General features: G+C 46.0%; 1 protein-coding gene and 1 pseudogene across 1 annotated transcript; both read right to left on the bottom strand.

The window, feature by feature from the left end:
* Positions 1 to 116,803: 116,803 nt before the first annotated feature.
* On the bottom strand, positions 116,804 to 241,091 carry GLYATL2 (glycine-N-acyltransferase like 2). Its single transcript, XM_069240103.1, has 6 exons — positions 240,984 to 241,091; positions 198,471 to 198,574; positions 132,438 to 132,545; positions 131,287 to 131,413; positions 125,795 to 125,987; positions 116,804 to 122,283 (listed from the first exon to the last, which is right to left on the bottom strand). Exons 2-6 carry the CDS (start codon positions 198,546 to 198,548, stop codon positions 121,869 to 121,871), a joined length of 921 nt encoding a protein of 306 aa, XP_069096204.1. The 5' UTR covers positions 198,549 to 198,574; positions 240,984 to 241,091; the 3' UTR covers positions 116,804 to 121,868.
* On the bottom strand, positions 212,556 to 220,135 carry LOC138254461 (mitotic spindle assembly checkpoint protein MAD2A pseudogene; annotated as a pseudogene).
* Positions 241,092 to 288,358: the final 47,267 nt, after the last annotated feature.

Raw genomic sequence — 288,358 nt, forward strand, 5'->3', positions numbered from 1 at the left:
AGCCAATTGAAAGAGGTAATATAGGACAGTAGATCCTTGTTTCCCTAGAGCAAATTCAGCAACTCATTGTCACTGGCTTGCACGAAGAGGTGTTTGGCGAACAGTTTCTGCAAGGCTTCCTTGAACCGGTTAAAATCATACAGTATAGGGTAATTGTGCTCCACAAGTGGAAAAGACCAATTAGCTGCATTTCCTCCCAAATAAGAGATAATAAAAGCTACCTTTGCAGCATCGTTGGGGAATGCAGCTGCCCGACACAAAAACTGTAGCTGGCACTGGTTAAGAAAAATGTTGAACTTGGCACTATCTCCAAAAAACCTTTCTGGAGGAGCTAAGGGCACAGGGGTTGGTGTTGTGACCATTACCTGCATGGGTTGTGTGGTGGAAGTCGTTGGGCCTGAATCGGGTCTAGGAACATTATTAGACTGGTCAAACCAAGGGGCCTGTAGTACTGGAGATCTTTGTTTTAGTTTGACTCCTCCCCAGGGGGTGTCTTGTGGTTTATATCGCTGTAGTTCAGTGTGCAATCCAGGTTCTCTTGCTTTAAGGAAAGAACTTCCTTCTCTAATCCTGCTAGGGCCCTTGTTAAATCTAATAAAGATGGAGCATCCTGATCAGCTGGTAAAGCCTGTGCTAAACCTTTGAAAGTACCCATTAAGGAATCCATTGCCCAGGCAGCCCTGTATGTTGTGGCTTGGCCTTATGTCGAGATGGGGCCACTCACCTGAAAAGCAGGATGTCTGCAGGGGCGATGGTCTGCCCCGACCTACTGGAACACCTCTAGGCACTTCCTGGTGGACACAGAAACCCCGGCAGGTGTATCAAAGGAAATGGGGAGTGGAAGAGAAAGAGACAAAACACTGCCACGTCTTGCCAGTCCAGCCAGGCACCCTGTATCTTCGGGGGGCCAGGTCGTTGTTGACAGAGTGATAGTAGGGTTAGTGCACTCAACTTCCTTGAAACCGAATCTCTCTTTCTGATATGGGCACGGGAGCGGTAGAAGAACACCAGGATGCTCCAACACTTTTCTTGGATAATAATAACTGTTGGCACAATTACTAACACTGCATTACCAAAAACCCAAACTGAGTACCATATCAATAAGTACTGCGATACTAGGGCTGGCTTCACACAGATTCACTGTTGCACACTACAATTAGAACTGTGGTTGCACAAGAAAACAAGAAAGACAAACAAGGACATTAATAACTATACCGATAACTTTCCTGCATGCATAGGGTTAAACTAAAAGGAACAAAACCAATCCAAGAAATACAAATGTCCACTCTGGGTTTAAACAGTTAGGGTGGCACAGTCTGGTTTGGTTTCACTGTGTGTGTGAAAAACCCTTCAAAAGTAAATTCCTCAAACCTGAAACACAGGCATTAATGACACAATTTAAATCCAAGAGTTATGTTATTAGATATAGAAAAGTCACGTAAATGTTCTTTTAAAATTGCCCTGTCACTTTTTGTAGTACTTGAGCTCAAGCAGATTTCTTGAAGCACATTTAGGCAAGTAACTATGATAATAATGTAGAATGTTCAGAATGCATTTGTCTCTTCAAGATAAGCACTCTGCCAAAATACGAGGTCTGAAATACACCAGCTGCTCCAGGAAAAGCGTGGCGCTCAAAGAAAACACTCCCCGGAGAATACTAATCACTTAGCTGCAGTCTTTTCCGGAGTGCTGGAGGAGTGTCTGGTGTCAGCTGGTACAGGAGCGAAGAAAATAATTGCCTCAAAAGTTCTGAATACGAGGATAACAGCAGGGGCTGGACTGCCAAATCAGTAGCAGAGATCAGGAAGCAAAACAACGCCAAGCAGGGAGGCATGTTTCACTCTGCTATTCATAGCCAATGAGGAAAGCAGTTGAGTTTCCACATGCGGATGAGTCACCATACCCAATTAGAAGCACATGTCTACACCACACCCAATTAGAAGCACATGTCTACACCTGCTCACATTAGCAAACAAGCACTGGTAAAACAAGCATTGATAAAACCAATTGTGTAATACAGCACATTATGTTTACTTAGAAACATGAAGGTTTAACCAAGAACAGAGATATGATTTAACCCTAATCCCTGGGATGCCGATAAATAATGCAGGATTGGGGATTTCTTAAATTTGGTTAAACCCATTATTTTTGGTAGCAGCTATTTATCCAGCTGCAAGGTAAATCATGAATTTCTTCTGCTATTTACTCAGTCACAGGCCAAATAGTAGAAATGATTTACTATTTGGCAGGCAGCCTTGAAAATAGCAGTGAAACTTCTCTATTTACCCAGCTGTTGACAGAATAATAGAGGTTCTGCTCTGTTTGGCCGAAGCCGTACAAATAACAGAAAAACTTCACTATTAGTCCTGCTGCTGGCTAAGTAGTAGAGATCCTGCACTGATCAGCTGGTGATCGTGAAAATAGCAGAAAAAATAGTTGAGATTCTGCATTGTTTTGCCAGCGGCCACACACATAGCAGAAATATTTCACTATTTACCAGCCTGCTGGTTAAACAATAGATTCTGCACTGTTCATCCAGCATTGTGCAAATAGCAGGAAAACCTAAATATTTACCCGACTGCCAGATGAACTGTAGAGATCCTGTGCTGGTCAGCTGGCAAATGTGCAAATAGAAGAACAATTTCACTCTTTAACTGGCTTCTGGCTAAACAGTAGAGTTCTGTAATGTTTAGCCAGCAGCTGCGCAGATAGAAGAACAAACTTCACTATTTACCCTGTCACTGTCTAAATAGTAGAGGTTCTCCACTGTTTGGCTGTCAGTTTTTATAAATCTTCCCACTTCACCCCGAGGCTCCCAAAATCTTGTCCTAAGGGATCACCTTCCATTGCAGATTAGTTACCACTCCAACTCGTGGGTCATTAGTGTATCAGTGGTTTGCTATAGCAATTGCAGTCACAAACTATCAATAAATTAATTTCGGAATTGGAAAGGGGAAGAAGGAAACCACTTTTATTAACCCTCCAATTTGCAATTTGGAGACAATCGCAAAAGTCCTTTTACCAGTCTGAAGAAATTTCCAACTCATAAAAATAATTTTGTACATAACGATAGGTAAGTTTGTGGTCACAAACCTTAGGATTTTGGACCATGAAGCCCTTAGTGCTAAAACTTGCTTAGATGAGTGCACTAACTTATAGGTCTAAAGATCCCAAATGTGTGAATGTTTAATTTTGACAGACATGGGACAGAATGCCACTCCATTACAATGTGGGCCAAGACATAGCAACTTGAGAGGCCCCCTAATGGAATCATCTCATGCTCTACAAATGCTCCTAATCCTTTACATTTATTAGCCAGTGTGACTAATGATAAAGATGATTAAAACCTTTGCAAGACTAGGTAAAACTGCTCACTCCTATAAAGCTATATGCTCACTTTTACTCACATTGTTCAAGAGCCAGATACAGGATTATCAAAAGTCTCCATGTTATGAGCACAATTCTCGTTCTGCAGTAAATTAATGCATTCTTGAATTATTAATTCTGGTTTAGTTCAATTAAGCAAATCAGACTAAAACACCTTAAACAATGGCTTGTAAAAGCAAACAACAGAAATGGAAATATTGTATCTGAGTAACATAGAGTCATCTAACATTAGGATGAGTTTTTCAAAATAGAAACAATTGTATAGTGCCCCTTATGTAGTGACCAACACAGTATATTTGAAAGGCTTCATTCCAATCTCATGAAAGAAGTAAGAAAAACTATAGGCCTAATTTAGAGTTAACTCAATACCTCCAACATCCTGAGGGACGTCCCTCTGCCAAATTTCGGCCCATATTTATACTTTTTTAGTGCCGCATTTGTGCCGCTTTTTGACGCAAAAGAGGCGCAAAGTTACAAAATACAATTGTATTTTGTAAGTTTGTGCCACTTTTGCGACAAAAATGACACAAATGCGGTGCAAAAAATATATAAATATGGGCCCAAGAGTTGTCCACTGGCACTGTGGACAACGCTCTACATTGTCAGCAACTGCTGTTGTGGCAGTTCCTGTCTATGCATGAAACATTTAAAGGAAAGTGCAGTCAGACATGATGGCCAGCTAGCAAACTTTAAAAAAAATGCTTTTTAGAAACAAACTACCAAAGTAGAAGATTGATTTTCAAAAACAAAAAGACTAATGGCCCCACTGTAGGAGGCTGGCCTGGTTTGTAGTGGGTACCTTAGGTACTTATACCTTATACTAGGTCCAGTTATCCCTTATTAGTCAAATGTAGTCAGTGTCTAGAAGCCAGGCTCTCTAGGGGTAGTGTGGATGAGCAGCCACGGCTGAACTAGGAGACATACAAATCTCATGCAATACTACTGTAGTCACACAGTACTCACAGACATGAAAGAAAATACTCAGGCCCTCATTACAACCCTGGTGGTCGGTGATAAAGCAGCGATAACACCGCCAACAGGCCGGAGGTAAAAAAAAATGGAATCATGACCACGACGGAAACCGCCACACAGACTTCCACTGTAACACAACAACCGCCACGGCGGTAGTAACAAACACCGCAGCGGTAACCGGCAACGGCCAGATGGAAGACAATGTACCGCCCACAGCATTACAAAAGGCCTATCTGCCCCCTTTTCCGGGGCAGTACCAACGGCATCAAAAGCATGGCGGAAACAGTACACTGAAGGGAAACAACTCACCTCTCGACACTCAAGGAAGAACCACGATGCCATGGAGCCCGAACTGCACATTTTTCCAATGCTGGTGTACCTCCTCATACATCAGGAACACGAACGCCAGCGAAGACGACCACGGTGAGTACTGCACCTAGCACACAAGGGAGGGGGGAGGAAAAAGAGAGTGACACACACATGCAACACCCCCACCCTCACCCCCAACACCATACACACAAACAGATGCAACAACATTACATATACACCACAAAACCCTCAGAAATAACGCAAGGACAAAAGGAATGGAGTAAAATTAGTGTAATAGTACAGTTTTAGATAATACATCCTTAAATCAATAAACAGTATGTACAATATATACAAAAGGAGGGACAATGTCCACTCCAAAATGTCCATGGCCCACGGGGCCATAACACATAGGCCAAGGCCACACTTGACTCCTGCCTCAATACGGAGAGAACACTGCAGGGACATCAGGTCAAACAAACACAGGCACCTCGGGTGGCTGGGAATGGAGGGGCACCTCAGCCGGAAGATGGTACAACGCCACTGGCCTGGAGGGGGCTCCATGCCCACTGCTTGGTCCTGGGGAGTGCAACGCCACAGTCTCTCTAGTGGATGGTTTGTCCACTGCTTGGTCCTGGGGAGTGCAAAGCCACAGTCTCTCTAGTGGGTGATTTTCCCACTGCCTGGTCCTGGGGAGTGCAAAGCCACAGTCTCTCAAGTGGGTGGTCTGCCCACTGCTTGGTCCTGGGAAGTGCAAAGCCACCGTCTCTCAAGTGGGTGGTTTGCCCATTGCTTGCTCCTGGGTAGTGCAAGGCCACAGTCTCTTAAGTGGGTGGTTTGCCCACTGTTTGGTCCTGGGGAGTGCAAGGCACAGTCTCTCAAGTGGGTGGTTTGCCTACTGCTTGGTCCTGGGGAGTGCAAAGCCACAGTCTCTCTAGTGGGTGGTTTGCCCACTGCTTGGTCCTGGGGATTGCAAAGCCACAGTCTCTCAAGTGAGTGATTTGCCGACTGCTTGCACCTGGGGAGTGCAAAGCCACAGTTTTTCTAGTGGGTGGTTTGCCCACTTCTTGGTCCTGGGGAGTACAAAGCCACAGTCTATCAAGTGGGCGGTTTGCCCACTGCATCTCTCAAGGGGGTGGTTTGCCCACTGGTTGGTCCTGGGAGTGCAAAGCCACAGTCTCTCAAGTTGGTGGCTTCTCCACTGGTTCTGGAGGGGGCTTTGTACCCAGTGTGCTTCATCCTGCCAAGGAAGGGGTGAGTGGATGTCTTCTTCCACTGGTTCTGGAGGGGGCTTTGAGCCCAGTGTGCTTCATCCTACCAAGGAAGGGGTGAGTGGATGCCTTCTTCCACTGGTTCTGGAGGGGGCTTTGTGCCCAGTGTGCTTCATCCTGCCAAGGAGGGGGTGATTGGATGCCTTCTTCCACTGGTTCTAGAAGGGGCTTTGTGCCCAGTGTGCTTCATCCAGCCAAGGAGGGGATGAGTGGATGCCTTCTTCCACTGGTTCTGGAGGGGGCTTTGTGCCCAGTGTGCTTCATCCTGGATGGGGCAAGGTCACAGTCTCTCACCTGGGTGTCACACCGACAGGTGTTGCAGGGGCCAGGACGCACTGCAGCCCATGTAGTCACTACTACACACTGCTCGCCGGCAGTGACGGCTGCTCAGTGGATGGCATTTGCACTGCAGGTGGCGGTGCTGTCAGGTGGTGGTGGGAGGCTCCAGCCCTTCACCTGCAGCCTTGGACGGCTGCCCACTGGGGCTTCTGCTGCTGGCAGTGGTGCTGCTGGCCGCGGTGCAGGTGGCGGTGCTGGCCGCAGTGCAGGTATCAATGCTGTCCACAGTGCAGGTGGCGGTGCTGCCAGTGGTGGGGGGAGGCTCCAGCCCTTCCCCTGCAGCCTCGGACGGCTGCCCACTGGGGCTGCTGCTGCTGGCAGTGGTGCTGCTGGCCGCGGTGCAGGTAGCAGTGCTGTCCGCGTTGCAGGTGGTGGTGCTGTGTGTGGTGAAGGGATCCTCCAGCCCTTCCCCTGCAGCCTCGGACAGCTGCCCACTGGGGCTGCTGCTGCTGGCAGTGGTGCTGCTGTCTGGGGTGCAGGTGGCGGTGCTGTCAGTGGTGGTGGGAGACTCCAGCCCTTCCCCTCCAGCCTTGGATGGCTAAAGTGCCATGGCTGGTGTTGTGTGCCCCTTCTTGCCCTTGGCAGATAGTGGTGCATCCTTGCTTCTGCCAGCTGGTGTTTTTTTCTTGGCCTTGCTGGCTGGTGGTGCCTCCTTCCCCTTGCTGGCTGGTGTCCCCTTCTTGCCCTTGCTAGGTGGCACCCCCTTCTTGGCCTTGGCAGGTGGTGCTGGCACACTGGCTGTGTTGACGGGTGTCTCCTTGGAGCCTCTCACACTTGAAGTAGCTGCAGAAACCACAGTGGCTGTGGACTGGGTGGCTGAGGTGCTGGGCTGGGTTCTGGCCACCCTGGCCCAAAGTGAAGGATGAGGGGCAGGGAATAGGTCAAGGGTGGCGAGGAACAGCTTCTTAGGGACACTAGGGCGGGAATAGGGTGAAGGTTTGGGAGTGGAGGAAGAGGGAGTGGTTGTAGGAGGTGTCAGTCTGCTGTGTTTGGGTGCAGGTGCATGGGCTGGATGCTGTTGTGAAGTGGATGGCTATTGGGTGTCTGTGTGCTTGCGTTTGTGTACTTTGGGAGGAGGGGTCACAGACACAGTGGGAGAGGACACAGGGGATGTGTGCATTGATGTGTGTGTGGTGACTGCCAGTGAGGGACGTGTAGTGATAGACGTGCTGGTGATGGAGGTAGTGGATGAGGATGTAGTGCATGCAGGTGTGAGTGGACACTACTGGGAGGGAGGTGGACGACGAGGAGGAGGGGGACACAGTGGAGGCAGTGGATGTTGGTGTGTCTGCATCTGGATGGTGCTTGTGTCAGTGCCTGTGGGATGAAGTGTGGTGCTTGTGTTTTCCTGAGCCACTTCTGTGTGTTGTTTGGGTGAATGCTGATCTGAAGGTGTGCTTGGGATAGGCTGGGGTTGAGGGGATTGGGACTGGTTAGAGGAAGTTGGAGGGGGAGGCTGGAGACAGGGACAATGGCTGCCATCAGTGAGTTGTCCAGAGCCTGGAATGCTCTCTGTTGGGCCGCCACGCCAGAGTGAATGCCCTCCAGGTATGCATTTGTTTGTTGCAAATGTCCTGCTAGACCCTGGAAGGCATTTAGTATGGTTGACTGTGCAACAGAGAGGGATCTCAGGAGGTCAATAGCCTCCTCACTGTGGGCAGTAGGGCTGACTGGGGCAGGGCCTGAGGTGCGTGGGGTGAAGGAGATGCCCACCCTCCTGGGTGAGCAGGCACGGGAAACACGCTGAGGGGCTGCTGGGAGGGCAATGCTGGTACAGGGGTGGCGGCTATACCTGTAGTTGGAGTGGGCACAGAGGTGTCCGCCGCCTCCAGAGAGCTTGCACCGGAGGAGGAGTCGCTGTCGGTACTGTCCCCTCCTTTCTCCGTCGTGGTGCTCCCCTCGCCCTCCGTCCCACTGGTGCCCTCACCGTTGGTGGGTTCGGCCTACAGGCCCATGAGGGATGCAGCTCCCTCCATCGCCAGTGCCTCTGCTCCTCCGCCAGATGATGCTAATGCACACAAGAACAGGGTGACAAAACAAAAAGGGGGGAGAGACAGAGGACATACTTGGTCAATGCCAGCAACAACACTACCGTTGGCATACACAACTCACAGGGAACAGCCCTATGCACTAGGACATGCACTACCAGTTACAATGCTAGTCACCAGGTAATGGGATACAATGCCTAATGTCATTAGCTGCACACCTAAAACCCACAGGACCCTACCCAGCAGTAAATGCCCACCAACATTATTGTGTTTGGAGTGCATGTGAGAATGCCCATCATAGAACCTGCCCTGTTCGCCCTGGCCTAGGGGCACCCACAGCCCACATCCCCCACCCATGTAACACCTTAACGCACGCAAAGTCAAGAATCTGAATCTGTACTCACCTCCTTGTGGCTGCTGTGGTGCCTTCAAGCGCCCATCCAACTCCGGCTAAGCCACCGCCAGGATGAGAAACATCAGGGGGTCAGGGTACGATGGGCACCCCTTCCTCATTGGGAGGCCAGCCCCAGCTGGACCTCCGCCGTCTTCCTTGCCCAGCGGCGCAGGTCCTCCCACCGTTTGCGGCAGTGGGTGATCCGCCTGTCAAAGACCCCCAGGGTCCGCACCTCTTTGGCGATGGCACGGCAAATACCCTTTTTCTGATGGGCGCTGACCTGCAGGAAAAATACATCAGAAAAGGTATTATTCATACCGTCTGGACTGTCATGCTCATGGCCAACCATATCCCTCCCATCCTCTTATGCATAGACATTGACCACCATACATGCAGCACTCTGCCCAGGACCCCTCAGCACCCCCCACACGAGGCTTACACAGCACTCCATACATTCATGCCCCACGCATCATGCTCACAGTTTAGTCACCTGTTGGTCTGGAGGACCATAAAGTAAAGGGTACTGTGGTAGGATCCCATCCACCAGTCTCTCCAACTCCTCCGAAGTGAAGACAGGGGCCCTTTCCCCAGACACTCGAGCCATGGTCGCTTCCAGACACAGGTCACAGCAGCACTTACAGTGTAGGTCCTCTCCTGTTGAAGGTCAGGTAGCAAGTGAGTGAACAGATAGAAAATGGCAGTCACGTCCATGGCGGTGCGTACCGTCACCGCTGGCGTACATCGCCATTGGCTCCTGGAACCCATAGGCCCCAATGATAACCGATGCGGTGTTGCACGCCAGTCGTTGACCGCCAACCGCAATGGCGCACAACGCCAGTGGAATTACCTCATTTCCACTTGTCTCTCCTCACAGGTCAGGCAGCTGCCGTTTCAGGGGGGCACGGGCCATGGCACCTAACTACGTCACATCAGACATAGGCACATCAAATGAGTTACAAGTTCACATACTGTTTCTGTAAAACAAAAATTGCATATTAATCTGAGTAGATGTTTGAATCTGACCTTCTGCTCACCATTTTTCAACCTAGAGTTCAACCACTGAGGATGAATAGGAGATGGAGACATCCCCCAGTATACTGACGCCTGGTGGACCTGGCAATAATGGGGGACAGGCACATTATCCTAACCTACAGACTTGATAGGGTCGCAATCCAAGAGCTATGTGCCCAATTGGAGCCAGACCAGATTTCAGCTCTCCGCCACCCCACAGGTACCCCCCCTCTAGTACAGGTCCTGTCAGTGCTCCATTTCTTGGCAAGTGGTTCCTTCCAAGTGACAGTGGCCATGGCATCAGGGATGTCACAGCCTATGTTCTCAAACGTGCTGACCAGAGTGTTGTCTGCCCTGCTGAAACAGATGTGCAGGTATATTGTATTCCCCCAGGTGGATGATGTAACCACAATGATGGCTGACGTCTATGCACTGGGACATATCCCCAACATCATTGGTGCCCTTGATGGTACACATATTGCCTTTGTCCCCCCCTGAGAAATAAACAGGTGTTCAGAAATCAAAAGAGCTTTCACTCTCTGAATGTGCAGATGGTGTGTTTGGTGGACCAGTACATCTCCCATGTCAATGCAAAGTTTCCTGGCTCTGTGCATGATGCCTTTATATTGAGGAATAGCAGCATCCCATATGTGATGGTTCAACTCCAGAGGCACCTGGTGTGGGTAATAGGTGAGCCCATGGTCCCCACCCAGTTGATGTAGGTATATGGGTGTGGACTTGTCCCTAAGGATGAGTGTGTGGCTAACAGGTATCCCTCGATGTTTACAGGTGACTCTGGCTACCCCAACCTCTCATGGCTACTGACCGTAGTGAGGAATGCCAGGACAAGGGCAGAGGAACGTTACAATGAGGCACATGGGCGAACCGGGAGGATCATTTGGCCTCCGGAAGGCCAGATTCTGGTGCCTCCATCTGACAGGTGGATCCCTGTACTACTAACCCAAGAAGGTGTGCCAAATCATCGTTGCATTTTGCATTTTGGCCTTGAGATGCCAGGTGCCTTTTCTGCAGGAGCATGAGCCTGTGCATTGTTGTGTGGCAGCGGTGGAGCCTGTGGACAGTGACGAAGAAGAGGCAGAGGAAGAGGATGTGGACATCAGAACTACAATAATCCAACAGTACTTCCAGTGAAACACAGGTAAGACATTGTAACTTCACCTTCCATTGCAATGTTGTGTTGGACATTGTACATGGCAGCCTGATTTCCCTATTTCTATGGCCACTTACTGTTCCCTTTGGCATCTCAATTTTCAGATATCTGTGCCCCACTCTGGCTCCTGGTGTGTTTACTGCTGCCCACTACAGGTCATACCTATGTACATATAACTGTACATTTGAAATGCAATGTTCACAACTTGTTTAAGTAATACATATTTCAATCAATTGACGGACTCCATACTTGTTTTTGTTCCAAGGGTGTTTATTTCTGTGATAATATGTGTAGGGGTATTGCGCTGGGTTGAGGGTTGATGGTGGAGAAATGTCCAGGATAGAGTCCAGTCTATTGGTATCACAGGTGCATTGTCCAAGAGGGCATAGGAAGTGGAGCAATGTCAGTTCAAGGTGGACAGGGTGACAGAGTGGGACACAAGGGTGACAATCAGGGGAATCTTATTTCTTGGCAGGGGTCTTGGCAATGTTCTCTGGCTTCTGCCTGGATCGCAGGGACCTTTTGCGTGGTGGTTCTCTGTCTGCAGGGGGTGGGGTGCTGGTGGCCTGTTGTTCCAGTGGCAGGGCCTCCTGTCCACTAGTGTCGGCGGAGGTGGATGGCTGTTCCTCAGTGTGGCTAGTGTCAGGGGCACGTTGGTGTGCCATGCCTCCCTCATGGTGTTGGCCATGTCTGTCAGCACCCCTGTAATGGTGACCAGGGTGGTGTGGATGTCCCTTAGGTCCTCCCTGATCCCCAGGTACTGTCCCTTTTGCAGCTGTTGGGTCTCCTGCAGCTTGACCAGTATCTGGCCCATGGTCTCCTGGGAATGGTGGTATGCTCCCAGGATGTTGGTGAGTGCCTTGTGGAGAGTCGGTTCCGTGGGCCTGTCCTCCCCCTGGTGCACAACAGTCCTCCCAGCTTCCCTGTTGTCCTGTGCCTCTGTCTCCTGAACCGTGTGCCCACTGCCACTCACCCCAGGTCCCTGATCGTCCTGTGTTTGTGGGGTTGCCTGGGTTCCCTGTAGTGGTGGACACACTGCTGATTGACGTGCCCTGGGGGTAGAGGTATGGGCCAGCTGGGTGGGTGCTGTCCTGGTGTTTCCTGAGGGGGGAGGCTCTGTGGTGGTTTGGGAATGTGGCTGGGTCACCGACTGTCCAGAGGTCCCTGATGGGCCAGGTTGGTCATCCTGATCCAGGCGCGCAGAGCTGCTGTCATCACAGTGGGCCTCTTTGGTGGGGTGGGACTGGATGTGGCTGGCACCTCCTCTCCGGTGACGTTGTGTGGGGGTCCTGTGGGGATGTAAATGCAGTGTTATTGTTTCTGCATGTGACATCTTGTGCATAGGTATGTTTCCCCCTATGGTTGTTATTACCAAGGGAGCTTTGGCTTGTGAGTTGTGATTTGGTTGGCTAAGTGATTGTCACTTGTGTGCATGCTGAGGTGATGGGTGTCCATGCAGGTCTGTGATGGGGGTCCATGCATAGGTGTTGCATGCAGGGCTTGGTATTGGGATGGGTGGGTTGTGATGGTGGGGTATATGTGAGGTGGTGGAGTACTGGGGGTGAGGGTAGGGGTAGGTGTTTGTGATGGCATGCAGGTAGGGGGGGTGTTATTAATAAAGATTTGACTTACCAGAGTCCAGTCCTCCTGCTACTCCTGCCAGGCCCTCAGGATACATGATCGCCAAGACTTGCTCCTCCCATGTTGTTAGTTGTGGGGGAGGAGGTGGGGGTCCACCGCCAGTCCTCTGTACAGCTATCTGGTGTCTTGCAACCATGGAACACACCTTCCCCCGTAGGTCGTTCCACCTCTTCCTGATGTCATCCCTTGTTCTGGGGTGCTGTCCCACGGCGTTCACCCTGTCCACGACTCTCTGCCATAGCTCCATCTTCTTAGCAATGGACGTCTGCTGCACCTGTGATCCGAATAGCTGTGGTTCTACCCGGATGATTTCCTCCACCATGACCCTTAGCTCCTCCTCAAAGAATCTGGGGTGTCTTTGTGGTGCCATGGGTGTAGTGTGAGTGGTGTGTGTGAGGCTGTGTGGTGTGATGTGTTGGGGTGTGCTGTGAGGTTTGTGGATGGTGTATGGGTGATGGTGTTTTGTGGCTCAGATTCAGTGGGTGCTCCTGGCTTGTCTCTCTCTCACTTAGCAAAATCTTTGGGTCGTAAAGGGTTGTGGGTAGTGTGGGTTTGTGTTTTATAGTGGTGTGGGTGTGTGGGTGTGGTGTGTGTATGTGTGTCAGGGGTGTGTAGTTTGAATTGTCCAATGTGGTGTCGTTTTGTATGTGTGTGTGTATACTGCCAATGGTTTACCATGGTTGAATGACCGCTGCGGTGATTCGTGGGTCATGGTGCTGTGGGCATATTTCTCTTGGCGTAACGTTGTGGGTTTTGTTACTGCAAGTTTATCACTGACCTTTGGGCTGGCGGACTTATGTGTGTGTCTCTATAGTGGCAGATTTCTATATGTGGGTCATAATACCCGTAGCGGTATACCGCCGCAGTCACAGTATGTTGCCGGCAGTCAGCATGGGGGTAAGCTGCATTTACCGCCATTGTCATAATGAGGGCCTCAACGTTACAAAAATAAAGGTACTTTATTTTGGTGACACAAATGCCAAAAATACCTTAGAGACTATACTCTCTTAGGACGTAAGTAATATACACTGTATATACACTAGAATGCAGAAACAACTGTAAAAACTGATGGAAAACAGTGCAAATAGTGAAAATCACAATAGTTAGGAATGGGCCTGGGGGGGGAGCACAAACCATATACTCAAATAGTGGAATGCGAAAGTCGGTTTCCCACCTAGGTTAGTGTAGTGTGTAGAGGGGCGCTGGGAGTATTAGAAAACCCCAAAGGTAAACAATAGAACCCATTCTGGAGCCCAGGGAAGCAGGAGTAGCTCACAGTAACTTTCCTAGAACATACAAGAACACGAGAAAGAAGATTATGAAAGAACCAGAAGAGACTACAAGACAACAATAATGAATTCCTCGATCTGAAGACCAGTGGAAGAAGAAGACTAAGTCCAAGAAGCACTGAAGAGTCCAGGGAGAACAGGAGCCCCTGCTAACCCAGATGAAGGTGCAAAAGAATAATCACTGGTAAAGAACAACAGTCAGTACTGCACCCAAAAAGACGTATGCGGGTTTCTGGTTGGTGCAGATGATGTCCCACGCCGGCTGGATGATTGCAGTCTGGTTTGCATTGCTGGATTCTGCCAACAAGCCTTGGAACACGCAAAGCACGTGGTTAGTGGAAAATGGTGCTGCCCAGGACCAGGAGGGACCTGGTGGACTCTACCCAGAAGGGGGAATCAGAGGGAGTTCTCAGCAACTCAGAGAGCCCTCAGAAGATCAGGCAGCACTCACAGGAATCCCTCAGCACGGGGAACAAAGAAGGTGCGAAAGGAGGCCCATGCAGCACTACACAAAGGGATCCCACTCTGCAAGAGAACCACTCAGGAAGCTGTGCATCGCAGGATGGAGTGCTGAGGGCTCGAGCTGCATGGTGCATGAAGAACTTTGTGGAAGGATGCCAACAAGCCTTGGCAGCTGCAAAACACACAGTGCACAGGGGTACTGTCTCGTGTGGGGAGGGAAGCTCTGAACTCCACCAAAGTTGGACAGTTGGACGTCAGGACCGTCTGGACCACTTTAGTCCACCACCCTTGTTGCTGGATCTACACACTTCTTCAGGAGAGGGGACCCAAGCCACCGTTCGTCGCTGCAGAGGTGTGCCTGCTGAAGCAGGGAAGTGACTCCTTCACTTCAAGGGAAATTCCTTCATTCTTCTGGTGCAGGCTGAAGACTGGCTGTCCGTTGAGTATGCATGATGGGGAAACAGTTGCAGTTGCTGGCAGGAGCTGAAGATACAATGTTGCAGAAGTCATTTTTGCTTCTTTGTTGCAATGGTAGAGTTCCTGGAGGGTCCAGTTGCAGTTTCTTTGGTAAGAAGGAGAAGTAAAGGATGCAGAGGATTCCTGCTGGAGTCTTGCAATCCGAATCTGAAGAACCACCCAAGAGAGAGACCCTAAATAGCCCTGAAAGGGGGAATTGGTCAGCTACACAGGTAAGCACCTATCAGGGGGGGGGGCTCTGACATTACCTGCTGGCATTGGCCACTCAGATGCTCCCAGAGGGCCCTGCCAACTTGGAATCCAAGATGGCAAAACCCAGGGACACACTGGAGGAACTCTGAGCACCACCACTGGGGTGGTGATGGGCGGGGAAGTAGTCACTCCCCTTTTCTTTGTCCAGTTTCACATCAGAGCAGGGACTAGGGGTCCCTAAACCATTGTAGACTGGATTATGCAAGGAGGGCACTATCTGTGCCCTTCAACGCATTTCCAGAGGCTCAGGAAGGCTACCCCTCCCATGCCTGTAACACTTATTTCCAAAGGGAGAGAGTGTAACACCCCTCTCCCAAAGGAACTGCTTTGTTCTGCCTTTCTGGGCTCGAGCTGCTTGAGCAACAGGAAGGCAGAAACCTGTCTGTGAGGTGGCAGCAGCTGAGGCTGCCTGGAAAACCTCAGAAAGATGTAATGGAAGTATTGGGGGTCCTTTAAGGCACCCCAGAGTGCATGGAATCATACAACCAATGCTTGCACAAGCCTTGGGTTATGATTCCAATATGTTTGATACCAAACATGGCCGTATTCAGAGTTACCATTGTGAAGCTGGACATAGGTGATGACCTATGTCCAGTGTACGCATAAAATGGCATCCCACACTTGCGAAGTCTGGGAAAATGGTCCTGGAGGTCGTGAGGACACCTCTGCTGGTGCAGGGGTGCTCTCACACACTGGTACTCTGCACCTAGCCTTCAGGGCTAGAAGGCCTGCAATAAGGGGGACTTATAAGTGACCTGATGCAGTGTAAATGGTAAATGGGAGTGAAAGTGTGCATGCACTATTTCACACAGGCTGCAATGGCAGTCCTGAAGAAGCCCTTGCATGGGCTCCCTATGGGTGGCAAAAGAAATGCTGCAGCCCATAGGGATCCCTTAGAACCCCAATGCCCTCGGTACCTAGGCACCATATACTAGGGACTTATAAGGGGTGACCAGTATGCCAATTTTGTGTGACCAGTACGCAGTGACAAAATGTATAGGAGAGGGAGCATAATCACTGGGGTCCTGGTTAGCAGGATCCCAGTGAACACAGTCAAACACACTGACATCAGGCAGAAAATGAGGGTAATATGCCAAAAAGAGGGCACTTTCCTACAAGTGGGCAGGAGAGTTGCAGGGTTCAGGGTACTGAACCTCAGCACTGAGTCATTTACAATAGCCAAAATTATTCTTTCATAATGGTGACTGTTTGCCAGGTGTTGAATTTGAGTCTATGTCATAAGGATCTCAATGGAGTATGAAGTATTACAATGAGCAGGTGGTCAGTTACAATGTCCTCACTCTGTTGTATTGAAACTGACTGCTGCAACCACCTTGAGACTACCAGGAACTGCAGCAACTACAGCACCAGCTGTACAGTGATGAACAAAGGCCCGTGCAGCTCCCCTAGTGCAGGGGGGGCAAGTTCCAGGGCCCTTCAAAACCAGTACCCAAGCCTGCAAGCTACTAAGTGAGCCCAGAGGGGTGCCCCTCCATGTACTTTGCAGGGGGGGCCTCAAATTTCATTACGCCACTGCAACTTTGGCTGAAAAGTATGCTGCTGGATGCCCTGCCTCCCCATGTGTGTGAGTCAAAACAAACGATGCACACCCATCGCATTCATGGCAAAACAGCACAAACTCTTTGTTTTAGTCTGGGGTTCCAAGAGTGGGTGTGCTTTTGTAAATCTTTGATCTCTTGGAATGCTTCCATGCTTTCTTCATCCGTTGGTACGGGGTTATTGATATCATTTTGCGTGTGCCTCTGTAGGGAATTTGCCACAAGGAGAAATGGGAATCCACTGACAATAGTAGTCCACCACTCCCAAGAACATTCTCACTTGTCTCTGTGTGATAGGATATTTTATCTTTAGAACTGTTGAGATGTGTTTGTATGACACTCTCCTTGTCCCTTTCTCAATTTGATGTCCCAGATACCTGACTTACCTCCAGCTTCAATTCGTCAGGTAAGCCTTGTGTCAACACCATGGCTGTGCGCGCGCTCTATGGCCCAACTGATGCCAGAGTCCGTGTATTACTGTTTCCACCACACAGTCTTGGTCCAGAGACTGCCATTTGCAGAGTCTAGTGGCTGCTGCAGCGCGCTATGCGCGCATTTTCTTTTATTCATGGCATTAGTCCCAGGTATCTTTGTAGCAGCCATCTTGGGCAGGGCACTTTGGGTGTGCACTTGGGGCGAGGCACTTTGGGTGTGGCACATGGGGTGGGGCACAAGTCTATTTTAGTGACCCCGCCCAGTTCTCACTGCTCACTATTCTGAGGATCTTGGGAGGACCGGAGCTGTTCTGTTTGTAGTCGGGTGTTTCCATGTTCCTGCTTGTTCACCTGGGATTTCCCCGTGTTGAGGCATTTGAAGCAGCGAGTAGGAGACACTCAGGGCGGTAAGACGGATGGTGGTTTCTAGCTTCCATCATCCGTTTTCTTATTTGATAAAACTGTTTAAAGGTTGATATTCTTTTTTGGGAGAAAGTAGTAATCTTTGGCAATCAGCTGTAAATATTTAAATTGATAACAAACTAAGTGAACGTTTTGCTGTTACAGCGTGACCGCTTTCTCGCGGTCACTTTTCAACTTCAGCTGCTTACTTGTGGAGTCGCTCGGTAGCGACAGAGATACATTGTATAAGCGCAGTTATTCAGAAAAGGTTTAAATGGTTATGAATAAATGCTAAGGCAATAATTTGAACTCAAGGGAATATTTGGTTATGGTTAATGTAAAATACGGACACAAACTGAAATTGTGTATCTTGGAAAGTTTTTGAAATGTGAAGTAACATTTCTTTGAGTGAATACCATGTGAACTTTTCATTTCTTGAAACTTATGAAAGGCGCTATGATTTACTATTGCTCCAAGGGACTGCTGAATTTATAGTAGACAGATTCTGAAGAGTTCTGAGATTTATATTTCTCTGTAGTACCTATGATTCTTGTTTCCACAGGTTTCCTTCCCCGCTGTACCCTTCCTTAACACTCTACCCCCCACTTGGCCACTCTAAGACTCTGCGCTGTTAAGGCTTGTAGAGTTGGAGCTGCCAGGAGCTGGGCCTATTGGCAATCACTCGTGTACCCTGAGGATTTGGTCTCACTGACACCTTGTGCCCATTCTCAGCAAGGTGATTGAGCAGGGCAATCATGTCTTGTCTGCATGCCTCTTTTGTCATAGGTGCCACCAGCGGATCATTGATGCACTGCATCAATGTTGAACTGCAAGGCAACTGTAGGTTCTCTAAATTCTTTATCAGTAACCGATTGAAATATGAGGGACTTTTTGTGAACCCTTGAGGAGCTCAACACCACACAAGAATCTTATCCTGGAATCTGAATGTGAAGAGATACTAGCTCTCTTCATGGAGGGGAATAGTAAAGAATCCCTGACACAAGTCAATAACCGTACACCATCCGGCTACTGGGGGAACTTGTGAAAGGATTACAGCAGTGTTTGGTACTACTTGATAACATGGAACAACTGTCCTCAAATCCTGTACTATCCCCCACTTCATTTTTGAATTTTACAAAGACATAATCAGAGAGATGCATTGATTTCTGATGAGTTGTTTCATAATGTCCTGTTCTATCATGCTGTTGATGATTGGGGTTATACCAGATATTACTTCTGATGGGAGCTTGTTTTGGAGCATCTGGGGGAAAACTGTGTTGGTTCTATAGGTAACTTCTAGGGGTTTGCATCTTTGATCAGGTAAATTTACTTCCCGGTAAATCCCACCCTTCCTTTTTCACTCTTTTAGCTCAAAATGTAAATATTCTTTAGTGAAGACAGTGTACAGCCTAATTGTGGATTCTTGGGACTAGTTTGAATTCTGTATCAGCTGCCTGGGTCTAGTTGACCCGTACAAACCCTAGCTATATTTTAGTCACAAGAGACTAGATAGTGGATTTCACACACTAGGTCGATGAACCGAACCAAATCTGCTTTAAGAATAACGCCATTCGAAATACATCATAGATTTCACATATAACATATGAAAATCAAATTCAACTTCAATAACCACACCAGTTTTATTAAGAAGCTAATGATTCATGTCCCTATATTAACAACGCTAAACTCACTAAAATAATTCTCAAACACAAGTGATACATACAGAGAAACAATAAAAGCTGATTCGAACACCGGATATGTCTAAGTTTAATCAATGCAAAAATACAAATTATCTCAATGGTTATTACACAAAACCAGAGCAACAGAATCTGAGCAAGAGAAATTGAATACATCTGTTAATATCGATGACTATTCATGAGCATGAGAATAACACCTTATAACCACTAATTAGCATCAACATGTTGGGCTTCATGTAAAGGTTTTAGTAACATAAATTTAGAAAACATCTAATTATGGCGCTATCAAAAATTAGCAGCAGTAAATAAACATTTGCAGCTGGTACCTGAAAAACAAAATACACATAACAATTCACAGCTCATACATTTACCAAATCACTACGGTAATCAGCAACAACGTCTACGTCAGTGGGATAGCAACATCAGGCACCAACATCAGGACAGGAACAGGTAGCATCAGGAATAAGAGTTGGGGTGATGGTTTAGAATTTGGAATATAAGAAACACTAAACCATCTAAGCATAGGTTCAGTATTGAACAGACATAAACTAATAAAGCACCAGAATGTCAGAAGACTATCTGGAGACACATGAAATGTCAAAGTGACAGATCATAAAGTAATTCTCCAGAACTCAGGATACACGAAAATCCAAAGAAGAATGAGCCACGATCAATGGTGACTGATCATCAAATCAAACTTGTTAAATGAAAATGATTGGATAATGCATGAGGTGAGAAAGTTATGACCAATCAGAACATTAACAGATGTCAAAATTATATAACTTGTATGTTCTAAGTTCTTCTATTTTCTGTTATTTGATTGACAAAAACCAAACTAATACATTTGTATCCTGCATTTCCTCTTCTCCAGTTTAATCTGTGGATCCATTGTTTTCACGCCACCGGAATACGAAGTCACAGGAAAACGATTACAAAATATGTTACCACATCATTTATTTTCCCTTGAAGAAAGACAAGAGTTGGAAACATAACTACAAACAATGAAGTAGGTCAGACTATGGAACACACTGGAAATATTTTATACAGCTTGCATTGCACAGTGACCTTGCATCTGCTTCTTCTTCAGTCCAGCAGGGGCCACTAAATACACACTTAATTCTGAAATTTATTTTAGTTAAGAAACACACTCTCTTGTATAGACAAAATAATTTTATCAGCTTAAGTTATCATGGACAAAAGATAGGTCTTACATAAGATGGTGGCCATTTAGTTGATCACGATTCTCGTAAACACAATATAATTATTAGATTAATTCACACATTAATCTGTGAGTATAAGTACGTTAAACAAAACATTTATCAAGAAAATCTCAGCTCTCACAGTCTCCATCTCTATTCCTTTTGATGTGCAGTAAATCACGGTTAAGTTTGCAACAGGTTCATGGGACTCATATCATCTCTGTTTAAACTTATCTTTAATAGAACTGGTGCTGAAACATTATTTGTATTCTGCTCATTTATGATGCCTACAACTTGAATTTGTCTTCTTGAGAGGGGTAGTTTCGAGACCATAACCGTCCTGATAGTTGATCGAGTGGCTCCATTATCAATCATTAATGACTCAGGGTGTCCATTTACTTTGCCTTCCATATATGGGTCTCTCTTATTTACTTCTAGAATTACACTAAGAATGCAATCCTCCTTCCCCCTTAGGTACCTTCACTGAGACTGATTGAGTCTGATTGGACTCTCAAACCTCATAGGGACCTGGGGCATGTGACCTGTGAATGGATTGTCATGGGCTCTGGGATGAGACTAAAAGTTAGAACCTCCATTCTGTATCTGTGACCACACTATGGATGCCTAAGGCACATTCATCCTTATGTTCTTCTGGTTAGTCATAGGAAGTTGAGGTATCTGCTCTACTTCATACTGTAACAAGACATTCTGTACTTGAGCATTGATTGGCTATCTAGCAGAGCTGTGTCTATACCTCTTCTTCTATTGTCCTACCTTTTTGTAGATTTAGAAAGGGCTGACCTTCTTCAAAGCACCAATATTCATACCACCAATGTTTACTCTACCTCTCACCTGTTGGACAACTTTCCGCACTTGTACATACTGCATGGTGACTCCCTGCATATTTACGCTTGCACTGTCAACAAGATCCAAATCTGACTCTAACCTGATTGAACCTCATGCACCACCATTCTGAGCTAACTTGGTTTATGCAATCATGAATTTATGTTTCAACCTCTTCTGCTTCACTTCTAATGTGTCACTGGATTATTTTGCACACTGCAGGATTTTCTCAAGATTTTTTGTCTGCCAACAAGTCACATTCTGCTGTAACTCTGAGCAAACCTCTGCACATAGCCTAAAGACAAAACATTAAATTAATCCTTCAGAGTTTTCACCAAGTGGGGCATTCATGCCACCATGCCCTTGATATACTTGCATCAATTGCTCAAAGAAAGCATGCACTAACCCTTTCAGCTCTTGTTTAATCATAAAGATCTTTGGTCAATTCACTTCTTTCTGTTTGACTTTCACTTTTAAATGTGGAATGACTATCACGTTTAACTTTGATCAGGGGCTTAAGGGGTATTTGTGGTTGGGATCCTTAGGGTCTCTTGTGTCAGCCAATACCCAACTTGCTTACATTCAGCCAACAAATCCTTTGTGACCACTAACTCAAGGAACATGTCTGGATTTTTTCATAAAACCGCAGAAATGGTAACAATTCGGTCTACATGGGTGTATCACATACCTTGGTTCTCTTTCAGCTTTGGGAGCCAGTTTGTGAAATGAAAACAGTCTGCTTGAGTACGTGGGACATGCACATATGCTCCTTCCTGCACCTCCCTTAAGGCGTAGTCTCCTGTTGCTGTTTCAGAGCTTTCATTCTTCCTGCTTTCTGTCCGCTCTTTTTTCCTTTTTGCTTTTGATCTCTCATTCTTAGGCCACTACTCTGTGAACCCTTCCAGGATGTTTCATTCTCTGAAACACACTACCAATTCCTTAAAATGGGGTTTCAGCCCTCTCAGCAACATAGCCTTTAAATAGCTGTCACTTATGACCATTTTGATAATCATTCATAACTTCTCTCTGTTGGTCAAATCAATCCACACTCATCCACCAACTTCTACATTTTAGCATTCGCCCACTCACCACTCTCACAGCCTCTTTGCTCATGTACATCAATTCATTCTCACTATGTTCCCTCAGAAATTCTAATAACAAGTTTGGCTTCACAATCTCCTCAAACTCAGTTTTCAACTGGGTGACATTTAATTTCTGGGGATATGTTTCCGCTGGGCATGGTTAAACTTTAAGGACTATTAAACCTGACAGCTTTAGGGTGCTGTTCCCCCCATATATTTGCCTGCCTCCCTCCATTCTCTGACCTTATTTGTGCTGGTTTTAGGACTCTGTGCTCTTTACTGCTAACCAGTGCTAAAGTGCTTGTGCTCTCTTCCCTAAACATGATAACATTGGCTCATACCCAAAATTCACTTTGACTTTACTTCTAAGTCTCTAGTAAAGTGTGCTATATGTGGCCAGGACCTGTAAATTAAATGCTAATAGTGGGCCTACAGCACCAGTTGTGCCACCCACTTAAGTAGCCAAATGTCATTGAAGAGCCTGTCTGTGCAGTTTACACTGTGACTTGGAAATGGCAAGAAAAACCTCTTGCCAGGCCTAAACCTTCCCTTTATATACACAGAAGGCCCTACCTGACCAACAGGGCTGGGTGCAACGTATTTAAAAGGCAGGATATGTACTTTAAAGTTTTACATGCCCTGGTGGTGAAAACTCCCAAATTCCTTTTTCACTGCTGCAAAGCCTATTTCTCACGTAGGATAACATAGGAATTACCTTATTATATGTTATAAGTTTAATTCCCTATCTGGAAGAGATACTCTTGTTAACTCAATTCAAATATCTTTATTCAATTGCTTTCCGTACCATAAAGAGTTACAGAGATAAAAACACATAATAATAAAATACATTATAAATAAAAAAATATATAAAATACTAAATTTGAGAAATTGGGTTGTTGGTTGACTGGGATGTGTGCCCTGGTCAAGCAACAGCCACAGTCCCTTGCGGTGTGAACTGCAAAAAAGTCACAAATTTAACATGTGCCTAACTCTGCGTAGTTTGACACAAAAAACAGTCAGGATAAATTTAGAGGCAACATGTTCAGGAGTGTTAAGTATTATTGCAGTACATAAACAACAACAGTGAAAACACAACTCAATAAAAATAACACACAAATTTAGCAAAATAGAGAAAATGTAAATAAATTATTTGACACCAAGACCATCTAAATCCAATCAGTAGAACTGGAGTTTTGAATTGTTAGAGTTTTAAGTGTAAATTAGCGCTTAGAAATAAAAAGCGCCAAACATGGATATCTGGTCATGCTAGTCCATGGCAAAGTCAAAAGTTAAGACCGACTACGATGGAGTGCAGTTTGGATACAAGAAGTGGATTGGGCCCTGTCAGTGCTTACCTTTGGACTTCAGTGGGGCAAGGTAGCAGGAGAGTCCGAGGAAGAAGCGTAGCTGTTGGAAAGCCATGAAGAAAAGCCGTGGTGAAGATTTTTACTTTCAGGCTCAGTCGCTGAGAAAGAAGTTGAAAATCTCAGTAGGACGTGGCAGAGAACTGGAGCCGAAGGCAGTCCACAAGGTTGGATACTTTTTTTGTGAAGGACCGCTGAAAAGGATTTGTTGCTGTGGAGAAAAACATAGAGGGAGAAGCTGTGAAGTCAGTCCAGCCAGCGATGCACCTCAGGCGGATAGGTGAGCAGATTGGTCCCGGTCTCGCCGTAGTTCTCAAAACACTTTTTGGCCAAATTTTGTCTGTCCTATGTTTTGGAAATTGGACATCTGGGTACCTTTAGCACCACAACCAAGGGTCCAGGAGTGAATGGAGACCTCTGGAGGGTCCAGGACTCACTCAGGCTCGGTCCGGGTGCAGGTTGAAGGTGATGGGTACCTGTTATGTCCCTGTGGCTCTGAATAGGAAACCAGCACGACTAGCCCTTGAAGCACTTCTGGAAGTCCTGAGTGCAAGTAAAGATGCAAATCTCCACAGCAGTGCTGGCCTCTGAAGGTTCAAAGCAGGCTCCAGCCAGCAAGACAGACCTTCCAGGTACAGCAGAGGTCTGGCAAAGTGCACAGCAGGTCACGGCAGGAGGCCGTCATCTGAGAGTCCTTCTACAGGTCCAGTAGTGAACTGAGAAACAGGACTGAGAGCCCTATTTTTATACCCTGGTGCCCTGCTCCTAGAAGTTGGGAGACATTTCCACAAAGGTCCTTTGAAGTTCCATGAGTTTCCTGCCTTCCCTGCCCTGACTCCTAGCTTGCTGCACTGGCAATGTAGAATTTTTAAGCCTACTGTGTGGTGGCAGAACACAGCCTACTCAAGTGTGAGTGGGGCTGTGCTCAGCTTCGCCCCCCCCATCCTGCCAGTGGAAAGGCCATTCAGGCCCAGCCAATACCACTATTGTGTGGATGTTTGGGGTAAATTCATATAGCCTCAACTGTCAGTTACACCCAGTCATGTGACTTAAGGTAGGCAGCAGGCACAGAGGACTAAGGGCAGGAAAATGTCAGATTTCTGAAAGTGACATTGTCAAACTTGTAATGTTAAATCAGACTTTACCATTAAAGAGGGTTTATCATTGTAAGTCCATAGATACCAAACATGAGATATTTTGCATCTCTGGTTTAGGAATTACAGCTTATTAATTATAACAAGGAATCCCCAATGTTATTCAAAGGGGTGGATGTGCCTCACAGTAATGAAAAATAAATTTCGGAGACTTTCGCTACTAGGATATGTAAAATTAAAGGGTACATGTCCTACCTTTTGATTACACAGCACCCAGCCCAATAGGCTGCATAGGGCCTCCTTTAATGGGGATTTTTCTGCAATAAAAGGGGGGTTAAAGGCTTGGCAATAGGTTTAAAATGTCAGTGCGACATGGCAGTGGGACGCTGCCTTCAGGCTGCAAAGGCAGGCCTGTGACATATTTCAAAGTGTTACTTAAGTGAGTGGCACAATAAATGTGGCAGGCCCACAGGTAGCATTTATTTACAGGTCCTGGGTAAATGGTATACCACTCTACAAGGGACTTACATGTAAATTAAATATGCCAGTCAGGCGTATGACAATTAAACCATGTGTAGGGGAGTGAACACAAGCACTTAAGCACTGGTTAGCAGTGGCAAAGTGCATAGAGTCCTAAGGACAACATGCAAAAATCCAAAAAAGATGGAGACAAGCATGCAAAATGTTTGGGACAAGACCAGGGCTGACAGGTCTAACACTAAGTAACAAATCAAACCCCAATTAATCCTCCCAGAGGTTCTGTCAACATCAGAACAGTGCGCGCTCTACGGGCAACAAAAATGCAAAAACCCAGCCTTTATGCAAGAGCATAATTCATGCATTGTGTTTATATGCAGTATGTTAACCCTTTGCATTGCAGAGTTTAACCGTGAAAAACACTATTAATGATGTTTGCAATAACTGTAAATTTGCAAGGTATTGCTGCAGGCTTACTGAGTGTGTTAGGGTGTGGTCCCTTTCTAGGACCTTCTAGAAGCTTTCCCTGCAGCATGACTGGCTGTGGTTTGTGGGCTGGGCCAGCCTCTATATAAGGGAGCCAGCCCAGCTCTACGTGCTCACTATTCAGAGGTCCCGGTGCAGAGCAGCAGCAACTTCCTGAGCTCCTGTTCCGGAGGCCTACCTTGATGTTCCAGGCCTGCCCCGCATTATATTGGTGATCCTTGAGCAGGGCAGTAAGGTGGAGGTCGGGCTGGGCCCCCAACCCCGTTCTCAAAGACTCTCGAGTTTTGGGCCTAATTGTGAAACTTTCAGAGTGTGCGATTCATTGCTCTCATGTAAACCATGGCATTCAGATCGGCAACAGCTTGCGCGATCATTTCATGGCATTTGCATATTCTTGTTCGAATCGGCAGTGTGCACGATTCATTTCTAGCATGTAAAACTTGATGTTCAGATCGGCAACAGCTTGCGTGATCATTTCATGGCATTTGCATATTCTTGTTCGAATCGGCAGTGTGTGCGATTCATTTCCAGCATGTAAAACTTGATGTTTAGATCGGCAACAGTGTGCGCGATCGTTTCATGGCATTTGCATATTCTTGTTCGAATCGGCAGTGTGCGCGATTCATTTCCAGCATGTAAAACTTGACGTTCAGATCGGCAACAGTGTGCGCGATCATTTAATGGCAATTAAAACTCTGGTGTGTAGTGTTTGTTGAAGTGCACACATTTATCCCGAGCTTTTGGATTTTTTGTGAAGATGCTAAATTCAAAATGTGACATTCTTTGTGCATATTAAGTCCCTAGAACAATTCCTATTGTTTTCCAGGGAATGTTTCAGATAGCCTTTTGTCCTCATGTAAAAATGCAATGTGTGTTCTGAAACATTATTCTAGAAGGTTATTGTATTTCTAGACAATATGTGATATTTCATGAAAAGCTTATATGAAACATTGTATTAACCCATTCCTGATTTTTTCCAGGTACCCAGATTTCTTGAGGTCTAGTTATAGTCACTTCTTAGGTTATCGATGGTTACAGTATGAGAACTCTTAGAAACATAGTCTATTGAAAGTCAATGTGATTATATCTTGATATTGTGTTGTTTAACCTTTTGTTTCCTATAGGTCTCCTTCCCTTCTGTTCCCTACCTAATCCTCTTTTCCCCCACTTGGACTCTCTCAGGCTCTGTGATATTTCTATCGGAGCTTTGGAGCTGTCTAGTGATGGACATGTTGGGAACGTGCGCAGGCCCCAAGGACCTGGTCTCCCTGACAGGTTCCGGAAATTCACTATAGAACTTAAAAAACAAGATACACTAAAAACTGTCAACTAATCAGACAACATCCATAAGAAGATCAAAGCAAGCCACACTTGAGAAAAGCCTTTGGCCTTTAATAGCAGAGTAATAAAAGCTCTTCTAGGGTCCTTAAAATACCGCAGAACATCACAAAATTTAATGTGCCCTCCAGGGGTGTATTGTTGCAACCACTGGGACCCAGTATTTCAGAGTCAAAGCATCCTATGGGGGCATCTAACAGCAGGTGCAAAAGATTTAAACTGAAAATGGAGAGCAGAAATCAGTATCTATTGTTTTTAAAAAAGGTGAGATATGGCTCCATCGACTGTGTGATCAGTAAAAATATATACCTCTGAACCTTAGGTTTTACCAGTTCAGTCTCTTTCCTATGCAGGGATCTCCTTGCTAAGAAGTTATCCTTGACCCACCCCCTATCAGCATTGCAAGTACATTTAGGATTGTAGAAAAGCACCTCCCTCCCCATGGATGTAAAAGAATCCTTAATATATTTTATCGAAGAGATTTTAAGAGTGAAACCAAGTGAAAGACAGTCCTTTAAGATAAGTCTGTTCAGGCTAAGTTCCTCACATGTACACAACCTAATTCAACCTAACAAAGGACGGAGAACAGAGAGGTTGCTCGCATAATCAATACCCTGCTCTTCATGGGCATACAAGGAAGGGATACTTCAGGGAACACAAAGTGTGTCTGCAAAAATTTCTTATCTATGATCTGGATACAGCTCACATCAGGATAGTGCTGGGGCAGAATAAGAGTACCGCTTTATTGTTAGATATCTTCCTGAATGCTTCTAGAATCAAAACTAACGGTCAGATCTAGACAAATATCTAAGTACTGGGAGCAGCTGTAAAACAAGTCCTCTTGAAAACCATCTGGGTCTACCATAGCCCACCTTAAACACCTACCTCAGTCTGTTGGACAAAAGGAACCCACCTCTTCCCTAGCTCTAGATAAGGCAGGTTGAGTACACTGCAACATGAGAGAGACAGGGTTATAATCCCTAAAAACACTATGCAAAATTTCTGAGCTGGAAATCAGTAAGAATAAAGGATGATACAAAAATAAAATCAATGACAGTCAAGCAACCCGTGCCTGTAAAAGTGGGAAGAACTCCTGAAACTGGAGAGTTAGCCAACTTATCCACAGCAAAAGTTGGGTTGTTATTGCACAGGAGATTATTCAACTCAGTGCCTTCTTTTGTATGCTCCATACGTAGACCATCCCAGATCTGAAAGGGACTAATCTTACTTTTAACAGCCAAAGGGCAGTTGCATAAGTGTGTATCAAAATCCCTGGCACTGACTAAATTGGGAGGGCCTGCCAAGCTCTTGGATAAAGAATCAATATAGGGCCCCAGTAATTTAATGATAAAGTATTTTGAGAACCAGAGAACAAATTATAAAAAATCAATAAATAACAAACAGGGGAACCAGGCAGTATCCACTTAGAGATTGGAGTACAGAAGAACCAGAAGAAGGTTCTGTGATATGTACACAGACTGCTAGGAGGCAGATCTATTACAACTATACTGTTACAGGGTGCTGGTCGAACCTGAGGGGCAGAAACTGGTCCTCGGCTAGATCCAGAACAGGGTAGAAATGTGCAGGGGCTTCCTTTGGGGTGAGAACAAACACCGTGCTGGGGCAGCTAGCTGGACAGAGATATCAAGGGGATTTCTTCTCCTGGAGTCGGCAGGAACACTCACAGGGTCTTTCTGAGCAGGTACCAAACTTAAATTGGCGGAATACAAAAGCCTGGAGGACTCCACCGTGTGTGCACTTTTATGGCTTGCTCAAGATTTCCCAAACATTGGTCCAGAGGGAGTAATACATGTATAATCATTATGTGCAGGCTAACTAGGTAGTTATCTAAGGAGTCTTTAACCAACATATTGAGAGCAATGATTCTAACAAGGTACTGGACACCCCCTCCTTATTAACCGAGGAGCCCAAATGAGGTCCTTTCGTTGCAGGACTGTCCCTTTTTTCCTTTAACACGCAGGCGAGCAGGAATACATGCTAAGTTTGTCCCCATGATTCTTCCAGGATAGGATCTCCCCTCAAGTGGTTGGTGCACCATCCTCTGCACATAAGCAACATTAGAGTGGTCTCTTACCACAACCCTCAAGTCCTGGAGTGAACAAGAATCATCTGTTCACCCCTGAGAGGCATCCACATTAAAAATGTCATCATTTGTGGCACCCAAAGCAGAAGAAAGGAATGAAAGAATGCTCTACTTACGCTGCTGAGCTTGGGCTCTATGCACGTCTTCATGGCAGGCCACGTCTCCTTCAGCTGTAATCTTACATTTACCCATCCTAGCACAGGGTCTTTCATGAGCCAGGGGTGTTGAGGTACAGATATTAGTGGGGGGGCCAGACCAATCCAGTAACAGTAAGTATAGTCAGTGAACAGATGAGTCGGCAAGCAGCAGTAAAAAAATGCACCTAAAAAGAAAAAAAACATACAGAGTCTCAACTAAAGATAGCTGCTGGATCAATGTTGAAAGAGGGTATACCAGGAGAGAGACAGGCCGTGCCTGGGAGTTTTTCAATACCAAAGGCATGAAACCTCAAAAGTGCAAGCCCAGCCTTTTAAATAAATTTCACCCTGCTCTGTGGGACATCTAGGGCCTACTTTAGGGGTGACTTATATGTATAAAAGGGAAGCTGGAAACCTGGTAAGAGGTTTACCTTGCCAGGTTGAAGTGGCAGTGTAATCTGCACCAATATGCTCTGTAATGGCAGGCCTAAGAAATGGTTAAGGAGCTACTTAAGCTGGTGGCACAATCAGTTTTGCAGGCCCACTAGTAGCATTTCATTTACAGGCCCTGGGCACGATGTGCACTTTACTAGGGACTTATAAGTAACTTAAATATGACAATTGAGTATGAGCCGATGTTACCATGTTTAGGGGAGAGAGCAGAAGCATCTTAGCACTGGCTAGCAGTGGTAAAGTGCACAGAGTCCTACAGTCAGGAAAAACAAGGTCCGAAAATGGAGGGAGGCAGGCACAAAGTTGGGGGGATGACCACCCTAAGGCTTTCAGTTCTAATATCTCCTCTTTTGGAGAATATTTATGCTTATATATTTTCACTGCAGTATGTTCAGCACAGTAACAGCCTGTGTCTTCTGCTTTGACTGAGTATATGGTAGACTGTTACTCAGGACTTTTCTGATGTCCTTGATGCTATGGCATAGTTGTCAACAATAAGGAGTATATTTTCACCAGTCCTAAACAGAGCCTGAGTAGTACAGAGCAAATTCAGACTTGTCTAATCTCTTCTGAGACTTCTTGATATCTTGTGCCCTTCCCAATCCACACAGCACTCAGCAGAACATAGTGTGACATATTACTTTCCTAATGACAAGCAAGTTGTCTGCACATAAATTAGCAGAGTTATGAAATCTAGTCTTATTTAGACCACCAAACATTGCATGTTATTATTATTATTTTTTTAAAGGTGTTGATATTTGCATTTATGACTTTTACTTAGAATGATTATCCACTGTCAGAAACCCAGCTCGCCTCCTGTCTCTAAGTGAGATGGGGCACCAGTGCCTAAGTTGAGCCGTTGGGGACCACAAGCACTCTTTTTTGTGGAATGACACATATTTTTCTTTATCGGACAGCAAGAGGGAGAAAGATGCTTAATGGAAAAAAAGGAGGAAGAGAAAGATGGAAAAACCATCACAAAGGTAGAAAGCAGGAACCAAATTGACATGGAGAGTGTGCTAGTGGACTAAAGAGGCCTGAGGTGGATTCAAGACTACAAAGCCTTTGTACTCATTTTGCTGACATTTAATAGCGCTGGCTGTAAGCTTCTGAGCAGAGCTTTGGGCACAGACACTTATTCTTTTACAAATCAAGCACAGCGGGGAAACGATAATTCTGTTAATGGGACATCAATTTTTTACCTATGAGTTGTGAATAACCAGCACATGATTTCAAAAAGAGACAACAACAAACTGAGTCTTATTTGGTATTAATTTTCTATGAGAAACTAATACAGTTTTCCTCATTTACACTCCCACTCTTCTAATGTCTCCACTGCCTGGTTCTATGACCCACCAAATATTTTTGATCTTTTTTAATTCCATCATTTTCCGTCAATACACTCATTCCAGGGCCATCTGCCTGGTTTCCACTCAGATGTTTATACGCTCCAGGGCAAAGGCTCTACTTGAAAACCAGGCACTGAGGGTCGGGTGAACTGTTCATTCGGCTCCTCGGGCATTATCCCAGTGGGCTGCAGGCAGGGGTGTAGCTTCAGGTGGGGGTGTTGGGGTCTTACCCCCCAGTAAATGTATTTTGTGATGAATAGCTGGGTATAGGTGCTTTCAGTCGGGGATGATGAGGTCTGTCAGATTTCGCCAGGACTTTTACTCACACACACACTCCCTGCCTCTGTCTGTTTGGAAAGACTTTAAAAATGTTCAATATTTCACAAAATAATGTGCTTTTTCTCACTTAGTACCCCAACCAATATGCATTCTATCCCCTTTTAACTACTCCTTAAGTCCCTCTCATGAGCCCTGCTTGTCCTATAATGTATTTTACCTTTATGTGCCCCACCCACAGACTTATTACCAAGCAGCGCACCTGGCTGCCATACGGGGAGCTGCTTTCAGAGCAGGACTGGCTGCCAAGATCAAATCCTGAGGACTCCCATGACTCCTTTCTAGTTGTGACCTCCATCAGTTTGGGTTTATTTAAACATTTCTGCCAGGTTTCAGCTTCCAGTCAGGTCTGTAGAGTCACGCTAGTGACGTAACTGGTCGCGTGGCACTACCATCACTGGAGCTTCCTGAACGCTAGGGGAGCCGCTCTGGTCCCCCTTTGTAGTTTTCATATGTGTTTGCCCCACGGGTCATGTGGGATATGTTCTTAAATAAAGAGTGGCGGGTGGGTGGGGAGGAAAAAGGACGATAGACACGAGGTGCATGCCTGGTGTACCACGTCATGAGAAACCATACGCTGTGTCAGCCTCTCTATTAACGAGCTAGCGCAAGCGTGCAAACACCCTGCAAGACACTACAATCTGGCGACTAAGGTGTCCCAACGTGGTGCTCGTGACATGTGTGTCCCTCTGGTAGTGCCGCTCCCAACCACCATTGTCCATTCAGTACCTCACAGGATAGCGCTGAACCGAGTGCAGACGCTGCACCTGCTTGGGTGAGTGCCGCGCTGTAACCATGGGCTGGGGAGCGATGGAAGGACTTGGTTGAGAGGGTTCTATTATTTATTTAAGCCACCTAGGTCGGAGATGCCCAGAAAAGAGCAATTATATTACATCTAGGGGGAAAAGACAGCTACAAAATATCCAAGAACGTCCCTGAGGATACCCCCAAAATGCATGTAACTCTAATAACTGCCTTAAGTAGGCATTTCAAACCCATGGCCAACACTGACTATGAATGTTTTCTATTCAGGCAAGCCCGGCAGCAAAAAGAAGAATCAATTGACTCATTCCATATGAGGCTCAAAGATCTAGCCAGCACATGTGTATTTGCGGATGAGTTGAAAGAGATTAGAGGTCAAGTGATACAAGGGTGTGCGTCTGCAAAACTCAGAGAGAGAATCCTTGAAGAATCAGGAAGGTCCCTATCCGACATCCTCACGATGGGACGCACAGAAGAATTGTCTAAGGCCCGGGCTTCACACATGGAGGCTGTACTCCAGGGACCAATCAAGGAAGAGCCTTGACTTCTTGGCTTCTTCTCCACACAATTTGAGACAACAGACCCGCAACAAGACAATGTGGGTACTGTGGTGGGCCATCACATAGACTAAATGACTTCCCAGCTCGTGGGAAGAAGTGCGCTGGCTGTGGGAAGCTACACCATTTTGTGAAAGTGTGTAGGTCGAGCAAACCATGGACCACAAATGCTTCAGTCAACGCCACCATAAGCAGGTCTGAATGAGGCAGTGACATGGATGACGATGAAGCTGAGGAACATGTCATCCATTCCTTATTTACCATTGGCAATGGGGCCCAGATGTCCAAGAAGTTGCCACGGTGCCAAATCCAAGTAGGCATTCATTCAACACCGGCTGCCATTGACACCAGGCCCCCATAAACATCCTCGCTGCAGATGTGTATCACCAGATGGTTCCTGCCACCACCTTAACAGAGACCAAGATAAAAGTATATGTGTACAGACAGAGTACGCCATTTGCCCTAAAAGGCACATACTAAACATCCATTGTGTATCGGTCCAAAACGGTCCAAACCAAGGTGTATGTGGTGGAGGAAGGACATAGGATGTTGTTGGAGTGCCAGACGGCAGAAGATTTAGGAGTTGTCACTTTTGCTTTTGGCATACATCAGGAATCAGTGACCGAGCTCCTTCACCAGTTCCAGGATGTGTTTGAGGGAATAGGGTGTCTACGTCACATAGAGGTAAAATTACACATTGACGAGACTGTACAACCCGTCGCGCTCTGACACCGACACACTGCATTCCACCTCAGGCTGCAGGTGGAGGAAGAGCTGGATCATCTCAAAGCAGCCAGCATTATAGAATGCCTCACCGGGTCCATGCCTTGGGTGTCACCAATAGTGGTCGCGTGGAAGCCCAAACAGCCCAGAGAAGTCTGCATCTGTGTGGATATGCGCCTCCCCAATGTCTCCATCAAGCGCGAGAGGCATCTATCACCCACAACTGACTATCTAATAGGGGAGCTTAGAGGATCTTCTTGGTTCTCCAAACTAGACTTCTGCTCAGGATACCACCACCTAGTTCTAGACAAGAATCATGACTTCTTGATGCATGTTGGGTTGAGGCGATACAAGAGATTGAACTTTGGCATTTCGAGTGATGCTGAGGTTTTTCAAAATGTAATTCATGAGCTATTGGCAGATCTTCCAGGCACGGTCAACGTCAGTGATAACATTTTGATCCATGCGACAACCATTGCAGAACACAACACCCGGCTCAAAAATGTGCTGCAGAGGATCAAAGAATCCGGTCTGACCCTTCCCCGCCGAAAGTGTGAATTCCTTACAAACAGAATCCAATTATTTGGACATGTTTTCTTTGCTGACTGTGTGGCGCCTGACCCCGACAAGGTGCAGGACATTAAAAGTGCACCCCCACCAACCAGTGTAACTGAGGTCCAAAGTTTTCTAGGAATGGTAAACTACTGTGGCCATTTTATCAGAGATCTGTCATCACTAACCTAACCGCTCTGAAACCTAATGAAGTCCTTAGAGCCTTGGGTGTGGGGCACAGCACAACAGATCGCTTTTGAAGCCATTAAGGAAGCCTTGTCCAGTGACACCATTCTGAGGTACTTTGACCCCTGCAAAGACACGAAGATCACAGTCAATGCTGACCCAAAGGGACTAGGTGCAGTTCTTCTTCAAAAACAGGAAAGTGAGGAGTTGTCCCCAGTAGCATTTGTGTGTCGGTCACTGACTGACACGGCACAGCAGTATTCGCAAATAGAGAAAGAAGCCATTGCGGTACACTGGGGTTGCAAACACTTTCGCATCTAGGTCTATGGCCGGCTTTTCCCTGTCACCACTGATCAAAAGCCCCTCAAACCCCTATTTAACAGAACTGCCTCCAAGCCTCCGCTGTGAATAGATAAGTGGATTCTCCAATTGCAGGACTATGGGTGTCGATTAGAATATCGCCAGGATCTGATAATCCAGCAGACTACTTGTCTCGACACCCTAGGGCAGCCACCGCCAGTGAAGTTCACGAAGCTTGTGAAACCGAAGAAAATGTGAGATATGTGTCTGACTGGTCAAGACCATTGCCACTCTCCATCGACACAATAGTTCAAGCCACAGCACAAGATGAATGCCTCCAAAAGCCTCTGCAAGCTGTCCGTAGCAATTAATGGCATGCTGTGAAAAGACAGTTATCCTCACTCACTCCTGTTTCCAAGCAAATAATGGAAAGTTTGTATCACGTCCGTGATGAATTGTCGGTGGACACAGATGTTTGTTTGCGGAGAGGATATCAATTAGTGACACCGTCCTCCCTCCCCGCCAGGGTAGTGCAACTGGCCCACAATGGTCACCAGGGCATGGTGAAGACTAAGGGGCTGATTCCGACCCTGGCGGTCCTTGACCGCCCGGGCCGGGGACAGCAGGAGCACCGCCAACAGGCTGGTGGTGCTCCCTTGGGCATTCTGACCGCAGCGGTACAGCCGCGGTCAGAAATGGAAAACCGGCGGTGTACCGCCGGTTTTCCGCTGCCCATGGGAATCCTCCATGGCGGCGCAGCTTGCTGCGCCGCCATGGGGATTCCGACCCCCATTCCGTCATCCTGTTCCTGGCGGTTTTGGCCGCCAGGAACAGGATGGCGGTATGGGGTGTTGTGGGGCCCCCGTAACAGGGCCCCACTGGGAATTTCAGTGTCTGCATAGCAGACACTGAAATTCGCGATCGGTGCAACTGCACCCGTCGCACCCTTTCCACTCCATTCGGAGCCGGCATCCTCGTGGAAAGGGGTTTCCCCCTGGGCGGGCGGGCGACCTTCTTGCGGTCGCCCGCCCGCCCAGCGGGAAACACAGAATAACCGCGGCGGTCTTCTGACCGCGCAGCGGTCTTCTGACCACGCAGCGGTCTTCTGACCACGCAGCGGTATTCAGAATGACCCCCTAAGAGTCGTTTAAGATCCAAGGTATGGTTTCCATTAATGAACGAACACGTAGAAAATGTTGTGAATGGTTGCAATCGTCTGGAGAATCTAGCTGACCTGTTCCAGTTGAAACCGAACCAGGCCCGCATCTGCCTTGGGTCTATGCCAGTCTGGATTTTGGGAGTCTCCCTGACGTCCAATACACCATGGTGATCGATTCTTCTCGAAATATCCCGAAGTGGAAGTCATCCTAGCTCTCATGGCTGATGTTGTGATACCACGTATTGAGAAAATCCCAGCTACTCATGGCCTTATCTCTGAAATCAAGACTGACAATTGACCTCTCTTTCAGAGCAGAGAGCTTGCTTCCTACTTTGAAACAGCTGGTATCCAGCATCGTCAAATGACTCAGCGATGGCCTCAAGCGAATGGAGAGGTCGAAAAATTCATGTGGACACTGAACAAGGTCATACGCATTGCTAATGCCAATGGTCAGTCTAGTGAGTATGCTATATATTATTTTTTGCGAAATTACTGACAGACGCCACACTCCACCACAGACCGGGCTCCCAGACATGTGTCACTTGGTCGAGCAGTTGAATCTATCCCGCATCACAGATTGTGGGTCCAGGACCTGTGGATGATGATCAAGTGTACCAGAAGCATGTTAGCATGAACTGAAAGGCCAGCCGCATACGTTGAGCCAGAGCCTTAGACTTACGGGCAGGTGGTCAAGTAATGTTGAAGGAGCTCTCCCCGGAGAGCAAGTTTCGCCTGCCATTTGACATCAAGCCATGAACCATCGTGCGCCAGAGCGGATCGTTGATTGTGGGCCGGAGGGGATCCTACACCTTTACCAGGAACATTTCCATGTTCAAGAGATTTCAACCCTCTCCACTGGCCAATAGGCGGGATTCTGATTCCCTGCCATCGGATAGTGATCAAGTGTCCTTACCTGACTTAAACGACTGTATCTCTGCAAATCAGGGTTGGTCTGCTCCAAGTCCAGAGTCAACCGTAATGGGTACGGCACAGAGCAAGGTGCGAATATTGACACGTCCACGAGTACCCAATATGGTTTGAGTGGCAATCCTGCTCCATCTCTGAGACTGCAAGATCATTTGGTGTAGTCACATTTGAATGTCTGTTCTGACTTCTTCCTATGTTTCATGCTGTTTGTTTTTGGGAGGAATGTAGTGTTGAACCAGTGACGTAACTGGTCACGGGCACTACCATCGCTGCAGCTTCCTGAACGCTAGGGGAGCCGCTCTGGTCCCCCTCTGTAGTTAGCACATTTGTTTTCCCCAAGGGTCACCTGGGGTATGTTCTTAAATAAAGTGTGGCGGGTGGGCGGGGAGGAAAAAGGACGATAGACACGAGGTGCATGCCCGGTGTACCCTGCCACAAGAGACCATACGCTGGGTCAGCCTCTCCATTAACGCGCAAGCGCGCAAACACCCTGCAAGACACTACAAGGTCCTGTTCAGGACCCTTTCTACTTTCATGAACCATGGCCTCTTCTTCATGGTTGCTGCAGGCCTTTTGGATAAGACGGTCAGTTGAATTTTCTGCTCACGTTTGAAACCAAAGCAAAATATGAACTTTTTAAATTTGATAATAAATATTTGAAATCATTTTGATTTGCTCCATCAGTTTCCCAGTGTATATTCTGCAAAATAAACGAAAGCTTCCAGAAAGTGCATCATGTCAAACGTTTAAAGCTTTTTAGGTAGCCTGGTATTGTTTAATATTTGTTTGTTTTTTTACAGTTCCGAGCACAGTTTGAGGTTGTCTACGCTGGAAGACACCCATATCAACGAAGTGAACAGGAACTGGGCATTTGGAGGCACCGAAAAGAGTCAGGCATACCTCAGAGACCTAGGCCCATATTTATACTTTTTGACACAAATCAGCACTAGCGCAGATTTGCGTCAAAAAGTTTAACGCCGGCTAACGCCATTCCAACGCCTTATTTATGGAATGACGGTAGCCGGCGCTGCGGCCTGGTTTGGGTCAAAATAAATGATGGTAACTGGGCAGCAGAGGTGAAGGGAAAACTGGGGGTTGTGTGCCAAAGAATGGTGCAAGTCAGGTTAGAGTCAAAAATCTTGGCTCTAACCTGACTAGCGCTATACTTTGACGCACTACCCACATAGAAATGACTCCTGTCTTAGCAAAGACAGGAGTCATGCCCCCCTGCCCAATGGCCATGCCCAGGGGACTTCTGTCCATTGTGCCATTGGGCACAGTGGCAAGATAGGCCCCCCTATGCCACTTAAAATAAATAAATAAAAATTACCTACCTGCACTTACCTGCACTCACCATGGACGAGGGTGGCAGTGGGTGTCCCTGGGTGCAGGGAAGGGCACCTGTGGACTGCTTCCATGGTCTCTGACCATGGAAATGAGCCCACAGGTCCCCTAACCCCTGCCCTGACCCAGGTGTTAAAAAGCGGTGCAAATCTGGCTTGGCGCCAAGTTTTAAGGCCCGCCTCCTCTTGTGCGTCATTTTGATGCTGGAGGATAAATAAGGCGCACATGCCTTAGAGTCATTTTTTGCACTGGAACACCTCCCATGCATGTCATTAGCACAAGGTATTTTTTCATGTACAAAAAATGGTGCACACACCATACCAGTTTGCAACGAATTTGCGTCAAAATAAATGACGCAAATCTGGTGGAAACAGAGTATAAATATGCCCTGAAGTGCGTCATTTCCCTAACAGCTGCCTCCTGGATGAGGAAGGGAACTTCGTCTGCTGGCTGCTTACTGACCAGTTTGGTACAGTGACGCATTTGTACACCGTGCCCGGATACCACCAAAAACGATACCATGAATTAGTGGTAAGGACATTGGCTGGAAAGTTACACAGCTTGGGCTTCGCCGTGCATGCCAATGTGTGGCCGAAACCGTGGTCTGGTGAAGCAACTTTTCGAACGCCTTGGGTTCAGTATCCTTTTCTGTCCATACTCTTGATTTACTCATACCCCGAACATAAGTACCAGCAAGTAAAAACAAGCATTTACAATGCAACGGATCTCGCGTTTGCTCATGTTAGAGCTGATCGCGTTGTAAACTCCTAACCAGACTTTTCACCTATCGGGCAAAAGTGCATTTATGTACACAACCCGAAAAAGTGAAATTAACTATGTAAAGCGCTCGACTTCTGCCAAGCGAGATCACGCTTGTAAATTAGAGAAAAAGAAGTCCACAAGCCTGATGGAAAACAGCGAGCCTCGCATGTTTTCTGTACTTGGTCGCTGCGCTCGAGGAGGGCTAGCCACCGGAAAAGACATAACGTATGCTTGCCTTCGACTAATGAAAGCAAGCAGATTTTATTAGGCAAGCCCACGAACCAATAAAAAACACTGACGTGAAGTTGACAGGGCTCGGAGCCCTTTTCTAAATACAAAAGCGTCTCGCTGCGATACGCATGCGCAAGCGCATGCAACGCAGGCTCGACCCTAACAATTGCAGCATTCATTCTGGAGCCCAATTCCTTCCAGTGCAGATTCAAGTAAGGGGTAAAACAATTATTTATCTGAAAAGAAAGTACAAGTACAGCAGTACATATTAGCTCCTATTCTAAAAATAAAAAGCACGTCGTAGACTCATCGATTGTCTTAAGATAAGATGCAACAAAAATGTATTTTCTCAGAAATACCCCAAGCCTGTAGAGAATGCGTCCAACACCATAGTTTAGTTTACTGTATATCATGATGTGCTCAGTTCGTGTATATATGACAGATGGAAATTACGCATTGTAAAGTAATGAATTGGCACCTGTACTATTGATAACTGGTGCTTTTTTAGAATTTACAAGCATCCTTAGTACTACACCTGGAAACTTGTGACTCGCACAAGCTCCCAGCTATTATGTGATATATTCCTGAACATCTGCTCCAGAAGCAGGTTTCTAGCCATTATTTGATACATTGCCAAGGCTCCCATTTACCCAACGAGTAATTAATTGTGCATAGCCTAGACTTAAGCAAAAAGGAAATGTGCCCGAGGACACTGAGCTCGACAGAACTTCCACTGTTAGTAATCTGAGATTTTTGGATTTCCTGACTACTAGAGAATCGATTGAGATACCTAATGACATATTTGAAAACTGCTCTTTTGGGATAAGACACCCCATTAAGGAAATGGACTGGTGTTTTACATTTCAGTAAAAATCTGTTTTCAGACAGCTGTATGCATTTGTACATGGCTCCAGTTAAAAATAAAAAGAATGCTCTGCTTGCAAGATTTTTGTTGTAAACAGTGTTTACGACTATGGATGTGTCATTGGGACCGCTTCCCTTTTGTGAGTAAGTTATCCCCTCAACTAGGAAGTCAGTAACTTTTCAATATTTTGGGACCGAATTACAAGAGGCTCCGAATCACTATTTGAAAGGGTATCCCAAAACACGCCTCTTCCAAATAGGGATTCTAAAACTATTTCTAAATCCATTTAGAGATTGGAAAACCCTTCTGAACCATTAAACGGTTTTAGACCATTTGAAAAAGGGGTGTAGCATTTTAAAACCCTCTATTTTACCAAATCAGAGGGTTTCTGAAAGCAAAAACCCTTTGTTCACGAGGCCCTAAATTAGATGCTTTCAGTGGGTTGTTGTGAAGGGACATTGATAGTTATAGGGTCTGATTCAGATCTCGGTGGAGGGGTTACTCCGTCGCAACGGTGATGGATATCCCATCCACCAACATCTAAACCATCGTTTCCTAAAGAGGACGGGATAGTCATCACTGTTGTGGCCGAGTAACCCCTCTGCCCTAAATCAGCCCCATACATCGATGTTATTTTAGTTGCATCACATATCTTTAGATTTTTTATTCAAAGAATTGAATTAGGTTTTAACAATATGGTGCTTGTTTTTTAGGGGTGCAGATTAGATGAACATTTTCTTTGTGTGGTTTGCTAGGTTATTAATGAAATTAGACAATTAGGATTTTAATCCAGAAACCTACAGCAGAAACAGTACATGTTCCAAAAACCAGGAGTGCTTTAGTCCAGCCACTGCACACTTCCAAAACATTTTAAGCAACAGATAGGAATTTTGCATTTTGGAAAGACGTTACATGCTATCTAATTTAAATTAGACAAATCTGAACAAAACTTGTACAGAGTCTTTAGTACTCATCTCTATAACTTAGTTAACATAAGACACTGTTGTGGTCACTTGGAACTATGAGCTGTAAATTACACAGTGCTTTGTGCACTCACGTATGCAAATACTTTGTACATTTTTGGCTAATCATGTACATTCTTTCGTAGCAAATGCATAGAGTACAGGTGACACAAGGTAAGTGTGAATATATGTTGAGCCACGATCATGAAATTTTGGGGCAGGACAGCGCGGCTAGTCATCTTGCTGCCCTGCGTCAAAAGAAAAGGGCAGGAATGTGACATATCTATGCGATACACTGCACTCCTATCCTTTCCAAATGCGCTGGTGCTAATTTGGCCACCTACCGCCAATGCAGGCACCCTTGCACCCTGGTGAGAGGGTGTCTACATTGTCGGCAGGATTGTTTCTGTACAGAAAGAGGCACCTTCCTGTACAAAAACAATCCCAGGAGGCGTTCTCCTGTTTCTGTGTGCTGGAGAATGCAGTACACACAGAAAGAGAAAAAAACAAGGAGAAATGAAGATATTTCCCCTCATTGCACCTCCCCTGGGGAGGTGTAAGGTTGTGGCGCATTCCCAGGTTTACAGGCTCTCATAAGTTTGCGGATGCATCAAAATCCATGAGTGTTGCGTGGAAAAACCCACCACTATGCCCATGAAACACCTCCCTTGCGCAGAGCAAGGCAACACAGTGCTTTGCGCTGCCTTGCCTTACTCTATATGTATGAGGCCATTCAAGGCCACGTAAAGTGGTTTTGCATGCCCTTATTGATATGGTTGAGAGGTTGTGCAACACTGCTGCATCACTAAAAGTGACACAAAGACGGAGCATACCTCCCATAAATATGCCTCATTGTTTTCTCATACAATGATTGACTTACACTTTTTTTCTGATCCTACATATACATTATCCACATGGAGAATTAAGAAAGTTTTGGACTTTAACTTTTTTACAGTATTATTTTTGTTTTTTTCATAACCATGTGAAGCACTTTTTTAAATTGAAATCTGAAACCTCCTGGTCAGCGTCTGCTGCCCTCCCCAGCTCCTGTGGCTGCTGCTACCTCTGCCTTGCCTGGGAACGAACTGAGAGCCTGCCTGACTCTCAGTTCAAGTCCCTCCTCTACCTGCACCTCATCCCTGGTGGTCTAGTGGCCATCGACAAGTAAGTATCTATCTCTATATCTGCTTTAGTCCTGCTTCTATACTTCTGTCTTTTATTTCACTCATTTTTACTTTAGGCCTCTTCCATTTCTTTCTCTTTTTCTGTCCTTTCCTTGACCCTCTCCCTCCTGCGCTGCTCCTGCAGCTCCATCCCCCTCCCATGAAGCACCTTTCCCACCCATGAAGCACCTGCCTCCCACCTGACCGGACCCTCAACCCCCTCCCCTTCTTAATGGTAGCCGCAGTGTGGTGAGAGGGCAACTACACTAACCTCCTGGTCAGCATCTGCTGCCTTCCCCAGCCCCTCTGGCTGCTGCTGGCTCTGCCTTGCCTGGGAACGAACTGAGAGCCTGCCTGACTCTCAGTTCAAGGCCCTTCTCCACCCGCAGGTTTCTGCCTGCACCTCATCCCTGGTGGTCTAGTGGCTATCGAAAAGTAGGCATCTCTCTCTATCTCTCCTTTACTCCTGCTTCTATAACTCTGCCTTTTCTTTCACTCGTATTTACTTTTGGCTTCTTCCATGTCTCTTTTTCTGTCCTTTCCTTGACCCTCTCCCTCCCGCACCGCTCCTGCCCCTGCGGCCCGCCCCCTCCCGCAAAGCACCTTTCCCACACTCCCGCCTCCCAGCTGACAGGACCCAACTCCCCCTCTTAAAGGCAAACCCTTCTGCGCCTGTCTGTGCCCGGATCGCGCCCAGTGGCAGGAACCCTGGATCTCCGACAAGCCATCCACTGGCCAACATCCATTATGACACCGTGACCCTCCACTGCCTTAACACTGGATCTCTCAGCGACTGCTGCACCACATCCCTGGACCTTTTTCGTACATGAATCGCAACTTCAGTGCCGGCCACAATAAGCAGAAGATACTCCCCACACCTGGAACCACCAACACCCACCACAACCCCATCAACTGCCTCCTCCTGAACATCCGCTCCCTCTAAAAGCACGCCACCAAACTCTGGGATTTATTCAACACCACCCCAACCCCACCTCGGGATCGGGCATCGCAATCCCGGATGAATACAGCATCCTAAGGAGGGACCGTGCCACCCGCCCGGGGGGTGGACTCGCCATCATACACAAGTCCTCACTACATATCAAGGCCAACTCAGAAGAACAGTGCATCACCATGGAACACCTTCACTTCCTGGTCCACACCAATCACAACTCCTCCATCTGCTCAACCCTGGTCTACAGACCACCCAGGCCCTGCCCAGCATTCATCGACGACATTGTAAACATCGCCACCCCCCAGGCCCTGGTGTCCGATGACTACCGCCTCCTCAGCGACCTGAACTTCCACCTCGAGGACTGCAAGGATCCAAACACCACCACTCTACTCGACAACCTCGCACCCTCAGCCTCAAACAGCTGATCACAGTCCCACACACATCGCAGGACACACACTGGACCCCAGCTTCACCTCAACGAACCAGATGATCATCAAGACTATCTCTATCAAAGACTGGACCGACCACCGCTGCCTACACTTCACCATTACCGCACCAAGTAGCTGCATCCATGCCTCCAGGACCCCCCCACAGGAAATGGAATGAAATGAACAACGAGCAACTCACTAAAATGCTCACCAAATCCCTTCCGCCTCCCTCCAATGATGCCAGCACCGCAGTGCGCAATCTCAACGCATGGCTCACCGAATGCACCGACACTCTAGCACTCCTCCTTCTGACATCGCCCAAGTGCATACCATAGAAAGCCAGCTGGTTCACCACCGAACTCCAAGAATCTAAACGCACCCACAGGCGCCTAGAGAAAAAATGGAGGAATAGCCAAACTGGCAAAGACCTCACCTCCTTCAGAGCCGCACCTGCTATCCACCACCAACATATCAAGAACGCAAGAAAGAATGCACTCCGGGAACGCATCAACTCCTCCACACACAACATGGAGAAACATTTCTCAGTCATCAACGAGTTCACAAATCCCCCCTCCGGAGTCACCAGCATCCTCGTTGCAAGACCTCTGCAACCAACTTGCCACCTTCCTGCACGACAGCTTCCTGCTGAAAAACCAACCCAGCACCAGAACCTATAACCAACCCATCCCCTGAGAATCCACCCAGACCATCCACAGCTGGTTCACGCCCATCACGGAGGAAACAAAAAGCATCATGAACAGCACCCACTCCGGAGCCCCCACGGACCCTTTTCCGTACCACATCTACGTCAGAGCCAGCACATCCAACGCTCGAGCTCCGGAACATGATAAACCACTTCATCAACACTAGCACCTTCCCCGAGGACTGGAAACACGCCGAAGTACACCCCCTCCTGCAGAAACCCTCGGCCAACCCATCAGAACTAAAGAACTTCCGGCCCATCTTGCTGCTACCCTACCCGGCCAAAGTAATGGAGAAAGCCATTGACGCACAACTATGAAATTTTATTGAGGTCATCAACTCTCTGGACAGCTCCCAGTCCGGGTTCCACAGCAACCACCGCACATGGAGATAGCTCTTCTTGCAGCCAGGGACGACGTCCGATCACTTCTAGACCATGGCCACACCACAGCGCTCATATTCCTTGACCTCTCAGCGGCCTTTGACACGGTCTACCACAGCACACTATGCACTAGACTCCACGATGTAGGAATTCACAGAATAACCCTGAAATGGATCCACTCCTTCCTTTCCGGAAGGACTCAGGCTCCCTCCATACACATCGAAACCCACAGGAGTCAGCTGCAGAGTTCCCCAGGGATCCTCCTCTTTTCAACATATACATGACCCCACTCACAGCTATTATCAGAAGCCACGGAATGGAGATCGTGTCACATGCCGATGACACAAAACTCACAATTTCCCTCACCGAAGACCCGGACACAGTCAAAAGGAATTTCCACTTGTGAATTGAGGCCGTCGCCACCTGGATGAGAGAAAACTGCCTCAAGCTCAACTCTGACAAGACAGAGCTCACCATTTTCAGGTAAGCTACCTCAGCATGGGACGACTTCTGGTGGCCCACATCTCTCAGCACCCAGCCTTCACTGACTGAGCATGCCCGCAACCTAGGCATCATCCTTGATTCCTCCCTATCTATGACCCGACAGGTAAACTCAGTCACCTCCTCCTGTTGGAATACCCTCTGCAAACTCCGGAAAATTTTCAAATGGATCTCAGCAGACTGCCGCAGGACAGTCACCCACGTCTTAGTCACAGGCAAGCTTGACTACGGCAACGCTTTCTATGCCGGCACCACAATGAGAAGCATCAAAAAGCTGCAACTCATCCAGAACACCAGTGCCAGACTTGCCCTTAACCTCTCACACCAAGAACATATCTACCAGCACCTGAGGACCCTCCACTGGCTCCTGATCAAAAAACGAATCATCTTTAAGCTACTCACCCAAACGTACAAAGCCATACACAACATCGGACCGGCCTACCTGAACCACCGCATCTCCTTTCACACACCCCCAATCCCTCTGCTCCACTCAACTGGCTCTGGCCACTATGCCTCGCATTCGAAAAACCACCACTGGAGGACGATCCTTCAACTACATTGCAGCAAAGAGCTGGAATAACCTGCTTCTATACCTCAGACAAAGCCCAGACAAAGCCCATCATTTACCATCTTCAGGAAGAACCTCAAGATGTGGCTCTTCGAATGAGGCTCCACCCTTGCTCCCCCATGCCTTGAGACCCTCATGGGTGAGTAGCCGTGCTTTACAAAAACTGATTGATTGATTGATGGAAATATGTACTAATTGGAACACATTCCACTCACTTTCAGCACACCTTACCCTATTTTCAGTTATCTCTGATGTTTAGTATTTGCAATTTTTTTTTACAGCAACTGCATGCCTAGATGCTTATTGATGCCTAAATTGATAATATTTTTGCATGGTTACCAAATTTGCATTTCACTAACTCTGACACTTCCAGGGTTTGTCCTCTTTCGGAATGACAACCAGATTTGTTTTTTTGCATAAGGTACTCCTAACTTTACATTAGTCACCTGTATATCACACAATTACGTACTTACAAAACATTTTTGTGAATCATGCATAGGAAGCATGCACATATTGCTACTTTTTATAGACATGAACGTAGCATGGAAAAATCTTTCTTAAATGTTCCCAGAGTGTCTTATCCTTAAAGCAACTTTACCAGTGGTGCAGTGCTTAATTTGTAAACAAAAACGTGCCAGTGCCCAAAGCTCTCCTCTGAAGCATGCAGTTGCTGCAATTAAATGTGCAAACATGGAATACTGAGGCGGCGTGATGCTGAAGCCATCTCATGCCTTGTGAATCCATTTTCAGTCATTCCCTGTCCCTCTAGCTCACTCTTACAGCTTTCTGCTTTCTCCCTTTGTGATGCATTTCCATCTTTCTTTCCTCCGTCTTACCCATATGTGTCTTTTGCTCGCAGTAAATGCTTGATGCAGAAAAATAAGTGCCAGCCCTCAAACTTAAGTGCCAGTGCCCACAAAGGAAACCGGTGGCTCAAATTAAGCACTGCAGTGGTGGTACAACACAGTTGGTGACTGCAACAACACTCTTTTTGGGATACTTCACATGACCTAAGGGCTAAGGGGCTGTGCCCCTCTGAAATTCCTGCACATCTACATTAAAAATATTAATTAGATCAATTTGTTTGGAGATACTATTGTATCTCCAAACAAATCGATGCATTTAATTCTGGGATATCATTCCTAGGCTGCCTGCCTCACCTCACTTTGACGTAGGAGACAGAAGTCAGGTAGTAAATTGGCTTTTCTGCACTGTGACTCACAACGCTGGACTTAACTTTCTAAAGCCCTTTGTTTCCATTGTGGTCTGTGTTGGTATCCACTGTAGGCTAGTGACACTTTTAGCATCATGGTTTCTGGCGTGGAGCCTTCATTCCTTCGTGAAGACAGCCATCTGTCATTCACAGACACATATCCCACTCTTTCCCATTTGTCACGCAGTAGGAGTGAATGCAAGCATGTGTACCTTAATGCCTTGTCTTCAGTTATGGTAAGTGTTATAATGCTAATCTTGAGTTATTTATATTGATCTGTGACCCTTTGTGACCGTAACCTCCCCACTGTGACACCCCTGGCCCTAGCTGCAGATCGCTAGCCCATTCAGAAGTGGAGCTGCTATATTTGTTCCCCGCTAAGTTGTTCCAAAAGATGAGCAAGGTTCTCATTTCCCTTGCGAAGTTTATCTGAGTCAAGCTCAAAGCGAGAAATATGTGCTTACAGGAAAGACAAGTTATCTGCTGTATGGCATTGAAACTGGCCCTATCTTCATGCCCTTAACATTAATGCAAAAAACATGGATTGATTTGCAATGAATGTTAAAAGCGTTAAGGTAATGTGAGTCAGTAATTTTGTTACTCTCTTTTTTTATTTTTCACTTAGTGTTGCATTCCCCAGAGAGTTTACTGTTTCATCTTGCTGTGTTCCTGCATTTTTCTTCGTGCTCCGTATTACTCTTTGATAGTGCGTACTTTGACTTATGCCAGGTGTTTATGAAGGACTCTGACTGAGCGCGCTGGCACTGCGGATTAAGCCCGCAAAGCACAGTGCCTGTCAGTGGGTTGGCACCTCTGCGGAGGACACAGAACAATGGTCATGTATTCCAGCTACAATTGAAATTCAGTGTAAATGTGTACGAAGGTTGTGCAAAGAGGTCAAAATATTTAGAAGGTGAAAGCAAAAGGAAATAAAGTGCTTATATGTGTATGAGTGCAGTGTATGTTTGAGATGGTAAAATGAGGGAGATGTGAGGAAGTGCATTCAGGCAAGAGTGAAAGAGGGTGCTAAAGAGGAAAGACGGGAGGTTGAAAACGTGCAGATGAATGAGATGTGCAGAGAAAAAGGGCATGCATATTTAACATAAAGCACAAATATCTTAAGTCCATACTCCTTCTACGGGCCTCAATAATATTTAATTTATAGCACCACAATTTCAGAATTGAAACATTCCCAATGATAATTATTTATAACAAATCTTTGTTGTTACTCATTTGCCTTAAACAGGTAACCATTGACAAAGCCGGTAGGACTGACAAGTTGTAGGTGTTTGTCAGTTGCTGTGTTATTTTTCTCGATGCAATAACATCTCAGAGAGAAACCAAAATACAGGTCAGATGGCACACTAAGGGAATCCTGGAAATTTGTTTTATATGTCCCTTTTAAAAAGCCCCCACTTTTTTCATCCCACTTAAAGATCTGTCTGCACATATTTCTGTCTGACTGATTGCAGCCAGCAGCTGTGGGTGCTTCCCGATGCCTGGTTAGAACATTTTCTTCCAAAGTTGATGCTGCATGCAGTGCAAGACACTGGGCAAGCACACACTTTAAAGGGCCTGAAGTTGTCACACTGTACATTATGCACATTAAAATAGCTGTTGAAGCTAATATTGCAGTAAGATATGGAGCAGTTTTTAATGTGTTTAATATTTCAAGGGTATACATTCACACTGCTTTCTAAACCTTGCTTTCTCACTAAATACATTTTCTTTCAAATGCACCATTTGCCCATCCTTTTCCATTTTTTTCTTGGGAGGAGGACCCACCATGGACCCCACGTTTGTTCATTAAGCTTGCTCGCTTCACTCGCTACATAAAACTCATACCTAACTTTTACGCCCCATCACTTTCAAATGTCACCAGCCACCACTGATACAGACTAGAAGGTGGGAGCTATTATACAATCCTGGTGCACCCGTCTCTCAAATGTTATTTGGTCCCTTAAGTCTCCCAGTTGTCACTCTTCACTTTGGCAAAATTCTCTCCAGGGAGACTAACAATGATATTTAACAATTCAGAACTTATGCCCATTGACCTCAGTGTAGCCCATAGATCTTTCCTTGGAAAAAAAAGTCAAAATGCTGCCCTCAAATCTATGAATGACACATTCAGGTGGTCATTTGTCAACCTTCAGTATTTCCAGGAAATTAAAATAAAACTGAATAACTGATCTATTGTACTAACACTGGATTGAAAGTCTGCTTGTAATGGGGACAATAACTTAGTCGCTCTCATGCAGTCATGCAGTTTCTCTTAAACTTATTGGAGGTTGTCAATCAAACTGATGGGGTAGTATTTTCCAAGACTACCTCTATCTCTCTTCTTGTACACAGTTATAATTTCTATTCCCCGCCAAGAAGTGGACTCCTCCCATAATTCTATTTGACAATTTGTTATGTAGGGTGTCCGTACATCAGGCACAGAGCAGTAAAGATCCCCAAGTAACTTGTTGTGTCCTGGTTCTTTCCCAAGTTGCAAGTGATTTATAGCTCTTTGAGTATTTTCAAATGAGAAGAAGGGAGCTGGTGGGTTTAGAAGATGACTGACAGTTGTCACTTATGTAAATACTGAGTCAGTTGTAGCCTCTCTAGTTTCTTTTACCTTCACAACCAGTTTATATGCTGTATAAAGAAGTGGAAAATATGTTCTCAAAGGTATGGAGGAACAGAGAATTCCAAAGAACTGGAGTTCAGTGAGCTTTTATGGGCTGCTATATGCCAGAAGACCTCAGTGTTTTTAGTTTTAGAGGCTTGCGCACGATCAGCCCAAATTGCATCTATCAAATTCTGTTATTTCTGTAATAGTAACAGTTTTCTTACACTTAGCTCTAGAGTCGTCTCTTATCTCCTGTGGATAACACTGTTTAATGTCTTTAACTTGCTCTAATTTCTCTATCCTACAGTTATTGTTGTACCACACTGAATTCTTGGACATCTGACGGGTAGAACTATAAGTTTGTGCAGTGCATATGGATTTCAATTGACTGAACAGGGTGTAATGCAACTCAAGAAAGGAGGCCTCACCAGAAAGGTTGTCAGCTGGAGAAGATTTTTTTTTTTTTAAAACAGGTGTTGTGGATTTGCAATAACATATCAGGCTTGCATATGCTCTTTCACCACCCTACAGATCTCCTATTATTACCAAGGGACAATACAGTCTCAGACCTTTTATAAACAGTAGCTTTAACAGTAAGAAAATTGGACTGTAGAGGTAAGTTTAAAGGCTAATGGTCACGATGAGTTCTGACAGTACCAAAATCATTGCATGCCATAGTTCTAGATCCACAAGAATGTAATTTATTGTACTTCTGCTCCCTCATCTAAAAAACGTGTTTTCATGATGCACATATGAACTGGATTTACCATTGCATGCACACAATTTGTAGGGAAGCATTAGGGACTTAAGTTTAATTAGCTGATCAATTTTTAAGTGGGTTTGCTTCTACTCTTTGGATACCTCTCACCACATCTTCTGGATCAATGATGGACTTAATGAAAGTTACGAGTACAAACATTACATTGAGGTCGCCACTGAAAATAATGAATAGTGAACCAATCTGCTCAACAGATGGTGATCAAGCTTAGCCACTCACAGTAAAACCATTGCTCTCCCTAATTGTCAGCCCAGTAACATCAGAGTTGTCAATCATCAGATGTTATATAGACAAATTTAGTGAGATCCGTATCCAGACCAGGATGCCACCAGGGCACCTTGTTCTGGGCTGGATGGCTTCACTGCTATATTTTGTATACCTGGAAATAAATGAAGGTTCTGTAGACCAGGGGCCGGATTTATCATTATATAATGCAGTGGAGTACAGCAAGAATACTTCCTCCACTACGTCAGATGGAGAAAGCAATAATGTGCCATATTTACTAACATATGGTGCATTCCTGCTCTCTCTCTCTGTGCACTAGCGCACTCAGTGCAGCCTAGAGCAAACATGGTACACAGTGTCATCATCGTGCAGCAGACACCTTCCTGCACAAAAACAATCTTTAGAGGGTTTTTCCACCTTCTAAGATTGGTGCAAAACGCGAAGAAATAAAGACATTTTCCCTTGTTGAGCCTCTATCAGGAAGGTGAAGCATTTTAACACATTTTTGGGTTTACCTATCTTTGCAAAACTGGGAATGCTGCTTAATTCATGGGTGGAGGCATGGGAACACCCACTCTCTACCCATGTAACACCTTCACCGTGCATGTTAATGCAAGTCTGAGACTTGCTTTACCTTGAGTTACTCCAGATTTACCAAGCAATGCAGGGCCACACAATTGCTAAATCTAACTTAAGGATTGCGTTGTCCATGCGTCACACTGCGTAAAGCAAGGGCACAGCAATCTTATGATAAATCTTGCCTCATGTCTCCTAAACCAATGTTAAGTTGAATCGGCTGATATTATCAACCCAGATCAGTGAACTGGTCTGAGAAAGTAGCCTCTTTCTAGCATTGTTACCCCCATTTTTGGCCTGTTTTGTCAGTGTGTTTGACTGTGTAACTGGGATCCTGCTAGCCAGGACCCCAGTGCTTATGGTTTGTGGCCTATTTGTCAGTATGTTTCACTGTTTTTGTCAGTATGCTTGATTGTCAGTATGTTTCACTGTTTTTGTCAGTATGTTTGACTGTGTCACTGGAGTCCTGCTAACCAGGACCTCAGTGCTAATGCTCTCTCTGTTCCCTATTTTGTCACTACATACTGGTAACCCAGTATTTCATCCCAAATTGGCATACTGGTTGTTCCCCCTTAAAAGTCCCTAGTATATGGTACCTATTTACCCAGGGCATTTGGGGTTCCAGAGGATCCCTATGGGCTGCAGCATTGCTTTTGCCACCCATAGGGAGCCCATGCAAAGGCTTCTGCAGTACTGCCATTGCAGCCTGTGTGAAATGGTGCCTGCACCCTTTCACAGCACCAGGTCACTTATAAGTCACCTATATGTCAGGCCCTGCAGCCCTGAAGACTGGGTGCAAAGTACCTGTGTGTGAGGGCACCCCTGCATCCAGAACCATTTTCCCAGACTTTGTGAGTGTGGGGACCCCATTTTAAGCGTGCAATGGACAAAGGTCAATACCTATGTCCAGCTTCACAATGGTATCCCCGAATATGGCCATGTAAGGTGTCCAACAACTGGGAACTGTACCCCAATACTGATTGGTTGCACGATCCCATAAATTCTGGGGCTCCACAGTGGGCCCGTAGTGCTTCCAGACCAGCCTTCTGAGGTTTTCCAGGCAGCCGCAGCTCCTGCCACCTCACAGACAGGCCCTGCTGTTGCTTGAGCAGCTCAAGCCCAGGAAGGCAGAACAAAGGATTTCCTTTGGGAGAGGGGTGTTACACCCTCTCCCTTTGGAAATAGGTGTTACAGGCATGTGAGGGGTAGCCTCCCAGAGCCTCTGGAAATGCTTTGAAGGGCAGAGATGGTGTAAAACTGTACAAAGGAAAGGAGGTTAACCAATGCCCTGTCCATCACCACCCCTGAGGGTGGCCAGAGCTCCTCCAGAGTGTCCCTGGGTTTTTGCCATCTTGGATTCCAAGGTGGTGGGGCACTCTGGGAGCATCGGAGTGACCAGTGCCAGCTGGTGACGTCAGAGACCTCCCCTGATAGGTGCTTACCTGATTAGGTGACCAATCCCCCGTTCAGGGCTATTTAGGGTCTCTCCTCTGGGTGTTTCTTCAGATAGCAAGACTCCAGCAGGAATCCTCTGCATCTTTTACTTCATCTTCTACCAACAGAACCACAGCTGAACCCTCCAGGAACTCTACAAACTGCAACAAAGAAGCAAAGACGACTTCTGTAACATTATATCTTCAGCTCCTGCCAGCAAATACAACAGTTTCCAGGTCTCGCATCCTCCGAGGACTGACTGTCTTCAGCCTGAACCAGAAGAACTGAAAGAATCTCCTGTGGAGTGACAAAGTCATTTCCCTGCTTCAGCAGGCACTTCTCTGCAGCGATAACTGGTGGCGTGGGTCCCCTCTCCAGACGACAAGTGTGGATTCAGCAACACAGGTGGAAGACTAAAGTGACCCCGACAGTTCCAAGGTCCAGCTGTCCAACTTTGGTGGAGGTAAGAGCTTGCCTCTCCACACAACACAGTATACCCCCGTCACTGAGTGACTTGCAGCTGCCAAGGCTTGTGTGCGACCTTTCATGAAGTTCTTTGTGCACAGAACAACTTAGGCCCCCAGCACTCCATCCGGTGACGCACAGCTTCCTGAGTGGTTCTCTGGCGGCGTGGGATCCCTTTGTGTCATGCTGCTTTGTCCTATGTTTGCACCTTCTTTGTCCCCGTGCTGTGAGACTCCTGTGTATGTTGCCTGGTCTTCTGAGGGCTCTCTGAGTTGCTGACGGCCCCCTCTGTCTGCCCCTCATGGGTAGAGGCCACCAGATCCCTCCTGGTCCTCGGTAGCACCATCTTCCTCCAACTGCAATTTTTGCGTGTGCCAAGGCTTGTTGGAGGAATCCAGTGATGCAAAACAGACTGCAATCATCCATCCAGCGTGGGGCATCTTCTGTACCAACCAGGAACCTGCATCTCTCTCTTCTTGGGTGCATAACTTACTTTGTCTTCTCACTGGTGGTTCTTCCTTTGCATCTTCATCCGGATTAGCAGGGGCTCCTGTTGTCCCTGGACTCTTCAGCGCTTCTTGGACTTGGTCCCTTTCTTCCACAGGTCTTCAGGTCCAGGAATCCATCATTGGTGTCTTGCAGTCTCTTCTGGTTCTTGCATAATCTTCTATCATGACTTCTTGTGTGTTTCAGGAAACTTACTGTGATTTACTCCTGTTTTCCTGGACTCTGGGGTGGGTTCTATTACTTACCTTTGGTGTTTTCTTATACTCCTAGTGCTCCTCTACACACTACACTTGCCTACGTGGGAAACCGACTCTCGCATTCCACTATTTTAGTATATCGTTTGTGTTCCCCCAGGCCCATTGCAACCTATTGTGATGTTCACTATTTGCACTGTTTTCTGACTGTACTTACCTGTTTTTGGATACTAGTGTATCTATTGTGAATATTACTTACCTCCTAAGGGAGTATAGTCTCTAAGGTATTTTTGACATTTGTGTCACCTAAATAAAGTACCTTTATTTTTGTAACACTGAGTATTTTCTTTCATGTGTGAGAGTACTGTGTGACTACAGTGGTATTGTAAGAGCTTTGCATGTCTCCTAGTTCAACCTTGGCTGCTTTGCTACAGCTACCTCTAGACAGCCTGACTTCTAGACGCTGACTACATTTCACTAATAAGGGATAACTGCAACACGTTTAAGGTGTAAGAACCTTTGGTACTCACTACAAACCAGGCTAGCCTCCTATAACTGACCAGTTAATGGAGACAGAGTTTGAGGCTCATATATTGAATTCTGATGGATTGCTTCAGTGGGTTCATCGAGGAGTGGTGGATTAATCAGTAATGATGGAATTGCCTGACCCCCGCTCTTGGGCTGGGAAATATAAAGGGGCATATTTATACTCTGTCTGCTCCGTTTGACGCACAATCAGCGGAAACGTTGCCCCATATTTAAACTTTGACGCCCGAGCCCGCGGACGACAAAATTCCGATGTGTGCGTAATTTTTTGGATGCGGCAACCCGCCTTGCGTTAATTATATGAAAGGTAGGCGTTCCCGTCCAAAAAATGGCTTAAACGGCTGTGCGTCGTATTTATGCTTTCGGGCAAAAATGATGCACGGCCGGGAGGCGGAGCCAGAAAATGACGCACAGCCCGATTTGCGTCAACAGTTAACGCCTGAGTCAGGGCAGGCATTAAAATGGGGCAAACACACCTGTATTTAATCAGAACACACAGAACAAAGATCAGAGCAGCAGAGCAGCAACAGGGAGCCATGGAGGTGATACTAATCCAGCGTGCACGCAGACGCAGAGCCCAGCAGCAACAACAGCAGCTACAACAACACCAGCAGGGACCCCAAAGGCAGCGCAGAAGGCAGGAGAGGATATTCCACCGAAGAACCACCCTTCAGGGCCTCAGGGAACGCAACATTATACAGAGGTACTGGTTGAACTGGCAGGCCATTCAGCAGCTGCTGCGCAACATTGAACAGCAGTTGGCCCCCACTTTGGTGACACCCCGCACCATCCCAACAGAAACAAAGCTGCTTGCCGTACTTCATATGCTGGCAAGTGGCTCTTTCCAAACAAGTGGTGCCCTGGTTGGCAGAATATCACAACCATCATTCTCCGCCTTTTTGCCCAAAGTACTGGATGCCATCATTCGACTGACACCCCGCCACATCTGCTTCCCTAACACACTGCAGAAGCAGCAGGAAACAAAACAGGGGTTCTACCTCATCAGTGGCTTCCCACACGTTCTTGGTGCAATCGACTGCACACATGTACGCCTTGTGCCACCCGCTGCAACTGAACACCTCTACCGCAACAGGAAGCACACACATTCCATCAACGTGCAGGCCATAGTCGATCACCAGGGATTGATCACCAACATCGTGGCTAAATATCCTGGGAGTGTACATGACTCCTTCATCTTCCGTCACTGCACCATCAATGAACACTTCCAGGATGGACGGTATAACAATGGACTACTTGTTGATAAGTACAAAAACCTTCTTATATACACACTGCATAGCAACCCTCTAGGACACACAACACATACACCACGACAGCAACAGGTCAACAGGAACACACTGAGGTCCTAACATCACTAGCCATGTTTCTTGAGTCACCATTGAAACTGTCACACATCGGAAATTACTGTACAGCCTAATGTTAAGACGTCAATGAGTGTGGTTGCCTAAATGTCACCTTGCAAATTGTAAGTGGCCCAATGACCTTTACATTAATCCATTGCATCATAAGTTTCAAGGTATGGGATGTCCAGGGTACTTTGATATGAACGTGTTAACAACACTTTCAATTTTAACTTTGCATGGAACTATCATCTCACCCCCAGTGAAGACACAGGGACACCTGTATCACAAGTCACAATGCTAGGGAGGGCACACTGTACTGCAAATCCCAAAACATACTGCTGACAAACGGTTAGCAGACAAACACTCGTTCAGCCAAGGAAACAACACAATGCAGATGGTACAGCCTACAAGAATAGGATGCCACACTAGTACACAAAAGAGTCACAGACAACACAAGACAACTACTGCCATGAAAGGTCTTTTCAATAGTGCCAGCTACATCAACATGATCCCATTCATTTTCTCTTACAGCTGATCAGGGGTATGGCATCCAGCCATGGATTATGACACCATTTGGCAACCCAAGTACTGCTGCAGAGCGTGCATACAACGACGCCAATAGGAGGACACGCAGCATTGTCGAGCGGACCTTCGGCATCCTCAAGTCAAGGTTCCGCTGCCTCAACATCACTGGTGGTAGCCTCCTATATTCCCCCGAGATGGTCTGTAGGATCATCCTCACATGTGCAATATTGCACAACATTTGTATCAAAAGAAACATTCCCCTCCTGGAACCAGAGCCACACATGCCTGAAGAGAAGGAAGAGGAGGATGCTGGCCTGCAACAGGAGGGGGAACTACAGAACACAGCTGCTGGTATACGCAGGCGGCCACAGATTGTAAATAATTTCTTCTGAATATGATTACCTTCACCACTTTAGATAACAATTTTAAATAAACACCTATTCTAATCACCATATCATGGTCTGGCTATTCCTTTTTGCACACCTTCATCTCTACTTATCAGAATAAGAGTGTTGCCTCATGGAGCATTGCTGAGATACTGAGTAGGACACAGAACATCCCAGAGCTAATGTGATGCCTAACATACAATGGTCACATACACACACACTCTTAATGACATATATCATGTACATATCTCCTTTGAAGGCCAATAGCAGAGGACCATAACTATTTCACACATACATGTTGAAAGCAAGGTCCAACGCAGCATATGGCCCACAACTAAGACACCATCACTCAATAAGGGGAAAACAAGCCTCATACATGAGGCAGTCAATGTGCTTTGGCATCAGTAACAGGAATGCCTGACCAGACCCTTGACAGCAGTTAGTCCAACTGCATCCAATATTTGCAAGGACTATCTGTGACTAGAGTTCCATAGAAGCAGAACATAGACAGCACAAGTGCCACACATATGACATGCATTGCACACATGACATTCCATGTACACGTCAGGCCATTTCCTAACTCATTACACACCCATGCACCTGGTCACAACCCACCTGTCGGAAGAGGTCCCTGGAATACTAAGATGTGTACCCTAATAATACCTCCTCTACACACACAGACCAACATTAGCAAACCAGTGTGCTACACCCTTTCCTATGGTATGCCATTGTCATAGAACATCTGACTGCAAGGACGTCAGGTCAATTTATACACTGTCTTCTAGTTTCAAAGCCCTGTTAGCACATGTAGATTGCTTCCCCTTGTGAAAATGTCTGTTGGCCCTTAGAATACAAGTCTCACCTATAGGACTGGTGAGAAACAGATGCAGCCCACACCTATGATCACCTCCATGCACACCACCCATTTCAAAAAGTACTGCCCCTGATGATGCCTGGAACAGCATAGGAGTTGCCATCATGTCAAATACACCGTCAACCATTGATACTAATTAAGCCGTGTAACACAGCTCTTGGTTCATTTGTCACCTTCAGAAACACAGGACATACACAGTTTGACATGTCAGCTGTCTACTTTGTCCTCAAAACAGTCTCAGTCAGACCACTGATTATGCAACTTGTCAAGTAACTGGATCCTGAATCACCTTGCATTCTGTCAGCCTGACTGGCAACTGTCTGTGCATCACACTAAAGTATCCCTGTGTCTACATATGTACCACACTTGCGTTAGCAAACCTCCCATTCATCAGGGGGCATTGGGCATGGGCTTCTTCCATGCATACCCAAATTCATTGTATAGCATCATCTGCCTTTTAACTGTACCATTTGAGTTTCATCCTCTTGGAAAAGCAAAATTCATGGCCCATCCCTTGTCTGGGTTGCATTTATGCATGAATGACAAAGTGTGACAGTATCCCGGGGCCGTAGGCAGGGATTGGGTACGGGGCTTTCAGCACAACCAGCAACCTCTGATAATGTCCATGAATAATACACAAATGTCAGGACCCTGACAGTTCACACACAGCATCACAGTGCGCACAACATAGTGATGGGCCGTGTGTTGTGAATAGCTGCGAGAATAATCAGCACAGAGGTTATGATGTTCCCAGATGCAGTGGGAAGTGCAGAGGCCAACCTGTGTACAAATGCTGTAATGACACCTGCCGGAACATGACACCTGAGACATTATCTCACTCAGCACACCAAGGTTGCCTTGTTGACTGTCTTATTACACATCTTTAGTTACAGGGTGGGACCATCCACATGTTGGTTCACATGTCCACATCTACTTTACTCGCATTGATCAACCAAGGATACTCAGTAGACACAGGAATAGCTGCCACTGACTCATGATGAGTCCTGGACCGAACTGTGACAAATTACACCCCAAACGATCTACAGGATCATCATTGGACCACACACATGAACAAGACACCTATGTGCAATTGATCACTGGAAATATGTGGACACGTACTGTCTTGTATGCTGGTCCACCACAGCAACTCGATAGTTGGGGCTCACTTTTATGGCCTCAACTGTGGTGTCATCATACATATGAGATTCACCCTTGTCTGTCTGTGCAAACAACATGGTACCCACTTCCTCAATGCATGTGTATGACTCACTGTGAGATTCTCCAAGTAGTGCCTAGGAAGCTCTTACCAATACTCTAGGACATATGATGTGGAAAATGTGGACCATTGAAATGAACAAGCATCTGCCATCCATCTGGTGCATGCTATGTCACATGTGGTGTCTACGTGACCCTAAAACTTGGAAGTACACTTTACGGGTGTTGTTACATGTATGACTAACACATGCCCTTGCTCATTTTCAATTTGGAATGGACACATGGAAGTCACATTCATACAACCATATGTACAATTATGCTTCATGTGATACACACACACTTGGTCAACCAACAAATTAGTTGTCAAAGCACACAGTTTGAGCCAAAGGCATTTAGGTATTGAACATATGTGCGTCACATTGCTATCCTCTCTTTATGCCAAACATGCACAATTTGTGCAACACATAAATGTAGGCCACACTTATGACCATCTATTGCGTCAGCCAACTGTAAAAATACTGTGAAGGGTGTAGTGGATGATGTTCCGCTGAAGTATGATGTCACACATGTGAACATACCCCATCAACACCATACTGTCTTCAATTAGCCAATCTCTGATGTGTTCCAAATGTAAAATAACCACAAAACAAGTAAAAGTGTCCCAAACCGGTTAATGCACTGTAATTTTGACGTTCCTAGCGGTGTGCGTCATTTTTTTTGACGCACAGGAGTGATAATATTCACGTCTGTGCACCAAAAAAAATGACGCAAATACAGTTTAGGTAAACAAAAAATGACGCATAACGAGAAAAGGCAGGACTTTTCATTAGGAAGTGATGTAATAGGATATCCTGTTTACAGATCATGTACAGTGGGTGTACTTTCACTTTCACTTTGCAGTCTATGATCCTTCTAGACTGTGTGGCTGTGTAGAGAGTGTTGTCCTGAGATTTTGTGCTGCTTTTGTCCTGTGTGCTATCTTTAAAGTACATTTGTGAAATAAATATTGTTTGTGTATACTGTAGTACTGCGTTTTGTCTACATTTGTCCATTTATCTTGTGTTTTTCTTGTTTGTGGGAGTCTGTTGTGGGTAGTGTTAGTTTGGGGATAGTTGGGCTCTTTTAGTGTTTAGGTTTACTTTTTTTCTGTCTTTGTACCTCTACTTTCCCCCTTTTCCCCTTTCTATTTCTTTTACCCCTATTCCTTATCATCACTTCTAAGTATGTCTGGTAGGCCACGTCTTGGCAGGATGGGGGAAGAGGAGTTGGGGGCTTCATCTGGCTGGTGACGCATTTCTTGTCGCTCATGATCCAGACAGGGGGCAGGGTGATACAGGGGTATCCGACAGAGGTGCGCAGAATCCCGTGGGGAAAGGTGTTGCATCACCTGCAGCATGTGTATGCCAGCCAGAGGAGTGACCACCAGCTGAAGCACCGGTGGGCTGACCTCATCACCAGGGAGCAGGATCTCTTGGACCACCTGGGAATCATGATTGGTGGCACTGTTGGTGATTACGAATTATGTTAATGTGCACAATTAAATGCTCTGTTGTGACATCAGGGGATTAGTGCGATGTCTGCCAGCTAACTTGCTGACTGTGTGTAATGCTGGGGTAATATAAGGGGATCATTGATGCACTATGGCAAGGATCACAATTGCTAGCTGTCAGGTAGCACGTGCTCAGCAAACTTACAGGTTACGTTTCCATGAAGGAAATTGTTGCGGCCTTTTTGTCAGAACAGCTAACAAAATATGAGCCAATCATGTCTATATAGGGTACTATTGACAGAGAAGTACAGATGTACCAACATTTAGGCCAACTATGTTGACGCAATTGCTAGACTGACTTTAGAATCACTACATGATGCTCAAAATGAATGCTGCCTTCACGTCAATTGATAATAGCAAAGCGGCTCAGACATATGTCTCATGTGAGTCTGGTGAGTGTGGAAGGAAAGCGTTCACAGAAGTACTATGAATGTGTAGGATTATTGTGTTCCTTGATCTTTTTGGATACATGTCAGTTCTTGATTTGAATACATCGTGAAAAGGTGTAAGGTGCCCTCAGCTAACATCTTAAGATGTTTGTTGGAATTAGTTGAGTCACAATCCAAATATGGACGGCAGTCCAAGTGTATGCACATGGCCTCACATCTCCATGGTTGGTGCAAATCACCATATCTGGGCCACATCAATTGACTATACTGTAACAACAGGATGGCTTACAAAAGTCCCCGCCCCTCCCTCTGTACATTGGGCCTATGTGCAATAAATGTGTCATGACCACAAGGCATGTTTGACTGGTAATGGAGTCCTCAAGTAACCAGGCTTTGGATGTCTCTCTTGGGTTCACATGATGAGACGATTACACTCCATATTTTTTAGTGCTCACCAATTATGGGGCATGTTTGCAACCACATGATAGTTAGGGCCAATGTATGTGTGCAGATATGTGTTTAACTGTCACAGGAGACCCATGCTATGTACAAGTTGGCCATGATATATCAGATCCAGTACCATCATGTCTGAATGGCTGCCATTTCATTATTAAGCCTACACATTGTAAATGTTTATGAAATTTTGCACTGTGCACAGATTTTGAGCACATTTCTTCCTTCCATACCTTACAGGTGGACCGGCACCCTACACTGTGGGAGAGGTGGCGACATTTGAGGACCCCAACCACTCCAGTAAGTGTTGATATGTCTGTTATGTGTTGTGTTTGCTGGTTATGGAATCGTGTGAGTTGTACGCATAGCAAGGTGTGATGCGTTGGTCAAGCTTTTCTCTTGTTCCATGAGTGGGAATGCAGTTCTCACATGTTTTGAGTTTGCCAATGCGTATCCAATGGTATCATGTAGGGATTGTAGGACATCCCTGTAGGCCCCACTATGAGTACAGGGGATAGTCATGTGTATGACACTTGTATCACCAAGAGTCGCAATGGAAGTCAGCCCCAATTTAGTCAGCCTGTCAGACCCACATTCTCTAAGATTGGTACAGCAAATAGCTTTCCAATAGACATCTGCTTCCCTATTTACCTACGTTATTTTGAAACAGTAGGTAGAACCTCCTAGCAGCATGTAATTCCACATGTAGTGCAATAAGTCTGTGGAACCTGAGTGCAATGGCCTAGGTGTGCATGCAATTCATGATCATGGGTGTTCTAGCAACTCTGTGTCTGATGTAAGTCAGGCCTCATTGGAAGTATATGTTGTGTACTAAGTTCTGCATTTCCTGACATGTCTGACCCTATAAGTGCTCTAGGGTTTTCTGACTCCTAATTGTAGATAGACCTTACCTGTGGTGTGTCTGGAGGGACAAACATGTGTGGAGTTTCCTATACACTCCTCGGTGTACATGTTGTTGGCAAATTATAGTTGTGTATCCACCGCCCCCCCCCTCAAACACGGCCATGGGTTTGTGAATGGGGTACCTAGTACTGATGTTACCAGTATGTTACACATACATGTGAATAAGTGACGGTTTGGTTGCATACTAGTATACACACTCAGGTTTGGCACTTGGTACTATACTGGCAAGTCCAGTTACAATTTGCAGACCATGTGGCTTTAGTTCTGCTTTCGGTACACTGACATTTGTAGCCCAGCTGTTGGCGGAGGATATGCAGCATGATTCTTAGATGATAACTGTCAGAACTCAGATTGCAAGTCAAAGCCAGTTATTACCCATCTTGTAGGTTATGGATATGCTTTGTGTGATGTGACATTTGTAGTCTGGCCTGCCATATACTTCCTCAGGGACATTCAATGCTCTTTATTGTGATATGAGCTGTTACAAGTACAGTAGATGTAATGTCTGATTAACTTGCTGTGCCGTTTCACACAATGCAGTTACTAATGTAGAATATCTGCATTTGTCTTCACAGCTGCTAACACGACTCCAGACCAGGTCCGTGAATTTCAGCGCCGGGCCATGCGGTATCAGCACATCCTGCTGGTGGATTCGGGGTTCCGGAGGATGGCCCGGCAATATCACCATGAACGGGCCTCTGGGGCATTGGCGAGCCTTCCCACAGGGTGGGCCTACTTTGCCCACCACAGCCACCACCAGCACAACCACCAATCAGAGCCAGGTGGCCCCACCCACAGCTGCCACTGTTGGTCGAACATCTGCTGGACTTCCTGGCCCCAGCATTGCCACTGGTGCAGGACAGCCCACACAGACCTCCTCCACCGGTACCCAGACTGCCACTGCTCCATCTGTTGACCCTGCAGCCTTCAACAGAATAGAACATAAGATGGACAAAGTGCTGCGCAAGTTGAGCCACCTGAGCCGGGACGTGCGGCACATTAACCGGCGGGTCAAGGACATTAAGAGGACCCTCCGGAGGGCCAACCTCTAGACACTTTTTTTGATGGACATGATTCCCTCCCCTCCCTCCTCTTTCCTTGTTCTTATAGTTAGTGGGCTTAGGGGGCTTAGTGTTAGGTTAGTATAGGCTGTTAGTTTAGTTAGTGTTAGTGGGTGGGGGTGGGGAGCCTGCTTGTTTCTATTTTTACTTATTACATGTGTGGGTGGGTGGGTGGGGGCTATGTTGGGATTCTTGTGTGTGAAAAAAAAAAAAAAAAAATGAAAAACACAAATACAAAAAAATATATATTTGTTTAGGATAGTATGTTTTTAGGTTAGTATGTGTTGTCCTCCATGTGTCCCGTCTCATAAGGGGGGGGGGGGGTAGATGTTTAGAAAGTTTCGTTACATGTGATAAGTAAGTGTAGCTTAGGTTAGTTAGGGACAGTTGTGGGTAATGAGTAGTCACGTTAGATTAGGGTAGGTAAGATTTTTCCTTCAGTTTCCTCATCTATGGTTAGCATTTAATAAATATTTGGTTACCCCTTAATAGTATGTGTTGAATGGTACTTGACCGTGTGTTTGGATTCAGTGTACATCAATTTGGTACTATAACATCTGTGTCCTATGCTACAAACAAATCCCAACTGAGCTGTACGATTGGCAGCTAGCCCAGAGCTACCTTGCAAAGTGTCGACCCTTCGTTGCAACCACCAATCACAGTTAATATGGATCCCAATGTGTTTCTGTTGATAAGTGTGTTTTCAAAGTCACTTACAGTGCTTCCAGACTTGATATTGGGGAAACAGTTTTAGGTCTGACTGCAGTGTGATGATCATGTACACCCTTATAAGATGAGTTCTCATTGGCAATCTTGTATTCTTGTCTTCATGACCCTCATACATCATTTGTGACACAGTTCTGCATGATTACCTATTTGTATGTTAACTCAGACACCTTCCTTTGTGCAGTTTTTGTAGTGTTTACTTAGATTAGTGTGGCATGTTTATTGTGTTATTTTTGCATGGTGACAACATTTTGCTAACACTATTTGATGACTTAGGGGGTCATTCTGACCCTGGCGGTCGGTGATAAAGCTGCGGCCAACCCGCCAACAGGCAGGCGGTCCAAAAAATGGAATTCTGACCCTGGCGGGAACCGCCAACACAGCCCGCCACTTTAACACTCCGACCGCCACGGCGGGACAGACAAACAGCGCGGCGGTCACCGCCAACAGGCAGGCGGCAGACAATGTACCGCCCACCCTATCACAACTCACCAATCCGCCACCTTTTCCGGGGCGGGAGCCCCGCCGATAAAAACACGGCGGAAACAGACTACGAACGGGAAAACGCTCACTTCTATACACTCCACGAGGACGGAGGTCAGCATGGAACCCAAATTAAACATCCTACCAGCTATTGTCTACCTGCTCATCTACTACGAGTACGAACGCCGGCGCAGACGACAACGGTGAGTACTGCACCTACGACACAGGGGAGGGGGAAGAAGAAAAGGTTACGGGCACACACATACGCGACACACCCACACCCCCACCCCCCCTAAATCCCTACACACCAATGCAGAGCAACAAGTCAGAGTGACACCCCCCAAACCCCACGGAATAATGCAAAGACAAAATAAAATGAACTTAAAAATATATGTATAATATAGCTCCATTGAAGTCATGGGAAATATGCAAAATGAAAGATACAAAATAAGGAATGAACATAGTAAAAAATATATACATAGGCAAAAAGTCCTGCCCATTCTGTCAAAGTTCCATAGTCCGTGGGCCAATGTGCACAAACACTGGGGCAAAGCCCACACAGGAGACCAGATACCATTGGAGAGAACACTGCTGGGGCATCAGATGATATAACTACAGGCACCTCAGGGGGAAGGGAAGAGGGGGCACCTCAGCCACATGAGTCCACGACGCCAGATCCACGAGGGGCCTCCATGCCCACTGTGCCATCCTGGGGAGTGCAAAGCCACAGTCTCACAAGTCTCTACAGTGGGTGGATTGCCCACTGGACCATCCTGGGGAGTGCAAAGCCACAGTCTCACAAGTCTCTACAGTGGGTGCATTTCCCACTGGACCATCCTGGGGAGTGCAAAGCCACAGTCTCACAAGTCTCTACAGTGGGTGGATTTCCCACTGGACCATCCTGGGGAGTGCAAAGCCACAGTCCATCAGATGGATTACCGACTCCACTGGTAATGGAGGAGGCATGGTGCCCAGAGTCCTTCGTGAAGCCCTGCTCGACACAGAACCGGCACTGTCAATGGGCCAGAGGTGCTTGAGACGGGGGTGGCCAGCGGAGCGGTGCTTGACAGGAAGGGCCCAGCGGAGCGGTGCTTGAGAGGAAGGGCCTACCGGAGCGGTACTTGACAGGAAGGGCCCAGCGGAGCGGTGCTTGAGTTGAAGGGCCCAGCGGAGCGGTGCTTGAGAGGAAGGGCCCAGCGGAGCGGTGCTTGACAGGAAGGGCCCAGCGGAGCGGTGCTTGAGTTGAAGGGCCCAGCGGAGCGGTGCTTGACAGGAAGGGCCCAGCGGAGCGGTGCTTGAGACGGCAGTGGCCAGTGGAGCGGTACTTGACAGGAAGGGTCCAGCGGAGCGGTGCTTGAGTTGAAGGGCCCAGCGGAGCGGTGCTTGAGAGGAAGGGCCCAGCGGAGTGGTGCTTGAGTTGAAGGGCCCAGCGGAGCGGTGCTTGACAGGAAGGGCCCAGCGGAGCGGTGCTTGAGACGGCGGTGGCCAGCGGAGCGGTGCTTGACAGGAAGGGCCCAGCGGAGCGGTGCTTGAGAGGAAGTGCCCAGCGGAGCGGTGCTTGAGTTGAAGGGCCCAGTGGAGCGGTGCTGCCCAGCGGAGCGGTGCTTGAGTTGAAGGGCCCAGCAGAGCGGTGCTTGACAGGAAGGGCCCAGCGGAGCGGTGCTTGAGAGGAAGTGCCCAGCGGAGGTGCTTGAGTTGAAGGGCCCAGCGGAGCGGTGCTTGAGAGGAAGTGCCCAGCGGAGCGGTGCTTGAGTTGAAGGGCCCAGCGGAGCGGTGCTTGAGAGGAAGTGCCCAGCGGAGCGGTGCTTGAGTTGAAGGGCCCAGCGGAGCGGTGCTTGAGAGGAAGGGCCCAGCAGAGCGGTGCTTGAGTTGAAGGGCCCAGCGGAGCGGTGCTTGACAGGAAGGGTCCAGCGGAGCGGTGCTTGAGACGGCGGTGGCCAGCGGAGCGGTGCTTCTCACGGCGGGCCCCTGTTCAGCGGTTCTTCTCACGGCGGGCCCCTGTTCAGCGGTGCTTCTCACGGCGGGCCCCTGTTCAGCGGACGGGTAGGTGTAGTGGGTATGGGAGTGGAGGAAGAGGTGTGGTTGTAGGAGAGTCAAGTGTGCTGTCTTTGGGTGCAGGTGCTTGTGACGGAGGCTGTCGTGAGGTGGATGGCTGTTGGGTGGGTGGCTGCCTGCGTTTGTGTGGTTTGGAAGAGGGGGAGACAGACACACTGGGAGAGGACACAGGGGACATGTAAATGGCAGTGGGGGTGGTGACTGCACGTGTGCGGACTGTAATGGAGGGTGTGCTGGTGATGGAAGTACTGGCTGATAGTGGTGTGCATGCAGGTGTGAGCGGAGACGTCACAGGGAGGGAGGAGGGAGATGAGGAGGTGGGGGACACAGAGGTGGTAGTGACTGTTGGCATGTCTGCATCTGGATGTTGCTTGGGTGAATGCTTGTGTGATCTGTGGTGCTTATGTCTGGATGAGCTGCCCTTGGGTGTAGAGGTGTGTGCAGGCTGGTCTGATGGTGTGGATGGGATAGGCAGAGGAACAGGAGACTGGGACTGGGTGGAGGGAGTCAGAAGAGGGAGGCTGGAGACAGGGACAATGGCTGCCGTCAGTGCTGAGGCCAGAGCGTTGAACGATCGCTGATGGGCAGCCTGACCCGAATGAATGCCCTCCAGGTATGCATTGCTCCGATGCACCTCCCTTTCTACACCCTGGATGGCATTCAAAAGGGTAGACTGCCCAACAATGAGCGTCCTGAGGAGGTCAATGACCTCCTCACTGAGGGCAGCAGGGGTAACTGGGGCAGGGCCTGAGGTGCCTGGGGAGAAGGAGATGCCCGCCTTCCTGGGCGAGCGGGCACGGAGCGAAAGCTGAAGGGCTGCTGGGAGGGCGGCGCTGGTGCGCTGGGTGGCGGCTGTACCTGTTGTGGCGGTGGGCACGGATGTTGCCGCCACCGCAAGGGAGCTCCCTTCCGAGGACGTGTCGGTGTCGCTGACGTCTCCACGGGTCCCCGTTGTGGAGCTCCACTCGCCCTCCGTCTCACTGGTGTAATCGGAGTCTGTTGCATGGCCCTCCGGGGCCATGTGAGATGCAGCTCCCTCGTGCGCCGATGCCACTTCTCCTCCGCCTGATGATGCTAATGCACACATGAACAGGAAGACAAAGGAAATGGGTGGGGGGAGAAATGAAGACAGGTTGAGTGCATGCATTGGCAACACCGTTGGCGGAGAGGACAGACACAAAAGCCCCCTGCACTAGGCCGCGCAATCGGGGTACACTACTCAGTTATTGTCACTAGGCCTACAGGTCTATGGACGACAAATGCAGACATGGGTGAGGCCGGACCATGGATAGCTGTACTTGGCACCCTTCAGAGGTGGGGGGTGGGGGGACAGGGCCATGCCTAACGGAAGGGCCTAGCCTACAGAATGCGCCCCGGCCTAGAGATAGCCACAGCCCTCCTCCCCCACCCAGACACCTTCACTGCGCGCACAGATAGCAGAATGTGCTGATACTCACCCCCTTGTGTCTGCTGTGATGTCCTCACGCGCCCATCCAAATCGGGGCAGGCCACCGCCAGGATCCGGGACATCAGTGGGGTCATTTGGCTGCTGGCACCCCTCCTACGTTGGGAGGCCATCCCCAGCAGAGACTCGGCGGTCTTTCTGGTCCCGCGGCGGATGTCCTCCCACCTCTTTCGGCAGTGGGTGCCCCATCTGTTGTGGACCCCCAGGGCCCGGACGTCCTTGGCGATGGCACGCCAAATGTCGATCTTCTGATGGGCGCTGACCTATGTGACATGTACAGGGTGGCAAAGGAAATCTCATTACTTTTCTGCCTGGTCAATGTGAGTGCCCCCCCCCCTCCCCAACCTTGCCATGTGGCACATGCTCTCATCTTTCGTGCGTTGCACTCCTCATTCGCTCCCCAACATCTTACATCCACCCCATTCAACACAGGCATAGCCCATTCAACGTGCACCCTGTGTACTAACCTGTTGGTCTGGAGGACCGTAGAGTAGCGCATACTGGGGGAGGACCCCATCAACAAGTTTCTCCAATTCTTCAGAAGTGAAGGCAGGGGCCCTTTCCCCAGTCGCAGCAGCCATTGTATCTTCCAGACCGAGGTCACAGCAGCACTTGCAGTATAGGTCCTCTCCTGTGGATGATCAGGTCTCGAGTGATTAATCAGATAGAAAATGGCGGTCACGCCCGCCGCGGTGCGTACCGCCGCGGTGCGTACCGCGACCGCCGGCGCACATCGTCATTGGCTCCTGAAACCCATAGGGTTCAGTGTTAACCAATGCGGCTTGGCACCGCGGTCTTCGACCGCCTACCGCCACGGTGTGCCACGCCAGCGCGTCGACCTCACATCCCACTGTCACACTTCACAGGTCAGGCAGCCGCCATTTCAAGGGCCCACATGGCATAATTTCTACTGTGTCACACAGGCCTAGGCCTTGCATTGCCACTCATACAAGCCTTTCAATGCATAGCGATTCGTGTACTGTGCAAGCTGTGTGAACGAACCTGTGGGTTGCTTGACTCTGTGCTCCATGTTGACCTTCCTAGGCACCGTCCGCTGGGACTTGCGAGGAGAAGGATGAATCCTCCTGTGTACCGACCGCTGGTGGACCTGTCGACAATGGAAGAACGACATATCATACTTACATACCGGCTTGACAGAGCAACTATACATGAACTGTGTGCCCAGCTGGAGCCAGACCTGATGTCCCCCATCCGCCACCCCACAGGGATTCCCCCTCTGGTGCAGGTTCTGTCAGTACTCCATTTTTTGGCAAGTGGGTCTTTTCAGACAACAGTGGCCATGTCATCTGGGATGTCTCAGCCTATGTTTTCAAATGTTTTGTCCAGAGTGTTGTCTGCCCTGATGAAATACATGCGGAGATACATTATTTTCCCTGAGGTGGGCGATTTGGCTACAGTGAAGGGTGATTTCTATGCCCTTGGACATATCCCCAACATCATAGGTGCCACTGATGGGACCCATGTGGCCTTGGTTCCCCCCAAAGACAGTGAGCAGGTGTACAGGAACAGAAAAAGTTATCATTCTATGAATGTCCAGGTGGTCTGTTTGGCTGACCAGTACATCTCCCATGTAAATGCCAAGTTCCCTGTGTCAGTGCATGACGCGTATGTCATGCGAAATAGCAGCATCCCTTATGTGATGGAACAGCTACAGAGACACCGTGTGTGGCTAATTGGTGACTCTGGTTACCCCAACCTGTCGTGGCTACTGACCCCAGTGAGGAATCCCCGGACCAGGGCAGAGGAACGGTACAATGGGGCCCATGGGCGGACTAGGAGGATCATAGAAAGGACCTTCGGGGTCCTGAAGGCCAGGTTTAGGTGCCTGCATATGACAGGGGGATCCCTAATGTACTCACCAAAGAAGGTGTGCCATATCATCGTGGCCTGCTGTATGCTTCACAATCTTGCTTTGCGACGCCAGGTGCCTTTTCTGCAGGAGGATGGTCCAGATGGTGGTGTTGTAGCAGCTGTGGAGCCTGTGGAGAGTGAAGAGGAGGAAGACGACGGGGACGACACGGACAACAGGGATACAGTCATACAACAATATTTTCAGTAGCACACAGGTAAGAATCACCCACGCCATATTACATTTACTTAAGGCCTCATGCGTCTCTACTGTATGTGTTTCCCCCCAGTTCCTGTTCACTGATTTGTGACTTTCCCTTCCCTTTTCAGAGCTGTATGACCCACTGCGTGACTTCTGCTTTGTTTGCCCATGGACTAAGGCTTATTGAAATTGGTATGTTGTCATCACAAAGTAACTGGACATTATTGCACCGTTATGTGTAATACATTTGTTAAGAATACAAGCAGACTCCTGTTATTTTAAGTGCAATAGGTGATTTATTTTAAATGCTACATATAGGTACATGATTGTTAAACGGTGATGGGTGGGGGTGGAGTAATGTCCATGGCAGAGTCCAGTTCTCAGACGCACAGGTGCATTGTCCATATGCCTGTGGAAGGATGGAGCAGGGGCAGTTCAAGGTTGGACAGGGTGACAATGTGGGATAGTGGGATGACATCAGGGGGTATCTTATGCTGGCGGGGGTCTTGCAATCCTACTCTGTCTTCTTGTGAGATCTCAGGTTCCGCTTGCGGGGTGGTTCTTCTTCTGCAGGAGGTGGGGTTCTGGTGGCCTGTCGTTGTGTGGGGGCCTCCTGTCCACTAGCGCCGGCAGAGGTGGTAGGCTGTTCCTGGCCTGGGCCAGTGACAGGGGCCCTTTGGGGTGCCACATGGTCCCGCAATGTGGTGACTATCTGGTTAAGGGCCAGGACGATGGTCCCCATTGCGGAACCGATGTTCCTCAGTTCCTCTCTGAACCCCATGTACTGTTCCTCCTGCTGTGCCTGGATCTCCTGGAACCTGGCCAGTACCATCGCCATCGTCTCCTGGGAGTGGTGGTAAGCTCCCATGATGGTGGTGAGGGCCTCTTGGAGAGTGGGTTTCCCGGGCCTGTCCCCCCCTGTCGCACAGCAGCCTTCCCAGTTCCCCTGTGTTCCTGGGCCTCTGTCCCCTGGACCGTGTGCCCACTACCACTGCCCCCAGGTCCCTGTTGTTGTTGGGGTGGTGGGTCAACCTGGGTGCCCTGTAGTGGTGGACACACCGCTGATTGACGTGTCCTGGAGACAGAGGCATGGGCCTGCTGGGTGGGAGCTGTGCTGGTGTTCCCAGAGGGGGTTGGGTCTGGTGTAGCTTGTGGCTGTCTGTGGGGAACCGACTGTCCAGAGGTCCCCGATGGTCCGGGCTGGTCATCTGGGTCCAGGGAGACAGAGCTGTTGTCATCGCTGGGGGCCTCTTCTGGGGGTGGGATGGACATCTCTGTACCCTCCGTGGCGGTGTGGTGGCGTTCGGGTCCTGCAGGGGTATGAAGGTATGGTTATTGCTTCTGTGTGTGGCATTTCGTGTGATGGGTGGGTGTCCGTGTACCCAAGTGCAGGCATTCCCTTGTGGGGGCTTTTGTGAGGATGGCTTGTGGGGGTGATGTGTGTGTGCAGTGGGCATGCTTTGGTGATGGGTGTCCATGCTTTGTGGTCGCATGCAGGGCTTGGTGTTGGGATGGGTGGGTTGTGATGGTGAGCCATTTGCAAGGAGTTGGTGTGATGGGGGTGGGGGTGGGGGTGGGGGTATGATTTGGCATGCAGGTGGGGTGGGGGGAATGAAGTAGTGAAGATTTGACTTACCAGAGTCCATTCCTCCGCCTACTCCTGCGAGGCCCTCAGGATGCAGGATGTGCAAGACTTCCTCCTCCCATGCTGTGAATTCTGGGGGAGTAAGTGGGGGTCCGCCGCCAGTCTTCTGCACCGCAATGTTGTACCTTGATACCATGGAACGCACCTTCCCCCGTAGGTCGTTCCAGCGCTTCCTTATGTCCTCCCGATTGCGTGGATGCTGTCCCACCGCATTGACCCTGTCCACTATCCTTTGCCATAGCTCCATCTTCCTGGCTATTGTGGTATGCTGCACCTGTGCCCCGAAGAGCTGGGGCTCTACACAGAGTATTTCCTCCACCATGACCCTGAGTTCTGCGTCACTGAACCTGGGGTGTCTTTGGGGTGCCATGGGGTGGTGTGGATGAGGTGTGGGGTGGCGTTTGTGGTGATGAGTGTGGTGCGTGTAGTGGTGTGTGGTGTTTGGTGCGTGGATTCTGTGTGGGTGATGGTGTTGTGTGCCTCTGTGTTGTGGGTTTGTCTATTCTGTGCTCTCTCTCTAGCCTTCGTCAATAATTTCGGGTCGTAGGGGTTTGTGGGTGATGTGGGTGTGTGTTTTATTTTGTGTTGGGTGTGTGGGAGTGGTGTTAGTATGTGTATCAGGTGTGTGTGTTTCAAAATGACCAATGTGGCTGAGTTTTCTATGTGTGTGTGTATTTTGAGCGCGGCGGTGTGTACCGCCAATGGAATACCGCGTTTGAATGACCGCCGCATGGATTCGTGTGTCGTGATAGTGTGGGCGTATTTCTGTTGGCGTGACGGTGGAGGTTTGGTCATCGCCATTTTTTCGCTGACCTTTGGTATGGCGGACTTTTGTGGATGTCGGGTTTTTGGAGGTTTTCGAGTAGCGGGTCAGAATGACCGTGGCGGTTTACCGCGACCGCGGCGGTGTTATGGCGGTCTTCTGACCGGCGGTAAGCGCCTTTTACCGCCGAGGTCAGAATGACCCCCTTAGTTATCCCCTGAGGAAGCATTCTTCTGTCCAACACAGCATGATGGTGTATGGTTTCTCACTTCATTAGATTTGTCCCTCAGGATGGGCGTAGTATAATGCAATCATGGGCACTGTGCAGATTTCTCTGACTACATATTATCAGGACAGTTGTATTGACAAGCTACGTAATTTGACAGTAGGCACATTTCAGTGATCTACTGCACAGTTGATATGTCACATTACCCAGAGACAGATTTGTTGTGTAAGTGCTATTTATTGAAAAGTGCTGTAGTGCTATATGTACATTGTCCATGATTGTGAGTCCATTATAGTGACATCTTACATTGTGATCCAACACAAGGGTTTACCAAAATGCTTTTGACATGCTGGGGTTGCTGTTTCAGACAGTGCAGAGGGACAGAAATTGACAATGAGTAGGAGAGAGACAATCACTGGGCAGGCTGACAAGATACACAGTGGTTTGCAGAACAGTGCTTGAGTACAGTTGTTTCAAGACTGGCAAGATACAAAGCGCAGGGCCTTTGTAATAGTTGGCCATGTGGCAGGACTAGTGCTTCCGGGTCATTTTCCTTGTGAATGTGATCTGTTCCATGTCTTCTTCTTCTGATGTGTGTGTTGCCTCCACTCTCCTTGTTGTTGTTGGTTGTGAAGGGGCAACACACATCTCAGTGTTAGAAGACGTGGAGTCAGACATCCCGGTCGCTGCTCCCTGTGAAGGTCTTAAGGGCAGTACTGCAGCAAGGAGGATCTGCTGGTTCTTGAGAATAGCAGCCACACGATGGTAGGCAGCCAAGTCGGCTCTGAGGGGTTCAATGTTGCATTCGTGCACGCGTTGACAGGATTGCTGTTGTAGGTGTTGGGTCAACTGTATTACAGCTGTGCTGATTTCCTTCTGGGTTTTCTGCAGTTCCTGCAAGATAGATGTTAGGGCTTGCATAGCTGCTGCCTGATCTGCAGATGACATCATGCACAAACGCATCCCCTCAAGGCTGGCTGCCATATTTTGCATCCCCACCCGCACCTCCTTGGCCAGCTCCCGCTGTACTCCAACTACAGTTCTCTCAAAGCTGGCACCAGTGTCGTCTGAGTCCTCAGCTGTATTGGAGCTGGCAGGTCTTACAATTGGGGTGGTGGGTGGATCCTCTGCAATGGATGCTTGTTCTGTGCTCCTCCTTGTGACTGAAGGTGGGGTCTGGAGGGTTTCAAGGACCTTTTGGATGGTCTCCTGGGGAATGTTTATCGGCTCGTCATCCATGTCATCAGGGAAATCTGGGACAGGCATATCGGCAGGAGATCCATCTTCCTCTGCAATGAAACAGGGTACAGTTAGTGTGTCTGTGTTGTGGCAATTTTGATGTGACGTGCCTGCCTTTTGATGTATTCACTTTGTGATCTTGTTTTGTGTTAATTTCTCCAGTCCTTCAGATGGGCATTCTTCCAGGCCTATGGCCCACCTGTGTGTCACATGTATGTTATTGAGTTATCAGACTTGTCAGCCTCATCGCCTCTAGGTGTTGATTTATGCCAAATAGAGAATTGCCACCTTCTTTTCCTACTCAACCTTCCGTGTACATCCATACTCATGGTTAGACCTTTCACTGGCTGTGGGTGTACTGATGGCCCTGGCAGCACACTTAACAATCTGGACCTGCCCCAATCTCTGATCGTTCACATCCACTTAAATGTCATTGACATGTGGCATATCCTATGCATGGCAATGTTATGATCCGATATGGATGTTGACATTGGTAATGTGTCCTGCTGATGTTGGGGAATGTGTGTTACATTGGATTGCCCTGATAGTCGTATCAGTGTCCTATTTCCTCCTCTGACTGTGCAGGTGTATTTCAGTGACCAGTTACATGTGTCCCCTCCTCAATGCTGTTGTCTGAGCAGTATGACATTTGGGATGTTGCTTTGTTACCCAGGCACAGGATGGACCCTGATATATGCAGCATGGGTGTGTCCTTAGTGCTGTGTAGCTCCTATTGTCGTTTACATTGGCTGATGTTTGCGACAACTATGGGCATTGACATTTGAGAGTACTGGGGCCTTTGTCTTGTTTCTGGGGATTGTTGCAGTTGTCATCCTCACCCCCTACTTTAGGTGTGTATGATCCATGGGGAGCTTACTGCCATTGGCTACTTGAGCTGCACACAGAGCTGAGGTGGTAGTGGCAACTGTTGTCGCAGTTACATTCCAGTTGTCGGTATGGCTAGAGGATTGCTAATAGGGCCCTAGTTAATGTAGGGGGTATGTTGGCTGACGTGTGCCAGGATGTCAGTTCGACGTAGTGGCCTTCCCTCCTGTGGTGGCTTTCCCTTTGCTCCATCGTTGGCATGACAGCATGCCCCCATGGAAAGGTTGTTGGTATTGTGTAATGGTGTGCCCCAGGTCTTCTCAGAACGGGCCATGTCCCCGTGCCGTGCCCCTTTACCCATGCCACTCCATGTATTAGATGACTTCCATGCATTTAGTGGTTGGTATCCCCCCCCCCGGTTGTAGATGACATTATTGCATTTTAATTGCCCATGCGACTTACCCTGCATGTGCGTTGTCTCCTGGTAGTCTGCGCTGTCCTGTCCTTGAATCCCTGTGACGATCTACTCAGGGATGACGGCTGCGACCATCTCCTTCATGTGGTCCAGGAGGCACTGGACTCCCACCTCCAGTCTGCAGTGCTGCCTTCCTGTTCCTGGCCATCTTTTCCTTCGTCCTGCGCTTGCAGTCATGCCAGCGTTTCTTGCACTCAATGACTGTTCTGCGTACTTCAGCCACACTGTTAATCTTGTCGACAATTTGTTGCCATATGGCCTCTCTCCTACTGATTGCCAACTTTGAGGTGACAAACAGTTGGTGCTGGTGTTCCGTCACCTCTTTAACCAGAATTTCCTGCTCCTCTGCACTAAAGCAACACTTTCTTTTCTTCTTAAAAGTGTCCTGGTTCTTGTGGGGGTCCTCCTGGCTAGTTCCTGGTCTGCTGTCATCTTCCTGGGGTCTGTAATGGCATCTGGGATCTATTTTGGCTCTCCTCTGGTGAAATGGCTGTGTTTGCTGGTATTTTTGATGCTATTCCGTAAAAAAAACGGCGCATATCCGGTTTGCGGTGTCGTAAATCGACCCACAGTCATTTCCGCCGTGTTAACGTTGTTTTCCTTTATAACTTGACGCCGCGGTGTGCGTCAAAAATAATGACTCCCATCAGTTGTTTGCGCCGCCGTGCTTCAAAGTATAAATATGACGCCCGCACGGCGCACCAAAATGGCGCTAGCCGGCGGTAATATTTTTGACGCAAAACTGCGCCGGCGCAGTTTTGCGTCAAAAAGTATAAATATGGGCCAAAGTCTGTCCACCTCTCAGTTAAAACTGGGACAGAGAGACTTAAAATGGAAATAGCCTTTTGGTGTTCTGTATTTCCTGTTGAATCTGACCGTGTAAGGGGTGCTTTTAGGTTTTCCAACTTTTTTCCCCTATTTTGACAAGAGGACTTAAACTCCAGTACCTTCTCATTGCTAGATTTCAGACTGCGTTTAACTTGGATGTTTGAACTTATGGTGGCGAATTTCATAGTAAACACACACTGTGGGTTGGACTATCTAGAACTAACTGATAATGTTAAATTTAACCCACTGACCAGAGAGATGGTGGGCAAAGATTATGGGGCAGATGTATGGAAAGTGGTGCTGCACAGAGAGCAGCGCCACTTTCCCTGCACCCCTTAGCACCCCTCTACCACCACCATGTGTGCGCCCAATATTTAAAATACAGCGCACCATGGTGCAGGGTAGGGGGCAATAGAGTCATTTTTAATGACTCTATTGATGTACTCTGCAAAAGTAGCACCCACCTGTTGACGCTACTCCTGCAGAGTACACAGGGCCCCATTCTAAAGAATGGAAGCCCCCTTTTAACGCCTGCTCTTGAGCAGGTGTTAAAAGTGTCTTAATAATTGGTGCAACGAAATCCCATAGATTTCCTTGCACCATTTTACCGGCTCCCCTAACGGGGGAACACCCCCCTTGCATACATTATGCCTGGCGCAGGCATAATGTATCGCAAAGGTTACAGGGTGGTGCAACGCATGCATTGCACCGCCCTGTAAATACAGCGCTGGGGTTTTGGCCTCGCTGGGCCACATTAGTGTCAAAATAAATTACGTTAATGTGACGCAATGTGGCGCTAGGGGCATAAAAATATGCCCCCTTGTCTTTATGGATTAACGAGTCCAAATTGAACAAATCCAATGGATTGTTTTATTAATGGGTGCATCTATATTTCTCTTTGTCCTGGCCTTAGCTTAGATATGTTCATCAAATAAATAACAGACTCCCCAGCAGAGGCAGTTTCAATATAGTTATGGCTCTCCCACCTGGCTACATGATAGCTAATAAAAATAAGGAGGGCAAAGTAGGTGGGGTGTTGCCGTAATTTAAAAAAAGGAATACATGGCCATTTTCACATCCATAGATATGCATGGCTGTGAGAGCCCCCAGTTTTCCCCCTGGAGTGTGCCCCGACTTTCACCTTCTCAGGAATTGTAATGTACAACCCTCCTGTAGCCTCCTCCCAATTTTCTGCAGTCTTACCAGAATGAATGGCTGAGTGCACCCTCCAAAAATCTAATTTTACCTTATAAGGAGACCCGAACATACATTTTGAGCAAACTGAGTACGACTCTGTTAGGGGGCTTATTCACAATCTCAAGGCACTACAACTTTGCCAAATTGTAGAGTCTCACACATGTTACAGAGGGCTTCTTCTAGACCCTGTGTTTACAAATATCAATGATGATCGAAGACCCAATAGCTACATTATTGTGTGACCATTACTTAGCCTTCTTTTGGCTTCAAGTTCCGGAAACATCAATGAAGAAGCCTTCTGCCCCACAGCCCTTGCACCTGTGTTCTAAACTTAATGAAAGGGAGTGGATGGACACTGTTCGACTCCTAGTCTAGAGGGGGACACAGCAGAAAAATATAATTATGTTTGAACAATGGCTAAATAATTTTCTGTAAATCTGCTAAATTAGATCAGACAAAGGAGAGAGCCCCACGCTGTCTAATTTTCATGCACCAAAGTTTGAAGCCTTGGAGGCCATAGTAAAATCAATCAAATCAAGATCTCAATTGGATCCAGTCCCTCCTGACGTCTCAAGTCGAGGTGGTAAGATTCTTCTGAGCATCCTTATGGATAGTCTTAATCATTCTCTGGCAGGAGACTCTATTACTCAGTCATGTGAACATGCTATAATGAAGCCACTCGTAAAAAAGTCTACAGCGAATCCCTTATGGCAGAGAGCTATAGACCTATTTGTTTGCTCCCAGCATTTGGCAGGACTATTGAAAAGCATGTCAATTAACACCTGTCCAGCTTCCTGGAAAGTCATGATATTTTCCACCCCACTCAGACAGGTTTTAGACCTACTGATTGCAACTGAGGAAATTTGTGTTTTTTTACAATCAAGCTGGCTCTGCTACCACGATAATGCTGGACCTTAGTGCGGCCTTTGACACTGTCTCACATCCTATCCTCATCCAGAGAATGATTGAAGTGGAAATTTCACGGGATGCTATTAAGTGTCTGGAAGCCTTCCTAGAAAATAGGACCTTCCAGATGTGTGAAGGTTCATTCTATTCTACAATCCACCCCCTACATAGTGGGGTTCCCAGGGCTCATCGTTGAGCCCCCACTCTTTCATTGGTGTGTATGGCCCCTAACAGAGATCTCATTGCCTTGCTTTACTGTCATATGCAGACGAAACTCAAATTATCATGGAACTGACCCCTGAGGTTAGTTGGATATCCATGCAATTAAATTCTTGACTCAAGGATGTCACATAATGGATGCCTGTAGGAGGCTGGCTTGGTTTGTAGTAGGTACCTTGGGTACTTACACCTTACACCAGGTCCAGTTATCCCTCATTAGTGAAATGTAGTAGTGTTCTAGCAGCTTAGGCTGATAGAGGTAGCAATAGCAGAGCAGCTTAGGCTGAACTAGGAGATATACAAAGCTCATGCAATACCACTTATAGTTACACAGTACTTATACACAAGCAAAGACAATACTCAGTGTTACCAAAAAAAAAGGTCGTTATTTAGGTGAAACAGTACCAAAAATATCTTAGAGACAATACTCCTTCCGGAGGTATGCACAATATATACACTAGACACCGAAAATAAGGCAAGTCATTAGACATAGGATAGTGCAAACAACAGGAAATGCTTTAGAATGCAATGGGAGAAAATAGGTCTAGGGGCAACACAAATCATATACTAAGAAAGTGGATTGCAAATCACAAATTCCCCCCTAGACAAGTGTAGTGTGTGCAGAATCGCTGGGAGAGTAAGAAAACAGTAAAGGTAAGTAAATTACCCCATCCCAGAGCCCAGAAAAGCAGGAGTAAAGTACTGCAAGTTTCCTTAGGATACACTACACCTCGTGATATGGATTATTGCAGTAACCAACCAAGTCTGCAAACAACAACTGCTGGATTCCTGGACCTGAAGACCTGCAAAAGAAGGGGACCAAGTCCAGAAGTCGAAAGAAGTTCCAGGAAGGGCAGGAGCTCCTGCCAACCCAGAAGAGGGTGCAAAAGAAGGGTCCCAGATTGGACAAGACTGCAGGAATGCACCCTAGGAAGATGCCAGGGAGTTCATGCATGATGCAAAGGATGTCCCGCGATGTGAAGATGGATGCAGACCTGATTTGGTTTTGGAAGTCACCAAAAAGCCTTGGTTACGACAAAGTTGCGTTTTGCGTCAAAATGGCAATGGTTGGACACAGGAGGGTCCTGGAGGCCTCATCTCTGTGTGAGGAGGAAGAGGGGGCTCTGAGCACTTCAGAGAGCACTCAAGATGCCAGACAGCACCAATGGGAGTCCCAGGACACAGGGACAAAGGAGGTGCAAAATGCGGTTGGTGCAGCACTACAAAGAAGGGTCCGACGCCGCCGGAAGTCAACTCAGCGAGTTGAGCATCGCAGGATGGAGTGCTGGGGACTTGGGTCAGGCTGTGCATGAAGGAATTTTGCAAATAGTGCACAGAGGTCTCAGGAGGTGAAGAAGATGTGATGCACAGGGGTACTGTCACTCTCAGGGAAGGCAAGGTCTTACCTCCTCCAAATTGCATCAGCAGGACTTCCGGACAGTCTGTGTCGATGGGGTCCACCCTCTGTGTGTCCTGGAGCATGCTCGTTGCTGTGAGAGGAGTCCAGGAGTACCGGTAGTCGACTTGGAAGGTGCCTGCGTGAGCAGGGGAGTGACTCCGTCACCCCGCTGGAGAATTCTTCGGTCCTTCTGGTGCAGGATGAAGACAGGGAGTCCTCAGAGTGTGCACACCATGGAAACTGTTGCAGTTGCTGGCTGGAGCTGAGGTTGCAGAAGAAAAGTATTCCTTGTGGATACTTTGTTGCTGTTACAGCAGTGCCTGGAGCAGGCTGCTGTTGATCCGAGGTCAGGGGATGAAGTAGTAGTTGCAGAGGATTCCTGCTGGAACCTTGCAAGTAGAATCTGAAGAGAACCCACAGGAGAGACCCTAAATAGCCATGAGAGGAGATTGGCTACCTTATCAGGTATGGCCCTATCAGGAGGGGTCTCTGACGTCACCTACTGGCACTAGCCACTCAGAGTCCTCCAGAATGCCCCCACACCTTGCAAAGCAAAATGGCTGAAGTCTGAGACACACTGTAGGAGCTCTGGGCACCACCCCTAGGGGAGTGATGGACAGGGGAGTGGTCACGTCCCCTTCCTTTGTCCAGTTTCGCGCCAGAGCAGGGGACAAGTGTAGGAGGCTGGCCTGGCTTATAGTGGGTACTTAGTGGTACTTACACCTTGTGCCAGGTCCAGTTTTCACTTATTAGTAGATTAGTAGTGTTCTAGCAGCTTAGGCTGACAGAGGTAGCTATAGCAGAGCAGCTTAGGCTGAACTAGGAGACATGCAAAGCTCCTACTATACCACATATATCACTTAGCACTATATCATAAGAAAACACAATACTCAGAGTTACTAAAAATAAAGGTACTTTATTTTTGTGACAATATGCCAAAAGTATCTCAGAGGATATACTCCCTTGGGAGGTAAGTAATATACACAAAATATACACACAAACCAAAATCAGGTAAGTAAACAGTTAGAAAAGTAGTGCAAACACTGTAGATCACAATAGAATGTCATAGGAGACAATAGGCCTAAGGGCAACACAAACCATATACTCCAAAAGTGGAATGCGAACCACAAATGGACCCCAGGCCTAGTGTAGTGTGTAGAGGGTCGCTGGGAGTGTAAGAAAACACTAAGGGCGTCCAAGATACCCCAACCCAAGACCCTGAAAAGTAGGAGTAAAGTTACCCTACTACCCCAGAAAGACAGTAAAGTCGAGATAGGGGATTCTTCAAAGGCAACAACTGACTGCAAAGCACTGAAGATGGATTCCTGGACCTGAGGACCTATAAAGGAAGAGGACCTAGTCCAAGAGTCACGCAAGTGTCCAGAGGGGGCCAGGAGTCCACTAAACCCCGGATGAAGGTGCAAAAGGGCGGCCTCCGGGTGGAAGAAGTCGAAGATTCTGTAACAACGGAAGGTGCCAAGAACTTCTCCTTTGGTCAGAAGATGTCCCACGGTGTGCTGGAGGATGCAGAGTTGTTTTCACGCAGAAAGACCGCAAACAAGCCTTGCTAGCTGCAAGAGTTGTGGTTGAGGATTTTGGGTGCTACCAGGGTCCAGGAAGGATCAGAAGGTCGCCCCTTGTAGGAGGAGAAAGAGGGGGCACTCAGCAACACGAAGAGCCCATGCAGAAGCAGAGAGCACCCACAGAAGCACCTGAACAGGCGTTCAGAAAATCTGAGCACGACGGTTGACTCAGCACAACAAAAGAGGGTCCCACAAAGTCGTAGTCCAACTCAGCGAGTTGGGCAATGCAGGACAGAGTGCAGGGGACCTGGGCTATGCTGTGCACGAAGGAAGTCTTGCAAAAGTGCACAGAAGCCCTAGCAGCTGCAGTTCACGTAGTGCACAGGATTACTGTCTGGCGTGAGGAGGCAAGGACTTACCTCCACCAAATTTGGACAGAAGGGCCACTAGACTGTCAGGGACACTTGGACCCAGCTCCTGTTTTCCAGGGACCACGCTCGTCAGGATGAGAGGGGACCCAGAGGACTGGTGATGCAGAAGTTTGGTGCCTGCATTGGCAGGGGGAAGATTCCGTCGACCCATGGGAGATTTCTTCTTGGCTTCCAGTGCAGGGTGAAGGCAGACAGCCCTCAGAGCATGCACCACCAGGAAACAGTTGAGAAAGCCGGCAGGATGAGGTGCTACAATGTTGCTGGTAGTCTTCTTGCTACGTTGTTGCGGTTTCGCAGGCATCCTGGAGCAGTCAGAGGTCGATCCTTGGCAGAAGTCGGAGAGGGAAGGGCAGAGGAACTCTGGGGATCTCTTGTATTCATTATCTGACGAGAGACCTACAGGAGAGACCCTAAATAGCCCTCAGAGGAGGATTGGCTACAGAGAAAGGTAGGCGCCGATCAGGAGGGGTCTCTGACGTCACCTGCTGGCACTGGCAACTCAGAGGTGTCCATTGTTCCCTCACACCTCTGCATCCAAGATGGCAGAGGTCTGGGACACACTGGAGGAGCTCTGGGCTCCTCCCCTTGGGAGGTGTTGGTCAGTGGAGTGGTCACTCCCCTTTCCTTTGCCCAGTCTCCCACCATAGCAGGGCTGGGGGGATCCCTGAACCAGTGTAGACTGGCTTATGCAAGGAGGGCACCATCTGTGCCCTTCAAAGCATTTCCAGAGGCCAGGAGAGGCTACTCCTCTCAGGCCTTTCACACCTATTTCCGAAGGGAGAGGGTGTAACACCCTCTCTCAGAGGAAATCCTTTGTTCTGCCTTCCTGGGACTGGGCTGCCCAGGCCCCAGGGGGGCAGAAACCTGTCTGAGGGTTGGCAGCAGCGGTAGCTGCAGAGAAAACCCCAGAGAGTTGGTTTGGCAGTACCCGGGCTCTATGCTGGAGCCCCGGGGTGGATGCATGGAATTGTCCCCCAGTACTAGAATGGTATTGGGGTGACAGTTCCATGATCCTAGACATGTTACATGGCCATGTTCAGAGTTACCATTGTGACGCTACATATAGGTATTGACCTATATATAGTGCATGCGTGTAATGGTGTCACCGCACTCACAAAGTCCGGGGAAATTGCCCTGAACAATGTGGGGGCACTTTGGCTGGTGCCAGGGTGCCCTCACACTAAGTAACTTTGCCCCTAACCTTCACTAAGTGAGGGTTAGACATGTAGGTGACTTATAAGTTACTTGAGTGCAGTGTAAAATGGCTGTGAAATAATGTGGACTTTAATTCACTCAGGCTGCAGTGGCAGTCCTGTGTAAGAATTGTCTGAGCTCCCTATGGGTGACAAAAGAAATGCTGCAGCCCATAGGGATCTCCTGGAACCCCAATACCCTGGGTACCTAGGTACCATATACTAGGGAATTATGAGGGTTCACCAGTGTGCCAATAAGAATTGGTAAAATTAGTCACTAGCCTGCAGTGACAATTTTAAAAGGAGAGAGAGCATAAACACTGAGGTTCTTGTTAGCAGATCCTCAATGATACAGTTAGGCACCACACAGGGAACACATATAGGCCACAAACTTATGAGCACTGGGGTCCGGGCTAGCAGGATCCCAGTGACACACATCAAACATACTGACAACATAGGGTCTCCACTATGAGCACTAGAGCCCTGGCTAGCAGGATCCCAGTGAGATAGTAAAAACACCCTGACATATACTTGCAAACAGGCCAAAAGTGGGGGTAACAAGGCTAGAAAGAGGCTACCTTCCTATAACAAGGGGTCCCTGAACCGGTGTAGACTAGCGTATGCAAGGAGGGCACCATCTGTGCCTTTCAAAGCATTTCCAGAGTGGAACACCCTGCTCTCAGAGGAAAGGCTTTATTCTGCCTTCCTGGGACTGAGCTGCTCAGACCCCAGGAGGGCAGAACCCTGTCTGTGAGGTGGCAACAGCTGTAGCTGCAGTGCAAGCCTCAGAGAGCTGGTTTGGCACTACTGGGGGTCCATAGTGGAGCACCCAGAATGCATGGAACTGGCTCCCCAATACCAGATTTGGAATGGGTGGACAATTCCATGATCTTCGACACTTCACATGGCCATATTCGGAGTTACCATTGTGAAGCTACATAGAGGTATTGACTCATATGTAGTTCACGCATGTAATGGTATCCCCGCACTCACGAAGTCCGGGGAATCGGCCCTGAACAACGTGGGGGCACCTTTGCTAGTACAAGGGAGCCCTCACACTTAGTAACGTTGCACCTCGCCTTAAGTAAATGAAGGTTAGACATAGATGACTTATAAGATACTTAAGTGCAGTGAAAATGGCTGTGACATAGTGTATGCACTATTTCACTCAAGCTGCAGTGGCATCTCCTGGAACCCCAATGCCCTGGGTACCTAAGTACCATATACTAGGCACTTATAAGGGGGTCCAGTGTGCCAATTGGAATTGGAATGTGAAGTCACTAAACTATAGTGACAAATTTGGAAGCAAACAGAGCATAAGTACTGGAGTTCTGGTTAGCAGAAATTCAGTGACACAGTTAAGCACTACTGACAACACATACATTAGGCCACAAACTATGAGCACTGGGGTCCTGGCTAGCAGGACCCCAGTGAGGCAGGCAAAACACACTGATGAATAGGGTTTTAACTATGAGCACTGGGGTCCTGGCTAGCAGGATCCCAGTGAGACAGTAAAAACACACTGACACACACTCACAAAAAGGCCAAAAGTGGGGGTAACCATGCTAGAAGGAGGCTACTTTCTCACAGCAATCCAGTGGTGGAGCTTGCAGGCCTGAGGCATTAGCACCCATGGTGTCCGGTGATGGGGAATGGCTGAGTGCCTCTGTGAGCTGGGCTTCGGTAACCGTGCTCCAGTTTCTGTAGGGGGGTAGTGGGCATGGTGGAGTATGGTGGCTTTGGTGAATAAGAAGTGGACACTGCGGTATTCGGTCCAGTGTTGTTTGGAGGTGAGTGAGAGGGATATGTTGTTTCCTGATGAGAAGAGTGGGTCAAAGGTGTGTCCTGCTGTGTGTGGGGAAGTTGACCAGTTGTTTGAGTCCGAGGGTGGCGAGGTTCTCCAAGAAGGTTGAGGTGCTTGGATTGTTGCGGTTGTCGAGGTAAAAGTTAAGGTCGCCAAGGAGGATCTCATTTGTTGAGGTGGGGGTGTGGGAAGCGATGAGGTCGGCAGGGTGCGGGGCCTAGAGGTCTGTGAATTAGGATGCCGCAGAGGGTGGTATTTAGGTCGGTCTGGATTTGGAACTGTAGGTGTTCGGCGGTGGAGGCCTGGGCCTGGGCATTGACAGTGGTCGGGAGGTGGATCGTGTTTTTGCAGACAATAATGATGCCTCCTCCTGGTTGGCTGACTTGGTCTTTATGGATAATCTTGTAGCCATTGGGAATGGTGGTGGAGATGTCCGAGGCTGAGGTGGAGGTTATCCAGGTCTCTGTAAAGAAGGCGATGTTGGGGGTGATGGAGTCGAGTAGATCCCATACTTCTACTATGTGTTTCATGGGGGAGCGAGTATTGAGTAGTATGCATCTCAGGTGTCTGGGTGGGCTCGAGGTGGGGTGGTTTGGTGTGTCGAGGAAGGTGAAGGGGCAGTTGCTGCAGGAGCCTTGAGTGCCCTTTGGTGAAACATGGTGGCATGTGGTGGAGTCTCCGGTATTGAGGGTGTGCAGGGTGCTGGTGTTGTATCGATGGATGGTGTGGGAAACAGGGTCCATGGCACTGGGCTCGGTCTGGGTGAAGATGGACACAGGCGATCTTGCCTTTGGTGTGCTAATGGCCCCCCTGCTACGCACGCCTGCCCGCCCGCTGCATGGCTGCCGTTAAGAAGGGGAGGGAGTTGTGAGGGGATGGTCAGCTGGGAGGCAGGAGGGCGGGAAACACAGTGCTAAGAGGGGGGTGGGCCGCAGGATCTGCAGCGGCATGGGAATGTGGGAATCTGTAAAGAGGACAGAAGACAATAGAAAAGGAGGCAAAAAGGAGGAGAAAAGTGGAAAATCAAAAAGGCAGAAAAAGGGTACAGAAAGGCAGCAGAAAGAAAGACAGAAGGAAACCACTGGCCACCAGGGATGAGGTGCGGGCGGGTGTCTGCGGGTGGAGGAGGGCACAGCAGGACAGCAGCAGCAACAGGTGGTGCTGCGCAGGGGAGCTACACAAATGTTGACCAGAGGTTAGTGAAGTAAACCCTTCACCACACAGCAGCTGCCATTGAGAAGGGGAAGGATTTGGGAGGGGTGGGTCAGCTGGGAGTCGGGAGGGCGGTAAATATGGCATATGAGGTGGTGGGGGCCACAGTGCCAGCAGCGGAACGTGGGAATCGGCAAAGAGGGTGGAAAACAATGGAAAAGGAGGAAAAAAAGAGGAGAAAAGTGAAAAGGCAAAAATGGCAGTGAAAGGGTACAGAAAGGCAGCAGAGAGAAAAACAGAAGGCCATCACTGTCCACCAGAGATGAGGCGCAGGTGGGTGCCTGTGGGTGGAGGAGGGCATCAAACACACAGAGTGAGGCCGGCTCACAGGTCGCAGTGCAGCAGCAGCAACAAGCGGTGCTGTGCGGGGGGAGCGACACAAACGGTGACCTAAGGTCAGTGAAGTTGCCCCTTCACCATGCAGCAGCTGCCTTCAAGAAGGGAAGGGAGGCGGAAGGGGTCGGTCAGTTGGGAGGCGGAAGGGTGGGAAATGTGGCTTTTAGAGGGGGCAGGGCTAAAGGGGTAGGAGTGGCAGGGGAAAACAGAAATCAGCAAAGAGGATGGAAACGATAGAAAAGGAGGCAAAATGGAGGAGACAAGTGAAAAAGCAAAAGAGGCAGAATAAGGGTACCGAAAGGCAGAAAGAAAGCAGAGAGATGAGGCGCAGGTGGGTACCTGTGGCTGGAGGAGGGCCTCGAACACACAGACACAGGCAGGCTTACCGGACTCAGGACAGCAGCAGCAACAGGTGGTGCTGCGCATGGGAGCTACACAAATGCTGACCAGAGGTTAGTGAAGTCGCCCCTTCACCATGCAGCGATCACCATTAAGAAGGGAAGGGTTGTCAGCTGGGAGGCAGGAGGGCCGGAAATGTGCTGCTAAGAGGGGGTGGGGCCCCACGGTGCAGCAGCGGCAGGGGAACGCAGGGATCGGCAGGGAGGATGGAAAACTATAGAAAAGGAGGCAAAAAAGAGGAGAAAATAGAAAAAACCTGTTAGACTTGGCATCCTTGGTGTGGTCTCCCCTAACTTTTTGCCTCTGCTTCCCAGGTTGTTGTTGTATGCTGGACTTTGTTTTTTCTATTTTTGATACTCTGGGCACTTTACCACTGCTACCCAGTTGTAAAATGCAGGTGCTCCTATGTAAAGTGTATGTGTAATTGGCTTATCCATGGCATATTTGATTTACTTATGAATCAATGTTTTCCGTGCACCTGCGACGATGTGTTGTTTTCTGCTGCCACAGCAGAGGATGCGTTGGTTCCGCTGGAGCTAGCACCTTAGGTCTACTTCCAGGGGTCCAGGACCTGGGTGCCACTACTTGGTAGGATAGACTCACAGATGGCAGAGTCCAGGTGCTGGAGCAAGGTGGCTAGAAGTCTGCGGTGTCCCTGAGACTTCAGATCGAGAAGACTGCCAACTAGTCCTTGGAGTCACTATGAGTTCAAGTGGTGCAGGTCCAGTCGTTCTCACCTATTCAGGGGAACAACAGATAGCAGGGCAGCACAGCAAGGCCGAAGTAAAGCAATGCAGCAGTCCAGTAGAGTGACAGCCCTTCAGCAGCATTACAGCCCTTTGTACCAGCAGAAGATTTACATGTCCAGAAGTGTACTGAGTTGGTAGTGCCAGATTTCCAGTACTAATACCCAATTGGGCCTATAAAGTGGGGGAGGATACAAAGACAGACCTTTGAAGTTCACAGAGGCCCTGCCGATCCTGCTCGGACTCCAGACTCACTATGGGGGCTTATGCAGACTTTGTGTGGGGACCGAACACAGCCTATTCAAGGGGGGCTCTGGTTAGCTCCACCCTCTCATTCTCCCAAGTTGGTCCATAAAGTCACACCTAAGCTCCCATTCTGTGTGGCTATCTGGAGGGAATACACAAACCTCAGCTATCACCCACTCCAGACATGTGATCAGAGACAGGCAGCAGGCACCAAATGGCTAAAGTAAGAAAATGCCAACTTTCTAAAAGTGGCATTTTCAGAGTTGTGATTTTAAATTGTTAGTCCAGGGATGCCAAACTTGAAAGAATTATCTCTTCCAATTTGGAACTTATGCTTATAAATTGTAATAATTCAATTCCAATATTACCATATGGGAAAGATGAGCCTTGTAGTAGTAGCAAATTAATTTCCTATTATATTTATTTAAGGGTACATTTGCTTTTTTTCCCCTTCAGAGTAAGACGAGAAGGTCTGCCCACCTACAACCACCTATGAAGCTAAGAAAATCTTATCAGAGAGTAAGTGATGTATTGGTTTGTTGTGAACCTTATGACACATGCTAAATCTGACACTACGTACACACTAAGGACTTTGCATAATCCCTAAAGGAGATTTGCAACATATCTCTAGTACACTAACACCAGAGTCACCAATTAGCGGGGTTTTGCATTCATGAATTTTAGACTGTATGACAAAAGTATCAGAAGGACTCTTGGATATGTGCACAGTGTGCATTTGGAATGGATGGGTTGATGTGCATGAGATTGATTTACAGTTTGACCTCAATTCTTGGTGGGGTCATTTGACCTTTGGTGTGTAGTGTACACAGTATGTCTCACAGCATATTGCTTAATCTATGTGAAAATTTAACAATATGATCTCATCTTGATCCTATAGATATTGACCTTAGTGAAATACCAAGATTGATTTGTAAATGTGGTATGTGTGCAACTGAATAAGTGCAGATGTGAAATACCAAACTCCAAGTGGGTGAATAGTTCTTGAAATAACAAACAAGTAAATGAGAAATGATTTTCTCTAGTCCTTGAAAAGGCCAGTTTACCTGCATAGGCAACAACCTGGCTGAAACATGTAAACCCAAAGATGCAGAAGATAATAATTTCCTCCAGAAGCATCCACGAGTGTTTTTATGTTTTAATTTTATCAGGGAACCCTTCAAATAAATTTTGGACATTCTTAATGAAGGGTACCAATTTGTAATGTAATTAGATTTAGATCCCTCATCAAAATAAAAACTCCTACCTTGGAAATCAAGCTTGGGCCTGCCCACTTACTCTAGGTAGCTAGATGCAGACTGGATGATGAAGCATGTAACTAAATATGCTAATGGGTGAGAGTCCCTAAAAATGTTAGGAAGAATTCCATCCTAGGTTTAGGAAGATAGTAAAAGGTTTTGGGTTGTGCTCCTCTCAATTGATGTATATTTGAGACATAGAATCAGCATTCTCCTCATTACAATTCTGTTCACATGACTGATAAGCACTTATTGGAACAAGCAAACAAGTGGTTCAATCACAATTGATTGCTGCTTATTGCTGTGGGTTTAGTGGTGTACAATCAAGGTGGGCAGTAGATCGGTCGTACCCTACAACGTTGTAAGGCTAGACACACCTTTAGTGGTATCCTGACCCTACATGATTAAAATTCTTCCTAAAGAAACAGAAAAGTCTTGATCAAGCATAGCTAGGATCTCTCACCAAGAGTTATAGGGGACGAGGTGCGCCTTATGGTATATTAACACATGAACAATAAGAGTAAAATAATGAAAGTGAACAAAGCTTTTATAAAAGCATACGCTGAATCAAGAGGTTATCTTAAATGTGATTTATTTTCAGTTTTCCGTGGTGCAATAGCCTTATGATTTTAGCAATAGCTTTACTACGTACGGTTCTTCAGATGCCTGAAAGCCAAATGATTGGTAGTTTATGTTATTTATTCCACATATTCGATCAGAAAATCGAATGGTTTACTCCTCAATGTCAAGTGACTTTAATGCCAAAGCTCCTACCTGACGTGTTTTGTGAAATCAGTCGATTTCTCAAAGCTAAAATATAGACTATACAGAATGCATATTATTCCTCTGTCGAATTACAACTCTTCAGTTTCCATTTTCCTGGTTATAATTACACTTTCCATAACTTGCTTTCTTGTCGCCGCAAACGTTCCGAAATTATTTATTACATTCTTTATTAAATATACTTTTTTTATATTTGCATTTCAATCAAAGAAAAAATTGTGAAAAGGAAATGAAAAACTCATTACTAATTCAAACAAATTTGTCCCACGAGAACAGTCAACAATCGTTTTCAATTCATCATGTTATGGTTCAAAGTATCACCTATTTATGTTGTTTTAATATAACTAGAACAATTTGAACTATGTCCAAAGATCAGTGTTTTTAAAAAATGAAAGCTGTAGAAATGATAACGGACCTTCAGCTACTTATATCTTTTATACCACCAGATGTCAAATATTTAGGAACTCTGGAGTTGTTATAATGTATTTGTGGCGAACCTTTCATAAGGTTTTTTATGTACATTCTCATAAATTCAATAGCTGTTTTTCAGATTTTTCATCTCTAATTCATAATTATGTTAGCGACATATGGTTTTAGGTTCAGACTCATAATAAGCACTCTAATTTAAGGGCAAAAGAAATTGGGGAAAGTAAAATAAATATTAGTTATGCAGCCCTCGTAATTTGCTAATTTTTAAGAACCATTGGTGATATGTTAGCACTCTGCAACTTATTTTTCTTACTTCTCAAGCACTTATGTGTTCTCTATATCGGGTCTAACCTGGTATATTCTACTTCTAGTCCTTTAACTTGGAAGTGGAATCCCACATTTTAGTGCTTCCTAAATGCATGCCATCATGAAAAGCAATAGCAAACTTAAAGCATAAATAATTTTGACAAATTTTCGGAGTCTTTATTGCGAACTTCGTTTTCTAGCTATGTATTTTAGGGCGTAATCATATCTCGAACGATAAGACCCCTGGGTCTCGGGTCAGGGAATTCCACATGGTGCCATTCGACATTAAGGATCATATCAAGGAGACTTTTATTTATCAAGCCGATTTCAAGGCAACAGATTAATTACAGTTCAAAAGTTCTCTAAGGGTGATACAAATTAAAATGTTGAAACATTTACTAGATCTGTGTTAAGACCTTCACGGAACTGTGAGTAGTGAATGGATCCAAAGAACCTCTTTCCCCTCAGGGCATGTTCCCTCTTGCCTCCTCTTCTATTTTTCTCAATGTGGCAAATTCCCAACATTAGAACCCGTTCTAACTCCTGTGATCCACTAATGGATATTTGTGTCACTACTGTTAATGGCCCTTAGATTTTCTTTCCACTTGGATATAAATCCAGGTTTTGTTGGCCCACATAATGTTAATTACAAAAATATACCTGCAAAATGTAGCATTGCAGTTGATACATTGATGTATTCTGAAAAGCCTACAATTATTGTAATTGCTTAAGGAAGTAGTTATACAAGGTACATATGGGCAGTAATGCAGGTGCCATATCAACAGCAGTCTTTAAGTGGTTGAGGTATCCATGTTGTCTGTTCTTGTAGCTCCGAGTAGGAAACCTAATCACTTCTGTTTGCTATACTTCTAATTTCTGCATGTGGTCATCAGTTGATTTCCAATATGCAAATTTGAAAATTCTTGATTTTTTTCAGACTGAAAGATCTTTGATCGCTGTAAGGAAACTTTCAGGGTATTACCCATAACAAATTGCTGGTGAGTTGATCTTAATGGAATCGCTCACCACCCTGCCTTTTGGGGATCAATTCATAAAGCTTTGTGTGGAAGTAATTGTCTGTCTTTTCCTCTGATCTGAATAGATTCATCACATTTAAGCAGTTTGTAAACATCTCATTGAAGCCTCACAGAATCTAAGTTGGCAGAAAATCTATCTGTTTATCATTATTTCTAAATAGTAGTCAACACATTTTTTACTATGCCTCATTATTTGAGCAACATTTGTACATTACAACCTATATGAAGTTGGCATAAAAACTCCTATTTGACCTAGTTATGCAAAGTGTAACAAAACGATTCTGTCCCATCTCTGAACATTCATATCCATATCCATTCTGATACCCATACACATGTCCATATCTCTGTCTATATCCATATCCAATTCCTACTCCATGATGTCCTGTGGGCAGGGCATTCAGGAGCAGGAAGTTCTTAACACAAACCTGTGCCATTCAAAGCCTGGGGAGGGTGGCAGCATGAGATGGGGTATTTCCAGTGCAGGGTGTGTAGAGGCAATGTGGAGGGTGGGTGGGTGAAGTTGTAAGGCAGTGCAAGAAGAACTACCAGCAGTTGTGTGACTGTGATAATTTGCTGCCAGTCAGCTGTGAAAACCTGAAGTTATGGACTACTCAGAAGGAAGGTCAGCTGTCAATCAACATTTTTCTCCTGCAAAGAAACACATATCAATAGTAGAAGTTTAGATATGTAAAGATGGTGCAAATGTTTTTAAGTATCCACAAAGTTGCATCATTGTAGATGTTTGCAATATTTCCTATGCACTTGTGTGTCCTCTGGAAACACCCATGTTCCCAATGAACTGACACCTTACAGCTATACCAGCAGACAATCTAACCCGCTGGTAGATTTTCCGCTGTCATTTGGGCAAGATGTGTTGTGAAAAATTCACTAACTCTGTTTCACAGGTTCAGACTGCTGTATTTACGAATGAAAAAACATTGTTGGAAGCCTCTTAAGTTGCACTTCACATATGAGATTGTTTGTAAGCCAGGCTCAATAAAATTATTTTGTTGCCTCAGATCAATCCCATACTGCCATAGTCCTATTTCACTCAAAATGTACATGAATGTTAATATTCCCTGTGTGTTGACACTGAAGAAAAGGGGGTGGATAATAAGTTTCTCCATTTATGTGTGTTTGCATTGTTTTAAAAAATAGGGCAGAAATAATTTGCCATCACAGACCTGACTGAGATTTAGGCAACAGAATGTCCTACAGTGTGGGTAGGAAATTCTAAATCCTCCATAGATAGGAGGATTTTCCCCAGGCAGCAGATCCTCATTGCAAAGACAGTTCTTCCAGTAGGTCGTCTACCAGTGGAGAAAGCTCCAAAAGAAGGGTTAAGCACTTTCTCCACAAATGAGATGATTTACTATTATCACTGCACCATGTAGACAAAGAAGTGAATGACTTTTCAGAATGAAGTTCTTGTTTCTTCTAATCAAAGGTAGTCCATCCATTGAGAGACCGAGCATTAAATGGGATTGAGTTCAAAGTGGTTTAAGGCAATGAAAAATGTATTAATGTTCCAGTTTACATTTTAGGCAAACTAAGTAGTCCAAGAAAGTTGTGTTAACTTATTCCGCAGGGTGTGAGTTCACACAGAGGTTAGCTTCTACACTGATTGAATACAAGAATTATGTGAGTATTGTGCTATGTGGAAATGTTGATAGGGTTACATACCCATCTACACCACATGCTTGAGTCTTTCCTTAACCCAGTGGAACCTCTTTAGCGCTTTCATTTTAATCTTCTACACAAAAATAATAAGGAATCTTTTTGTGCTTAAAGATATCGATGAAGCTGCTTGGACAGCCCTCAAAGGCAGAACTCAAGTAGTGTAGATCCCATCTGGATCTCATAGGACTGGTCCATAAGAGCCCACGCGACAGGATGATCATTGGTTGCCAGTATGCAGATGCTGGGCAGTTGCTCTAGGCTCTATTCACCAATTGTGCACAGAAGCTTTGGAGATTAGAAACTGCAAATTATGCATTTCTAAAATGAAATAACAATAAGAAGCAGCTTGATGAAATAATGTAGACATGATTTGAGCTGTTTATTGATGAATTGATTCATTAACAAAACAATTATTCTTATGGGACTAAAATACAGCATTGAATACCTTTACATCCCTGAGTGTGCTTTGTGATTGTTGAAGGGTTCAAATGCATTAACAAGAACATTTGATCTTCTTATTATTTCAGGAGCATCGCCAAGCTTACGGAGATGATAAATGTTGTCAGTGTTAAGCTTGTTTTCACATTAGTGATCACCTCATTTCAAGTCATTACCTACCTTGTTTCCAGTCCAGAGCTTTTGTGTGACTACCTAGAGCATTCTGGGTATTCTTATCTTGGTTTGTGAGCTTTGAATTTATTAGAGAAACACACATCAGAGCAATAATTTACAGATGGAAAGTCCAGGCCTGGAAATTGTATCCAGAATGACATGGAGTTCTTTATGTGCTCACCTTATAATGACTTAGCTGTGAGCTTCGGATTATTTGTGCAAAACAAGAATACACATCTTGGATGGATTAGACAAGAACATTATCTTCTCTGCTCTTTGTTAGGCCTGTTACTCTGTCAACTCATCTAATTCTCCATAATTGTGTTAATGTTTTGTTACCAGAGGTATGAATCTGATACTGTCGTTTCTATGTTACCTGTGCTTCACAATGAACATTCCAGAACTCAGTTTCAACCATGGGTAAATCGCATAAATCCCAAATATACTAACCCAGCTAACTGTATATTTTCCCTCTAACTTCACTTCTACCCCTTTCTGCTTGGTCGTTGGAACATTAGGGGGGTGATTCTAACCCTGGCGGTCGGTGATAAAGCGGCGGCCAACCCGCCAACAGGCTGGCGGTCCACAAAATGGAATTCTGACCCTGGCGGGAACCGCCAAAACGGACCGCCACATTAACACTCCGCACGCCACGGCGGTACAGACAAACAGCGCGGCGGTCACCGCCAACAGGCAGGCGGCAGACAATGTACCGCCCACAGTATCATAACTCACCAATCCGCCACCTTTTCCGGGGCGGGAGCACCGCCGATAAAAACACGGCGGAAACAGACTACGAACGGGAAAATGCGCACCTCTACGCACTCCACGAGGAAGGAGGACAGCATGGAACCCGAATTAAACATCATACCTGCTCTCGTCTACCTGCTCATCTACCACGAGTACGAACTCCGGCGCAGACGACAACAGTGAGTACTGCACCTGCGACACACGGGAGGGGGGAGGAGGAAAGCTTACGGGCACACACATACGGGATACACTCCCACCCCCCCAATATGTACACACCAATGCAGAGCAACAAGTCACAGTGACACCACCCAAACCCCCCTGAAAAATGCAAAGACATAATTAAATTGTGAATAAAAATGTATGTACAAAATAGCCTCTGAAAAGTATTGGTCAACTTGCCAAAAAATCAATATCAAAATAATTCTGTATACAGTGCAATGGATAACCGAGGCAATTAGTCCTGCACACCAAAAGAAAATCGAAGTGTCCGTGGGCCAAAGTGTAACAACACAAGGGCAAAGCCCACACAGGAGACCTGAGTCCTTTGGAGAGAACACTGCAGGGGCATCTGATGAAAAAACTACAGGCACCTCAGGGGGAAGGGAAGGGGGGGCACCTCAGCCAGATGAGTCCACAACGCCAGATCCACGAGGGGCCTCCATGGCCACTGTTCAATCCTGGGGAGTGCAAAGCCACAGTCTCTCAAGTCTATACAGTGGGTGGGTTGCCCACTGTCCCATCCTGGGGAGTGCAAAGCCACAGTCTCTCAAGTCTATACAGTGGGTGGGTTGCCCACTGGACCATCCTGGGGAGTGCAAAGCCACAGTCTCTCAAGTCTCTACAGTGGGTGGGTTGCCCACTGTCCCATCCTGGGGAGTGCAAAGCCACAGTCCATCAGGTGGATTACAGTCTCCACTGGTCAAGGAGGAGGCATGGTGGGCACAGTGAACCGTTAACAGTGCATGCAGGAAGGGCCCAGCGGAGCGGTGCTTGACAGGAAGGGCCCTGTTCAGCGGTGCTTGAGACGGCGGGGCCCAGCGGAGCGGTGCTTGACAGGAAGGGCCCAGCGGAGCGGTGCTTGAGACGGCGGGGCCCAGCGGAGCGGTGCTTGACAGGAAGGGCCCAGCGGAGCGGTGCTTGACAGGAAGGGCCCTGTTCAGCGGTGCTTGAGACGGCGGGGCCCAGCGGAGCGGTGCTTGACAGGAAGGGCCCAGCGGAGCGGTGCATGAGACGGCGGGGCCCAGCGGAGCGGTGCTTGACAGGAAGGGCCCAGCGGAGCGGTGCTTGAGACGGCGGGGCCCAGCGGAGCGGTGCTTGACAGGAAGGGCCCTGTTCAGCGGTGCTTGAGACGGCGGGGCCCAGCGGAGCGGTGCTTGAGACGGCGGGGCCCAGCGGAGCGGTGCTTGAGACGGCGGGGCCCTCTTCAGCGGTGCTCTTCTGCACGGCGGGCCCTCTTCAGCGGTGCTCTTCTGCACGGCGGGGCCCAGTTCAGCGGTGCTCTTCTGCACGGCGGGGCCCTCTTCAGCGGTGCTCTTCTGCACGGCGGGGCCCAGTTCAGCGGTGCTCTTCTGCACGGCGGGGCCCAGTTCAGCGGTGCTCTTCTGCACGGCGGGGCCCAGTTCAGCGGTTCTCTTCTGCACGGCGGGGCCCTCTTCAGCGGTGCCTATCTTCACGGCGGGGCCCAGTTCAGCGGTGCTCTTCTGCACGGCGGGGCCCAGTTCAGCGGTGCTCTTCTGCACAGCGGGGCCCAGTTCAGCGGTGCTCTTCTGCACGGCGGGGCCCAGTTCAGCGGTGCTCTTCTGCACGGCGGGGCCCAGTTCAGCGGTGCCTATCTTCACGGTGGGGCCCAGTTCAGCGGTGCCTATCTTCACGGCGGGGCCCAGTTCAGCGGTGATCTTCTGCACGGCGGGGCCCAGTTCAGCGGTGCTCTTCTGCACGGCGGGGCCCAGTTCAGCGGTGCTCTTCTGCACGGCGGGGCCCAGTTCAGCGGTGCTCTTCTGCCCGGCGGGGCCCAGTTCAGCGGTGCCTATCTTCACGGCGGGGCCCAGTTCAGCGGTGCCTATCTTCACGGCGGGGCCCAGTTCAGCGGTGCTCTTCTGCACGACGGGGCCCAGTTCAGCGGTGCTCTTCTGCACGGCGGGGCCCAGTTCAGCGGTGCCTATCTTCACAGTGGGGCCCAGTTCAGCGGTGCCTATCTTCACGGCGGGGCCCAGTTCAGCGGTGCCTATCTTCACGGCGGGGCCCTGTTCAGCGGTGCTCTTCTGCACGGCGGGGCCCAGTTCAGCTGTGCTCTTCTGCACGGCGGGGCCCAGTTCAGCGGTGCCTATCGTCACGGCGGGGCCCAGTTCAGCGGTGCCTATCTTCACGGCGGGGCCCTCTTCAGCGGTGCTCGTCCAGTAAGTCAAGGGAGCCAGACCTGGCCTGGACTCCCTGCTCAGTCGCCCTCCGACCGTGCTGTTGCTGGACCCTTCGGTGACGGAGTCCTGGGCCCTTTGGTGTCCTCCCTAACACCCGGGATGGGGCTTGTGGGCCCCTCCTGCTCCGCGCTCCTGCTGGCTAACTTCTCCACCCTGCTGCCCTTTCGCTCCTTAGATGGGGCTCTCGGGCCCTTGCCTCCCCTAGATGTTGTGGCTGGTGAAGTGGGCGAACTTTGCTCCTTGGGGGCAGCCGTGTCAGTCCTCTCACGGCGGCCCTTTAGTTTCCTGGTCCTCTTGCCTGGGGGGGGCTGGCTGTCCCCTTGCTGCTGATTGAAGTGTCACTGCTGGCAAAGGGTGGACTCCAGAACCCATGCACCACAGTGACACTCGAAGCTGGGCTGGTGGTGGCTGAGGTGCTCTTGGGACTCTTTGCAGATGGAGGGGGTGGGTCAGTGGAGGGAAAGAGGTTAAGATTAGCGAGGAAAAGTTTTTTAGGACCAAGGTAAAGGGTAGGAGAAGTGGTGATGGGAGTGGAGGAAGAGGATGTGGTTGTACGAGAGTCAGGTGTGCTGACTTTGGGTGCAGGTGCTTGTGCTGGAGGCTGTCGTGAGGTGGATGGCTGTTGGGTGGGTGTCTGCCTGCGTTTGTGTGTCTTGGAAGAGGGGGTGACAGACACAGTGGGAGAGGACACAGGGGACGTGTAAATGGTAGTGGGGGTGGTGACTGCACGTGTGCGGACTGTACTGGAGGGTGTGCTGGTGATGGAAGCATTGGCTGATGGTGGTGTGCATGCAGGTGTGAGTGTAGACGTCACAGGGAGGGAGGAGGGAAACGAGGAGGAGGGGGACACAGAGGTGGTAGTGACTGTTGGAATGTCTGCATCTGGGTGTTGCTTGCGTGAATGCTTGTGGGTTCTGTGGTGCTTGTGTCTGGATGAGCTGCCCTTGGGTGTTGAGGTGTGTGCAGGCTGGTCTGATGGTGTGGATGGGATAGGCTGAGGAACAGGAGACAGAGACATGGTGGAGGCAGTCAGAAGAGGGAGGCTGGAAACTGGGACAATGGCTGCCGTCAGTGCTGAGGCCAGAGCATTGAACGATCGTTGATGGGCAGCCTGACCCGAATGAATGCCCTCCAGGTAGGCATTGCTCCGATGCACCTCTCTTTCTACCCCCTGGATGGCATTCAAAAGGGTAGTCTGCCCAACAATGATGGTCCTCAGGAGGTCAATGACCTCCTCACTGAGGGCAGCAGGGGTAACAGGGGCAGGGGCTGAGGTGCCTGGGGTGAAGGAGACGCCCGCCTTCCTGGGCGAGCGGGCACGGAGCGAAGGCTGAGGGGCTACTGGGAGGGCGGAGCTGGTGTGCGGGGTGGCGGCTGTACCTGTAGAGGCGGGGGGCACGGATGTTGCCGCCACCGCTAGGGAGCTCCCATCCGAGGACGTGTCGGTGTCGCTGGTGTCACCACCGGTCCCCGTTGTGGTGCTCCCCTCGCCCTCCGGATCACTGGTGCCCTTGGTGTCTGTTCCTGGGCCCACCGGGGCCTTGTGACTTGCAGCTCCCTCGTGCTCCAATGCCAATTCTCCTCCGCCTGATGATGCTAATGCACACATGCACAAGAAGATGAAGAAGAAGGGTGGGGGGAGAAAAACGAAGACCAGGTTGAGTGCATGCAATGTCAACACCGTTGGCGGAGAGGACAGACACAGGAGCCTCATGCACTAAGCCGCGCATTCGGGGTACACTACTCACTACTTCTGACTAGGACAACAGGTCTAGAGACGACAAACGCGCACATGTGTGATGCTGGACCATCGATAGCTGTACTTGTCACCCTACAGAGGTGGGGGCCGGGAGCACAGGGCCATGCCTAAAGGAGAGGACTACACTACAGAAAGCGCCCTGGCCTAATGTCACCCACAACCCTCCTCCCCCACCCAGACGCCTCCACTGCGCAGAAAGATAGCAGAATGTGCTGATACTCACCCCCTTGTGACTGCTGGATGTCCTCAAGCGCCCATCCAAATCAGGGTAGGCCACCGCCAGGATCCGGGACATCAGGGGGGTCAGGGTACGACTGGCACCCCTCCTAGGTTGGGAGGCCATCCCCAGCAGTGACTCGGCGGTCTTCCTGGTTCCGCGGCGGATGTCCTCCCACCTCTTGCGGCAGTGGGTGCCCCGTCTGACGTGGACCCCCAGGGCCCGGACTTCCTTGGCGATGGCACGCCAAATGTCCACTTTCTGATGGGCGCTGACCTATTTGACATGTACAGGGTGGGAAGGAAAAAATCATCAATTTTCTGCATGTTAGATGTGATTGCCCCCCCTCCCCAACCTTGCCATATGGCACATGCTCTCATCTGTCGTGCGTTGCACTCCTCATTCGCCCCCCACCCCACCAACTTACATCCACCTCACTCCACACAGGCATAGCCCATTCAATGTGCACCCAGTGTACTTACCTGTTGGTCTGGAGGACCGTAGAGTAACGCATACTGGGGGAGGACCCCATCCACAAGTTTCTCCAACTCCTCAGACGTGAAGGCAGGGGCCCTTTCCCCAGTCGCAGCAGCCATTGTCACTTCCAGACCGAGGTCACAGCAGCACTTGCAGTATAGGTCCTCTCCTGTGGATGATCAGGTCTCGAGTGATTAAGCAGATAGAAAATAGATAGATAGAAAATGGCGGTCACGCCCGCGGCGGTGCGTACCGCGACCGCCGGCGCACCTCGTCATTGGCTCCTGAAACCCATAGGCTTCAATGTTAACCAATGCGGCTTCGTATAGCGGTCTTCGACCGCCTACCGCCACGGTGTGCCACGCCAGCGCATTGACCTCACATCCCATTGTCCCACTTCACAGGTCAGGCAGCCGCCATTTCAAGGGCCCACATGGCATAATTTGTACTGCGTCACACAGGCCTAGGCCTTGCATTGCCACACATACACGCCTTTCAATACATAGATAATCGTGTGCTAGGCATGCTGTGGTTACGTACCTGTGATTTGCTTGACTCTGTGCTCCATGTTGTCCTTCCTAGGCACCGTCCGCTGGGACTTGCGAGGAGAAGGATGAATCCTCGCGTGTACCGACCGCTGGTGGACCTGTCGACAATGGAAGAACGGCATATCATACTACGATACCGACTTGACCGAGCCACTATACATGAACTGTGTGCCCAGCTGGAGCCAGCCCTGATGTCCCCCATCCGCCAACCCACAGGAATTCCCCCTCTAGTGCAGGTTCTGTCAGTCCTCCATTTCTTGGCAAGTGGCTCATTCCAGACAACAGTGGCCATGTCATCTGGAATGTCTCAGCCTATGTTTTCAAAAATTTTGTCTAGAGTGTTGTCTGCCCTGACGAAACACATGCGAAGCTACATTGTATTCCCTGAGGAGGTTGATTTGGCCACTGTGAAGGGTGATTTCTATGCCCTTGGACATATCCCCAACATCATTGGTGCCATTGATGGGACCCATGTGGCTTTAGTCCCCCCAAAAGACGATGAGCAGGTGTACAGAAACAGGAAAAGTTACCATTCTATGAACGTCCAGGTGGTCTGTTTGGCTGACCAGTACATCTCCCATGTGAATGCCAAGTTCCCTGGGTCAGTGCATGACGCGTATGTGATGCGTAATAGCAGCATCCCTTATGTGATGGAACAGCTACAGAGACACCGTGTGTGGCTAATTGGTGACTCTGGTTACCCCAACCTGCCTTGGCTATTGACCCCAGTGAGGAATCCCCGGACCAGGGCAGAGGAACGGTACAATGAGGCCCATGGGCGAACTAGGAGGGTCATAGAAAGAACCTTTGGGCTCCTGAAGGCCAGGTTTAGGTGCCTGCATATGACAGGGGGATCCCTGATGTACTCACCAAAGAAGGTGTGCCAGATCATCGTGGCCTGCTGTATGCTTCACAATCTGGCATTGCGACGTCAGGTGCCTTTCCTGCAGGACGATGGTCCCGATGGTGGTGTTGAAGCAGCTGTGGAGCCTGCGGAGAGTGAAGAGGAGGAAGACGAAGAGGACGACACAGAGAACCGGGACAGAGTTATCCAACAGTATTTTCAGTAGCACACAGGTAAGAATCACCCACGCCATTTAACATTTCCTGAAAGCCCCCTGCATCTTTACTTTGTGTATTTCCCCCCAGTTCTTTTATACTAATGTTTGATTTTCCCTTCCCTTTTCAGTGCTGTATGACCCACTGCATGACTTCTGCTTGGTTAGCCCATGGACTAATGCTTATTGACATCGGTATGTTGTCATCCCAAAAATAACAGAACATTATTGATCAGTAATGTGTTATACATTTGTAAATAATACAGGCTGACTCCTGAATGATTTCAGTGCAATGAGGGTTTTATTTTTGGTGCTAGATATTGGTACATGATATTAAAACGGTGATGGGTGAGGGTGGAGTTATGTCCATGGCAGAGCCCAGTTCTCAGTTTCACAGGGGCATTTTCCATATGCCTGTGGAAGGATGGAGCAGGGGCAGTTCAAGGTTGGACAGGGTGACACTGTGGGACCGTGGGATGACATCAGGGGGTATCTTATGCTGGCGGGGTGTTGGCATCCTACTCTGTCTTCCTGTGAGATCTCAGGTTCCTCTTGCGGGGTGGTTGTTCTTCGGCAGGAGGTGGGGTTCTGGTGGCCCGTCGTTCTGTGGGGGCCTCCTGACCACTAGCGCCGGCGGAGGTGGTAGGCTGGTCCTGGCTAGTGACAGGGGCCCTTTGTGGTGCCACAGTGTCCCGCAATGTGTTTTCTATCCAGTTGAGGGCCTGGACTATGGTCCCCATGGCGGTAGCGATGTTCCTGAGTTCATTGCTGAACCCCATGTAGCGTTCCTCCTGCTGTGCCTGGATCTCGGTGAACCTGGCCAGTACCGTCGCCATCGTCTCCTGGGAGTGATGGTATGCTCCCATGATGGTGGTGAGGGCCTCTTGGAGAGTCGGTTCCCTGGGCCTGTCCTCCCCCCCCTGTCGCACAGCAGCCCTCCCAGTTGCCCTGTTTCCCCGGGCCTCTGTCCCCTGGACGGTGTGCCCACTACCACTGCCCCCAGGTCCCTGTTGTTGTTGGGGCGTTGGGTCAGCCTGGGTGCCCTGTAGTGGCAGACACACCGCTGATTGACGTGTCCTGGAGACAGAGGCATGGGCCCGCTGGGTGGGAGCTGTGCTGGTGTTCCCAGAGGGGGTTGGGTCTGCTGTGGCCTGTGTCTGTGTGTGGGGAACCGACTGTCCAGAGGTCCCTGATGGTCTGGGATGGTCATCAGGTTCTAGGTCGACAGAGCTGCTGTCCTCACTGGGGGCCTGTTCTGGGGGTGGGATGGACAAATCTGGACCCTCCGTGGCGGTGTCTTGGCGTTCGGGCCCTGCAGGGGTAAAGGAGTATGGTTATTGCTTCTGTGTGTGCCATGGCGTGCATTTTGAGTGCCCTTGTCCCCCAGTGCTGGCATTCCCTTGTGAGAGGTGTTGTGAGGGTGGTGGGGGGGGGGTGTATGGGTATGTGCAATGGTCATGCTTTGGTGGTGGCTGTCTATGGTTTGTGTTGGCATTCAGGGGTTGGTGTGGTTTAGGGTGGGTTGTGCTGGTGAGACATTGGCAGGGAGGTTGTGTGCTGGGGGGTTGAGATTAGGGGTGGGGGGGGGTGGGTTGGCATGCTGGTGGTTGGGGGGGGGGGTGAAGTAGTTGAGATTCGACTTACCAGAGTCCATTCCTCTGTGTACTCCAGCAAGGCCATCAGGATGCAGGATGTTTACTACCTCTTGCTCCCATGCTGTGAATTGGGGTGGAGTGGGTGGGGGTCCGCCGCCAGTCTTCTGCACAGCGATGTTGTGTCGCGACACCATCGAGCACACCTTCCCCCGTAGGTCGTTCCATCGCTTTCTGATGTCTTCCCGGTTTCTGGGATGCTGTCCCACAGCGTTGACCCTGTCTACGATCCTTTGCCATAGCTCAGCCTTCCTTGCTATAGTGGTGTGCTGCACCTGTGTGCCGAAGAGCTGGGGCTCAACCCTTATAATTTCCTCCACCATGACCCTGAGTTCTTGGTCAGAGAACCTGGGGTGTCTTTGGGGTGCCATGGGGTGGTGTGGATGAGGTGTGGGGTGGTGTTTGTGGTGATGTGCGTGGTGATATGTGGTGATGTGTGCGTAAATGTGGTGTGGGTGATGAAGTTGGGTTCCTGTGTGTGTTGGGGTATTCGATTGCTGTGCTCGCTCTCTCTATCTCTCTCTCTATCGCCTTCTCTCCAATTTCCAACTAGTGGGGGTTTGTGGGTGATGTGGGTGTGTGTTTTATAGTTGATTGGATGTGTGGGAGTGTTGTGTGTATGTGTATCAGGTGTGTGTAATTCGAATTGGCCAATGTGGCAGTGTTTTGGAGCTGTGTGTGTATTTTGAGCGCGGCAGTGTGTACCGCCAATGGAATACCGCGGTTGAAAGACCGCCGCGTGGATTCGTGGGTCAGAATGGCATGGGCGTGTTTGAGTTGGCGTGACGGTGGAGGTTTGGTCATCTCCAGTTTTCCCCGGCCCGCTGATGAGGCGGCCTTCCTTGGATGTCGGGTTTTTGGCGGTTTCACAGTTGGTGGTCAGAATGACTGTGGCGGTTTACCGCGGCCGCGGCAGTAGAATGGCGGACTTCTGACCGGCGGTAAGGGCCTTTTACCGCCGAGGTCAGAATGACCCCCTAGGTCCTTTTGAAACAGGCATATCACTGTTCTAGATACCTTTTGATTTCAAATGTTACATTTTAGGCATTTCTGAAACTTGACTGTCTCCTTCTAACAGAAATATCTCTTCTGCCGCAATCTACACTAGACTTTTGTATTACCTCTCATAGACCCTCCCATTTGGGATGAGGTTCTCAAAGAATTCTACTTTCTTCTAAGTTATCAATTTCACCTATCACCCATTTCTAGTATCAGTTTGTTTCTTATTCCAAACCATTTGTATTTTCCTTCTTCATTGTGTATGATCCACCTGGCCTCTTGTATCCATTTATCAATGTAATGCATTGCCTTCTGTCTTCCTTCCCTCATACGTCTTCCATAAATCTTTTGAGTGATTTCAATTTGTAGCTCTTGGATGTGTCTTTTGCCTCCCTTTGTGTTCTCAAATGAATCTTTAAATCTCTCTCTACTTGCATCCTTCTGTAGCCATATCTAAGAAGGAACCATTGATATGATTATTTTACTTTTACTTCTTCTACTTTCTCAGACCTGTATTAACATTCCCCTTTGATCGCTATGTCCTCATATTTTCTTTTCTTTCCTCTACATAATGTTTCATTGCAGATATCTAAGGAATGTTTCACCTGCTAATCTGACCTCATCTGTTACTGTCTATGGATTACATTGCCTATTTTACTTTAATCAATGTCCCTGACTTCTGTCTGTCTTTTTACCTTGATTGGTTGCTCTCCTGAGAATCCTCAAACCTACTTGCAAATCCCCCAGTCCTAGCTGGCTCAGCAACTGTTCTGGCATCTTCTACATACAATTTTGGGCACCTTTGGGATACATATAGAACTGGAGATCTCCTGTCATGCCTCTTGGCATTTCATAGCACCTATGCCACTGAGCTTAAAGGGGACCACCCAGTAAAGGGGACCATCCAGTGAATGATGCCACAGTATGTCTCAAACCCAAGCAGGCATCAAACAAAGCCACATTATATAACATTTTGTTGGTGATTGTTAGTGATGATGGAGTAACATCAAGTTCATTGTCCCCAGAAATTGCTTCACACCCTGTATCCTCTTCCTCACTCCTCCCTTTTGCTCTACAGAGGACCTTGCTCTTTATTTTGCTTCAAAGAGTTTTTATATTTGTGCTTCTGTCACAACTTCCAAGTCTGCCTGTTCCCACTCCTCCAAAGCCTGTCTTTCAATTTCTTTGACTTCCACTATCTTCTCTTCTCACCTTTCTGTACTCTTACCTTTTGTTTCAGATGGTTTCTGAGGGTGAGGTTCTACCACTACTCCAAAGGGTCAAGCCTACTGTCTCAATATAACTCTCTTCCCTCAGCTCTGGTGAAAGAGATCTTCCCATATATCTCCTTTCCTATTTAGCTGGTTTCTTTATTTTCTCTCTATGTCTTGGATCTTGTTGTCCTTCTCTCAACTAAGCTTTGCTTAAGAGGATATATCTGATCCCTGACAATTTAGCTAATTTCCTCATATCTCCTTCCTTCAGCATCTTACAATATTACTTGAGCATATTATCTTTGCACACATTTCCACTGTCCTTCACTCACACAATCTTACTGTTGCCTCTACGTCTGTTTTTTACTTTAACTATTCTACAGAAACCTCTATTTTTGTTCATTGCCAACTCTCTTCTGCATTTCCCGCCAGGATTAAATGTTCTCTGTTTTTAATTTGCAGGGCTATTCTCAGCTTTTAACATGGTTAATAACTTTACTCTTCTTCTACATCAGCTTATGGCATGTTGGTTTCTATTCAGAATTGGTTTAATCTTGTTGTGTGGCCACTCCTTTGCTGTTTCAGGGAAGGGCACCATTTCTTCCTTTTACACAATCCCTCTTTTTTCCATTATATTAGTGTTTGAGTTTAAATCCCATTTCTATATTGTTTGTGAATGGAATTCTCTTTTTCTTCCCTCTTGTATATCAGCCTGTCTCTGCTTGCTTTCTGCATTTGAATTCTGGATAAAATCACATTTTCAGGCTTACAAAAGGTTTGTTTCTCCCTTCTCTTTTTTCAAAGCCTACCCCATCAATTTATTTTTTCTCGAACACAGTTTTCTTTTTACTTTTCTGCTAATGACCTCAGTTTCTATTTAATTCATCTTTAAACTTTGCTCATCAAATATCCTGCTACTGGGTCCTGTGGTTTCCACCTGTACAATTTTGCAACGTTTAACCATTTTCCTCCTTTTCATTACTGAAACTACATCTACACAAACTGCTCATCACATCTGAATTATTGCTTCTCTCTTTGTATCCCTCCCACAATATCTCACTTATTCACGTTAATTTAAAAATGCATGCCTGTATTTGTCCTATTGCCTTTTTCATCTTCATGCCCATATTTCACTTCATTATACATATTTTGATTGGTTACCTGTTCACATACAATGCAAGTTTCAATTTTGGTTTTGATTATCTTTAAATGTCCTCATCATCTGACCCATATTTTCTCTGCTGTTTTCAGCTCTTTAATCAATGAATGAATTAATATTCTGTATGATAAGCTTTATCTTTGATTGTGGTGGGACAAGAATGTCCCCTATGGTATACAGCATGTTCATCTGCCATGAGTACCTAACTGCTTGTATAGCTGGCATCCTGACGTATTTTGGCCCTGTCATCATACTAATCTAACATGTACTCAGAGGCCTGTCCCTGATATGTGAAGCCCTGGACCGGTCCTGTGAACAAGCGTGCCCTCATTTTGGCCAGTGGGGTGCTGTTCCTGCCCTGGATATAGTGCATTTAATAGTGGCAGCAGTATACTGCATTTTTAAAAGAGAGCCTTAGTGTGATATTACATTTTCAACTGTGTAATTTTGAGTTAGGCCTTCTTTTGTAAGGTTCCACTATTATGAGTATGCCTAGACCCTTACGCTGGCATCCCGTGTGTTTATCAAGTGCATGTGCAGGTGTAGTGGGTATAACACATGTGGCCATTAACAGTGTGTGAATAAGCCTGGAAGCCCATGGCCTGGCATAGCACAGTTTTGGGTGCTCTCATCAAATAGTAGTGTATTGCATGCATTCCTGTTTTTGAAGGAGGAGATTGATACTGAATAGAGGAGGATGAGGACATGGCTAAAACCTCATGAGACCTTTTGTCAGTAAGGAACTGCTGATTAGTTTTCATGAGCACTGCCACTTTGTGAATGGTAAAAGTGAGGGATGGGACTGCAGTCTCTCCTTTGAGAGATGAAGAAGTTTCTAAGTGAGGCCTACCCTTATGTCTTACCATGATTACTCCTTTTGCTGAGCTTATGACAGCAAGTGCAGAAACCGAACACCTCTTTGTGTGTCTGTTGTAGGAGCCCCAGTTAAGAGACAGCACCAGTGTTACCTGATGTGAAAAGCATCACTGTGCACTAAGGCTGTGCCAGAAAAGTAGCCTCAGGAGGACATTTTAATAGAAGAATCACCTAATATCAGTTGTACAGTTTGAGACAGTGGAGCTACACAACCTATGTGGATGCTGTGCATAAAAGTAGAACCAAAGGTATCTCACTTTGTTCCATTTTCCATTCGGTTTATAACCAGGGCAAGAGAGTGCTCTGTAGAGTATTCAAAGGATTGCTACTCATCCAGTGCTTATGTCTGCCTGAAAGCCTGTATCACATTAGTGAACTCTACACTTTCAGCTGGAGGAGCTGTGGATCTGCCGTGTAGCACCTAAAAGCCTGCCTGTCAGTAGCGGCTCACAGGGGCAACAGGTGGTGGTGCACGGGGGGGATTTATAAAATACAAAAATAAAAAATTAAACTTACCGCTGCATCACTCTGCTGATCCTCATCATCTCAGCAGCAGGAAGGCACAGGCTCACAGCCTGCCCTGAGGCCAATCCTGATGCTGCTCAAAGCAGCATTAGGATTGGAATGGGGGGCCCAGCCAGGGCGCTCCAAGGCAGACTGGGAGCCTGTGCCTGCTCTCTCCAGCCCGACAGCACAGTGGCAGGCTGGAGAGAGCACAGTGCGCGTGTGTGTTTAGCCGGCCCGAGACGGCTGGCCAAATATACATGCGCACTGAGGGGAGTGCACAGTGCACTTGCCTCAGTGCTCATCATCCCCAATTCCCCACCCCTTTAACAATGAAAGGATAATAAATTTAGGGGCATATTTAGGAGCCCCTAGTGCCTCCATGCACCTCATTAGTGTCATTTTTTTTAACGCTAATATGGCCCAATGAGGCCAAAATTTCAGCACCATATTTACAAAGTGGCGCAATGCATGCATTGCACCACTTAGTAACTCTTTGCACTACATTATGCCTGCGCCAGGCATAATGTTGGCAAAGGGGGCATTCCCCCATCAGGGGCACCGAAAAAATGGTGCAAGGAAATCAAACAGATTTCCTTGTGTCATTTTTTGCAGCACTTTTAATGTCTGCTCAGAGCAGGCGTTAAAAGGGGGCACACCATTGTTTACAATAGCCCCTATGTACTCTGCAGGAGTAGCACCAACATTTTGGCGCTACTCCTGCAGAGTACATCAATAGCTCCATAAAAAATGTCTTTTATTGCCACTTACCCTGTGCCATGGTGAGCCTTATTTTCAATATGGTGCACACATGGTGGCAGTAGGGGCGCGGTAAATGGTGCATGAAAAGTGGCACTGCTAAATATGTCCCTTATTTCATTATCCTTTCATTGTTAAAGGATTTGCAGTGCTTGTTGTAGGCCGATGGGCGACGCTCCTCTGACATAGCGATGGAGCCACCAACACTGCCTGCTTGCCAGCTAAGAGAGACAAGGATTCTGCTTGCCCCTGCTAGAGGAGAGACTGTTCCAGCATGTCTGTTACAATGAAAGACAGTGCAATGTAAATGTGAGTAAGACTCTTTAATGTAAATCTCCAGTAAAGTAGGCAACCACCAACAGCTCACAGCATCCTCTCCCTTGTGTCCCTTGTTCCTCGACTGATATGAAAATGTCCAGCCAAATCACACATTCCAACACGAGCTGTGCGGTATTGACAAGAGAGTGCGAGGAGACTGATACAACACACTACACCCTTAATAACAATACAAGAACACCGTAATATAACTAACAAAGAAATACAAGTAAGGATAATATAAAGACCAATATGAAATAAAAATACAATGTAAGAACATGCTAACAAAACACACTAAAATAACTAATACAATTTTGAACATTCATGAAGAGACCAAAAACTACATAATACAGATACTTCCTCAACTCATGACGAAATCCTTGAACTTCACAGAAACCCTAGGGTCACATTTACCGCAAGTGGAAACATTTCTCCCTCCACTCTTAGGCTTGGAGGATAAATGTGCTCTCTCAAGGACATGAGACACCTTGAAGAAACATTTCACCATTGTCCATTCTCCAATCTCACCTCATTCCCATCTGGACTAACTTCATCCACTTGACAGGGTGAACCAAACTTCCCCTTGCCCTTCATAACCTTGGTATTAGATATCTTAATGCGAACCCAATCCCCTCTTTTGAAGGGTATTTTACTTCACTTTTGAATTGACTCTGCTCAATGTCTGCTCGCGTGTCACCAATGTGTCACTGTATTGCAAAGACAGGCTCCACTTTAGACAGATTACTGAACCATGCAAGTTTAGGAACATCCTGAAAAGATCTCCACCTCAATGCCGGTAATGGTGATACTTCTGTTACACAATGAGGAGTGTTACTATGGAGTACATCCACCCTTTTAATGATTGCATCTCTCACATATGTACTCACAAGTCTATTAGTTCTCTTCACCTGGTCATTGCTTTGTGGATGACAGGGTCTACTGTGCATATTTATACTCTGTTTGTGCCTTTTTAGTGTCATTTTTTTAATGCTAAAATGGCGCAAACGTAACTCCATATTTATATTTTAACGCTAGACATTTCTACCATAAAAATATTGGAGTTAGCGCCATTTTTTGGAAGCGTCAACTCAGCGTGCGTCAATGAGATGCAAGGTTGGCGTTCCTGTCTAAAAATGGCGGGGCGCCATATTTATCCCTGTGCCAGGCATTAGGGTAGCTATGGAACCATATCCATGGATAAACACCATGGAATGGGCCCAAAGATGCCCACCCCAAGCCCCAGCAACACCCCCACACCAGAGGGTAAGTATAAAGTTTTTTTCTGTGCCATTGGGGGCCCCTTACATGGGCTGCCTACATGGCACTGGGTCCAATGACCATGCCCAGGTGACACTGGTCCCCTGGGCATTGCCATTGGGGTGGTTGCCATTGGGTACTATTGCATCAAGAAATGAAGCTAGGCTGGTTAACGCCATATATATTGGCAATAACGAGCCTAGCGTAATTTCTAGCGCCCTAAAGACATTTCGCACTGCCGCCGCTCCCCCCTCCCCTGGCTAGCATCTTTTCTTTTAACGCTAGCTGATCCTTACTGCTTGCTTGCGCTATTCCATAATTGTGGCGCCCGACTTGCGCTCAGGAATGGCGCAAGCCGGCGGTAAACATTTTGACACAAAACTGTGTTTGCGCAGTATTGCATCAAAAACGATAATTATGGGCCTACATCTTTTGGAATTGCTAACAGCATCTAAAGGATCTCACCATCTCATCTGACACAAACTGTGCCCCATTATCTGATATAACGTCTGATGGAAAGCTCTTTCTTGAAAACCCATCCATTAAACAAGTACTTCCATTTTAGTGTTAGCACCACTCATTTATTTGACCTCCATCTTCTTGGATAAATGGTCTAACAAAACTGTAGCATAACATTGACTATGGGGCAGTGTTCTGAACTGACCAAGGCCCATGTTTATACTTTTTGATGGAAACCAGCGCCAGCGCTGGTTTGCGTCAAAACATTTACTGCCGGCTAACGCCATTCCAACACACCAGGCGGGCGCCTTATTTATGGATTGACGTTAGCCGGCGCTGCAGGCTGGTTAGAGTAAAAAAAAATTCTCTAACCGGGCAGCACCGGCGTAGGGAAGAATGGGGGTTGTGCGTCAAAAAATGGTGCAAGTCAGGTTAGAGTAAAAAATCATGGCTCTAACCGTACTTGCACCATTTTTTGATGCACAACCCCCATTGAAATGACCCCTGTCTTAGCAAAGACAGGAGTCATGCCCCCCTGCTCAATGGCCATGCCCAGGGGACTTATGTCCCCTGGGCATGGCCATTGGGCTCAGTGGCTTGTAGGGGGGCCCAAGTGAGGCCCCCCTATGCCACTTAACCAAAAAAATTAAAAAATACTTACCTCAACTTACCTGTATTGGGATGGTTCCCCCATCCATGGGTGTCCTCCAGGGGTGGGTGGGGGTTACAGGGGGTGTCAGAGACCATGGAAATGAGCCCACAGGTCCCTTAAGGCCTGCCCTCACCCAGGCGTTAAAAAACAGCGTACATCAGGCTGTGCACCATTTTTTAAGGCCCGCCCCCTCCTGTGCGTCAAAATGACACAGGAGTATAAATAAGGCACACAACCCTTAAAGTCATTTTTTGGACGGGAAGGTCTACCTTGCATGTCATTAGCGCAAGACGGTTTCCCGCATCCAGAAAATGACGCACACGGAGGAATTTTTACGTTCGCAGGGTCGGGAGTCATAGTATAAATATGGCTTAAGGTTTGCGCCGAATTTGCGTTACATTTTTTAAGCAAATTCGGCACAAACAGAGTATAAATATGCTCCCAAGTGTTGGACTTTTTCCCTTTTGCAGGGTCATCTCCAATCTTTTTGCCTCCTTCCTCCTATATTTTCTGACTTGTTTGTGTTGGCTTTAGGACTCTGGGCGCTTTACCACTGCTAACCAGTGCTAAAGTGCATATGCTCTCTGTGTAACTTGTATTGTTGATTGGTTAAACCATGATTGAAATATTTGATTTACTAGTAGGACCCTAGCAAAGTGCACTAGAGGTGCCCATGGCCTGTAAATCAAAAGCTACTAGTGGTCCTGCAGCACTGGTTGTGCCACCCACATTACTAGCCCTGTAAACATAGCTCAGACCTGCCACTGCAGTGTCTGTGAGTGCAGTTTTAAACTGCCAATTTGACTTGGCAAGTGTACCCACTTTCCAGGCCTAAACCTTCCTTTTTTATACATGTAAGGCACCCCAAAGGTAGGCCCTAGGTAGCCCCATAGGCAGGGTGCAGTGTGTGTTAAAGGTGGGACACGTACTTATGTGTTTTACATGTCCTGACAGTGAAATACTGTCAAATTTGGTTTTCACTGTTGCAAGGCCTAGCTCTCTCATAGGTTAACATGGGGGCTGCCTTTAAATATTATTAAAGCGCAGATTCCCTTTGAGAGCAGATAGACATGTGGAGTTTGGGGTCCCTGAACTTACAATTTAAAAATACATCTTTTAGTGAAGTTAGTTTTTAGATTGTGTGTTTGAAAATGCCACTTTTAGAAAGTAAGCATTTTCATGCTTAAACCATTCTGTGACTCCGCCTGTTTGTGGATTCTCTGTCTGGGTGGGTTTGACAGTTGGGCTGTTTGCACCTCTCTCTAGACAGTGATACAAAGGGAGCTGGGGTATAGCCTGCATATCCTAATGAGCCATTTGTGCTGGGAGGGAGGAGAGGAGTTGTCACTCACACCTGAAAGGGCTGTGTCTGCCCTCACACAATGCAGTCTCCAACCCCATGGTGTGTGTCTGGGGCCTGGCCTGGACAAGGCAGGATCTCACAAACAAGAGAGACTTTCCTTTGAAGTAGGCATACTTCAAAGGCAGAAAGGGGTATAAGAAGAGCACCCGAAACCCCTGAAAAGCAGATCACTTCTGGATTCCAGAGGAACCTCTGCGAAGGAGAAGAGCTGGACTGAAGTGCCTGTGCTTTGTTGGGCAATCCTGCATTTGCTGCTTCTGCCTGGGAAAAGGGGCCAAAGACTGGACTGTGCTGTGCATTCCTGCTTGAAGAAGAATCTCCAAGGGCTTGAACTGAGCTTGCCTCATGTTGTTGAAGTATCAGGCCCATCAAGGACTTCCCCTGCCAGCACCTGGACTCTCTGCTGAGACGTCTGCCATGCCAAGTGGTGCCCTATCCAGTTCCTGGGCCCTTGAAAGATGAAGCTGGCAGACAAAGATTGAAAATCCATGCACAGACCGTGCAGGGGAATTTTTGATGCACCTTCCATGACACAGCTGATAAACGACGTGCTGCCGGCTTCGCTGCTGAAATCAATGCTCACCTGCACCGCGACTGGAAGATCAATGCAACGCAGCTCGAGAAACAATCGCAACACCCGCTAACGGAGGCTGATAGTGACGCAAACCGCACACAGCGTGGTTTTGTGATACCGTGCAACCGGATTTTCAATGCAACATCGCTGGGCGTGGAAAAACAACGGAAAACCTGTCTGGACCCGAGGTGCCCATCCAGATCGATGCATTGCTCTCTTGCAGGAGAGAAGAAACGATGCACGCTTACCCGACCAGAGGAGGAAGTGAGAATTTGACGCATCGCTGGCCTTTTCCGACGCACACTCACCCGTGCGGTGTTATTTTGACGCTACCCAGGTACTTTTGTACGCTAACAACGTTCTCACTGGTTTCTAAAGAATTAAAGACTCTTTTGCTTTTTAAATTCATAACTTGACTGGTGTATGTCGGATTTTTGTCGTTTTGGTCATGTTTTGTTTAGATCAATATTATCTATTTTTCTAAGTCTGTGTTGTGTCATTTTGTAGTTTTCACTGAGTTACTTTGTGTGTTGGTACAAATACTTTACTAATTACTTCTGAAGTTCAGCCTGTCTGCTTGTGCCAAGGTACCAAGGGGGTGAGCGGGGTTAACTGAGGGTGATTTTCCTTTACCCTGACTAGAGTGAGGGTCCTTGCTTGGACAGGTGGTAACCTGACTGTCAACCAAAGACCCAATTTCTAACCCCAGGAAAATCGAGACTCACTGTACTCTAAACTTTCTCTGGACTATTAATTTCCACCATAGGTGGTGTCACACACCTAAGATGTTTGCCATTTTGTAAACAAACAGAACATTTTCTGCTCAGGTATACCACATCCCTGCCCATACCTGGTTACCAGTAGGTTTCCCTCAACCTCTTATTGTTGAGAGTAATTCCTAGATGGTCTTCATGACTTAACTGAAATAGTTTACATCTGATGTTACATGGGGGAATCAATTTATCCTTTCTGAACAATTGAACGGCTTCAAGGGAAAACTCTGAGTGCAACTTAAAATATGGCTCTAAGGTAACTGATAAATTATTTTCTAGACTACCCTTTTGCCATGTGTTCCACAACTTTCTTCAAAATTGTGTCCTGATCCAACTCTGACCTCCATTCATCTTCACTGACACACTTGATCTCACCCCACACAATACTCACCACCCAACACTCTTCATCCTGTTGATCTTTCACCTCCTCCCCCAAAGCATCACCCTACCATGCTATGCAAGACAAGCAGTCCACTGTTCTTTTCCTGCCACCAGGAATATATTCTACGTCAAAGTAATATTCCAAAGGTTTTATACTTATTATTACTAACCTGGCTGTTGCCTGGTGGAATGTACATTAGAACCACTGACACTTGGTACCAATGGTTTGGGATCCATTTGTAATAAGAATTTAGTTCCCCACAAATAAGCATTCCATTTTTCTACCACCCACACCCAGGCCAGCATTTCACATTCAAAACTGATTAGAGACGTTTCTGTGGCTTGAGCATACATGAAGCAAAAGCAATAATATGTTCAGCACTATCTTTCACTTGAGACAAAACTTTACCTAGAACTAAATTACTAGCATCAACAGTAATACATAAAAGCTTCCATAGAATATATGGGGGCAACAAAGTGGTGTTAGCCAGCTCCTTCTTGATTGTAAGAAAAAAAAAAAATTGAGAATCTCCCCAAGTAAATTTTGAGTTTTTGTCAACAAACTGATCAGGGGCTCAGCTTTGGTTGCAAAAATTTTAATACATTTGAGATAAAACTCACAGCTGTTCCCGATCAGCCCTGTCGGAACACCCTCCATAGCTTTAGGCAACCCAGGGAGTGGTGAAATTCCAGCCCTTACACTACATGACCAAGATATTCAACTCTTCTTACACCAAACTCAAATTTATCCCATCTTAATTTCGGACCCCTAGCCTTAAGCACAGAGAAGACAGCATTAAGTCTTGATTCATGCTCCACTTTGTTTTCACCATACACTAAAATGTTGTCTTGAAAAACAAAACATCCTTCAAATCTTTCAGCACTTTTCCAATGACTCACTGGAACACAGCAGCCAAAGTGATACCTAAAGGAATCCTGCAAAAGTAAAAAGCACCAAAGGTGTCATAAAAGCAGTGAGATGTCTAGACTCTTCTGTGACTACCACCTGGGATGGCCTGACATCATATCTTACTAAGAAAAACATTTAGCTCTAGAAAATGCAGTGATCATTTCTTCAATGCAGGGCAAGGGATGTTCATCCACACATATGGCCTTATTGAGACTTCTAAAGTCAATTCATAGTCTTAATTCATTGTTCTATTCATGGGTCACCACAATGAGGGATAACCATAAAGATGACTCAACTGGTTCTATGACACCATCATCACATAATTGAGAAAGACGTTCATCCAGTTTGCTTCTAATACTTATTGGAACACATCTCAGCTTATGCTTCACTGGTACAATGGCACCTTTGATTTTGATAATATGCTCAAACCCACTCAGTTTACTTATTATTTCCTCAAAAACGTCCCTGTTCTCTGAGAGCACCAAATCTATTTTACTACCGTTGATTTTGCATCATTCCCTTCAACAGATAAAACTTGATTTGCCCTACCTGGTCTGAAAATAATTCCTAAGCATCCCTGGTGATTCCAACCCAAAATGTGAGGACCTTGGTGAGAAACATACACCCTTCCTTGAACTTCTCTCACCTTGATTGCTAAATTCAAAACCCCTTCCAAATATTTTTTCTCGCCATTGTAACCAAAAGGGTTTATGCCAGGTGATTCTATCTTATGCATAAAACCCTCACTCAAAAATGTAACTTTTGAAATGATTATTATTTTTGAACCAGAATCTGCTAATAATGGTACAATTCTGTCCTCAATGAAAAAGCCTTCTATATGATCTTTAGCTTTTGGAACATCATTCTCATGCACCCTCATACACAAACGCATATTATCCATGCTATGAGCTAATTTATATTCCTCATCCACAACATTTAAACTGTTCTTTCATGGTTGAGAATGACAGACTCTAGCAAAGTGTCCAGACATACCACATTTGAGACTAATGCAGGATATTGCTTAAATGTTTTTATGTGAAATTTTGACCTACAACGATAACATGTATCACCACCACTTAGTTCTTCATCTTATCTACAACCTTGTTAAACACAGCTTTGTTTGGTTTAACTAAAATCACAACTTCCTCTGCATTCTTATTAATGTCCTTGACAGATTTGTTTTTACTTAATCCTGCATACTATTTGAAATCTCCACTATTTCAAGTGAAGGGTTCTTTAATATTACAAGTCTTTCCTGGATTTTTTTTATTGTAACATCTGGTTACCAGCTGATCTCTGATAAGATGGTCAGTGAAAGTGGCAAACTCTCATTTGGCCACTTACACTCGTAAGAACGCCACATAAGAATCAATCGAGTTTACAGCTGACTGTTCTCTTCAAAAGAAGTTATGTCTCCTGACAATTAAATTGGGAGGTTTGCAAAAATGTTTATCAAGTTTTGTTACTGCCATTTCATATTCATCCATCTAACCCACAACATTATCTGGTGACAGGTCAGGTAAATGTGCAAGTATTTCTTGGCCTTCCCTACTCAGTGAATGTTCCAAAAGCCAATGTGTCCCTCCAGATTTCAATTTAAAACCATCAATAGTGCCCAGAATTGTATTGACTGTTCTAAACCATTTCTTCCAGGCTACAAGTAGTTCGCCAGGAGATTGTAAGGAAGGTGATGGAGGACGTATGGCTTGCATGTTGGAAAATGCGTAAAACAAATCCCAAATGAAGTATTGCTTTAAAATAAGTAATCAAAATATTACAGGTCTAGGATGGAAAAGTGAAGAGGAAGAAGAAAATTGTACAAACAAGTTTTAAAACTTGCCTGACTCTAGTGATGAGACAAACCAGGCAGTTAAGATGGCCACCACATTGAAGAAATGCCTGAGTCTAGCAATGAGATACACCAGACAGTACAAATGCCTGACTACGGTGAGGAGACACATCAGACAGTTAAGATGGCTACTATGTTGTATGCCTGACCATGTAGCGTGGCAGTACAGTGCACTAATTGGCAACCTAAAATGGTCACCAGACATGCAAACTAGTTTATGCATGAGTAGAAGAAATGCAGCAGTAAATCAGCTGTGGGTGCAGAAATGGTAGTATAACTCCTGTCAAGGCAGTGAGGCAGTGTAAGTGACACCACAAAATGAACACCACATTCAAGAAGTTGCCACCCTAAAACATCAAATGATAAGAATGAAAATTAGCACCTTTGTTCAAATGCTCAGCAGCAGACTGAAGACTGAATGGCCCTGAAGGGTGAGAAACTTTCCCAAAATGTACCGTTGGTTTCAGCTGAAGAGCGAATATACACTGGGTGTTTTTTAAAAAGAACATCAGGTGATTAATCAAGTGAATATATAAAATGAATACATCTAATCTAAGCACTCCATCTAGAAAGGCATTAAGGGGGTTATTCCAACTTTGGAGGAGGTGGTAATCCGTCCCAAATGTGACGGATTTACCACCAGCCGTATTACGAGTTCCATAGGATATAATGGACTTGTAATACGGCTGGTGGTATATCCGTCACTTTACCGTCACTTTTGGGACGGATTACCACTTCCTCCAAAGTTGGAATAACCCCCTAAGTTCATCATTATGAGTGCTCCAGATTTGGACCTATGTCTTGCACCCCCCAGCTTCCCAGTGAACTGTCTGATACTGGGAGCGCTGGTAACCCTGATGGGGGAACGGGGGGCGGCGTTAATGGAGGTTACTGGTGGAGCCTAAAAGTTCCTTTAAAAAATGAGGGGGGCTGGCAATTCTTGACCCTATTCCAGCGGCAGTTCTGCATTTACAGGTTGTATGTCATATTACAAGACAGAATATCATACTTTTGAGTAGTATTTGAAACATTGCATAAATCAAGAACTAGGGATATTGAGAAATAATTGATTAGCACTGAAAGAAAATATATGCAGAATTTATAGTCAAATTATGGAATTAATGAGTTACCTTTTTCAATCATCATCCTCGATGTATTACAATTCTGTTCATAATATTTGTTTAACTTAATGAATCATAAAATTCAGAAAAGGTTGACACAGTGGGGATAAACTGTTTGTTGCTATTGATTAATTCTTCCCCCTTCTGCCATGTGGATTAATATGAGTTTTAAGAATTGTTCTTTATTGAATGCCCCCACTGAAAATTAAAACACCTATAGCTACCTTTGAAAAAATGACTGTTGAAGTAGTAGAGAGCTACAACTTCTCTAACATATTTATTCATATCAAAGTAATGGACATCTTGCCTTTGTTGTGAAATCTGTAACTATTATTAATATGCCCATATATGTGAACTCATGTTTGAAAGTATTGGTGATTTCCACCACAATCAATGTGGGATTTAAAATCACTTGAGAAAATCAACGAAGCAAACAATTTACAAAAAAATAGTTTCCCAATAAGCTTTTCAGCATGGAACAAGTTTAGAACATGTGAACTCAGTCGACAATGTGGGCCTGCATCTGGCATCTGCGTTAAAGTCCTGCAGTGCTAGAGACTGGGTGCTGATTGGAGATTTGTACTGTTGTCAGTGCCATCAAGCAGATATTTGGGCCCAGGGCAAGACATACTTTGGGGTCCCCTCTTCAGAGCAACTTTGAATTTATTAGCCTTTTCAGATAATTCAAGGCCTCCAGATGCTGACTGAACAATATTTAATTATATGTTAAACTTTCAGAAACAAGGGCAGGAAAAACTGAAAGCTCAAGCTGCCAGGGTCGCCCATCCAAAATAGTTCCATGAAAAAGATTGAACAAGAATTGATATGGGAATTTGTTTTTTGCACTAGAATCTAGATTCTATTTTCCAGCAACAATTTATGAAAAATTCAGTGTTAGGTAGTCTTTTCTTACCACCATAGGAAAGACACATGAAGGGTGAGTGATGGATGTTTAGTGGGCTAATGCAGTTTATTAAAAAAAGACATATGTACATAGCATGTTATATGTAGTTTGGCTTGTCAGGCTAGTGAAAACAAATGCATCCCATTTCCAACTGGATCCTTGCTGCAAAGGGAAAATCAAAGTACTACTCCCAGCACTTTCACCATTCCATTGGGGGAAATGTAATATTTTCCTCCCTAATTCCCTTTCATTTCCTTGCCCCTCCTCTATTCTTGCTATGCGCACAGCTCTCCAGCTCTACAGAGACCTCCAGCTCTATAAAATAAAAAGAGACATGAAAGAGAGCAGAAGACAGAAGGGCAGAGTTGCAAAGTGATTGCTGTAGCAAGAGAGGTGAAGTAGAGGGAGAAGAGAAATAGAGATAGGAATGGGGTAGAAATAGGTGAGGTATGGGAAGATGAAAGGTGAAGACAAAAATATGAGGTGACCAGAAAGAAAGCTACAGAGTGGTAGAAAGAGAAAGAGGTAAGTAAAGAAAGAGAAGCAGAGCGACATGTAAGCTTTTAGGATGCTGTATAGAGTTATAAGGCCTGATTTAGAGATCAGCAGATGGGTTACTCGGTCACAAATGTGACAGATATCTCATTTACCATATTATAAGTGCATTGTATTCAATGGCACTTATAATACATCAGACGGGGTATTGGTCATAATTGTGACGGAGTAACCCATCTGCCAAACTGTAAATCAGGCCCCTAGAGAGCTATTGCAAACAGGAAATGCAGAGTGCAGTGTGTGGGGTGTCAGTTGGGGAACAGAGAGAGAAATAAGTTAAAAAGAGGTGTTGTTTCAGAGCTAGGTAGCGGCAGAGCTTAAAGAGATGTATGGTGAAGTGCAGATATAGGCAGAAGGAGACGACATCTGGAAATGCAAGCCAAGTAAAGAGTATTGAGGCAAAACGAAAGGTATAGTTTAATGAAGGGTAGACAGATAGATGAGGTGTAAATAAGGAGTAGAAAGAAAAAAGTGAGGTAGAAAGACAAGTGAAATAGAGAAAGAATGACAAGGTTTATATGTAGAGAGGAAAATGGTGAGGTGTAGAGAGATCGGTGAGGTAGGTAGTGAAATAGAGACAGAAAGGAGAGCTAGGAAGATGTACAAAAAGAGAGCGGTGAAGAGGAATGGGTGAGCTGAAAGTGAAGGAATTGCAGAGAAAGGTAAGTGAGAGGAGATCAAAGAGAAAAAGAGGTTGAGGTAGAAAAAGAAATAGTGGAAAAGGGAGTAGAGCAGTAATAGAGGTGTGGTAGAGCAAACAGAGGTGGAAAGAGAGAAAAGATTGAAAGGTGAGATAGTGAACAAATGGTAAGATAAATTGAGAGACTAGCTAATGAGGGAGAGCAGTGAGTAAATAAATTGTGGTAGTGTGAGAGATCTGAGGTGGAAAAAGACATGAGATGAAAGGTGAGGGAGAGAGAGTGTTTATAGAGAGTTCAATAACAGAAAGATAGAGTGTCGACTTAAAGAGACATGAAGAGAGAGGTAAAGTAACAGCAATGTGATGTAAAGATGGGTGAAGAATAAAGAGAGAGTTGGAGTAAAAGGAGAAGAAAAGGTAGAGATGTAGGGGTTGGCCCAAAGAGTGGTTGAGAGAAGTAAGAACATGTGAGAGAGGTAGAGAGAGGAGAATTCAAATAGGAGGTAAAACAATCATGTGTGGGTGAGAGAGATGTGCGACAGAGAGATAAGGGATAGCTACATAAAGAAGTAAAAGTAGGTGTGAGACTGAAGAATCGGCTTGAGGAAAGGAGAGAGACATAAGGTTTGATAGGGCTGGGCATGCACCCTAAGCTTTTAAATAATGTTTTGCTTTTCCCATGCCTTAAATTGTCTCTGCTGTAGTGGTGTAGAAATTAAATAGTATCTTATATTGATGGAACCGGTGTTTTGACAATGGGAAGATTTGAAAAACGAGTAAATGCTCAAATTGATATCAAGTAATTTTGGTGGAAAGGTACTTCTATCACTTAATGGCCCATAGAGTGGTCTGATTGGTAATTCCTGAGAGAAGCTCTAATACTACTCATACATTTTAATCTTTGATACCACTGGTCGAAATGCGCTCTATAAATCCCAAATACATAAAAATACATAAAAGGATTTATGCACTATTGAATAGGTGCTAGCGTCTTATTCTGATTGGATATGAAATTATATATGAGGAAATCACAAATCTGCAGATATTGTAAGTATTTGTGCCATGGAATCCAAATTCCACTTCAAGTTTCTAAAAAGATTTAAAGTTCCCTGAAAGTATAGCTGCTGGAGCAACTGTAAAATTTAATTTAACCAGGGTGAGCTCAGGGGGAATACAAATTCTGTCGTTACTGTGGTTTATTCCAAATTGGGACATTTTCAAAGAGTTTCAGAACATTATGAATAAGTTAATATCAGGTCATGTAACCCATAATCAGCAAGGCCCTTGAACATGACATTTTGGATGAAACCCAGGAGTTATGCATCTAAAGAAACAAAAATTGTGGAATTAAATAAGTGTGTGGATACAATGTTGGATCGGTTTGACTTAGCCTTTGACTGAATTATTGATTGATTAATTGTTTGTCTGGTTTATGGTTTTGTAAAGTCACTGCTACCCATGATTGGGTGTCCTGTCACTCAAGACAGTAGGCTACGACCTAAAAAAAGTTGGGAGAAAAAAATCAAATAAGGTTTAAGATATTTCCTGGAAAAGAGAAAATAGGTAAGTGACTGAAGAGCAATTTGAAGTTTGTTCCAAAGAGATGATTCGATATTGGAAAGATGGAAGAGATGCAAGAGATGTCCTGTAATACAACTATAATACAACGATAAATTTGGAGAGCCCAGTTTCCTCTTGCCCAGGGGGAGCTGTAGACGGCGCAATGCCCTTCTTGTTTTTCTATGATTGTGCATAAGTGGTGAGAGGATATAGAGGCAAGGTTAGATTTATTATTCTTAATATTACACCCATGTACCTTGAAGATATATACATATCCCCAATATCCTGGTATGTGGAGTTAAATGTACTAAATCTAGTACCTAAAATGACCTTTACAATATTTTGGTTTTCGATATTTTCACCATACCTGATTTCCCACTAGAGTTGCATTGAGCACCTAAAATCCCATTGTGAACTAAAATAGATCTAGATGGTTCCAGGAGATCTCGTAATAATGATGGGGCCAATCACTTTCATTACCAGCCCCACTGGAGTAGCAGGATGACAGTGATTAATTTGTCCTGGTGTTTAACGGTGCTCAACACCGGCACTTATTTCTAAACACCAGAACATTCTTATGGGTTTATATCACATGGTGGGGCTGTGAGTCTATTTTTTAGCTGAATTTCTCTGTGCAGTGATTTCATAAAAATGATAAATCTAGCACACAGATAATGGTAGTACTAGCATTTAGCGGCAGTGGCAGGTGCCGTTGGTGGTGCCAGGTGCAGTGGACTCCTCTGAAATGCCTTAGCCCCTCTCACTTCATTTTTTACAAACCAACCACTGCAGAGGGGATTCCGAATAAGGATTGAAAGACAAGAAAAAATAATGAAACAAAGTCTCAATAAGCTGTTGTTTTAATGGACACGGAGCATGAACTTCATATTTCTAAATGTGACCCACAAGAAGACCAAGAAATTATTATGAGTAATTAATATTTGTCAATTGACATATATCTCAAGTGTCCCGGCCTACACTAAAAAGCATTGTATTAAAAAGGTATCAGTTTGCCTTCAGTGTTACTTGCAATTCTTAATTGGGATACATTTCCACTGATACCAGGAGCAAGACGCATTGAACCCTACACCCAGTGGTACCCCTTTAGCCTTTGTGTTCTCCTCGGCCACATGTAGATAGAATGGGATGTTCCTCTGTTGAAGAAAGTCAGTGAAAATGGTCAACAACTGCCTGGATAGGCCTGCCCGGCGGAACTCAGGAACTGTGAACCCCATCCGTATCTCACAGGACTGTTCCATCACAGACCACGAGACAGGCTGCCCGTCAGGTCCCAGAGCGCACAAGCTGGGGAAGTGCTCTATGCAGTACTGGATGTATCTCAGGCTTCTCTCATTGCCTCCAAATGCCCAGTTTTCATTCACCAGTTCTGCGTGGGACACATTTAGAGGAGAAACCGGAAATGATGACTGAACACCACTGAAATAAAGAAAACAGTAGGGTTTATTGGAATAATTGAGGCTTTTATTGATAACAAAATGGACAGTTTCAATTCAAGGCTGCTGGAGCATAGAATGCAACTTAAATAACTTTGGGAAACAAAGTCTTTCTAATAATCTTACCCAAGGAGGACATGGCATAACTTTATGACAGCGCTAGTTTTCCTTTGTTGAGGAACTGGGTGTAAAAATCAACGTGAATTATTTAAAGTAGAGAGCGGAGGGGAAATTATGTTCTTACCTGTCAAGTCCGTGTGTCACTGTGGTACAAGAAGTCTGTTTTAATTAACTCTGAAAATGGAATTTATCTGGTAAAGAAAATCTTTCTTTGACCTCAACAGGTGATGACCAAAGGTGTCAATTAATTGTAGCTAGCATTAGTAGATGCTCTCTCTGTCCTTCTTCTAGGTACAACGTACAAATAGAGAATGATCTGCTTGGTTTTCCAGACCACTAAATCTGAATTTGGGGTCTCAGACCCGGTCCCCAAACTCCTAGAATTGACTTCCAGAGGCTGTTTTACAAATAGGGTACACTGTCCCTGTTTGCACTGTGGTGCACCTTCAAATTGGTGTGCCAGAAGGAAACAGGGAGAGTGCTCCCAAATACTGAAAGTGTGCTGACCCCAGGGCAGCCGCAAAATTACGCTACACTGGGGGTAGGGCATAAGCGAAAGACGGAACTTCATTTTTGAACAGCCGCTCTGTCTTTCATAATGGAAGGGGGACCCACCTGCACATGAAAGGGCAGACAATTATCCCCCTTGAGGCAGTGCTGTGAGTAATTGCTCCCGCATGCAGGGGGATATCTGAGGGATCCATGGGACCAACCCATCCTTCCACAAGAGAGCTGCCCTCAGGGTACCCTTATCTGGTACACGCAGTGAGCCACCTATTTGTCAGTGCACCTCCTGATGGCTGCTTTACCTCCGTGTCACATACCAAAAATGGTGCATGTGCAGAGGCAGATTGTTTCCATCATTTGCATAGGATGCACCCCCACACAAATGAGGAAATGCCTTCTTCAGATAGCACCAGCGCTGTATGTGTGTAGGTGCTACCTGTATTACAAAAAGGGCCACACAAGTATCTGTGACCCCTCATGAAATAAATACTACAGTGCCCAAGATGTGCAAAAGAGCCAGCTGCACTCCCTAGGGCTCTGTACATAATACAGACCTGAGTGCTTTCTATTCCAGTGTTGGGCAGAGCTGAAGGTTTCTCCTGCACTCCCATACAAGAGGCTTTGAAGCACCTTGTTTTTCAATTCACAAGTTTTTGTAACCTCCCTTTGTTCTCCTTTCATATGAAATGAAGATACACTGGAACAAAAAACACTGGTTGGGCAACTGTTTGTGGGAACAACAAGAGACACCCCCCCCCTCCCACAACCGTCCAATTAGTTATCGAGAATACCAAATGGATAACTAACTGCATCATAATTGTCTTATATCTTGACAAGTGCATTTTGCTACCACTAGTGCTGCCCTTGCTTCAAACTCACATACAATGATAGGAATAATGGTTGCAAATAGTTTAGCCATTGGCAGTCATTTGGGTAGCATTCTAAACTATTTTTTTGTGTCCAATGTGCAACCTCAAATTACACTCAGTCATATGCAGTTTGGCTTTGGAAACAGTCATGCCAGAAATGCCAAGACAGGTACACTCTGAACTAGAACACAATCAACCCAAGGCTAGTATTGGCCTTGCTGCACCTGTTTAGTTGAGTGCAGCTTGGACAGTAACACAGTGAAAATGGGACCCATGCCTGGGCATACCCTTGGGCATTTACAGCATTACTTCAAACAAACAAAAGGTGATTGGAAGAATGCTTGCAAATATTCTAACCACTGGCAGACATTGGAGTTGACTTTTGCAGTGGCCAAGGGTACACCAAGATGTGCCCCCCCCCCTGCTCGCTGTGCCTTAGGATCTAAACCACACATCATTGAAGAGGCCTACAAGGCCACCCCCGCACTGTGGTTCCTTGTGTATTCTTCTAGAGGGAGCCTCAGCTAGCAGTTCGGGATGGACTGTTACCAGAAAAAGAGCAAGGTTAGTACTGATTTGCAAAAGGCAGGCATCTGTCTACAGTAGCACAGTGGGTGAGGAATAATGGATTGGAATGTGACCTCGAGTGATTGCCAGCGGTTAGACTGTTTCAATCATTTCTTTTATTACCTTTTTTTACTGCTCTTGCTTCAGTTTGTATGAGGGGTGATCAAGGATGCTAACAACACATAAAATAAACATTGACTCAGGATCCCTGTATATTTCCTACAGTTCTAACCACCTTCCCAAAGCTTCTAACAGCCAAATCGGGGGTGTTAAATGGGCAGGTTGTGGGACAAGGGGTACTCCCACTGATGTAATTGGGGTCAAATTGTGTCGCTTTTTCTACTCCTGCCAATTTAGCCAATCAACATCAATGACTTTTTCAGTGGTCAGTGTATGTAAAACATATCAAAAGAAAATGTACTTATATGCATAAAAACACTCGATTTGCTGCAGATTTCTGTGAGCAGGTGATGACTGTAATGGTAACTGTAACAGTGACAGCTCCCATTCTTAAACTGATTATATATGTGACTGAATATGGTAGTTCCACTAACCTTAATGGCTATCATCATGATACTGAAGTTGCTATAGGTTGACAACATCAGCATACTGAAATGTTATGCCCAATTGTGTATATTAAAGAACTTTTGCTGAATGGGCCTAAACAATCCATGGCTGTGTCACACTGAGTTTGAAACAGGATTTCTATGTAATGCGGTCTTCTCACAGAGTGACTATTTTTCTAGTATATGCGCTGATAAGAAGAGTTTTTATATACATAGCTTTGTTCAAAATTCATGCCTTTTCTAAGAGCTGTAAAAAATGGTGCCAATATTTCCAACTTCAATTGTGTTCAATTTACCAATCTTAGAAAGATGGAGGACTGAGTCAGACATGCTGGCATTTAAAATCATAGATTAGTACCGCAGGGAATGATCCTGTTGTGGAAATAGATGGTGGGGTCCTTAAGACATTATACTAAATGGTACGTACTTATATCACACCACTAAACCATTACTACTATGATGAATTCTTAAACATAACCTTAATATGAGAGTATATCCCCTTTTAACATTCTATTTGTACTACAACATTTGAAATTTAATACAATCCGATAAACACTTTGCTATGTTGAACATAAGTTTCATTATGAAAAATGTATTTAAAGCAAGTTTCTCTTACATATATATTATGGTCTTGGGAAATACAAATAGAATGCTGAAAGGGGATCTACTGATATTAAGATTGTGATTAAGAATTCATCATGGTAGTAATGGATTATTGGTGCTATATAAGTATGTGATCCACAATGAGTGACTAAAGGGGATTTAAAATTATGACATGCAGATGATTGTATATCCAAATAACGAGCATTTAATCCACTGTGCATCCTGCATGGACATTTGACATTAAACTCATCTACGAAAATACCTTTGTTGTGTGGCCTTCACCTCAGTGGTGAAGAAAGGATCTGTCTCAAGGGCTGAGGCTTTCTCAGTAGCCATTCCACAGTCATTTTGTATTCCCATGTCCTTCACGTAAAGGACAGTGCGAGTGATGTCAGGAGTGAATGACTTGCTACCTGAGATGCCAGACAGAACTTCACCAATGGAGGACTGAAGCCCTGTTACAAGGAAAAAACGCACAATGAAAGAGAGCAAACAATAATTATATTCATGCTTGGATGCAGAAAAAAGACACAAGTATATGACATTTGATATTAATCTGGTTCAATAATTAGCTGACAAAAGCGAGATGTGACTCACTGCTACTATAAAACCTTTTTTTGGAGGGATCCACACTTTTGTAATTTCTAATACCCCCAATAGAAGTGCAGTGCTCTTATCACATATATCTAATATGGTTGACTACTTCCTACTGTAAGTTCAACCATTCCGCAAGCCTTCTGCTGACCTCTGATCCAGCGGTCAGGTTTATCAGTAGGGGATGAGTTTGCCTTATATCCACTTGTTAACAAGAGTGATCTTGCCACCTAACAAGGCACAATAGGGAAAATCAGTTTTAAAGAAGCTCAGTATTCAGATCATGTAGTCTACTGAGGAGAGGTACATACATTGGATATAGGAGACTACATGCTACCTGCTGTAAACATGTGCCAGCCAATGAGCTCACATGTAATGTGGGATCAACATGAGGATCAAGGTACACCAAGGAAAAGATTGTGCCACAAACTTCAGCTTAAACATGAAAGACTTTGTGGACATCTTCCCAACAATGGTATGCAAGCCATCGCAGTGTGTGGAATGACCCAAAAGTTGGAAACATTTGATAATCAATATGGATAACAAATTGAGGAACTTAAACAAACCCTCATCCTGGAATCCTGTGTTTTGATGAAATATCCTCACAGGAACTTTGAGAAGTTGTCCCATAATTCTAAATAATATAGAGCCTTATTTCAGTCTTTTTGATGTTTTGAAGAGGTGGTGGAACCTATTGGCTTCAGAGGAAATAAAAAACTAAGCCCAACCTGCTGCATGCATATTGATTTATTTAAAACTCTCTAGAATGCTCAATAGGCCTGGTCATGTTTATGAAACTGGACCAAGAACAGTTGTCATGGCTTCTAATGTAATCTATGAAGAAGCATAAGACCTACTTTTTGATGAGCAATTTGTAAAGGAGCGAGGCAACGGTGAGCACACTCAAGTCCTTAAGTACTGCACAGACATCCATGGAGAGGTATCCTACTACTCGCAGGTTGTTCCTTGGGCCATGGAAAGTGGGTATGCTTTTCCAAGCCTCAAGGCCAGAAGTTTAAAAAAAACATGCTCTAGAGCACATAACGGAGCCTTCTGTATTTCACAAGCATATTCATGAAAAAAGGTTCCAATGTCTATTGTTTTATAGCTGGTCAAGGAAGCTCTTTCAACATCCAAATAATTGTTTCTTTGAAAAAGAGAAGATTAGGCATAGACTACTGAAAGTGGCATGGAATCTCAGTCACACGAGGCCTACGTTCTGTCTTTCACCTATGAAGGAAGGGAGTGTATCATGGGGCTGTCATGCTCAAGTGGAGAGAGCTGATTGGCAGGTATTTGGTTCAACTTTAACATGAAACCCGCACAAGCATGCCCCCACACGTATGTTTTCCCCCATGATGTCAGCAAGTAGAATAAGAACTGTCAATATTCCTGAACATTTGTGAAATATCTCTAGTTATATTAATGAAAAAGGGGTTAACAGCAAGAGCTAGAGGATCAAACATGGTCAGTAGTGGAAGTTGTATTGGCGTGCATGTTCCGTCCCTTCCTCATCGCGCAGTAAGGGTCCGAGGCAGTGTGGGAAACCATGCAGGATGTGAAAGCATGTGGTAAACTCGTGTCAGTTCGTCAATAAAGCACTCTTGCAGCTGGTCTGATACTTGTTTCCTAACTGATGTTCATAATCACATTGGGTGGTCACAAGGAAAAATTGTCAGTTATGTTGATGCAGTGGACCAATGTATGGATCCACATGGAGCAAAACTGACTTTTCTGGCTTTCATCACTGATCATGGGTCATTTCTTATGAGGGCGCTACCCCCCATTCTCCCCAATAGGTAGCTCCTTTTCTTTCTTTCCATTTTGTGGAACTGGGGTGGGTCATGTGCGTGGCAGCTGCTGCCTGGCGTCCTTGTCTCTGACCACCTGTGGATTGTGTATTCATCAATCTCCAGCCCTGACTGTCTGTGGACTGTCTTTTACTCACCCATCATACCACCAGGCATCATCTAGGGTAACATGAAAACATTTACCACATAGGCTGAAAAAACCCAAACCAATTCCAACTGCACACCCTACACAGTAAGGCTTGCTCTCTATGTGGGTAAGCACTTCAATAACCAACGAAGGGAAGTAAGCGCTATACAAATGTTACAGTACTATACTAAACCTTATCCAATACCAGCCCGTAAAACCATATTTCAGAAAACAGACTTCATTATCCCGACACCCCTGTCATTCAGCCTGTGGAGCTGTCAGCATTTCCTCCTATTATATAATTTGTCTCACTTCTTCACCTGAAGGGAACGTTTTAGGACATATATAAAGGTTAAAAATTCTATGCATTATTTGCTTATGACTGTTTGATGTTCTTTTTTAACCATCATATGATTTTCCTCCGCTCAGGCACATTGGCTATTTTCTAAAGGTTTATTTCTTTTCTTTCTGACCTTTTATTTTTTGTATTTGTTTATTACAATATCTAGCACAAATTACTATGCAGTACATTTGGTAAGGAGGATGCAGAAGCTCTTTAATAAATAACGACAACACCTTCTGTAAGGTGAACATTATATGCTTAGTTATGCCTATGGTCTACCTCCATGTTAAAAGCAATGGCACACACTGGATGTTGCAAGGTTTGATAGCAGTGACAGACCTGAAGAATGTTACATGTGAAACCGGTCCTAGGATGCTTGTTTTTGGTCCAGTAAGGACCTGGCTTGCCAGTTCAGACTGGACTGTTCCCATGGGGAACAGGGTCAAGACTGATTTGCTTTTAGCTGGGTCCACTCTGGGGTGGCGTGGTGAACAAAAAAAACAATGGATTAAACGCAGATCTATGTGACTGGGGGTGAATGTGTGCATTTTTCAGCATTCCAGCCATCATCTGTTGTTTTTACTGCTCCATTCCAAAACATGGGCAAGTATGGTGTTTCATTTGGTACTTTGTTTGCAGTTTTATATTCCACAAACTTGGAACAAGGGCATTAAAGTAATTTACATTTGCACCATATTACATTACACATTTTTAGGCACGGGGAGATTAAGTGATTTGCCCTGAACCACAAGATGGTGAGCTGGGGCGCCTGTTTCAAGGTTGTCTGCTTTGGCCTTTGGGACACATCTACCCCTTCCTAAAACCAGTGCTTAATGTGTGCTTGTTGTTTCCGGTGCTGAGCACCGGCACTTATATTTGAGGGCCGGGGTTTATTCTTTTGCCACAACATTTGCTGCGAGCTAAAGAAGCATATGGGAAAGACGGAGGAAGGGAAAAACGAAAAAGCATCACGAAGGTAGAAAGTAGAAAGCTGCTAGAGTGAGCTGAAGGGGCAGGGAGCGGCTGTACATGCATTAAAGAGGCCCGAGATGGCTTCAGGATTATGCCGCCTCAGTATTCCGTGTTCCCGCATTTATTTGCAGCAGACGCGTGTTTAAGAGGACGACTTTGGTCACCGGCACGTTTTTATTTGCAAATTAAGCACAGCCTAAAACTCCTGAAATTGGTGATACCCTGGACGTGTTTGATGGTTTAAAACTTAATAATATATGTAACAACATTGTTACCAGGCATCTGAACATTGCAAATAGCGCAATCGATGACACCATTGAGTTTTTGAGGCGTGTTAAATTAATAATATGGCTAAAAACATCCTTACTATGTATCTGAACACGCAAATAGTCCAATATCAGGAGGAATTTTAGTCTCCTCGTATTTAAGAAATCAGCGTGCACATCCTTTCAGAAGATACATGTACATAATTTGTAATGGAAGCTAAGATAAATGTGCTCATGCAACCGAAAAGATAATGTACATCTATAAGCATGAAATACATTTCACCAATGGGATTTATTTACGTGAATCAGAATATGAACAGTCGTAATGAATTCTCCCAAAAAACTCTTTAATGTGCCTCTGTACTCCAGGGGTGTTCATTGATAGAAGAAAAAAAAGTTATTTGTATTAAAAAAATTGGCGAGAAAGAAAATATGACGGTGTCTACTAAATGAACTAGCCTGAATAGAAATAGGAGGAGGTCATGACTTTAAGCATCAACTGTTTTTTTACATAAGTGGCTGGAATACCTTCGGGTCGAATGCGTGTAACCTGATCAGGAATCTTTTTAGAGCAACTTAACTTAATGTCCCTGGGGACTTTGCTGCACCCACCAGTTCATCTTCAAAAATAAGAAAATAATGTTTTTTTTAATATGGTGGGAAATCGATCCACAGGCACTAACAAAGAAAGTGGAAAATCGAAGAGAAAGTCTTCTTAAGAATTCAAGCACCGTGGGACGTTCTGGAGGCGGACTGTTGTGCCCCCAGGAATAAAAGTAAAATTAGAATTACATCAGTTGGTGACTAGTTTTGGGGAACTGGCCAGGAATGTCTTTGTACAAGAAAAGTCAAATTTAGAATTATATCAGCTGGAGACTAGTTTTGGGGGAATCAGCAAGGAATGTCTTAGTACATTGGTGACCAACGAGGGCATACATTTTCTTCCATTTCTTCTTCCATTAGGTTGATACAAATGAATGCACCAAGGACAGACTCACTTTCCCTAATATGGTGGGAACACAGTCTAGGCATATAGACTCGTTAACTAATCGAGTAAGAAATTATCAGAGATATTCATTGCACACATTCCTGCATTTTCTATTTCACTGGCTGGAGACCTGAAGAGTAAAACAATGCTGACCTTTAGTGTACAATAATAAGTCGCGGGAATAGACAACCTTAGTAATAAGAAAAGTGCTGGACGGCCGACATTCCCACAACCAAGGTGTAGGGCCTACCTTTGTCAAGTTTGGGCAGAGTCTTACATAATGCTATAGGGCACTCAAAAGTTAAACAAATGAGAGGATAGGAAGAGTTTGATGTGGAAGAAGATTGATCTATTAGTAATTACCACACATATTTTTACGAAATTAAAAAATTACCAATGAAGATCAAGGCTACAGCTGCAACATTGTAATCATTGACCACAAAAGAAATGCATTGAATGTAACACAATTCCTCAAACATGCAGAAAATGTTTATTGTTCTGTCCAAAGTATGCTGCATCATTCAGGGAGTAGGCCTCATCATTAGCATGAGTGGCCCTTAAACATCCTTTTATTAGCTATTTTTCTTTGGAATCCCCTAAACTATAGTCAACATTTACTATTGTCTAATGTTTCCTCCCTCGTTCATACCCACCTTGAATCTGGAGTGTTTGACTCCAGTCAATGGCATCTGACTTTTGAAGGATTTCTTCAAGGGTTAGTGGATCGCTCGTGTAGACGAAGTAAGTATTAGTATAGTGATCACAGTAATCCTTCATGTCCTAGAAATATATTGTACAATAGAGGATATCAAAAGCCATGTGTTCGTTGTCATTCAATGACATAATACAATGTACTGAAAGACAAAGGAGATGCCAAAGCAAGTGAGAAAAGATAACCAGAATGCATACGGGAGGAATTATCTGGGGGATCAATGTAAATAATGAAAAAAATATCTTAAAAGGGGGAGAGAGAACAATTGAAAAATTAAATAATGATTACGCTCCAGTATATTTAATTATTTCCCTTATTAGCTGTTCAATTACAAATATGTATACATAATTAGCGTTATTTTTCCGATGCTAATGTGGCACAATGCATGCATTCCACCACTTTGCAACCCTTTGCGCCACATTATGTATGCATAATGTATGCAAAGGTGGTGTTTCGGTGCAAGGAGGTCCGGAAAAATGGCGCAATGAAATCTACAAGATTTCATTGCACCATTTTTGGCATCATTTTTAACACCTGCAGAAAGCAGGTGTTAAAAGGACGCACCCATTGGAATCAATGGTCCTCCTTGCACTTTGCTCCACTAGCGCCAGAATTTTTGAAGCTAGTAGAGCAAACCACCACAATAGCATCAAAAATGTCGACGCTATTGTTCCTAATACCGACATGGTGCACCATATCTTAAATAGGGCGCATATATGGTGGCGTTAGAGGGTGCAGGGTGTGACGCGCCACTTTTCTTAAATCTGGGCCAAAATCTCTTATCCTTCTTTGCTCAAGAATTTTACTGTTGTTTTCTTTTCAATGTGTTACATATACAGTTTTTGGTAATTACATAAATTATGTCATTTCATATGTAGCATTTGAGATAACACAATCCTATTCACGTTTTGATCAAAAGATCACTGGCACTAAATGGAGCAGAAGCACTACATCACAAAGGTTTTCTTATCTTGTCTTGATGAAATGCAGCAAAGAGATGTTTCATTTGAAGCTTGAATTATATTGTATTTGAATGATTTACATGTAGGAAAAGCTAGAGTGCAGAACAGAGATGATTTATCAGAAACTTACATTTGGCTGAGGGCGAACAATCACAGTCTTGAATTCTGGCCAGGAATCCACCAGAACCTCAAGGTTGAAAGGGTTGCCCCTGTTAATATGGAAAACTGACCCATAGACCTGCAGGAGAAAAAGAATATGGATTCATAATATTAGATAGTAGCAAATGTCTGCTCATTCGCTCCATCTTCATTTAGAATAGTATTCGGCTTTAGGATATCGAGGTGCATTGATATTGTGATGTCACTTTTTAAATTGTCAGTGACAACTCTGCCACATTTGCATGTGTTATTCATGTTTTGAATTCTAGGCATATCATTTTTATGTAGAAAATGTCTTTTAGGTGGCAGATTGCTTTCCTCATTTTTTGACCTTATAAGGTGTGACCTTATAATGACTTGACCTAGACAATAATTCTTTGCAGCATGTATATCTTGAAAACTGTTTTTATTTAGTGTTGCTATTGGGCCTTTGCAAAATCTAGTCTTTTTACTATATCTGAAAAATATAGACAGGATGAACAGATCAATGTAGACAACAGAATCCAGTCTTTTTACTATATATGCAGATTACAGACACGGTGAACAGATAAATTCATGTTAACCTAGGCATGCAGTATGAGGTATCAGCCTTTTTGCCACATTTACGATCTGTAGACTTAGTAACATCGATTTGCTACTACAATAATGCTTCAATAGTAAAGATGATATGGTGGTCACAATTTATTACAAGACGGAGACCAATATTATGCCAGTCTTGTTTCTCAAGAGGAAATTACACCATGACATAATAGATATAGATGGTAGGTAAGAACCATTAAGTGTTGACTCCACATCATTTCTTGATGCTTGCAAAGATAAGTACTGTTTAATGTGTAATGAGAAATTTGTCCTTTCACTTTCCTGTTATTTAGTTCTACATGCTGTGTTTTGCTTCATGTTGTAAATGAATGTATTCTGTTTCAACCACTTGTCATCCTCCCTCGTTTCCAAGATGTTTCAAGATTTTACGCATGGGTTTGGTTTATTTATGTCCGCAAAAAAATGTAAAAGCAAGAAAAGTAAAGAAAGGGTTTGATTTATACAAAACACACACATCGGGATTCTGTTCCCTAATAATAAAAGATACAATGAGATCCAGAGGAAAAAAAAGGACAGTGAGAGAGTAAAGGAAGAGGAGACCTTTACACGTAATCAATACAATTTTCTTTACACTTCAGTCTCTAAATCAATTTCTAAATCAGTCACTACCACTTTTAAGTCAGTGGCCTCTGACATAGAGCAATCATTGGCTACAGCCATTTTGATGCCCTCTCCGAATCAGAAAGGAAGATAAATGTTCAAACTTAAGCACTGCAATATAAATGTATCCATATGTGGTCATGGTAAAGGTTGTGGTTTTGCCCGCAGTGGGAAGAAGACATTTGCTCGACATGGCTGGATCGATAGATGAGTCCTGATGGCAATCAATCGAAAAGTTCACTTGATATGACTCAGGAATTTTGTAAATATGATGCATTTTATGATATTTTTATGATGAGTATGATTTTAGGGGTCATCCTAAAAAGGCCAAATCTGATCTGCAATTTGGATACTGAGGGGAGTGCACTGTCCAATCTAGATCTGATTGAACATCTACATTTTCTTGAGTATGTTGGTGCTCGCAATACATCCCAATCGACAGAGCTACTAGAATAGAAATGCAAGCCGAGTGCCAGAAGCTCCTGTTCCTTGGAAGGCCTCCATGACCACTAAGACCTCGGTACTTGGTCAAAGTATAGCTACCTATCTGAGCAAAAAAGCTAAGGACCGCAGGCTGAGCAACAAGGGTAAGGATCAAGGCCTGATCCTCATGCCAGGATAAGTTGCTTGACATCCTAGGGCCTGTGGCAAAGATTTATTGAATGACATAGAATGCTAAAACGTTCAGGGAGAGCCTGGACCTGGCTACTTTTTCCATTTGGCAACAAAAAGCAGTTTGTTATCTATGCAATACGAGGCTCTCCTTTGAAAGGAAAAAAAGTCTTCTGCTCAGGAAACACCCTAAGCTTAGCAACCTAGAAGTATCAGATGCCAGGTGTTTCTCCAAAGGCTCATTTTTGGAGATGAGTACATTAAAGAAATTAACAAGTATATACAGACTTTTACTTCTCCTAATATAGTCCACTTCTCTTTCATGCACATTTATGGAGAGGTCTCTCCCATGCGGGGGAATTAGGGCCTATTTGCCAGTTGTGCAAACATATCACAGGCTCAAATATGGCCAGCAGAGTGGCTTTGCAGATCTGATCTTCCTTCCACAGAAAAAGAGAGAAGGACACTTCGACCTATTTGGAAGACAAGCCAGGGGAAGGGGGACCACAAGTAATTATTCTTGCCCTTTGCTTGGTGCAAGTTGGGGGCAGATTAGTTCTGTTTCCCCAAACATAGCAAGCAGTTTCACAAGACCCCTGGGTGTCACAAACAGTAAAGGTATTCATAAAAAATGTCTTCAAACCATAATGCCAAGTCTCATGCATTTCTCCCTGGAGGGTACTGATCTGATATCCAGAGAGGTGAGAGATCTCCTTTATAAAGGGGCAACTGAAAGGTGCAATTTGCATCCAAAGGGATTTGCAGGCTATATCTTTCGGGTCAAGAAGAAATTTAAACACTTCACGTCAGTTATAAACTTGATGAAGCTGGACAGTTTTGTGCCACATATTTCAAGAACTATACTGGCTCTGAGGGACCTTCTTTTGTTGGGGGATGGGATGATGAGATTAGATCTCAACAATGCTTACCCCTACCATTCTATCTTTCTTCAGCCCCATGGTGTTTTACAAAGATCTTGAAACCAGTGGTGGTGTTGGTAAGTTCAAAGGCTATAAAGGTGGTGATTCACTTACATGTTATAATTTTAGTGGGTCAGAACAAGCTGCTCTAGGTTTCTCAGGTGCAGGGCATTTAAACCATTGACAACAGGGTTTGGGATGGATTTGGAAAAATCAAGGAGAAATCATAATTGACAATTTCAAAAAATATGGATTTCTTAATTTTTTAATAGATTCATAGGAAAGCGTTTTGAGACAGCCTGTCTCCAAGTTGTAACCCACCAGGAAGGAATGAGCAACACATTAAGGAGCTTCTATATATCTCTCAGACATCTAGAAAGAATACTGGGTCTGTTAGCTTACACCATTCAGGTGACCTTTCTCGTATTTCTCAACTGCACAGCCCTACAAAAGTTAAAAATAAAGGAGCAAATTTGCGTAATTTTTTTACGTAAATTCAGCACATACCTAACTCCATACTTTATTTTGACGTTAGACATGTCTAATGTCAAAATATAGGAGTTTGCACCATTTTTGGGATGCATGCACCTATCTTGCATCAATGAGATGCAAGGTAGGTGTTCCCATCTAAAGAATGGTGCTATCCTCATAGCCCCATATTTTTAGGAGGGGCTAAATAATGGTGCAAAGCTTGCTCTGCACCATTATTTAACACCTGGGTCAGAGCACGTGTTAGGGGACCTGTGGACCCATTTCCATGGTTAAACACTATGGAATGGGTCCACAGGTGCACTCCCCAAGCCCCAGGAACATCCCCACCCACACCAGAGGGACACCAGAGGACCCCATCCCAGGTAAGTAGGGCAAGTATTGGTAAGTATTTTTTAACGTTTTTTTAAAGTGCCATCGGGGGCCCTAACTTGGGGTCCCCTGAATGCCACAGGGTGCAATAGCCATGCCCAGGAGACACATGTCCCCTGTGCTAGCTATTGGGGTGGTGGGCATGGCTCCTGTCTTTCCTAAGACAGGAGTCATGTTTTTGGTGGTTGTGCGCCATGAAATGGCGCTAGTCTGGTTAGAGGCATTTTTTTTGCCTCTAACCAGTCTAGCATCATTTTTTTACGCACAACACCCTCCTTCCCTACCGCCACCCCTACCCGTCTAGTGTCTTTTTTTTAACGATGCTTGCCCAAGTTTAGCGCTGGCTTGCGCCATTCCTTTAATATAGCGCCCGTCTGGCGCTGTGGAATGGCGCAAGCCGTCGCTATACGTTTGCCCAATTTTGCGGCAAAAAGTATAAATCAGGCCCAAAATATTTAAGAAAAGGCTTAAGTTAGTCACACCTACTTCTTTAAGACAGATAGGTGAGTCAGGGATAAGATTAGTGGATGGATTACACGGAAACCTGGAACAGCCCCACCATTCTATTTCCCTTGATCTTGTATTAGAGTCAGATGCAAGTTTGATTGGTTGGAGCACAAGGTGTGAAGAACCCAGATTGGGAGAGGATGGTCAGACAAGGAGTTCAGAATATGATCTGCAGTACATTAGGGGTGTATTGAAATTCTGTGACAAAGATCACTACTGATAAACAAAATGAGACTGCTACTTTGTTCTTTGATCTAAGAGAGGTTGTCAAAATAAAAGCACAGAGAGCAGGTTTGCAATTTAGCAACAATATGAAAGAAAAAAATGCTTTTTATGATCTGTGTATAGTATGGATTAATTTTTGCATTTCATTTTAATTTCTTAGCCATGCATCAGTGGAACATTAGAAATGCACCAAGCAGAATGTGAACCGATGTGCTGCCTTTGTCTAAACTTGCCTATACTAAGATTATCCCTCAAGACCTAACTATTGACGTCAGGCCAAAGGCTGACCTAAAAAAATTGTGTTCCTTTTCAAGTCCTTTCAGTCAGTCGTGTTTTCAAGGTTTGGAATATTCAAGGTCCTTTGCTAAAACTGCATAGCTTGAGACTTAACCTTATAACAAGTTTATTACATTCTTAACACATGATATAACTCATCCCTGGTTATTTTCCCTCTTACCCAGTCTTCTGAGATGGTAACAATTCCATATGTGTTGCTTTACAAAAACCTCTCAAAACATAAATACCTCTAAATTGCCAGGCAACAGACTATTTACCACATGTCTAGTAAATAGATTTTACCACAGCCAAAGGTAGGGGTGGTAGCAGACAAGGTACACAAAACGTGTTTAAATCTGCAATGTCCACTAAGATCTCTTCCTTTCCTGCCTCATGTGAGAAAGTATAAAATCTATTTGGCCTGAAAGGGACATCCTTAAATGACAGGGTAAAAACATAAATAAAAATATGTTTATTGTTTTTTATTAGTTAACTAATGTTTTTTTTACTTTTCTTTATACTTTCTCATAGAGAGACTCCACAGTCGGGTGGGGATCTCCATATGGTAAAGTATAGCAAAAACTAAAAAAGTGCATTAACATTGAAAAAGTATCATTAATTTTATACATTCATTTCACATGCAATACAAAAGAAAAATATGTTACTGCACTATTGAGTTAATTTGAATTAAATGTTTATTGACCTTCATTGTATTAAATTAAATTGAAATTATTTTGAATATTTTCAAATTAAAGAATACATTCCCATCTGAAGGAAAAAGGGAAAACATTTATCATGTAGTACAAAATATTAAAAGTGGTGTATAACATTAGTTAAAAGTAATTTAATTTTAATTTACTGACAATTATTGTTACATTATTATTTAAAATCAAGTTTTATTTTGTTTAACATTGAACTGTAATAATTTATACTTGTAACTATGTTAAATAATGTAATATTTTTTCTTATGGGGTTTTATGTTAAGCCCCTACCTCCATTATTTTCAATGGGAGTCTGTTGTAGTATCAGTGGTTGGGAGTGTGGGATGCTGACCTTACTGTGTTCTTTTCAGTAGTTGTAAATTACACTTGTACATCTGGCTCAACCTCTTTTTTTTCAAGGGCTAGAGACATGTCTACACTTTTGACTAACTTCACACTCAGATTTGGTGACTAACCAAATTTAGTAAAGTTACTCAAAAGTATGAGTGAAGTTACATTTGTAACTTACAAGTGAGTGGGTATTTGAACTACCAGAGGGCAAAATGGACCTCTATTGGAGTCCTAGCATTCTCAAAGATTTTGATCGATCACAAGTGCAAAGATAGCCATTGAACTCCAAAACTTCACCAGTTCCAACAAGGAACTGGGCTTTGAAGGTAAGGCCAACCCAAGACTATTAAAGACTATTAAGAACCGTGGGGGTCATTATGACCCCGGCAGTTGGTGGAAATGTAGCAGTAGTACGGCCAACAGGCTGGCGGTACATGCCACCACATTATGACATTGGTGGATTGGCTGAAGCCAATCCGCCAATGTACTGCACCGACCGCCATGGCGGTAGCAGCCACCGGGCTGGAGATAACAATCTCCAACCGCGCAGCCGCTACTGTTCGGCCGGTGGCATTATGACCTTGCCTACCACCATGGTTTTTGTGGTGTTCGTAATGCCACAAAAACCATGGCGGTAGGCCCTACCAGTGACAGGGAATTCTTTCCCTGTCACTGGTTGGAGATCCAACCCACCCCCCTAAAACTCCCCAGACAACCCTCACCCACCTCCATCCACGCTACCCCCTTCTATTCCTCCCCCCATACACGCACACTCGCGGGCACACACCAAGCGTTCACACACTCACTCATACAGGCATACATGCATTCATACCTGCATTCATCCATTCCTTCTCTCACACATCCGTACACAGATCCAAACTTACACACAGACACGCATTCACATTTCCATTCATCCACACATTTTCACACATGCACACACACACGTAAGCAACACTCATTCGCATTCACGCATACACACACACATTCACGCACACACACACACCCCCACACACAACACCCCAAACTCCCCTCCCCTGTCGGAAACCAGACTTATCTGAATCCAGGGGGTCTTCGGGCAGGGGACAGGACGGGCGCAGCTACCACCAGCAGTGCCCCCCAGCAGAACACTGGCAGGCCATATTATTTTTCATAATACAGTTGGCGGTGGTCTACTGGCGTGGTGCTCCTGGTGGTAGCAGCGCCACCTTAACACTGTCCACCAGCATGGCCACAGTCGGTTTTCCGCACTTCTTGTGGCGGAAATTTGGCTGTAGTCATATTATGGCAGACGGAGGTTAGCTGCGGTGACGGTCTTTTGGCGGCCGTCACCGCGGTGGTAGGCAGCACTTACGGCCAAAGTTATAATGTGGGCCTTTATCTCCAAAAATAATATTTCGGTTGTTCTGGAATTATCTTAACCACCTCATGCATATGGAACCAAACCTCATGCTCGGGGTGCAAAGGTAGAAGACATTATTGCTCTCTGAACATGGACGAACAGGATCTGATGCTCTTAAGGGTACTTGCTAGGTCAGCAATGGTTCAGCTTTGACAACTTGATGCTTCAGGAGTATTTTTGTTTCAAATGGCCTAAATAATCTTGCTCATAAGTCTGTTTTGCTTTTCCTGGCCATCTGAGCTGATCTTGATCTTATGACCCATGGTCTCTGGGTAGTCTCAGGCCAATGATGCAGACTCTACTCCAGTCATTTGGCATTGTGCAGACCTTTCAGGGATCTGGGCAGCTTTTCACCTGATAAAAGGCTTCCAGATTCTTTCTTGAAAGAAAGCAAATCCTACCTCTCTTCACAGTTCAGATTACTAAGGTTAATTTGAACAGGAAGAAACCATTCACAGAGAGAATCTATTTTACACACATCACATGGCACACCACGTGCAGACATTGCCCACACATGAGGAATGTAAAGAGCACACATTGTGGCACTCAATTGGCCTTCACTTGAGGACAGCCAGTAGGGACCCGCCTCTGCAGCTAGTTGTATAGGTAGCAAAGCCTGTACCTCCGGATAATTAATCGATTCCAACATCATCAGGAAATATTGAGATTTTGAAAACTGGTAGTAAAACGTCATATGAAAGGGACACTACTGCCTGAGGGAGCACAAGACACATAACTCAGGGAGTCTATAGGGAGGAGGAGTAGGTCCAGTGACCATACCCACCAATATAAAGCACAGAGAGCTCTCTGGCTGTTTAGGGAAGGAGACATTGCTGCCCATGGGACTACAAGTCTCATAACATCACGAGTCTGCAGGGAGAAGGAGCGGCCCAGCGACCACACCCAGTGCTATAAAGCTCCAAAAGCTACCTGGCTGCATTGCCTGGAGGAGGGTGACATGGCCACTACTCTTGGTTTTCTGACCCTGATACATTTCTTTATCTGTTGTTTTTCCCTCTAAATTCTTGCATTTCTAAACCAACTCTGCATCCTTGGTTCAGTGTGGCTTGATTGTGGTTTCCATCCTATTGCTACAATAAATCTGTAGACTGCTATATTGATATTATTAGGATCAGCACGATGGAGAAGAGAAAGGCAGCACATATCTCATAAGGTGCAGCTAAGCCAAAAAAACAGCCAAATCATCTTTTGAAATTCTGCAAAAAGTCCTTGCTTATACCTTTCCAGTAACCCATAGTAAATTTGATTGAAAATAGATCTAATAATCCTGTATCTACAGGGTGAAAACCTCCCCAAGCTGCCACAAATAGAGCAGTGAATGAAGAGTAAGTTTGCCCGAATTTCCCATCACTCACCCCAATGCTGTGTGAGCTTACCATGATATGCAATAAAAGGTTAAGTAGATTAGAGACTATAGGTTACAATAAAACACCCTAAGACACGCCAGGTGGGGAGAGTATGGGTGTTGATTCTTCTGATCCAGGAAAAAATAATATCACAGCAAACAAACTTAAAGCCGAGATCATGAAGCTTCTCGCTTGGTTATCTTACTCAGTGGGAGAGAACGAGTGGACGTGGGTCATACACACTGAAAAAAACTCAAATAACAATGGTTGCCCAAACATATCTGGACAATAAAACTTGCTCGGAGAGCGGACAGGGCCTGTAGGAAATGTCTCTCCATTATTCCAAACAACAGGCCTTGGTGTTATGAGACCAGTGAACAAAGCAGTTATTTGCTTCGAGTAAATGATTGAACCAGGAAAGACCAGCCATCAGAATAGCGAAAAAATGCATATCCAACCTGACTACAACCCATTTAAGATCCATTTCATGCAAAAAGGAGATTGGCCACTTGTTACAGAGCAACTCCACACCATTTAAAGGACCCTTTCAAATTGCGGGCTGGTCCCTTTCCTTTTAAGAGTGATGATTCAGCAGTAGAGGAGGCGGAATTTAAGGTGTAGCGCTGTTCTCAGATCAGACCCAAAGAGGCGCAGTGGGATTAAAACAGCACATCATTGCACCAAGAGGAGTCCCAGAAGGCAGACGCAGTGAAGGAGGAAGATATGAGAAGGTCCAGGGAAGCAATATCGGGAACAACCGAGAGAAGAGCTGGTGTTGCGGAGTACCGTAAAGAAGGAATCTTGGGCCAGATGTAGCAAAGGGTTTTTCCCATTCTGTGTCAATGGGAAAATGTGTTCGTACATATGGCCCCATGTGTCTTAAGGACCAAGAAGGATAGCACCAGTGGTGAAAGCGAGGAGGCTAAAGCGGCAAGAGGAGAGGGACCCCATCAGGAGGCTGACAATCCTAGTCATGCTCCAGGATGAACGTGGCTATCACAGATGCGTAACTAAGTATGCGGTTGGGTAAGAAGGGTGGGTGTCAGGAATTTGAATTAACAGAACGAGATTATGCTTCCAAATAGCATTCTGTTTTCATCTTTGTTTCTTCCCTGTGCCATTCTTTCATGGGATATGCAACAGGGTTTTTGTGAGGCCAATACTGAGGAGGAAAAAAAATATGTGTTTTCTATAGAGTTCACAACTACTGAAATAATAGAGAAGTAACACCTTTAATATTGAGCACAACACACCTGGTGGAGGTTGTGGGACCCAACCCTATTGCAGGAAAAGTGATAAAACCTGCAAGTATCTTCTTTTTCTCAGAGGGACCTGCGGAGTGTTCTTCTGGACTGGAACTTGGTATAGAAGAGAAACAGGAAACAAGTTGTTCTAAAACCTACCTGTTACAGATAGCTTTATAAATCAAAGTAAACACAAAAATGTATCCACCTGAGCTGGTTCTGACTACATGTTGTTGCCCAGATATTGCACCCCTTGAGCCTCTCAGAGACCTGTGGATGGCAAAAATAAAACCTTGCAGCTTGGTAATGTGTGCTCAGACTAATTTAATATGGGGGCAATAGAGATCAGGGGGTGGGGGGTAGTATACATGATTAATGTGGCGAAAGTACCTGCCAGTGTAAAAGAAGATGGCAACTCTTTATAAAAAAAATAATTCACTGGATACTTAATACACGGAAATGCTATATGCTGGTACGCTCTGACATACAGGATGTTGTTTGTTGCTCTACACCTCAAGAATACCATGACTACATTGAAGTAGTATTAAAATCCCAAGATGTGGTAAATGGCCTTGCAGCACTAGACATCATAAATCACCCTCACCCAACACTCTGTTTTGATTCAAATAAAACCCTCTATTATGAAGTGATTGCAAACATAATTTCCTCAATGAACAAAGCACACCTCTAAGTGAGGAACAGAAATCAGATTTAGAAAGTGTGGGTTGGCTGGAAAAGTAGGAAGAACATTCTGAGACTTCAATTAGTAACCTGCTGAAGGACCCTTCCTGGACAATTAGATCTCTTTATTTCTCCTCGTTACTTCCTCTTAGGAATAGATACATGAGCCTCTAACAATATTATTGTTCAAGAAGCTACCCCTTCTTACACAACAATTATTCTGACCACAACACAGTTACCCTTGGGTCACGGTGCATATGTGCCTGCATTGGCACTGGGCTTCCACAAGAGTGCCAGTGCAATGAGAGAGAGGAATTGCACCATTTCTTAGTAAATATGGCACATTTCTGCTTTCGCCCTTTCACCTCTCATGCAACGCAGCTCCACAAGATCCCTTGCTGTGTTGTGTGAAAGGTTAGTAAATCTGGCCACTTGTCCATAAACCTGTCATTTAGATCAAATTACTGTGTTGAGGCTGCTTCACTGGCCCAGGGTAGGCCTTGCAGGCAGTGGTGTAACACAAACACCCATAGCCCCCGTGGTGCTCACTGGCTTGCCTTGCAGGCAGTGGCGTAACATAAGCCCCCATATTCCCTGCGGTGTGGGTGGCCCCGGTCTCCATGGGCCCCCCCCCCCCAGCAGAAGTGGTAGGTGGTGAGCTGGGGAGTTGGGGCCCCCTCCACCTACTTTTCAGGGGGAGAGGGTAGTTGGTGGGCTGGGGATGTGGGGCCCACTTCATCTACTTTCCAGTGAGGATTCCCTCAAGTTCTGTTACGGCCCTGCTTGCAGGGGTGTAGTGATTTGGGTAAGTACTTAAAACACTAAATTGTAGAATTGAGATGCTTCAAAATAGTTCATGAGATATTCTGGGCTTAATCCATTACTCATCTGTAGGGACTAGATTGTGGATTTTAACATCCATAATCGTAGTGCCACAAAGTAAAAGGAATCCAAAATATTATCACAGTTTGAAGCACATATGAAGCACAATACAAAAAAGGGCTAATTATAATAGGGGACTTTAATATTATGTACAAGCCCCTAGACACCATAGAACATGTTATTACTGAGGACAGAGATGGAAGTAGGGTATTCTGTATCGATTATCTATCAAAAAATGGTCTTAATTGGCAATACAATTTATGGCAATTGTAGCAAGTAATTGCCCTTTATCCAGCACTCTAGTGCTTTGACTGAGGAGTCTACAAAGCCCACCCAAGTCTAATCTTGGCCTTTTTAGGTGTCTCTAAACTTGACTCTGTACTCCTCTGTGGTGAGTCCAAACCCTTGAGGGTCCCTTTCTTATGGGGATAAGACTCAGAGACTTCCTCTGGTAGGGTCAGAAGCCCTATCTCTGCTCTTAGATGGGAATAACTCCTAAAGTAGAGAGCCCCAGTGTGTGGGAGAACCTTCCTCATTCTGGAACATAACTCAAATGCAGCAAACCATTTGGCAATGTCATCTCCTTCACTATATGCTGGGACAATCCCTTTGGGGACCTTAGGGTCACAAGAGCCCTCACTTTCCTTACAGCCACCATCTCTAGTCCCGATCTAGCCCTCTTCTCTTCTAAGGCTGATCTCCATTCCTCAAGTTCAAGTCCCTTCTCCTCCAGGGATAGTTGCTGAAACCTGTCCTCCAGGATCCTACTCCTTCTACCAGTGGAGGGTTACTAGAGCGATGTTTCACAGTTACCACTGGAGAGGGAGGTCTGGGGATGGTGAGTAGGTCAAGGTTCTCTTCACCTTCCCCTTCACTTACTGGAACTAAGGCCTTCTCCTCCTCTTTTACGGACTCTGGTTCTGAGGAGGATGCCTCTTCTCTGTTTCTTTCCTCTTTCCTATATTGTGTTTGCCATCGGGGCCCCAACTTGGGGCCCCCTGCATGGCACAGGGTGCAATGGCCATGCCCAGGGTACACTTGTCACCTGTGCTGGCCATTGGGGTGGTGGGCATGACTTCTGTCTTTACTAAGAAAGGAGTCATGTTTTTGGTGGCTGTGCGCCAGGAAATGGTGCTAGTCTGGTTAGAGGCATTTTTTTGCCTCTAACCAGGCTAGCGTCATTTTCTGACGCACAACCCCCTCTTTCCCTACCGCATTTCCCACCCAGCTGGCGTCTTAAGACGCTAGCCCAAGTTTAGCGCTGGCTTGCCCATTCAATAAATATGGTGCTTGGCTGGCGTTGTGAATTGACGCAAGTTGGCGCTAACGTTTTTGCCACAAAACTGCGTTAGGGCAGTTTTGTGGCAAAAATGATAAATATGGGCCCAAGTCTCTTTGGGCTCAGGCAATCAGAGCCAGTCAGGTCGCACTTCTTCATCCTCAGCACTTTTTCACTCCTGCAATTTGCAGAGGACTGGTGCCACCAGTCAGGGGAGTCTTCCTTGGGGTTTCGGTGTTTATCGGTGTGCCTCTGTTTGGGACTAATGAGTTTTCACCACTAGCACACGCTGGGAACACTGTTCCAGTACTGGTCTCTGAAGGTCACTCTGTGTCCTCTTCTTTGTGCTGGGGCTGGAGCCCAGGTCCTGTTGTTGGTGCAGGCATCTTTTTGTGCTTCGCGTTTAAGGGTGTGAGTGACAGTGGCCACTGGGCTACCATCCCTGCGGCTAGTCCACCCTTGCAGGCATGACTTCCTGTGCAAAGTATGTAACTTTCTACCCAGAACCCATTATTCTAGGGTTCTGCCAAGATGACAGAACCCTTCCTTGGCGGTGCAGACCTCTTAGTCCACCCTCAAAGGTGTGGCTAGCTTGAGGGAGGTGCATATCTAATTTTCTACTTGCCCAGCCGAACAGGGCGGAAAGGCTTTGTCCTCCACCACTTGAGGGACAACTACTTGCACATAAAAGGCAGGTGAAGCCTTTGAGACTCACCACCTTGCTACTTTTCTCACCAGCCGGCCTGGGAGGGAGGTGTGACCTCCTTCCTGCCCAGGCCCTTTGCTTACATCCAGCCAAGGTGCTAGCACCATTGGCAGGAGGACAGACTTCTGTCTTCGGCAGCTGCGGCTAGGGAAAGCCTGCCAAAACAGTACAGGACTGAGTAACTTGGTGGGCACCCTCTAAGGGTGCCACCTGGGCGTCTGTTTTTTTATCGTAAACATGGGCATCATGTTCAGGGTTAAAAAAGAAAACTGTGTTTGATACCAAAAACAATTGGATTCAGCTGGGCCATTGCAGAGCTGGACATCTTAGGAGTGGTCAGATGCCATCCCATGTTATCCAATTGAGCGCTGGTTACTCAGGCCAGCATTACAGTTTAAATGCCAGCACAAGGGTATATGTGCTGTTGCACATATGCCCTTACTCATAGAACAGTGCACTCTGCCCCCTGGGCTAGAGGGGTCCTGCCTTAGGGGTGACAGACCTGTCCCTGGGCAGTAACAGGGACACTGCCAGAACCTGGTGTGGACAGATTCTCACTCGAGCAGCAGGCTGGTCGTGCAGGCTGTCATGGCAGCCCTGCAGTCTTTCTTTTACATGGGGTATCCAGGGTGGAACAATGAGTGCTGCAGCCCTGGTACCCCCTTAACCACTGTTGCCCTGGGTACCATTTACTGGGGACTGACATGGGGTAAGGTGCTTGCCAATTGGTCTATGCAATGCAACATACCATTTTAAGGGAAAGAGCATTGGCACTGTGGCCTGATTAGCAGTCCTCAGTACACCAACATGTCAAAAACAACATCATCTGGCAGGTCAAATGGGGGCAAAAAGTGGGGCCATTTGCAAAGAAGCCCAGTTTGCTACAGTAATGATAATCAATCTTGAGTGTATAGTGGCTGGTCTCCTTCCATTATGGAGAATAGGCATACATTCAACAGAGTGAACCAGATTGGTAGAATTGATTATATTACATTAGATGTTCATCTCTGTTCATCCATGAGGAATATGGTAATTAGAGAGCGGAGAGATAGTGACCACAAAGCTCTCCAGTTTTCTAGGAAGATACCCTTTTTTGGCATGTTACCCCCCATTTCTACCTGATGTCAGTGTGGTTTTGACTGTGTCACTGGGATCTTGCTAGTCAGGACCCCATTGCTTATGGTTTATGGCCTGCTTGTCAGTGTGTTTTACAGTTTTCTAAATTGTCACTGGAGGCCTGCTTATCAGAACTCCAGTGCTCATGCTCTATCTGTTTCTAAATGTGTCACTACATACTAGTGACTCAGTATTGCACTCCAAATTGGCATACTGGACCCCCCTTATACGTCCCTAGTATATGATACCTAGGTACCCAGGGCATTGGGGTTACAGGGGATCATTATGGGCTGCAGAATTTCTTTTGTCACCCATAAGGAGCCCATACAAATGCTTCTACAGGACTGCCACTGCAGCCTGTGTGAAATCATGCATGCACGATTTCACAGCCATTTTCACTGTACCAGGTCAATTATAAGTCACCTATATGTCAGGCCTTCAGACCCTGAAGGCTGGGTGCAAAGTACCTGTGTGGGAGGGCACCCCTGCACTAGCAGAGGTGCCCCCACGTCGTCCAGGCCCATTTCCCCAGACTTCGTGAGTGTGGGGACGCCATTTTAAGTGTGCACTGCACATAGGTCAATACCTATGTACAGCTTTGCAATGGTAACTCCGAATATGGCCATGTAAGGTGTCTAACAACTGGGAATTGTACCCCAATACTGATTCCAGTATTGGTCCATGCACCATGGGGGCTCCACTATGGACCCCCAGTACTGCCATACTAGCCACTGATTGCATTTCACTAATAAGGGATACCTGGACCTGGTATAAGGTGTAAGTACCTTTGGTACCCACTACAAACCAGGCCAGCCTCCTACAAGTTTATGATGGAAGAACTATTAATCCCCAAATTAGTTGATCCTGTGATTCTACTATATAGGGAAATTACACTTTCAACAACAAGCGCACTTTAAATTGGTCATATATAACAAGCCACCCACAAACAGTATCATACATTTACCAAAATGTCACAAATGCATTAAAATTATTGGTTTGGGGTGCTACTATTGAAAATATCACTAACATTACTTGGGATATTAAAGTCTACAGGAAATTATATGTATCACTGACGATTATTCTTCATAGAGATGTTAAGATCCCAGCTCATCAAACAATATATCAAACCTGGTGCAACAAACAATGCAAAAAGGCTAAACTCGTACTACTGACAGCACTAAGATTAAAAATAGGAAGATGATAACATTTGTCAGTACCCAATATAAACACACCCAAGTAGCAGCCAGGACTGAATTGGAGAACATAATGTGCCAGAAATTAACTGTAGCAACAAAGACTTGTGGTAACAAAACCTTTTGGCATGTTGTTGCCCATTACAACAAGCAATCCAAAGCAAGGATACAATATCATACCCCCCTACATTCACACCCCTTCACACACAGACACATGCATACACACACCTATTCCCACATTCATCCACACATGCATACATCCATTCACACACACTTTCATACATACACGCTGACATGCATTCACAGAATACAACATACACGCACTCCCACCTCCATTCATGCACACACATTCAACATGCAACACACACCCGCATACACACATGCACAAACATTAACACACACCCTACACACACACAACACCCGCCTCCCCTGTCGGAGCACCCACTTACCTGCGTTTAGGGGGTCCTCCGGCAGGAGACGGGACAGGGCATTAATGCCCACAGCAGCGCCCGCCAGCAGAACACCGCCAGGCCATATTATGGGTCATAATATGACTGGTGGCATTCTACTGGGGTGGTGCTTCTGGTGGCAGCAGCATCAACTTACCACCATCTGTCGGCATGGCCACAGTCAGATTTCGGCCATCCTTCTGGCGGAAATCCAGCTGTGGTCATAATACGGCAGACGGATGGTAGCCGCAGCAACAGTCTTTTGGCAACCGTCGCTGCGGTGGTAGGTGGTTTTTACCACCAATGACATAATGAGGGCCTATGTCAACAGTCTTACCGATACTATCCTGGTGATAGCTGAAATACTGAACTGTTGGTGTGGGGCTTAGATGATTCAGATCTGTTAAAAGGGCCCTTGAAATAGCCAGTGTAACTTTAGACCAAGCAGCTTAATAGATAGTCTGCAAAAACTTTTCTGCCACCAGTAGTAGAACAAATACTTGAGCTGGCCGAAGGAAGAAGAATTTTATCTGACCCACAAGCTGGTATTTGTAAGAAAACCAGCGTAATTAGTCACATTTTTCAACTCTTAAATTTATTGGAAAACTGTAATACTGAGTAAGGGACATTTCTTTTACATGGTGTTTGTAGACCTTTGGCCAGCTTTCAACTTGATATCACGTCACAACTTTTGGTTAGATCTGGAAAGAATGGGTGTACGGGACAATATGTTATCTGTATTAATGAGGCTGCATAACAACAATTACGTCCAAGTAAGATGAGAAATCAAGGGTGAAATGATCAGTTGCTAGCAGTTGAGAATGTGGGGGCATATTTATCAATGGTTTTCGTCACCCTTGCCTCCAGCAAGGGAAATCAAGGATGATGGAAAACCTAGATGAAATTTATCACGCCACATAAGGCCATCTTGCGTGGCCCTGTAGTGCTTGGTAAATCTGGAAAAACGCAAGGAAGTGCAAGTCACTGCCTTGCATTACTCTGTCCCAAGGAGGCGTGTCATAAGTGAAGTATGGGTGTTGCCATGCCTCAACCCATGGACTTTGGTGCATTCCCAGATTTACCATGATTGGTAGGCCTTCCCAGGAGAGGCATAATGAGGAGAAACGTTTTTGTTTCTCCTTGCTTTTCTCTCTTTCAACTTTTGCTGCATTCTGCAAAGGATTGTTTTTGTACAGGAGTGTGTCCCTTCCTACACAAAACTAACCCAGGCACTCTTGCACATTGGTGTTAGGCAGCCAAAAGTCCACCAGGGTAGGGAGAGAACGGGAATATGTCATATCGTAATAGATATGGTGAATTCTTGCCCTCTCCCTTTCACGCAGTGCAGCAAGGTTGTCTTGCTGAGCTGTTTTGTGTGAAAGAATGACAAATACGGCCAGAAGTTCAGAAGGGATGCATAGGGACCCACCCCTCTTCTCTGTGTAAATAAATTAAACCATTAAATATCTAGACATTGCTTGTAGTGATAAAAACTAAAATAGGCCCTTTGAGAGTCCCCAACATTGTTACCTGTAGATGATATGCTCTTAATCTGCAAAAGCCCTTCTGGATTGCAGATCTATTTAGATTATTTTATGACTTTTTTTTTATAAAGAATGAGGGGTGGAATTAATTCACCAAAATCAATCCTTATCATACAAGGACTCTCTGAAAGTTGGGAGGAAAAATATTAAGAGTGTCACAGATTTTTATACCTTGGAAAAAGGCTGACAAATAGCATATCTTGTTAAACGGAAGGGCGATGGGAGCACAATACCTCACACCACAGCACAGTTCGCCCCTTTGCATTGTGGTAAATGAAGTACAAAATGTGTGCTTACTTGAATATTAGCTGTAGTATTTTGCCAGAGTTGATGCAGATAGTGCTGTACATCTCTAGACACATATGTTTCAGGAGTGTATCCTTCATCAGTAGAGATCAAAAATCAAATTTCATCAGGGGTTTCTGAGAATGCTGCCACATTCCTCTCAGGTCTCAGTACCTCTCACTGGCTCACAGATGCATCTTCAAAAGCTTGTCAGCCTGTTGGCTCAAGGGAGCATTTTTAAACAAGAAGGAGGATGGGAGCACACTGCCTCACATCACAGCACAGTTTGTCCCTTTGCATTGTGGTACATACAGTACAAAGTTTGTGCTTACTTTAATACCAGTTGTAGTTTTTCACCAGAGATGGTGCAGATAGTGCTGTACATCTCTAGAGACATGTGTTTCTGGATTGTGTCTTTCATCAGTAGAGATCAATAGACGAATTTCATCAGGGGTTGCTGACAATGCTGCCACAGTCCTCTCAGGTCTCAGTGCCTCTCACTGGCACATAGGTGCATCTCCAAAAGCTTGTCATCTTATTGCTCAAGGGAGTCTTTTTAAACAAAAGGGGGATGGGAGCACACTGCCTTACATCAAAGCACAGCTCCACCCTTTGCACTGTGGTAAATACAGGACAAAGTTTGCACTTACTTGATTATTAGCTGTAGTTTTTCACCAGAGTTGGTGCAGATAGTTGTGTACATCTCCAGACACATGTTTCTGGATTGTATCCTTCATCAGTAAAGATCAAAAAAAGAATTCCATCAGGGGTTTCTGAGAATGCTGCTACAGTCCTCTCAGGTCTCAGTTTATCTCACTGGCTCACAGGTGCATCTTCAAAGGCTTGTCAGCTTGTTGGCTCAAGAGAGCCTTTATGAACACAAGGAGGGTGGGAACAAACTGCTTCCAATCACAGCTAGGCCCTTTTCATTATGGTAAATGTAATACAAATTGTGTGCTTACTTGAATATCAGCTGTAGTTTTTCACCAGAGATGGTGCAGACAGTGCTGTACATCTCCAGACATGTGTTTCCGGAGTGTGACCTTCATCAGTAGAGATGAAAAAACAAATTTCATCAGGGGTTGCTAGGAGTGCTGCCACAGTCCTCTCATGTCTCAGTACCTCTCACTGGCTCACAGGTGCATCTCCAAAAGCTTGTCAGGTTGTTGCTCAAGGGCCTTTTTTAACAGAAGGAGGATGGCAGCACACTGCCTCACATCACAGCACAGTTCGCACTTTTGCAGTGAGGTAATTGCAGGACAAAGTTTGTGCTTACTTGATTATAAGCTGTAGTTTTTCACCAGAGTTGGTGCAGATAGTTCGGTGCCTCTCAAGAAGTATTTCTAGATTATATTCTTCTTCAGTAGATATAAAAAAAACACATTTCATCAGGTGTTGCTGAGAATGCTACCCCAGAGCTCTCAGTCTTAGTACCTCTCAATGGTGCACAAGTGTATCTCCAATGGCTCATCGGCTTTTTACCTCAAGGGAGCCTTTTTGAAGAAAAAGGGGATGGCAGCACACTGCCTCACATCACAGCACAGTTTGCCCCTTTGCACTGTGGTAAATACAGTACAAGGTTTGCGCTTACTTGAATATTAGATGTAGTTTTTCTCCACAGTTGGTACAGATAGTGCTGTACACCTCTACACACGTGTTGTTGGAATGTATCCTTCATCACTAGTGATCAAAAACAAATTTCATCAGAGGTTGCTGAGAGTGCTGCCACAGTCCTCTCAGGTCTCAGTACCTCTCACTGGTGCACAGGTGCATCCGCAAAAGCTTGTCAGGTTGTAGACATCAGGGAGCCTTTTTAAACAGAAGGGGAATGGGAGCACACTGCCTCACATTACAGTACAAGTCTCCCCTTTGAATTGTGGTAAATGCAGTCCAAAGTTTGTGCTTACTTGAATATGAGCTGTAGTTTTTCACCAGAGATGGCGCAGATAGTGCTAATCATCTCTAGACACGTGTTTCTGGATTATATCCTTCATCTGTAGAGATCAAAAAAATAATTTCATTAAGTGTTGCTGAGAATGCTGCCACAGTCCTCTCAGGTCTAAGTACCTCTCACTTGTGCACAGGTGCATTCTCAAACGATTGTCAGCTTGTTGGCCCAAGAGAGCCTTTTTAAACAGAAGGAGGAATGGGAGTACACTACCTCACATCACAGCAAAGTTCACCCCTTTGCATTGTGGTAAACGTAGTACAAAGTTGGTGCTTACTTAAATCCCATTGATATTAACTTTTATGAAATATGTAAACATCTATTTTAGCTGGTTTTCAGTTATTTTAAGAACAGCTGATAAATTGTAAATATTATTTTTTGTAAATTTTCATTAACTTGTTATTGTGGGGTTTTCACCCGAAATAGACACATTTGGTTGATTATATGAAGTTAGTGACAGGCAAAAAGACAAGATTTACAACTAATAGTCATTTGAAAATTGTATATTACTTGCCTACGCAATACTACCAACTGATCTAATCCTAAACTAGGGCTTGATTTTTAACCGTCTCTAAGGAGGCTGGGCACACCTCTCCATGTGAATATCACCTATTGGCAATACTTTATCCACCACGTAATTTACTAGCAAAGGCTCTGCATTTCTAGATTCTTGACTGAGTTTATGAAAACATGGTTTGCTGTAAGCCCATACTGGGTATTTGCTAGCTTCTGTGCTTGTTCAGAGGTCCCTTTAATAAGGAAACCAGAGCTTTCCGTTCCTGTTTTGTGAATCTCAAAACACCATCCAGTTCTGTAGATTGTGGTCCGGACAAGTTCAAGCAAATGGGAATCCCCTTCCATTTACTCTGGAGGTGAAAATCTATTATTTCTATAACTAGGCAATTGTTCAACTTGGTTGTGGCAAGATGTGGACCAAGCGTGTTTTTGTGACACACAACATGAAACATGGTAGTGCACTTGCTCCTGTTGATTGCTGAATTTGCAACTCATTAGAGTATGGTAGCCAATCCACCAGAGCCGTGGAGTACTCCACTTCCCCAAGAGAAGATCAACTCCATGCCCAAAGTTCTCTAGCAGGCAGATGGAGATCTCTGTGCAACAGAGCCAATGTTGCAGCTTTTTCTTTGAAGGTATCAAAACTTTGGTAAGTGTGTGCCACGTTTAACGTGTTCATTCAGCAGATTTTTTTCGTTCTTCACAAACACAAAAGAAATGTCTCTGACGCTATGGGAGTATTCGCCTGTCATATGGGAGACAGTTTTTTTTATTTCCTGCTTGTGATCAGCAGTCGTATCTTGGCAGACTGAACATGAGAAAAAAAGTAAATCAGAATATCTGCCCAAATAGGGAGGATGGTCTGAGTTACTTTGACTGACAAACCAACTTCCATTGGGTCATTAGTCAAAGATTTGTACCGGCTAAGCTAGCATGGGCTCCAAAGGCTTAAACCTGGCAGTTTCACCAAATCAAAGTAGAGCGGGGGAGCAGTGAGCTTTGTGATAGGATACCTGCCACACTTTAGACAAAAAAATCACAACTATTAAGCTCTGAATGATGTCCTTAAATATTTTTTCAAGAACGTTGGATAATCATCCCCCAAATTATGATTGTGGTAGCTTCCCCCCGTTTAATTCCAATTATGCTGCTCTTTGGAGCCAAACTAATATTTGTCTCCAGCCTTCTTGTTAGAAATGGGGGTTCTGGTTGGCTAGGGTATGCACCTCAGCCAGGCAGAACTTACCCACTCTAGTCAGGGCAAGGGAGTTACAAGTCTAAGATAACCCCTGCTCACCCCCTTGGTAGCTTGGCACGAGCAGTCAGGCCTATCCCAGAGGCAATGTGTAAAGTGTTTGCACAACACACACAACACACGTGACGTAAAATGTACACCACAAAGTAAACACAATACTGAACTATGTAAAAATAATCTGTATTGCACAAAACATAATTAGACCAACATTACACGTAAGTAATACCCTGCTACCTTAGCAGTTGTCAGAATGTTACACAAGTTACTAATACTCTGCAAGAATACGCAGTTGTCACATTAGAACACGTAAGTACTCAGGATTCTGCAACATAAGCAGTAGTCAGGAATTACTGTAAAAGTTATATATACTTGTCATGAACCATTCCTAAATACCCATACAAGGAACATTAAAGAATATCTCACAAGTCATAAAGATACATATCAGCTAAACCTGCCCAAAAAGAACAGTAGCACATATATGTAAGAGTAGAAAAAAGGTAGGAAATCTAACAATCCCCTAAAGTCTATACTAGGCTCCTGGAGCCCAGATTCCCTAGGAAGTACCTGATTTCTGATGAAGAGGCACTCCCAGTGCCTAGAAGACGAACAATGGGGCCCCTGGCGCTCCTATGCGCAGAACAGGGGCCTCTGAGGTCTCTTGGGGGAGAGGGGCGGTCTGCACCTCCTCTAAAATAAAAGGAACGGGCCCCGCTGGGGACCTGTGATCCTTGTGGGGCCCCCCTGGCCTCTAATGGCCCTCTCTGAAAGGGGGGCCCGAGAGCCACAAAGAATCAGGGATTTGGGACGATCGCGCCCCTAACGCAGTGACCGGGGGAAAGGGAACTCCCTTCCCACCCTGTGTCCTGCTTAGGATTAGGCAGCCGCCCTCGTCCACGGTGCGGCTGCCAAAAAGAGGGAGAAAAGAAGGCAGGGGCCTCCGATGAGGCTTCCTTCCTGCTCAACCAGCGGGCGCACCCGATTTGGTGCACGAGCCGCTTCCCAGATAGACCTGGGCTGTCACGAGGAGCCGGCACCGTGGATGGTGCCTGCAAGTGCCCCGGGGGTGCGTCAAGAAGCGCGATTCGCCCCGGGGGCACTGTTTGGAGCGTGCTCGCTCCTATCTTCCTTTCCGGGTGCCCCGGGGGCACTAGCAACAGTGTGATCCTCGCGCTAAAGGAAAAATGCGAAGCCCGGGTCGCTGCGGTGATTTGGGCAATTAAAAGAGCGCTTCACAAAGCCGAAGGGTCCTTCCACAAGCCTGGGTTGCGGCGGTGATACCAGGGATAAAAATAAAGTGCTTTTCCAAGCGCTAAGGCACATCGGAAGCCTGGGCTGTGGTGGTTATCTTTCTGCAGCAATTCAAGGGAGAGCGATTTCCCCAAGCGCTACAGACAAGGCTGTAGAATCGTGGCAGGGGTCCGGGGCCACAGCACCCTGCCCCTGGGAACAACAAGCAAGAAAAACACAGGGCTGGTGGGCCCAGCTACAGGCCAGCACAAGGGGTGCAGATGGTGGCAGTTCCTCCTAGTGACCAGGCAGGTCACAGGTCAGCACAACAGCAGCAGTCCAAGGTGGTTTCCTGGTGAGTCCATTCATCAGCGTTCTGTGTCCAGTTTCCAGTTCCAAGAATGTTCAAATTGTGGGGGAAATTCCGCTGTACTTATACTGGATTTACAGTGTGTTTTCCAATGGTAAGGAGAGGAGGTTCCAGCCAGTTACAACTGGTTCTGGGAGTGCCCCCTCTCTCCTTTCAGCACAGGCTCCAAACATCTGTGGGGGGTTAACAACCCTATTGTGTGAGGCCAGGGCACAGCCTTTACAAATGGGGGTGTGCCCCGCCTCTCCCTTCGCTCAGCCCAGGAAGGCTTTACAATATGTAGATGCACCTCTGTGTTACCTCCACCCTCCCTGTGTTCAGGCTGTCTGAGAAGTATGCACAAAGCCCCAACTGTCAGTTTGCCCAGACGTGGATTGGAGGCAAGCTGCAAAACCCCAAAGTCATAAGCACAGATAAATGTGCACTTTCTAGAAGTGGCATTTCTGTGATAGTAATAAAAAATACACCTACACCAGTAAGCAGCATTTCTCACCACTATCACAAACATACCAAACATGCCTACGCTACCCCTCATAAATCAGACAATACCCCTTACACATAAGGCAGGGCATTTCCAATGCAATCCTATGAGGAGGCAGCACTCACAACAGTGAGACACCAGTTAGGCTGTTTGTCACTACCAGGACAGGCCACGCAACATGGCACATGTCCTGCCTTCTACATACATGGCACCCTGCCCAAAGGACTAGCTCGGGCGTGCCTTAGGGGTGATTTACATGTAGTAAAAGGGGAGTTCTGGGCCTGGCAAGTAAATTTAGATGCCAGGTCCCTGTGGCAGGAAATTGCACACACAGGCCCTGCGCTAGCAGGCCTTAGATAGGTTTGACAGGCTACTTTTAGTGGGTGGCGCAAGCAGCTGCAGTCCCACTTGTAGCATTTAAGTTACAGGCCCTAGATATAGGGATACCACTTTACAAGGGACTTATAGGTAAATTAAATATGCCAATTAGGTATAATCCAATCATACCAAATTTGTAAGGAAGAGCACACGCACTTTAGCACTCGTTAGCAGTGAAAAAGTGCTCAGAGTCAAAACGCCAGCCAACAAAGGTCAGAAAAACAAGGAGGCAAAATTTGAGCAGGTTAGTTAGTATTCTCAACTGAGAATGCTGCTTGATAATGAATTGAGGTAGTGTGCTCATAGGTAGCAAAGACTATGGCACTCATTACAACCCTGGTGGTCAGTGTTAAAGTGGCGGTAATACCGCCAACAGGCCGGCGCTAAAAGAAATGGAATCAAGAACACAGACAGCCACTTTAACACTGTGACCGTCATGGCGGTAGCAACAAACACCGCGGCGGTAACCGCCAACAGACAGACGGAAGACAATGTACCGCCCACACTATTACAAGGCACCAATCTGCCAGCTTTTCTGGGGCGGTACCAACTCCATCAAAAGCACGGCGGAAAGAATACTCTGAAGGGAAACTCACCTCTAGACACCCCAGGAAGAACTAGAACGCCATGGAGCCTGAATTGCAGATCCTACCCATGTTGCTGTATCTATTAATACACCACAAAGTGGAAAGAAGGTGGCGGCGGTGACAACAACAGTGAGTACTGCACTGCACCAGGGGAGGGGAGGAGGGAAAAGAGAGTGACACACACACGCAACACCTCCACTCCCCACCCACACCACTATACACACACACATATCCAATAACATCACAGATACACCCTGTCACCTGATGACGCAGAAAAAGAAGGTCCGACATATATTCATACATATCGTGTAATCAATACATATAATGAAGTGTGATTTTAGTAAAGAAAATAATGTACGAGGGAAATTTTGCCCTCTGGGTAGTTCGCCATCATTGTAAACGAGCTTTATTAATCATGAAGTATTGAAAATGTAGTAATCCGTCATAATTGCAAATGTATGCCATGATTTCTTGTTTGAAACTGTTTTGCCTAGCTTAAATTGAGTACAGGCTTTGGCCTAGTTGCCTGGTCTCAAATTCTAACTTTGTGGCTTTTCCTTGAACAAATGAAACATATATTCTTGCTTGAAGTTGTATTTTTCCAGCAGAGATGACTAATACACTTATCTCCAAGGTTTCGTACTAGGCCGGTTACATCCCCTTTGATACAAGGTCAGTCTGCAGGTGCGGACAATGAAGGTACAGATAGTAAAATAATTGGCAAACCATGATACAACTTGTGTTCCAAGGCTCCAAGGCTCATATATGCAAAATGAGTTCTAGTAAAAGACAATTTTCCATTGGACAATTTGAAGCCAACCTATGAACTCTCCAATGAAAGACCCTGCAGAATTTGGAATGTTTCTTACTTAAACCCACCGGACAAAGAGAAGTCAGCCATTTTCCTCTATGCCAGTTTGAAGCCTGATGCCAGACTCCATTTTGGATCACACCCTGATGCCCTTTTCTCTATCCAAGAGAAAGAGACTACAAGAATTCTCACCCTAGAGACTTTAACTTTGTTTTGCCCCGTCTTGCCTATGTAGTAACTTTGCCCCATTCTCCTTGCCGCTGCAAGGAAGCTTGCCCTTAACTTTGCCCCTTTGAAATTTGCCCCATGCTGATCGAACCGGTACCTGAAGGACGAAGACTTTTCTTGAATGCTGATTGTATTTGGTAAATATGAAAGGATAAATGTATTATGCATTGTGTTTTTCCTTTTAGGTACCAACTGCTATTTTGATAGGGTCCTAACTAGAAGTTTTCCAAATTTGTGTTGACTAAATTCGTTTTTGCATGAAGTCCCACATGCCGATGCTAATTAGAGGTTAGTCGAGGTATACATCCAATGTACCATGCCAAATTGAAATCTTGTTATGCTGACCAATGTATGCAATTAGTCAAATACAGTTAGTCATATTTGTGATTTGCATTGCGATAACAGAGTGTATCATTATTCAGATTTTACGTAGATTGCGTTTCTTCCGCCGTTATGGACAGCTAGTAATGTTCATATACATATATCAATTGGTTTTGAGACATATATATATATCGTGCTAGCTTTGTTAATATAGGGAAATAAATTCACTAACTTTTAATAAACTGGTGTGGTTATTCATGACTGAAAGGTCATGGTGCACCGAAATACCAACTGTTATTGATTTCTGATGTGCTATATTGATCTATTAATTGAGTATTGATTACCGATTGCAATAGTTATTGATTATTGATCTGAGTGACTCGACTATTTTAGGATGAGGAGAGCCCGACTCGGTTAAAAGATTCACCGACCTCCAACGTGTCCAGGTACAGGAAATTTATAAGGGCTGGACGCGTTATCAGTAGATGGTAGCAGAGATTGATGGTTTTGCCCTTTGGGACTCCATCCGAACAATAGACAGAGTCAAGTTAGAATTTTCTTTGATAAAATAAGTTGGAGGGATGATGATGCCCTAAGTCCCCAATGACTTTCCCGGGATCTCGGAGCTTGCGAATGAAGGACATGGAGGTGTGAGAATGGTTTCGGCGTTTCTAGTGACGGTATGAGTGAAGTTAGGGTTTTGCGCTTGCATAGCTTATTGCCGCAGATTAATTGAGGAGTTTGTGAGAGGATTTTAGGAGGTTAAGAGGTCTAAAGGTGTGAGAGTAGGGAAGTCGTCGAACTTCACGTGTGTGTAGCGCTTTGTGCAGAAAAAATTGTCCACGTGGTTGTTGATGTTGAGACGGGCCCTGCGAGGTCAAGAGACTCCGGAGTATGTTGAAAAGTGTATGAGACACTTGTTTAATGTTGTAATCTGGTCGGTTTAATAGGTTGATCGGGCGTGGTCAACGAGTCGGTATGAATGTTGCGGAGTGAGAGAAAACTTCTACTTTGAGATTTGACGAATTCTAAAGTGCACTAGAATAGTTCATTGATCAGTTGAGAGTAAAGTTTGCGGGTCAAATTTTGCTTGAGCAAGCGGGAAACCGAGAAAGATGGAATAACTGCTGAGGCTAGTGAAAAATCCTTAAGGTTTCTGAAGCGATTGTATTACCTTTCCTGTAGTAAACCGACAGATTTGTTTTATTATTTTGGTAAAGTGCTCGCGTTATATTGCAGAAATTAGTTTGAGAGTGAAAGACGAGTGAAAGAAGACAAGCCGCAGGACTTTGTCAGCCGCAGTGTGTGAGTGTGACGTCACTAGGAGCCGCGCTAGGATAGGTTGGTTGGTGAGAAGGATCGCGCACGGATTGGACACAGTCCGTGAAGCGCAATTGGAAGGGGAAAGGCAAGCGAAGAGTATTCCGGGAATTAAAGTCACTTATTGATTTCACATATTAAGAAAAATAAGAGACGGAAAGATGACATTTTTCAAAGCATTTAAGAGTGCCATGAGGGGAGATGCTTATATTAAAGCAAACGTAGGAGAAGAAACACCGCCTGAGGGTACACCAGCTTACATTGTCATTGAAGAAAAGGGTGTAGCGCCATGTTTATGGTTAAAACAATGGTGCAAATTAACGGAAAAACATGGGAGTGTAGCGTTCCCTATCCACGGGTCGTTTAATCTGAGGGTTTTAGAAAATCTGAGATTTGCGCTATACGACATGAAAGTACCTCCAAGACCAGCACAATTTGAGGCACTAGCAATTTGGGAGCTGATAGCTAGAAACCAACAACAAAAGAAGTTCGAGACCAGAATAAGAAAGGTAGAAAAGACACTAGCGGATGCTAGATGGGACACCACACAAAAGGTTTGGAGATCAGACGTATTGCAGGGGATTAAATTGTTTCCAGCAATTACTGATGAAGAGGAAACGGAAGGAAGGAAAGCTACCTATAAGACAAACAGGAGTCAGTCCAGAGATAGAGAGAGCAATAGAAACTCAAAAAGGGGAGACGAGTCAGACGATGAGGAGTTCATTATACAATTGTTGAATGATCGCCCGCCACCGTATGTGGAAAACGAACAAGGCTCAAGTATCAGTACTGCCCCTCCAGAACCAACACAGGGTAATGTAACACCCAATTTGAGAATATCTCAGAGACCGAGCAGCTCCAACATGCCTCTTTTCCCACAAATACCACAGGTTCAGAGAATTTACCCAGAAGTGCCTACATTGAAACCTGCTGATAACTATCAGCCAAAGGTTCAGAGGCACTGTTGTGACGAGCATAACATGGGAATGACTTCCGATTCAATGGCGCAGGGAGGACAAAACTATCAGAGACCGACATTGATTCAAGCTGAATCAACACAGTTCTCGATGCCCCAAAAGCAGACACAAGAAGTGCGAGTAATAGAAAGCCAGTTAGGTATGCCAGCAATGATGAACCACAATGTGGGGATTAACATGCCACAGAATTCGGGGAACAGACAGAATCCAGACGCAATATCTCTACCTATCACTGTAGGTCCACCAGTACCACTGTACATACAGGCAAATTCAAGCACAAGCGACCAAGGGTCAATGATACAGAATGGGACAGGGAGGAGATGCATAGAAACCACTCCAGAGACAACTCCGATAGCAGCAATGCCAAATGGATCTGGGTCCTTGTCGGAATTTAGTCCAATTCCAATTTGTGCTCCGTCAACTGTGGTAAGGTCACATCCACCACTATTAGTACCGTTAACCTCACCGACTGAAACATTACAGAAACCGTCAGTGGCAGTTGATGTAACTGCTACACTGATGGGACTGAACGCGCAACATTTAACACAATGGTTCAACAGCCTGAACTCCCCACAGAGTGCATCTAGCGGGAAGGGAGAAGAATACCTGAATAAAATAAGGTTGGGTATGGAGGCAGATGAACTGGTTGAGGGAACAATGGGTTTGAACAGATTGGAATCATACACAGAGGAAGAACTAAGATACATGTGCCCTAGGATTACAAGAGAAGTAAGCGGCATACATAAGAAATTACAAGAAATTGCAGACAGACACGAGATTGATATAAGTAAGACTAAACACCTGAGTAGAAGTTACAGGTTAGATTTCGACACAAAAGATTTTGAACACATGAGATCCGCAGGAATGAAAACTCACCTTAAAGAGATACTGCAGAGTGCACAGGTCTGGAGATGTTTAGACAAATGGGAAAGCAGATGGGTTAAGAAAAAGGATAAAAAGGAAGAAAATACTCTAGAGCGGAATGAGAAAAAACAACAGAATGACGATCTGATAACTATGTTACCAATGAGAGAGACAGCAGGGGGAAAACTTGTACATGTACCGTGGCACAGGTGCGATATTCAATCCTTCACGGATGACTTTCCCAAATTGAGAGAGAAGCCGATTGAGTGGTATCAACAAACAGATAGATTTGTGAAACTCGCAAAATGTCTCTGGGAAGACTTGAATACTTTGGGCCATATTTATACTTTTTGACGCTAAACTGCGCTAACGCAGTTTAGCGTCAAAAAAATTAGCGCCGTATTTATAGAATGGCGTTAGCCGGCGTTAGCCGACCGGCACTGCCTGGGGTACGTGGGAAAAAACCACGTACACCAGGCAGCGCCGGCGTAGGGGAAAATGGCGTATGGGCGTCTCAAAATGGGGCAAGTCAGGTTGAGTCCAAAAAATCGCCTTAACCTGATTTGCGCCATTTTTTTACGACGCCCATCCCCCATTAACATGACTCCTGTCTTAGCAAAGACAGGAGTCATGCCCCCTTGCCCAATGGCCATGCCCAGGGGACTTCTGTCCCCTGGGCATGGTCATTGGGCATAGTGGCATGTTGGGGGGCACAAATCAGGCCCTCCTATGCCGCAAATATTTTTTTAAAAAATACTTACCTGAACTTACCTTAATGTCCCTGGGGTGGGTCCCTCCATCCTTGGGTGTCCTCCTGGGGTGGGCAAGGGTGGCAGGGGGTGTCCCTGGGGGCAGGGGAGGGCACCTCTGGGCTCATTCTGAGCCCACAGGTCCCTTAACGCCTGCCCTGACCCAGGCGTTAAAATCCGGCGCAAATGCGGGTTTTTTTGGCCCGCCCACTCCCGGGCGTGATTTTTGCCCGGGAGTATAAATACCACGCACATGCCTGGGAGTCATTTTTTTAGACGGGAACGCCTACCTTGCATCTCATTAACACAAGGAAGGTGTTCACGCAAAAAAATGACGCTAACTCCATGGACTTTGGCGCTAGACGCGTCTAACGCCAAAGTATAAATATGGAGTTAGTTTTGCGTCGAAATTGCGTCAAAAAAAACGACGCAATTTCGGCGCAAACGGAGTATAAATATGCCCCTTTGTTTGAAATTGTGGTTCCGGCAGATTTGTGGGAAGATTGTAAAAGAGCTGTAGGTTGGCCAACGAGTGAACCAGAGAGAGATAGGGACACAGGTGCGCCATCACCCACGGTAATGAGCTTGTACCACAAGGTGATCGAGCACTTGAAAACCAAGGTTGCGTCGAAAAATGTGGATTGGCAAAGGATTGACAGGACTGCCCAAGAGGTTAAAGAATCTATACACGCGTATTATGAGAGGTTGTTGAAAGCGCTTAAAAATTACAGTGGCACGGAAACGATTGAGCCAAAGGACATGCTCCATTTTGTGTTCAGGTTTGTGGAAGGGCTGAGACCCGAAATTAGCCAGATGATTAAGTCACACTTGATTTGTTGACAGTCAAAGTCGATCGATGAAGTGTTGAATTATGCGAAATACTGCAGTGATGAGATTGAGACCAAACAGAAAAGATTGAAAGAAAAGGTGATGGTGATGCAGCTCAGAGCAGCTCAGACAGGTTTACAAGGTTTGCAAGGTTTTCAACAACAGATGCCGCAGCAGCAGCAGCAGGGAAATGCTATGTTTCAGCCGCAGATGAGAGGCAGAGGCCGAGGAGGTTTTGTGAATAATGGTCCTGATTTGAATACGGTTATGATTCCAAATGGTATACAGGCAATGAAGAAGGTGATGCCATGTCACACGTGCGGAATCGTCGAGCATTGGAAACGGGAGTGCCCAATGATGGTGCAGGAAGGTATAGGCCAGCAAAACAATGATGTCAATGCATTTCAGACTATGAGAGGACCGAAACTGAGAGGTCCAAATCCAAATTTCCAAAACAATATAAACCAGCTGCAGAGTTTACAACCCATGCAACCGCAACAGGTGCAAATGCCCCGTGTGCAAATGACACAATTGCAGCCAATGCAACAGCAGTTTCCCATGGTACCTAATCAGCAAATGCAAATACCCTTAGCACCAATGAATCAGCAGCAAGCAATGCTTCCTCAACAGGTCACGGGTCAGGGAATGAGTCAAAATGACACAGTACACCAATTCCCACTACACAGCGAGAATGGAATAAACGATGTATGGGAGAGTGGAAGTTCAGAAGAGGAGGGAAATTGTGTGCTTGCAGCATCCTTGGAAGTTGATCAAAAGGGTCCGTATGTGGAGGGAAGAGTTATGGGTCATCGCGTTTCATTCTTGGTTGACACAGGAGCTACACGTTCCACTGTTAGAAGCATTGAAGTGCCAAATTTGCCACTTTCAGGGAGAACAGTTCAAGTAGTGGGAGTAGCAAACAGGTACCTGACGAACCCAAGCACAGATCCAGTACAACTCAGAATTGGTAACTATCAAGGGACACATAATTTTGTGGTATGTGACTCAAGCCCGATATCACTGTTAGGGAGAGACCTATTGTGCAAATTGGGATGTTCAATTATGTGTTCGAACGATGGAATTAGAATTCAGACGAGCAGTGATGGGGAAGAAGAGGACAGTGTAGAAGGGGATGAGATGGAGACTGTCGATGAAGGGTATCCCCTGATTACCCTTTATGCGATGATCGCTGAAGCAGATATCCCTGCTGAGTTACAGGAAACTGTCGGAAAGGAAGTGTGGGACATGACAGGGAAAGAGGTGGGACTGGTGAAAGGAGTGGAACCAGTGAAAGTGACTGTAAAATCTAGTGTAACCTTTCCCCAGACCCCACAGTACCACATGGCACAAGACACCCTCATAAAAGTTGCCCAACTCATTGATGAGTTTGTGAAACAGGGAGTACTGAAGGAGGTGTTGAGCAGTCCATATAATTCGCCAATAATGGGACTAATAAAACCCAGTGGAAAGGTCCGAATTGTTCAGGATTTGAGGAAAATAAATGACATAATAGTAAAATGTTGTCCGGTAGTACCGAATCCAGCTGTGATGCTGAATGGTTCTCAGTTATCGACTTATTGCAAGCATTCTTTTCTGTGCCTCTTCATGAGGACAGCCAGTTTCTCTTTTGTTTCAAATTCCTAGACAGAGTTTACAGTTGGTGTCGAATTCCTCAAGGGTTTTCAGAGTCACCGTCAATATTCAATCAGATTCTAAAGAAAGATTTGGAAGCACTGGAGTTGCCATTCGAGTCAACCCTAGTACAATACATTGACGACTTACTAATCGCGTCCAAAACAGAAAGTGACTGCACAGCTGACACCATTGCCCTACTGAACCATTTGGGAAGAAATGGACATAAGGTGTCCCCTTCGAAGTTACAATTCTGTCAAAAGAAAGTGAAATATTTGGGTCACCAAATAGAGAAGGGGTCACGTAGGATAATGAAGGAAAGAATAACAAGTGTACTCCAAATGAGTCCCCCAAAGACGAGGAGGGAGGTGAGGAAGTTTTTAGGAATGGTGAGCTACTGTCGCCAATGGATTCCCAACTTCTCAACTCTAGCAAAACCTTTGCTGAAATTGACCCAGAAAGATGCATTGGATGAAGTTGAGCTGAAAGGAGATGAGATGGATGCTTTTATTGAATTAAAGGAATGCATGTGCAGGGCTCCAGCTTTAGGTATGCCTGACTACACAAAACCTTTCACATTGTTTTGTCATGAACGTGATGCATGTTCCTTGTCTGTCTTGACCCAAGCCCATGGTGGCGTAAACAGACCAGTAGCATATTTTTCAGCTACTTTGGATCCGGTTGCAGCAGCACTGCCAGGGTGCTTGCGTGCCGTAGCAGCAGTTGGTATCAGCCTCACTCAGAGTGAAGGAATAGTGATGGGACACCCTTTAACAGTCATGGTCCCTCACTCAGTCGAGATACTTTTGACTCGTTCCCGAACACAGCACATGACTGGTGCTAGACTCACAAGGTATGAAACAATAATTCTGGGATCACCTAATGTGCGGCTGAAAAGGTGCACTACGTTGAACCCAGCAACCTTGTTTCCCAGTGAAAATGCCGAAATTGAGAACGCTGAAGACATCGAGCACGACTGTCTTCAGGTGACTGAATTTTGCACCAAACCAAGACCTGATATCAAAGATACCCGATTGGAAGAAAATGATCAAATTATTTTTGTTGATGGTTCATGTTTAAGAGATGCACTGGGTATATTGAAAGCAGGGTACGCTGTATGTACTGTAACAGGTGTTCTGGAAGCATCTTGGCTTCAAGGAGTTTACTCTGCACAAGTAGCGGAATTGGTAGCCCTTACTAGAGCTTGCCAACTCTCTGCATTAAAGAAAGTTACCATTTACACTGACAGCCAGTACGGATTTGGAATAGTGCATGATTTTGGACAATTGTGGTCACAGAGAGGCTTCATGACCTCTTCAGGATCACCAGTGAAAAATGGCGAAAGAATAAAGGAATTGTTACATACCATTCAGTTACCAGGGGAAGTAGCGGTGGTAAAATGCAGTGCACACTCGAAGGGACAAGACTATGTTTCCCTGGGAAATGGATATGCGGATCAAGTCGCAAGGTTTTGCGCATTGAACTGTATATTGCTTAGGGATGAATGGAATTTGATAAGTGAACCAGAACTTGAACAAAGCGAAATATTTGCTCTAAAGGTTATAGATACAATGGACGAATTGAAATCCTTACAGAATGATGTCAGCGAGGATGAGAAACTCTTGTGGACCAAATCACAATGTGTAAAGAGACTAGATGAATTATGCGTTTCAAGTGAAGGGAAATTCGTTCTTCCAAACAGCCTTTTGACACAGATAGCCAGATTTTACCATGGACAAGCTCATCTTGGGAGGGATGCAATGATTAGGTTGTTTAAAACTGATTGGTTTAACCCTAAATTCCGTCAAGTTGCTGAAGCAGTTTGCCACCGTTGCGTCATTTGCCAACAGATGAACGCAGGGAAGGGAACCGTAGTAAATTTGAGCCACATTGGAAGAGCAGGGGGTCCATTCAGCAGGATGCAAATGGACTTCATTGAGATGCCTGTGCATGGAGGCTTGAAGTATGTGTTGGTGATTGTGTGCATTTTTAGTCACTGGATTGAAGCATACCCTACACGCAGAAATGACAGTCTCACAGTTGCAAAACTACTCTTGAGAGAGCTAATACCACGTTTCGGATTCCCGATCTCTTTAGAATCAGATAGGGGAAGTCACTTCAATGATGAGGTAATAAAATTGCTTTGTGCAGCACTGAACATTGAGCAAAAGCTGCATTGTAACTACCGCCCTGAAGCATCAGGTCTGGTGGAGCAAATGAATGGCACATTGAAATCAAGCATGGCGAAAATATGCGCATCAACAAATTTGAAATGGCCTGACGCGTTGCCTTTGGTGCTAATGTCAATGAGAAACACCCCTGACAGAAAGACTGAACTGTCCCCACATGAAATTCTCATGGGCAGAGCTATGAGACTTCCAGCAGTTCCTGCAAATGCGCTTTTGAATATTACAGATGATATGGTGTTAGACTACTGCAAAGGTCTAGCTGATGTGGTTCGCTCTTTCTCTCACCAGGTGGAGGCAACCAGCTTGCCACCGATCCAAGGTCCAGGACACGCCCTGAAAGCAGGTGACTGGGTCGTGATAAAGAAGCACGTGAGGAAGTCGTGTTTGGAACCCCGTTGGAAAGGACCTTTTCTGACGACTACCACCGCTGTGAAGTGTGCGGGAGTTCCCAACTGGATTCACGCCAGTCACACAAAGAGGGTATTGTGTCCCACAGACGAGGAAGTTGAAGCGCTGAAGTTACCAGTACCTGATAACAAAGTGCCAAGCGCTGAGACAGAGCGAAAAAGAACTAGAAGCGAACAGGCAGAGATAGAGGAGGGAGAAATATTCTCTGAGGACGAAGCAACTGATTCACTTGGGGAAGACCAAGGAGGAGCCTCAGACAGCGACAAAGCAGCTGAAGGTAACAAAGAGCCTGAAGCAGCTGAAAGTGACAAAGAGCCTGAAGAAAGTAACGGTGACAAAGGGCTCGAAACAGGTGAAGAAGCAAGAGAGCATGATCAGAGGAGGGCTTTCCCAGAAGCAGACGATACAGGAAAAGAAAAGGAAAACCTGATTGACTCCCCAGAAAGAGGGGACAAGGCAGATCAGAACGAAACTGCTCAAACTCCTTCAGAAGAGATTGCAGGTCCATCAAGTGGACACAGTGCAAAAAGAAGACCAAGCATATCGCCAGTAAAATTAAGAACTAGAGAAACGTTGAACGACAGTGAAGGGCCAAGAGTGAAAGAGAAAAGAAAGGAAGTGTCTGTTGTAGTACCAACACCAAGTGAAGAAAAGGACTTGGCCAAAGAGGAAAGTACCGGTGAGAAAGAATCAAAGAGAGATGCAAAATTGAAAAGAAAAAGGATACCGAGCAGAAGGTATTCCGGTCCGGAGTGGGCATACGTAGCCAATAACGATTGGTCAGACAAATTCGTATCCCTCAGTCTTGAGAACGAAGGGGCAGAACTTCATTTTGGAAATAAAAACTTTATGGACTCTGTTGATTGAAAACATTGATCACCTGATTGACTTTTCAACCGGCTAAGACATTGCTAACTTGATTGAATTTGAAACCGATTTTGAGACAACGCTGCTAACCGATAAGAGACTTGGGGCCAGATGTAGCAACCCGTTTGCGAGTCGCAAACGTGGGTTTGGCATGCAGAAATGCATATTGCAAGTCGTTACCGACTCGCAATATGCATTTCCGACTCGCAAATAGGAAGGGGTGTTCCCTTCCTATTTGCGAGTCGCTGTGGGATGCAATTCCATTTGCGACCGCGTACGCGGTCGCAAATGGACTCGCAGTTACCATCCACTTCAAGTGGATGGTAACCCACTCGCAAATTGGAAGGGGTCCCCATGGGACCCCTTCCAGTTTGTGACTGGACCCCAAAATATTTTTTCAGGGCAGGGAGTGGTCCAAGGGACCACTCACTGCCCTGAAAAAATACTGAAACAAAAGGTTTCTTTTTTTTTGCAGTGCAGCTCGTTTTCCTGTCAGGAAAACGGGCTACACTTCAAAAAAAAAAAACTGCTTTATTTAAAAGCAGGTCGCGAACATGGAGGTCTGCTGACGTCAGCAGGCCTCCATGTTAGCGAGTGCCCATACTCGCTATGGGGCCGCAATTTGCGACCCACCTCATGAATATTCATGAGGTGGGTCATTGCGACCCCATAGCGAGTTGCAGTCGGTGTCTGAGACACCGTACTGCATTGGGAATTGCGACTTGCAATTTGCGAGTCGCTCCGACTCGCAAATTGCAAGTCGCAATTCCCAACTTTCCTACATCTGGCCCTAAGCTGCTAAAGAAAACTGTGTGAACATTGAACTTGTTCACCTTTGTAAATACCTGCAAACACGCCTTGATAAAGTGTCTTCAACTTTCTGATTCTATACAGATCATGACTAGCTTCACTACACAGGGGCGTAAGATGAAGTGTTGTAAATACATGTGTATAGGCTTAATAACTGCATGCGTACTAATCATTGTAGTAATGATTCTTGGAATGCATGGGAAGAATGAGGAAGAGACGAATGATGCTACTACTTCTAAACCTACTATCGTTACTGAACTAACCGCTCTGAAAAGACTCGAACAAGACGAGAGACATTTGCATGATAAAAAGGAACTTTCATCTAACGTTTTCTATCGCTTGCTGAGTGAGTATGTTGAGACCATGGATGCGAAAGATTGTTATGTGTGTACACAAATACCTACCTCAGTAGTGGAAGGGGTAACGTATCACAGCATGCCTCTTACGTAGAGAATTACATGTAGTATAATAGCTTCCAGATTTTATGCTCAAAAGGACATTCATTATTTCTATACTGATTACGATGTTACTTTTGCATATGTCCCCATAATAGGGCACCTAAGTAAGATAGCTCGAGATTATTATGCCAAATTAATGAGGGAATTCTTCGAACCGATGTCACCTTTTCACACAGCTCACGCACATAGAGAGAACCTTACATGCTTGCTTTCACCAGTAGAAATAGAATTTTTAGACCGCACTGATGATAGGAAGAATGAAATGAAGGAGAAATTAGAGAGGGAATTATACGAAAGAACGTCTGTGGATAATTATGCTTTTGCTGCAATAAAGACACAAGGGAAAATAGCTTTAGATACATTGCATGTGGGAAGATTTTGTATACATAGATTTCAATCATATTATGACACAGTTTTTGTGGGAACGAGTGAATGCAAACATACGTATGCATTTCAATCTAAGTGGACGTTCATGCTGAATGGACAAGACCCAGTTATTCCTGGAGTATATTATATTTGTGGAATCAACGCCTATTATCGTCTTCCTAAAGGATGGTATGGGAGGTGTTATTTGGGAATAGTGTTCCCGAAAGTTTACCAACTAGACGACTTAAAGAAATTTCCAAGGCTGTCTGAATCACATCGTGTTCAGAAAAGGGAGACAGCTTCTGGTATAGTAGGAGATATATTTGGAGCATTGATTCCTTCAGTAGGAGTCATATTGAATTCAATCAAAATACGAAAGTTGTCTACTATTGTGGATAACATGCTGACAAAGTTTTCAGGAGCTATAATCCTGATGGATGCTGAACTTGCTGCAGAAAGAGGTATGACTCTTCAAAATCGGCTTGCCTTAGACATTCTTTTAGCAAAGGATGGCGGTGTTTGCAAAATGCTTGGTACACGTCACTGTTGTACATATATACCAGACAGCAGTGGAAAAATTAGAACAATGCTTACAAACTTAACTAAAGAAAGTGCAGATTTAAAGGAATTGAAAGAACCCGGAGTTTGGGAGAAAATTGGAAAAGGATTTGCTTCTGTGGGAAATTGGCTCAGCAACGTTTGGAACGGATTGTTATTAAAAATAGTAAAGGGAATATTAATAATATTAATTTGTCTATTAGGTTCTTGGGGAACATGGAAAGCTCTCAAAATGTTAAAAGCAAGGAACAAAAGAAAAAGAGAAGAGAAAATAGAGAACAAAATGGTGGAGTTATATAGAGAGAAATCAAAAGGGACTAAAATAAAAAGGGAATTGACTGAAGTGCCAAATTACTATACAGAATTTTAATGGAATAAAATTTGTGGGTAGATTTGATGTGATGACATAATTAGTCATCAGAGGAGGGATTGATGACGCCGAAAAAGAAGGTCCGACATATATTCATACATATTGTGTAATCAATACATATAATGAAGTGTGATTTTAGTAAAGAAAATAATGTACGAGGGAAATTGTGCCCTCGGGGTAGTTCGCCATCATTGTAAATGAGCTTTATTAATCATGAAGTATTGAAAATGTAGTAATCCGTCATAATTGCAAATGTATGCCATGATTTCTTGTTTGAAACTGTTTTGCTAAGCTTAAATTGAGAACAGGCTTTGGCCTAGTTGCCTGGTCTCAAATTCTAACTTTGTGGCTTTTCCTTGAACTAATGAAACATATATTCTTGCTTGAAGTTGTATTTTTCCAGCAGAGATGACTAATACACTTATCTCCAAGGTTTCGTACTAGGCCGGTTACATCCCCTTTGATACAAGGTCAGTCTGCAGGTGCGGACAATGAAGGTACAGATAGTAAAATAATTGGCAAACCATGATACAACTTGTGTTCCAAGGCTCCAAGGCTAATATATGCATAAATGAGTTCTAGTAAAAGACAATTTTCCATTGGACAATTTGAAGCCAACCTATGAACTCTCCAATGAAAGACCCTGCAGAATGTGGAATGTTTCTTACTTAAACCCACCGGACAAAGAGAAGTCAGCCATTTTCCTCGATGCCAGTTTGAAGCCTGATGCCAGACTCCATTTTGGACGACACCCTGATGCCCTTTTCTCTATCCAAGAGAAAGAGACTTCAAGAATTCTCACCCTAGAGACTTTAAATTTGTTTTGCCCCGTCTTGCCTATGTAGTAACTTTGCCCCATTCTCCTTGCCGCTGTAAGGAAGCTTGCCCTTAACTTTGCCCCTTTGAAATTTGCCCCATGCTGATCGAACCAGTACCTGAAGGGCGAAGACTTTTCTTGAATGCTGATTGTATTTGGTAAATATGAAAGGATAAATGTATTATGCATTGTGTTTTTCCTTTTAGGTACCAACTGCTATTTTGATAGGGTCCTAACTAGAAGTTTTCCAAATTTGTGTTGACTAAATTCGTTTTTGCATGAAGTCCCACATGCCGATGCTAATTAGAGGTTAGTCGAGGTATACATCCAATGTACCATGCCAAATTGAAATCTTGTTATGCTGACCAATGTATGCAATTAGTCAAATACAGTTAGTCATATTGGTGATTTGCATTGCGATAACAGAGTGTATCATTATTCAGATTTTACGTAGATTGCGTTTCTTCCGCCGTTATGGACAGCTAGTAATGTTCATATACATATATCAATTGGTTTTGAGACATATATATATCGTGTTAGCTTTGTTAATATAGGGAAATAAATTCACTAACTTTTAATAAACTGGTGTGGTTATTCATGACTGAAAGGTCATGGTGCACCGAAATACCAACTGTTATTGATTTCTGATGTGCAATATTGATCTATTAATTGAGTATTGATTACCGATTGCAATAGTTATTGATTATTGATCTGAGTGACTCGACTATTTCAGGATGAGGAGAGCCCGACTCGGTTAAAAGATTCACCGACCTCCAACGTGTCCAGGTACAGGAAATTTATAAGGGCTGGACGCGTTATCACACCCCCTGGAAGAACGCAAGGAACAACTAAATGAGTTTAACTAGTGTAATATTCGAAAAATCAAATAGACCAAGAGAATAGCAAATAATCTGTAAACACAAATATTTACAGCAAGTACACAAGTCCGTACACTGTCCCATGAAATGTCTGTGGACCAGTGTTCCCAAAAAGCATGGGCGAAGCCCACACATCATACCTGCCTCAAAACAGAGAGAACACTGCAGTGACATCATGTCGAAACAAAACAAGCACCTCAGGGGAAAGGGGAGGGGGGCACCCCAGCCGGATGATGGTACAACGCCACTGCTCCTCGAGGGGGCTCCATACCCACTGCTTGGTCCTGGGGAGTGCAAAGCCACAGTCTCTCAAGTCTCTCAAGTGGGTGCACTGCCCACTGCTTGGTCCTGGGGAGTGCAAAGCTAAAGTCTCTCAAGTCTCTCAAGTGGGTGCATTGCCCACTGCTTGGTCCTGTGGAGTGCAAAGCCACAGTCTCTCAAGTGGATGCCTTTCTCCACTGGTTCTGGAGGGGCTTTGTGCCCAGAGTGCTTCATCCCGCCAAGGACTGGGTGAGTGGATGCCTTTCTCCACTGGTTCTGGAGAGGGGTTTGTGCCCAGAGTGCTTCATCCTGCCAAGGATGGGGTGAGTGGATGCCTTTCTCCACTGGTTCTGGAGGGGGCTTTGTGCCCAGAGTGCTTCATCTTGCCAACGACTGGGTGAGTGGATGCATTTTTCCACTTGTTATGGAGGGGGCTTTGTGCTCAGAGTGCTTCATCCTGCCAAGGACTGGGTGAGTGGATGCCTTTCTCCACTGGTTCTGGAGGGGGCTTTGTGCCCAGAGGGCTTCATCCTGCCAACGACTGGGTGAGTGGATGCATTTTTCCACTTGTTATGGAGGGGGCTTTGTGCTCAGAGTGCTTCATCCTGCCAAGGACTGGGTGAGTGGATGCCTTTCTCCACTGGTTCTGGAGGGGGCTTTGTGCCCAGAGGGCTTCATCCTGCCAAGGATAGGGGGAGTGGATGCCTTTCTCCAGTGGTTCTGGAGGGGGCCTTGTGCCCAGAGTGCTTCATCCTGCTAAGGATAGGGGGAGTGGACACCTTTCTACACTGGTTCTGGAGGGGGCTTTGTGCCCCGTTATGCTGCACCTGGGGTGTGGCAGTCGACTTCGTCTCACCTGGGTGTCTCAGCCACATGATGTACCTGGAACAGGTAGCATGATACTTCATGGAGGCAGAGCCACACTCCGTCCTGCAGCAACTTAGGCTGCCAATTGCTGGTTCATGTCAGTGCTGGAGGTGGTGTCTCAAGTGGCGTGTCCAGGGTCCAGGACGTCACCTGCAGACTCTGACGGCTGCACACTGGGGATGGGGCTGGCGTCCGACAGAGTGGCATCGGCTGTGCACGTGGTGGTGCTGATGGTGGTGCAGGTGGTGGTGTCTATGGCGGAGATGCTGCCAGTGCTGGCCATGGTGCAAGTGAATGTTGCGGTGGATGGAGACACCATACCGTCTCCGGCAGCCTCGGATGGATGATCCTTGGGGAGGATGCTGCAGACTGACATTGTGGTAGTGGCGGTGCAGGTGGCGGTGCAAGTGGTGGCCGGAGTGGCGGTGGAGACTGTGGTGCATGTGGCTGTCATCCCTGATGATATGGTGGTCACCAGCCCCTCACCAGGAGACATCATGCCCAGAAGTGATGTGCCCTTTGGCTTGTGGCCCTTCCCCATCTTGACAGTCGCTGCAGGGACCTTGGCACTGTCCACTTGGTGTTTGGGCGAGGCCTTGCTGGGTGGGTGGTGTGACTGTCCCCTGCTGGAAGCCAGACCCTTATTGACCTTTGCAGGTGGTGGAATAGGGTGGTCCTTCTTTTCTGTTGGTGGCACCGTGGCAGCTCTGAGGGGTGCCCCCTTTGACCGTACTGGAGTAGCAGGGACCATATCGAATGCAGATTTGGTGGCTGAGGTGCTGGGCTGGGATTTAGACATCCTGGCCCTAGGGGAAGGAAGGGGGAGGTGTAGGGAAGAGGTCAATGTTTGTTAGGAAAAGTTTTTTTGACACACTGGGATGGGAAGATGGAGAGGGTGTGGGGGTGGAGGAAGAGGTAGTGGTTGGAGGAGGTGTACGTCTGCTGAGTTTGGGTGAAGATGCATGGGTTGGAGGATGTTGTGAGGTGGATGGCTGTTGAGCGGGTGTGTGCCTGCATTTGTGTACTTTGGGAGGAGGGCTTACAGACACACTGGGAGAGGACACAGGGGACGTGTGAATGGTAGTGGGAGTAGTGATTGCAAGTAAACGGTGTGTAGTGATGGGCGTGTTGGTGATGGAGGCAGTGGCTGATGATGTAGTGCATGTAGGTGTGAGTGGAGACGAGACTGGGAGGGAGGCGGAAGACGTGAAGGAGGGGTACACCTTGGGGGAAGTGGATGTTGGTATGTGTTAATGGGTATGGTGCTAGTGTGAGTGCTTGTGGGATGTGTGGTGCTTATGTTTGCCTGAGCCACTTTTGTTTGTTGATGTGTGTGCATGCTAGTCTGATGGTGTGCTTGGGATAGGCTGAGGTAGAGGGGATTGGGTCTGGGTGGTGGAATTTGCAGGGGGGAGGCTGGACACAGGGACAATGGCTGCCATCAGTGCTGAGGCCAGAGCCACCAGGCCAGAATGAATGCTCTCCAGGTATGCATTTGTTTGCTGCAAATGCCTTTTGACACCCTGGATGGCATTCAGAATGGTTAACTGCCCAACAGTGAGGGATCTCAGGAGGTCAATATCCTCCTCACTGAGGGCAGCAGGGCTGACTGGGGCAGGGACTGAGGTGCCTGGGGTGAAGGAGATGTCCACCCTCCTGGGTGAGCGGGCACGGGAAACACGCCGAGGGGCTGCGGGGAGGGTGGTGCTGGTGGTGGGGTGGTGGCTGTACCTGTTGTTGGGGTGGGCACAGAGGTGTCCGCCACTGCCAGGGAGCTTCCATCAGAGGAGGAGTCGCTGGTATGCCCTCCTGTCCCCGTCGTGGAGCTCCCTTCGCCCTCCATTCCACTGGTGCCTTCACCCTCCATAGATTCACCCTCCAGGACCATGTGGGATGCAGCTCCCTCCATCGCCGGTGCCTAGGCTCGTCGGCCAGATGATGCTAATGCACACAAGGACAGGGTGACAAAACAAGAAGGGGGGAAAAGACAGATAACACACATGGTCAATGCCATCAACACCACTACCGTTGGCGGACAAAACACACAGGGAGCAGCCCTATGCACTAAGCCATGCACTAGCAGTTAGTAGGAAATTCACCAGGCCATGGGGTACTACGCCTAACACCATTTGCTGCACACCTGGAACCCACAGGAGCCTGCCCAGTTGTAGATGCCCACTAAATATATTGGGGTTGGAGTGCCTGGGAGCCTGCCCAACAAGGGACCTATCCTACCAAGTTCGCCCTGGCTTAGGTGAACCCACAGCCCACATCCCCCACCCAGACACTTCATAGAGCATGCAGAGTCAGCTTAATGACACTGTACTCACCCCCTTGTGGCTGCTGTGACGGCCTCAAGCGCCCATCCAACCCAGGATATGCCACCGCCAGGATCCGGAACATCAGGGGGGTCATGGTGCAACAAGCACCCCTTCCACATTGGGAGGCCAGCCCCAGCTGGGCCTCTGCCGCCTTCTTGTTCCAGCGGCGCAGGTTCTCCCATCTCTTGCAGCAGTAGGTGCTCTGTCTATGATAGACCCCCAGGGTCCACACTTCCTTGGCGATGGCACGCCAAATACCCTTCTTCTGGTGGGTGCTGATCTAGAGGAAAGGTACAGGAGGAAAGGGAATTACTCACCGGCCCGGACCATCATACTCATTGCCCACCAGTTCCCAGCCATGCCCTGACGCACATACACTCACCATCCTCACAAGCAGGCCTTAGCCCCACCCATGTATCTTCCATCCACACCACTCAAAACAGGCATTTCCCACACAGCATGCTCACAGTGTACTCACCTGTTTGTCTGGAGGACCGTAGAGTAGTGTGTACTGGGGGAGGACCCCATCCACCAGTTTGGCCAACTCCTTCGCGGTGAAGGCAGGGGCCATTTCCCCAGACACTCGAGCCATTGGTGCTTCCAGACTCAGGTCACAGCAGCACTTGCAGTGTAGGTCCTCTCCTGTTGAAGGTCAGGTATCAAGTGAGTGAGACAGATAGAAAATGGCAGTCACGTCTGCGGCGGTGTGTGCAATCACCTCCGGCGTACATAGTCATTGGCTCCCAGAACGCATAGGTCCCAATGATAACCAATGCTGAATTGCGCGGCGGTCTTTGCGTCACAGCACAATTTGGCAGATATACGGACAAACTACGCCACACACGTATTTAATCACATTACCGCAAACACACTTGTACAACCTATGTGGCACATGACCCTCTGCTCACCATTCTCCTCCATAGGGCACAACCGCTGGGGCAGATGATGAGATGGCGTCATCCTCCGGTGTACAGACCCCTGGTGGACCTGTCGACAATGGAAGACAGACTCATCATTATCACCTACAGACTTGATCGTGCCACAATCCAAGACCTGTGTGCCCAATTGGAGCCAGACCTGATGTCAGCTATCCGCTATCCCACAGGAATACCCCCTTTAGTGCAGGTCCTATCAGTGCTCCATTTCCTGGCAAGTGGCTCCTTTCAAACTACAGTGGCCATGGCATCTGGGATGTCTCAGCCAATGTTTTCTAACGGGTTGACCAGAGTGTTGTCTGCCCTGCTGAAAAAGATGCGCAGCCACATCGTGTTTCCACAGGTGGAGGATTTGCCCACAGTGAAAGCTGACTTTTATGCCCTGGGACATATCCCCAACATCATTAGTGCCATTGATGGTACACATGTGGCATTTAAACACCCCCGCGCAGAAATGAACAAATTTACAGAAATCGAAAAAGCTACCATTCGATGAATGTGCAGATGTTGTGTTTGGCAGACCAGTACATCTCTCATGTGAATGCCAAGTATCCTGGCTCTGTGCATGACGGCTACATTTTGAGGAATAGCAGTATCCCTTATGTGATGGATCAACTCCAGAGGCACTGGGTGTGGCTAATAGGTGAGCCCTAGGTCCCCACACAGTATGAGTAGGTGTCTGGGTATGGGGTAGTCCCTAAGGGTTAGTGTGTGTCTAACAGGTATCCCCCGACATTTGCAGGTGACTCTGGTTACCCCAACCTCTCATGGCTACTGACACCAGTGAGGAATGCCAGGACAAGGGCAGAGGAACGCTACAATGAGGCACATGGGTGAACTAGGCGTATTATTGAGAGGACGTTCGGACTCCTGAAGGCCAGATTCCGGTGCTTCTATCTAACAGGTGGCTCCCTATACTACTCACCGAAGAAGGTGTGCCAGATAATCATGGCATGTTGCATGTTGCACAACCTGGCATTGCGACGCCAGGTGCCTTTTCTGCAGGAGGATGGGCCTGATGATGGTCTTGTGGCAGCGGTGGAGCCTGTGGACAGTGAGGAAGAGGAGGCAGAGGAAGAAGATATTGACAACCGAACGAACATCATCATGCAGTACTTCCAGTGACACACTGGTAAGAGACTGTCACTGCTCCTCACATTTCAGAATACTGTAGGACATTGTATAAGTCAGCCTCAACACCTCTGTCTATGGACACTGACAGCTCACTTTGGCTTTCCATTTTACAGATCTGGGTACCTCATTCTGCCTTCTGTATTTGTACTGCTGCCCAAAAACTGTCATACATTGGTATGAGCAAATGAACATTTACATTGATATTTGTTGGTGATGTTGTAACAATAAATTTTTGAAAGAACTGACTGACTCCAGATTGGTTTGTGATTTAAGGGTGTTTATTTAGGGGCTAATGTGTATAGGGGTTGGGTGATGGTGGAGGAAGGTCCATAGTAAAGTCCAGTCTCTTGGTATCACAGGTGCATTGTCCAATGGGGCATAGGAAGGGGAGTAATGGCAGTTCAAGGTGGACAGGGGACATAGTGGGACAGAAGGGTGACAATCAGGAGAGTCATATTTCCTGGCGGGGGTCTTGGCAATGTTCTCTGTCTTTCTCCCTGGATCGCAGGGACCGTTTGTGGGGTGGTTCTCCTTCTGCAGGGGGTGGGGTGCTGGTGGGCTGTTGTTCCTCTGGTGGGGCCTCCTGTCCACTAGCGCCGGCGGAGGTGGAGGGCTGTTCCTCGATTTGGCTAGTGTCAGGGGCCCTTTGTTGTGCCACTGCCTCCCTCATGGTCTTGCCTATGTCAGCCAGCACACCTGCAATGGTGACCAGGATGGTGTATATGTTGGTGAGTTCCTCCCTGATCCCGATGTACTGTCCCTCCTGCAGCCGCTGGGTCTCCTGAAACTTGGTCATTATCGTGCCCATGGTCTCCTGGGAATGGTGGTATGCTCCCATGATGTTTGATAGTGCCTTGTGGAGAGTGGTTTCCCTGGGCCTGTCGTCCCCCTGTCGCACAGCAGTCCTCCCAGCTTACCTGTTGTCCTGTGCCTCTGTCCCCTGAATCGTGTTCCCACTGCCACTGATCCCAGGTCCCTGATCATCCAGGGTTAGTGGGTTTGCCTGGGGTCCTGTAGTGGTGGACACACTGCTGATTGACGTGTCCTGGGGACAGTGGCATGGGCCCGCTGGGTGGGTGCTGTGGTGGTGTTTCCTGAAGGGGAGGTTCTGTGGTGGCTTGGAACTGTGGCAAGGGAACTGACTTTCCAGAGGTCCCTGATGGGCCAAGCTGGTCATCTTGATCCAGGCGTGCAGAGATGCTGTCATCACTATGGGCCTCTTCTCTGGGGGGACTGGATATGGCTGGTACCTCCTGTCCATTGACGTTGGGTAGAGGTCATGTTGGGGTGTAGATGCATTCTTATTTTATCTGCGTGTGCTACCTTGTGCAATGGGTGTGTTTCCCTCTATTACTGTGCTCGCCTTGGCCCTTGTGTGAGTGGTGATTGTGTGCCCTGGGTGAGTCTCTCTATTGGACATGCTTGGGTGATGGGTGTCCGTGCATGTCTGTGATGGGTGTCAATGCATTGTTGTTGCATGCAGGGGTTGGTTGTGGGAGTGGTGGGGCGTTATGGTGGGGTGTGTGGGAGATGGTCGAGTCATGGGAGTGAGGGTGAGGGTGGGAGTATGTGATGGCATGCAGGTAGGGTGTGGGGGATATAATAGTAAAGATATGACTTACCAGACTCCAGTCCTCTGGCTACTCCTGTGAGGCCCTCAGTATGCATTATTGCCAAGACTTGCTCCTCCCATGTTGTTAGTTGTGGGGGAGGAGGTGTGGGCCCACCGCCAGAGGTGGGGGCCCACCGCCAGTCATCTGTACAGCTACCTGGTGTCTGGATACCACAGAATGCACCTTCCCCCTTAGGTCATTCCACCTCTTCCTGATGTCATCCCTTGTTCTTGGTTGCTGTCCCACTGCGTTGACCCTGTCGACAATTCTCCGCCATAGCTCCATCTTCCTTGCAATGGATGTCTGCTGCACCTGTGATCCGAATAGCTGTGGCTCTACCCGGATGATTTCCTCCACCATGACCCTGAGCTCCTCCTCAGAAAACCTGGGGTGTCTTTGTTGTGCCATGATGTGGTGTGAGTGATGTGTGAGGTGATGGTTGATGTGATGTGTGGGGTGATGTGCGTTGATGGTGTATGAGTGATGGTGTTGTGTGCCTCTGGATGCTGGTGTGGTCTTTGATTTTCTCCCTCTCTGCTTCTTCACATTTTTTTGGTGTAAGGGGTTGTGGGTTTTGTGGGTGTGTGTTTTATATTGGATTGGGTGTGTGGGTGTGGTGTGTGTATGTGTGTCAGGTGTGTGTCGTTTGAATTGTACAATGTGGTGTAGTTTTGTAAGTGTGTGTGTATCTTAATCGCAGCGGTGTGTGCCGCCAATGGTTTACCGCGTTGATTCATGGGTCGTGATACTGTGGGCGTATTCCTGTTGGCGTTACGGTGTGGGTTTTGCTATCGCCAGTTTATCACTGACCTTTGGTGTGGCAGACTTGTGTAGGTGTCTGTATAGTGGTGGAATTCTCAGTGTGGGTCATAATACCAGTTGCGGATTTCCGCCGCGGACACAGCATGTTGGCGGACGTCGGCACGGTGGTCAGCGGGATTTATATCCAGGGTTGTAATGAGGGCCTGTGTTTTCAATTACCTCCGTCTGTGGTCTAATGAGATTTAATATTAGGTATAGCAACCTTTTGTAAGAGAATACCTCTTTTTGAATAATCACTCCCCAGTTTCGGCATAGTTAACCAACCCATAAGCCACTAGTATATGGCATCCTGTATACCCAGGGCCCATAGGTTAAGGCCCATATTTATACTTTTTGACGCTAAACTGCGCTAACGCAGTTTAGCGTCAAAAAATTTTGCGCCGTCTAACGCCATTCTGAAGCGCCATGCGGGCGCCGTATTTATGGAATGGCGTTAGACGGCGCAATCAGACCGGCGCTGCCTGGTGTGCGTGGAAAAAAAACCACGTAGACCAGGCAGCTCCGGCGTTGGGAAAAAATGACGTTAGGGCGTCTTAAAATGGCGCAAGTCCGGTTGACGCTAAAAAATCGTCTTAACCCGACTTGCGCCATTTTTTTTCGACGCCCATCCCCCATCAACATGACTCCTATCATTGTAAAGATAGGAGTCATGCCCCCTTGCCCAATGGCCATGCCCAGGGGACTTCTGTCCCCTGGGCATGGTCATTGGGCATAGTGGCATGTAGGGGGGCACAAATCAGGCCCCCCTATGCCAAAAAAAATTATAAAAAAAAATAAAAAAAATACTTACCTGAACTTACCTGAATGTCCCTGGGGTGGGTCCCTCCAGCCTTGGGTGTCCTCCTGGGGTGGGCAAGGGTGGCAGGGGTGGTCCCTGGGGGCAGGGGAGGGCACTCTGGGCTCATTTTGAGCCCACTTGTCCCTTAACGCCATGCCTGACCCAGGCGTTAAAAAGCGGCGCAAATGCGCCGTTTTTAGCCACGCCCACTCCCGGGCGTCTCTTTTGCCCGGGAGTATAAATACCACGTAAAGGCCTGGGAGTCATTTTTTAAGACGGGAACGCCTCCCTTGCATATCATTAACGCAAGGAAGGGGTTCACGCTAAAAAATGACGCACACTCCGGGCACTTTGGCGCCCGAACCGTCTAACGCCATAGTATAAATATGGCGTTAGTTGGCGTTAGTTTAGCGTCGAATTTGCGTCGAAAAAAACGACGCAAATTCGGCGCAACCAGAGTATAAATACGGCCCTAAATGTCACTATTGCACTGCACCACTTATTGTGCCACCACTAATGTGTCCATGGAAAACATTGCTCAAGACTTGCCACTACAGCCCAGCAGGACAGCTTCAAAACATCTATTTCAACCTTTTAAAATTACCCTTTTTTACAGGCCTAAGCCTTCCTTGTAAATAGCAGGAAGTCACCCATAATGTAAGCCTAACCAGCCCTAAGACAGGGTGTGTAGTATTAATAAGAAGAACATATGTATTTTATGATTTTACATGTCCATACAGTGAAAACTGAAACAAACAATGTTCACCTTAGCAATGCCACAGGAAACACTGGGTTACTTTATTACACTTAAAAAAGCTAACTTCAGATTGGCACTAGCTAGAAAAATACTTGAAAAACTAATTTTTATAGTTAACCAAAATCCAACTTAATTCTAAAGTCAAACACATTTTATCTAACTATAACAGAAAAAATTACTTTAGAAAGTCACAATTTCTCTGCCCATAATCCATTGGTAGCTTTTCAGAGTTGATCCCCCATTGTCACCGAGCAGCATACTGCCCACAATGCAATGAGCTGTGAATGGCCTTCAGTAAAGAGAACAAAAGTACCATGGGTTGGAGGAGACATGGCCTCCTTCTGACAGAATGGCCTGGGGGAGGTGACCAACAAATCCACCGTCAAATGGCCATCCCTTCTCACAGGTCAATGTAACTCACACCTAGCTCTGTCCCCTCCATTGTCCAGGTAGCCAGAGTTTCACCAATCCCAATAGTGGGCAAACCTGTTCCATAACCGGGCAGTAGGGGGAGTTTCTTTTTTCCCTAGACTCAGGGTGTGTGCCCAGAGCTTAGACCAGGGCAAGGAGGGTTCCACCATGTTGACCTTTGGAAGATCAGGGCACTGTGGGAATGTTTAGGGCCAGTCCCATAGGAAATTATGTCAAGGTAGGTAGGGTTGCACTTGGGAACTTTTTGCCTACTGCTCAGGGAGTTTCCACCATCCAAATACTGGTGCCAGGTATAAAGGTGGCACCCCTAAGTACCTTTTGAGAATACCTCTAGACCAGTGGAAGACTTAGGAAGGGCTTTACCTGCTCTCAATCCTGTGGAAAGAAAGTGGCTGGTTATGTTCCCCAGTTGTACTAGGACAGGAGAGTGGACTCCAAAGGCTATTTGTCTAGTCTCTTGTGCAGCACCAAAAACACAAATACTGCAAGAAGCCTGCATCTCTGCTAACTCCAGCTGACCATTTTCAACTGAATTTGCCATGCACCCTGCTGGAAGCCTCTGAGTCATAACTGTCAAATGGCACCCAAAAGTTCCTGAACCCTTGGCTGGTTTTAGAGTGTACTCTTCCCCCCTCAAAAACTGCAATACTGGACATTTAGAAATTTGTCCAGAACTGTTCTCCAAAAGTCCCAGAGGCTATCATCGGACCACTGCCAAACCCCAGCCTTCGATTTTAAACTGGTGTTTGGTAACCTTTTGGTCGCTCTGCTGAAAAGATCTTTATTTCCAGAAAAGTTTCTATTTCCAAGCGTAGAGGAGTTTACTGGGACCAATGCTGAGCAACAATCCATCATCGCTTATGTCTCTTGGGGTCCACATTTTGGACTTCACTTGCTTAGAGTTTTCCCGAATTTGACACAGAGAGCCTTGAACTTCCCGCTGGGAGTGAGTCTCCAACCAAGGTCGAGCACTACAACCCGCCACTGTCAACAAGCCCCTCTTCAGATCCAGCCAACAACCCAACCTGCTGATGACCTAGTTGAAAAGGACTTTTTTCCAGAAAACAGCTTATTCAGAAGATAAACTCTCGACCATGCCGAACCTGGTCGCTGTATCTAACCTGTGCTCCATTGCAGTGGGTCTTACCTTTTGAATTTGACCCAATCTAGTGCAACTAGATACCCACTGTTGACGCTTTGCACCTTTTGGTGCTAGAATTACCAAACATTTTGAGAAATCATGTCTTACTTTCCCTGCATCTAATTTTTTCATTTTGCCGTTTACTTGGTCATTAAAATGTACTCTAAGGGGCTTATTACAAAATGTTGGCACAGGGCAGCACTGTAAGGCTTTTTGCTGTGCTGCCCTACATGAAAATAAAAGGTCAGGAATGTGCTTCATCTATAAGATACCGCACAATGGGCTGCCAAGGGATACCTACCTGCACAAAAAGAATCAATGGAGGTGTTTTCCTCCTATGTTTACTGCAGAATGCAGCACACATAGAAAGAGGAGAAAACGAGGAGAATAACGTTATTTCTCCTTGCTATGCCTCCCCACAGGAGGATTTTGACACATTCCCAGGTTTACAAATCCTTATTAATCTGGGAATGTGTCAAAATCCATGTGTGTTGCATGGGAACACCCACTGCAACACACATGGAACGCCTCTTTGACACAGAGTAAGGCAATGCAGCAATGTGTGCTGTGTTGACTTACTCTATATCTACAAGACCATGAAAAGCCTTGGCATTGTAAGGCCTTGTAGATATGGGTCTGCAGCCGGATCCGCCAGTGTGTCACAAATAAACCCTTCATTTTAAAAATTACAGTGGCATTTTTATTCTGTTGTGTTTTCTACCTTTCAACTGTTTTGGTACTGATAAATGTTTTACACATAAGCATATCTATTCTGTGTTACAGCTGCCAAGGACTGAGCTCAGGTTTAAATTACTGTGACCTACTGGATCTGCCATTATTACTTAAAGAGGACTACAATCCACTTCAACAAATAATCCACATTCTCACACCTGCCCTTTCACTCATTGATAATTGCTTTTAATCTGACAGAGTTTTCAAATTTGGATTATGGTGCACTCATATGGTGAGACTTTAAGGAAGGAAAGCTTGTTTCCATTGAGGGTATGGTCTTGAGTGAAATTGTTTCTATAAAGAAATGAATACAGATTCAGTGCCTGCATTTTTATTTCTGAAAATTTACATGTTCATAAGGTGGATACGATGCTGTGTTTCTTAAACATGATGAGGGCTTAGGGCCCGATTTATAATTTGGCAGACAAGCCATCATTCCGCTAGGTGGAGGGAGTAAATTACTCCATCCCCATGGTGGTGAGGCCACCCGCCACATTTATAAATTCCTGCCAAGCAGTTGGTGATTTATAATGCATTGCCAGAAACCACCATCACTGTGGTTTATGTCAATGCATATCACTGTTTGGTGCAGGGCAGTGTCAGTATGATGCAACACTACACCAAACAGATTTCTTTTTTTATTTTCAGAAAGTAAATCTTGAAACCAGATTTTCTTTTTGAAAAAATGATAGTAATGCTCCCTTTACCATGGAAGTCATCTTCCATGGCAGGGGGGCATTATGTTGTTTTTACTCGCAGAGATGGAGATAAAAAAAATGGCTACATGCTTACCCATCCTGATTGGACCAGACATTTCTGTGACAGCTATTACTCCACTGGTCCATCAGAGAGGTTTGGCTATGGCAGTAATGTTGGAGATGGTGACCACCCTAACCAAACTGAAAGTCTACCTGCATTTAAGTTAGGCAGGTGGACCATTATGTTGGCAGTATGTACTCTCTGTCGCTGTTGTGATGGAGAGTACATACCACCAACATTTTAATCAATCCTTTATTGTTCAGTTAGACCTTGTCTTCAGCTAACTTACTGGGAGGAAGGAAGCTCACAGCAACTTATTTACCACCGTATCACCACCCTCACTTTTCTCCTGGCAGCTAATGTGTTGAGGACCACCATCTCGACCTCCATGTCAATTTCCCAGAGCACTTGAATGGAGGATCTAATTTCACTATGTGAAACAAAGATACTTCGTCCAACTTCCTTCCCTCCTCTTCTTTCTCGTCTCCTTTACCGATGACATTGTGGGTACCAGACCTGCAGCTGAGGTTGTCCCGGCTGCCTCATAGTCGGAAGGCTTTCCCTTGCTTCACTACTGCCACTGTAGGGAAATAGTGATCCACCAGATGAGATTTGAGGACAAAATGTGATACTCTTCACATATGAGCACATATGTAATAGGACACAACACTTTAACATATGCATTTCAAAGTATCCCAATAGTGGCTGATATATAAGTCTTCATGTCACATGGAACATGTACCAATTTGTGTAACATGTCCTTCTTTCAACAGGTTGCGTCCTTCTACATCAGTCAGTCAAAGAACTTTATTTCAGCTCCAAGAGCCACAAAAGCACAGCAACAATAAATAATTACACAGAATTAAATAAAATATGTGTATAAAATAAGTACAGTAAATGTATACGAATAAAATTATAAAATTAAATAGGAATTAGAATTTAAATATAAGTAAAGATTGAGGGGGTGATTCTGAGCTTGACGGGCAGCGGGAGCCGCCCGCCCAGCGGGAACCGCCAGAATACCGCTGCGCGGTCAAAAGACCGCCGCGGTTATTCTGTGTTTCCCGCTGGGCTGGCGGGCGACCGCCAGAAGGCCGCCCGCCAGCCCAGCGGGAAACCCCTTCCCATGAGGAAGCCGGCTCCGAATGGAGCCGGCGGAGTGGGAAGGGTGCGACGGGTGCAGTAGCACCCGTCGCGATTTTCAGTGTCTGCATGGCAGACACTGAAAATCTTTTAGGGGCCCTCTTACGGGGGCCCCTGCAGTGCCCATGCCATTGGCATGGGCACTGCAGGGGCCCCCAGGGGCCCCACGACACCCCTCACCGCCATCCTGTTCCTGGCGGTCAAAACCGCCAGGAACAGGAAGGCGGTGAGGGGGTCGGAATCCCCATGGAGGATTCCTCAGGGCAGCGGAAAACCATTGGGAAACCGCCGGTTTTCCGTTTCTGACCACGGCCATACCGCCGCGGTCAGAATGCCCTTGGGAGCACCGCCAGCCTGTTGGCGGTGCTCCCGCGGTCGTTGACACCGCCAGGGTCAGAATGACCCCCTGAATGTGCTCCCAGGGTAAGTCTAACATTCTTGCTAACACCATTATATTTGCAAAAACTTCCCTCTGGCAATCCAGCTTGCCCCAAGGAATTTGGTAACAGCAATCACTAACATAGGTCGAGTGTCTGATCTAAGAATTCAAAGAGCTAAGTCGGATCTTCACATTCCCAGCTGTCTACAAGCCGGGGTCAACCATTTTCTGTGTCGAGCAGTGTATGCAGGGCAGACAAATAGGACGTGAGGGAGGTTTTCAATGGGGGCTTTACAAGTTGGGAAGATTGTTGTTTCGTCATGCGACCAGTGACTAGTGAATAGTCTTAATGGCAGGGTGCCAATATGGAACATGAAATAAAACTTCCTCTCTCTTGGCACCATGATTATGTCCCATAAAGCCTCGTATTTGCATGTCTCTTTTAGGTTAGTGAAGTCACATGGTAGTGTAGAGTGAAGAGCAATCCTCTTGTCTTCAGAGTCTGGCATGTGCCAATACAGTTTTTTAAACCCCTTGATGTATCTAACCCAGGGGATACTATGGGAGCTTCTAGGATGACCTGCAGGGCTGTAGTAAAGGAGGCGAGCTCTGGGGTGGTCCAAAGGCACCGCCAATACAAGACGGGGCGTAGGCGGGCTTTGTGGTCAACGCGTTTCATGCCTAGGTCTTTAAAAAGGGGAAACAGTGGAGTACTCTACGGGAGGGACACTAGATTCCGTAAGAAGTTATTTTCAGATACCTTTATTTCTTGGGCTTTGGCATAGCCCCAGAGTTCAGCCCCATAAAGGGCTGAGTTTACTGCCTTGGTTTCATATATCCGGATCGCGGGCGTATTGGTTTGGTATATGAAAGTTTAAAGTCCTTTATTAAGACCCCCGTTATTTGCTTTAGCTTGAGTGCTTCCTTTACAATATGGGAATTCCAAAGCATTTTTTCTGTTAGCATTATGCCCAGGTTGCTAAAAGTGGCAACCTTTTTTTAAGTTTTCAAGTGTAATTCCCTCAAGAGTGAACTTTCCTCTATATGATCTGTCTGGATTGAGTGTCATCAGTTTAGTTTTAGAGGCATTGATTTCAAGTCCCGTTGTGGAGCAAAATTCCTCAAAACACGCCAGGAGTTTACGTAATCCACTTGGGGTCTTGGATATCAGCAATGTATCGTCTGCGAAGAGCAGTACCGGAATTTTCTGTGTGCCTAGTGATGGTGCATCAGCCTCCAATTTAAGTAAAGAGGGGACTATATTATTTATCTACAGGGAGAACAGGGTGGGGGCAAGGATACACCCTTGGCGCACATCCCTTGACACCTGAATTCTGCCGGTTAACTGCCCCCTATCGTCCCACCTGACACCTGCATAGTTTCCCTCGTGGAGCCGAGTTAGTAAAACAAGAATGTGCTCAGGGATTCCGATTAGTGAAAGAACTTCCCACAGCTTGTTACGGGGTACTAAATCGAATGTGGATTTCAAGTCCACAAAAGAAATGTACAAGTTCCCTTTGCCAATAAAACTGGTTTTCCAGTATAAGAGCAGGAACCTAAGGGCTTGCTTAATGGTAGATATTTTTTTTCGAAAACCTGCCTGGAGGGGACTAGAATATCGCATTCTCCCATCCAGTCTTGAATTTTACCCAGAAGGCAATGAGAAAACACTTTCTACACACAGGGGGTTATTCCAACTTTGGAGGAAGTGGTAATCCGTCCCAAAAGTGACGGTAATGTGACGGATATACCACCAGCCGTATTACGAGTCCATTATATCCTATGGAACTCGTAATACGGCTGGTGGTAAATCCGTCACATTTGGGACGGATTACCACCTCCTCCAAAGTTGGAATAACCCCCACAGTCTATTTGGTTAATAGGCCTATAATTGCTGGGGAGGCTTCTGTCGCCCTTTTTAAAAACGGGCATAATGATGGCCCCCTTCGAAGACTCTGGGATTGGTGCCCCAGATGCTATTGCATTCGCTATGATGGTAATACATCTTGACCAGATAGCTATATTGGTTAAGAATAGATCTGCTGGGACACCATCTTCCCAAGGTGCCCTGCGGCGCTTTAGGGAGCCTAAGGAGTATGCTATGTCCGCTTGGGAAAATAGTTGTAACACTGGAGAGGTAGGTGTGAGAGTGGTAGATGACCAAGTGTCCTTCTGTCGAGCAGTAGAACTATCATGGTTGTAAGAATACAACCCACTGAAGTGATCTACCCAGTCCTTTGGTGCGATGTTAGTTGTACTGTGCAGATCGCTATTTGTTGGGCCGCGCGCTGCCAGGGACCAAATTGTGCTGCAGTTCCTCTCTTGTGCAGCGTCACTAAGTGCAACCCACCACTTCTCGTCTTGTTCACGTTTCGCTTTGTTAATGGCAGATTTGTGAGATTTTCTGGCTAGGCTAATTGCTTTTACATCCTTGGATTTGTTGACTTGGATTAAGTGCTTGCTTAAGAGGCGACACTCTTTATTCAACCAGCGATGCCTACCCTTAGGCCTCTTACTATCAGGGGCTGCATCAGATGAGAAGAGGGCCGCAATACCCTTGAAACGTAATGTGAGTTATGCTTACTTCCTCATTAGTGTATATAGAACTCCCCTCTAGGGACATCAATGCGGTCCTTAAGGTGTCATTGGCAATGACTTCTACATCAATAGCTGGGGAAAGTGACATAAGAGCACGTAGCATAAATGTGACAAGAGTGATTGCAGCAACACAAAAGGATAATGGACGTAGTGCTGAAACCTTCCAAACACTCACCCCCAGTCACACATCTAGGTTAAATCCATTGTTCTTTTGCTCGCCATCCCACCCCACTTTGGACCTAGCCATATGTATATCAGTCTTGAACCTGCTCCCTGTGGGAACAGTCCAGCCCGAACTGCCAAACCAGAGCCTCCCTGGACAGGAAATAAGCATGCTTTAATTTGTTTTTATGAAATTAGCACTTAAAAAGATGCTCTTGAGGACATTAAGAGGTTAACACTTATGAATAGGTAGGTAGACTGTTGGCTGCCAGATATGCCATGATTTGCCCTTCAAAAGTGGATGGGTACATTTTGATTGGCTGGCTGCAACATGGAGACTACAATGCAGCATCCATTACAGGACTCTAGGTTTTGGTCTCTGAGTCCTGAAAAAAATCAAGTGTGACATAAATGAGCAGGGTGGACACACTTTGATGACCATGACCACGTGGGGGGGTCCCAAAGTCAAATTTTTACAAAAGTGGATTACAGTCTTGCAGGTACAACTACCTGCTAACACATTAGTAAGTGCAGCACCACCTCCACTCAATAATGTGCTAACAGTACTGCAGTACTGGAGTACTGCTAAAATATAACAAAAAACATGAGAGATCCTGCGGCCAACCGCCGTTGTGCAGACCTGAGGTTGTGCATTGTGAGGCTAGGCTGCCTTCAGTGGGTTGTACACAGGGCCAACCTACTGCTTTTTACAGCTGAAAAGCGAGGTGGATGTTGGGTGTCTGTGGGAAGGGAAGAACTGCAGTGAACTGGGTGCAAAGCCTGGCCTGAGGGCAAGCCCTGTAGCAAACCCCCACCAGTACATGGCCAAAGGCAGTGTGCTGTGGGTAGTTAGACATCGACTGGGGTTTGGGTGATGGACTTGGCATCATAAACAACTTTATAATGCCAAATGCCTCTCTTATCTGCAACCTCAACTTTGCACTGAGCTCGTCAGTGAAGGTGCTCTTGCATTGTTTTTGGCACAATGTACACCATTTTCCTTAGGAAGGAGTGGCACGCTTGTTGGTCATCCTGGCCTTGTTTGTGGTGCTCATAATCATATATCACTCCATTTTGCTGGACAGATTGACCATACTGTGCACCCCAACCATAATCCTCACAGATGGATTCACCCTTTCCTTTCTCAAGAACACAAGAGATGGGATTGCCAACCCACACTCCACCTCTCACAATGAGTCTCAACACTCTGTGGAGTCAATGAGTAAGATTCTACACTGTTGCCTCTTCCTTTCAACATCTAAATTCCCTCCTTTTAAACATCTTTAGGGGAATGCATTTCAGAATGCTGTCTTTCATAGACAATACCTATGCATATATGTTTATTCCCAGGATATCTGGTTTATGTGACTCTCTAACTTATGAAACCTTTCCCACTGTTGTTGTAAGAATAGAGCTTACAGCCACAGTTTTACCTGGTGAGGATCTCAGCAGCATTAAGAAATTCAAAGTTAGGGAGTGAACTCATGCGTGCGTACACCATATTGGTGAGGATTGGTTGCTACCTCAGCAATTATCTGAATTCTACTGGGACTACATTTCAATTTACGAAAAAGAAAGACATTTGATTTCAGTTCTTGGAGAATCACACCTGTGAAGAATGCCATTCAAAATTTGAAAATGTATGATATAGCAAACCATAGGTGATCAGCAGGTTGTAAACAAGACAATATTAAACAAGCATTTCCACTGCAGTGGGTGTCACGTTTGCTCGAGTTAGCGCTATTACCATTATAAATTCCTAACTGGACTTTTCTTGCTACATAAATTGAAAATGAAAAGTAAAACAGTTGACATAAGTGAACAGATTCAAAGCGCCACAGCTGCCAGGACATAAGCCCAAAGGAGAGACACAAAAGGAAAAAGAAGTTTGCTCAGTCAAACGTATCGGCAAACATGCAATTATCCATGTAATAGGGTCAATGGTCAAGGCAGTGACAAAACTGCCCAAAGGAGGGACAAACGTAAAATATTTACCAATGATAACAAAGGATTTTTGAAAGGCAAGCCCATGAACGAATGATAGTTGAAAAGTGCTCGACCTAAAAACAGAAGTGTCCTGGCAAATCCAGGACTCTTGGTCACCTAGCTCTCGGAGGTGCATGTAATTTGGCCCCAGACCAGATGAGGCTGGGAGCCAGTGCAGCTGACCTCCCTGGAAAATGTCCTGAGTTATGCACTGAGCGGGGTTGTTATCAGGTGCAAAGAGGATCCAACCAGTCACACTAACAATAAACGCAGAAAGATAACTGAAGGGGTTGAGCACATGCTGTGAAGATCTGCCACGAGTTCAAATCCTGGCAGAGCCAGCTCTCTGTTTCATCTATCCGAGGTCGATCACACTGGTACCATTGACGCTAGTAATGAAGCAGGCAAAACAGATTGGCAGCACTCATCCGCACAGAATTACAGAAGAAGCACTAAGAACATAAATAAAATGCAATTTTTAAAGCCAGTATGATGCCTTTTAATTAAATTGCTTTCTGACAACACCTGCTAACTATCTCTTCTTTGGAAAACAAAAAAATCACCTCCCACAGTTTTCATGCTTCCCTCTCTAAAAAAAAGGGACATGGGGTAAATTTCCCAAATGCCGGGACAGCTGGTGAAAAACTGAGACTGTCCGGGCAAATCCGAGACACCTGGTCACCTTACACTTTGTGCAGTATCAGTCAGTGGTGTTTAGCATATGTGAGTTATATACACCAGCTTTCGTGCAGTGACTTGCCCCCTACACACCCCTTTGATGTCTATCACTACAAGCCTGTTTTATGCATTTGATTTGCACTTTTCACACAGCTGCATATAGCGCTTCATGCCCCTGACCAGGCGCCATAGTGCTTGGCATGGACGGATAGTAATCTAAACCATGTGTTTTGGACCATGACTAGAAAGTGGAATGGCATTTATTGCAGTGTAAACTTTTCCCAATATATATCTGGAAGAACATTGATATTTGAATGGTAAAGCTGGATTTACAGTGCCCGCTGAGGTCGACAGTGTGCCATGCAGATTAGGTTAGTGACGGGCAGTGTTCCTAAGGCTGCCTTCCTGAGAGGGTCATGTAGAGGGAGGGAGGGTTGCCTCACAGATTGTGCGGCTGTGCCGCAGGAGTGGGAGGCAGTGCCAATGTGTGATGGGAGGCAGCGCCAGTGTGTGATAGGAAGTAGGCCCAGTGTGGCAGCAAGGAAGGCAGTGCGCTAGCATGGGAGACAGCAGCCCCAGTGCATGAGGGATAAAGATGTAGCTGGGGGGAGGTATTTAGGGTGTCACACCCCTCTAATTACTATATTTTCTGATGAATAGTTGCGTACAGGTGCTTTCGGTCGGGTATGGTGAAGTGTTCCTCAGATTTCACCAGAGATTTTTACATACACACTGAATATATATTTTTTTTTTACAAAATCGTCTGCTTACTCTAATTTAGTAACCCTGGCAATATGCATTCCTCTCCTTATCCAATGCACCTTAAGCCCTTCTGGCACACCCTCCTTATTGTATGGTGTAATTATCATTAAATGACAGTCTGATTGTTGAACATTTGAACCTCGCACCCCCAACCCCCAATCTCACCGACCAAGGAACGTCCCTGGTGTGGGAGGCAGCACCACTGTGCCAGTGTGGGAGGCATTACCAGCATGTGATGGGAGGCATTGCCAGTGTGGGTACTAGCACCAGCGGGTGATGGGAGGAAGGAGGCATGAGGCAGCGCCAGCATGTGATGGAAAGCAGTGCCAGTGTGTGAAGGGAGTTGGACCAGAAAGGGCACCGTTAATTCAAGACGCTACGTAATGGACCTTGTTCTAGCATCTTACGTAAACAAGGCAACAGTCCTTCCGAGCGGACCAGAGAGGGCACCTCTCAACGTAGTTGTTACGCACAAGCTCATTCTATTTAAATGACTGATGTGGCCGCACACGGAAGGTTGCAGTTTGGCGTCTTCCAGCGTGTCCGGATGAAATTAAAAGAGTAAGTCAGAATAAACAGCTATGATTTGTTAACTATGTATTCTTTAGGAATAGGCCTCACGATCCTCACCCTATGTGTTCTTTCAGGGTTGAGGACTTAAAATCTGTCACAACTGTTGCTACAAACCAAAATAGACAGAGTGCTGAACTGACGGAGAGTCTCTAACACATGATGGAGACTTCAAAAATATGGCGTTCTTTAACAAGGCTTCACTTGTAAGGAATTGTGATTGATGTCACTGATCATTGTAAGTAATTTTAAACATAGAATAATTTCCAACGACATTATTTATTCCATTTACTACTGTGACTGATGATTATTGCAGCACAGTCAGTTTAATAATATTAAGGAATATAATATTCATAAAATGTATTTTCTTATTAGGAAGACGATCAATAATTTTAGCTACAATTATCAAGAAATAGATATAAGAAATAAATTAGACAAATCTGAATTGATAGGTGAGTGATATTCTACTTTATAAAAATATATAAGAAAAAGTTTCTTAATAATGAAGTTCTCCTAGACAAAGATTTCTCAAATATTACAACAGAAATATTATATGTTTCTAGGTGCTACCAAAATAGAGAGATTTCCAGTCCTGATGATGACCTGCTGTTGATTTATATCTGCATAAAGGGTTGAAACGTCAACAAAAATTGATTGTGGATTGATGTTAAATAATCTAGTGACATTAGGACTCCTGGATTGAAGGAGCTTTTTGGAAGCTCACGAATTATTTTTAACCACATTTCTGTATATATTGTATGTAACACTGGCACTTTTATGCATCACAATATTCATTTCACTGTGTTTTTATTTTTAGGAGCACCTAGGACTTATTAAAAATCATAAGAAATGTATGATTGAACCAAAAGATTGTAGTGAATGATTTGGTAAAAAATTAAATATGAATAATTTAAGTATACAGGATGGAATAAATGTGGTTCCTTTCTTCGAGAACTTAATTTTGCCATGGAAGTCAAGGCATACACTTCCCCCTGTAGACCATATATTGTTCTTAGTGTGTGAAGGGAAGCAGTGCCTGTGTGGGTACTAGCGCAAGCTTGTGATGGGTAGCAGTGTCTATGTTAGTGCCAGTGCCAGTGTGGGGTGGGAGGCAGTGCCAGGTTGTGATGGGTGGCAGCGCCAGTGTGTGATGGGAGGCAGCACCAGGGTGTGATGGGAGGCAGTGCCAGGGTGTGATGGGAAGCAGTACCAGTGTGGGTACCAGCACCAGGGTGTGATGGGAGGCTACGCCAGAGTGGGTACCAGTGCCAGGATGTGATGGGAGGCAGCCCCAGGGTGAATACCAGTGCCAGGGTGTGATGGGAGGCAATGTCAGTGTGTGTACCAGCGCCAACATGTGATGGGACGCAGCATGTGTGTGGGTACCAGCGCCAGGGCCTGTGTGGGTGCTGGCATGTGATGGGAGGCAGCAGCAGGGTGTGACGGGAGGCAGAGCCAGGGTGTGATGGGAGGCAGTGCCATTGTGGGTAACAGCACCAGAGTGTAATGAGAAGCAGTGCCCGGGTGGGTACCATTGCCAGCGTGTGATTCGAGGCAGCACCTGTGTGGGTACCAGCACCAGCGTGTGATGGGTGGCAGCACCTGTGTGGGTACAAGCACCAACATGGATGGGAGGCAGCATCAGGATGCAATGGGAGGCAGCACCAGAGTGTGATGGGAGGCAGTGCCAGTGTGGGTACCAGCACCAGTGTGTGATGGGAAGCAGCAGCAGTGTGGGTGTCAGAGTGTGATGGGAGGCAGCATCAAAGTGTGGTGGGAGGCAGCACCAGGGTGTGATGGGAGGCAGTGCCAAGGTGTGATGGAAGACAACACCAGAGTGTGATGGGAGGTAGTGACCGACGGTGCCGAGGTTACGGACACCCTTCTACCTGTTGCTGCATCAGGAAAGGGCAAACAGCCCTGGGATTAGGCCACTGTGTGAAGTCCTTGTAGAGGGCAACTGTTCACAGCGGGAAAGCTCTTGTTGTTTTCCCACACATTTATTTATTCAAGTGTGACCTCTGTCTCTATGATAAGGGGTTTTATAGCGCAGCCACACATGCCAATAGACCAGAGTCAGGTGGGAAACTCCTGATTTTTGGAGCAAAAATGAATACATTTTGACTGTCTCCTACCTGAAATTGCTTCAGGCTTCTATGGAAGTCAGTGTCTGAAATACATTCTCCTGATTAGTGTTTCTAAAATATCTCACTTCCCTCTTCTAAAATGATGTCATGTATGGGTGCAAGAATGACAAAGTGCTCTGCGCCATCACTGCCGTGAGCTCAGAAGAGATTGTAAAACTGGATGCAGGGCCTCCGTTTCTTTTCATGGTCGCAAGTATGAAGAACCCAGTCCGGGTTTGTGCACTCACATTGTCCCCCTGAGTTCAGCGTGAAGAGAATTGCCCGGACATCCGTGTGATCAGGAAAACTGATCTCAGAGAATGTTTCTGCACTTTACCTCCCTTGTAAGTGGCAGAACTACAAATCAAATGCCGACCCTATGCTATGCACTAGTGTTATTACCTGGGTGTTTTGCCTCAGTTTACTGTGGCGCTATGAATGAGGTCACTGGAGCCAAGGCCACTGACATTAATCTTTCACACAAAGCACACAGCTTTAGCATTTATTTATCTTTTAATTTTTAAGCGGTTCTGCTCATCTCCTTTTGGGTCATTCAGAGCTCACAGCATTGCCCATAGACATGGCTTTGCACCATTAGAGTGTCTCAACCAGTCTTAATTTCTTCTGTGACTTCTGTGGCTTTACAATGAGGAAAATCAAAACCTCAAGGGTTAGAATAAAACAGTAACATAACACTGTGAGTGGGCAAGGTGCTGAACACCTGACACAAAACTAGGGCTACTTTGCAGTTCTATTCCTTAATCCCATACTCTGAATTAGGCCATATTAGAAATATAACTTTATCGGAATTGAGGGGGATTGCTATTCATAGGATTTTTGAGCTCTGATCCTTTTGTCACCACCTGCAGCCAGCCTTAGCTGCTCGCTGGTGTCACTTTTGAGAGACAAGTTTACAACTAGCATTTTTGCCTCTCATTTCAACAAAGCTCTAATGAAGTTAGCGAAGCAGCCTGAGAAGATTTATGGCCTCAATAAAGGAGATAAGAAATGTCATGTGTGCAATGTCATGAGTGTTGGCAGGGAGGGACCCTGGAGAGAGATATACTCTCTGCAATGCACTGCAAGGGCATATGATGCTGTTTGTTTAGAAAAATAAGCTTACTTTAGGAGCTAGTATGAGGACAGCACTGGAATAAAGTGAAAACAATGGGAGGAGGTGGGAGGAACAGAATGCTGCAATAAAACGTAAACAGCTACGGCCCTAAAACACCCATACACGCATAGTAAAAGGGACCCCCAAAGAAATGTACAAAAATAGCCCATCACAGCAACAGATAAAGAAGCCAATGTGGAACAATACAGTAGTTGGTCACTGCTCTGAAACAGAAAAAGGAAGAAAAAGGAGGAAAAAGAAGGCAGAACTTATAACTAGTAAGCACAAGTTTTTAAAGGTCACTGCAACCATCAACCAACAAATGAGATCGCTTTAACCCACAGTGTAAGTATACTGAAGTATACACCAGGTCGAACGCTAACTCTCAACCTGAAAATATAGAATGCAGTCTTTGTTAGATGAGTGTGACTTTGCCCTCGTTCAAAATATAATTTAGTTTTGACTTAAAAAATAATGAGAGAGAACCATGATTTTCACCTAAAATTTTGTATAAAAGACAATTAACATTCAGATTTGAAAAAAAAAGATCAGTGAGATAAAAGTGCAGAATGTTTATTAGTCTCTATTAATATACCATAATACATGAAAAGCACATACCAATAAAGAGTGTATAATTTCTACTGATCCAAATTAAAAAGGGAGCCAAATAAAGCCTAAATTACTGACAACAGGTATAAAGCTAAACCCAATGGGTCATATGTGCATAAAAGTAGGGAAAGTACATGTCAGGGATGGCTGACTCTGCCTACATGTACTTTTTTTTACTTTTGTGTAGAAATGGAAATAGGGTTGGACCTCCTATGCAAACACACTTTTTTTCTCTGCAGGGAAAATATTTTCCATCATGAAGATAGCTCCTTCCTACTTGTCCACTACTTCCAGGGGTGATCCGTTCTCCATAAGGCGGTGTTATGACAGCCCTTTGATGGATTAAATGTAGGACCTTTTCCGGGCTGTAAGGCGGAGGGACAGAAAACTCACAAATTGAAATGTTTTAATGCATTGCTATACTTTCAATGTAAACCACGCCTTAAAATGCCCACTTCCCATCCAAGGAAAGGGTTTTATGGCTGCAGAGATCGCAATCCTCGGAAATTGGTTTTAAACATACCAGGAATCATTTTGCTAATCGCTAGCTGATGTTAGAAAAAGTATGTAAGGTCATCAATCTATGCTTACTTCCAAATTTGCCTTTCTTTAGAAAGGCAGTGATGAAAAGAAATTGAGCAGAAGAAGGGAGAGGCAGTGAACAAAAGATAAAGGGCCTCATTATAACCCTGGTGGTTGGTGACCGACAGGGCTATAGTGGCGGTAGTACCGCCAACAGGCTGGCGGTACTACCTGCTGCATTTCCGGTACCGGCAGTCATAATCTGCCAGGATAGTGCTGCAAGCTGCTCCATTAGGAGCTGGCTGCAATGTTACGGCCCAGAAGGGATTTTGGAATGCGGCTGGCGGGTTTGCGGCCACATAGGCAGCCGTTTGGCGGTTCAACCTTGGCGGGTGCCGCCTGCCAAGGTTGAAATGAGGGCCAAAGTCAAGTAAGCAGACAAAAGGGAGACGGGACAAATGGTAGTAAATTGCACAGCGAAAGGCAAGGACAGGGTGAGCACACATAATATAGAGAGAGTGTTAGGTAGAGGACGGAAAGAAAAGGCAGTATATCCAAAAAGAGACATGGTCTTAGGATCTATAGGACGAGAAGCAGAAGATAATAAACAAAAGGCTGAGTGAAAACAGCAACCAAGAGCGGGAAAGACAAAAGATGCAAAAAGGAGTTGAATATTGACACAGTGAATGGGGATTGAAGAATACGGGATTCAGAGCTTATGTGAAAAGAGAGAAAGAAAGGAAGAAAAAGTGCTTGAAGAAGAGAGTCAAATTAGCATAACAAATACTGTACCTTTAAAGATTCTGGGAAGCTGTGGACTAAATTCTTTTCCAACATGTGCAGTTGCTCAGTGCCTTGAAGTGTAAGCATCCTGACAGGATATGATGCACCATGCGCTGGAAGGCAGAGTATAGAGAACACAGAGCATTTTGAATACATATTTTGGAGTGGTGTAACATAAAAGAAATGACTATTCATGCAGTGGTCTACTGGTTCAAAATCACTCTAGCTGCTACATGAAACACATGGCAAACATTAATTTAGAAATAACTTTTCAAGCAAATTCTATGAATACAGGTTGTCAAGTGAAAGTCTCCATGCAGGGAAATAGCAAGAAAACTATGGAGATACCTTGATAGATCCTGTCACTATACAAACAATGATGGCTGCATTTCAATGACAGCACACTTCTTTTGAATTGAGATACCAATTACCAAGTTTCCAGATGAAGATACACCAGAAGCACATTAAAATATGCAAATGATTGCATTTCCAGTGAAGTATTTTAGTAATTTAATTACACTACTGCATATGCAACTTTTGCTCTTAATTCTACATTCTTCTGATTAATGATGTAGTTTATACACAGCTCGGTACAAAATTCTACGGATAATATGTTGAACTGAAAAAACAATATCCTGAATTTGATTGACTGGGCATAGCATAGGTAATAATGGGGCCTGACAATATACCATCATAATGCCTTATAAACTGAAAATGCACAATTCTGTGATTCAAGCTCAGATGTTCAGTGTTTTCAGGTTTTCCAGTTAAGAATACTTTGAGACCTGAAGATTATCCTAGCATAGAGATATCACAGCAGATCCTATGACTCAAATCAGTTAATAGTGAGTATGACATTATTTGTATGAACACATCTCCCTTTGTTAATGAAGTAAACACCCCTATACCAGATGTTGCAAATCTGAAGCTGGGACACTCTAGCAATTCAGATGCGGGAAACCTTAACAATCATTTTTGGAGTAACGTTTCAATTTGTTTTTCAGGTAGTCAGAAACTTTACCATTGAGCAATTTATTTATCTATATTGATGCAATTATAAATCAAAATCAGCCTTTATTTGCAATTAATGGAGAATCCTGTATGACTGTGAAAAGTGGAGCATCTTCTGATCACGCCCTGTTTTATCAGCTGTGCTCTGAGCTAGCTGCAGTTTATTTATAAGGCCTGTGTAGAGACCACCATTCTTTATTGTAGCAGCCTAATATGTATTTCAGTAGTATTTAGAATAAAAGCCCACATTATGACATTGGCAGCAAATGCCACCTACTGCCACGGCGAAGGACACCAACATACATTGCCGTGGCTACCGACCGTCCATGGCATTATGACAGTAGATGGAATTCCGTCAGAAGAATAGCGGAATTCCGCCTACGGTCATGGCAGCGGATGGCGGTAAGGTGGCACTGCTGCCAGCAGCAGCGCCACGCCAGCAAAATACCGCCTACTGTATCATGTTCCATGATACGGCCTGGGCGTGTTTTGCTGTTGGTCACTGCTGCTTGCAGCAGAGCCACATCCTGACTCCTGCCGGAGGACCACCTGCAAGCAGGTAAGTCGGGTTCTCTGACAGGAGAGGGGGGAGGGTGGTGTTGTGTGTGTGTGAGGGTGTGTGTGTGACTGTGTGTGAATGCGTTCATGCGTGTGTAATGTGTGTGTGCTTGAGTGGGTGTGAGTGTATATGCATGTTGTGTCGTGAGATTGCATGTGTGCCTACGCCTTATCTCTCTGCTGCCCGTCCCTGCAAAGATCCTTGAGAAGCACATAAATAGGAAATTAGCCAACTACCACCTTGCCCATGATCTCCCTGACCCTCCATTATGGGTTCAGGAAGAATCATAGCACCAAATCTGCGCTCATTGCCACTGCAGATTCCATCCTGATACAGGTGGATCGGGGGGTAGCGGTTATACTGGTTTTGTTGGATCTATTGGCAGCCTTTCACACCATATCTCCACACTTGATGGTGCAAAGGCTGCATCAGGTGGGGCTGAGGAATGTTGCTCTTAGGTTGCTGGAGTGCTCACAGTTAGCTACAGAGACTACAGAGAAGCTCTCTTGCAGCTCCCTTATAGTTCCCCAGGTGTCTTCACTCAGTCCAACCCTAATTAACCTGTACGTCGTCCCTATGGCAAAACTGGTTTACTCTTTTGGGTTCCAGGTTTCATCTTAAGCGGATGTTACTGAGATCATGATTTCCATCTCGGATAATTGGGAAGAGGTGGCAGACAGGCTTCAAGGCTGTATGAGGGAAATAAGCATATGAATGAGTCAGAACTGGCTGAAAATTAATGGGGATAAAACGGAGATTATGGCATTTGGTGTGGACAGGACCATTTGGACGGATCGCTGATGGTCATGGACTTGCAGGATTTTACCTATTCCAATAGCTGTGATAAGAAAACCAGGGGGTCATGACTGATAATCTACTGATCGTTGACACTCAGGTTAAGAGAAGGGCTAGTGCTTGCTTCTGCATGGTTAGGATTCTAAAAAAATAGTCCTTCCTTTTGTACCTAAAAAGCTTAGGGTACCAGTGGTCTTAGCTCTCATCACTTCAAGATTGGATTATTGTAATGCTTTGTCCTTGAAAATCAAATCAACCAATCTTATTTGAATAAGCTCCAGCTTATCCAGAATGTGGCTGCACGGTTGGTTCTTGGAATATTTAACGATTCCTTGGTCAGGGAGACATTGAAACTCCTTTACTGGCTGCACATAAAGAAACAAGCATTTATTAAAGTGCTCTGCCTGATGTATAAAGCCCTTCATGCTCAGGGCTCTGGGTATCTGCAGTATGCCATGAACTGGTATATTCCGAGTCAACCCTTAAGATCTGCAGGTCTTTGTAAGGTAGCTGTGCTGCGCAGTAAGAAAGCTCGGTGGGATGACCAGGCTTTCACAGTTGCTGCGGCTAGGAAACCTGGCTCTTTATACTGTAGTCGTGCAGTGACTCTCTTTATTCCAGTTTCACTTGCTCTCCACTGCTTTGTCCCTGGGGTTTAGCATGCTTAAGAAATGCTAGAAATTAAATGAACATTAATTTTAAATATGTTTAAATTAATCTTATGCATCATTTCAAATGATTATTAATACTTTATAAACTGCATACTTTACATGGTTTTTTTTTATTTCACCATCGGGTAAATACTTATTTTCTTTTAATATATTCACATTAATAAATACTTAATTCAAAATTTATTTAACAGTACCACAGCATTAGTAGGCTATTTGTCCTACATTTAAAATAAATGTTTACAATTAATTTACATTAATATTTAGAAAAACATAGTTTGACCATTTTTTCAAGTTAAAGATTTTTTTACTTTTCTCTATGCTTTTCCATAAGGAGATCTCAATCACTGAGGTGAAGATCTCCACATGGTAAAGTATAGGGGAAGATTAAAAAACTCCTATGCATTATATTCCCCCTCATGCAGGTCAGTCCATTGCTGGAATGCCTTAAATGAGCCTAATTACATTGAAGCGATCTAAGAACACTGTCATAAAGATGGCTTTTCTTTGATGCATTAGAGTGGAGAACCTTGTCCTACCAGATTTCTAAAAGAATGTACCCTGTCTGGAGGTGAGTTGAAGTTTCTTCATAGGATAGGTTCTTTTTAATATAATTAGTTCTACACCCTAAAACGTGCTGACCTTCATTTTGAATGGGTTTATTTTGTTTAGATGCTGTAAATTTAAATTCATCCACTTCTAGACATCCAGCAGGTAACAGCAGACCTCATACAATTATCAATTAGACTCACATAATTGAAGTCTGTGCTTTGAGGAACATAATGTATGTGTGCAATCGACTTTGTTTTAGCTTCCATTTTGTGACTCTCAATAGAAACCTGCACAACATATATGTACCCTCACTGTAACCAGAAGCCATTGAGAAATTACAGTGTGTGTGGCAAACTGTTGCTATGCTTCATTTGCTGATTTCCTAAGCCAATGTCCAACTAAGGTCAAATGTTTGATTCTGATTAATTGGATAAATGCTTTGAAACCTCTAATCTTTTGCCAAGCAAATGGTCCTCATTTTCAGTGTATATATGGCCCATATTTATACTTTTTGCCACAAAACTGGCTAACCCAGTTTTGCAGCAAAAAATTTAGCGCCGACTTGCATCATTTCACAACACCAGCCGGGTGCCATATTTATTGAATAGCACAAGCAGGTGCTAAGCTTCGGCTAGTGTCTTAAAAAAAGATGCTAGCCTGGTGGGGGTGGCGGTATGGAAGGAGGGGGTTGTGCGTCAGAAAATGACGCTAGCCTGATTAGAGGCAAAAAAATGCCTCTAACCAGACTAGTTTCATTTCCTGGCGCACAACCACCAAAAATATGACTCCTGTGTTAGGAAAGACAGGAGTCATGCCCACCACCCCAATGGCCAGTACAGAGGAAAAGTGTAAAAATTTATTGAAAAATACTTACCTGGATTTACCAGGGATGGGGTCCCCCATCCTCCAGTGTCCCTCTGGTGGGGGTGTTCCTGGAGTTTGGGGAGGGCACCTCTGGACCCATTCCATGGTGTTTAACCATGGAAATGGGTCCACAGGTCCCTTAACGCCTGGTCTGACGCAGGAGTTAAATAATGGTGGCAAGCAAGCTTAGCACCATTATTTAGCCCCTCCTCGACCCCATGCCTTATTTTAGCATGGGGGGATAAATATAGGGCTATGGGGATAGCACCATTTTTTGGATGGGAATGCCTACCTTGCATCTCATTGATGCAAGGTAGGTTCACTCATCCAAAAAATGGTGCAAACTCCTAAATTTTGATGTTAGACATGTCAAAATATAAATATAGTGTTAGGTTTGCGCTAAAACAAATGACGCAAATGCGGTGCAAAATAAGTATAAATATGTGCCCATGTATTGAAACTTAGAATAACCTCTTACAAACTTCTGCATTTCGAGCACATCCAGAAAGGCAATTCACTTGTTGCGATGACTGCCGTCAATATACCACCGCGGAGGTGAACATCTGTCCACCAGATTATGACACATACACACAAAACTGACAGAAAACAGCCACAACCACAAATCTGCCAGACCAACTGAAAGCAATAAACTGTCAGAACTACTACCCATACCGTTACGCCACCAAAACAACACCCTTCAAATAATGACCCACGAATCACCACAGTGGACATTCAATGGCGGTAAACCATTGGCGGTGCACACCACCAGGGCGGGAATGTCCACCCAAATACAAAACAAGACAAGATTGGCCAGAACAAAAAAACAAACCTGACACAATTACACACACCCCACACACCCACTGTCGACACTATAAAACACCCCCCACAACACCCACAAACCTTTGAAAACAGAAGAAGACCACCACAACTTGCCACGTCAATCCCAGAGAAAACTGCACGCACACCACAACTACCCATACATCTGTCACGCACCACACACCACACACCCCACCACATCACACATAACCCTCTGCACAACACACACACCATACAACACCCATGTTCCCACAAAGGCACCCCCATTTCAATGATGAGGAGTTGTGGGTCATGGTGGATGAAATAGTCAGGGTAGAGCCACAGATGTTTGGAGCACAGGTACAGCAGATCTCCAATGCCAGGAAGAGGGAGCTATGGCAGAGAATAGTGGACAAGATGAATGCCGTGGGACAACATCCACACACAAGGGACGACATTCAGAAGAGGTGGAATGACCTACGGGGGAAGGTGTGTTCCATTGCAGCAAGGCACCAGCTCGCCATCAGGTGGACTGGCAGTGGTCCCCTACCTCCTCCCCCATGGCTGACAGCATGGGAGGAGCAAGTCCTGGCAATACTGCAGCCTGAGGGACTCACTGGAGTAGCCGGAGGACTGGACACTGGTGAGTCACCATTTAAAACCTATCATCCCCATGCCTGCATGCCATCTCACCCCCTCACCCTGACTCCCTACACCTAACTCCATCTCACACAGTGCACCACATCAATTACCACACCTAAATGGCAACCCCTGCAGGCCATACCCACTGCAAGTACATCCCTTCCAGCTCTGCATGCACACCCACCATCATTGCATCCACAGCATGTAGATCTACCAATCCCACAATCCATCACCACACACTACCAAAGGTGGGAGGACAGCACCAATGTCATTGGGAAAGCTAGGAATGCGGAATATGTCACAGACAAGTACCCTAACACATCACTCACATCCCCACAGGTGCCCCAGTCAATGTCAGCGGCACGGAGGTGCCATGGCTACCCAGTCTCCCAACAGAGGATGCCCCCAGTGATGATAGCAATGCAGGAGCTCTGGATCTGGATGAACTCCCTAGCCCATCTGGGATCACTGGTCAGTCGGCTACCCCATCCCACAGCAGGCCACTATAGAGCCCTCCCTGAATCTAACACCACAGCAGCCAGCCAATGCCTCCAGGCCACGTCAATCAGTAGTGTGCCCACCTGTACAGGGACCCGAACCCACACCACACAGGCAAGACAATGAGGGTCCTGGTGTCAGTGGGAGTAGGCACACCGTTCAGGGGACACAGCCACAGGGGGCAAGGGACAGTCGGAGGACAGCTGTATACCAGGGGGAGGACAGGCCCAGGGAACCCACTGCCCAGGACGCACACACAAATGTCCTGAGGGCATGTCAACAATCCCAGGACAGGATGGGTCAGGTGCTCAACATCATGCAGGAGAACCAGGGGCTGCAGGGGGAACACCACCAGGAGGTCCTGCAACAATTGCAGGCCTTGAATAACACCATGGCCTCCATTGCAGGAGTGCTCGGTGACATGGCCAACATCATGCGGGAGTACACAGCACACCAGTGAGCTCCTACCACTAGCCAGTGTACTGACCAGCCCTCTACATCTGTTGCAGCTAGTGGACAGGAGACCCTGCCACAGGTCCCACAGGCCACCAGCAACCCTCCTCTTGCAGAAGGTGAACCAACTTGCAAACATTTCCTGCGACCCAGACAGAGACCAAGACACACCACCAGGAAATGAGCCCCTCCAGAATGTCCCCCTTGTGTTCCAATGCGTCACCATGACCACTTTGAACTGACATTGTTCCTCTTCCTCTGGGCCCTTAGACACTGGACCTGTGCTACAAACAGACTGGCCCACTACAATTAACTTTTCCCAACCATCACCCTACCCTATTGCACTTTGCATCGTATACCAAATTTATAAATAAACACCCTTGGACACAAATTGAATAATAGTGCTTTATCTGAAGGAAATGTACAATGGATTAAACTGTATTGAACTGCATGATCCTGTGCAAATGTCCTGTAATGTGTTAATCCATCCTACATATGTGTCTCAGTAGTCTGTACAAATTATAGCATTTCACTGTTGTAACGACACCAACATATGAAATAAGGGAAGGCATAGGTGACAGTCAGTTGGGATGCGAAGGTAGTGACTGGCATTTTACAACACCCACACAGCACAACACTGAGAAGGAAAAATGTATAGTTCTACAGTCTTACCTGAGTGTCATTGGAAGTACTGCTGTATGATATGTGTCCTGTTGTCCATATCCTCTCCTTCTTCCTCCTCCTCACTGTTCTCAGTGTCCACTGCTGCCACAGCTGCATTGTCATCCCCCTCCTTCTGCAAATAGGGCACATGGCATCTGAGGGACAAATTGTGCAGCATGCAGCACACCACAACAATCCTGCAGACCTTCTGAGGGGAATTGCATAGGGATCCAGTTGTCAGATGGAGGCACCTGAACCTGGCCTTCAGGAAACCAAAGGTACATTCAACAATCCTCCTGGTAGGCCCATGAGCATCATTGTACCTATTCTCAGCCCCTGTTCTTGGATTCCTAATAGGGCTCAAGAGCTAGGACAGGTTTGGGTAGCCGGAGTCACTTATAAGAAGTGAGGGACACATATTAGCCTTGCACAATGGCATGGGGTATGACTCCTGTAGGCATACACTGACATACATTGGACGGGGACTCAGGCTCATCTATTAGCCACACCCTGTGCCTCTGTAGTCATGCATCAGCTGTGGGACGCTGCTATTCCTCAGGACAAAGGCATCATGCACAGACCCAGGATACTTGGCAGTGACGTGGGATATGTACTGGTCAGCAAGGCACACACCATCTGGACATAGAGTGAGTGGAAACTCTTCCTATTCCTGAACACCTGTTCATTGGCCCGGGGAGGGACTAAGGCAATATGGGTCCTGTCAATGGCCCCAATCACATGTGGTATGAGTCCCATTGCGTAGGATCCAGCCTTCACAGTGGGCAAATCATCAACCTGGGGGAATATGATGTAGCTGCACATGTGTTTGAGCAAGGCAGCCAAAACCCTTTCAAGCACAATCAAGAGCATTGGCTGTGACATTCCTACAGCCAAGCCTATAGTCACCTGGAAAGACCTGTTGCCAGGAAATGGAGCACTGCTAGTACCTGCACAAGAGGGGGTATTACTGTGGTGCAATGGATAGCAGGTAGCAGATCAGGCTCCAATTGTGCACACAGCTCTGTGATTGTGGCCCTGTCCAGACAACAGGTGAGTATGATGTGCCTGTCCTCCAGTGTAGCCAAGTCCACAAGGGGTCTGTACACGGGTGCTTGACTCCTCCTCCTATTCCTCTACAGTGGTTGGTACCTAAGGGACCCAAAAGTAAAAAGGAAGTGACAACAGGACCTATGGACACACAACATCAGAGTACGCAGAGCATGTATGTACGTTGGACACTAGAATTGTCTAGGTATGTACAGTCGACAACAATGACGCACTTTTAAATTCAATACATGAGTACTAGCAGTAGAAAATGGCAACCGTCTGTCCTGTATGCAGGGACAGGTGGAAGTGATCTCACTCCACCGACGTAAGGCATCATGGTGGAAGACGGTCTGCACCACTGTGCAATTCCTCATTGGCTAACATGGGGCTCTATGGAGTACAGGAACCAATAATGATCAACACCAGCGGTTACGGTGTTCACCACCACGGACATGACTGCCATTTTCTTCCTACTACTTTACTTGATTCCTGACTTTCCAATGCGTATGCTGCTGTGACCTATGTCTGGTACCTGCCATGGCTCATGCTACAGGGGAAAGGGCACCCGCCTTCACGTCAGAGGAGTTGGAGAGGCTCGTGGATGGGGTCCTACCCATGTATGGGCAGTTGTACGGGCCTCCAGACAAACGGGTGAGTACATCATGGGTATGTTGCATGCAACATGGCTGAATGTAGATGTAAGTGTGTGCTAGCAGTGTGTCATTTGGAGGGGTATGGCTGCAGGCAATGTGAATGAAGAGGTTCGGGTCATGTGTTTGCTTGATGAGGGGCAAATGCTGTATGTAAGCCACTTGTGTGACAGGCTGGATTGTATGGTTCATGGTGTCTGTTTTTTTATATTTCCTCTGCAGGTCAGCGCCCATCAGCAGAGGGGGTTGTGGTGTGCCATTGCCAAGGACGTGCATAACCGGGGGGTCCATAGCCAGCGGAGCACCCACTGCAGGAAACGGTGGGAGGACCTGAAATGCTGGGCCTGGAATACCGCGGAGGCCCAGCTGGGGACAGCCTCCCAACAAGGGAGGGGTGCCTGTCGGAGCCTGAGCCCCCTAATGGCCCGCATACTGGCGGTGGCCTACCCAGAGCTGGATGAGCGCTTGAGGGCAACAGAGCAGCCATAAGGGGGTGAGTACAGTGTGTGTGACATTCATTATTTGTTGCCTGGCATAGGATTTGGGTGCAGAGTTCTAGTCAGTCGATGCCCCAATATGCCAGTTTAGACATTGCTGAGTGGTCCAGCTTAGGTATGTTGGGTGGTATGCATATTTTTAATTGTGAGGTAGATGCCTTTCCTTGGCAGACAGAGCTTAGTTGGTCCTAGTAGGTGTGCAGATGGCAGTGTTTAGCTCCTACCTGCTGTAGTACCTAGCCAATGGTATGCCAGTGTAGGCCATACTGCCCATTCTTAGTCCCAGTGAGTGATATTGATATGTATGCCATCTGTGCTGTTTGCGCTGTGATTGACCCAGTGCTCCCTTTCTTTCTCCCCCCTCACCTTTTGTCATCCTGTCCATGTGTGCATTAGTGTCGTCTGGCGAAGGAGCAGGGGCAGTGGCGCGTTAGGAAGCTGCAGCCCACAGGTCCCAGGAAGCTTAGTCCACTGACGCCGAGGGGACCAGTGGGACGGAGGGCGAGGGGAGCACCACAGGGGGGACAGGAGCTGATACAACTGACTCTGATTCCTCCTCCAATGGGAGCTCCCTGGTAGTGGCAGATCCCTCTGGGACCAGCCCAGCTACTTCATCTTCTGCCATCCCCCGTACCAGCACCGCCGTACAAGTAGCATCCAAATGAGTTGCCTATGCCCGCTCACCCAGGAGAGTGGGCGTCTCCTTCACGCCAGGCATCTCAGGCCCTTCTCCAGTCAGCCCTGATACCCTCAGTGAGGAGGCTATTGACCTCCTGAGATCCATCTCTGTAAGGCAGTCAACCATAGTGAATGCCATCCAGGGACTGGCATCCCAGATGCAGCAATGCAATGCCTTCCTGGATGGCATTCATGCTGGCTTGGCTGGCCTACAGAGATCGTTTTAGGCTCTGACCTCCTCACTGACGGCAGCAAGTGTCCCTGTTTCTTCTGTCCTCCCTCCAACTACCTCTTCCCAGCCCCAGTCTCCTCTCCCCAAACCCATCCCACGTACACATTCTGACAAGCATGCGCCCAAAACAACAGACAAGACTCACACAGACAAACACAGGCAGTACACTTCAGTCCACAAGCACACACAGCCAACATACCAATGCACACACATCAGCCACTGCCTCCACTGTCTCCCCCTCCTCCTCCTCCCTCACAGTCACATCAGCACTCACGCCTGCATGCACAGCATCAACAGTCCCAGTCAACAGTCCCAGATCCTGCCACCTGCACAGCCTGGCCTACAGTCACCACAACAGCAGACCAGCAGACATGTACCCCATACACCACATGCGTAGTCACCACCACCACCTCATGCAGCACACCACCTCACTTGCAGACACCACCACAACATCCATCCACATGTCCCGTTTGACCTCCCCACCCTGTCTGCCCCCCTACAGAGACACACAAACACTCCCACTCAGACCCCAACAGCCATCCACCTCACACACGCACACTGTCCATGCACCTGCACCCAAGTCCAGCACACCTCTTCCTCCTACAACCACTCCCTCTACCTCCACTCCCGTACCTCCTCCCACATCCCACCCCACTGGTCCTAAGAAGCTTTTCCTTTCCCACCTTGAACTCTTCCCTCCCCACCTCCTGTCCTGCCCGTAAGAGGAAAGCCCCACCCCTCCAGCCCAGTACCTCCAGCTTCAAATCGACCCTTGTTCCTCCACCTGATACTTCAGCTGCCACTAAGGGGCACAAGAGGGGCACTACGGCCCCCTGCCCCAAGCCCACACGTCCGCCACCTAAACGGAAGTGCAAGGACCCACCCCCTCCCAAAACCAATCCCAAGGACACCCCTGCGATGAAACACTGCCCCCACCACCACCACCCCCTGCGGTGCCTGCCTACTGTTACTATGATGTCCCTGCCCAATGGAGTAACTGGGCTATCAGGAGTCAAGTTGGCCTTGGACGTTGCCCAGTGGCCTTTAGACACTTTGGACTAGCCAATGGCCCCTTTTTTACATATTTATATTTATATTTCTCTCTTTCTACAATTGAGGTCGTTGTTCCCACCTAATTATAGTGGTTAGACAACAGGTATGTGTCCTGGCTTTCTTTGCTCCTGGGTTCTGTTGCTGTTGATTTACTCTGTAGATTGTTCTGGGTATGTGGCATGTGTGTTTGGAGTGTGTTGTGCATGTGTGTGTGTCACTCTCCCCTGCCTCCCTCCCTTGTGTGCTAGGCGGATGTACTCACTGTCGGCGTCTTCGTCCGCGTTGGTACTCCTGGACTGCCATGGCATAGTACAGCATCAAGAAGACCTCCAGTTCTGGTTCCATGGCGGCCCCAGATTCCTCTATGTCCCTGGAGGTGAATGCCTCCTTTTATATGATGTGTTTCCGCCAGGCTTTTGGTGGCTTTGGTAACGCACCGGAAATCCTGGCGGCCTGCTATGTTATAATATGGTGGGCAGATCGTTGTCTTCCGCCTGCCTGGAGATTGTTACTACCATGTTCAGTGGTCGTATCGCACTGGCGGTTGGGGTGGTACATTGCCTGTCCATGGGAGGGATCACCGCCATGGTCATAATTTGGCGATCATTACCACCGGCCTGGCGGCGGTGCTACCGCCATCGCCAGCCTGGCGGTCAGATGACCGCCAATGTCATAATGACCACCTACAAATCTTACAGCCTGGGTGTTTACCAATTTTTAGACTTCTTCATTTAAACACACATCCACACTGTTAAAAGGTATGCGTGAAAAGTACTTCTATTATATATGCCAAGATGCTTGGGTACTTTAATTTGGCATTAGCATTACAGAACATCCCCTGGAAAAGTAAAATTTCTACAGCTTCCATGAATCCTCCAACAATTAGCTGTGAATTACAAAAAAACATAGATTTGCTCCTAAATTATGCGGAAGGTTTCATGAGTAAGTTTCCAACCTTGGTCAGCATGGTCCAGTAAAGTAGGGTTTGTGATGTGTCTGGATTGAATAAGTTTGAGTCCGTCCATGATTGTATCACGTGTCACATCGGAGGGCATTGCACATATGCAAAGGTCTGTGGGCCATTTAGGCCCAGTGGCTTCCGCGAAAGTTAACAGTCGAGCTGCTTTTTACTAGCGAGCATCTGTACTACCAGGTCAAGAGAATGGTAAGATATTGCTCCTCATCCCCATTTAGGCACCTAAAGCAAGGTCAAGGAGTGCCTATGAGAGCGCAGTAGGTCATGTCACTCTCAGTTGCAGTTCGATAGTAGAACAGTGAGATGTGATGCAAAAAAAAGCCACCGCAGGATGCCATGTTTTACAGGGACCTGTTGATGTCCAGGAAAGGGAAAGCACAGAACAGCCTTTGCAGACCCAAATAAAAAAGGTGGAGGGGTCAGCCTTTTCCTACCGTATGGGAGGCCAGCTGGAAGAGAAGCAGTAGAGAAGCAGTATGGGCCAATGGTGAAACATCTCCCTCTCAGCCCTAGGTGGGTGACATAAGAGGAGCTTGTTAAGTGTAGTTCGAGGCAAGGTAGAACAGAAACAAGTATCTGGGAGGCAGCTGAACGATATGGACTGAAATTGGAGCACCAGCACCTCCGGGTAAAGATACAGCGCAATGAAGGCCTTGGTTGACAGTTGTAGGCAGTCCCTGGGCATCAGACAGTGGTCAGTAGCCAAATAGTGTCAGCACTGTGCCAAGATAGGCTTGCCAATTGAAAAAAAGAGACTGTAGACCGTCGGTGTAAGGTGAGCCACTGGTCTCAGGAGCTGACCGCACCTAGGATACTTTGGTGCATTGGCAGAGCAAGGAATTTCAGCAGTCGCATGGGCCCAGGAACAGCAGCCCTAAGTCAGCTTTGAGATCACATGGGCAGTGACATTCTTTAAACCCATGATAAAAATGCACTACTTTCTGAACATTATTAGGTTGTTTGTTCAATATTGCGTTTAACATCACCAGACTTATGGGATATGTCATTACGAGCCCCCCTGAGTTAGGGATTCCGATTCTAGGAACCCTTTTTTTATTCAGTTATTTTGACTTTGTCTTGCTTAGAGGGATTTCTTGTGTTAATGATTACGAGCCCTCAAGCCTGTATTCATAGGCCAACAATTGTTATTTGCGAGGTAACAGAAGTCACTAAATAAAATGTTTATAAGAGGAAAAATAGTGCTTAATGTACAATATTTGTTGCTACTTCCAAAGCAAACAGGCTACTTCTAAAATAATAAAGCAGAATGTTTCGCTTTCGCATAAACTGCGATTTAAAATGGATGGGTTGCGGAAAACAGCACTGCTCGTTGTTCCACAGGATAAAAACAGAGTTGTAATTATACAACTTCAAATTTAGATTTAATAGGAATCCCATCTTCTGTAAGCCACCCTGCTAGTAACTTTTTAGGTTGTGCTGATGGATGATCGACGACTACTTTTAGAATGATCCCCCAACATGTGGTCCAGATTTCTCCCATTTCTGTGGAACGTCCAGATCCTTGCCTGTAAAGAACAATTCAAACACAGAGAAAGCTCCCAGCAACAGCAGGAAAGTACCTGTGGCCGATCTGCTAGAGGGCGGATCGAATTTTTTTCGGATAGCTTTTTGTGTTTCCTAGTAGGCCGCACTCTCGCCCTGTGCCGTCCTGTCACATTAAATATCGAACTGCCACCTTTCGAGGGTTTCACGATTTTCAGCACTACTTTTCACTACCACCAACTTCTGAACGGAACAGTCAATCTTCAAGCTGCTTCAAAACATACGTAAGGCACATTTTCAACTCTGGTTCAGTCCACAAAAGTAATGTTGGTGCAGTTTTTTTCATAGGAGTGAAGGTCTCGTGCTGGGAGATTCTACGTTAATATTAAGTGTTGTTAATGCCAAACGAGAAGAATTCAGCCACGATTTGCACGCTGCCCCTCAAAGTGATGCCCTCCTGGAGCGAACTGCTTCTGATACATTGTTTCCATGTAATAGTGTGCACGTGGCCTCAGTCTAACATGTGCGATACAGTATGTATGCAAGCAAAGTAATATTAATAACAATCTGAACCCAAGAGAGTCTCACACGGAGTGTCTAGGGCTGAAAGATATTGTGCGAGCCAAAAAGGTTTGGCTCCACTCAAGTGGATGAGAGCATATCGTAAGGGTGAAGTATATTGACGCTAATAGGTGGAGTGAGCTAATTTCTAAACCCTTTGGGGGATGTTTTAGCAAGATACATATGGTTGTCATTTTAAACACTGTTAGCTCTTCTCTTCTCTTCTCAAGATGTATATGGAACATCATGGAAAACAATCATTGCACTTGTTTGTGGGCTTGCCTTTCAAAAATCACTTGTTAGCATTGGTAAATGTTTTACGTTTGTACCACCTTGGGCCGGTTTTGTTACCGCCTTGGAGACTGACACTAGTACATGGATTATTGCACGTTTGCCAATATGTTTGACTTCGAGCTAACTTATTTTTCCTTTTGTGTCTCTCCTTTGTACTCATGCTCATGGTGCTTTGAATCATTACATTTGTCAACTGTTTTACTTTTCATTTCAATTTATGTGGCAAGAAAAGTCCTGTTAGGAATTTACAATGCCAATAGCTCTAACTCAAGCAAATGCGAGACCCATTGCGTTGCAAATGCTTATTTCCATTTACAGCCGCTCCCTGCCCCTTTAGTCTCACCCTTTCAGCTTTCTCCTTTTCTGACACTCTTTCGTTTTTCTCTTCCTCTGTCTTTGCTATATGTTTCTTTTGTTTGCAGTAAATGATTGAGGCAGACAAATACGTGCCGGCCCTCAAAAAATGTTGCCAGTGCCCTGCACCGGAAAGCACCAGCTTCAATTAAGCACTGCAGGCTTGTGAATTTATACCTCACACACATCACGTTGACCATAGCTATACAGATCAAACATGAATAAATATGAGTTTTCTGGGGATAACCTGCTGATTTTGGTGGGTAAATTCAGCTAGTTTGACCTGTCGATTTCTACCCAAGGGAAAATTGTAGTTGTGAGGTATCAGCTGCACAACTCATAATAACTTGAATATGTACACTAACAGGAGTTTTTGCACATACTGAAATTTAACAAGCCACTATTAATGGTGTAAACATCAATATATTTTATAAGTAGATAGCTCAAGACCACATTTGAAGAGTTGCATCGAAGAAAGCCTGTGCCACATTTTCCATGCTGTGCTGCCCTTTTCATTAACAATGCATCCCTCGCAAAGCCTGTCATAGTTTATCACTATAAATAAACAACTGGATGTTATTGTAGGACTGAACTGCAACATGGAATGCCAACCCTATGTGGCCAATCAGCTACCCCTATGCTTTCCAGCAAGAATTGTAGAAGCCTTGATAAAACGTTACCTTGCAAGCTAAGGGTCAAACTGAACTCTAAAGTGGGTGAAGGTCACTGTAGGCTGAGGGCTGACCCTATTGAACTATTTCCTGAACACCTGAGGCATTCGCCAAATAGTACCACCTTGTAAAAGGATCTGACAGTAGACCTCTAAGGCACCACTCAATGAATCACACTAGGGAGGGTTCATTCACTACACCAGAGAGACAGTGATTGCTCTCAGGGGTTAGCCACAACACCGTGATGCTGACCAGGCTCACACTCCATGTGGCGATGATGTTAATGGAGTGGTTGCTTTACTGACTATGGATCTGCTGTTCAGTAGAAACAGATATAACCTTTTTGAGAATATTGGATAAAGATTGTCATTTTGGCTTCTAAAAGCAGCCCCACTTTATTTAGTCTGAATCGGGCCATTTTAGTCTTTGGCATAGAAACAGGGGCGGGCATGTGGAACACTGCACACAATGTGGTATACAGAGACCCATTCATCTTATGTGCACTAGTCTGCATGGCGCAAAACTGTATCTTGAGACATTGGGGTGCAATCCACACACCTTAGAAGTCTTTTTTTTAAGGAACTGAGACCGTTCCGTAGCACGGGACTGCCTTTTGCCTGGCTTACATGGTTTATTTAGCAGAAGAAGAATGTTATTCTGAAATTGAGATCTGAGAAACATGCTAAGATTGAAATAAATTACCCTTTGCACTTGTAACAAAATAGCACATCAGATATGGAAGTCTGAAAGTCAGACATTATCAAGCATCGGATAATTACATGAAACTATTCAGACATTAGAATAGCACAACAAAACCTTATGAACCTTAGCTTCTTGATTTGTATGCTCTAATCAATCCAGGAAAGTTACAGCTGCTTATGAAAGTTTAGATTTACTGTAAGACATTTCCTTCCATGTCTGGAAATGCTGTGTTCCAGCAGCAGAAATGAAGGTATCCAGATTTGGAAATACATGGACATTGGTGGTCAAAACCATTGTAACTTCCCGGGTATTTGTTCAGATTTTTGTTCCCAAGTCATTCAGACATGTTAACTCTCCTCATCAGACCCACAGAGTTGACTTGAAAAATATTATGAAGTTGTGTAAATTAGATTGGTAGTTTTGTGAATGGCGTCAGTGTGCTCATCAGTCAGTACCTACACACGAGCATCCTCAGCCTGCTATTGTAAATCTATGAATACTGTAAATGCAATTCAATAAAAAAGAAAACGTCAAAAGCTATTATTTCAAAAAAAATTTATCTTATATCATTCGGAAACCAGCAATTCCTGTAAGACCTTGGGACAAACGAAACCAGAGAATTGGGTGTCAACCTTTGACACTATCTGTCCAAATATATATGACACAGACCCAATATTAAATTCAGCTGTAATAAATCCACAGTTTTTTAAATCTTTTGAAAAGACCATGGGGCATATTTATACTCTGTTTGCGCCGAATGTGCGGCAAATATTTTGACGCACAATCGGCGCAAACCCTGCCCCATATTTATACTTTGACGCCCGACCCCGCGGGCGTCAAAATTCCACCATGTGCGTCATATTTTGGAAGGGGGAACCAGCCTTGCGTTAATTATATGCAAGATAGGCGTTCCTTTCCAAAAAATGACGTTAAGGCCTGTGCCCCTTATTTATACTCTGGCGTCATTTTGACGCACAGGAGGGGGTGGGCCTTAAAAAACGGCGCACAGACTTATGTGTGGCGTTTTTTAACGCCTGGGTCAGGGCAGGCGTTAAGGGACCTGTGGGCTCGGAAGGAGCCCAGAGGTGCCCTCCCCTGCCCCCAGGGACACCCCCTGCCGCCCTTACCCACCCCAGGAGGACACCCAAGGATGGAGGGACCCATCCCAGGGAAGTAAAGGTAAGTTCGGGTAGGTATTTTTTTCCGATTTTTTTTTGTGGCACAGGGGGGCCTGATTTGGGCCCCCCTACATGCCACTATGCCCAATGACCATGCCCAGGGGACATAAGTCCCCTGGACATGGCCATTGGGCAAGAGGGCATGACTCCTCTCTTTGCTAAAACAGGAGTCATGTCAATGGAGGTTGGGCATTAAAAAAAATGGCGCAAATCCGGTTTGAGGCCTGAATTTTGCCTCAGACCTGACTTGCACCATTTTTTGACGCACAACCCCCATTTTCCCATACGCCGGCGCTGCCTGGTGTGAGTAATTTTTTTTTACGCACACCAGTCCGCAGCGCCGGCTAACGTCATTCCATTAATAAGGCGCCCGGATGGTGCGTTGGAATGGCGTTAGCCGGCGGTAACATTTTTGACGCACAGCTGCGTTGGCGCAGTTGTGCGTCAAAAAGTATAAATATGGGCCCATTTCTATTAGTCAATATCAACTCAAGAGAAGCACACCCTCTACTAAGGAGGTGAAACTCATGAAACATTATTGTAAAGGTCTGGGGAAAAGATGGGGGAAAATTACAACGTAGCAGACAAACTCAAAAAATAAAATACAACTGGACATTTACTATAAGCAAACCAATTATGCTAAATAGATTATTCTCTTTGGCTTCCCTTCAGCCAAGGGGAACACGATCTATCATTCCAGGAGTTGTGTGAGAAGTAGTCTGCATTTTTCCATTTCAAAATTGTCAATTTAGTGTAAACGTTTCCACATGTCCCTTACACTATTCTACCTTTGTTAAATCCCTCAACTAATCCTGTATGATCTTCTTTTGAACCATGTACAGAAGCGCAGGTTTTCAATGCTGTGTTCTCCATGACTTCCTGCTCAGCACTTGATGTTTGCTCAGTCCAGCCGCTAAATACATTTATGCTTTGTAAGACTCGTCTAACATGTTGAATTGTGCCTAAATTATAGAAATCTGCAACAGTTTCATCTTTACTGAAGAAACCATCTCTTGGCCTAATGTAATATCTAATTATCTCTCTATCTCATTAATTTCCATCTTTCCTAAGCTAACTGAACCTCTGCTCAATAAACAACCTGTTTCCTTGAAACTCAACAACCTTTTCCTATGTTGCAATCAGGTTTCTACAAAGGCCTCTGTATGGAAACAGTGCTGGCCAAAGTAAAGTACATGAAGTTTATGCTGTACAAAGGTGGAGTGGTGACCTTGATTTTGCTAGATCTGACAGTGACCTTTGATACCATCTCATACTCCATCAAGTGAAAAATCTAACATCTATCGAGTTTTCGGGGAATGTCAACAAATGTTTTCTTTCTTTTTGCAGTATTGTACTGCTGAATATTGAGACTATGAATATTGTTGTACATGCAATGGGTCGGGTGCTAAATTTAATGTTAAGGATTGGTTGAATTTTAATAGTTTGATCAAATACGTTGTCTGGAAACTAGGGTATTACTCTCTCTACATATAGATGGTTTCACCTCTTTCTGTACACCTGGAATCACAGCACATTGGTGTAGAGTTGGACTTTTTCCTTTATGCAGGGTAATTCCCAATCTTTTTGCCTCCTCCCTCCTATTTTTTCTGACCTGTTGGCATTTGAACTCTGAGCACTTTACCACTGCTAACCAGTGCTAAAGTGCATATGCTTTCACTGTAAATTGTATGTTATTGGTTCATCCATGATTGGCATATTTGATTTACTGGTAAGTCACTAGTACAGTGCACTAGAGGTGCTCAGGGCCTGTAAATCAAATGCTACTAGTGGGCCTGCAGCACTGGTTGTGCCACCCACTTTAGTAGCTCTGTAAATATGGCTCAGACCTGCCACTGCAGTGACTGTGTATGCAGTTTTTAAACTGCCAATTCAACTTGGCAAGTGTACCCACTTGCCAGGCCTAAACCTTCCCTTTTGTTATATGTAAGACGCCCCTAAGGTAGGCCCTAGGTAGCCCCATGGGCAGAGTGCAGTGTTTGTTTAAGGTAGGACATATACTAATGTGTTTTATATGTCCTAACGATAAAATACTGCTAAATTTGGTTTTCACTGTTGCAAATCCTATCCCTCTCATAGGTTAACATGGGGGCTACCTGTAAATATGAGTAAAGTGTAGATTCCGTTTGGGAGCGGATAGACATGTGGAGTTTGGGGTCTCTGAGCTCACAATTTAAAAATACATCTTTTAGTAAAGTTGATTTTGAGATTGTGTGTTTGAAAATGTCGCTTTTAGAAAGTGAGCATTTGCTTGCTTAAACCATTCTGTGACTCTGCCTGTTTGTGGATTCCCTGTCTGGGTCAGTTTGGGCTGTTTGCACCTCTCTCTAGACAGTGACACAAAGGAAGCTGGGGTATAGCCTGCATATCCTGATGAGCCGTCTGTGCTAGGAGGGAGGGGAGGAGTGGTCACTCACACCTGAAAGGGCTGTGCCTGCCCTCACACAATGTAGTCTCCAACCCCCTGGTGTGTGTCTGGGGCCTGGCCTAGTCAAGGCAGGATTTCACAAACAAGAGAGACTACTTCTAAGGGCAAAATGGGTATGAGAAGGGCACCTAAGGGGGCAGAGCTAACAGCCACAGATAGCAGCGGCGTAGCGGATCAGCTCCGGACCGGCGTGCAACTTCTCTTGCCGATCCGGGTGCTGCCCCGGGCGTTACACGGCTCCGGGTCTGGCGGCAAGTGGCCGGGGAACAGAGCAGCTGCAGAAAGGAGGACAACAGCCTCTTGGAGTAGAGAACAGTGGTGTCAAGGATGCGGTGAGCTGAGATGGCGCAGCCGCACAAAATGGTGGGTGAGCGCCATCTCTGAAGAATTAGAGGTGTGCACCGGCTGCAGCTGGTGGACAGAGCGAGCCAGAACATCGGGCGCTGGTGAAGGCAGAGGCGGCTGGGGCCCTGGGCCCTTGGGGGACAGAGGCTGGGTGTGGCAGCTGCAGAAGATGACGGGAGGGGCCTGAGGGCCAGTGGAGCTTCGCCCCCCCCATATTGCCCCAAGTAGAAGTGGATGGGCGATGGCGCCAGATAGGGTGCTGGCAGATCCCCAAGGCACAAAAGGTGAGTGGATAAGTCGTGATGGGATGGAACCCCTCCCTATTAGACTTTGGAACACGGGAGCGGCGCGAACAACCGGGTCAGGCTGGACCAAACAACCTGGGAACCTGGAGGCGATGTCGGGCTCCTGTTGAGGTGATACCCAGGGGGCCGGCTCGAGTCGCCGATGGTCCTGCGCTTTGGAGAACCTGCTAGGACACTGCGGACCACGAGCCCAGGAGGGGGGGGCCAACATTGGTGGCAAGAGCCCCCCCTAGATTTATACCTGACTACCGTGACCCAGTGAGCCTGATGGGGAAGCAACGCCGTAGTCCACAGGAATCGCGGGCGGCTAGCCAGGACGCTGATCGACGGACCACAACACCGACCGCACAGAGAGCACACCAACCACCCTAGGTGCAAGACACCTTACAAAAGATCCTGGAAGCAATTGCGGACTCTAAGAACAACCTCCAACAAGAAATAGGGAAAGTATCAGCAGAACAGGGCCTTCTAAGAACAGACCACCAGAAACTAGTGGAGAGAGTGGACAATGCAGAGGAAGAGTTGAATGAAATGGGCACGTCCCACTGGGCGCAACAAACCCAACTTGCCCACCTTACAGAGTGCAGAGACTGGAACACAGGGCTGAGGACGCAGAAGGCCGCAGCCGGCGTAACAACGTCCAGATAGTAGGTCTACCAGAAGGAGTGGAGGGCAGCAACATGGTGGCCTACTTGGAACCCTGGATGAAAGGACTTATGGACCCCCACCAACTTACACTGTTCTTTGCCCTGGAGAGAGCGCACAGGATCCCGACCAAGCCCCCTACACTGGGAAAACCCCCTAGACCTGTTGTGGCTAAGCTACTCCATTACAAGGATTGGAACTTGCTACTTCAGAAAGCGCAGAAAGAGGGCCCCTTTGACGTGGAGAACAGCAGGGTCAGTGTGTACCCAGACTACACAGCAGTGGTGCAGGCCAAGAGGGTGTCTTATACTGAAGTGAAAAAGGCCCTAAGGACTGAAGGGATTCGATATGCTCTGCTCTTTCGCTTGAAACTGAAAATAATGTGGGATGGCCACACCCATTTCTGCCTGAGCCCCGAGGAGGCATGGTCCTGGCTTGAAACAAATAAAACTGGAACAGATGACCAGAACATGCGTGAGCCCCCCCCCCCCCAGCTAGATGCTGAAAAGAGATGCTGCTCCAGTGATCGACCTCACAGGGACAGAGTGCTTTGGCCAACGAAAACACAAGCTAGCCAAGATAAACAGGCAGCGATTTAGGCGGCCGCGTCTCTGACGGAGTCGCCCTCCTCTGATAAGGACAAAATAAGTCACACGGATGCTGGTGAGACAGAGGACTCATCAGTCCATGAGTCGGTCGTGGATCCCCTTAGCGGTCTGCCACACGTTACACCTCAGACAGCTGAAGACATTATTTAGCCTCTGCCGTCTCTCGCTACTACATGGAATTCCACTATATGGGAGTAGGGCCCGGGATGCGAGTTTGGGCCGGTCCGGACGTCACAGATGACCGACGCCACTGCCATGTTAAAAGACGACTCTAATCCCCCATTTGCCCCTGGACTGTTCCAGCAAGGTGAAGATGATGGCTAATATCAGGCTGTTAACACAGATTTGGGCAGTCGGCCATTGCCGTTCTGCCCTGAGGATGGGGAATTGGGGATTGATTACCAGTGTTGATGTTCTTGCTGTTGGTGATGCCCAGGATGAGGATCGGTGTGCGGGGCTGGGAGGTGGGGTGAGGGGGATCTTGCGGCAAGTGACAGGCTGGTTCCCTGATGCCTGCCTTAACTACTCTTAAATTGATGTCTTGGAACATTCGGGGGATGGGTAGCATGTCAAAGTGCCACAATATCCTGACGTACATGAAGAGAAGGGGAGTCCATATTGCACTGTTACAGGAGTGTCACCTCACCAAGGTGGAGGCTGATCGCCTCCATAAACGATGGTGGGGGCAACTGTTTGCCACCACCTACTCTGCATACGCACGTGGAGCGCTGGTCTGGGTGTGGGCGGAAGTGCCGTTTGAGTCAGTCTCAGTGGATGCTTACAGAGAGGGCCAATACGTATTAGTGGAAGGCCGCTTGTACAGACAACTGGTAATACTGGGGAGCATATATGCACCCAAGATCAGGCCTCCTTCCTTCACAAGGTGTCTGCCCGGCTGGCCACGCACCCAGGTGGTCCCTATCTCCTGGAGGGAGACTTCAACACTGTCCCTGATCCTGACATAGACCGTTCTACTCCACCTCTGCGGGGGAATGGCGACACGGGTGGCCAATGGCTTGGTGAGTTGAAGATCTGGGTGGGAGTTGGAAGATATATGGCGGTTGCAGTACCAGCACCTCAGGGAGTTCTCACACTACTCTCACATTTATCAAATACACACACTCAGAATACTTAGGCCGCATAGTGTCAGATCACAGTCCACTGCTAGTGATGATGCAGACAGCTGAGAAATTATCACCAGTCCCGATGTGGTGCCTGTATCCCTAGAGCCCTAGAGGACAAGGCCTTCTGTGGCACCTTAGCGACTAAACTGATGGAGTACTTCCCATTAAATAAGGAGACAGCCTCAGATCAGAGGGTGGAGTGGGAGACTCTGAAGGTGGTGATCCGGTGCCATTGCCTAGGCCAAACAGTGGGAATCAGAAGGGAACTGACGGTCGAAGTCCTTTGCATAGAGGCAACCCTACGTAGATGGGAGCTGGAGTTAGGTACCAAACCGGAGGCACCTCGGCAGCTCTCAGTAGCGCGGGAAGCACATAATGATGCGGTAGAGTGCCTTCGCTGCCACGACTTTAAAATACACACTAATATAATCCACAAAGAGGAGGGCAGAGCTGGGAGGCTATTGGCTTGGCTGATAAAACCACAAAGCAGGGGCGCTCCAATCACTCACCTGACGATTCAGGACTGGACTATACTACGTGCACCGACGCACACTAATGATGAGTTTAGATCTTAATAGATGACCCGCTATTGCGCACCGCTGCTGGCGGAAAGGGGTGCACAGTTACTTGGGTGGATTACAACTGGGAAAGTTGCCAGGGCCAGACAGTGAACAATTAGGGGCGCCGGTGACAGCACAGGAGCTGCAGACTGCTGTAAAAGGCCTGGAGAAGGGGTCTCCCCCCTGAATTTTATCAAAGGTTTGTGAGAGTACTGATGCCACGACTGGTGGAGATGTACACAGAGGCTTATGAGAAGAGGGAATTGCCTCACTCGGTTAGGGAGGCGTTGGTGATACCCTTACCTAAGGGGAGGTGGGACGGGGCGATGGTTGCTGATTACCGGCCACTCTCAATGTGTAATAAACACCGACTTTAAAATACTCAGCAAGGTGCTGGTGAACAGACTACTCCCACATATGAGGGACCTTATCCATGAGGACCAAAAAAGTCTCATCCCTATGCGAAACATATCCAGTAATCTACGGCGGCTGCTTTATGACGAGAAACACCCACATGACTCCACAGCTATGATAGTGTCAGTAGACCTGGAAAAGGCCTTTGACACGATACGTTGGGACCTCCTGGAAACCATAATGCAATGCATGGGCCTGGGACTGCAGTGGGGGAAATGGGTAAACTTGCTTTACACCCACCCTACAGCTAGGGTCAAAACTGGGTGCACGATTTCTGCCAGCTACGAGGTTCATAGGGGGACCAGACAGGGCTGCCCACTCTCGCCCCTATTATTTGCCTTGGCTATAGAGCCCTTGGCGGAGAAGTTCAGGAGTAAGGGATGGGAATGGGGTGTAATTAGAGGTGGGGTCCCAAATATCATCTCTCTGTACGCAGACGACGTCCTTATGTATGTACGAGATGGGAGCTCTGTGCTTCCACAGATGCTTCAGACGCTGAAGGATTTCAGTAAACACTCGGGCTTACGGCTTAACAGACAAAAGACGTACGTGTTCCCTATGATTGAGGGAGTGATGCATCCACTCTCATGCCTGATGGATGTACAATGGGCTACCCAGACGTTTAAGTACCTGGGAATCAAGAATTACCACAATAAAAAAGGCCTCTAGGAGGGCAACCTGGGGAAAGCATATCGGGCTCTGAAAGCAGAGGTAGTTCCTTAAAGCTACCAGTTATGGCCAGAATTACACTCACCAAGATGGTGATGGTCCCTAGACTCCTCTACTATTTCACCAGTTTACCGCTGACCGTGCTGGCATCGTGGTTTCGGACAATAGACTCTCTACAACGAGAGCTCATATGGGATGGGGGACGCCACAGAGTGGTGCTGGGGATGCTTCGTCGGCCACCGGAGAAGGGCGGACTCGGTGCTCCAGACTTTGAACTATTCTATCTGTCAGCTCAATTACAATGGCTGGCGCAATGGCTAAATTGGCTAAACTTGGCAGAGACAATGCTGGACTGTGAAGCCGGGTGGGGGAGGAACTCATAGTACGAATGCTCAGGGGGAAACAGTACCGCCCTGACCGAACATATCGGTATCCACAGCTCTGGCAGCGTGGTGTGGAGCCCTTTGGATAACAAACACAACTAATCCCTATGCGCCTGCGCTTTCCCTTGTGAGACTCGCACGTGACGCAGCTGGGCCACCTTCACCGCAGGACAACTTAAATATTGGACAGAGGCAGGGATCGCTACTGTGGGTGACTTCTATCAGGGAGGAGTGCAGATCCCCTTCGGGGACCTCACAGATCAGAGGGGACTGCCACTTGGCTAATTCCTGACTTATGAAGCAGTGGCACAGGCAGTGAGGGCACTGCAGGGAGACGGTAGTGGTTAACCACCCACAGCGGCAGCCCTCCAGACTGTGCTGGTTGTGGGTGGAGGTTCGCACTTGGTTACCTGGATATATAAGGCTCTAAATGGGATGATTGAGAGGCCAATAGACAAACTGTGGCTTAAATGAGACGCCAACATAGATAGAACCATGACAGATGCTGAATGGCATAAGACTCTAGTCTCGGCATATAAGATTTCACACAATACACATCTGAAGTTTATACAATATAACTATGTCCACAGGACCTATCTCACCCCGTGCAGACTTAATAAAATCTACAGGGGGACGACAGGAGCATGCCCCGATGTCGGTTGGTTGGTGTGGACCTTCGCGATATGACCTGGGACTGTCCAATGCTAATGCCCTACTGGCAAAAGGCAACTGCCTGACTCAACACAGTTTTACAAGGACAGCTAGATGATGGGCCAGTGGTGTGCCTGTTGGGCCTTTTTGACAGGCCTTCAGCTAAAAAAGTGGGGACTAGGTTTGCGGATCTGGCATTAGCACTTGCGCGCAGGAGAGTGGCCTGGAAAAGCAAGTATGGATCCCGGCTGGCCACGTGGGTGGCGGACATTACTCATTAGGCAAGTGCAGAAGAGAGAGTACTGCAAAGAGAAGAGATGAGGGTACTGAGGCGCCGACTGATTGCCCCTTTGTGGGCGGAAGTAGTGGACCCATGGGAGACGCTGGACGTCAATGCGGATGATGGCTCGGGTTGGGCCCTGACTCTGAATAGCTCGGGGATGATTGAGACCTAGTGCGGACCGGCCCACTGCCGGTCTGCGTTCTGGGAGGGATATCCCCCTCGATCTGCCCCTTTGTACCCCCCTCCCCTGTGTGCCCTCACCCCCTCCTAGCCCCTGGGGATCGGGGGCTGGCACAGACAGCCACACACTGCACACATGACTCTTGAAACTCTGGGCAAGTTACTGGGTTAATTATATATGACGTTTTGTTTCTTTCTATTTCGTTTTTGGATTATGTACACAGGGAAGACAGGTATGCATTTCTGTGATGTTGATCAGAGAGATTACCAGCTCCCTATCTCGCAAGTATGCAACTGAAACCTTGAGGCAGATTAAGGATTTGCCACTATGATTTTGTATGCCATGGAACAAATAACGTATTGGATACTCTGTAACTATGATTATACGAAGCATGTAATGGTTACCCACAGGCTGCATACCAATGTGAAGTAGTGCCTTGAACGTTCATTTCTGGCAAAATGAACGAACAGAGTTGTACTATTTGAAATGCCAATAGACAGAATTGTAAAAAAAAAAGAAGGGCACCCAAAACCACAGACTTTAGATCACTTCTGGAAATCAAGAGGAACCTCTGCCTGGAGAAGAGTTGAAGAGTTGAGCCCTGCCTGTGACTGTGCTTTGTGAAGCTATTCTGCAGTTGCTGCTTCTGCCTGGTGAAAGGGGACAAAGACTGGACTTTGTTGTGCATGCCTGCTTGTGAAGAAATCTCCAAGGGCTTGTCCTGAGCTTGCCTCCAGTTGTTGAAGTCTCAGGGTCATCAAAGACTTCCCCTGCCAGCACCTGGACTCTCTGCTGAGACTTCTGCTCTGCCAAGTGGCGCCCTATCCAGTTCCTGGGGCCTTGACAGGTGAAGCTGGCAGACCAAGCCTGAAAATTTATGCACAGACCGCCGTGCGGGGAAATTTCTGATGCAACTTCCAAGAGCAGCTGAAGAAACGACGCGCCACCGGCTCCGTGATTAAAATCGAGGCAGCACTTGCAGCGCGGCAGGGAGATCGGTGCACGCGTCTGGAGAAACAATGCGCTACAGTGCTGACGGAGGCTGGTATCATCGCAATCCACACAGTGCGGTTTTGCTATCACCGTATGGCACGATTTTCAATGCACACCTTGCTGGGCGTGGAAAAACAACGCAACGACTGCAAGGCCCCAAGTGCTGCCAGGATCGACACATCGCTCCCCTGCGTGGAGGAAAACGATGCGCCCCAGTCTGACTGGAGGAAGAAAAACAACGCACGAGCTCGCTTGCGGGTGAAAAATCGATGCACCGCTTACCTTTTTTGACACACACTCGCCCATGCGTGTTATTTTAACGTGACCAAGGTACTTTTCAACGCTAACAGTGTTTTATCTGTTTACCAAAGGATTTAAGACTCTTTTTGCGTTTTAAATAATAACCTGACTTGTGTATTGTGGACTTTTGTCATTTTGGTCTTGTTTTGTTTAGATAAATATTTTCTATTTTTCTAAACCTGTGTTGTGTAATTTTGTAGTGTTTTCATTAAGTTATTGTGTGTGTTGGTACAAATACTTTACACCTAGCACTCTGAAGTTAAGCCTGCCTGCTCGTGCCAACCTACAAAGGGGGTGAGCGGGGGTTAGCTTAGGGTGATTCTCTTTTACCCTGAGTAGAGTGAGGGTCCTTGCTTGGACAGGGGGTAACCTCAGTGCCAACCAAGGACCCCATTTCTAACAAGAGGCAAAAGTGGTTTACATACCTTGGTTTCAGTTTTCCTTCCTGGGTTAAATTCACCTGGTGCTTTTTTAGATCACCCAAACTTCTAACTTGTTTGGCTTCAGTGCATACCTAGTGAGCTTCTCTTCATTAACATTTATGACAACAATTTTGACCCTACCAATGTCAATACTATGACAGTACTGGGAGGAGTATTAGAATGGCAGAGGCCTTTAACACTGGAGCAGGACTTTAATGGCCGGTATAGCCTACTACGGTGGGCTATGAGGCTATAGTAGATAGGTGTATCTCTAGCCAAATTATACAGTTTCAATAGCTTGGATGGGGGATTTTAACATTCATCTTTGTCAATTATTATGCAGCAAGTCTTGATTTTGCATAAATCCCCAGGGAGATGCTCTGATGTATATCATGAATATTATCAATGGTGATTCTTTAAAGCTTATGATGCATAATTTGCAGTTTGCTGCTGATATTTTTTAATTGCCCTGTAGAAGGACCGACCTTCAATAGCAGCAGCAACTTCAGTACTATTGAGTTTATACTTCTTTCGACAGATATTATTGGATACTTTGATTATTTTATTATCGCTGATAAAGTTTTTAATGACCATAATCTTTGCTAAATTACTTTCTATGGATGCACTTTCTCAGCATAATCAAATGTGATTCAATTTCCTTTAGTGGCAGAGAAATACAAATGAGTGCTGGTGAAATTGGAAACTGTGAACAAACCAGGATTTTTGATTAATGTACTGTCTGGCAATTCTGTTGATGTTATGCATTGCTTGAAAGGGGACGCAGAGCCTGATATAATCCTTGATAGAAATGGGGTCTTTGGTTGGCAGTCAGGTTACCCCCTGTCCAAGCAAGGACCCTCACTCTAGTCAGGGTAAGTAACACAATCCAAATTATCCTGTGCCCACCCTCTGGTAGCTTGGCACTGAGCAGTCAGGCTTAACTTAGAAGGCAATGTGTAAAGTATTTGTGCAATAAATCATACAATAACACAATATAGCACCACAAAAATACACCACACAGTGTTTAGAAAATTATATAATATTTATCTGAATATTTGCAGGTCAAAACGATCAAAGACGCAATAAGTAAATCTAGAGATATCACTGAAAAGTGATATAAAGTGTCTTAAGTCTTTTAAAAGCAAACAAAGTCTCTTTTTAGCACAAAGTACCTGGTTTGCGTGAAAAATCTCCGCAATGGGCCGCAGAGGAGGAGAAGCGTGGAAACAAATGGGGTGTACGGCAATTTCCCAGGCCGCACACAGTGATGCGTCATTTAGTTTCCACGCAGGGGTGGCTGTGTGTCGATTTTCGGTGCTCGCTCGTGGATCCTCTTCGGGTTGCGGGTTTTCAGATGCCCCGGGGTCTGTGCGTGGAATCCTGGGATTGTGGAGCAGAATCAGAAGTGCTGTGTCGTTCCGGTGGGTGTTGCGTGGAATTTTTTTCTGCACAGCCGGCGCTGCATCAATTTCCCCTCTAGAAGTCGGGCAGCGTCATCCCAGGTCAGCTGTGCGTCGATCCCGTGGGCCGTGCATCGAAGTTCCGGTCGGAATGCAGGCACTGCGTCAATCTTCTCCTTGCAAAGTCAGGCTGCATCGTTCCGGTTTGGCGTGCGGTGAATTTCTCACTGCGGGGCAGGCTGTGCATCGTTTTTAGCAAGCTGTGCATCGAATTTTCGCCGCACAAGGAGTCCAGTTGCAAGAGAGAAGTCTTTTTGGTCCTGAGACTTCAGGGAACAGGTGGCAAGCTATATCAAAGCCCTTGGAGAGCACTTCTTCACCACAGCCAGGGAGCAGCAAGGCAGCAGGGCAACAGCAAGGCAGCAGTCCTTCACAGAAAGCAGTCAGGTGAGTCCTTTGGGCAGCCAGGCAATTCTTCTTGGCAGGATGCAGGTTCTGGTTACAAGTTTCTTCTCCAGGAAGTGTCTGAGGTGGTAGGGCAGAGGCCCTGTTTTTATACCCAAATGTGCCTTTGAAGTGGGGGAGACTTCAAAGAGTGGCTTAGAAGTGCACCAGGTCCCCTTCCAGTTCAATCCTGTCTGCCAGGGTCCCAGTATGGGGTGTGGCAGTCTTTTGTGTGAGAGCAGGCCCTTCACCCTCCCAGCCCAGGAAGACTCATTCAAAATGCAGATATATGCAAGTGAGGCTGAGTATCCTGTGTTTGGGGTGTGTCTGAGTGAATGCACAAGGAGCTGTCAACAAAACCCAGCCAGACATGGATTGTAAGGCACAGAAAGATTTAAGTACAGAGAAATGCTCTCTTTCTAAAAGTGGTATTTCTAAAATAGTAATATTAAATCCAACTTCACCAGTCAGCAGGATTTTGTATTACCATTCTGGCCATACTAAATATGACCTTCCTACTCCTTTCAGATCAGCAGCTACCATTCCAACAATGTATGAGGGCAGCCCCAATGTTAGCCTATGAAGGGAGCAAGCCTCACAGTAGTGTAAAAACGAATTTAGGAGTTTTACACTACCAGGACATGTAAACTACATAGGTACATGTCCTGCCTTTTACCCACACAGCACCCTGCCCTAGGGGTTACCTAGGGCAAACCTTAGGGGTGAATTATATGTAGAAAAAGGGGAGTTTTAGGCTTGGCAAGTACTTTTAAATGCCAAGTCGAATTGGCAGTGAAACTGCACACACAGGCCTTGCAATGGCAGGCCTGAGACAAGGTTAAGGGGCTACTTAAGTGGGTGGCACAATCAGTGCTGCAGGCCCACTAGTAGCATGTAATCTACAGGCCCTGGGCACATATAGTGCCTTCTACTAGGGACTTATAAGTAAATTAAATAGTCCAATTGGGTATGATCCAATGTTACCATGTTTAAAGGAAGAGAGCATATGCACTTTAGCATTGGTAGCAGTGTAAACTGTGCAGAGTCTAAAAACCAGCAAACACAGTGTACAAAAAGTGAAGGGAGGCAGGCAAAAAGTTAGGGGTGACCACCCTAAGGCTGTCAGCTCTAACAATCCTTCGTTCGTATAGTCTCCTTCGTAGGAAAATCAAGGACCTCCTGGCCATCCACACCATCTTTCTATGGTGATTATGGTTTAATTTAAATTGTTCTGAAGTTCATCCCAATCTGGTGTTGAATTAAAGCTATACCCAGAAACACAAAGGATGTGTCCTCATATACGTTGTCCTACAAGAGAGTGTTAGACTTTAGGAAAAAGGCCATTAGAGAAAATGTATGGGAATCTTTCATGGTATTTATGCCTGTAAAGCAAGTCATGCTTTCTGGTGAGTTTTAAATCTTTTATACTTGTCTAATTCTTCCCCTTCTGGCCTCAATGTTGTGATCCCTCTGGGATAATGGGTGAACCACTTTTTAGAAGTCTATTCTGGCACTGCCCATAACACAAATTTGACTTTGATACATGAAGATTTAATTGGGGATAGTGATTATATTAACTTTACGCTCTCTGAAGTGGTACCTGTCCTTTGTAGGTCTTTAAAATGTAAGGTGCCTGGCCCTGATGGTGTGCCTTTGCATCATTTTAAGGAGAACATTCCCCTTTGGTCTCCTCTTGCTACTAACATAGTGAGAAGTGCTCTTAAGTGGGACTTCACAAAATCTTTTTCACATTCCATTATAGTTTGTAAGATGGGAAATAAAGGGGAACCACAAGTGTAATTGGCTTATCTTCCTGAATGATTCATCAGTGGAAATTGGTGGCCAGATCCGTTTCGCTCACCTTTGAGGCCTGTGCACAGGAGTATAACATACTTTCTGCCCTGCTATTTGGAGTTCAAGACAGTCATGACATTATAGAAAAATAACACAATATCTGTCTTTTGATCAATAAATACACCACACCTAAGCCAGAGTAATCTCCAGCTGGCCTTTGTGGACGTAAGCTCTGCTTTTGACTATGTAATCCGTTTTAAACTGTGGAGTATAATGTCTGAGATAGGGGTTGACAAGCATATTATTTGCTTTTTGAAGCATTTGCATTCTGAGGTGTCCGCTAGCGTGAGTTATGGTCCTAAGGGGTAGGCAACTGCTCCCTTTAGACTGGCAAGGGGCATCAGACAGGTATGTGAGCTTCTCCTATTTCTCTCCATGCTTTATATAAACAGGCTTGAGAAGTTTCTGGTAATCTCAAGTAAAGATTTGTCACAAGTGAGCTCCTGCCCAATTCTGGATTTGTTCTTTGCCAATGAAAAGGTCCTTATGGCCAGGACCCCAATTGGCTTGCAGAGACCTCTAGCTGTATGGCGGACCTTGAGCTAACCATTAATCAGGATAAAATCCACATTATAGTTTACGGCTGAAGAAAGTTAAATTGAGAGCCTACACTATAAATAGTTTTATGATTGGGTCAGTCCCTACTTTTCCTTATTTGGGGTTTTTATTCCATAATGCATGTAGCTAGAAGCTGACTGGCCAAGTTCACTCAGCTGAGTTTTACCAAGGTGTTGTTCATTTGATTAATTTCTCATCAAAATTAGATATAAAACCTTTACAAGAAATGGCGCTTATTAATAAGTCTAAGGCCCATATTTATACTTTTTTGCGCCCCATTTGCGTCATCTTTTTTATGCTAATTTGGCACAATCTTAACTCAATATTAATATTTTGATGTAAGACGTGTCTAATGTCAAAATATAGGAGTTTGCACCGTTTTTTGGATGTGTGCACCTACCTTGCGTCAATGAGATGTAGGGTAAGCACTCCCATCCCAAAAATGGTGCTATCCCCATAGTCCCATATTTATTTCCCCGTGCTACAATGACTCACGGGTGGGAGGAAGGGCTAAGCTTAGCACCATTATTAAAGCCTGGGTCAGAACAGGCATTAGTGGATCCTTGGGCCCATTTCCTTGGTTAAACACCATAGAATTGGTCCACAGGTGCCCTCCCCAAGCCCCAGAAACACCCCCGCCCCCACCGGAGGGACACCAGAGGATCAGAGGATGGGGGACCCCATCTCAGGTAAGTCCAGGTAAGTATTTTTTTTTGCCATCGGAGGCCCTCACTTTGGGCCTCATAAATGGCACAGGGTTTCAATGGCCATGCCCAGGGGACACTTGTCCCCTGTGCTGGCCATTGGGGTGGTTGGCATGACTCTTGTCTTTCCTAAGACAGGAGTCATGTTTTTGGTGGTTGAGCACCAGGAAATGATGCTAGTCTGGTTAGAGGCATTTTTTTTTTCCTCTAACCAGTCTAGCGTTATTTTCTGATGCACAACCCCCTCCTTCCCCACCTCCACCCCCACCCAGCTAGTGGCTGTTTTTTAAGATGCTAGAACAAGCTTAGCTCTGGCTTGCTCCATTCAAAAAATACGGTGCCCGGCTGACATTGTGAAACAACACAAGCCGGTACGAAACTTTTTGCCGCAAAACTGCGTTAGCGCAGTTTTGCTGCAAAAATTATAAATATGGGCCTAAATGACATCCTATCACGACTTATGTAACAGGAATTTGGGGGTTCCATGATACTTCAATCCTTCAGAAAACTGAGATTGCCTTCCTGCAGAAACTGATGGCAGTTCCATCTAGTACACGAATCTATGTCATTCTGATTTGGTATTGATTTTTCCAGTTATTTCACTTTAATTGCACCCCTACTGTTATAGATTTCAGGCCGGTACCAAGTAAGAAACCAGCTTTAACTGGCTGGTTCAATCAGATTGTTTAATCTTAGACATCGTAGGAAGCTCCTGTTTCTAGCCTACTTAAATGAGATTTTTTCGTTTTTGAACTTATCTCAATTATACAGTGACCGGATGTGATTTATCTTTCTTGTAAAGTTATTGGCAAGGCGCACTTTTAATTCAAATGTTCTAGACCTAGAGATAGGACCGAACGTTTAAAACCTATGGTGGATGACTATTTACAAATCGTTACGTTGCCAGACATAGAAACTTACCTGAACTAGGCCACTTTTCCTCAGCACATATATCTCCCTCCCTACACGTTAGGCTCAAGACAGCACATTTTCAGGCTGCCTCTCTTGACACATGACCTTATTTTTCAAGCTTCCTCAGTGACCTTGTCGCTCAGCTCAGTACTCGATGCATTTTATGCTCTTGTTATAAATGTTACAGACCTTTCAGAAAGCATTTTGACTCACATTTTAAGATGGGTTAATCTCAGACATTGTAGACCATCAAAGGTGTATTTATTAGTCTACCTTCTGTCTACCTATTTGGGGGTGGTTAATTACATTCTGCTATTTGTAAAATATAAAAGTACTTTTTGTCGTGTCTGTGCTAAATATAGGGGCATATTTATACTCTGTTTGCACTGAATTAACGTCATTTTTTTAACTCTAATTTGGTGCAAAACTAACTCCATATTTATACTTTGGGGCTAGACCCGTCTAACTCCAAACTTATGGAGTTGAAGTCATTTTTTGGAAGTGGAAACCTACCTTGCCTTAAGGAGATGCAAGGTAGGCGTTCCCGTGCAAAACATTACTCTATGGCCTTAACGCCATATTTATACTCCCGTGCAAAAATGGTGCACAGGAGGGAGGAAGGGTCAAAAAATGGTGCGGAACTTGCTTTGCCCAATTTTTTAACGCCTGGGTCAGGGTAGGCATTAGGGGACCTGTGGCCCTATTTCCACAGTGGAACACCGTGAAATAAGCCCACAGGTGCCCTCCCCAGGCTTCAGGGACCCCCCTCCCACCAGAGGGACTGCGGAGGATGGGGGACCCTATCCCAGGTAAGTACAGGTAAGTATTGCATTTTATTTTTTAAAGTGCCATATGGGCCCCTGAAATGGGCCCCCCTACATGGCACTGGGTGCAATGACCATGCCCAGGGGTCCCTGGTCCCCTGTGCTGGCCATTGGGGTGGTGGGCACGACTCCTGTCTTTTCTAAGACAGGAGTCATGTGGTATGGATGGTTTTGCATCACAAAATGACTCCAGGCATGTTAGAGTCATTTTTTTTTTTACTCTAACCTGCCTAACGTCATTAGCCCCACACGACTAACGTCTTTTTTTTAAATGCTAGCCCACCCTTTGCACCGGCTTACACGATAACATAAATATGGTGCCTGACTGGTGCACAGAAATGGTGCAAGACGGTGCTAAACTTTTTGGTACAAAACTGCGTTAGTGCAGTTTTGCACCAAAAAGTATAAATCAGGACCATAATGTTTCATTTCTATATTGGTACTGACTATAATGTTGTGTAGTTTGTTTTGTTGTACACCCATGTATTGTTTTTATGTAATTTAACTTTTATGTATCAATTATGGTTATATTTTAACCGAATAAAGAAATTGTATTGACTGACTTTCAGCCAGAGTCCTTGAGAGCTCTGCCTCGCCACTTAAAAAGACAAGAAATTTGGGAGCCATTGCTGACCCAACATGTCCTTTGCAGAACACATTAACTCTATCTGCATTGCCTGTTCTCATCTTTGGAATATCATTAGAAAAATACTCTTTTTTCTACCATTTGTATTGAGGGAAGATTTAATGCAATCCATCATTTTGTCCCGAAAGTATTACTGCAATTCCTTATTGGTTAGTATACCAAAATATATTTTCCAAAGATTGCAGATTCTCCAAAATGCAGCAGAACGTATGCTTTCATGGCTAATGAATAATTCAGCCACTTCACTTCATTTGCATAAGCACCACTGGTTGTAAGCTGTGAAAGCCTTTTGTCTCTCTCATAAAACAATTTACAACATAGATCAGGCAACATATATTTCACCCTTGCTTGCTTGGCATCGACCATTGCGTGCTTTAAAATGTAAACATACAATTCTGGTAAAGAACCTAAGGTTTCCAAAGGCCGAAATAGGTGGTCATTCATTAATGGAGGCGACTACTGAAGAATGGAATAGGCTGCTGTTCCCATCCCAAGCAAACTTTTCAGAAAGATACTTAAGACCCACCTTTTGACCAGCGCTGTCTAATTTTCGGGGTTGGTGTTGCTGTTTCTTTCAGCCTTTAGTTTTCTCCCCATAACAAGTTAAACCTTGTTACGCCTCACTAGCACTGGGACACTTCTTTCTGAAGTAGCTGTTGTCATTTCTAAATGGTCCCATTCATTTATTCATAACTGAGCTGTACTACTATTAGTGAAATTACATCAACTGTTTTTGGATCCAGCCGGATTCAGCTTTAGCTGTCCACTGTAGCGCATGTGATGAACAAAAATAAAATATACTCAAAGGGGTTTGGGGTCAGCCTTTCATCAAGCATAGGCTGGTTTGGATCAGTTTCCTGTCATTCCTTGAAGAAAGTGTCCTTCACGTCTCGAATAAGGCCTCAAAGTATCTTCGCTGTATGTCGATGCTGCAACTACATTGTTTACTAGGAGTGTTAGTCCACCTATAGAGTCCTTCACATTGCAGGTGGTGAACCGTTCGTGAATTGCAATAGAGGTGCATTTGCCACAAAAGCAGCAGAGCCAAATGTCCTGGGAGGTAGGAAGGGCTGGAAGAGCCTTACCAAACCTCCTCATCCACAGACCCTGGCAACAGCCGTGTTACAGAAGAATGTCACGGGAAAAAGTGTTGCTGCATCTAAGTAGACAAGTTGGATGCTGTAACAAGGAAAAAGGTGAGGTGCTATAGTCCATTAAACATCATTTCGTTTTCCTGCATGTAGAGCCCGGTCTCACTCACCACTGTCACCTCATAATGTAGGACATTTTTCCTAATAACTGTTTCAGTACTCTCTCCCTTGCTCCCAAGTACACAACAAGCACTGACCAATGACACAGAAGAAGAAAAAAGGCACAAGGAAGGACTACTTATGTGGCAGCATAGACACTTGAACAGCCATCTAGAAAAGGTGCTGCAAATCAAATCCCTGTTCGATAAGGGCCACATCCCTCTGTGATGAGACCATATCAACAAAATTGTGATCGCCATTTGCAGGGAAGCAGAGTTTCAAGAAAGTGCAACTTTAGCAACACAAAAGGATGATGTATGGAATGCTGAACAATGCAAACACTCAACCCCAATCACAGATCTAAGTTTAATCCATCGTTCTTTTGGTCATCCTGCCACCCCATTTTGGACCCAGCCATATGCAAATCAGTCCTGACCCTGTTCCTCATGAGAACAGTCCAGCCCAAACTGCCAAGCCAGGTCCTCCCTGGACTGGAAACAAGCATCCTAGGACCGGTTTCAAGGTATCACCCTTCATCAGCCAAGCTAGCTTGAGTCCAGTGGCATGGAGAGCAAGGGACCCACATCTGGGCATACCCTTCCCACTTAGGGCAACTTTAGCAACACAAAAGGATGACGGACGGAGTGCTGAACAATGCAAACACTCGCCCCCAGTCACAGATCTGGGTTAATCCATTGTTCTTTTGCTCACCATGCCACCCCAGCTTGGACCCAGCCACATACAAATCAATCTTGACCCTTTTCCCCATGGGAACAGTCTAGCCCAAACTATCAAGCCAGGTCCTCCTGGGACCGGAAACAGGCATACTGAGACCAGTTTCAGTGTCACCCTTCATCAGCCAGTCTAGCTTGAGTCCAGTGGCACAGTGAGCATGGGACCCATGTCTGGGCATACCCTTCCCACTTAGGGCAACTTTAGCAACACAAAAGGATGATGGACGGCGTGCTGAACAGTGTAAACACTCACCCCCTATTACAGATCTGGATTTAATCCATAGTTCTTTTGCTCACTGTGCCACCCCAGTTTGGACCCAGCCACATGAAAATCAGTCTTGACCCTGCTCCTCATGGGAACAGTCCAGCCCGAATTGCCAAGCCAGGTCCTCATGGACCAGAAACAAGCATCCTGGGACCGGTTCCAGAATCTCACCATTCATCAGCCAGGCTAGCTTGAGTCTAGTGTTATAGTGAGCACAGGACCCACATCTGGGCATACCCTTCCCACTTAGGGCAACTTTAGACACAAAGGATGAGCAACACAAAAGGATGATGGACAGAGTGCTGAACAATGCAAACACTCATTCCCAATCACAGACCTGGGTTTAATCCATTGTTCTTTTGCTCACCATGCCACCCCACTTTGGACCCAGCCAAATGCAAATCAGTGTTTACCATGTTTCTCATGGGAACAGTCCAGCCCAAAATGCCAAACCAGGTCCTCCCTGGACCTAAAACAAGCATCCTAGGACCAGTTTCAAAGTATCACCCTTAATCAGCTAGGCTAATTTAAGTCCAGTGGCACAGTGAGCACGGGACCCATGTCTAGGTATACTCTTCCCAATTAGGGCAACTTTAGCAACACAAAAGGATGATGGACGGAGTGCTGAACAATGTAAACACTCACCCCCAGTCACAGATCTGGGTTTAATCCATCATTCTTTTGCTCAACATGCCACCCCAGGTTGGACCCAGCCATATGCAAATCAGTCTTGACCCTGTTCCTCATGGGAACAGTCCAGCCTGAACTGCCAAGCCAGGTCCTCACTGGACTGGACTTTTAAGAAAGTGCAACACTCAGGTCACTTAAGTAAAATGCTGGAGTCACCGTGGGAGGTACCTTAGATATAACTCAAATGTTACTCTTTCAAGAGTAGCCCTCATACTGTTTAGAAGAAGAGGTATTTATGTAGTGTAATTCAATGTAATTAGCACCAAACTTTCTACGTCTTGTAGAGCAACGTGAGGCTCCACAGTTCCCTTAGAATTATTTGACAAAACGTTAAGCTATGTAAGAAACTTCAAGTCACGGCGTCCCCATGACACTTTGTCATGTGGAAGACGTTCAATTAGCCTTGTCTTTTTAAAGAAAGGAAAGTTGTGATTTGATAATTATAGCTTGTTTCTAACACTGTAATAAGTGTTCAAAATCTCCAACGTGCAAACTGTTGGCGGCTACAAAGCCAGAACCGATTCAGCCGCACTTGAACGCGGCCACGGAGGCCTGCTGCCCCCTTCCAGGTCAGCTCCTTGCGCTGTTCTTTGAGCCCATGTGTGCTGTCCGTGCCTGAGACAGTTCTGAGCTTGTCTTTCCCTGGGGAGGGCGGAGATAACCTAAAGCCCTCGGCGATGAGTCTGTACTGGTAAACATTCAGCCAGGTGTGCCTTACACAGGGTAATGTACATGGCGTGCAGAACAGTACGTGCTGCCTCGCAAAGACTCAAGGCCCGGGCAAGTATTCAACTGCCAAGCATCCTCGCCTTAGGCCAGTGAGTGGCTTCCCAGGAATTAAACTACTGTTTTTTGCTGCGTATCTGTGTCAGAAGGTGTCAGGGTCTGAGGCAGCCCTAAAACCTGATGTCCCCAAGGCATGCCAGTCTCACAGGCAGTGCTTAATTTGTAAATAAAAAGCTCCCCTTTTAAACAAGCGGCTGTTGCAATTAAAAGTGCGAGCACACAATACTGAGGCAGCTTAAACCTGAAGCCACATCGGGCCTCTTCAATCCATTTACAGCCATCCCGTACCCCTTCAGCTCACTCTTGTAGCTTTCTGCTTTTCCCCTTTCTGACGCTTTTTTGTTTTTCTCTTCCTTCGTCTTTCCCACATGTCTTTTGCTCGCAGTAAATGCTTGAGGCAGAAGAATAAGCCCCGGCCCTAAGAAATAAGTGCCGGTGCTCAGCACCGGAAACAACAAGCACAAATTAAGCACTGCTCACAGGCCTCCACCCCAAAGCACCACCAGTGACAATGTTGATTTATTCATCGTAAAATATGCTGTGTGTAGCAGATCTGGAAGGACGCGGCTGTACTGAAGACCCAGGAGAAGAATGCGAAGTCTCAGCTCAGGTGCAATAAGAGCAGGCCCTCACTACCGCTACCCAAAGAATGTGCCTCAGTGCGGGTGCTTCTTGTGAGCCCCCCCCCCCCCCCGCCAACTGTGCCTCAGTGCGGGTGCTTCTTGTGAGGGCCCCCCCCCCCCCCCAACTGTCTTTTTAGACCGATCTCTCCATTGGTTTTAGCGAGTTGCCTTCAATTACTTTACTTTACCCTTAAGCTCCCACCCCCCACGACTCACAGTATGCCACGGTCTGACCAGTGAGGTAACGAAATTTGAGGGGGGGCCTGCAAAACACATGGAGGGGGTGGGGGGGCGCACGTTCCAGACCCAGCCTGGAACTCTTAGGCCCAGTCAGTGCGGGAGGGGCCCCCTCTGGAGCTGCCCCCTTTCCCGCACCGCAGGGGCTGCGGGGTCTATTGTTACACTACTGCTATGATACCCTCAGGTCAGCTATTTTTAGTATATGGGTGATGGTGTAAACCTGAATATGCACTAAGGATGAATCTGTAAATTGGTGAATCTAAACATGCGGGTAGGATTAATGAGTCAGAACATGAACAAAGGCATACTGAGTAAAAGGGCAAATCTTTAAACGTTTATGGCGGTAATGCTTGGCATATTGGCCATACTTAACACAACTATATCCACTGTGGTGCAGTTATTACACTGGAATAATAGTGGTGATTTTTGTACACATTGTGGGCAATGTTAACGCAAACGTGTCCAAATCTGGTGCAAAGAATGACTTGTAATTATGGTGGTGTTTTATATTGTGGACATTTTTTGGCACGATGGTGCCCAGGGACGGTGTAATGCTTGCATTGGCATAACATTGATATTATTTATTTTTTAATGATATCGTCCATATTGATATTATTTAACGATTCAGCCTTTAAGATGTGTCTAATCTGTGAACATCAGTGTAAGGATGCACACACCCTTGTGGTTTCCTATCCATACATTAATTCATGCATTCAGCTAACCAACCATTCATCCATACACTCGCCCATAAATTGTCTAGTCAACTCAGTCACTCACTCAGCCACCAGTGTATTTACTCATTCATACAACCATTGGCTTTTAGTCAAATTCACACAATCATACAACCTCTCCAGCACACACCGCTTGCTATTCAATAAATGAAGTGTTTTTGCTTACAAAATAGCTAGATTTTCCAATCAGTGAACAAGTGCATTAACTTACAAACTATGCAGGCCCTCTGGCTTCGTCAATGGTTGTCTCTCCTGATGTATGGGGTCTCATGCAAGGGTAGGGGAATTCCCTTTTTTTAAACACAGTAAACAGATGGAAAAAGGCGAGCATTATGCCCGAGGTTCTGCTGGTTTCACCTTCGTCTGCCCTGAAATTACCCAGCGTTGGAGCTTGTTTGTTGAGCCTCGCCGCTAGTGCGCCAACACAATCCTTAAGGCAAGCTCCGTGCACACGATTCTGCCAGTGAAGATGCTCTGAAGAGCACTGGCAGTGGTCCATGCGAAAAACGTTCATCAATGTAATTCTATTTAAGGTAAGTTGGTTGCCTGGCCTCTCACAATGCTCCTGAAAACAACTGTGACGTGTATTGTTCTTTTTTCCTGTCCAAAGAGCAGCGAATGAAAACTAATCGCACAATAGAGGCGCTGAAAAGGGGTGAATTTTGACCATTCTTTAATTCGTCCAATTATTTATTTGTCCACCCCTCACGAGACTGAAACTAGCATGCTGATGAACTTGACATGTCTATTGAATTGTTTACACTTTATTATATTGTTTTCCTAACTTTGTTATAATCCCAGAAGCATTAAAACTGTCAAATGGGGGGTTCATTCGTATTGGTTTCTGTTTTGCATCTTTAAATATGTTTAGAATCTGTCTAAAACATTAGTAAAACAGTTACTAGCCACCTTAAAGCTATACCTATTATTGCATCATGTTCAAGGCAAAATCCTAATATTTCAGAACTGACGAAACTATTTGTACTTTAAACATAATTTTTACTGCCGTGTGTTCTATGTATGTGTCTAAAATCGTTGGAACAAGAGACAGGCACAGCTACATTGACAGAAGTATAAGGAGAAAGGTAAAACACGATACATTTATGCAGAAAAATACAAAAGCAGAAAAGACAAAGAGGCCGATAGACAGGGAAAGAGAGAACTGGAAGAAATGCCCAGATGAGATAGTGAGGAGAGAAAAACCCCACTGAGTGAAATATTTAACACGCGAGATAAATACCGTATATTTCGTAGGAGACAGGACGCACGTAGAATTCCATACTGAGCATCAAACTCAGCATGTATAAACAAAGTTTGAGACTGCCCTTCTGAAACTTACCTGGGGAAAATTGGGGATAGAGGGACCATGTTGATATATGCAGTAAATGGCGTTACTATGCATACCAATATTTTGAACGCTACTCACAATTGGACCAGAGAAAAAAAAACATTGAAAGAAGGCGAGGGAGGACATAAGAGAGAAATGGAGTGAGACAAAACAGATATTGATTGGGAGGAACTGATACTTCAACTGAAAGAGAGAGGGAGTCAGAGAGAGAGTCAGATGGAGGGGAATGGGAGAAAGAGAGTCTGCTAACCAGAGTATAACATGCAGTCAGAGACACCCCTCCATTACCTGGGATAAAAGGATATTGTGGTCACTTAAGGAGTGCTTTAACAGACGTCCTCTCTGATGGATTACCGAGGGTCAGTATTGGAAAGTATCTCATGTGCTGAAACCGCTTGTGGTGTGAAAACATGTTGTTTGTCTGCTGGACACAGCATACTTTGTACTCTGAACTTTTGAGGCTTCACTGGATAATATTGGCACGCCTACAGTTTTTCCTTGCCATGTTTTTTGATTCTGAATTTTGCCTCACCTTATCTGTTCGCGTCCCTTCTGATTTCGGTTCTCTTTCTCTCTGCTTTTGCAGTTCTCTGTGTGCAGCGCCGCTGTACACCAGTTACTGCTTCACTGCTATCTGGTGTCCTTTCATAGCACCACCCCCCGATCTAGCTGACCAGGGTGCGCCCCTAGAGAACGGATGTCTACCCTTATAGGGATCCAATTTGTGGAAATAAAATGACGCAAGGGAAGAAATCTCAGAACCCTTGGTCATATGTCGCTGGAGAAGAAAGGGTTGGTAGGCCTTTTCCAATCCACTTAGCTCTCCAGGCTGACCCCCTCTGGAAAGGGCTTCAAAGGTCCATACCACTGAGCTGTGCATTGCAGAAATGACTCAGATGCTAGCTTCCATTACTTTTCCAAAGTGCCTTAATGTTGTAAGCCAGTGTTGGGTCTTTAGCCAGCAACCATTTGAATTCTGGGACTTGTAGGTTTAATTTTATCTTTGTAAGCTTGGCCTTACAGAAGTGTGAATAGCTTAAAAGCCATTGCAGGATGAAGACGTCAGACTTATCAGCTACATTTTCCTAATCGTTTTTTGGACAAATAATGAGCATGAATGGTTAAACCATTCATTTTCTTTACTTACATTATGCAGCTTGATGGGAGATGGTTGACAGATGTGAGTCAGTCAACAATGATCATAATTGAAGCCATATTCATACATAGGAATTTTCCGAGTTTGGAGAGGTTAAAGCTGGATTTAAGTTATGAAGTGCGTATCAAAAAGCCTGAGCTTCGTCAGCTTCACTCAATGTCAATCTTGAAGCCATACATTATCATTTATAAAGTTGCAAAACGTATTGGAAAACTACCGAACTAATTGCTTGTTAAAATCAATACAATTGTGGATGGGCTCTCAATCCAAATTTTAGATTAAGTATATATACATTTTAAGGTTAAATATATAGAATATATTTTTTATAAATTCAAAGCTGCCTAAATTTACCTTATAGCATCTCGCATAATATTCACCAGGAACAATTATGTTTTATTCGGGGCCACTATTTGTCACGTACTTTGCCTTAAACATGCACACCCTTCCTACCTTTTCCAAACGATAAGCACTATCCTCAGAAAAAATAAACAAGAAGTGTGCAAAGGAGAGGAGATCCACTGCGTTTCCCTGTGCATTCTACGAGACTTTTAACTCAATAATAGTTTTCCTGTTTCCACAAATGCAGAAAGTCAAACTAAACCTTACCTCCTCCACCAAAACCTCATGCAGCAATGAGGGAAACAGATCCTCGTCTCACATGGACTAGCTTAAACACTTGCGCAAACCACACCCAGAAGAATTAAATTACATAGCAAATCTTAATCCAATAATCTGTTTATGGCTAAACCGAATACAGAGAGCCAGCCATGAAACAATATAATAAACTAAATTGAATGCTCTGTCTTCATCACGCTAATACCTCCCTCATTGAGTTCCTTATCCTTTGGAGGCGCACCACCCACTGAAACAGATGCCTCTAATCTCCAGCTAGAGACAGACACATTGGTAGCCAAATAAATCACAAACATTTACGTCAAGGCCTTAAGAATGCCCTCCCACCAGAAAATCTAGCAGTTCAAAGAGGGTCTCAATGCAGACCACACTGAACGCAAGGATGACAAGGCTCAGTGTGATGAAATCAATGAAATGTATGCAGGTCATTATCTCCCTTCCTCATCCCTGTTCTTGCCTTTTGAGGCTACAACAAGCTGCACCCATAACAACAAGATTGAGCATACACCAGTGGTTCACTTGAGCAATCAAATACCTGTAGCACATCAGATTGCAATACAGAGGAGCACAAAAAAGGCATAGGCCAGACCCCATCGTAGAAGCTGACAGTGCACGACACTGCGCTATATGTAACAGGGATATCCTAGAAAGTCGCCATACTTTGGGCTGAATTATCCTCAACTGATGGAGATAAATTACAGAAATGGTTGATCCTAATTCTACATTTTGATGGGGTAATGATATTCTTCAAACCCTACATACCGAGGTGAATGAACCAAAATGATTGTCTAGCTGCTGAAAGAGTGCGTATTAATACATTTCTGCAACTTCGAATGCAACTAAATAATGGAGAGTATTTTCCTCAGTTGAGGAACGATGGAGGTAAAGCATGGATGAAACTAAAACTTCAAGCAGATGGACATTTTTTAAAAAAACTACAGGAGCAAAGGTTGCCCTGAAAAAACTCATAACCGTGACTCTGCACATCGGAAAGCCCATATCTACTCCAAATATCTAGCTGAAGTAACGCTATATCCGGAAGAATGCCTTCATTGGGAGAATTTCCAAATTAGTTTCTTGCATCTCAGAGACAACCTGGGAATCTGAAAGATAAAGCAGCCCCACCCCCCTTACACTCCCCACAAATTGGTCTTTAGATTGAGAACAAAGCCAGTACTGCTTTGTTCCTGGATACAAACAAGTCCCACCAACGAAAGGCAAAGTTGGTTCAGAACTTGTTCCAGAATTCAGAAGTCTTAGTCATTCTGACTGACCAATAATATTTATTTGGTAATTCCCCATTTCCAGCATATGAGTTGTTAATAGGCACAAGTAGTATTTTATTTTGATTTGTCATAAATTATATAAACCTAATGATAAGGTTAGATTAACTAAATTGATCAAAATGTATATCACACACAAATCAAATAATTGGGACTGCTTTACATGAAACACACTCATTTACTATTGTGCACTGTTTGTAATTATACAAATACTTCGAAATGTATTCGGGCTTACACAGACACCTGCATCAAGTTTACCACCTGCTAAGTGGAACTAACCATTGACCCTTCTTATCAGGGTCTTCTGGGCATAGGCCTGCCTCATGCGAGGCACCACTCACTGCCCCTTGCCTCCGCTGCTAATGATTTCACTGAGCAGTGTTCATGGAAACACAAGATTTTTGTTTTCATGAACACTACCTATGTGCTGGTCAACCCTCTTGGCGAATCCAGGCGTCTGATGACAAGAGGATGAGAGGGCCCGAGGGAGCTGAAACATGATCCAGCTACAGAGTGTTGTCTAAAAACAAAGCACTCTGTAGGTGGATGTCTTGAGTGCATATTTGATGGGCGTGGTTCAACTACAATTCCCTCACACACGGACAATCCATCTTATTTAGCGGACATATTGAGCATGCTCAGGCAGCACAGTGTATCTGGTAAAATGTGCCTATCAGGGCGCACTTCAGCGTATTCCTGAGGCCAATAAGAAGCCACACAATGCAGCAAGGACAGAACGTGCAGCCCTGTCCCAGCTTCTTATACGGCCGTGCGTCCTGTCCTAACAAGAAGCTGGGGAAGGGTTGTCAAACCTGGCCTTGCTGTTCTGTCTGGAACCTTTTTGGGGAATGTGGCTTTATGGTTCTGGCCAGCACCAAATTTCTTCTCTACTGTTGCCATGGAGCGTCTGAGTTGCCAACTATGGAAACAAGATAAGTAAAACAAACAGCTGTTTGTAGGCGTGTATGTGTTTGTGAGTGTGTTGACAAGTGATTGGCCGTGAATGAGATTGAGGGAATGTGTGTGTGTATGTATATGTGCGTTTGAGAGTGTCACCGAGAGCGAAAGTGAGAATTTAAACTTGAGAATGCGTGAATGAGTTAAAGTGAGTGTGAGTAAATGAGTGTAAACGAGTTAGCAGTGAGTGATTGGAGATTATGAGAGAGTGTGGATGTGATTCAGGGGCATGGCTATCAATGGAGCAGCAGGTACAGTTACACCAGGACCCGCAGTCAGTAAATGTGAAATGGTGACTGTGTGTAAGTATGTTTGTAAGAGAGAGTGAGAATCAGTGAGTGTGAATATGAGTGAGAATAGATAAGTGAGAGATTGTGAGTTACAGTGAGTGAGGGGGAAGAGAGTGAATGTGAGAGGGAGTTAGTATGAGTGGGAGATTGTGAATGTGTAGAATTGTGCTTGTTTGCATGTTTTATGAATATGAGATGCTGGTCATAGCATACTCAATATAATTTTAGGCTTATGGCAGCACCTAAGATAAAATGCTGACGGTGAGCTGACGGTCATCCACCTGTCAGCTGCTGGCATATTGGAGATATAGCATAGCATAAGGAAGGGCTGCCATGGCAAAAATGCAGGCCCTGGCATACCAGAAGGTATTTCTGGCATGGGACCCCTGTAGATAAATGCTGGTGCTTGCATACTGGAGGACATTCTTGACATGGGTCACCTGTGCCAAAATGCTGAAATATTGGATATAATACTTGATATAAAGTGACACATTCAGTAAAATGCGGATGCTGGCACACTGAAGGTAATTCTTTGTTCTTTGTCCTAGAGATGCAGCAATGACATATTGCGGCTGAGGGGACAGATTGGGCATGATAAAATACTACTTTGAAATACCTTAGGTAATTTGTGGCATACAGCCATGGTACACCCATGGTGTTAGACCTGACAGCCTTAGGGTAGTCACCCCTAACTTTTGCCTGCCTCCCTCCGCTTTTTGGACACTGTTTTTGCTGGTTTATAGACTCTGCGCACTTTACCTCTGCTAACCAGGGCTAAAGTGCATATGCTCTCTCCCCTAAAACATGGTAACCTGGAATCATACCTGATTGGACTATTAATTTACTTATAAGTCCCTAGTAAGGTGCACTCTATGTGCATAGGGCTGGTAAATTAAATGCTACTAGTGGGCCAGCAGCACTGGTTGTGCCACCCACTTAAGTAGCCCCTTCTCCTTGTCTCAGGCTTGCCATTGCAAGGCCTGTGTGTGCAGTTTCACTGCCACATCGACTTGGCATTTAAAAGTTCTTGCCAAGCCTAGAACTCCCCTTTTTCTACATATAAGTCACCCTTAATGTGTGCCCTAGGTAACCCCTAGGGCAGGGTGCTGTGTAGGTAAAAGGCAGGACATGTACCTGTGTAGTTATATGTCCTGGTAGTGTAAAACTCCTAAATTCGTTTTCACACTACTGTGAGGCCTGCTCCCTTCATAGGCTAACATTGGGGCTGCCCTCATACACTGTTGAAGTGGCAGCTGCTGATCTGAAAGGAGCAGGAAGGTCATATTTAGGATGGCCAGAATGGTAATACAAAGTCCTACTGACTGGTGAAGTCGGATTTAATATTACTATTCTAGAAATGCCACTTTTAGAAAGTGAGCATTTCTTTGCACTTAAATCCTTCTGTGCCTTACAATCCACGTCTGGCTGGGCTTGGTTGACAGCTCCTTGTGCATTCACTCAGACACACCCCAAATACAGGGTACTCAGCCTCACTTGCATACATCTGCATTTTGAATGGGTCTTCCTGGGCTGGGAGGGTGGAGGGCCTGCTCTCACACAAAGGACTGCCACACCCCCTACTGGGACCCTGGCAGACAGGATTGAACTGAAAGGGGACCTGGTGCACTTCTTAGCCACTCTTTGAAGTCTCCCCCACTTCAAAGGCACATTTGGGTATAAAACAGGGCCTCTGCCCTACCTCTTCAGACACTTGCTGGAGAAGAAACCTGAACCAGAAACTACATCCTGCCAAGAAGAACTGCCTGGCTGCTCAAAGGACTCACCTGTCTGCTTTCTACAAAGGACTGCTGCCTTGCTGTTGCCCTGCTGCCTTGCTGAACTCTTGTCTGGCTGTGAAAGTGCTCTCCAAGGGCTTGGATAGAGCTTGCCTCCTGTTCCTTGAAGTCTCAGGACCAAAAAGACTTCTCTCTTTTACTTGGACGCTCCGTGCGCCGAAAATTTCGCCGCACAGCTTGTTTCGCGGCGAGAAAAACGCCGCACTCCGACGCTGACCGACGCGACGCTCTGGGGACGATCGAAAATCCGACGCACGGCTTCGCAAGGATAACGCCGCCCGACCTCTAGAGGAGAAATCGACGCAACGCCTGATGTGAGATCGTAATTTCAACGCGCAGCCCCGCAGACCGACGTCTAGAGGAGAAATCGACGCAACGCCTGCCGTGAGATCGTAATTTCGACGCGCAGCCCCGCAGACCGACGTGCAGCCGGAGAACAAGCAGGAAAATCCATGCACAGACCCGGGACATCTGGTAATCCCCGCGATCCACAGAAAGAGACTGTCCGCACGCCGGAAAACGACGCACGACTTCCCCGCGTGTAAAATAACGACGCAAGTCCGTGTGTGCTGGGGAGAAATCGACGCACACACCCTTTTTCCACGCACCTCTTCCTTTGTGGCCCTCTGAGGAGATTTTTCCACGCTAAACCAGGTACTTGTGCTTGAAAGAGACTTTGTTTATATTCTAAAGACTTTAAGACACTTCATATCACTTTTCTGTGATATTTCTACAATTTTCCATTGCAACTTTATACTTTTTGACCTACAATTATCATGATAAATATTATATATTTTTCTAAACACTGTGTGGTGTATTTTTGTGGTGCTATATGGTGGTATTGTATGATTTATTGCACAAATACTTTACACATTGCCTTCTAAGTTAAGCCTGACCACTCGTGCCAATCTACCAGAGGGTGGGCACAGGATAATCTTGGATTGTGTGTGACTTACCCTGACTAGAGTGAGGGCTTTTGCTTGGACAGGGGGTAACCTGACTGCCAACCAAAAACCCCATTTCTAACACATGGTATATGAGGAATGAAAATGGCAAAATAGTGGTATTAAAATATTTTATGTAAATCTTGGCGTAAGGGGGTACCCATAATAAAATGCTGGCATTGGCATAAGGAACGTAATTCTTAAACTAACGGAACTTTTGAAACAAAAATGAGGTGAACGCCTGGCAAGTGTTATGCCACCACCACTGTCAAAAATCACCTGCTGTTACTGGAACTAACCATGGAGCACAGTGTGGTGTGCATCTTCTTTCAAGTACAGCTGGGCAAAGTCTACAACATCAAAGATTTTTTAAGATGACACCCTTAGCTTCCTCAGGCACCCACATTTTTAATGAGCTGCATGTATTCACATAAATGCATACAGGCAATGGTCTTGTCCTCCCTTCTGAATATATGGGAACTATTAACAAAGCCATTTTGGTATAGGTAAAGCGGTACTCATGTTGTACTTTTTACGTACTCTTCCATGCATTTGGAAATGGCCCAAAAACAGGGAATCAGTCATTTTGGGGACGATTCAGAAACACATATAAGAGTACTTAAAACAGGACTTCAGTTTTTTCTTTCCCATATTCCTACATACCCTACTTTTATCAGTAGTTTGAAACTGACTGGAAAGAAATTTAAATGCACAAGGGGAGTGTTAATCCTTACGCAGAGATGTTTTCCCCATCCCATTGCTTCTGTCCTCTCTTGCACCTTTAAGATGTTAGGTTGGGGCTGGTGAGGTCTCATTGTGTTTACAAGTGCAGGGGTGTTGTGTAGATCCTCCCTGAGGATGAGAGGTCAAGGTATGGCCTGTCACGTGAATAATGGTAATCAACAAATAGAAGTGAGGTCTGGACCTAGTCGTTTATTACACCTAAACTAGCCTGTATGTGCTGTGTTCCGTTCTACGGCTGCCCATACTCTTGCACATGGACCTGAGATTGTGCAAAGAAACTTGCAGGTCGTCTGACCCTCATCCATCATCAGGCACTGCTTAGGGGCAACCAGACGCCACCGTTTTTGTCTCAGCAGGGTGAGCACTGACCTTTTTGCCTCCAACATTTGTCAGCACCCTGGTGCGCAGTGTTTTCCAGCTGATCCATTCACAGTCCATGCCCTAGCATGGGTCAGGAAAAGTCATGACATCAATCCAAGCTGTAGAACTGTTTGTGGCAGAAAGGCCTCCGTCATCCCAGGCTGCAAAATAAAAGGCCTGGGTAGACCGTTTGGAAACTTATTAAAAGAGTTGGCCGGCACATGTACTCTGTCAGATGCAAATGACGACTTCAGGGCCAAATTAATTCATGGTTGCTCTTCCTCCAAGCTATGGAAACACAGTCTGCAAGTTCCCAGAATATCCATGGACAACCTACTCACCAGGTTCTCAAAGACGGACCTTTGAGCTGGATATCATCAGCTACTGTTGGTGCCTGACTCCAGAGCAATACCTACTTTTTCCAATTATGTGGGTTTGCAGAGATACAAGCACCTTAGCTTTGGGATGCCTGGAGATGCTGAGGTGTTCCAAACATGGCAGGTTTTAGGGCAGTGTGACTGGTGTGCCCGCACTGGGTGCTGGCCTGGAGAAGGAGGGGGGGGGTCACTGACCTAAGGGGGTGGCGCTGTGTTTAGCAATTATTTACAATTTTAAAACACCTGCTGCAGAGTATCTTGTACATCCAGGTTTCAGGCAGCAATTAAAGTGTCAAGATAACTCTTTCGGCTAATATTCCTGCTAGAGAGAGGGATGGAGTATTGTCTAGGTGCAGTTTTAACTTATCGTAAAGAAGCCTAGAGGGTTAATATACTGTAGGAAAGTCCTCCTTTTAGCCCAGTCTTCCAACATTTTTAGAAAGATACTGGTGGTTGCTAACTCTTGGCTGTGCTCTAGGGTAATGTTAACCAGTCCCAGGGCTAGTGCTCTGTGTAAAATGGATTATGCAAATTAGGCTAATTGTAATTGGCTATATCAACCTACTTATAAGTCCCTAGTATATGGTAGGGCATGTAGGTTTAGGGACCCCAGCATAGGTAGTGCACTCATAGGTGAACTGTTGAGGTGCCAAGTGTCATTTTAAAAGCAGGCCTGCTTTGCTGGCTGCTTTTAAATTAAAGTTAACCCCAAATTCGACTTTGGAATGAAAAGTACTTCCAAAGTCTAAAACTACTGTATGTTTACATCATCCCTAAGGTGTGTCCTAGGTGCCCCTGGGGTTGGGTGCAGTGTAACTATAAGCAGGGACCTTATAAAAGATGTTTAATAAGTCCTGGTGAGGGACAAATAGCTAAATTAATTTTCCCTCATTGTAGTGAATGGGCTCCATAGGCTAACAAGGGGAGACTTTATTTTTAATCAATGAAGTCTCAAAAGGAGCTAGGTTTGGTATGAAACTCATTGTTACAATAAATACAACAACTTACCATTGTTGAATTTAAAAAATATCTAACTCAGGGAAAGAGTTTTAGAACTCTACCTGAAAGTTGTTAACTTCAGCCCTGTAGTGCCCTTCTCTGATTGGCCAGATTCTGGCAGCCAGGCCAGTCTGCCTTGATGAGCTGTGAAATGGCCTTAGCTGAACACAAAATGAGTGCCTGGGGGGGAAAAAACTACCTCAGCAGATAGTGAAACAGGATGGTGTGGGGTGAGCAGCCAAACTATATATCAAAGAAGGGAAGGACATTTGGTTCAGCAAGTGAACCTCCCCAATTCCTGCAAAACCAGACAGCCAGGTGCCCCCTGATGAGACTAGAAGAAGGCTTAGCCACACCAGTGGGTTGGCTGAGCCATACCTCAAGAAAAATCATCTAAGTCCGAAGGTAGAATTCTTCACTGAGGTCTCCTGTGACGTGTGTCCATAGAGGGCCCTAGGGAGGTCGGATGAAGAAACTCATCCTGAAAAAAATTCTAAGTCAGAAGATAAAGCTTGGACCGAAGCCTCCCGCTCACTGTAGCTGAGCAATGCTCCATCGCAGTTGGCCTCAAATTTTGACTCTGTCCCCGTCAAGTGTGACCAGATGTCCTGATTGGTGCTTTTAGGTTCTATGCGCTAAAAACATTAAGGGCTTCATTATGACCCTCTTGGTCATGAGACCACCAGGGCCGCAGTGAAGGTTGAACCACTGCCTCCACATTATGACCATGGAGGAGCCGCCACGGTTGGACCGCTGACACCACATGGTTGCCAAAAGCCTGCCGGTGTCCTCAATTTGCCAGCCTTTGCATGGCGGTAGCCCGCCATGCAAAGGCTGGCAGAAAGAGAGTCCCAGGGGCTCCCTGGGGTCCCTTGCACTGCCCATGCAATTGGCATGGGCAGTGCAAGGACTCCAATGGACAGCCCCGCTGTGCTTTCCACTGCCCGAATTATGGGCAGTGGAAAGCGCAGAGGGTGCTGCTGCACCGCCACATTGCCGCCGGCATCAATGTTAAGACCCTGTTGACCGCAGGGCCGGCCCTGCAGTAAACTCATAATAGGGCCGGCCGTGTTCTGGCCGCACTGGCAGTCAGGTGGCGGTACGAGTTTGGCGGGTGGCCTTCGCCACCCGCTCAAACTCATAATGAGGGCCTTAATCTTTAAAAATTCATATCTCCAGTTTCCCTTACCCAATGTTATTCATTTTGGTGTCAAATTAAAGATAAAACTATAATCTATTGTTCTAAGTTTGGGTTTTTAAACAGTTTTCTGTGTTTTATTTGATTACTGTTTTGTGATTTTTGATTGCTTTACACACTTTGGGGGTCATTCCAAGTTTGGCGGGCGGCGGTTGCCGCCCACCAAACTTCCCCCGTCAAAAGACCGCTCTGCGGTCAGAAGACCGCGGGGGCCATTTTGACTTTCCCGCTGGGCCGGCGGGCGCCCGCCAAGGGAGCGCCCGCCAGCCCAGCGGGAAAGGCCCTGCAAGACAGGAGCCGGCTCCGAATGGAATAAAAACCGCCAGAAACAGGATGGCGGGAAGGGGGTCAGAATCTCCAAGGCGGCGCTGAGATTCAGCCCAGCCAGGGGTAATCTGGCGGGAAACCGCGGGATCCCCTTTTCTGACCGCGCCTTTACCGCCGCGGTCAGAATGGGCAGGAAAGCACCGCCAGCCTGTTGGCGGTGCTTTCCGTCGGTCACGGCCCTGGCGGTTTTTACCGCCAGGGTCGGAATGACCCCCTTTGTCTCCTAAATTAAGCCTTGTTGCTCATTGCCAAGCTACCAAGGGTTGAGCTGGGATTAATTTATTGAAACCCTGATTGGACCTAAGTAGGGGAGTTGTGGCCTATTGCTAAGTGTAGGTGCCTACATGCCCTTACCAATAATCCACTTTCCAACATATACCTGCTGCAAAGAACACGTACTGTGCAGCTCACAGAGGTGTATTTTATGTAAATAGCTGAGTGGATTACTTCTTTTGTCACAGAGATCCTTTTGTTACTGTAGTTCATAAGATACAACCATAATTATTATCTATTACTAATGTTGCTAAAAAGGATTTGTTTGGGTAGATATACAGACATATCAGTAAAGCCAGCCTTTAACAGGGCTTTAAAACAAATTAAATGTATGTGAAAGAGGGGCTATGGAGAGATGAGGTGCACTTTCGCTGGTTGTGAAGGAATCTGAGGGGGGTGACCGAGGGGTGACAAAAATTATTATCGCACCAGGTGCCACCAGTGCTAAAGCCGTCCCTGGTTCCAGGATACCATCATGGGAGTACTCTAATGACAACTCAGTGCATGTCTCCACACTTAAAGAACACCTGAACAGACTAAGGGCCACATTTCAGTGGGTGTCAGAGACTGTCCTCACACTCCATCATAAAGAGGGTGCTTTTTTTCAGACAGAAATCAGTTTCCTCGCATACTACCTCTTTAAAAATAGTGTAATTCCTGATCCTGTGATCAGGGATGTACACTCTGCTCCTACCCCCACCGGCATCACAACAGTACACAATTTCCTAGGGATGGTGACTTACTGCTGTCCTTCATTCAAATTCTCACCACCTCACTGGCCAGCTGAGAGAGCTAATGCCATTTGGAAATGGGGCCTTGAACCAAAAAAAGGTGACTAAACAAGGTCTGTCATAACACATGACTTTGGCCTATTTTGATCCTCATCATTAATCGGAACTGTCCGTGGATGCCAGCCTGACCAGAATTAGGGCTGTTTTATTTTAGAAACAAGATAATGGGAGTGGGCTTCCATAGCTTATGCTAGTCCTGCGCTGACTGACTCAGAGCAGCGCTATTCACACATTGAAAAGGAGGCCATAACTATCCATTGTGGGTGCCGCCATTTCCATGTAAACCTTTACCTTTAAGGCTATCTCTTTGTAGTATGCACTGACTATAAGCCTCTTATTCAATTGTTTAGTAGATCCTCTTCTAAACCGCCTCCAAGAATTGAAAAGTGCATACTCCAGTCGCAGGAATACCATTTTTTCGTGGAATATTGACCAGGAACACAGAACTCGGCTGACTACTTATCCAGGCACGCAAGACCAGCCACCAGTGGGAAGGAGTCAGAAGCTGAAGAGGTCAAGGAGTATGTGAGGTTCCTGGTGGAGCGGTCCCACCCACTACCAATCTACCTGAAAGAGATTGTGGAGGTCTCTTGAGTGGACAAATGTCTTCAGCTAGCTTTGTTGGCTGCGGAGTCTGTGAACTGGAGGCCATTGATGAAGATCTATCCCAGCAGACTGCTGAGGCTTGGCAAACTCTGCACTAACTGCATCATGTCCGTCATGAACTGGTGGCTTCTCCAGAGTGCTGTCTGCTGAAAGGACCAAGAATGGTGATTCCTCAACATCTACAACAACAGGTGGTCAATCTAGCACATGCTGCTCATCAAGGTCTGGGCAAGACGAAATCTTGACTACAATGCAAAGTCTAGTTCCCTGTTCTTGATGACCAAGTTGAGAAAACTGTGCCACACTGCTTGCTATGCCAGGCTGCTGGACCGGAAGACCCACATACACCCATCATTACTGAGGACATCACAAATCTCCCGTTGTACAAGGATTTAGTAAACCTGCTTGATGGCTGGCATATATTGGCAGTGATCAGTGATTTTTCAAAATATGCTGACGTGGAAATCATTGAATCCATGAATCTCAGACTGTGCCTCATCTAGAGAAGACTATGGCTACTCATGGATTTCTGAATGAACTTCCCACTGATAATGGACCTCCATTTACCCGCCAAGAGTTCACTGAATATTTCAGTCAAAAGTAATTTCCCATCAAAGGGTAACTCCCAGATGGCCACAGGCAAATGGTGTGGTCAAATGCTTCATGAGGACATTCAATAAAGTGATGAGGATTGCACTAGCAGACAACCGGAACCTGGGATTTAACCTGTACACATTTCTTCAGGAATATCGACTCACTCCACATGCTACCACGAAAGTCAAGCATAGCTCCTTATGCATGAATAGAATGGTAGTTGACACCATTCGTCACATTGTGAAGCTGTCTGTGGTCAGAGATGGCTGAGATGCTACGTCAACGCACAGGACAATATTGACACACTGTCAGTTAGGCAAAAAAACAAAGTGAGAAATCTACAAGTAGGTGATTTGTCTGAGATCGACATCTGGGAAGCAAGTTCAGGCTTCCTTTTGAGGGTGATTTATGGAAGGTCAGAGCGGTGAAAGGGACAATGATCACAGCAGAAAGTGGAGACGAAGTTGTGACCAGGAATGTGGCTTTTTGTAAGAGATACAGGTCTCAGTGCTCGAAATCAGGTGCTGATCAGCTGACATCCCATGTGGAAGGGAATGAGAATGATGAGAACTTTTCCCCGGATTCTATGGAGAGTTCTAATGAAGAAAGCACAGAACATCAGACAGAATCCCACTGTTGGGATCAGTCTTCCCGGACATATGACCACCTGAAAAAACAATTCTGGAGGCAATGTAAGTGAAGGTTCAAATGGAGAAGACCAGTGGCAACAGGCAGAGCCGAGTAAAGCCAGTCCAGTAGTAGGTCGAAAATAAACAGCTGGATACCATGTCAGGCCGCATCCAGTACGATCATCCAGTCTAAATGACTTTGTGCTGAACTGCTGCAAATTTGATATAGTTGTATTTTTACTGGGTATCAGTTACCGGACTTTGGCCCTCATTATGAACATGGCGGTCCATACCTCCATGCCGGTGGTGGCGGAAATTACCACCACTGGCATGGCGGTCTAGACCGCCATATTCCGAACACAGGGAGACCACCTCAGGCGGCCCTCTGCCACTGCCAGGCTACCACCGCCAGGCAGCTTGCCGGTGGTGGAGTTCTCTACCTGACAGGGCAGTGCTGAAAGCAGCGCTGCCCTCCGGATAAGGAAACTGTGTTCCTCCAGCCTTTCCCTGGCAGTTTCCCCCACCAGGAACAGGCTTGCAGAAGGTGTGCTCAGGGGCCCCTGTTGCTGCTGCACCCGCCACACTGTGGCATTGCCGACGGCTCCATGTGGAGTCATCAGCAATATCTAGGCCCAGCTTTCTGCTGGGCCGGCTGGCGGAAACACAGTTTCCGCCAGCCGGCCCAGTGGAATGTTCATTTCTGGGCCGGCGGGGTGTTCAACGGGCTGGCGGTCTGTGTTTAGACCGCCAGCATGAACACGGCGGAATTGTGACCTCCTATGTCTGTTTTTATGTGTCTTATGTCCTGATGTGGATTTGAGTTTAAGTGGGGAAGGAGGGTCTATGTTAATGGGTAAATGTAAAGGTTTTGTGTGTTGGTTTTTGTTTGGTCAAAGGTGAGGAGGAATGTTACGATGGGACCGGTGTGGTCCCATTGTGTTTGCAAGTGCAGGAGGGGTGTAGTGTTGACCCTCACGCAAATAAGCGTAAAAATTAAATAGAAGCAAAGCCTGAACTTCATGCTTAATTGTACCTTAACTGGTGTGTGTATGCTGTGCTCAATTCTACGACCGCCCATACTTTTTCACGTGGGGCCGAGACTGAAGCCTGCCCCGACAACAGAAGCAGGCACACAACATAAACCAGAAACTCAGCTGTCTAGTTCTTTTACACTGGATGGCCAGCTGATGGGCAAACTAGACTTGCGTTTTTCATGAGAATCATAGAAATAGCTCATCCTTCAAGATTTGTTATGCTATGTTAATTTTACATGGAGAATATGAATCGATCAAGGCCTGACCTTTGGATGTTCTACTGTTTTGGACGTTGTTTTCTTCAACAGCGATGACAATATGCAAATTGATTTTTTTTTTATGAGTTTCTAATTGTGATTCTTTCTAATGCCAGTTTTCCTGCATTTTTATAGTAATGCATTGACAAATTACATGTCAGATTGTAGACGTTATTTGATAATTACTGGTTATTGAGTAGAGAGCATAGAACTGGGGATTTGCCAAAGAGAATGGAAGTTCCATTATGAGAGCTACAATCTGAGCTCTCTTTTAGAATGCATATGGGGAAAGGCCTATGCTATATATTGCTGGAATGCAACATACAATATGAAACAAGTTTTGGCAAAGTCAATGGTTAGGAAGTTATCATCTAGCCGTTTAGCTTTGGCAAAGCTTGCTTTGTTTTGTCATCGTTTTGCAAAACTTTATTTTTGGGAAACCTGCTGGGACCTCATCCATCTGTAAAAATACATTGGGCCAAAGTGAAAATATTGTTGGGTCTACTCTCAAAAGGTACACATTCCGATAGAAGACCCGAGCCCTAAGGCATCTACTTTGTGTGTGGAAGTTGCACGTCACTCGCAATGAAAGACACTGGCTGAAGTGAACTGACTAGTATGCATGTCATGAGAAGACTGAGAGGGCTGGCTGGGAACCTCTATAAGTATTATTACTCATATGATTTTAGTAAAATCAGAAAGGTCGTGGCTAACCCAAGATCTGATAAAATTAGTACTAGTTTAGAATTGATTGGTGATGACAGGGGATGAAAGTTAAATGTTTTCATATTTTTATACACACGTATTCGTGTTTGGAAATAGGATCCATAGGCAGATTGTTAACATCGTGACATATTTGAGATGACTGATTCAGACTGAAAGTCTGAAGAAAACAACGTTCTTGAGAAAACGCTCACGACTTTCCGGAGAGAGAATAAAAATTGAATGTAGAATATTAGTAGCGTAAGGGGGCCACCTAGTGGTAAATCTAAGGACCGTTACACAATAATAACAGCTCCGAGTGCTAATACGCCTAAGTAGGGTGGGGACTTCTACCCCATGTACACCTGCTACAAAGTGTAAGCCTTTTAAGACTAACTTTTAATTTTTTAACTTACGCTACTGTGGTGATCATAGCATTAAGAATTTCTGACAATAGCTTACATTTTTCCCAATAATAAATTCTGCCCATCCCACACCGGTCCATACTGTCGAAATGTACGTGTGCTGACTACCATATTTTGGATTTCCATTGACGTCAGTGTACTTTTATAACAGACTGATGTAGGAGGCTGGCCTGGTTTTTAGTGGGTACCTATGGTACTTACACCTCATACCAGGTCCAGTTATCCCTTATTAGTGAAATGTAGGCAGTGTCTAGAAGCCAGGCTCTCTAGGGGTAGTGTGGATGACCAGCCAAATTCATTGCTAGGAAACATGCAAAGCTCATGCAATACCACTGTCATCACACAGTACTCACCCACATGAAAGAAAATACTCAGGGCCGTATTTATACTCTGGTTGCGCCGAATTTGCGTCGTTTTTTTCGACGCAAATTCGACGCTAAACTAACGCCAACTAACGCCATATTTATACTATGGCGTTAGACGCTTCGGGCGCCAAAGTGCCCGGAGTGTGCGTCATTTTTTAGCGTGAACCCCTTCCTTGCGTTAATGATATGCAAGGGAGGCGTTCCCGTCTTAAAAAATGACTCCCAGGCCTTTACGTGGTATTTATACTCCCGGGCAAAAATGACGCCCGGGAGTGGGCGTGGCCAAAAACGGCGCATTTGCGCCGCTTTTTAACACCTGGGTCAGGCATGGCGTTAAGGGACAAGTGGGCTCAAAATGAGCCCAGAGTGCCCTCCCCTGCCCCCAGGGACCCCCCCTGCCACCCTTGCCCACCCCAGGAGGACACCCAAGGACGGAGGGACCCATCCCATGGACATTAAGGTAAGTTCAGGTAAGTATTTTTTTTTTTTTGTTTTTGTGGCATAGGGGGGCCTGATTTGTGCCCCCCCTACATGCCACTATGCCCAATGACCATGCCCAGGGGACAGAAGTCCCCTGGGCATGGCCATTGGGCAAGGGGGCATGACTCCTATCTCTACAATGATAGGAGTCATGTTGATGGGGGATGGGCGTCGTTAAAAAATGGCGCAAGTCGGGTTAAGACGATTTTTTTGCCTCAACCTGACTTGCCCCATTTTAAGACGCCCTAACGTCATTTTTTCCCAACGCCGGCGCTGCCTGGTCTACGTGGTTTTTTTCCACGCACACCAGGCAGCGCCGGTCTGCTTGCGCCGGCTAACGCCATTCCATAAATACGGCGCCCGCATGGCGCTTCAGAATGGCGTTAGACGGCGCTAAATTTTTTGACGCTAAACTGCGTTAGCGCAGTTTAGCGTCAAAAAGTATAAATATGGGCCTCAGTGTTACAAAAATAAAGGTACTTTATTTTGGTGACACAAATACCAAAAATACCTTAGAGACTATACTCCCTTAAGAGGTAAGTATTATACACAAAATATACACTAGTATGCAGAAATAGCAATAAAAACAGTGCAAATAGTGGAAATCACAATAGTTAGAAATGGTCCTGGGGGAACACAAACCATACACTAAGAAAGTGAAATGCGAAAGTCAGTTTCCCACCAAGGCAAATGTAGTGTGTAGAGGGGTGCTGGGAGTATTAGAAAACACCAACAGTAAGTAATAGAACCCACCCCAGAGCCCAGGAAAGCAGGAGTAAATCACAGTAACTTACCTAGAACACACAAGAACATGCGAAGGAAGATTATGCAAGAACCAGAAAAGATTGCAAGACACCAACGATGGATTTCTGGACCTGAAGGCCTGTGGGAGAAGGGGACCAAGTCCAAGAAGCACTGAAGGGTCCAAGGAGAATAGGAGCACCTGCTAACCAGGATGGAGGTGCAAAAGAAGAACCACCGGTGAAGAAGAAAAGTCAGTACTGCACCCAAGAAGATGGATGCAGGTTCCTGGTTGGTGCAGATGATGTCACACGCCGGATGGATGATTACAGTCTGGTTTACGACGTTAGATTCCGCCAACAGGCCTTGGCACACTCAATGCTCGCGGTTAGCGGAAAATGGTGCTGCCCGGGACCAGAAGGGACCTGGTGGACTCTACCGAGGAGGAGGAGGCAGAGGGGGCTCTCAGCAACTCAGAGAGCCCACAGAAGACCAGGCAGCACGTACAGGAGTCCCACAGCATGGGGACAAAGAACGTGCAAAAGGAGGCCCATGTAGCACAACAACAAAGGATCCCACGCCACCAGGGGACCACTCAAAAAGCTTTGCATCGCAGGATGGAGTGCTCAGGCCTGAGCTGCACTGTGCATGAAGAACTTTGTGGAAGGATACCAACAAGCCTTGGCAACTGCAAAACATGCAGTGCACATGGGTACTGTCTTGCGTAGGGAGGCAAGCTCTTACCTCCACCAAAGTTGGAAAGTTGGACTTCAGGACTGTTGAGACCACTTCAGTCTACCACCTGTGATGCAGGATCCATGCAGCTTCATGAGAGGGGTCCCACACAACCAGTCATCATTGCAGAGAGGTGCCTGCTGAAGCAGGGGAGTGACTCCTTCACTCCAAGGGAGATTCCTTTGAGCTTCTTGTGCAGACTGAAGAAAGCTGTCCTCTGAGGATGCAAAACTGGGAAACAGTTGCAGTTGCTGGCAGGAGCTGAAGATACAATGTTTCAGAAGTTGTCTTTGCTTTTTTGTTGCAGTTGTAGAATTCCTGGAGGGTCCAGATACAGTTTCTTCTGTGCAAAGGTGAAGTAAAGGATGCAGAGGATTCCTGCTGGAAGTCTTGCAATCCGAATCTGAAGAACCACCCAAGAGAGAGACTCTAAATAGCCCTGAAAGGGGTATTGGTCAGCTACACAGGTAAGCACCTATCAGGGGAGGGCTACAACATCACCTGCTGGCACTGGCCACTCATACGCTCAGAGAGTTCCCTGCCAAATTGGAATCCAAGATGGCAAAACCCAGGGAACCTCTGGAGGAGCTCTGAGCACCACCCCTGGGGTGGTGATGGACAGGGGAGTGGTCACTCCCCTTTCCTTTGTCCAGTTTCACACCAGAGCAGGGACTGGCGGTCCCTGAACTGGTGTAAACTGGATTATGCAAGGAGGGCACCATCTGTGCCCTTCAAAGCATTTCCAGAGTCTATGGAAGGCTACCCCCTTCCAAGCCTGTAACAACTATTTCCAAAGGGAGAGGGTGTAACACCCCTTTCCCGAAGGAAATCCTTTGTTCTTTCTTCTCCTTCCTGGGCTTGAGCTGCTCATGCAACAGGAGGGCAGAAACCTGTCTGAGAGGTGGCAGCAGCTGGGGCTGCCTGGAAAACCTCAGAAGGCTGGAATGGCAATACTGGGGGTTCTCTAAGGAGCCCCCAGAGTGCATGGAATCATACAACCAATGCCTGCAAAAGCCTTGGGGTATGATTCCAACATGTTTGATACCAAACATGCCTATGTTGGAGTTACCATTATGTAGCTGTACAAAGGTAGCCACCTATGTACAATACACATGTTAAATGGCATCCCCGCACTCACGAAGTCTGGGAAAATGGTCCTGGAGGTCATGGGGGCACCTCTGCTAGTGCAGGGGTGCCCTCACACACAAGTACCCTGCACCCTTCCTACAGGGCTGGAAGGCCTGCAATAGGGGTGACTTATAAGTGACCTGGTGCAGCATAAATTGCAGTGAAAGGGTGCACGCACCTTTTCACACAGGCTGCAATGGTAGTCCTGTAGAAGCCTTTGCATGGGCTCCCTATGGGTGGCAAAAGAAATAAAAGCTGTAGCCCATAGGGATCCCCTGGAACACCAACCCTGTGTACCTAGGTACCATATACTAGGGACCTATAAGGGGGCAACAGTATGCCAATTTTGGGTGAAATACTGGGTTACCAGTACGCAGTGACAAACTTTAGAGGAGAGAGAGAGCATCACTGGAGTCCTGGTTAGCAGCCCAGTGAACACAGTCAAACACACTGACATCAGGCAGAAAATGGGGGTAACCATTCCAAAAAGAGGGTACTTTCCTACAACTGGACATTCTCTCTTTTTTTGACAGACATCCTGCAGCCACAAAGTCTGAATAAGGTCAAATGAGGATATTTTTACAACAAAATAGTGCCGTGCGGAGCTGCACCAAAATTGGCAGTGCTGCACTGCATCAATTCAGAAACGCAGGGATGTGGCATATTTACAAAAATGTGGCGCACCCTTGTATTTTAACTAGCGCTGGCACTAAATTTAGCTGCCTAACGCCAATCAAGGTACCCTTGCACTATAGTGCAAGGGTGCCTACGTCACAGGGAATGATTGTTTATGTGCAGGAGGGTGTTCCTTTCTGCACATAAACAATCAATAATGGTGGTTTGTCACTCCTATGTGTGGTGCATAATACAGCACACATGAAGTAGCAAATCGTCATTATTTAATTATTTAATGATTTTTCTTGTGCAGGAAGGCTCACCTTCCTGCACATAGACAATCATTAATGGCATTTTGCTCTTTCTATGTGTGCTGCAAAATGCAGCACACATAGAAAAAACAAAAACGAGGAGAAATTAAAGTATTTCTCCCTGTTGCGCCATGCTAACGCTTCACCTGGCTCGATAGTTTGTGGCACTGCCTCAGATTTACGTTTCCTTGTAAATCTGGACCATTGTCAAAAAGCAATGGGTGTTGCGTGGGTACGCCCACAGCAACACCCATTGTACGCCCCTCTGCCACAGAAAACTGCGTTGGAGTCCAAATTTACAAGGCAGCGAAAAGTGTCCCTTACTGCAAATCAACAATCATTAACTAATGACAATTTGCTACTTGAATGTGTGTTGCATTTTGCATCACACATAGGAGTAAGAAATCGCCATTATTGATTGTTTATGTGCAGAAAGCGACACCTTTCTGCACATAAACAATCATTCCCTGCAAAGCACTAAGCAACTAAATTTAGCACTCGCTCTAGGGAAAACACAGGGATGCACCGTATTTCTGTAAATTCAGCGCATCCCTGCATTTCTGAAGTGACGCAGCACGGTGCTGTCAATTTTGGTGTAGCGCCGCACTGTGCCACTTGTAACTATTCCTCTATGTTTTCTGGTTTGTTACAATTGCTGCACGTATTTGGTGATGCTGGGGCAAGCACGTTAATCTCTTTCTCCTGTGACTAGCAGTGTTCTGCACTGGTGAGGTTTTCTTAATGCGCATATTTTAAAAATGCACAGATGTTAGTTTAAATGTTTCATTCAGAACACCACTAGCCATACTCAAGAACTATTGGATTGGCTTGATTAACAAAAGTATCTAAGCTCTATAGACCCCCTTCATATGAATATTTATTGATGTTTCTTCTACAGTATTATTTCTACCTCATAGGGGTTCTTCTTCGTCTTCTTAAACCACTTCTATGTATTTAAAAGGTAGTCCATTCTTCCCAGGAAATATGATTTATCACCATAACCTACAGCGCTAATTTAATACCTGTTCTTGTCAAACAGAACGTTTTTAGTACATTTTTCTTCTTTTCATATTAAAAGAAAGAGTTAACTTCATTCTCGAAAATTTGAAAATATAGCTCTTTCACAATTTGGAGATCTGAACACTCCCTACTGCATTTAAAAAGCCATGTCAAGTAAGCAGGTATCCAGCTCGTTCACGGTTTATACTGAGTGATTTCTGTGAATGGGGATAACAAAACACATCATATAATAGACAAAGTTATATGATAACCAAAGTAGTTACGCAAATGATCTTCCAATAGTCTTTGCCATTTTGTTCCATTTTGTTCATGTATAAGTACCGACCCTGTAAGCAATTTTTTGGCTTTCCTCTGGATATTTCCTTTTAAGGCAACTGTTAAAATATATAATTCTATTTTATGTAAAAGACGTGACTTAAATTTAGTAAGAGAGAAAGCTGAAATTCTCTATGTGTTACTGTCAAAAGGCCCTATAAACTAACCTACAAACATTACGTACAAGTTCATTCTGTATTATTCTTGCTGGTTCTCGATCTTAGAATAAAAGATAGCAGTAAAAGGTATCTCCTGTATTTAGATATCTAACTTAATTTGCCTAGGTGAGCTAGCACTTTTTATATTTTGATCTTTATATTATTGAAAAACAAAAAGTGTTTCTCACAAACAGAAACCTACACCTCTATCATAACCTATTATTCTGATTGTGCAGGAGTTTATGTATTTGACTTCAATACATACCTTATTTAAAGTGCAATGCCTATTAGCCACACGCCAAAGATCAATACGTAAATGTATTTTCCAAAAGAGCAAATGGTCCAAAACCTGTCCCCAAATGCTCGTATCTAGCGGCCTTTTAACGATGGGCACTCCCAAAGGACAGTCAGCAAAAGTCTCTACTTGAAAGATTAGCCACCTAAGTTTGTTGGCCCGGAGGCAGTCATCATTTACCCCAAAGGACAAACATTTACAACTGTACAGTACATTAATAATGGAAACTCAATAATGGATCATGATTTTCCTCCTTTACCTTTGGTAACGAAAAACGTGGCATGGTGGGATTTGTCAGAAGATGTCTGACATCTGACGCAAGAGGAGGAGCCTGCCAACTGTTCCTAGCCGCTAGCTAATGGAGCGGGCCGCGCTGAAAAGGCTGTGGTAGATGTTGTAGGCGACAACCTACAGCAGCCCATGACGGTGGCAGCTGTGGACTGTTGTGAGTGTGGGTGAGCATGGGCAGCGGGCAGCGGTGCGACTTGGGCGGTGCTACTGCTGGTGGTGGTGGCCCCCTTAGTCCCCCTAGGAGCCCGTGGAGGCCGTGGAAGCCCGTGGACGGAGTGAGGAACGGGTGCAGAGAAACACTGGGGGTGCTGGGACGCTGCTGCACCGAGGCTCATTTCACTGTTGCTAGCTGCACCAGCCGCTCCAGCTTTGGCTACGCAGCTGCTCTCCTCCTATTGTTGGATGTCGCTGTCAAGGGTTGGGGACGAGTGAGGCAGCGTTAGTCTGCTGCGGTGAAAGCATGCCCCGGGACACTGTGGAAGTGGCTTGATTAGGACTGAGTGCTGCTTGCAGCGGGCACAGTGTGCCCCACTCGCGCCCCACTCCCTATTCCTGGCGCCGGTACCAACACCCTCTCCTGCACTAACCAGCCACTAACGAACCAGGGCAGCTGGCATTGTCAGACGCAACTTCAGCCCGTTTGCCCGCTCCCCTGTGCCACTCACTAAAGCAGCCAGAGCTCCCTGCTTCCAGCTGCTAAAAGTGTCAGTGGTATCATCAGAGCCTGTAACCTCAACGTAATGGCAATGGAACGCATCTTAAAACAGCCCCAGAGGCGAATAGTCAATCCTGCCTGCAGTGGTCCATATCAGGCGCTTGTGGGCACAGCCTTATAGGCTGGATAGTGCCGGGTGGCAAAGCGGAACGGCAAAGTGGAACTCTATCAATAGCAGCTAACCACACTATCCACGCCACTCATGCTACTAAACAGACGCTAACAAACAACAGGCCTAAATTTGGCCTTGGACACTGCCTTGAACATTGCTAATAATTCTTCAAGCCCTCTAACTCCTAAACTGCGTGCTCCTGCCCCTCTAATGCCTTGTTAATTTTGGGGTGGGAAACAACCAGGGAGGAAAGCAGCGCAGGGGAGCGCTGAGTGGTGCAAAGAAGACAGTCTATGTTCCAGACCACAAACTAAGCCTGTACTCAAGGCTGTGTGCTCAGGCCCCTCCACTATTAACACAGAGCGAGCAGTAGGTCTGGAGGTGTGGCGACGCAGTTAATCCACCAGGACTAGGGGCATAAAGCACATTGAGCTAATGAATTGAGAGGAACTAACAGGAATTAAAGTGAAGCGTGAAACAACTTGTGTGGAACCAAGCCCCTCGAAGCTCTTCCTAGTAAGGAACGACTACTAGAAAATATAATACGCGCTGGCAAGGGAAGAGAGACAGCTTGACCCCAGAACTTATGCACGAGGGGATATGCTGTCCATTGCCACTGAAAGTTAGGGTTTTCAATGGCGATAAGGAGACAACTCAGAGTGGAAACCGTTGAGTCACTCAGGAGCGCCCCGAAGCAAAGAACACTATAATATGATTCCTCTGAAAGGCCAACACAGTGGGAGCAGAGTAAGTCCAAGAAGGGTCACAAGAAGTGGGGGGCCTAGACAATCAAATAGAAAACCAGGTGCCACGTACATTGAACAACATTGCACAAGTAATGGCACCTCCGGGTAACCTCAGAGTGCAGAGATCCTCATCTTGCCACGCCTTTTCAGCAATCCATCAATATTCTGACATTTTTAGCAAGACCATAACTCAGGTATGGTCTGCAACTTCAGTACTCCAGAATAGTAATGGCAGCATAACTGAAGATAAAGTTAAGCAACAACCAATTCCACTTGTTGCCTTCTTGCCTATACTAGGGTTTCAAAACAGAATAGACTAGATCACGACTACCACCCAAGTAATTCGTGAACTTGAGTGGACTCCAGAACAAGGGCTTTTGGGAATGGAAAGAAATCATTTGCAGCCATTAAACAACCTTGCACTAGAAACAAAAATCTTGCCCACCAACTCGAGAAGGACGAGTTAACCGATCAGGAACTTGGGGTGCTGTAAGAACATTTGCTAAACAACATCGAGGCATAGATCGCTGAAACAATCAATCACACCTCAATAGCAAGGAGGTCATCAGGTGGAAAGGGAGCCTTTTTAACTCCTTGGAGAGTGCCAGAAATACAAGAGCTAGCAGCAATCACAGCCTCACAGGACACCATGGCAAGGGCCCTCATATGGCAGGCAAACTGCCAAAAACTTTGCACATCTAAAGGTGAAAACCATAGGATCGTTCTTGGTCATCTAAACAATCTTAAGCAGTAAGCTGCTACCTTGGTAATTTGGTGGTCCATGGTCAGTCTGTCATCCAACCAGAAACTTAAGTCTTTAATTGACTGACTAGGATTTGGATAAGGACCCAACTCTCCTGGCGAATAATGGATACACCACAACTAGGGTTGGTTGCCTAGTATAAGCACCTCCATTTTGCTACAATAAGTTGATCTGCATCCAGTCAGCCACTTCCTTAAGACAAGGACACATACTGGGAGAGGCCCTGTTATTTATTGCAGAAAGCAATATTACAATTTGTGTATCATCCACATAAGAGTAGAGGGAGTAATTGTGCTTTTCCACTATGTTTACCAGCACTATGTGGACTCACAGGCATGGCTTAAGTTAAGCTTCACTATTGGGCTCTTTCTACAGACTGATGTTTCTGTGTCTTCAGTTTGGAAAATACACGGCTCAATCTTTGCCTTCTGCCCTATTGGGATATTAGTATGACCTTATATAATCATTTTCATCCTTTAGAAGGCTTACATCACAATGAATGATTACCAAGCATTACTGTTGGGTCATCTGCGGTCCTTAGCTATAATACTGATTTACCCATACCCTTTCAGAGCCATTCATTTGTTAACAATTTTCTCAAAGTTTGTCTGGCCAGCTGGACATTGATGGTATTTCCAAGACGATAAATCAGGACGGGTGACAGTAGGTAGTAAAACCTATGATATTTCACTTTTTCAGGAGATGTGCGCCATTTCTGATCTTATCTTTTTTGGCTTTATTTATTCCTCACATTCACCACTTCCTACTTTGGGGTGAGCAAGAATGACATATCCATCTAATTTGGAAAAAAACCTTAAAAATATCATCACGTGAAACAATTTTGAAAATGAAAGGATACAATTGTTCTTTCTTAAATGCTTAGGTGATTTTAATTTCTATTTCTTCAGTTTTTACAATGATGTTTTTACTAATCGTGATAACTGTAATTTTACTTTATTGTTAGAGACTGTTGATAATTTGGCTAATTTTCAACCAAACGTTTGGCAGAATGTTCCCATAAATCTGTGTGGAGGATTTGTAATGCCAAGACCACTTCTAATAGCCTGTCCTTTATCCTTTTAGCTTTTGTATCATTGCTTGTTTTTACCATCAACTTACTGATTTTCACGCATTAGCTCTTTATGACTATCTTGCCAAGTTCCCTGGGAGCAGGCAAAATAAAAGATACTATGGGCCTCATTACAAGGCTGAGGGAGCCAGAATACCGCTATTGCCGGCGGTATTCCTGGCTCCCTATTATGACTTTTCCGCTGGGAACAGTCCGCTGGCCCAGCGGAAAAGTCACATCAACATTGCTGCCGGCTCGTAATAGAGGCGGCGGCAATGCTGATGTGCAGCGGGTGCAGTAGCACCCGTCGCGCATGTCACTGCCCGAAATTCGGGTAGTGAAATGCGTGACGGGCTATGCCTGGGGGTCCCTGCACTGCCCATGCCAAGTGCATGGGCAGTGCAGGGGCCCCCAGGGGCACCCCAAGTCCCCTTACCGCCAGCCTTTCCATGGCGGTGTTTACCGCCACGGACAGGCTGGCGGTCGGGGACTCATAATCCCCAGGGCAGTGGTGCTTGCACCGCTGCCCTGGGGATTATGACCGCCAGGTGGAAGCCTGGCGGTATACTGGAGGGGCTGGCGGTATGGCCGTGGTTATTGAGCCACGGTCATAATAGCTGGCGGAACACCGCTGGCCGCCAGGGTCGTAATGACCCCCAATGTCTTATTTTGATTCTTCCTCACCTTTTACTTATAGGTTAGCCTTTCTGAAATTGTTAAATCCTTCATATGTACTGGTGACAGTATTTAAGAATTGCTTTGCAATTCTGCTTGAAAGATTAATTGTGATGGTTTGATTCTGTCTGATCTTCGGCAAATGGGAACCATGGCATGGATCTATCAAATAGTCCTGGAAGCAAAGAGGAGATTGTCCTCTGTAAAGCCAAATATAACCAAGCTGTTAAGAGGAAATTTGAAATTAAAACTGAGACCTGGAAGTCTTTGGAGACCTCCGTAAGCTAAGAGATTTGAGATCAATCTGGAAAGTGGTCAATTATAAAAGGTCTAAAGCAGTGTCTGTCCCGGGTATGGGTGCTCAGATTTCAGCAGAGCAGCGGGTATCTTATTTTTAGAAACATTTATTGAAGGAAGGAAAGGACCAACAGAGTTGCGGTATTCTTATTCCTGATTTTCTTCTTACTATTCAATTTGAGTGTCTGACGGTTGTTCTTCTTCTGCAGAGTGGTCTTTCTGGGCAAACAGCAAGGATCAATAGTGTGCCCATGGAGCTATAAAAGTCCACAATTAATATCTGGGGACCCTTGCTTAGCACCCTTGTGAATTCTTCCTGTAAAATAGAGCTTGGTAACTCATGGTCCACTTCTGAGATTACTTCAGCCTTTAAAAAGGACAATCATCTTAATCCCACTCCATAATCAAAGTGGATGGCAGAGTTCTGCTGAACAGAAATTTGGACTAGGTGGATTACGGAATATACTTTGCCAGAAATTCAGTATGGTTTCAGAAATGGCTTGGAGATCATGGAACAGGGCTTTACCTTTGTTAAATTGGTAGTAACTATTTAGTGGCCAATGTGAGCTCTGTGTATTTGGCATTTATGGACCTAAGTAGCATGCTTGATCGTATGAACAGTTTCAAGCTCTTGCATCTGCTAATTTGCAAAACTGAGGAGAACATGTTTTGTCTTTGTTTCTTTTCTCTTGCATCAAGTAGCCCACACTATTTGTGCCATGAGGAACTAGGATTCACTTATCTTGAAAATTTGATTGTATTAGCTCGACTGTTATTATGGGCCTTAGTTTAGGTTAATCCTAAAGTTAACCTGATTAAAACAGTCATAGGGAGTTGTCTTATGCTCTCCAGTGGTTTAACAATTCTATGCTTATCACATATCAAGTATACCAAAAAGACCATTTCTGTTTTCCAGTCCCTTACTTATTCAATAGGCACATGAATATTTGATTACAAATTCCTTCATTGATAGTTGGCATGCTCCAAGAAAGGCAGAACATATTAATACACCTTTGATAAGGGATTATGCCCAAACATCCGTAGGCATGAAGCCATATGTTTCTATCATTTTCCGACCTTGACAATCAGCATAGGACGTCCAATCTCTATCACTCACAATTCCACTATGGGAATGTCTGGACTTTGCTGCTACTTTATCTAGCCTTCCATATTGAATGGGTCTTCCTGGGCTTGGATGGTGGAGGGCCTGACACTTACATGTCAAAGGACAGTAGCCTGCCCTCACACAAAGGACTGCCACATCCAATACTGGGACCCTGGCAGACAGGATGGAACTGAAAGGGGACCTTGTGCACTTCTAAGCCACTCTCTGAAGTCTCCCCCACTTCAAAGACACATTTGGGTATTTAAGCAGGGTCTCTTACCCTACCAACCTAGACACGTCTGAGGTAGACACTTCTACTTCACAGACACTTCCTGGAGAAGAAACCCTTAACCAGAACCTGCAACCTCCCAAGAAGAACTGCCTGGCTGCCGAAAGGACTCACCTGACTGCTTTTTCAAAAAGGACTGCTGCTTTGCTGCTCTCTGGCTGTACCGAGAAGTGCCCTCTAAAGGCTTGGATAGAGCTTGCCTCCTGTTCCCTAAAGTCTGAGGACCAAAACAACTTCATTCCTGAAAGAAGAACTCCCTCTGCTGCGAAACTCGACGCACAGCCTGCAAGAAATGATGCACAGCTTGCATCGCGGTGAGAAAATCACTGCACGCCGAACCAGAACGACGCAGCCTGACTTCACAAGGAGAAGATCAACGCAGCGCCAGGGTAGTGACCAGAAATTCGACGCATTGCTCACTCGATCGACGCAAAGCTGAGCCGGAATGACGCAGCCCGACTCCTGAGAGGAATCGACGCAGCACCTGCTGTGCAGTAGAAATTTCCATGCAACACCCACCGGATCGACGCAGCCCCTGTGACTTCGTCCTGCAAGAGTCAGGTTTCAACTCATCCTCCCCGGGGCGTCTGAAAACCTCGCAACCTGAAGAGGATCCAAGTCCGAGCTCAGGAAATCGATCCAAAGCCATCCCTGCATGAAAAATAAACGACTCATCGCCGTGTCCTGAGAAATCGACGCACATCTCCCTGTTTTCCACACATCTCCTCCTCTCGGTTCCTTGCGGAGATTTTGAACGCAAACCAGGTAATTTGTGCTTGCAAGAGACATTTGTTGCTTTTAAGAGACTAAAGACACTTTATATAATTTTTACATTGATATCTCAACATATACTTATTGCATCTTAATCGTTTTGACCTGCATTTATCTAGATAAATATGATAAGATTTTTCTATACACTGTGTGGTGTATTTCTGTGGTGCTATACTGTGTTATTGCATGATTTATTGCACAAATACTTTACACATTGCCTTCTAAGCCAAGCCTGACTGCTCAGTGCCAAGCTACCAGAGGGTTCTTTTACAGGGGGTAACCTGACTGCCAACCAAAGACCCCATTTCTAACACTTACAATTTATACACATCTGCTTCAGAGTTTCTTGTGCACCCAGATTTAGGCAGCAATAAAAATGTCAAGATAACTCTTATGATTAATGTTCCTGCTGTGAGAAAAGGCCTCATTTTGACAGGGTAGCCCCAACTTTTTGCCTGGTATGTGATGTAGCCTAGAAGTTGTTAGTGCCCAGGGCCCCTGCTAACCAGGATCCCTGGGCCAGAGATCTTCACCTAAACAGTTGTGATGCATTGGCACAACTAGCAACACCTTTAGCTGCTAAGTCACTAGTAAATGGTACTTAGATACCCAGGGCATATGGTACTAAGGGTAGGCCCCTGAAGGCAGCAGCACTGATTGTGCTGCCCTCTAGGCCATGCATCCATATGCACCCAGTCCTACCATTGTGGGCTGAGTGCACTGAGGGCTGGTGCTAAGCTTAAACACAAACTCGACAAGGGACAATGTCTGTGTGCCTTGTCCAATATACACTGTATACACTATGGGTAAGACACTCCTGTGGCAGGCCTTCCAGCCCTAAGGCAGGGTGCACTATACTATATGTGAGGGCATAGCTGCATGAGCACTATGCCCCCAATGTGTCCTTGCCAAACCTGGGACATAGTGAGTGAACCGAGCAGCCATTTTAATACATGTGCTGGGCACTGTTCAATACGAGTTTCAAAGTGGCTTTGCATGTCCTCATAAATATGATTTTGTAGTTTGCGCTGCCGGAGCGTCACAAAAAGTGACACTCCAGTGGTGCAAGGGGCTTATAAATATGACCCTTAGTGCCAAATTAAATATGGAGCAAAATTATGCTAGCGCGCAGCACTGCTTGGTAAAACTACAGTGAAACATCAGCCAATATATCTTCTCTTTGATACCTCTGCTGCATATTGCTCCTCCATCCTCCAGATTATGCTCCTCTACTTCCTGCTTATTCACCAACATCTAACATAATTCCTGTTGGGATGGTTTTATAATGAATGTCATCTAACAAAGGCAATTGATTGAAGCTGTAAATGTCACCAAACTTTGTAAAGATGTGGCCTTACCTCTTGCTGAGTCATCTTATAAGAAGTGTTAGAAACTGGAGGCCATATTTATACTTTTTGACGCAAAACTGCGCTAACGCAGTTTTGCGCCAAAAAAAATAGCATCGGCTAACGCCATTCTGAAGCGCCATGCGGGCGCCGTATTTATTGAATGGCGTTATTTTTATTCAACCTGCCCCAGATGGGCAAACCGGAGCCCCCACTGAGGCCTCTTTCCCACCGCTCAACCATCAATATTCAATAACACTTCCAGACCTTGTGGTAGTGTGAACGTGGCCGCAGGCAGTTTATTAGCAGTTGTTCATCATCCACATGATCGGTCATTAATCATCATAACCAAAATCAAGAATTCATTCATATACACACAATCACGAAATGGCATCAGCCATACATCAATTTGTCCATTTGCAAATCATTACTCCCCAGTCTTAGCTGATGGGTAGTCACGATAATCATCTTTGACAGCACTCAGTTCTAGTCCATGCCACGGAAGCAAAGGCCCTCTGGGGTTACATGCTGTGATTTGTAGGCTACCCTTGCTACCGATCTGTGACATTTGTATCACTCTCTGGCCATGCCTGTGCTGTAAGTGCTGTGTCAGCTCTGCGGCAATTCCCCTTCTTGGCTCCTCAATTGCCCCAATGTGTCCCTACTGTGAGGCATTCCCCATGATACTGCTCTGGCACTTCTTCCCATCCAATGGCCTACCGGCCACCCTACTGTGTTATTGATGCCGGTTATTGGTGCTGCCTCTGCCACTCTGTTGGTGGTTTCATGAACACCAAGAGCTTTCCCATTTTAACAGGCAAACCTCGAGTTCACAAGTCCCCAACGATGTCGGGAGGATGAAAAGGCTTCCGCTGAAAAACATGCGAAAGACATTGAAGGGTTGAGAAAGAGGTATCTGCCCCAAAGTGTATGTAGTTGCTTTGCACAACAGTTCATGTTCACTTTCCTTAACCTACCAGGATGGTCCCCAAGATTATATACTTTGTCCCAGTTTCCTGAAAGGTCACCATGAACTACTAAAAAAGCTGCAACGAGGTGGAAAGTGAGGTAGAGAGGGCGAGAAGGTTAAGCAACCCCCAACCCTCTAAAATCAACTATTGTGTTACACTGCAAGCCTTTCATCTCATCAAGGATCAAAGGTTCAAGTGGTCACCATGGGAACAAACACAGGAAAATAAATATACACCAGTCCTGAGCCTGTACCACCAGGTCATTACTCCTTCATGCATGCAATCTCCCCCCCTTAAATGCCCCACTTTAAATTTTTCACAAGGCGATTGACGTCGAAAAGCACCAGGTGGCCCACTTGTGTCAGTGAATAGTGATGACATGAAAACCTACCACCTATGCAGAGGAACCCGCATTCCTGACTTGGTGAGGTTTTCAGGCTTTACCTTAAGTTGTGCAGATAGTGCAAAGCAAAGAGAGACCCCAGAGCCATAACATTATAAGGACTTGCTGGAAGCGTTTTACCACTAGATAACATAGGAGCATAGCTGAGGTAAATAGTATCAGTCGCGTTGACTGAGGCTAAGGAGGGAAAAAATACTCTAGCCTAAAGATAGCCATGAGGCCCGCACAAGGATGTCATCCTGGAGCCTCAAATTGTATCCAATGGTTTACCAATGACCGACTAGATCTGCACTCGGAGCAGAGTGTAAGTAAACAAGGAATCTAATGCTTCCCCCACAACCTGATCTGTTACATGGTACCAGGAGCCTCCATGTGCAGACCTATGCCTACCTCACAGACCCAAAGTCTCTGCCACCACTCACTGTGGTGTCAAAGGTTCAATATTTCAGCTTTTTAATATAGCATGAACTTGAAAAGGCACCAACTGTGTGTTGTTAGACCACATAAAGCTGGCCCGCCTCACTAATGCCAGTCGCCCCAGATCAACGTATCCTGCCCCTGGGTGGGCTGCTTCCCATGAGCACCGCCATCCTCGCTTCAGGTGCTTCTGGGAGGCCTGTCCTGCTGGCCATGCTGTCCTTGTTGCACTCCAAGTGCCTGTCACCTGCTCTTTGGCACCGCCATCCAGGTGTGCTCCTACAACGATTTCTCATTCAATAAGACTCTTTGTTTGCCGCTGCACTTCTGGCCCTGCAGCTGGAGGTCACCGCCTGCTCCTGCGCACCGCCACCATTCCGTTTCTGCACTTCTTTGTTAGGGTGCTCCTCAGGGACCAGCCTGTGTCCATGGCTCGCTGACCACACTCAGGTCCTCTGCCTGGTAGTTACCGTCTTTTAGGGGGAAGCATCATTCTACTAGCGCAGCATATTCAGTGGTGGTGACAACTGTTGCCCCTGTTGGCCTCTACTCTTGGCCTTACAGGAGGACACACTGTAGTAATCATGACTACAAGTGTAAATAAGGTAAAGATCTTTTAATCAATATATAGACCGCTGCGATGTCTCAGCTACCGCCTCAACCGTCCTCTTGACTCCGAGTGTCTCGAGCTCTCTTTATCACGAGCTCGAGGCGTAGAACAGGAGTCACGAGGACGCGGCAACACTACACACACCTTAACCACTCTGACCAAGACCACATGTGGCTTTACTGGGCCGTGGCCATGCACCAGCCCTTGTGTTCCGGGTGCCCTTCGGGGCACATTAGCTGCAGTTCTCCTACGGTCTGGCTATGACGTTCTGACCCTCTTCTCATTCTGGACTTGAATGTGGCCCAATCCTTGTGATCAAATAAAACCTATATTTTTTCGACACTAAAATAATCCAGCCTCTTTTCATTTTGTATATACGGAGCAATTGACCACCCACATTAGTGAGGACAAGAGTGTCTGGCCGAAGCTAGAACTGAAGTATATCTTTATTATCAAATGGATGAGTTACATTACCTTTTGTTGTGTGCTAGGTGGGTTGCTAATCTAGTTTGTTGCACCTTGATTTAACCTTCTTTTGTAGATGGATAATTGCATTTTAGATTAGGCATTTAAACAGCTTTATTTGTCTTGCCATCAACATGTAATTAAGGAAACTCATAAATTAAAAAATCATACATACCTAGAAACATAGAGGGGCTTTGAATAAGCAATTATATCCATTGCACTTGAGCCATTCATCATTCACTTGTTTTTTCTTCACACTACAGCAGACAGCATGGGGCAATGGGTCAGTCCACTTCAGCTATTGGCTCCCTTGCATAGTCTGTTCAGTATCAGGGCCAATGTGCTCTCACTTTACTTTGTTAAAGCCTTTTTATTTCCCTTCTCTATCCTGTTTTTAATTTTTAGAAATCCTTGTTTGTTTGAACTAGGTCTTCAGGTTACAGTTCTTGAAAGTCGGCAGTACTTTTTCTTTGTGCCAATAAAAAACATATTTTCCAATGAAACTCAATATAGGTTTTTCCTGTTGCAAATACACATGCCTATTAGAAAGCACTAATACTGCTGTTTTAAAATCATATGCAACAGATCATTTCTTTTAAAATTCAAAATGTGTTTGTGAGCATGTGGCCTCCAGCTTGAGATGGTTGCATGCTTATTGTTTTCTTTTTTTAGTGATTTTGTGGCACATGCTTGAAATAAAGAAACTGAGCAACTAATGAAGGTCAGAACTATTGGATTTGCCAATACTTATTTTGTGTTTATAACACATGCAGTTTTCTATATGTGATGAAAGTATTTTATGGATTATGTTTAGTCTTAATGGACTCCTATTCAAATTGCTGTAAATTATGTATGCATTTGAATTTAAGGAGCTTTCTGTATATTGAATAATCTTTGTGTAATTTAAAGTGTTTATTGTTCAATGCATATTTCAATGTATTGCTACTCTGCTGCAATATGCGTTATTTTCCATGTTAGAGTGTATGCTAGTGATCTCTCTTTAATTCTTGTAACAAGAGAAACTGAACCTTCCTTTTTTAAGTGCCTGTCCATGTAGCCTAATAAGAGTGTTGGTTTGTTCATACTCAGTGAACATAATACTGTGTGTTTGACTGCACTTATATCTACTTTAGTTCACCTGTTCTTACAATGGTGCTCTCTATCTATTTCAGATTTGAAGATGACGTAGCACATGTAGACCGAGAGAGGGAATTATGAATTATATACTACCTCATTTCTTGGATTTAATATAAATCTATTATTGTGCAATCAAGTTCTTTAGTGGATATGAGCTTTCATTATATTCATTCAAATTAATTTTTTTGCGGTGACCTTCTTTTTAAGATGCCTCATAATTTTTGGTGTAACGTATCAATTTGTTCACCATGGAGTGACAGTCTGCAGCACTCAAACAAAAAACATAAAACCTTAAAGTATAGCTTTTGTGCAGGAAAGTACTGCTTACTGCACTAAAACTATCCTTAGAATAGTGCAGCAGCCTTGCACTGTGGCACAAGGGTACCTGCGCTGGCGCTAGGCAGCACATAGTGCACCATTGCAAAGAGAGAGAGGAACTGCACAATTACTATGATGATATGGCACAGTGAGGAACTTTCCTTTTCATGCAACTTTTCATACAACTCAATGCAGTAACTTCTTTTGCAATTTTTACAAATGTGCCCAATAGTGTTGTTGACTTTTGAACACAGGTCGGGGAAAGGTTGAATTTTGCTGCCAGTGGTATTTTTTGTGCTAAGACTTGATCTGACGAATATGGGCAGATCTACTACTTAATTGTGTAAAAAAGAAGTGCCAGGGCCCTTATCAGGAGGCCACTGCAGCTTGCACCAATCATTGCTCGCAAGAGTGCTGCCAATGACAATACTATCACTACTAGCCATCAAACTCATACAAGTGAGACAATTCCGACTTTAAATATACATTAAAATGACTAATGCATGATGCCCAGCTATTCTTATAGCTTCAAGTGGCAAGTAGTAGTGATTTGAATGTATATTTAAATATTAAACAACAGCTTTTGTGCTTCTCAAAAAATAAGACATACAGGCCCTCATTCTAACATTGGCGGGCGGCGGTCGCCGCCCGCCTGGCGGGAACCGCCATATGGCCACTCCGCGGTCGAAAGACCACTGGGGCCATTCTGACTTTCCCGCTGGGCCGGTGGGCGCTAGCCAATATAGTGCCCGCCGGCCCAGCGGGAAAGGGGCCTGCAACACTGAAGCCGGCTCCGAATGGAGCCGGCGGTGTTGCAGGTGTGCGATGGGTGCAGTTGCACCCGTCGCGCTTTTCACTGTCTGCTAGACAGACAGTGAAAAGCATACTGGGGCCCTGTTAGGGGGCCCCTGCACTGCCCATGCCACTGCCAGTGGCATGGGCAGTGCAGGGGCCCCCAGGGGCCCCAGGACACCCGTTCCCGCCAGCCTGTTCCTGGCGGTAAAAACCGCCAGAAACAGGCTGGCGGGAAGGGGGTCAGAATCCCCATGGTGGCGCTGGGCAACCGGGGGAAATCCGGCGGGAAACCGCTGGACCCGGTTTTCTGACCGCGGCTTTACCGCCGCGGTCAGAATGGTCCAGGAAGCACCGGCAGCCTGTTGGCGGTGCTTCTGTCATTTTAGCCCTGGCGGTCTCGGACCGCCAGGGTTAGAATGACCCCCACAGTGTCACCACATGACAGGATGTTTTAAGAGCTGGTGTTGATAATAATGTGCTAGTGCAGAGCACAGGAAACCACTGGCTCAAATTAAACACTGGGTGGATCCCACTGCAATAAAAAAAAGTTTCAGCTAATCTATTAACAAATAAATAATGTCAATATGTAACGAGACTGTAAACAGCACATACAAAACTTCCTTTGGCACTGAGATGTCTTTGCTCCACGTTCTTCTGCAATGGTGATCTTTATTTTCTGAACAGATTCTTCCAATACACTTGCGTTGTGTTTGGTTTCTACATACACTTTTTTTTTGCTTATCTTTTGTGCTTATCTCCTACCTCAGTCGCCATGTATCGCTCTTTGGTTACTGTGGCCTTCATTCTCTAGCATTTCTGTTCCGTAGTGAGGTTTGTGCGGGCTTTTTACACAGAGGCCAGAGAAAACAGAGCTTATGGTGTGGGTCATGACTAAGGCATATGTGAAGAAGCAGGTCTTTGCTTGCTCACACTTTATTAACCCCTTCGCTGCCAGGCCTTTTCCCCCTCAGGTGCCAGGCCTTTTTTTGGCTATTTGGGGCAGTTCGTGGTTAGGCCCTCATAACTTTTTGTCCACGTTAGCTACCCACGCCAAATTTGCGTTCTTTTTTCCAACATCCTAGGGATTCTAGAGGTACCCAGAGTTTGTGGGTTCCCCTGAAGGAGACAGCAAAATCTTTTTTTTATTTTTTTAATGGGAAAAAGGGGCTGCAGAAGAAGGCTTGTGGTTTTTTCCCCTGAAAATTGCATCAACAAAGTGTTTGTGGTGCTAAAATCACCATCATCCCAGCTTTAAGGAACAGGCAGACTTAAATCAGAAAAACACATTTTTCAACACAATATTGGCATTTTACTGGGACATACCCCATTTGTACTATTTTTTGTGCTTTTAGCCTCCTTCCAGTTGGTGACAGAACTGGGTATGAAACCAATGCTGGATCCCGGAAAGCTAAACATTTCTGAAAAAAGTAGACAAAAATCTGAATACAGCATGGGGTCATTTGTGTAGATCCTACGAGGTTTTCCTACAGAAAATAACAGCTGAAATAAAAACATATTGAAATTGAGGTAAAAAAACCAGCCACTTTTCTCCATGTTTTATTCTGTAACTTTTTCCCGCAATGTCAGATTTTTGAAAGCAATATACTGTTACATCTGCTGGACTCTTCTGGTTGTCGAGATATATAGGGCTTGTAGGTTCATCAAGAACCCTATGCACCCAGAGCCAATAAATGAGCTGCACCTTACAATGGGTTTTCATTGTATACCGGGTATACAGCAATTCATTTGGTGAAATATAAAGAGTGAAAAATAGGTATCAAGGAAACCTTTGTATTTCCAAAAAGGTGTTGAGAAGCAGTGGTTATTTGCACATCTTTGAATTACGGGGTTCCCATACTAGCATGTGAATTACAGAGCATTTCTGAAATAGTTGTCTTTTTTACCCACTGTCTAACATTTGGAAGGAAAAAATGTAGAGAAAGACAAGGGGCAATAACACGTGTTCTGCTATTCTGTGTTTCCCCAAGTCTCCCGATAAAAGTGGTACCTCACTAGAGTGGGTAGGCCTAATGCCTGTGACAGGAAACGCAACATGGACACATCACATTTTTACATTGAAAACTGATATGTTTTTTGGAAAGTGCCTCGCTGTGGATTTTGGCCTCTAGCTCAGCCGGCACCTAGGAAAACCTACCAAACCTGTGCATTTTTGCAAACTAGACACCTAGGGAATCCAGGCTGGGGTGACTTGTGGGGCTCTCACCAGGTTCTGGTACCCAGAATCCTTTGCAAACCTCAAAATTTGGCCCAAAAAACACTTTTTCCTCACATTTTGGTGACAGAAAGTTCTGGAATCTGAGAGGAGCCACAAATGACCTTCCACCCAGCGTTTCCCCAAGTTTCCTGAAAAAAATGGTACCTCACTTGTGTGGGTAGAACTAGTGCCCGCAACAGGAAATGCCCTAAAACACAACATGGACACATCACATTTTCCCAAAGAAAACAGAGCTGTTTTTTGCAAAGTGCCTAGCTGTGGATTTTGGCCTCTAGCTCAGCGGGCACCTAAGGAAACCTACCAAACCTGTGCATTTTTTTTAACTAGACACCTAGGGGAATCCAGGGTGGGATGACTTGTGGGGCTCTCACCAGTTTCTGTTACCCAGAATCCTTTGCAAACCTCAAAGTGTAGCCAAACAAAACACTTTTTCCTCACATTTCGGTGACAGAAAGTTCTGGAATCTGAGAGGAGCCACAAATTTACTTCCACCCAGCGTTCCCCCAAGTCTCCTGATAAAAATGGCACGTCACTTGTGTGGGCAGGCCTAGTGCCCGCCAAAGAAAATGCCCCAAAACATTATGTGGACACATCAAAATTATCAAATACTAAACTAACTGTTTTTGTGGGGGTGGGGGGAACCTGCGTTTTTGGTCCTGGTCTCAGCAGCTATCGAGGGAAACCTACCAAACCCAAACATTTCTGAAAACTAGAGGGAATCCAGGGAGGTGTGACTTGCGTGGATCCCCCAGTGTTTTCTTACCCAGAATCCTTTGCAAACCTCAAAATGTAGCCAAAAAAAACACTTTTTCCTCACATTTCGGTGACTGAAAGTTCTGGAATCTGAGAGGAGCCACAAATTTCCTACCACCCAACGTTCCCCTCAGTCTCCCAGTAAAAATGATACCTCACTTGTGTAGGTGGGCCAAGTGCCTGTGACAGGGAAGAGCCAAAAACATGTCGAAATTGAGGGGGGAACAAAAGTGGATCCAATAGGGCAGTTTGAAAAAAAAAATGTAGGCTGACAAGTGGGGCAGAATTTTTATCGGTATAGATGCAACAGTGCTGGGTGGTAGGAATTATGTGGATTCCTGCAGATTCCGGAAGGTTCCATCACAAAAATGTGGGAAAAATGTGTGATTTCCAGCAAAGTTGGAGGTTTGCAGGGCATTGTGGGTAAGAAAATGGTGCGAGTGCATGTGAAGCACACCACCCTGGACTCACCCAGATGTTTAGTTTTCAGATGTGTCTAGGTCTTGTGGATTTTTCTACATGGCAGCGTCCCAAAGTCCAAAACGTGCAGCCCTCACCATTCCAAGTTGGACGATTGGCTGTTTTTTTCACCTCAATTTCAATATTGTTTTATTTCAGCTGTTATTTTCTGTAGGAAAACCTTGTAGGATCTACACAAATTACACTTTGCTGAATTCAGAATTTTGTCCACTTTTCAGAAATGTTTAGCTTTCTGGGATCCAGCATTGTGTTCACACCCATTTCTATCACTGACTGGAAGGAGGCTGAAAGCACAAAAAATAGTAAAAATGGGTATGTCCCAGTAAAATGCCAAAATAGTGCTGAAAAATTGGGTTCTCTGATTTAAGTCTGCCTGTTCCTGAAACCTGGGAAGCTGGTGATTTTAGCACTGCAAACCCTTGGTTGACGCCATTGTCATGGAAAAACCACAAGCCTTCTTCTGCAGTCTTTTTTCCCAATTTCACAGTATTTTGGCTAATGTCTTGGTCTCCTTCAGGGGAACCCACAAAGTCTTGGTACCTCTAAAATCCCTAGGATTTTGGAAAAAAATGACGCACATTTGGCGTGGGTAGCTTATGTGGACAAAAAGTTATGAGGGCCTAAGCGCGAACTGCCCCAAAGAGCCAAAAAAAGGCCTGGTACCTGAGGGGAAAAGGCAGTGAAGGGGTTAAAACACAGGTTTATAACAGCATTCACGAGAACAGATTAAGAACCAATACATTCTGATTTAGAATATACAATGATTCAGAACATGGCCCTGGTGCTGGGGCAATGTACAGAATACTTACACACTCATGGTGACACCAAAGTAGAAAACAAATGTGAATACCAAGGCCTTGATTCATACGTTTTGATGCTAAACTGTGCTAACGCAGTTTAGCATCAAAAAGTATACCACTGGCTAGCGCCATCCCAAGATGCCGGCCGGGTGTCATATTTAAGGAATGATGTTAGCCAGCGGTAAGACCCGGTTAGTGTCAAAATAGTTGACGCTAACTGGATGGGGGAGGCGTAGCGAAAACTAGAGGTTGTGCGTCAAAGAATGGCGCTAGTCACGTTAGAGTCAAGAAAATTACTCCAACCTGATTAGCGCCACATTTCGGCGCACAACCCCCATGGACATGATTCCTGTCTAAGTGAAGACAGGAGTCATGCCCCCCAGTCCAATGGCCTTGCCCAGGGCAATTACGTCCCCTGGGCATGACCATTGGGGCCAGTGCCAAGTAGTGGGGTCCAAGTTAGGCCCCACTATGGCACTTAAAAAAAATTAAATATACTTACCTCTACTTACTTGGGATGGGGTCTCCCCATCCTTAGGTGTGTTCCTGGTTTGGGTTGGGGTGTTCCTGGGGCCAGGGAAGGGCACCTGTGGGCTTTGACCATGGAAAAAGGCCCACAGGTCCCCTAACTCCAGCCCTGACCCAGGCGTTAAATAATGGTGCTAAGCAAGCTTAGCTCCCTTATTTAGGCCCGCCTCCCTCCCATGCACCATTTTTGCACGGGAGCATAAATCAGGCGCCTGGGCCTTAGAGTCATTTTTTGCCCGGGAACGCCTATCTTGCATCTCATTGACACAAGCTAGTTTTCTGCAGGCAAAAAATGACTCCAATATTTTGATGCTAGATGGGTCTAGTGTCAAAATATAAACATGAAGTTAAGTTTGTGCTGAAATAGCGTACAAAAACATGACGCTATTTCAGCGCAAACAGAGTATAAATATGCCCCCAAGTACTTACAGGCAAGGTCATCTTGCATGGCTTGATACATCTAGAGTAACACAATGCAGCGAAAATCACTACATTGTGTTACTCTGCCTTGGGAAGGTGTACTATGGGTAGAGCCTGGGTGTTTCCTCACATCCACCCATGGATTTTGGCGCATTCCAAGATTTGGACCTGAGAATGCGTCAAAACCTATTTCTCCCAAGGTGAGGAGTAACAAGGAGAAATATCTTTGTTTCACCTGATATCTTCCTTTTACAAATTGTATTTTGCAGTACACATAGAATGAGGAATATGTCTTAGAAGATTGTTTTGTGCAGGATGGTTTCCCTTCCTCCACAAAAACAACCCTGTTTGAAATGCAGGTACTCTTGCACCATGGTGCAAGGGTAACTGTGTTGGCGCTAGGCAGCACATTGTGTGCGAATGCTGGGAAAAGCCAGGAATGTGCTGTACAATATTAAGTAGGACACATTCCTGCCCTTTGCCTATCGTGCAGCTGCATGATATAAGTTCAGTGTTCTGCAAGCTAGAGAAAGGGAGCCAAAGCTGCTGAAACACCTCTGGCCGGTCCTGTATAGCATACATAATGTTCATGGGCAGCAATTTGAAACACTGAGGATAGCCACTCATAATGGGAGACAAGGGTTGCTGTTCTCCAATGTCATAGGATACAAAGTTTAGCAGTGGCCAGCGCCGTATATAATAGGTGGAGTTGCGTGCGGGATATATCCCTTACACTGCCAGTATCATGCAGTAGAATCAAGGGTGCTGGGAGAGAGGGCAGTAATGGCTGTACATCCCTCAGCGAGGGCCTGACGGCTTTCCAGTATGGTTGAATGATTGGACAATCACATAGTATATGAATTAGGTCACAGTGCAGGTGTGGGCAGTGCCAGCATTGTGCAAGGGGCAAGAGCCCAGCTGATCTGAGCTTTAGGGGTGCCCAGTACCAGTCGTGTAGGGTTTTAAAGAGACTAAATTTCTTTGTGCTTCACGGACACCTTGTTCCCATACCTCATTCAGGGCAGACCATTCTTCCATATCATAGTCTACCCATAAGCCTGTCAGCTCTGGGTGATAGGAGGATAGTTCCATGTAGCCCGGAGGCACTGATTGGTACCGCCTGGAAGCCCACCAGCAGGGGATGAAAGGAAGATGGCGCCTTGAAGCGCTTTCAAAAGCACCCTAGAGCCCGAGGGCGCTGGTTGGTACAATCGCCGGGCCCATCAGCGCCGGATGAGAGGGTGACAGTATCTTAGGGTGCTTTTGATATCGCCTTGGAGTGCTTCCGATAGTGCCTTGAAGTGCTTCAGATAGCCAGTTGGTGCCCGTCAGCACTGAATAAGAGGATGATAGCCCTTCTGATAGCGCTTTTGAGCCTGAAGGCACTGGTTGATACAGTCTTGGAGCCTGACAGCGCCAGATGAGAAGGCGATGGCACCTTAGAGCCCTTCTAAAAGCGTCTTGGAGCCCGGTGGCATTAGATGGCGGGGCTCAGGCCCAGTGAGAGATTCATATCATCTGGAGACAGCAGCTGAGGGTTTCTTATAGTGGGCCATCTGTACCGGAATGGGGTCTCAGTGAGGAGCGAGCTCCTCTCCGGGGATTGCAGGCCACTATGGCGCTGGGCTTTCCTCAGAGTGGGAGGAGGTGCTTCGGTAGGATATGGGCGCTCCTCTCAGGCACAGGTGAGGGGTGTTCTCCAGCAGCACTTTGCCCCCCTGTGGTTAACTTTTTTACATTTTTTTATTTTGCTTTTTAAATTTAAATTTACTTTTTTTTATTTTTGATGTTGCCACTCAGGTCCTCATTCCTCATTCACTCACCGATGCCTGTGGCTTCTGCTTTGTTCTTGATGTGGGTCGCGGGCACTGCTCACATCCTGTATGGGTAGGTAGTTGCGCGCAGCGCCCCTCTCAGGGGTCGCTGCCGAGAACCATCAGGACTCTGATGATCTTCCAGCGAGGGCCCCAAGAGAACAGCTGCCGTCCTTGCAGCAGTTCCTCGGTCCTGGCTTCACCCTCAATCCGGATGTTGCAGATGGAGCCGTTGTTGCAGGTGGGTCCCCCCTGGTGGGACGTCGCCGTACGCCGTCGCATCACGGCCGGGTAAGAATCCAAATCAATCGAGCCCGCGACGGCCTCCTGCGCTTCAGGCCGTGGGCTCCAAAGTTATTTCCGAACTCCCCCAGGAGGACCCACCGGGCAGCTGGGTCTGTTTCCTGGAGTCTGGAGGGGGGGAGGGCTCCCCAAACATCTGACCGGCTCTGCCGCCTCCCCCAAGGACACACCGGGGCTGTGGAGCTCAATTTCAGGCAGCCACAATTCTCGTGGCTAGACCACGCCCCCCAGGTACAGCATTGTTGACCACGAGCACCTTAAGGGTTTACCATCCCTCTGTGTGCTCTGCAGAGAGGTCGGGTACTGGATGGGCATATATTCTGAACAACTTTATGACTCACTGTTAGAAATGGGGTTTCTGGTTGGCAGTCAGTGTGCACTCTGTCTACGCAGGGACCCTCACTCTAGTCAGGGTAAGGGAGATACACAGCTCAGATAACCCCTGCCTACCCCCTTGGTAGCCTGGCACAAGCAGTCAGGCTTATCTCAGAGGTAATGTGTAAAGTATTTGTACAAACACACACAGGAACACAGTGCAGACACCAAAAAAGAACTCAACACCAGTTTAGAAAACTAGCCAATATTTATCTAAATGAAACTAGACCAAACGGACAAAAATCCAACATACACAAATAAAGTTATGAGTTTTTAAAGATTAAACTTGAATATAGCACTTAGAAACACAAATGCTTCAGTTTAGAGTTATTGCAGTGTCGTTCCTAACAGTCCGACGCCAATGGCGCCGGTCACGGAGCCACACAAATCTCTAAGTTCAGTACCTTTGGTAATTGTAGGAGGTTGGCCCTCTATGTAGTGTGCACAAGTAGGCACACTGTGCAGGGGGTCCAGGCAACCACACTTTGGTTTCCAGAGGCAAAAACTAGATCACCTAATGCTCTAATTTTTTAGGTAGCTTGGTTGAGCAGTTAGTCTAATCTTGCATCTCACACATTCGAAGTAATAACTCAAGACCAATTTGTAAAAATACTTCAGATCTTTATATAAATTTTAAGACCAAAATTATCAAGTTGGTTAAGTACTTTTTAAGATATGGATTTTTGAAGTTTTAATAAATGCAGTCTTTCTGTGTGTAATAATGCACTCTAGGAATCAATAGGCAGTCACCTTTAAAAATGCATATAAAATCACACAGTTGGTTTACCAAGTTCCACTTTTGCAGGTTGGTCGAGGTCGTCGGTCGGCACACTGTGCCAGATGGAGAGGTTCGAGCAGCTCCCAGTACTAGCAGAAGCAGTGTTGAAAATTCTCTTGGAGCTAGTGCAGGGCCACAGAGGGGGACCACTTGTTCTTGCAGATTTAAAAATGGTGCCTGGGGGTCCCCTCAGAGTGTTGAGGTCACAAGGGGTGAGGGACCCTTGGGGCACAGCTGGTTCCTTGTTGCAGGGCACTGGGCTGCCGGGTGCAGAGTGAGTTGGTGATCCAGGAGCTGTGCACAATGAAGCCTTTTGGAGCTGGGGGTAAGTCTCTTTGAAGGCTGCTTCTGGGACATCAGGGGCACTCTGGCAGGAGGTCCAAGGTGTTCCTCAAGTCCCTTGAATGGGGGTTCCTCCTGGTCCTTTTTTGGTTCTGGGGAGCTGGTTTTCTTGTTGTCCAATGTCAGCTGTCCAGTACCCAGGGTATTGCTATGGTCCAGCCACCACAGGGCGTAGTGCACCAAACTTGGTACACTTGCCTGGTTTGTCCTGGTAGTCATTGCTGTGTCGTCGGGTCTGGCTGCAACTTCCAGTTCGAGAGATATCAGCCAGTAAGTGAAGTGACCCTCACTGGGTTGTTGGTTCTTTGCTGGTTGCAGAATGGTACCTCCACTTTGGAGGGAGATCTTGGGTGATTGGAGAAGCCTGGAGGTCCTCTGGGTTTCTTGAGCTCAGTCCAGTGTCCAGCTTCTCTGCAGCAGTGATTGTCAGGTCCTGGTTGCAGCAGGCAAGGTTGGCACCTTTTTCTTGTGCAGCAGGTTCCCAGTTCTCGTGCCTTGGTTCTTCTTTCTTTGAGCTGGTCTTCTTTGTCCTTTAGAATCTGATTTCTTGGTCCAGGATGCTCACTAAATATGGAATTTAATGGGCGTTTTAGGGGCGAACCTGTTAGTGTCCAGTGTGACACTTACCTTTGGGTGGCTACACCCACTATAGTAGCCACTTCCTGTGGGAAGGGTCACTTCTCTTAACCTAATTGGCTATTTTCCTTTCATCTAAGATGGAGGAAAATGAAATGGAGGGGCCACCTCACAGGCAACACCTTAGGGGTGGTGCCTGACAGTTGAGGCCACTCCTCCTATTCTTTGTGTGGTTTTCCACCTTTGCTCCAGCCAAAAGAGAGGATTTGAAAAGGGAGAGGCCATCTGCTGCTAAAAGCAGGACTTGGGGTCGTGTTTCAAGGGCGGTAACCCTTTGAAGCTCACTGCCAGGGCAGTGCACATTCCTGAGGGAGGGGGTGTTAGCTTCTCCACTCAGGAAGGGCATTGTTTTACAAACCAGAGAGACAGGGCTCCCCCCAAAGTTTGTAAATTGGCTGTCTGGAGGTGGCATGCTGGATAGAACCATGCCAGGATAGTTAGTTTTTGCAGGGGCCACCAAACCACCAATTTGGATTCATCATTCTGAGTTGTTTGATATCAAACAACCCAGGGTTCAGAGTGGACAGCATGTAGCCGGGAAACTCGTGTTGACCAATGTCCAGCACATGTATTAAAATGACTGCTCTGTTCAATCACTATGTCCCAGGTTTGGCAAGGACACAGTGGTGGCATATTGCTCATGCAGCTATGCCCTCACATATAATATTGAGGATCCTGCCTCAGGGCAGTAAGGCCTGCCAGAGGGGTGTATTACCCATAGTAAATGCAGAGTATGGTGGACAGGCACACAGGCAATGTGCCATGTCAAGTTTGTGTTTTATAGGCAGGGTCGATGTCCAGCAGGACAAGATGTGGTGGGGTGACCTCATAGGGTCGCAGCCATGCCACTGGGCAGCAGGCGCCGCCGTGGCATTGGGTATCACGGACATTGGTGACACTCACTCCAGACTCAAGACGTCACGGGATGTCAGGGGGGTTGCAGCACCGTCAGGCCTGCGATGTTGGCAGGGTCGTCACACAATGCACACTTCAGCGGGACCTCAGTTGCAGGTGATGTCACGGTCTCAAGCAGCAGCAGCGGTCCGGGCTTTGTCCGAAGTCGGTGCACTGTTCTTTCTTGTGTGGGCCCAGAGGCTGGAGTAGGCACCACCTGGAGAGCTACAATCCACAGCAAGTAGACCCAGAGGCTGGTTAGTGAAGTCTTTGCTGTCCCTGAGACTTCTTAGCAGGAGGCAAGCTCAGTCCAATCCCTTGGAGACACTTCACCAGCAGGATTGTAGAAAGCAGAGTCCAACCCTTTACCTCTTAGTCATAAGCAGCAGCAGACCAGCACAGCAAAGCAACAGGCAGAGTAGTAGGTCCTCCTCAAGCATCAAGCTCTTCTCCTTGGCAGATTTTTCTCTTGGTCCAGAAGTGTTCTAAAAGTCTGGAGTTTTGGGCCCACTACTTATACTCCTTTCTGCCTTTGAAATAGGCAAACTTCAAAGGAAAGTCTCTTTTGTTGACAAGATCATGTGTTGCCCAGGCCTGGCCCCAGATACACAGCAGGGGGTTGGAGACTGCATTGTGTGAGGACAGGCACAGCCCATTCAGGTGTAAGTGTCAGATCCACCCTCCCCACACTAGCCCAGGAGACTCATCAGGATGTACAGACTACACCCCAGCTTCCTTTGTGTCACTGTCTTGAGGTAATTCACTCCAGCCCAACAGTCAGTCTGACCTAGACGTGGAATAAACAAGTAGCCAGAAGCACAGAATGGTTTAAGCAAGAAAATGCCCACTTTCTAAAAGAGGTATTTTCAACTGAGAATCTAAAAAGCAACTTTATGAAAATATATACTTTTAAATTGTGAGTTCAGAGACCCCAAACTCCAAATCTCTATCTGCTGCCAATGAGTAACTGTTCTTAAACTATATTGAAAGGCAGATCCCATATGAGAGAGATATACCTTGCAACAGTGAAAACCAAATTTGTCAGTATTTCACTGTCAGGACATGTAAAACACACCAGTATATGTCCTACTTTTAACATACACTGAACCCTGCCCATTGGGCTGCCTAGGTCCAACCTTACGAGTGCCTTACATGTAGAAAAAAGGGAAGGTTTGGGCCTGGCAAATACGTACACTTGCCAAGTTGAATTGGCAGTTTAAAACTGCATACACAGACACTGCAGTGGCAGATATGAGCCATATTTACAGGGCTACTCGTGTGGGTGGCACAATCAGGGCTGCAGGCCCCCTATCAGCTTTGATTTACAGGCCCTGGGCGCATCTAGTGCACTTTTCTAGGGACTCACTAGTAAACCACATACGCCAATCATGGAAAAGCCAGTCACCAACATAATTTACTCAAAGAGCATATGCACTTTCACACTGGTTAACAGTGGTAAAGTGCCCAGAGT

This window comes from Pleurodeles waltl, chromosome 1_2, assembly GCF_031143425.1.
Source record: "Pleurodeles waltl isolate 20211129_DDA chromosome 1_2, aPleWal1.hap1.20221129, whole genome shotgun sequence".
In the NCBI taxonomy this organism is placed as follows: Eukaryota; Metazoa; Chordata; class Amphibia; order Caudata; family Salamandridae; genus Pleurodeles; species Pleurodeles waltl.

What these genes read in the sequence shown, in the direction of transcription:
- GLYATL2 (XM_069240103.1), bottom strand. Translation starts at nt 198,548, where the DNA reads ATGCTTACACTTCAAGGCACTGAGCAACTGCACATGTTGGAAAAGAAT. An exon ending in GCTTCCCAGAATCTTTAAAG is followed by an intron (nt 132,546 to 198,470) that starts GTACAGTATTTG and finishes TTTCTCCTGCAG; the next exon opens with GTCTATGGGTCAGTTTTCCA. An exon ending in GTGAAGGCCACACAACAAAG is followed by an intron (nt 122,284 to 125,794) that starts GTATTTTCGTAG and finishes TCTTTATTTCAG; the next exon opens with TGGTGTTCAGTCATCATTTC.